Raw genomic sequence first — 227111 nt, forward strand, 5'->3', positions numbered from 1 at the left:
TCTAAGAGAGAGAAGGAACGAAAAAAGAGAATGCAAAGAAGAAACAAGAAAGAAGAAACAACAAAAGGGGAGGGGGGGAAGGGGGGGGGGTAAGTGGTCACCTCTGAGGGAACTCAGGGGAGGCGCATCTCTAACTCCATCCATTTGGAGAGCAGACAGAAGGAGACTATGCTATTCACATATATTTCATATATTCATCAGAGAAATGAACGATATTCCAATAGAACCACCTGGTCTTATGTTCCTCAGTCTTGTCTCACAGGGTTGAGGTCAGGTCCTCCAGTTGTTCTATATCATTGACCCTTGCAAGCCATTGGGCAACTGTTGGGGGATATTGTTGTTTCCATAAGCTAGGAATGCAGGCCCGTGCCGCATTCAACAGGTGTTTTAGTAAAGATTTGTGATACCGCCTCTGCGATAGGGGAGTAAGATTGAGCAAAATCGGAGCAGGATTATCTCACAAGGAGATGACCGTAAATTTTTGAATAAGGTGGAGCACAGGTTGCCAAAAGGTTTGGTACATTCCCAAAAGATATGTAAGAGAGTACCTACAGACGAACCACATCGCCAACAACAATCACTTTGTTCAGGGTACAGTTTTGCAAGGACTGATGGGGTCCTATACCAACAAGTCACTATTTTGTATATGGTCTCTTGGTATTTGCTGCATAGGGATGATTTATGTGCAAAGAAAAGTATTCATTCCTTTTGGGAGTCAAAGAAAGTGATGTGTAAGTGTCATTCCCACTTAGCCAAGTAGGGGAGGGGGGGGTCAGACTGAGCGTGGCTCTGCTCATTTTTGGTCAACAAGCTTAGTGTGATTTTTAACCTTGCGCTTCGCCATGATGGCACCCAGATGCATACCATGCGATTCTGCTTGCAATTTCATATTATTATATTATTATGCAGGATTTATATAACGCCAAAAGTTTGTGCAGTGCTTTACAATATAAGGAAGACAATTACAATACATTTCAGTACAGAAGGAATATGAGGGCCCTGCTCGTGGAGCTTACAATCTAAAGGAAGGGGGAGGTGATACAAAAGGTGATAGCTGCAGGGGATGATCTGGTGGAGGTTAACAGAGCCTAAGTCTACTGTGGGATGAATACCATTTATCCCCTCTCTGAACTTTGCCATCTTCCTGTTAACACCTTCCCGCCCGGCCTATAACAGATTGATGGCTGGGCGGGACACTCGCCATTGTGACTGGGCATCATTTGACGGCAATGTCAAAACGAGCCGCTCACGTGGCCGTGGGGCTGCGCAGCGGCGGGATCTGTCACCAGCTGTGTCCACGTGACACAGCCGATGACATATCACTACACCGACCCGTTGCCAGTGTCATGTTACCGCTGTGACCAATCACAGCAGATCACATGTCAATCGTATACAATGGATGGCTTCCTGTCATGCCATCCATTGTATACAATTATGTTGTTAGCTGCGACTGGTCAAGGCAGTCACATGATACAGACAGGGCCAATCACAGTCCATCTGTATTGTGATCAGCTTTGCCCAATCACAGATAATCACAACTAAAGACTGAATGAATCAGTTTCATTCAGTAACAATGATTGCAAATATCATCGAAATGCATTGGTGTTAGCAATCATAATGTGTTAAAAAAAATCCTGTTCACTTGCCCAGAGTCGTTCAATGTTAATATGGTAATATTGCATTGCTTTGGTCACAGTGTGCTGAAAAATAAAATTGTAAAAAAAAGAAAAAATGTAATAAAAAAAAATAAAAATAATAGAAACATTTGAAAAAAAATACAAATTCAATTATTATTATTATTTTCACCAAAGAAATGTAGCAGAATACATTTTGACCTAAATGTATGAAGAAATGTTATTTATTTGCAAAATTTTATAACAGAAACGAATTGATTAGCAAAAAATTAAAAACTCAGTGTTGAAGAAAGCTCTATTTATGTGAAAAAAATGATAAAAATTTTATATGGGTACAGTGTTGCATGACCGTGCAATTGTCATTCAAAGTGTGACAGCGCTGAAAGCTGAAAATTGGCCTGAGCAGGAAGGGGGTATAAGTGTCCGGTATTGAAGGGGTTAAGTGATAAAAATGGTTTGGACAGAGTTCTAATTTAACTTTACAAAAAAGAGTCAAGAGTTCTTGCATACTTAATGTTAATGTATCATTTTGAAAACTATCCAAATATTTACCAGCTTGTCTAATCCAATTAAAAGTTTAAAAGAAATCTTAAAATGACAAAAGGTACAGTAAAGAGGCTTTCGTGACGTATCCAGTGTTTACCAGGCTTCAGTTGGAGAATATTTTATACCCATTTTATGTGTCAAGAATTTGTTCTTACATCAAACTCTACATAGTGTACAAATATATCAACTTACAAAGATGCTTAACTATGTGTAGAGGAGCTTTACAAATATCATTGGAATGCAGTGTCACAATGTGCCATTGCAAAGATTTTTAGATAACGTTATTCATATTGGTATGCAGCTAAGTGCACTACTTTCTAGCTAGAAGAGAGGTCTTCAATTGTCCAAGAACACAGTTTGTATATTGAGCTTCTACTTAGGTGATTAACAAAGAGAAATCTTTAGAAAAGTCTATCTACTTGGTCTATCTACTGTATTTAAACCTAAACTGTGGATGCCAGGCCCAAAATAAGGCAAAGGACAGTGTGGTCTTCATGAACCTGAGCTTTTCTCCATTACTAACTTACTGTAATTTGTTCATCACTATGCTGGTGTTAAAAGTCCCCATCTCGTTAGAAGCAGGGCTCTGCTTTCTCATGTCAGAGCTGCCTCTCTATTGATTGGTGGTTTGATGCCTGATGAAGGAATAATAAAAATACTGCAGGAGAGGTTTACAAAGTATAGATCCACAGAATGAATGAAGCAGTCACAGAAAGATGCTTGCCTGCATTTCCTCAGGTACAGATTTCTCTCCAGCAGGGAGAACAGTGAGCAGCACAGTAGTGATATCATCAAAAGAGAAGTAGGGCTTTTTCTCCCCTATTATACTTACCTAGGTGGATGCAGCATTAGTCCAATGCTGCATCTGTCCCCCACCGGCTCTAAGGGTGAGAACCCAGCGATCACATGACAGCTGATCGCTGAGTTCTCACAGTCGCTCTGAGAGCGGCACTGTTAGTCACCGCTGTCTGCTCTGCCCCCCCGTGCTCACTGGAGTGCTGGGCTGTGGAAAGGGAGGGAGCAGCTGGCTTTAGGCGGAGCCAGGTGCCGTTCAAGACTCTGGGGTGGATTCTGACTTTAAAGTCATGATCTATCCTCAGCCTGGACCGGCTGAGTAACATCAGCCGACAGCGGACTTCAGCCCGCTGTCAGCTGAAAACGGGTCACAGGAGTGCAGAACAAACTGCTCTCCTGTTATCCACAGAAGTACAGGCACAAAAGCTCTGACTGTACTTCCCCTTTAAATCACTCACTCCAAATCTCCTGAGACTAGCAGTCAGAGGTGGAAATGCCTTAGATCTGACACTGCATGCAGATATACAGCCATGAGGCTGTAGGCACATTGAAGTCCTTAGCTCATTTTGTAGGAGGAATTACAGGTGAAAAGCATTATTTTCAGAGTACTGTTTAGGTACAATTAAAATTTGTAGATTTTCTCTATAGAGTAGAACATGTTCACCTTTTTAAGTTCATCTCCAGTTTAAGTACTTGAATAGGAACTTGAGTCCCTTCTTTGGTGGCTCTGCACCTCATCTGGTGTGGCCATCATAGTGGATGTGAAGATGTGCCAAAAGGCTATGGCCAGGCTTTGGGTCCTGGCAGAGCCCTTTGGCACATTTGCATTAGCACAGGAGATTTCCCATGAGTAAGCAAAGACATCAAAGGTTTGGGAGTTCCCAACAGCTGTCTTTGTGCATGCATAGAAAAATCCACACATACATAAATGTTTAGAGAAACCTGTGCATGTGCAGATGTGCCACAGGGCTCACTCTGGAGCCAAAGCTCTGCAAGTTCTCCGGGGGGGTAGGAGACACAATGTCATTCTCACCAATTTGCAGCACAAATAACTGGCAAAAATAAAAACATAGATTTATATGCAATTGTGAGTGCGGGAGGGGGGAAGATGCAGGACAATCTGACATTACGTTTAGGGTGAAGGTCCACTTTAAGCAAGAATTATTCATGCTTCATGTATAACCATGCAAAATAACACATACTGTATTTCATGTCAGGCTTTGAGAAACTTGCAGTAATCCTAACAGTAATGTTCATTGTGAAAGCTGTTTGTGTACTCTTATATAAACATGTCTGCCGCCGAATGAACATATTGCTCAGGTAAGATCAGGTACAAGCCAGGTTAAACCAGGCTAATAGTTAGCAGGAATGAGCCAACAGGTCACAGGAACACAAGCAAATGTTGATGACCACCCTGCAACCAGTAAGGCAAATGAGCAAATTGTGATAGGATATGTACAGGCTGCTGAATTCTGTGTCATGTTCGCACACAAGCCCATGAGAATGCATGTGCATTTTCATACACACATGGTAAAAGGAACAATAATAGTGGAGGCTTTGTTCTATGACAGAATGCAACTACAGAAAAAGAATTATACTTTATTTTATCTATGATAAAAATAATTTTCTTCTAAAATGAACACTGACCAAAGTAGAGCAAGTACTTTTTTTAGGTTTGTTGTGTCTTTTTTTTGATCTATAAATTTCATATGATATTTATGAACTGTGTTGTCCTGTATGTGTGTATATACTGTATATATATATATATATAAATATATACACACACACACATACATACACACACACAGTATTTCACAGAAGTGAGTACACCCCTCACATTTTTGTAAATAATTTATTCTATCTTTTCATGTGACAACACTGAAGAAATTACACTTTGCTACAATGTAAAGTAGTGAGTGTACAGCTTGTATAACAGTGTTGTCCCCTCAAAATAACTCAACACACAGCCATTAAAGTCTAAACCGCTGGCAACAAAAGTGAGTACACCCCTAAGTGAAAATGTCCAAATTGGGCCCAAAGTGTCAATATTTTGTGTGGCCACCATTATTTTCCAGCACTGCCTTAACCCTTTTGCTTCACAGGTTGCCACTGAAGTCCTCTACTACTCCTCCATGACGACATCACAGAGCTGGTGGATGTTAGAGACCTTGCGCTCCTCCACCTTCTGTTTGCAGATTCCCCCCAGCTGCTCAATAGGGTTTAGGTCTGGAGACATGCTTGGCCAGTCCATCACCTTTACCCTCAGCGGTCATCTTGGAGGTGTGTTTGGGGTCGTTATCATGTTGGAATACTGCCCTGCGGCCCAGTCTCCGAAGGGAGGGGATCATGCTCTGGTTCAGTATGTCACAGTACATTTTGGCATTCATGGTTCCCTCAATGAACTTTAGCTCCCCAGTGCCGGCAGCACTCATGCAGCCCCAGACCATGACACTGCCACCACCATGCTTGACTGTAGCCAAGACACGCTTGTCTTTGTCCTCCTCACCTGGTTGCCATCACACACGCTTGACACCATCTGAACCAAATAAGTTTATCTTGGTCTCATCAGACCACAGGACATGGTTCCAGTAATCCATGTCCTTAGTCTGCTTGTCTTCAGCAAACTGTTTGTGGACTTTCTTTTGCATCATCTTTAGAAGAGGCTTCCTTCTGGGACGACAGCCATGCAGATCAATTTGATGCAGTGTGCGTCGTATGGTCTGAGCACTGACAGGCTGACCCCCTCCCCCCTTTCAACCTCTGCAGCAATACTGGCAGCACTCATACATCTATTTTCCAAAGACAACCTCTGGATATGACGCTGAGCACCCGCACTCAACTTTTTTGGTCGACCATGGCGAGGCCTGTTCTGAGTGGAACCTGTCCTGTTAAACTGCTGTATGGTCTTGGCCACCGTGCTGCAGCTCAGTTTCAGGATCTTGGCAATCTTCTTATAGCCTAGGTCATCGTCATATAGAGCAACAATTCTTTTTTTCAGATCCTCAGAAAGTTTTTTGCCATGAGGTGCCATGTTGACCTTCCAGTGACCAGTATGAGAGAGTGAGAGGAATAACACCAAATTTAACATAGCTGCTCTCCATTCACACTACCAAGTCACATGACATCGGGGAGGGAAAATGGCTAATTGAGCCCAATTTGGACATATTCACTTAGGGGTGTACTCACTTTTGCTGCCAGCGGTTTAGACATTAATAGCTGTGTGTTGAGTTATTTTGAGGGGACAGCAAATTTACAGTTATACAAGCTGTACACTCAGTACTTTACATTGTAGCAAAGTGTAATTTCTTCAGTGTTGTCACATAAAAAGATATAAAATATTTACACAAATGTGAGGGGTGTACTCACTTCTGTGAGATACTGTGTGTATATATACTGTATGTATATATATATATATATATATATATATATATACATACATACATACATACATACACACACACGTTATATTGCCAAAAGTATTAGGACACCTCCATGGCCACAGGTGTATAAAATGAAGCACCTAGGCATACAGACTGCTTCTACAAACATTTGTGAAAAAATGGGACGCTCTTAAGAGCTCATTGAATTCAAGTGTGGTATCGTAATAGGTTACCACTTGTGCAACAAGTCCATCCGTGAATTTTCCCTGCTGCTAATTATTCCATGGTCAACTGTTAGTGGTATTATAACAAAGTGGAAGCAACTGGGAACAACAGCAACTCAGCCACAAAGTGATAGGCCAGGTAAAATGACAGAGCGGGGTCTGCACATGCTGAAGCGCACAGAAGTCACCAACTGTCTGCAGAGTCAATAGCTAAAGACCACCAAACTTTGTGTGGCCTTCAGATTAGCACAACAGTACATAGAGAGCTTCATGGAATGAATTTCCATGGCCGAGCAGTTGCATCCAAGTCTTATATCACCAAGTGCAATGCAAAGCATCGGATGCAGTGGTGTAAAGCACACCGCCACTATAGTATAGTATATAGGAACTTAATGTGTGTTGAGAAAACACTTCAGACACCACCACCACTCTGAGCCTGAATTTCTGGCACAAGGCAGGATGGATCTATGGATTAATGATGTGTATGCCAAAATTTGACCTCACCATCTGCTTGTTACAGTAGTAATCGAGATTCATAACACCAGATGCTTATTCTTGGACCTCCTAGTTTGAGTAATCTAGTGCCCAATATTGCCTATATTTTTATTCTTAGTTGAAAGGAATAGAACTCAACAACGTATTCTGTTAATATTGGCTATCCACTGCAATACACCAAGTTTTGTATAGAGCAAGCAAAAAACTGCAGAGAGTAAGTCAAGCTGCATAAATTTAGCAAGCTGAGGTACCCGCTCAGGAGAAAAGTAAGCCATCTCTAAATAGTATAACATTTTTGAAGTTTTATACCAGCCACATTACAACTGGGCACTGCAGTAGGTGCCAGATCAGATCCTCTTTATTGGTGAAATCACAGCTTGTACTGAACTTTAAGTTAAAAATTTCCACTGCTGTAGGCAAAGATAGGAGATGAATGACACCACTGTTCCCTCCTTTTGGCCATTAGCAGTGAGAAGCAATTTCAGTCATATGAAGAAAAGGTATTTCTAAAAACAAGAAAAAAAAAAGATTAGGTTATATAGGTCATAAGGCTGGCCATACACATTTAGATTTTTTTTGTTGAACCTACCGGCCAAATGAAAAAAGTCTAACACACTATCCACACTATACAGCGGGGTGAATGAATCTCCCACCGAGTCTGTCAGAATATCCAAACAACAGCTACATCTGATTGGATGAAGTTGCTGTTCGGCAAATAATTTTACACCTGGCTCCTTCCATTTTTCAAACAAAGGATGTTGGGTCCTAGGCCACCCACTAACCAAATTTTGGCTTGTTCATCACAAATTGGGCAAAATTCAAAAAGTGTGTGGGCAGCTTTAGGGTTCCTGAGTTGCAACACATTTCAGGTTAAAGTAATCTGGCCATTCTCTTCTAACATTTCTCATTTAAAAATATGATTATGCCTTTTCTGTAATCTCATGAGAGTCCCAGTGCCATCTTCTTTGTTGACCACTAAAGGTCCAAACTGAAAGTGGTGGGCAGGCAGGAGATGCAAAGCAGCTGTAGAGTGAAAAGCAAAGACATATCCTCCTCTAAGTGATGGTGGGCAGGAGATGCAGAGTGGCAGTGACTCTAGTCTAGAGCGGCAAACTAGGTGGCCTATTGTCGAGGCTCTTTGACGGTAATGGTTGGGCAGCGAGATGGTAGAACCTTTATGGAGACTGAATGAAGGTGGTGAGCTGGAAGGGAAATATAAGAGGGGCCACAGAAACTGTTTGAAAGTGGCAGGCAAGTCGAAAGATGTAAGAGTAACTACTGAGATGTCTGAGGGTGGTGGGCAGGTAGAGAGATGTAAGAGCTACTATGGAGACTGCCTGAAGGTGGTGGGCAGGTAGGGGGATGTAAGAGTGACTATGGCGACTGATTGAAGGTGGTTGAAAAATAATAGTAATAGCAGACTTTACACCTTACTCACATCCCTAATATTATACAGTGGTGTCATCAGCATAAACATTATTGTTTCGCTAAGTTAAATATAATATGGTCATAAAAACAGGACAGGGCAGGGGTATTTGGTGAGCATGTCCAGCCTTTTTGTTTCAGATCAGCCATGTCTATCAGACAGAGAGCATGTAGGTGTAGAGGTGGATTAATCAAACTCAGTGATCAGTCTACAGATCATGAAACTCTGTGCTTTTCAACTCTATGTTTTACTGATATGCACAATTCTAACCGGAAATTTCTTAAATGCATACCTCTCAACAATAATTGGCTTTGAATCAACAAGACACAAAAGAATACATGATATAATGACAGAGACATTTTGAACATCCAACAAAAGTTGCAGAAAACAAAGCTTGCCCTGTCGTTTAGTTTGTCATTCTGTTTCAGCACTTCTGAAGCAATGACATTTTCCAACATGATGTTAGCTTTAAAGGAAAGCTGATTATCCAGAGAATATAAGAGTGCACACTGCCCTCTACCAGACAACCCATAGTACTACGCTTGGTAAATGCTGTACATACTTTCATACTATTATTTGAAAACCATTTATATAATAGAAAAAAAAGGGAAAAAAGGAAAAAACCTGTAATTTTAAGATATAATATCATGTGGACCCAAATGAATGACCAGAATTGCCTTCCATTGCCAGCCCACAGTTATCATACCAAACATTTTTCTTTTTAATGGACAACTACCCAAAACATGGGCTCCTTTCCCATACATACGAAGTCAGGAAAATGTGTTTTGAGCAGTTATTATGGACCTTTCAGTTTTAAATGTGCATGAATGTCACAAACTGCAACAGTATATACACTTTGTTGCCAAAAATATTGGGACTCCTGCCTTTACATGCACATGAACTTTAATGGCATCTCAGTCTTAGTCCGTAGGGTTCAGTATTGAGTTGGCCCACCCTTTGCAGCTATAACAGCTTCAACTCTTCTGGGAAGGCTGTCCACAAGGTTTAGGAGTGTGTCTATGGGAATGTTTGACCATTCTGCCAGAAGTGTATTTGTGAGGTCAGGCACTGATTCTGGATGAGAAGGCCTGGCTCGCAGTCTTTGCACTAATTCATACCAAAGGTATTCTGTCGGGTTGAGCTCAGGACTCTGTGCAGGTAAGTCAAGTTCCTCCATCCTAAACTCGCTCATCCATGTCTTTATGGACCTTGCTTTGGGCACTGGTGCACAATAATGTTGGAACAGAAAGGGGCCATCCCCAAACTGTTCTCACAAAGTTGGGAGCATGAAATTGTCCAAAATGTCTTGGAATGCTGATGCCTTAAGAGTTCCCTTCACTGGAACTAAGGAGCCAAGGCCAACCCCTGAAAGACAACCCCACACCATAATCCCCTCTTGTGCTAATCTGAAGGCCACACAAAGTTTGGAAGTCTTTTTCATTGACTGGCCTACCACTTCATGGCTGAATTGCTGCTGTTCCCAGTTGCTTCCACTTTGTTATAACACCACTAACAGTTGACCGTGGAGTATTTAGTAGCAAGAAAATGTCACGGATGGACTTATTGCACAGGTGGCAATCTATCATGGTACCACGCTTGAATTCACTGAGCTCCGGAGAGGGACTCATTCTTTCACAAATGTTTTTTAAATAATGTGAACCAACACTTTGGATGTGATCCCTAATTCACCACAGCTGCTGTACCAAGTGCTATACTAATCCTATCAGCCCTTATATGCCCTATCTTTTAAACAGTGCTATTGGTTTTTGTTTAAATATGTGCAATAAACAATCATATTCTCTACAATGCTCATATCCTCAAATAAAAATGAAACATGATTTAACCCCTTGACGCCTAGCACACGCAAATATGCAGCCTCTTGCTGTCTGGGCCTTGACGCTGAGCGGCCGCATATTTGCTTGCAATTAGAAAATACATATGTGCTGAGAGCGCATGCCCTGCACGCTCCCAGCACATATGTCCATGACTCATGGAAAGCTCCCGATCTCCCCTTTCGATCGGGACCTTTTCCGTTCATGTGAACGCCTTGACAGCGAATCACGGAGGTCACATGACCCTAAAACCCCACCCGCCTCCCGGATTCTGAAACTCTTAAAGGGCCATGGAGGCGCCGGTGCGAAGTGGTTAAACAATATACCCTGGAGTACATATAGCCACTTGTTGGGAACCTTTGTTCTATTGCCCCTTTCTGCTACTATTGTGCTGCCAATATTGCTTTTAGCAATACTTGTATTCTTTCTTGATTTTCCAAAATTCTAGTACCAGGAGAAATGTCAGTGCATCTTTGTGGAATGTAGTGCCATTTCCCAGACCTGCTATTAGTGCTGTGAATGCAGTCAGGGAGTCCCAGCAACACAAAAATCAGCGCCCCCCCCCCCACACACACACACACACACACTCAAGAAAGCCTTCCACAACCACTGCCCCCATACTCCAGCCACTACTGCCCACAGCAAGAGAGAGAGAGAAAGACACTCACCTTCACAGCTCCGGACATTCCTGGTAATGAGAGTCAGGCTGTGATGTCATGAAACCCACAGCCTCTCTCGGAACCCACCAGGTCCCCATGCCGTGTGTGTCCCTTCTTCTGTCCCTTCTTCCGAGGGGCAGTGCTGCCACTCTGAAAAATGCTGCCCTAGGCAAATGCTTTGTTTGCCTTGGGGTAAATACACCCCTGTCTATACATGATATTCATAATGCACCAGTGCTAGACTGTCTGCGATTAGCTAAAGTTAGCGATACTATTTAGCTAGGGTTTGGGTTATTAAATACTTGTACGTAGGCTTATTTGGATGCAGGAACACACAGAAAGTAAGTGGGCACCAAGGGTAACAGTGTACAAACCCCAAGATCCTAAAGGGCAGGGACACTGCTAGGCTCTGACAACTATGGGCGCTTGTACCCCCAAGGGTTTTCTACTACTTTCAGGTTGTTTGCAGTAATTGTTGCTGTCATGCAAAGTTTGACAAAATACTTACATTTTCTTTACTTTTGTTGTGAGATTCTTTTTATATATATAGCAGTGGTTCCATTAGCTAAGGCTTTCCCTCCATCCTCCTACTGCTTGATAACAGACCAACTGCCACCCACCCAACGCTTAATGTCTACCACTAAACCCAGTACCACCAATTCAATCAAAAACTGCCCTATTAAAAACAATGCTGTTATTTTTTGGGCCAAATGTTGTGGCCACCTTTATAGACAACTGCATTCTTGTGTCAAAATATAAGATTAAAAGAAAAACACAGCATATATGCTTTGTAAGTGTGGTTACAGGAGATTGTGTTTAGCTATCATATCAATGTAGATGTATTTCCATCTAACTTCTACAACAGCTTGGCTACCCTAATATTAAAATTGCATGCCAAACGCAGTGTTCCTGAGGCTGGTAAATATCCAAGAGTATATACTCAGCTAAAACCTGATAAGACAACTAAGGTTTATAGTTCTGCACAATAATCTGCAATTGAAAGATGTTTGTAGTAGGTTATGAGCAGGGGCGGACTGACCATTTGGGAACTCGGGCAGTGCCCGAGGGCCCGGTGTCAGAAGGGGGCCCCATGAGATGCCCCTGGTACCTTTCATAGGCTTTTTTGGGTGTGGTTTGAGTGTGGGCAAGGACACAGGGGCCCCATGATCCCCTATTGCCCGGGGGCCCCATGAGTTGTCAGTCCACCCCTGGTTATGAGCAATTGTGTGAAGGAATACTTATAACTATGTAATCCTATAAAATATCCTGATAGTTATTTATTGTATTTTGGGTATTTAAATAGCACTGTCAATTTACGCAGCGCTTTACATACAGTATATATTGTACATTCACATCAGTCCCTAACCCTCAAGGAGTGTACAATCTAAGGTCTCTAACTCACATTCGTACATACACATACTAGGGCCAATTTAGACAGGAGCCAATTAACCTACCAGCATGTCTTTGGAGTGTTGGAGGAAACCAGAGTACTCAGAGGAAACCCATGCAGGCACAGGGAGAACATGCAAACTCCAGGCAGGTGGTGCCGTGGTTGGGATTCAAACCAATGAGTACTGCCAGGTGGAAATGCTAACCATTTAGTCACTGTGCTGCTCTAATATAGTTACTACTAAGGTTAAAAGTGAATTCCCTGTGCTGCTGTTATTTCCCAACAAGCTGTGTCTACACTGGTCTCTCATAGGATACAAACTATGCTGACAACTCTCCTGCTACTTGTCCTTGGTTTAGGCATACTTTATGTTAAGATCAGTGACAGTATTGTCACAGTTGACAGGTGCCACAAAGAAAGATCACTGGGAGCCCAATCAAAATTTTGCTACATTGCCCCATGATCTGTAGCTGCACCCGTGATATCGATTATGTGCACAAAACCTCTTTGCAACATCATGTGGCTTATCTACTTTTGCATGAATGTGTTTTTTCTTAATAAACTTATTAATATTTTTTAACAAAGATACATTTGATTTTTTAAATTCAGTCATGACATACTGTATGAAATCACATTTTTGGCTGTTACTTGTTTTGTTAAAGATTTGATTAGTCACAAACTTCAATGAAACTGTTAGCTCAGAATTTAGGATTTTGGAGATAAGCCAAATTTAAAAAAGTTTTGCTGAATCTCAACTGATGAAACTTTTTAGAAGTTTGCTCCTATCTTAAACTAAGCCAGTAACTTTAATTAGAAAAGCAAAACTGCATTCTGAGATATGGAGTTTATGGAGCATTTTTTTCCTGTATGAGGAAATAATACAGGTGATTTATTGATATATTTATTGATGTGCTCAGTTTATCTTTGACCTGCTTGAGATATATAGGATTTATTTTCCCAGTTTTGTGCATCTAAAAGCAAACTCCAGTTAAATATGCCTTTTGATATTTATTTCAGTTTTTTATTTCTCTATGTACAGTCAGGTCCATAAATATTGGGACATTGACACAATTCTAACATTTTTGGCTCTATACACCACCATAATGGATTTTAAATGAAACAAACAAGATGTGCTTTAACTGCAGACTGTCAGCTTTAATTTGAGGGTATTTACATCCAAATCAGGTGAACGGTGTAGGAATTACAACAGTTTGCATAAGTGCCTCCCACTTGTTAAGGGACCAAAAGTAATGGGACAATTGGCTTCTCAGCTGTTCCATGGCCAGGTGTGTGTTATTCCCTCATTATCCCAATTACAATGAGCAGATAAAAGGTCCAGAGTTCATTCAAGTGTGCTATTCGCATTTGGAATCTGTTGCTGTCAACTCTCAAGATGAGATCCTAAGAGCTGTCACTATCAGTGAAGCAAGCCATCATTAGGCTGAAAAAACAAAACATATCCATCATGTATGTGTGTCAAAGTCAACAATCAAGAGAAGACTTCACCAGAGTGAATACAGAGGGTTCACCATAAGATGTAAACCATTGGTGAGCCTCAAAAACAGGAAGGCCAGATTAGAGTTTGCCAAATGACATCTAAAAAAGCCTTCACAGTTCTGGAACAACATCCTATGGACAGATGAGACCAAGATCAACTTGTACCAGAGTGATGGGAAGAGAAGAGTATGGAGAAGGAAAGGAACTGCTCATGATCCTAAGCATACCACCTCATCAGTGAAGCATGGTGGTGGTAGTGTCATGGCGTGGGCATGTATGGCTGCCAATGGCACTGGTTCTCTTGTATTTATTGATGATGTGACTGCTGACAAAAGCAGCAGGATGAATTCTGAAGTGTTTCGGGCAATATTATCTGCTCATATTCAGCCAAATGCTTCAGAACTCATTGGACGCCGCTTCACAGTGCAGATGGACGACCTAAAGCATACTGCAAAAGCAACCAAAGAGTTTCTTTAAGGGAAAGAAGTGGAATGTTATGCAATGGCCAAGTCAATCACCTGACCTGAATCCGATTGAGCATGCATTTCACTTGCTGAAGACAAAACTGAAGGGAAAATGCCCCAAGAACAAGCAGGAACTGAACACAGTTGCAGTAGAGGCCTGGCAGAGCATCTACAGGGATGAAACCCAGCGTCTGGTGATGTCTATGCGTTCCAGACTTCAGGCTGTAATTGACTGCAAAGGATTTGCAACCAAGTATTAAAAAGTGAAAGTTTGATTTATGATTATTATTCTATCCCATTACTTTTGGTCCCTTAACAAGTGGGAGGTAAATATGAAAACTGTTGTAATTCCTACACTGTTCACCTGATTTGGATGTAAATACCCTTAAATTAAAGCTGACAGTCTGCAGTTAAAGCACATCTTGCTTGTTTCATTTCAAATCCTGACTGTGTGTATATATATATATATATATATATATATATATATATATATATATATACACACACACACACATATACAGTTGTGTTCAAAATAATAGCAGTCAGACATTACTAACCTGATCAATCACTGTTTTTGGTAGAAGTGATATTTCTACATGGCAAATAATTTACTAGCAGATGTAGTAGAGTAATAGAAATCCAACAGACCCAACAGTCATTACATACATGCTGCTGATTCTGTGTAATTGAATCACTAATTGAAAGGGGCATGTTCAAAATAATAGCAGTGTGGAGTTCTATTAGTGAGGTCATTCAATCTTTGAAAAACAGGTGGCAATTATTGCCCTTATTTAAGGAAGGAAGGCAGCAAATGTTGTATATGCTGGTTACAGTGCATTTCTCTCTGAAATTCTGAGGAAAATGGGTCGTTCCAGACATTGTTCAGAAGAACAGTGTACCTTGATTAAAAAGTTGATAGGAGAGGGGAAAACATATAAAGAAGTGCAGAAAATGATAGGCTGCTCAGCTAAAATGATCGCAAGTGCTTTAAAATGGCAACCAAAACCTGAAAGACATGGAAGAAAGCGAAAAACTACCATTCGAATGGATAGAAGAATAGCCAAAATGGCAAGGACTCAGCCAACAATCAGCTCCAGGAAGATCAAAGAAGGTGTAAAGTTACCTGTGAGTACTGTTACAATTAGAAGACGCCTATGTGAAGCCAAGCTATCTGCAAGAAGCCCCCGCAAAGTCCCACTGTTGAAAAAAAAAGACGTGCTGAAGAGGTTACAATTTGCCAAAGAGCACATTGACTGGCCTAAAGAGAAATGGCGCAACATTTTGTGGACTGATGAAAGTAAGATTGTTCTTTTTGGGTCTAGTGGCTGGAGACAGTTTGTCAGACGACCCCCAAACACTGAATTCAAGCCACAGTACACTGTGAAGACAGTGAAGCATGGTTGCGCAAGCATCATGATATGGGGATGTTTCTCATACTACGGTGTTGGGCCTATTTATCGCATACCAGGGATCATGGATCAGTTTGAATACATCAGAATACTTGAAGAGGTCATGTTGCCTTATGCTGAAGAGGAAATGCGCTTGAAATGGGTGTTCCAACAAGACAACGACCCCAAACACACCAGTAAACGTGCAACATCTTGGTTCCAGACCAACAAGATTGACATTATGGAGTGGCCAGCCCAATCCCCGGATCTTAATCCAATAGAAAACTTGTAGGGTGACCTCAAAAATGCAGTTTCTGAGGCAAAACCAAGAAATAGAGAAGAACTGTTGAAGGTAGTCCAATCATCCTGGGCTGGAATACCTGTTCACAGGTACCAGAAGTTGGTTGACTCCATGCAACACAGATGTACAGCAGTTCTCAGAAACAGTGCTTATACAACTAAATATTAATTAAGTGATTCAAAGGAAAGCAAAATCTTCAAACATTTTTCAGTTTATATAGTGAATGTTGGAGTATTTTTTTGAACAGTCTAATATTCACTTTTCTTCAATTTTTTAGAGGAACACCACAAATTTGATATATTTTTCTTCATGCTTTGATTTGGAATAGAATGTGTAGTGTTCCCAGTGCATTTGTGTGTATGGAAATAAAAGCTATTATAAGGATTTTGAGCTTTGTTCACTTTTTTCAACACACTGCTATTATTTTGAACAGAATTGTATATATATATATATATACACACACACACAGCTCAAAAAAATTCAATGAACATTCATTAATCAGAGTATAGCATCAAGTCAATTAAACTCCTGGGATATTGATCTGGTCAGTTAAGTAGCAGAGGGGGTTGTTAATGAATTTCAGCTGCTTTGGTGTTAATGAAATTAACAGGTGCATTAGATGAGCAACAATGAGACGACCCCCAAAACAGGGATGGTTTTATAGGTGAAGGCCACTGACAGATTTTTCCCTACTCATCTTTTCTGACTGTTTTTCACTAGTTTTGCATTTGGCTAGGGTCAGTGTCACTACTGGTAGCATGAGGCGATACCTGGACCCTACAGAGGATGCACAGGCAGCCCAACTCCTCTAGGATGACACATCAATATGTGCCATTGCCAGAAGGTTTGCTGTGTCTCCCAGCACAGTCTCAAGAGCATGGAGGAGATGCCAGAAGACAGGCAGTCACTCTAGGAGAGCTAGACAGGCCTGTAGAAAGTCCTTAACCCATTAGCAGGAGCAGGACAGTTATCTGCTCCTTTGTGCAAGGAGGAACAGGATGCGTACTGCCAGAGCCCTACAAAATTACCTCCAGCAGGCCACTGGTGTGAATGTCTCTGACCAATCAGAAACAGACTTCATGAGGGTGGACTGAGAGCACAATGTCCTCCAGTGGGCCCAGTGCTTACTGTCCGGCACCATAGAGCTCGACTGGCATTTGCCACTGAACACCAGAATTGGCAGGTCCACCACTGGCCCCCTGTGCCTTTCATAGATGAGAACAGATTCACCCTGGGCATATGTGACAGATGTGAAAGGGGCTGGAGAAGCCAGAGAACGTTATGCTGCCTGTAACATCATTTAGCATGACCATTTTGGGGGTGGGTCAGTGATGGTCTGGGGAGGCATATCCATGGAGGGACACACAGATCTCTACAGGCTAGACAATGGCACCCTGACTGCCATTAGGTATTGGAATGAAATATTTGGGCCCATTGTCAGACCTTACGCTGGTGCAGTGGGTCCTGGGTTCCTCAAGGTGCTTGACAATGCCCTGGCGAGAGTATGCAGGCAGATCCTGGAGGATGAAGGAATTAATACCATTGAATGGCCTCCACGTTCGCCTGACCTAAATCCAATAGGACACCCCTGGGATATCATGTTTCGGTCCATCCACTGCTGCCAGGTTGCACCTCAGACTGTCCAAGAGCTCAGTGATGTCCTGGTCCAGATCTGGAAGGAAATACCCCAGGACACCATCCGTTGTCTCGTTAGGAGTGTGCCCACAAGCATGTGGGGGCCATACAAACTACTAAGTACCATTTTGAGTTGTTGAAATTTCAGCAAAATGTACTAGCCTGCTGCGTAGTTTTTTTCAGTTTGATTTCGAGGTGTCTTTGAATTCAGTCCTCTGTTGGTTGATAATTTTCATTTCCATCAAACGATGGGGCATCCTTACGTTCCTAACACATTGCCCATTCCATATCAGTTTAGATATCCAGCATGATATTTTTCACCATTGAGATCTGGTGTGTTTAAAATGTTCCTTTTATTTTTTAGAGCAGTGTATATACATACTGTACATACACACACACACAGTATATACTATGCATGCATGCATCACAAAGATTTAAATGGAACCGTAACATAAAAGAACAAATGCATTGATTTTATGAACAACTGATTTTTACTAAAGCATTTAACAAAAGAGGTTCCTGCAGTATCTGCCACACCACTTCCCGCCCCATAAGCCCTGGTGCCATCTTTAGCCTTTGTCTTGCTGGATTTAGATGCTGGAATACAGATGATGCAATCTTGCACCTGCACACAATGAATCATGTCATGTCTAATTCTCACCTGTGCATATTTGCACTAAAAATAAACTCTTGGGCCTCTGCCATATGCCAAAAATGAGGACTATGATATGAATGCACAGCAAAAACACGAATGGAATCCCAATATGTAAATTAATGTACACCTGCATCATTCTATAGAACAGACTTGTATCCATATTTTTGTGAAACCTTTGGGTTGTAGATGTTGCTAAGGGTTGAGCAATGGTGTATCAATTTATCATCTGACAGTTTCTGCACATTTCTGATACCAATGTCGCTCGGCTCAGCAAGTAGCTTGAAATCAGGAACCATTAATGTAAGGGGACACTACACTGACCAACAATAACAGGGCATACTATCTACTGACCAACATTGTAAAGGAGCACTAGGCTGAATGCTAAACACTACAACTTTCACTGTCTTGCTTGCCCTTTCCAGTTATTTTTATTATTACTAATTTTATGATTATTACTTAAAATTATTTTGTAATGATCCAGGGGTGTTACAGCATGAACATGCCAAATTATTAATTCTTTTATTCTTACATCTACAACTTACTCATTACATTGATGCAGGGCTGACAAATCCTAGGAGGCAGATAGCCAATGCTTCTTAAAATGTACAGCTTGCGCGTAACTTTTGAGGTTTCTTTAGTTGTAAAAAAATTCTGCTGACTCCTGGATTGGAAAGACTGGCCCTAAATTTTATATTTATATGTCCACCCCTGCACTAATGTACAGAAAGCTGTAGAAATTTTTTGCAGGGTTCACGTTTACTTGAAATGTATTTCAAGAATACCTTCAAGGTAAAAAAAAAAAAGCTGCAAAATGCTTCTTTAGAAAAGACACATTTTATTAGGTATTTGTACTTGCTAGCTATTCTTTGAAAAAAAAAACAATTTTTGCATTTCCAATCTATTTAATTGCAGTACACAATCAAGTTATTGCAGACCCTTACATTCTTACATATAAAACAGCAAGAGCACAATCTTTTTTTTTTTTTAAGCTCAACACTATATTTTTTGAAAAATGTCACAATATAAGGTAGAAGCTTACATTTTTTACACCCTCCATTTGCATAATTTTAACATGTACATGACAATTTACAGAGCACATAGAACCACTGTAATCAGTCCTTATCTCTTGGAGTCTAAAGTCCATGCCCAATCATACAAGTATACATACTGAGTGAGAAACCAATCATCCTGTCAGTGTATGTTTGGACTATTCAAGGACACCAAAGCAAACCTGGACTGACCATACCATACTGCTGCTAAAGGATTTGAAGCTCTGCTTGTACACAGTGATGTTATTCAAAGGGAAATTATAATGATTTGGGTTCAATTTTATTTCAAGAGTTTAAAAACTTTATATGTTTTAAAACTTATGTTTTATATACTTGAAGGTATAGTGGGTACTCAATGAATGAGGTAGCTGAAATGATAGCATTTCTCACAGAAATTTCAGGAGGTCTTCTCAATCGTTTGAGTGCCTACTATACCTTCTTCTATATTTTTGTTTTTGTGTAGAACACCAAGGCATTTACTTTGGATGAAGTGCTGATACTGCATTTCTATACTTCCCTGTACATATCAACTGGGGACTGTAGTCATCTGAGGTCTGCCTGGAGCTGGAGATTGTGAGTCTACATCTTTGTTGGCCACTGTTCCGGTTAAAGGTTTGCATGGAGTAAATGGGCAGGTAGTTTACATGGAGCAGAGGACAGCAGCACATTCTGCATCTGCTGTGTCCACTGCTTTCTAATAACTCAAAGCACATCTCTCCAGGGAACATTTTTCGACCCTCTCTGAACTGCACATCTCTTCCAGCAACCATAGCTCACAGGCTATCTATCCCACACTTCCTGCCACTGCACTAGCGTGCATTCCTGCACTTGCTATCACCACAAATATAGCAGCTCTGCCCCACAAAGTGTTGGGTAGGACTGTTTGCAAGCTTTATTCATAAAAGAGCTGGACTTGGAAGTCAAGCTGCTTTTACACTGGTAGAATAGGTGTAACTCCTGCACTCTTCACCACAGTGCTAACATGCACATTTGTATTCTTCTAATTCAATGAACAGACAGACTTTTGCTGGTCTTTGTTTAAATACTATTCTTAAAACTTTGTATGGAACCATCACTGCTCTAATAAAGTAGTGTGTAAATTGGAGTTTGTGCTATTGAGCTCTGTAAACAAAACTATTGTAAGACTAGTCCAAAAAACATAAATAAGTGCTCAAAGCTAAATATTCATATGCAATACATTATATTTACCTAGCTGAAAAAAAAAAGTTTATTTTTTTAAGACCTGACCATAAAAATAAAACATACAAAACCATTATGCAGTCCCTTTACATCTGTTATCATTGCATCATAGAGAACTGATAGCCAATGAAATAACATTCTCATGAAATAATGTGCTATGCTTAGTGTTTCATTATGACAACACACAAACAACATTTTCCAAGAAGCTGAGTGATCTGCCACTGTCACAACCTTCTACCACAAGGCAGCAAAGTAAGTGATATTAAATTAATTAGAAATGTACAGTTGCTTTTGTGTCCCATTAAGTTATGGGCAATGATATGTTTATAAACACTTTCATTTATCCAAACCAAGATCCAACCTCAATTGGGTAGACTACATTGAACTTGTTAGATCATGCTTTTGTCCTTACTGGTTCTTTCCTGTACTGTAGACTTCTCACCTATTCACTCTTCTAGCTCTAGCGCTCCTGCCACTCACTCCTCTGCAGAGGATTTCTGCTCCTTTGCAGAGGATTTTTGCTCCTTTTAGGGTAGGTTGAATGATTCTTAGCATCATATATTTAAAAACCGGTCAGAAAGGTGTACAGTATGGCTACCAAATTCCTGCAACACCCATGGGTTGGACTCATGGACGGACTCCTTCTCATCCTTCTGGTCCTGATGTTCCTGCATCCCAGTTTGCGTTTACAAATGTCCTCATTCCTGCCTATCATTTATACAGGTGCTGTTGTTCCCCCCCCCTTCCCATAGAAGGAGTACACCCTTCTATTTTTTTCCTACCTTAAGGGTTTCATTTTGAGTTTATGCTGAGAGATACTGTACATGCATCAATTGCATATACAATGGTACATCAATGAAACACGAGTGCAATGCTAGGGTCCTGCAGATTATTCCTCCAGTTCTCTGTTAGTACTGATGTACAGACGTTCAGTTGGAGAGCTGAGGACTATGAGTACAGTGATCAACAAACTCCTGTTTCATTGGAAACTACAAGTCCGCCTACCGCGATGGAAGAAGGGATTTGTAGTTCATTCACAGATCCCTATAAATGAATGAAATGGTTGTGCTGGTGAAGCCGCACACAGAAGAGCCAATTTCAAAACAGACAGCTGTTGTGGGGGGGGGGGCAAACTCCCTACATGCTGTCACAGGGCTTCTGGGGGTGGGGGACATGCTCTGTCTATTCCCTATCTGTTTCCCTGAAGTCAAGGGCTGATTATTCTAGGCTTGTGCGTTCTCCTGAAGTTGTTCTTTTTTTCTATTGTCCATTAAGGAACAGAGGTCCAGCCCCTTTGTGGTATTGGCCATATCTACTGCTTGCTCACAAAATGGAGGCCTGATGGATAGAGGCAGAATTATACAGGGGCTATCTTATGTTTTTATTTCTGTTTGCCAGTGCCTAAACCTCCTGTAGGCAACAGTATAACCCAACTGTTCAAGAATTATCAACATTTATGTGCTCTTCATTGGACTTAAAAAAAATATTTATTATTATTTCAGGACATCGATATGTATGGAGTCATAAAAAAAGGAACACAGTGTAAAACAGATTTTGAGCTTCTGAGTTCTTTGGGAGTATCTGAGCTCTTGGAAAAAGTTTAGGAACCGCATTTGCATAACAGTTGTCACAATCAGGTGTCAAGCTCAGAAGTCAGTGGCTATAGCAGTGGCTCACACAAAAACCAACATAATAAATACACAAGCAGATTCCCCCGGCAACTGATGTGGGTTCACCCAAGGTGAATGGATTTCGCTATGCGCTAGTGCCAGGTCGCGGTCTTTAGGGTCGCCTAACCAGGGGGAGAGCAAGCTGGGGTGTACTAGCAGACATAGGAGGGTAGGGATCAAGCAGAAGAGTAGTTGGTAAACAAGTCAAAGATCTGTAATAAGTGGTTGCAGGTTGGGAACAAGCAGAAATGTATTTGGAGAAGAAGCCAAAAATCAGTAACATTAATAATGAAGATACAGATGTCAAGAGGAGCAGGATACTGGCTGGAGAAGAGCACAATAATTTGGCAAACGGGAAGTGAAAAGTCATGACTTAAATAGTATGCTCATGGGAGCAGGGTCAGGACAAGGCATGGGCAATAGAGGTGGCTGTCTTGGGCACTGTGGCATCATGTGTGGTGGGGGGGGCACCTTGTGGAGTTTGGGGGGAGGGGATTTGTGTTCGGAGGGGGAATTTGAGGCCAGCGGGGTGGGAGGGATTTGTGCTAAGAAGAGGGATTGGGAGGATATGGGGGATATGTGTTGTGAGGGAACATTTGGAGTGGGGGGGGGGGGGGGGGCGGCGGGAGGATTTACACTTAGAAGGGAAATTTGAGGGGTAGAGGAATTGTGCTAATGGGGGGAGGGTTGGAGGGGGTAGATGTATGCTAGGGGCATATGGGTAGAGTAGATTTGAGCTGGGGAGAATGGGAGGCAAAGAATTGTGCTGGGAGAGGGGATTTCAGCAGGGTGGCATACTTGTACTAGGAGTAGGAGGAATTTATGCTTATGGGGTAAGCATGCAGATTAGTGCTCATTTGTTTTTTTTTCTGGAGGGGGGATTTTTGCTGACATTTATGCTCATATATCTTGGGGGACAGCAATTTGGCATGTTCACCCTGGGCTCTAGATGACCTTGTCCCAACATTGCATAGGAGGAGCAAGGCATTCAAGGTTCACCAGAAACAAGACAACAGTAGGAATGTCCAAGGGATTAGGCAAGGCACTGTCCAGCATCTCGAGGAGCTCAGCAAAAAGAGCTATTGCCAGACACAACAGAAGTCCTGGGTTCAGATCCTGGTCCTGACAACAGTAACATACAGAGCTGTCATTCAAGTAAGATGAGATTCTGTGGAAATGAGAGAGTTATTAGTTTTCTTTACAGTAAGGAATAACATTTCATTGAACTCTTGCCTTTTGTAGTTCAATTTTAAGGAACAGATTGATTTTTTTAATGAAAAAAAATATTTAAAAAATGAAAAAAAAATCCACCTAAATTTCTAACCATGCTAAAAAGGACTGCAGGGCCAGGTTCAGCAGATTGCTAGTGAACAAAAGTTTGTCAAATCCCTCCATTTCTATTTATGAATTACTGAAAAAGCTGAGCTACATACTATAAGCCAAGTAGCGTTTAGGTTAAGTATTAGCATAACAAAATGATGGTAAAATATTGTGCACAAAGTTCAAATGAGGCTTACAAGCTGAACACAACTATGGCCTGTGTTTGTGTCAGAATTGTCTATGTGAAGTCTATGGGAATGCAAAAGCAGTTCCAAGCTGGCTGATGTAGCTTAGAAGCAGGTCAAAGCACCTGTCAATGAATTTTGAATGATCTCAAAAGCATCACGGACAGGTCTCAAATGCAAGCGGTATGCATATTAGATTAAGTTGCATTTGTTTGGCGACACAAACAAACCCATAGTCAGATAACATACAATTTTTATATACAACCTTCTTCCATGTTTTCATTTGCATAAAGTAAACAAAGCTATATTCTAATTTCTAAAGCACTACGAGCATCGTATAATAGTGGTTTATATTTTAATGCTATTTATTATTTATTAATTGCAGAGAGTCTATGGGGTTGATTTCCAAAAACTGAAGACTGCAATATCTGGAGCAGCTCTGCATAGAAACCATCAGCTTTCATTTTTTTTTTGCTTTTGTTAAAGATTAGATTAGAACAAACTGACGTTAGAAGTTGACTGATTACCATGTACAGCTGCACCAGATTTTGCACTCTTCAGTATTAATAAACCAACCTCAAGGTATGCATACCTAGGAACAAATACCCAATAAAACAGAGTAAAGAGAATTGCGGATTAAAAGTTTGTTTAAATATTTTCAACAGTGGTTTAATGTTAGTACTGATGCATTGCAATACAAAATCCATAGATGCTTCTGGAACTCCGTTACTCAGGGACTGGGAACTTGTCACTCTGTTCTATGGCACTGCTTTTCTAACTGCAATGGAGTACACTGTGCCATGACTAGTATATTTTTAATGTATAGTCCCCCAACATGACTGTTTGACATGACATTGAAGGATTACTCTGCCACATTAGCTAAAAAAAAAAAAGTGTGGTACAAAGTACCCATCTCATATTACTCTAAGACAATGCAAGGCAGGATACATGGAGCAAATTTCATATCTGAAAAAAGTCTAAAGTATTTTTACAATGCTGTACTAGATCACAGCACAAAAAAATACATATGTTGGTTTTCATTAGAAAGTGTTAATGGATACACCAGCATATTTATTTCTTTTTCCCAATATCCAGATTACGAAGCTGACATTTTATTGTACTTTTAGCTGAAATGACATTAGCATTTATGGCCAAATCAAACCCAGTAAATACATAATACTCATTGGTATCATTTGGCTCTATATCATTTTGCAGAATACAGAACAATCATCATGTCAGCTATAACTACTAACTGGTTAATTGGATGAGACTTTTTTTTTTTCTTTCCAGTTTGTTGTTCTGTGCATTCAACAGCCCTTTCACACTGGTGCTCATTCTAAATTCGTCTGTCAGTTTTTCAGAAGGATCCAGACTGAACCACAATGTATGTCTATGGGCAGGTGGATGTAAATAGATGATCATCCGTTTACATCAGCCTACATTCTTGTTGTTTTTTTTTAATGGAACAAGGCTGCATCCTTTTCCACTTAGACAGGGCCAAACGGATGTATTCAGATGTCATCTGTTTATGCCCATTTTTAGAGCGGAAACATTTTTGTTTATACCTTGGTTGGCTACGATTGCTTTCTGTAAAAGCTAAAGGAAACAGATACAAAAACAAATGCAAACTGATCAATAAAATACAACATGTAAATATGTGTCATATAGCATAAGAGTTGAAATACAAATATCTATAAAGTGCTCTCCCAACACCATGTGTAACAGTAAACCTAATACAGGGCATGGTATAGTCCAAAACTTGTAAATGAATGAGTCCTTCCCGAAGGCGCTGCCAGGTGAAACGTACGTAGAAGCATGATCCCGTCACTTTCTGGTCCTACATAATGTCACATCTGGCCCACTAACACAAGACTTGGAATGCATGCCGGATTTACACAGGGAGATATGTTGTTCCCATATTGGCTACACAGACTGGTGTTGGGGTACAACCACCATATTATGTGAGTGTATTTTTATTTAATTTATGAACCATGGTTCTCAATAAATACTACATTTAGAGCAATTTTATGGAAATTTGTTTTTACATGAGAGCTACTATAAGAAGGGGAGCCTGGAGATCCATCTTATGCAAGCCTACAGTTGGGAATCCATATGTCACTTGATTATTTGACCATCCAGAGTGGAGGTCAACACCTTCTGGTGAGTGGGAAATTCATTTATTACTCACAAGTGGTGGAGAAGAACCTATTGGATCAATGTGACATCCTCCTATGGGACCCTCATTCATTTACAAGTTTTGGACTATACCATACCCTGTATTAGGTTTACTATTACACATGGTGTTGGGAGAGCACTTTATACATATTTGTATTTCATCTGTTATGTTATATGACACATATTTACATGTTGTATTTTATTGAGCAAGCGCCTGTCTATTTGTGGTTTTGTTATTTGGAGTGCTTATTCACTTAATAGGAACAGCTCTCACAACTGCTGCCTTTGGTAGAATTTATAGTTTTATTTTAGTCTGGTTATACAGGCACCACGATATTGTCTTTTTTTGATAGATGATAAAAACTGATGTAAAATGAACTGAACTGAAGTGCAAACTGTTGTAAACAATCTGTATACATTATTTTTTTTCTTAGCAAAAACACGGATAATGCTCATGTGAAAGGACACTAAAGTAAGCAAAAGGGTATAGTGCATTTACGATTAAATACCTCTGTAAGAATAAAGCAGCTGAGGATCTATTTGTAAACCTGAATGATGTATAAAATATTAAGGACAAGTAAACAACCACCTTGCATATAAAACTAAGTACCTGTATTGCACTTCTGCACTCCAGCATTAACTGGATTACAAGTCCCCTGATTCTCCACCAGTTATTTAAGAGTCCAATACACTTCCTATACACAATCAAAGTAATAACCAAAGGAAAGTACAGCAGACATCCCCTACACCATGCATACAACCGTTTACATTACAGAGATAGACGAGAATACATGTAGAGGTGATACATTAAATTGCTTCATCCAGCAAAGCCAATGGCTCTTTGGTGTAGGCAGTAGTGGACAGGTATTGCATTGCACAGTTAAATAGTTTCTTTTATCTTCTTGCTTCTCTAGTTTCCATCCACAAACAGGTTGTCTTTCTCCGAAGTGCTTTCAGTGAGTGATTCATGAGACAGCTTTAATTGCTGGAAAATCACAACAAAAGTTAGAATGAAACAGTGGTCATTTTAGTGAAATCGCAAGATTCTGTTGATACAATTAGAATATATTTTTTGGACATTTATTGTATATTTTAGAATAAAAACCAGTGGAGTTGTAAAGAACAACAGTACCATTATGTACATCTGTAAATTCTTACACCCTTTCCTACACTAGCAATTTTTGTAATGCAACCACATATTTTATAGGAGGGGAAGAAGTCATCCTTCAATGTCTACCTTTTCCAGGTCATCATCTGCATGTCAGGAGACCCCATATAAACAACAGATATCTCTATCCTTAGCTGGAAGCATGTGACAGATTGCAAAGAGACGGCAGTGCTGAAGATGTACATGGCGTCAGGTCTGGGCATTCCATACAGCATTAAACTATTACTCCAATGTATCTACGGTATATGGTTACATTATATAAGCTGCTACACAGCACTGGACCTGAATTTGGAACGTGCATGTAAATGTGTTTTCTTTTAAAGAAATGTATTGTGCCTAGAATAGTGAACATACCAAAGTAAGGCCTTGCTTTACTTTAAAAAATATGTCTGATGTGTACCATACAACCATACAAAACATTTTTGTTTTGATGCAGACTACCCCCAGCAACATACACTTCTTTCATTCATCTTCAACTGGTCTGTTCAGCCAACAGAGAGAAAGGAAAGCCTTGTGTAAGCTTTGAGTCGCACCCTATACAGGACTACGGACTCCTCATGTGACGCCGTAGATTGCTGCAGAGCTATCACATGGAGTAAGTCAAAGGCTCCTCCATTCCTGGAAGTATAAAGTATTTCTGTCAGCTTCCAGTAATGAATGGATCACCGGGTAGTAAAGTAAAGGTAAGTACAGTTGTGCTCAAAAGTTTACATACCCTGGCAGAAATTGTGAAATTTTGGCTTTGATATTGAAAATATGACTGATCATGCCAAAAAATGCTCTTTTATTGAAGAATGATGATCATATGAATCCACTTATTATCAAATATTTGTTTGGCTCCTTTTTAAATCATAATGATAACAGAATTCACCCAAATGGCCATGATCAAAATTTTACATACCCTGGAATGTTTTGCCTTGGTACAGACACACAAGGTGACACACACGGGTTAAAATGCCAATTAGAGGTTAATGTCCCACATCTCTGGCTTTTTAAATTGCAATTTAGTGTCAGTGTATAAATAGTCAATGAGTTTGTTAGCTCTTATGTGGAAGCACTGACTAGGCTAGATACTGAGCCAGATACTGAGCCATGGGGATCAGAAAAGAACTGCGTAACAAGGTAATGGAACTTTATAAAGATGGAAAAGGACATATAAAGATGTCCAAAGCCTTGACTATGCCAATCGGTACTGTTAAATCACCTATTAAGAAGTGGAAAGTTTGGGGATCTCTTGATACCAAGCTAAGGTCAGGTAGACCAAGAAAGATTGCAGCCATAACTGACAGAAGAAGTGTTCGGGATACAAAGGGAAACCCATAGGTAAATCACAAGAAAAATACAGGCTGCTCTGGAAAAAGACAGTGTGGTTGTTTTAAAGGAGCACAATATGATGACACTTCAACAAAAATGAGCTGCATGGTCGAGGTGCCAGAAAGAAGCCTTTACTGCATCAATGACACAAAAAGGCCTGGTTAGGCATGTCAAGGTTTTTCTTTTGAGGTTGCCTGTGGGTGCCCGTTTTTCTTTTGAGGTTGCCTGTGGGTTTTTCTTTGAATCCCAGACAATTCTTCTGTCAGTTATGGCTGCAATCTTTCTTGGTCTACCTGACCTTGGCTTGGTATCAAGAGATCCCCGAACTTTCCACTTCTTAATAGGTGATGTAACAGTACTGATTGGCATATTCAAGGCTTTGGACATCTTTTTATGTCCTTTTCCATCTTTATAAAGTTCCATTACCTTGTTACGCAGGACTTTTGACAGTCCTTTTCTGCTCCCCATGACTCAGTATCTAGCCTAGTCAGTGCTTCCACATAAGAGCTAACAAACTCATTGACTATTTATACACTGACACTAATTGCAATTTAAAAAGCCACAGATGTGGGACATTAACCTCTAATTGGAATTTTAACCCGTGTGTGTCACCTTGTGTGTCTGTACCAAGGCCAAACATTCCAGGGTATGTAAACTTTTGATCATGGCCATTTGGGCGATTTCTGTTATCATTACGATTTAAAAAGGAGCCCAACAACTATTTAACAAATGGCTTCATATGATCATCATCCTTCAATAAAAGAGCATTTTTTGGCATGATCAGTCATATTTGCAATATCAATGCCAAAATTTCACAATTTCTGCCAGGGTATGTAAATTTTTGAGCAAAACTGTATATGTCGTTAGAGATGGAGTGTTAAAGCAAACTAGTTTTTTTGTCTTAAATTTGAAAAAAAGAGTTTATTTCAAGATCCTGAAATCTCTGCTGGCGAAGGACAGTGGGGAGCAAGAAGAATAGGGGGTATAATTAAATCCACTGGAACTCTCAGTTTAAACCAACTTAATACATTCGAGGTGCATCAAAACAAAAACTATTCGAAGTTATACAGTTTGTTTTCTTTCCAAAGCAGCCACAGGCTGAGTGGAAAATCCTAACCCTTGCCAGTTTGGTAGAGAGGAGGACCTTATAATCTGTGGGGAAGCAAGATGTAATTCGGAGGCCTGGGCAAGCAGAGAGAGTGCTGTGCCAGGCGGGAGTGTTAATGTTGGTCAGATTAGAACAGTGAGTGAGAAACTAAACAATACCCTAACAAAAGCAGCAGGCTGAGGAGCATAAACAAGTACTGTATGGTATGTTAACTTACAGTTTACTTAGTTAAAAGGCTTTAAAGAGGAGCTGTGAACTGGACTAGTTAACTGCTTGGCGAGTGTGGGGGGCAGTAATGTGCAGCACGAATGGGTTAATGAACTGCCAATGGTCACTGATGCATTAGTGTACAGTGGCAGTGTTAATTAACCCCTTTTTCCTACAGCATCAATAAATTAATAAACACTGCCACTGTATGCTAACCTATTGTTGCAGAAACTGGCAACAATGCCGTTTTTTTTTTTTTTATTGCAGAAACTGGTAATGAAAAGACATGGTCTCTTCCAAAATTAAAAGGGGTGGGGGGCGCACTTTGCCATTTTCGCCATGGGCACCAGATGACCTTGTCCCAAGACAACTTATATATATTGTATTGAGTTGAACAGCACCATTGAAGATGGGGGCTCCTAATAATTAATAATAATTATAACAGTATAGAATGTCCACCTGCACCTCCAACTTTCATTTCTTCAAAAATATGGAATATGTTCTGTTTATTCACATTATTGCTAAAAATGTACAACTCTGATGAATCACAAGCTGAGGATGTTGACATTTTTCAGTAACAAATTCAAGTGCCATATTACAATACCACACAAATTACAAAAATACCATGAACAAATTAAACCAACCTCAAAGCGGAGTTCCACTCAAAAGTGGAAGCTCCACTTTTCTGCCCCCCCCCCTCCGCTGCCACATTCGGTACCTTTTGGGGGGCAGCAGGTACCTGGTTTTGACAGGTACCCGCTCCCATTTCTGGCTCAGTTCGCCGCACTGAACTAAGCTGGAAGTTCGCCCCTCCACAGCTCTCTGGGACACTTCCAAGGTCCCAGAGGACTGCAACCCATTCACAAAATGCAGTATGCTTCACGCATGCACAGTAGGAAACCGGCAGTGAAGTTGCAAGGCTTCACTGCCAGTTTCCCTTAGTCAAGATTAGTCAATACTGAAGAATCAGCTTGGGTGAGGACACTGCTGGATCCCTGGACAGGTACGTGCCCTAAAATTAAAAGTTACAGTAATTGTAGCTGCTGACATTTAATTTTTTTTTTGGGGGGGGGGCACTTTAACAAATATGTGTAAAAATTACGGTATCTCCCTAAATAAAATTAAGTACCAAAGTATACCCACTAGCATAAATTACACCTTCACCCTAAAAGTGTATAAATCTGTAAATAATCATATGCTACCTATACCATATACATTCTGGAAAAAATATTTAATCAAAAATAAAAAATATCAAAAAGTGTCCATAAACGACAATAAGTCAAAAGTCACCAATTCAGATCAGTGTATAAACATATACTAGTGTCCTTCAAAAATAATAAAGTCACACAGTGATAAATTCAAAAATCCTGGTGTTACAGCCTTCCACGTGAATCCCAGGATCAAAGTAACCTCAAAAAAAGAAAATTTACATGGTGCGTTATCCCTAATAAACCAATATAAACAATACACGGTTAAACATAAAAAAACACTATGAAAAAACTATGTAAAACACACGTGAAAAAAAAAGTGAATGGATGTGTCAACCGTGCCAGTGAATCACTCCCAGTGCAAAATAAGCAACAAACAGCAAGTGTCAATGACTGTGCACACTTCTAATGTGTAAGGAGTGAATACCCTTACCAAATGGAATTCATAATCACACCTTATAAAACCATCAGGATAAGAAACAATTCTAAAGAATACACTCCACCGAGGAAATCGTTTTAGGATGTCATCACAGCCTTATGGATAAATCTCCCTGGTGTCACCTGGGTAAAGCAAGCCTGTGTACTCCTTACTCCTTACTCCTTCTAATACCAAGCTCCACCGATGCACAACATATATGGAACAAAATATAGTGTAATACCGCAATACACCATTAAACCATACTTTACTAATGTGCTTACATTGTTACAATCTTTAAAAACGCCATTTCACAAATATTTCAAACCTCTGGGAAGTCCTGGTATCATCCACGAGTGTTTGAAAGGATTTGGCAGTAACCAAGATGGCATCTCTGTCACTTCCGGCTCTGTGTGTGTCTGACGTCATTTCCCTTGACGCGTTTCGTCATCAGACTTAGTCATAAGGGATGCGGTCGTCAGACAGGAAGGTTCTACTTATACTCCTCCTCAACATGGCGCCGAGACCAAAGCCGCCACGTTAGAGCAGGGAGTAATGCCAGTAGCATACGGTACTTAATAGCAGAGGTATAGCAACACGGCGGCTTCCATATCGATTTCCCTCCATAGTGGAACAGGTATACACTTCACTAAATGATTCAAGGACTTAGAATAAGATGACCCTCAAGTCGCCACTGTATATACCATACAGCGTGAGCCTATGTCATCTACCTAAGCCTCCCATAGAGGGTGCTAGAAACATAAATTATATAGATTACCTATACTCCTATTAATCATCTCTATATCCTAGAGGGAATTATCAACAAAATATTAAAATACTTCATTAAGTAATGCAAAATATGACAATCATAGATCTCCCTATGTCTAAAAAAAATTAATAATTAAAAAAACACAACAATGACATTAATAAATCTACATGGATCTAAAATATCCCATATGATACTGATACTAATTTATCCATTAAATACACTCTTCGATATTATTAAAAAATTTATTAGATTATAATAAAAACCTCAAATAATATATATATAGAAAAATTATATATATAGAAAAATACCCAAAATCCAATATTATGATCACCCTACCTAATATACTCTCCATTATGTGACCATAAAAGGACATGAACATAATTATTTTACAATATAATAAATAAAATAAATATTCTATAATATATCTCCTAAAACCAATAAAATATTATATATATTATATAATATTATAAAACTAAATAAAAAGAATCACTTCCATACCCTGCTCCATTCATTAAAAATTTGAAATAAAACAGTTCAAATCTAAATCTACATTTAAACCATTTGGTCTTACAGTATGAAGCTCATATATCCAAAATGTTTCATTTTGGGAGATTGCTTTTATTTTATCTCCACCCCTCCAATGAGCTTCTATTCTATCAATTCCACAGAATCTAGCAAATGGCTCTAGATTTAAACATGTTGCAGAGCCAAGAAAGCTAACTTTTCAATGGAAGTGGCTATTTTGTAAATCTCATTAATAATTACCCTGAATGACCCAGTGAGCTGATAACCTGATTCACCTTTTGTCTAAAAGATAATTTCCCAGCTGTCCCTATTTTGATAAGCCAGTCCTGATTGTTTGATCTTAGTGGGTTAGAAAAGTGTGTGCTTGTGCTACAGTAAAGAGCTGGATATTTTAGAACTGGACAAGGCTTGAAACTATCAAAGATTCAGAATCCATCTTGTTTTCATGATACTTTAGTCTGCCTTTCATTTTGTGTGATTTGTTTTCCCTTACCTGTTTCTCTTTAAGAGCTTCCATGGACTCAAATTCCAGCCGGGCCAATTTTATCCGGATGTCGTATGGCTGGTCAGGAATCACAAAGGCCAAGATACACTTCAGAGCTAATAGTGCGTGCTGCAAAAATAAGAAAAAGATTAAACTGCCAATTCCTAATATTCCTGACCTGCTGTAAAAAGTCAGCCTCATGTACCGAAACAATAGGGAAGGACAAAACATGGTTGTCAAAATTTTCTAAACAGGGCAAAAAATGATTGATACAGATTTGATCCTTTACTACAGGTAATATAGATATGTTTGAATTCTTGCTCTGTATACATATCTGCTGTTACTGCATCTCAAAGTCTGGTCCACATTCCTGGCATGACTACAAAGAAGGCCAGGAGAAAGCTGGCTGCCTGATGTCTGGGACAGTCAGAGTTGAAGCTCAATTCCACAAGTGAAAGCTCCTGCTGATGCCTACAAGTTTACATGCAGAGGCAAAGCAGGATTCCACATACAGCTACCCTCCACACTTTACCTATTCACTGCACAGCCTAGGGGGCTGCCTGTTTAGGGAGTATGTGATATGAGAGTTGGGTATGTCACAGGTTCAGGAAGAGCATCCGTGGATTACACTACTACACGAAAGTAGATCAGAAAGCCACAGTGCTATGCACAGCACAATGATTTACAAACTTTAAAAATAATAAAATATAATTTTATCCACATTTGCATGTTTGTGCATTTAACAATAATTTACTTTTTTGGTTCAGTTACACTTGAAGTTATAACTTAAAGCAGAACTCTGGTCAAAAATAGATAAAGGTCATACTCACTTAACCCAACAATTCTCCGGAAAACTGCGCTTCCCCACGGTCCAGCGGTGGACAGTTCCTGGCTGTGGAGCATGCTGACGTCAAGAACAGTCCATTTACAAGACCGCTGGGGGAGGGGGGCGTAGAAGTCGAAGGGACCAATCTTGTATGGGGAGGATTGGTGGGTCAGGTGAGTATATCTCTGCTGTTCTCTCCCCTACAGCGTAACTAGCAGTTAACCCATGCAGTGTGGGCACAGCCCCACTGCACAGGCATTCTACTTTAAAATGTTTTGTTCTGGGAATAAGTTTTTTACAAGATAGAGTTTGTTATACCATATAACAAATACATGTAAATGTATCTATAAAAGTACACCATCATTCCCAGTGTTTCAGTATCCAAAAGACATTAATTAAGGCGATTTTCCACTTTTGCCACCAAATTGGGGTGGCACCTATTTTATATTTGTTGCATATTCTCATTCACATAGAATATTTTTTTAAAATCCACTGCTTACATTGTTACAGCTTTTTACGTGCTTAAATATTCTACCGATCTTTTCCTTCTATGTAATGTTAAAAAAGGGCTCAAAGTCCATTGGGGCACTGTATGGTAATGTACGTTATATCAGTCTATCCCCGCTTTGAAATTGTTCAGAATACCTTACAGTTCTCTCTCTCTCTCTCTCTATATATATATAATCTTTATATATAAAATATAGGTTTTATTATTTTTAAGTATGCTGTGTAAAACATGAACACATAACAAACAAAGTAGGGTTTTCTCAAGTTTGACATTAAAAGTGGAAATACACTTCAAGCTGCCATCTCCATATATTATAAATCAATAGTGGGTGGGCTGTCTATCAGCACAATTTCTAGGTACCTACATCCCAAACATATATAAAACACAGAGGAAATTTCTGACTTTACTGGTACCAACTTTCTATATGTTTATGGAAACCAGTGATTATTTTCACTGTTAAACATTGTATGTATTTCTATAATTAAAATGGCAGAATTCTTAAAAGATATTGTGGGTGATTTAGTAAAGGCAAACAGAAAGTGTACTTTGCAAGTGCAGTTGCTCCAGAGCTTAATAAATGAGGGGAGGCTCTGCTGACTTCCATCATCCAATCATGTGTAAGCAAAATTGTTTTTTTTTTTCATTTTTATTTTTCTTGACTGTGATTGGGTATTTTTTGCAAAGTGAAGCTTCACCTCATTTACTGAGCTCTGGTGCAATTGCACTTGCAAAGTGCACAGTACATTTGCCTTTAGTAGATTGTAAGCTCGAAAGAAGAGGGCCCTCAATCCCCTCATGTTTTGCATTGTATTGGTATTGTTCTGTCACATGTTCTGTCCCCCTTTGTAATGTACAGCGCTGAGCGAACTATTGGCACTTTATAAATACTGTATAATAATAATAATAATAATAATAATAGTAAATCAACCCCCACACATCTATTTAGTAACAACTCTACAAATGGAGGAAACAACCTCCAACACCTCTACAACTCTCCAAATCGACTTCAGCCACATCACTTAAACTTTAGAGCTTATATTACTGTATTTACTATAAAAAAATGACATATTACATATTGTGGATGTTTGGGTGGTGAATGGAGTTGGAATTCTCTTCTCTATGTATTTCATAGACTTGTGAACACTTATTCAGGAGCTACCAGAGGTATATGTATGATCAAAGGCTATGTTCCAAGAAAAAATGTTTTATTACATACTTCTGTCAGGGCCGCCCAGAAGGGATAAATCTCTAACTCTCCAAGTTCAGTCAGCCATTGACAGTACATCATGAAGAATTCAATAATATGCGAGTATTTGTTAGAAATGTCTCTAAACCCCAAATGTAAAACTAAACTTACAATACAAAAAAAAGATGTTGGCATGGTTCTACTATCTGTAAGAAATTCAATTCTGACTGAACTTCAATTATAGTGAACTGCTATAAATATATAACTTACTTGAAAGAAATAATGAATATATCTTTCTTTCTTTTACACAGCAGTTTCCAATTTCTCATACAAAATGTGCCATAGTTACTGTAGTTCACCAAGACTCTAATGACTAACATCGTGAAAAAAAATCAGATAATAGAATGTCTCTTGATTTGCAGGCTATAATTTTTTGATACAAAACCAGCCATTGACACAGAGTGTGCTAAAGGATATAATTTCATATTCAAGGTGTAACATGTTACTAAATCAGCAGCCCCTGCACCCTCGTTATGACAGAGATCTTCTCCCTGCTCCTGCTGTCACGATTTGAATATAGCGCGACCATGCGGGGCTCCGTCCACACTGCTGTGTCTTTCATTCACAGTTCTACAACTGCAAATACCGTCAACCATTGTGGCTGATGGCTTCCAGTTCTCAATGAACTACGAGAGCACCGGTGAGCGCTCTAGTAGCTCATTGAGTCTTCCTGCAATTCAGTAACAGCCTGCCCGTATGACGTATGGTCAGACTGACAGTCTGCAGGTGCCTGACATTGCACCCACAATCTGCTGATCATGAGTTCAATGCTTTGCAGGCTCCTAAGCCCACTGGCATTCTAAACGAGGGACAGTCATGAGTTATAAAATGCATTTGTTACAGCTGAAGAATTAATGATAGTTTTCACTTGAGCCATATTTCAGTTGTCAGGATGCATGTAATTTAAAGATGAACTTGAGGAATTATCTACATTGCATACTGTCAGCTGGGCACAATGTATGCATGCATACCTCATACCTGATTTGCCATCTGTGAAGTTGAAAATCAATGCAGTAGTGGCAGCATTACTACAGTGCTAGCTACAATGTTTCTGGTCCTGTATTAGTTCTTTGGGAACATCTTTTCTGCACATTGACCTTAGAGGTTTTGCTTGCTCGGCACTGCCACTATGTATAGAATGCCTTGCATTTGTTCAATTGATATGAGGAGTTCTCTGATTGAAAAAAGTGGAAAGGAGGGGATATGATGTCACAATCTCCACCTCCTCCAATTAGAGAATTACTTGCTTTCATTGAAAAAAAAATGTGCTGTGCTGGGCAAGTCCCCTACAGTGTTCATGTGCAGAGGGGAAGTTGCTTGCAAAGAATTTCAGCAATACCGGGATCATGGTCATCACTGTAGCAGCACCAACACCACTATAGTGATTCTTAGCTTCCGCAGTAGCCCATCAGGTTTGAGATATGCTTACATGGTGCAAGCTGGACCAATGTAAGTATACCATACAGACCATTCCTGGAGTTCAGCTTTATATCCATTGTCATGCTTATAGCATATTTTACTTCAGAAGTAGATACATCAACTAACGTGGCTGTTAATAAAAGGGTCAATTATGGTACTCAGGCTGTTAATGAGTACACCTTGTAGGTAAAACAATCACATTCAAGGCAAGAAGTAATCATCTTCAATATAGATTTTACAACTACCTGCCTCTACACCTTACATTAAAAAAAGGGAAGGAAGAAGAGAATCATGTGTATCCAGCTTCAGTTCCTCAGGTATCTCCATGACTAAGCTTGGGCAAAATGCGTGAGTGGTGTGGCCTCAACAGAGCCAGGGCTGAGGCTGCTTTTACTTTAGTGACTGTTGGGTTGTGATGGTGTGGGTTATTCAGTTCTTTCTCTTTTCTACATACCATATATATTGAGCCAGCACAGGCTCTTCCCATGCCTGCACCCCCAGTGTAATTCTTTGGATTTAGATATACAGGAATCTGGTACGGAATCCCAGTTCTTTGGTGCACCAGATCCAGTTTGTCAGGCAAGTCACATGAGTACAGTGCCAGGTCCTGGTGAAAATAAGGGTGGACATACGTCTCCCTGTCCAATGCCTTTGGGGAGTAATCTGTCCTGCCTATAGTCTACCTTAGAAAGCTGTCACAATCTTTCGTTACTGTAGAAAAATCAGCTTTATCCTAAAAAAGCATGCACACAGACAGGAGTTATTATAATGTTTGCTTGCTCCACTTCTATGTGGAGGAAATAGAAACCAAAAGATGGTGGCACTTCAAAGAAGCATATAGAAGAAGAGTCCTTTTTAGAAGGGAGCCATTCTCTTATCCAAGCAAAATGTTCAAGAGGGGTGCAGGTGCAGTTATAGGTAAAGAAACCCTTTAACAGAAAAAGGGGGGCAAATAAAGAAAAACAAAAAGGAAATAATCATTTACAAAGCTGTATAGGTGTTTTGACAACAACGTTAATATCAAGATTTAATATATCTCAGCAGGGTCCTGGGTATTTTTATAACCTCTCTACAATAAATCATGAACCATCTTCATATAGAGCTGGCAGATTGTCAATGGGCCATTAGTTTTAACAATCCAGCTTTTATGCACTTCATTGTAGATTTTGTTTTATTATTCACAAAACAAGCATCCATTAGGGAGATTGTAGTTAATTCAGCTTGCTTCTTCTGCTATCAACATGCATACAAAAATGAATCCCTGAAGTACACTTGATTGAGGCACATTAAACCAATACTGTATTAAAAGGTACAGTACTGTGCAAAAGTTTTAGGCAGGTGTAAAGAAAGGCTGTAAAGTAAGAATTCTTTCAGAAATATATAGTATGTTAATTGTTTATTTTTATCAAATTTACAAAATGCAAAGTGAGTGAACAAAAGAAAAATCTAAATCAAATTAATATTTGATGTGACTACCATTTGGCTTCAAACCAGAATAAATTCTTACACTTGCACACTTTGTACACTTGCAAAAAGTAAGGGATTTTGTAGGATCAGAGTCAGGTGTATGATCAACTAATTACACAAAGCAGGTGCTAATGATCACCAATTTGATATGTAGGCTGAAACACAGTCATTTGGTGAAACAGAAAAACTGTGTAAGAGGCCTGAAACTGGACGAGGAACAGCCAAACTCGGCTACTAAGGTGAGGATATGGAAGAGATATTAAGACTGAGCACAGCAACAAAAAATAAGGTAGTTATACTGCACCAGCAAGGTCTCTCCCAGGCAAAGATTTCAAAGCGGACTGGGGTTTTAAGATGTGCTGTTGATGCTCTTTTCAAGAAGCACAAATGGGCAATGTTGAGGACCATAGACACAGTGGTTTGCCAAGGAAACAATGCAGCAGATGAAAGGCACATCATGCTTACTTCCCTTCAACATCAGGTGTGCAGCAGTGTCAACAGCATAAAAATACAGGAAACCAGTGGGACCCAGGTACACCCATCTACTGTCCGGAGAAGTCTGGTCAGAAGTAGTGAAGAATTGCGGCCAAAAAAAAAAATCACACCTTCAATGTGGAAACAAAGCTAAGCACTCAATTATGTTCAAAAACATAGGAATTGGGGTGCAGAAAAAAGGCAGCAGGTGCTCTAGATTGACAAGTCAAAAACTTAAATGTTTGGCTGTAGCAGGAGGCAGTTTTTTCACTGAAGGGCTGGAGAGCGGTAAAATATGGAGTTTCTGTAGGCAACAGTGAAGCATGGTGGAGGTTCCTTGCAAGTCTGGGGCTGCATTTCTACAAATGGAGTTGGGGATTTGGTCAGGATCAATGGTGTCCTCAATGCTGAGAAATACAGGAAGATACTTTTCAATCATGCCATACCATCAGGGAGGCATGTGACTGACCCAAGATTTATTCTGTCGCAGTACAACAACCCCAAACATGCAGCCTGCCTGAGATTATATGAAAAGACAGAATTTGAGGGAGCCTACATCGATAGATTATGTGGCTAGTTCTCCAAGATGTCTGGAACAACCTTCCTGTCGATCTCCCTCAAAAGCTCTATGCAAGTGTACCTAGAAGAATTGATGCTGTTTTGAAGGCAAAGGGTGGTCACACCAAATATTGGTTTGATTTGGATTTCCCTTCTGTTCATTTACTTTACTCCATTTTGTTACTTGATAAAATAAACTAAACTATTAAAACTTCTATTTCTGCAGGCATTCTTATTTTACAGCATTTTTTCACACCTGTCTAAAACGTTTACACAGTAGTGTATACTCCAAGTTAAAACTGAAATTGAAACCTTGAGATTCATATGGGGAGCACAGCATTTCTGCTGAGTTATATCTGCTTTTAATCTAGACAGGGCTGTACTGCATGCATCAGTCCACCTGTTTTTGCTTCTGTGTGTAATCTGGTGAAACTGGAACACACCTACTGGAGATGCCCAAGCATAAGTCTTCTTGCTGCCAGTGTGCACATGGGGGATTAAACAGAACTCTAAATGTACAACTTGCTGACCACAACAGTACATTGGCTGCTGGCTGGTGGTTCCCCCAGGCACCATGTCATATCCCTAAGTCATGGTGCTCATTTGCACTGTGCACCTCCCATGGGCATGCAGCAGCCAGCACTGCAACCACTTTGTCCACTAGACATGGAATCGGGCTACTGTGAGTGGGCCAGGTTCCACATGATCGCCGTGTGATCACGTCACATGGTAAACAATGGTCATGAATGGAATCTATTCACAACATCATTGTTTACTACTGTGTGTGATCTGTGATTGGCCACCAGTGATCACATGGTATGTGAACCAATCACAGCAACCTGTACTGTGTGATAGCTGTGAGCCAATCACAGCATCACAATAGTAAACGAGTCATGAATGAAAGCCATTCATGACACCTAAAATGATTGCTGTTATAGTGATTATCACAGTAAAAAGCAACCCCTGATCATTCCGCCCCCTCCAGAGTAGTACAGCGTAACTAGTGACACTGAACAACTCTGATGACAGTATGTAAAACAAATTGTAAAGAAAAAAAAAAACATTTATTTATTTTTAACATACTGTCGTAACTACGTATAACTCGTTATGTGTATAAAAGACACCTGTCCACAGTATCTCTTTCTTCCATTCAAACTTCACCACCATGGACAAGACCAAAGAGATTTCAAAGGACATCAGGGACAAGGTTGTAGACCAGCACGGCTGGCTGGAATGGGCTACAAGACCATCAGCAACAAGCTTGGTGAGAAGGAGACAACTGTTGGAGCGATTATTCACACATGGAAGAAATACAAATTAACCATGGAATAAGGATGATCATGACAAAAGTGAGCGATCAGCCCAGAACTACACGGGTGGAGTTTGTGAATGATCTCCAGGCAGTTGGGACTACATTCAAAGAAACCACTGGTAACAGTACTCTGCCATGGATTGAAATCCTGCAGCACCCTCAAGGTCTAAAGTTTGCCAATGAACATCTAAATGATTCAGAGAATGATTGAGAGAAAGAGCTGTGGTCAGATGAGACCAAAATTGAGCTCTTTGGCATTAACTCAACTCGCTATGTTTGGAGGAAGAAAAATGCTGACTATGACCCTAAGAACACCAATTCTTAGTCAAGCACGGAGGTGGAAACATTATGCTTTAGGGCTGATTTTCTGCTAAAGGTACAGGCTGACTTTGCCGCATTGAGGGGTCAATGGACGGGGCCATGTATTGCAAAATCATGGATGAGAACCTTTTTCCCTCAGCCAGAACACTGAAGATGGGTTGTGGATGGGTCTTCCAGCATGATAATGACCCAAAACATACCGCCAAAGCAACAAAGGAGTGGCTCAAGAAGAAGCACAGTAAAGTCTTGGAGTAGCCTATCCAGTCTCCAGACCCTAATCCTATAGAAAATGTACGGAGGGAGTTAAGGTCATTAAGGTCATGGAGTTGCCAAGTGACAGCCAAGAAACCTTAAGGATTTAGAAATGATCTGTAAGAAGAGTGGAATAAAATCCCTCCTGAGATGTGCGCAAACTTGGTAACCAACTACAAGAAATGTCTTATCTCTGTGCTTGCCAACAAGGGTTTCTACAACAAGTACTAATTCATAGTTTGCTTGGCGATCAAATACTTATTGTACTCACTGAACTGCAACTCAATTTATAACATTTTTATCATGTTTTTTTCTGGATTTTCAGTTGATATTCTGTCTCGATCATTTAAAATACACCTGTGATACAAATTTATAGACCCTTCATTTATTTGTAAGTGGGAAAACTTGCAAAATCTGCAGGGGATCAAATAATTATTTTCCCCACTGTGAAAGACAGGGTTGTGTGGAGTAAACAGATACCCAACATGCCAAACCTAAATTTGTGTGAGCCTATGAAATGGTGACAAACGTCAGCACCCTATATTTTCTATAGGTGACGCTTTAAAGCATGTGCTAGGATTATTGCACTCACCCTAGTGTGAACAGCAATATGTAACATGTGTATCGCCATGGATACAACTCAACATTTTCTTCACTTCATTTCTCACAGCACAACAGTAAACCTGGCCATGCATGTCAGAGCTTAATAAGAAAAATCACTCAACTTCCCCATCCACGCTAAACAGAATGGATGGACAAATCTGCAGTGGTCATGACTGTACTCTGATAGCTGCAGGTTGGATGCAGACACTGCTTCAACAAAGATGTTTCACCAGGCTCCTCTGAAAAAAAAACTGATCTAAAAATCGACTTTTGTCAGGATAGTCAGTACCAACAGAACCACTCATGGGTCAAAATTTGGTCTACGTATTGGCAGCTTTAGTAGGAGAAGGAAAGTACTCTCTTGGACAGTAATCACAGAAACTAGTGTGCCCGATGGAAGATTTCCTATTACTTTTGCAGTGAAAACTCCAAAATTTGTATTTCCCTTTATTTTCTCTTTAACTTTTGTTAGGGTTTTGTCATATTTTTACTTAGTGATCGGACCAGAAATGCACCTCCTGCCTAAGGCTCATTTACACTTGCTTCAACTTCAACACACATTAAAGCACCTACCGCTTCAATATGTTTTTTTGATGTGTATTCGATGCTTCAATGATGCTTCAGTGATGATTCAATCATTTTTTGAAGCTTTAATGAAGCTTGGCAAATGCCCTATGTGTGTGTGTTTATTTTCTATTTATGTTAAAAGGGCCCAGTAGAACCCCAGTTCAATAGTATCCCAATCAGCAGATCTCCAGCTCATTAGTACCTCTGTTCAGCAGATCCCCAGCTCATTAGTACCTCTGTTCAGCAGACCACAGCTCATTAGTACCTCTGCTCAGCAGATCCCCAGCTCATTGGTACCCTCATTCAGCAAATTCCCAGCTTACTAGTACCCTTGTTCAGCAGATCGCCTGCTCAGTAGTACTCCCAGCGCTACTGATGCCTCGCTCAGTAGTAACCCCCAGCTCTACTGATCCCCCACTTAGTAGTAACCTCCAGCTTTGCTGATCCCCTACTCAGTAGTAACCCCCAGCTCTGCTGATCCCCCACTCAGTAGTAACCCCCAGCTCTGCTGATCCCCCACTCAGTAGTAACCCCCAGCTCTGCTGATCCCCCACTCAGTAGTAACCCCCAGCTCTGCTGATTCTCTGGTTTGCTGTTCCTCCTCTCTCTGGTCCCCTCTCACCTCCTGCTATATTGCTCCACTCTGTGCAGCCCATGTGACAATGCTAGTTTCTTCTGCTCCAGTCCCCCAGCTCTACTGATCCTCTGCGGCTCAGTCCTCTCTCTCCAGTCCCTGCTCACCTTTTGCTATAGCGTTACCATGTTGCACACCATGTGTGCCGTCTGTTCTGCTCTGGTCCGGACCCCGTTTACCTTCCTGCTGCTCCAAGCTGCACACCAAATGTGACATCTGCACCAAACACTCCCAGAATACATACACATGAACCGGAAGTGACTGCTGATGATGTCTGAGAGCCAGCTGTACAATATCAGAAAAACTAAAAAAAAAGCCTGCCTGGAAGAATGGAGGCTGTTATAGCCACAAACCACAAAGAGGAGGGGGGGGGGGTTGGGGGAGACAGTGGTTGGAAAGGCTCAGTGGCAACATGCCTATGATTTGCAATTGGATGTCTTTGTTTTCCTGTAAAAAAAGACAGATAGCATAGTGACATAATGAATTAAACTTGTTGGAAAAAAAAAAAAAAAGGTATGTTCCACTAGTTAGCTGGACATTGATAAACCAGGAGAGGGATGTCTTAAAAGTTCATCTAGGTATTATGTCAGGTGTCCACAAAACTTTAACAGTATAGTGTATGAACTAGAAATATATTTTATGTTGTTCCTGAAAGCATAACCTGTTATTCAGTGAAAAATGAGACAGAAAAGCCTTTGATATAATATATATAAATATTGCATTTATTTCCAATATATTACTTTCCTCATTAGTACACATATTTTGAAGTTAAAAGTCCAAAGTGGCTCTATTAGCTTTAAATGTGGATGGAAAGGTACACTTTTTGGATTCTCAGTGCATCTTGGGATATCTCATGCCTGCAATACCTCCAAAACAAAGCAAAACTAAAACTGAATAAAAGCCTCTCAAAAGCTGCAGGTGCTGCAAGCAAGCTTTGTCGCAGACTTCTATGGAGGCTTCAGGGACGCTTTGCTGCTTAGTCTGCTATCATAAAAGAAAGAAAAAGCCTGAAAAAAAAACAAATTCAACCACCACATTCAGGGACTGGTAAGCTGCATTTTTTTTGGGTTAATACTGCTTTAATTACCGAACATCAAACTGAATTACTGCGCTGCAACAGAAAGTTTCTGGATGTTTATGTTTTCTTCTTAATAATTAAAACACTAGGGTGCAAACTGATGGCATAAAAATGTACTAAATCAAAGCTGCAAACATTTTGCTGTTCTTGTGGAGCCAGATATTAAAGGCTTTGTGTAGCTAAATAGATTCATCATTTTGATCTCAAAGCTGTCCTTGAAGTTCAGATCTGCACACCAGCAGATTGCTAATTTGCAAGGTATATGGGAATATTAAGATCCAAGGACTTCTGGCACAACAGTGCTATTCCAGGAAATGCATTTCATTAGGAGAACACCAGAAACAGAACAGCCATTTAGCAATTCCTAATTGGTGGCACATTCACTAAAATTCTGTTCTTCACATCCAGCCACAATACACAATGCAGAAAAGTAAAACACCAATGCAAGCGAACTGCTATCAGTGGCACAATAAACATGTCCTAGAGAAGCAATGGGAAGACAGTTGGCACAGAAGTAATTTTTCTGCAGGTTTTATGCTTTAGCCTTCAGGAATCATATATGAATTTAATTCTAGCATTCAAAAGGATGAAACACACAACCTTCTATATCCTAAACACAATGTACTCCTCACTCTTATCTCTTAAAACTGTGTTGTGTTGTGTCTATAGTATTCAAAATGCTACTTTAGAAAATCATAGTACCCTTCTGGTCCCATCCACATTGTTGCAGTTCATTAATGCACATTCTTTTTGAACAGGCTGTCAACACAATAGAATATAAGTAAAAGTTTACTGACACTATTTTTTTTTCCAACACAACGCGATATAACGCCCATAGCACTCACCCATGGATTCTGCTGCACTGTTAACACAGATTAATGGAAGTGGAAAGCCTAAAGTTTACCATATACCTCTATATCAATGTATGTGTACATATGTATTTAAGAAATATATATACATTATATTTCCAAAAGTATTGGGACATCGAAATCATTGGATTCAGGTGTTCCAATCATCTCCAAGGCCACAGCTGTATAAATCAAACACCTAGGCATGCAGACTGCTTCTACAAACATTTGTGAAAGAATGGGTCGCTCTCAGGAGCTCAGCGAATTCAAGCGTGGTACCGTGATAGGTTGCTACCTGTGCAATAAGTCCATCCATGAAATCTCCTTGCAACTAAATATTCTACGGTAAACTGTTAGTGGTATTATAACAAAGTGGAAGCAACTGGAAACAACAGCAACTCAGCCACAAAGTGGTAGGCCACACACAATGACAGAGTGAGGTCAGTAAACGCTGAAGCGCACAGTGTGCAGAAGTTGCCAACTGTCTGCAGAGTCAATAGCTAAAGACCTTCTAACTTCATGTGGCCTTCAGATTAGCACAACAACAGTGTGTAGAGAGCTTCATGAAATGGGTTTCCATGGCCGAGCAGCTGCATCCAAGCCTTACATCACCAAGTGCAATGCAAAGCGTCGGATGCAGTGGTGTAAAGCACGACGTCACTAGACTCTAGAGCCGTGCAGATGTGTTCTCTGGAGTGACCAATCACGCTTCTCTGCCTGGCAATCTGATAGAAGTGTCTAGGTTAGACGTTTGCAGGAGAATGGTACTTGCCTGACTGCATTGTGTCAAGTAAAAAAAAAAAAGCTTTAACCAGTGCTCTGCTGGACACGGATAGAAGTCACAAGACTTTTCAAATTGCTGATGAGAAAAGATAATTATCAGTTTATATTTACTAAAATAATTGCATTTCCATGTTCTCTGTATTGTGGGAGTCCAGATATAGTGAGTGCAGGGTCCTGGGTTTTGGTAACACTAAGTATGAGTTGTATGTAAGCCTGAGGTTTGTAACTCGGGGACTTCCTGTACAGTATTTTCTAAATAGCCTTTTATATTGGTCATAGTTTACCAGTATATACCCTTGTGCCTATTTACTTACTGGTCATTCCACCATCCTTTTGTTATCTTCCCCAATAAGAGTGTAATTCAAGTATAAACTTTTTTAGTACCTTTGAGTCAAGTGGGAAAGGGTTAGGACCTCTGTCGCTGGGATAAGTAGTGCAAAGCATTCTAAAATTAATAATTGTCACCATAGGCGAGAGGAAATAAAACAATGGGGGTTGGATTTCCTCTCACTTTGGGGAGATTCCTTTCACTTTCCCTTGTTTCTTAAGGACAGGAAACTAAGAAAAATCTATTCAATCAGGACACATATAGCAATAACATCCATTTTAACCAAACCCAGAACAAACAGCTTAGCTGAGGAATGATTATTTTCCATTCTATGTAGTAGAAAAAATACTGTATATCGAGTTAAGTTATATGATAAAAGGACAATCAAAACTCCCTACTTCCAGGTATGTGATAATCATCCCCATGATCAGGCTCCACGGGGCAGAATGAAACATGTTGGGGGCATGGCCTAGCTGGAGTCCTGGCTAAGGCTGCCATTCATCTCACCTCACTTCATGCACATGGGTCTGACTTTGATGTGTGGCTTATGGATCTTTCCTTTTGACATTACTGCAGCTTGGAGCTAGGACAAGCTCCATATCCCTGCCAGCACTCACAGCAGTCTAGTTTAGACTTCACTTCCATATCTGAGTTACACCTAATTTTGTCTTTTTGGGCTACAGGTATGTGATAGTTTGATAACACTGATAATTCTTCAAATATATTAATAGTAAAAAGGTTCGGTCCGAGCATGTAGGCCCTTTACAAAATAATCTAGAGTGGGTGACTGGGGACAAAGAGAAGGCAAATTTATTATATACCTTCTTCAGCTCTGTGTATACTAAGGAGCATGGGGGAGCTCTTGTCCATAATGGGGATGATATTGACAACTCCAAACAATCCATGGTGGCTCAAAATTGATAAGTTCACACTAATGCGGTGCGGTACATCGCATGTGATTCGCACAGGAATCGCACCAGATTCCTGTGCAAATCACACGTGGTTTGTGTGCAGTGCGATTGGAGGCATACATTATGTATGGCTTCAATCGCACCGCACCCCCCCCAAAAAGGTGCAGGACCATTTTTTGGGTCCGCACTAGAATCAGATCATATGGGTATTCACACCTATGCGATCCAATGCTGCACATTGCACCGTGTTTTGCGGACCGATTTCGGGGGGGTTGTTAAGATACTCACCCTCATTGGCTCACATGAAAGGGGTGTGATTTTGATGCGGTGCGCAATTCGCAGAGGAAACACTGCGAATTCCACACCACATCAGTGTAAACCCAGGCTAAAAGTGAATAAAGCACCTGGACCAGATGGCATAGTTACATAGTTAGCCTGGCACAAGTCCATCTAGTTCAACCAAAAAAGGGAAGAAAAAAAATTATAATCCTATACCCACAGTTGATCCAATAGAAGGGAAAAAACCCAGCAAAGCATGATCCAATTTGCTCCTACCTGGTAAACAAAATTCCATCCTGATCCACCAAGAGGCAATCACATACTCCCTGGATCAACTCTACCTATAAATGGGATTAAAACTCTTTTCCTCCAGACATAAAGAGTGCTCCCTCGTCCTCTGTGATGACCTTAAAGTTAATAACGCTACACCAAGTTCACTATATGGACCGCTTCTGTACAGTATTTATGTGGATCATTTCCCCCCTAATCTCCTCTTCTCAAGAGAGAGTAAATTCAGTTCCTCTGATCTTCCCTCATAGTTGATCTCCTCCATGCCTCTTATCAGTTTGGTTGCCCTCCTCTGCACTTTCTTCAGTTCCCCGATATTTTTTTTTTATGAATTGGTGCCAAAAACTGAACTGCATATTTCAGATGAGGTCTTACTAATGATTTGTACAGGGGTAAAATAAAATTTCCCTCTCTCTGGAGTCTGTACCTCTTTTAATACAAGAGAGGATTTTGCTCGCTTTAGAAACCACAGCTCGGTATTGCCATTATTAATCTTGTGATCTACCAGAACTCCCAGATTCCCCTAGTATGTATGATGCATGTATATTCTTAGCCCCCAAGTGCATAACTTTACATTTATCAGCATTAAACCTCATTTGCCACATAGTTGCTTAATTAAACAGTGCACTTAGGTGGCTTGTAAGCTGGAGACATCCTGTAAGGACGTTATTCCACTGCACAGCTTGTTGTCATCTGCAAACACTGAAATAGTATTTATAATCCCAGACCCTATATCATTTATAAATATATTAAAAAGCAAGGGTCCCAACACTGAACCTTGGGGTACACCACTGACAACCCTAGACCATTCAGAGTATGAATCATTAACCACTACTCTCTGAATACGATCTTTTAGCCAGTTTTCTATCCATTTACAAACTGATTTTTCCAAACCTGTAAACTTTACCTTACACATTAGCCGTGTGTGGGAACTGTGTCAAACGCTTCTGCAAAATCCAAGTATACAATATCCACAGCTACTCCTCTGTCCAAGGTCTTGCTAACCTCCTCATATAAAGAAATCAGATATGTTTTACAACTTCTGTCTTTCATGAATCCATGCTGTCTGTTGCTTAAAATATTTTTTTCCATCAAGAACTCATCTATGTGGTCTTTAAACTCCAACAAGCCTACCTAAATGCACTGTTTAATGAGAGGTATGGACTGCAGAGAGAGATATATAATTTTACCCCTGTACAAATCATTGGTAAGACCTCATCTGGAATACGCTGTTCAGTTTTGGGTACCAATTCACAAAAGGAATATCGAAGACCTGGAGAAAATGCAGAAAAAGGCAACTAAACTGATAAGAGGCATGGAGGAGATCAACTATGAGGAAAGATTAGAACTTTATTCTCTCTTGAGAAGTGGAGATTAAGGGGGATATGATGATCATGTTTAAATACATCAGTGGTTCATATAGTGAACCTGGTGCAGAGTTATTCAATTTAAGGTCATCACAGAGGACAAGGGGGCACACTTTACGTCTGGAGAAAAAGAGATTTAATTTTGAAAGATTTCTTCACAGGAACAGCTGTGAAAATGTGAAATATACTCCTTCAAGAGTTGGTTCAGACCAGTTCAGTAGATTGCTTTGAAAAGGGCCTGGATTCTTTACTAAATGCACATAATTTAACTGGATATTAACATTATAGGCAAAGTTGATCCAGGGAATATCTGATTGCCTCTCGGGGGATCAGGAAGGAATTTTATTCCCCTGCTGGAGCAAATAGAATCATGCTTTGCTGGGGTTTTTTGCCTTCCTCTGGATCAACTGTGGTTATGGGATTGTATAATTTTTTTCTTTTTCCTTTTCATTGATTGAACTAGATGGATTGTGTCTTTTTTCAACCAGACTAACTGAAAACTATGAGATTACAATATATGTGCTTTGAGGTTATCCTGACTAAAGCTGGCTATACATGGATTGAAATTTTGCTGGTTTAGCAGAGACCAGTCGAATTTTGATCCATGTATGGGCACTGTGGTTGTACAGAACTTTGACTTCTGTACAACCACCCTGTCAGGTTTTTGTTCACTTGACCAGCACCACAAGCTAGAGCTGGCAGCGCTGATCACTGTATTCCAATGGCAAGGATGTTTCCTCGCTGATAGAATTCAATAGCTCAGTGGGAGGATTCCCCCACCCATATGGAGTGTGAAGATGGGGGAATTGGGTCAGTTTTTTCAACCAGCAGGTTGAATGAAAAAAAAACTGATTCATGTATGGCCTGCATAAGTGGATATTATATTAATCAGTTAGCATACAGAATGCCAACAAAGGCCTGAGTCCCCAATAACACAAAATACCAACAGCACATAAAACTGGTTATTTTAGGAAATCACTATATTATACTTAGAAACTACATTCCACACATATTAAAAATGTGGGTATCACAAAGATGTTACAACTGTAACAGTTACCTTAAAGTGAAACTAAAGGCTTACTTTTTGCCCTAAAAATAACAAACATGTCTATACTTACCTGCTATGTGCAATGATTGTGCACAGAGCAGCCTAGACCCTCCTCTTCTTGGGTCCCACGCAGGCTCTCCTGGCCCCTCTCTCCTGTCGGGTGCCCCCACAGCAAGCAGCTTGCTATGGGGGCACTCCCTGCTCCGTGTGTCCATTCACACATGGAGCCACGGCTTGGCCCCGCTCTTCTCATTGGCTCACTGGCTGTGATTGACAGCAGTGGGAGCCAATGGCTTCCACTTCTGTCTCAGCCAATGAGGAGAGGGAGTTCTGGGATAGCTGAGACTCCAGTGTACATTGCTGGATCGAGAGGGGGCTTAGGTGAGTATTAGAGAGGGCTGGGGGGATGCTGCACACAGGTTTTTTTATCTTCATGCAAAGAATTCACGAAGGTAAAAAAAACCTTGAGCCGTTAAAACCACTTTAAGTTTAATCATAAGGTCTGATGGTAATCTACAATGCTTGCGAAGACTTCATATAGATTTTGAACCTGCTTGTCAGGTACTAAGTGAACCAGTTCTTATTTATAGCCTTAAGCCCAGTTGATGTACTGTTAGCAGCCAGCACTGAACAAACTGTCAGTTTCATAATAGGATTGAAAACAGAAGCAATAATGATTATCTATACTCTGCTTAATGTTGTCAGAAAAGCAGAAATAGATTTGAACGAGACATGCAAGCCTACTGAAGACTTAATCATATGTAAAGAATACAGTCACAGAGTTGTGCTGCATGAAAAGTCACCCCAACCTTTGGTTTCCACAAGCATTCGTTTTCTAAAGTAATTTTAAATGAACTAATTCTGCCAAATTGAAAAATTCAGGGTTCATAAGCTTAAATACGGCTTTAATGATTTCCACTAATGAGCCATTGGACGGCGATCCACTCATTTATATGGTATTTAGAGGCATCCAATTTCAATTAAGTGATTTAAGGGTATAGATGCACTATGGTGGTCCAATGCACCTCCCTATTATATGTTGACATGCAATGTAATTTCCTATTATTTATATATTTTATGAGTAATGTTAGTTCCACATTTCTCTTTGTACAGTACGACATGCTATGCTATGGCATGAAGAAGAAGTAGTAAAACATCTCTTAAAGCCCATTTTCAGGGAGAGTAAAAATTCGCCCCTGCAGTGGCACTGCCACCTTGCTGCAATTTGAAAATGCTCATTTATTTCTAGGAAAATGGGAAAAGCAGTTTTACTTCTCTGATCCTCCATTCCAGTTGATGCTCTTCTTAACTAATTGGCAGTGGACTGTCCCTCCATGTCCTCGCTTCCAGTGCAGGGATATGGGCTCTAAATTGGTCTTGATGATGTCAGGAGTCACGGACCGCTGCAACATAGGGGAGAAGAGGCTGCAGGGACCAGTTTTACAGCTTGGAGGGAACATGTGGAAACAAAGGACCGGGGGCCTAAATGTGCTTTTTGCATTTAACCTCTGCAAGGCGGGGCAGAAAAACTGTGAAGGAGGAATTTTATTTTGGAGCTCAGCTTTAAGGACCTTGGGTAGACATCCTGGCTCTGAAAGGTTAATAAAAGTGTCACGGCTATGAGCTTGTTTCTATTTTCTTCAGAAATCTGAGAACTATTTACTAAATCTGGGTGACTGTAGAGCTGCTATGTTTACAGGACTCACAGGGTAACCAGCATCCCCACCCTGCCCCATAATTCCCAGGCTCTCTAAACCTCCCTTCCTCCTTACCTTCTTGTGATAACAATAAAGCAAAACAATGTTAAAAGTTTTTTTAAAAAATTGAAGGATCATAAATTATATACAGTGGATATAAAAAGTCTACACACCCCTGTTAAAATGTCAGGTTTTTGTGATGTAAAAAAATGAGACAAAGAAATCTTTTCAGAACTTTGTCTACCTTTAATGTAACCTATAAACTGTACAACAATTGAACAACAAACTGAAATATTTTAGCTGGAGGGAAGTAAAAATAAAAAACTAAAATAATATGGTTGCATAAGTGTGCACACCCTTAAACTACTACTTTGTTGAAGCACCTTTTGATTTTATTACAGCACTCAGTCTTTTTGGGTATGAGTCTATCGGCATGGGACATCTTGACTTGGCAATATTTGCCCACTCTTCCTTGCAAAAACACTCCAAATCTGTCAGACAGAGGGCATCTCCTGTGCACAGCCCTCTACAGATCACCCCACAGATTTTTGATTGGATTCAGGTCTGAGCTCTGGCTGGGCCATTCCAAAACTTTAATCTTCTTTAATCTTCTTCTGGTAAAGCCATTACTTTCTTGATTTGGATGTATGCTTTGGGTTGCCGTCATGCTGAAAGATGAAGTTCCTCTTCATGTTCAGCTTTCTAGCAGAAGCCTGAAGGTTTTGTGCCAATATTGACTGGTATTTGGAACTGTTTATTCCCTCTACCTTGACTAAGGTTCCAGTTCCAGCTGAAGAAAAACAACCCCAAAGCATGATGCTGCCACCACCATGCTTCACTGTGGGTATGGTGTTCTTTTGGTGATGTGCAGTGTTGGTTTTGCGCCAAACATATCTTTTGGAATTATAGCCAAAAAGTTCAACCTTGGTTTCATCAGACCTTAACACATTTTCCCACATGCTTTTGGGAGACGTCAGATGTGTTTTCACAAAATTTAGCCGGGCTTGGATGTTTTTCTGCATAAGAAAAGGCTTCCGTCTTGCCACTCTACCCCATAGACCAGACGTATGAAGAATACGGGAGATTGTTGTCACATGTACCACACAGCCATTACTTGACAGATATTCCTGCAGCTCCTTTAATGTTGCTGTAGGCCTCTTGGCAGCCTATCAGACCAGTTTTCTTCTCGTCTTTTCATCCATTTTGGAGGGACGTCCAGTTCTTGGTAATGTCACTGTTGTGCCATATTTTCTCCACTTGATGATGACTGTCTTCACTGTATTCCATGGTATATCTAATGCCTTGGAAATTCTTTTGTACCTTTCTCTTGACTGATACCTTTTAACAATGAGATTCCTCTGATGCTTTGGAAGCTCTCTGCGGACCATGGCTTTTGCTGTAGGATGCAACCAAGAAAATGTCAGGACAGACCTACTAGAACAGCTGGACTTTATTTGGGGTCAATCAGAGACACTTTAAATGATAGCAGGCGTGTACTGACTCCTATTTAGCATGATTTTGAATGTGATTGCTTAATTCTGAACACAGCTACATCCCAAGTTATAAGAGGGCATGCACACTTATGCAACCACATTATTTTAGAGTTTTTATATTTACTTCCCCCCCTAAAACATTTCAGTTTGTTTTTCAATTGTACAGTTGTACAGTTTATAGGTCATATTAAAGGTGGAAAAAGTTCTGTAATGATTAATTCTTGTCTATTTTTTTTATATCACAGAAACCTGACATTTTAACAGGGGTGTGTAGACTTTTTATATCCACCGTGTGTGTGTGTGTGTGTGTGTATATATATATATATATATATATATATATATATATATATATATATACATATACATACAGTCATGGCCGAAATTGTTGGCACCCTTGATATTTTTCCTGAAAATCAAGTATTTCACACAAAAAAGGTATTGCATTAACACATGTTTTGCTATACACATGTTTATTCCCTTTGTATGTATTGGAACAAATATAAAACAGAGGCAGAAAAGCAAATATGACATAATGTCACACAAAACCCCAAAAATGGGCTGGACAAAAGTATTGGCACCCTTAACTTAATATTTGGTTGCACACCCTTTGGAAAACATAACTGAAATCAGTCGCTTCCTATAACCATCAATAAGCTTCTGACACCTCTCACCCGGAATTTTGGACCACTCTTCCTTTGCAAACAGCTCCAGGTCTCTCTTATTGGAAGGACACCTTTTCCCAACAGCAATTTTAAGATCTCTCCACAGGTGTTCAATGGGATTTAGATCTGGGCTCATTGCTGGCCACTTCAGAACTCTCCAGCGCTTCTTTGCCATCCATTTCTGAGTGCTTTTTGACGTATGTTTGGGGTCATTGTCCTGCTGGAAGACCCAGGATCTTGGACGCAAACCCAGCTTTCTGACACTGGGCCCTACAGTGCGACCCAAAATCCTTTGGTAATCCTCAGATTTCATGATGCCTTGCACACAGTCAAGGCACCCAGTGCCAGAGGCAGCAAAACAACCCCAAAACATCATTGAACCTCCACCATATTTTACCGTAGGTACTGTGTTTTGTTCTTTGTAGGCCTCATTCCGTTTTCGGTAAACAGTAGAATGATGTGCTTTACCGAAAAGCTCTATCTTGGTCTCATCTGTCCACAAGACGTTTTCCCAGAAGGCTTTTGGCTTACTCAAGTACATTTTGGCAAACTGTAGTCTTGCTTTTTTATGTCTCTGTGTCAGCAGTGGGGTCCTCCTGGGTCTCCTGCCATAGCGTTTCATTTCATTTAAATGTCGACGGATAGTTCGCGCTGACACTGATGCTCCCTGAGCCTGCAGGACAGCTTGAATGTCTTTGGAACATGTTTGGGGCTGCTTATCCACCATCCGGACTATTCTGCGTTGCAATCTTTCATCAATTTTCCTCATCCGTCCACGACCAGGGAGATTAGCTACAGTGCCATGGGTTGCAAACTTCTTGATAATGTTGCGCACTGTGGACAAAGGCAAATCTAGTTCTCTGGAGATGGACTTGTAACCTTGAGATTGTTGATATTTTGCCACAATTTTGGTTCTCAGGTCCTCAGACAGTTCTCGTCTCCTCTTTCTGTTGTCCATGCTTAGTGTGGCACAGACAGACACACAATGCAAAGGTTAAGTGAACGTCTCTCCTTTTTATCTGCTTTCAGGTGTGATTTCTATATTGCCCACACCTGTTACTTGCCCCAGGTGAGTTTACAGGAGCATCACATGCTTGTAACATTCTTATTTATCCGCAGTTGTGAAAGGGTGCCAATACTTTTGTCCAGCCCATTTTTGGAGGTTTGTGTGACATTATGTCGAATTTGCTTTCTTTCCTCCCTTTTTTTGTTTTGTCCCAATACACACAAAGGGAATAAACATGTGTATAGCAAAACATGTGTTAATGCAATACGTTTCGTGAGAAATACATGATTTCCTGGAGAAATATCAAGGGTGCCAACAATTTCGGCCATGACTGTATATACATATACATACACACAGTTAGGTCCATATATATTTGGATACAGGCACACATTTAGTTTTTTCAGGTATTTACCAAAACATATGCAAGCTATAGTTATATAATGGTTATGGGCTGAAAGTGCACACTCTCAGGTTTATATTGAGGGTATGCCATCCCCCCTTTTTCAAGGGACCAAAAGTAATTGGACAATTGAATCAAAAGCTGTTTCATGGCCAGGTGTGGGCTACTCCGTCGTTATTTCTTCATCAATTAAGCAGGTAAAAGGTCTGGAGTTGATTCTAAGTGTGGTATTTGCATTTGGAATCTATTGCTGTGAACTTACATCATGCATTCAAATGAGCTGTTCATGCAAGTGAAACAGGCCACTGTAAGGCTTCAAAAATTAAACAAATCCATCAGAGAGATAGCAGCAACGGTAGGAGTGGTCAAATCAACAGCTTGATACATTCTGAGGAAAGAAGAACGCACTGATGAGCTCAGCAACATAAAAAGGCATGGACGTCCACGGAAAACAACAGTGGTGGATGATCGCAGGATCCTCTCTATGGTAGAGAAAAACCCATTCACAAGATCCAGACAAGTGAAGGACACTCTCCAGGAGGTGGGCGTATCCTTGTCAAGGTCTACAATCAAGAGAAGACTTCACGAGAGCAAATACAGAGGGTTCACCACAATGTGCAAACCATTTATAAGCCTGAAGAATAGAAAAGCCAGATAGACTTTGCCAAAAAACATCTAAAAGAGCATTCTTTGGATGGATGAAACTAAGATTAATCTATACCAGAATGACCGGAAGAAAAAAGTGTGGAGAAGGCTTGAAACAGCACATGATCCAAAGCACACAACGTCATCTGTAAAACATGGTGGAGGCCGTGTGATGGCATGGGTATGCATGGCTTCCAGTGGCAATGGGTCATTGGTGTTTATTGATGATGTGACAGAAGCAGCCGGATGAATTCTGCAGGGTTTAGAGATATACTGTCAGCCCAGATTCAGCCAAATGCAGCAAAGTTGATTGGGTGGCACTTCACAGTACAGATGGACAATGATCCAAAACACAATGCATAACCAACCCAGGAGCTTTTGAAGGAAAAGAAGTGGAATATTCTGCAATGGCCGAGTCAATCACATGATCTCAACCAAACTGAGCATGCATTTTACTTGTTGAAGGCAAAACTAAAGGCAGAAAGACCCACAAACAAAGAACAACTGAAGACAGCTGCAGTTAGAGCCTGACAAAGCATCGGAAAGGAGGAAACCCAGTCTTTGGTAATGTCCATGGGTTCCAGACTTCAGGCAGTCATTGCCAGTAAAGGATTCTTAACAAAATATTAAAAATGAACATTTATGATTATATTCATTTGTCCAATTACTTTTGAGCCCCTGAAAATGGAGGGACTGTGTATAAAAATGGTTGCAGCTCCTAAAATTTGTACTTGATATTAATGTTCAACCCCTTGAATTAAAGCTGAAAGGCTGCACTTCCTATTCATTTGGATTGTTTCGTTTTAATGTATTCTGGTGGCTTAAAGAGCCAAAAGCATGAAAAATGTGCCTGTGTCCAAATATATATGAACCTAACTGTATGTATATATATATATATATATATATATATATATATATACACACACACATGACAATGATTGCAAATCCTATATTTGATATTGCCGTGCACACCAGGGTAAAAGATTTCTAGGTCCCTCTTTGATGGTCAAGTCTAAACTGATGAGCTGTAAAGGCATTAAAGCACTGCCCATTGATAATTTGGGGTAATATAACTTTTCTCAGTTTCGAGAAAGCATATAGTTTTGAGGCTTGACATATTTTACTTCACAAAACTTCCTCTTTTATACAAAAAATACTTAAGAATTATATTGTGCTTGTCTGTACTAAAATGCAGTTTAGTGTATGTTTTATTGAAAATGTAACACATTTGCACAAGTATTGGATCAACCATCATTCTACAGAGCCTCCACTTTCAGAAAATACATAATGTTTTGGGTTTTAAGCCAAAAATGAAGAATTGAATGTGTGTACGAGATATAAAAAAAAATTCTATTGGAGGGAACTAGTTAAAGCCCATCCCTAAGCAAAAAAAAAAAAAAAAGACTCCAAATCCCTCACAACCCACCCACTTCCACTGTTACATGACCTTCTGGGGTACCTCTTTCAGTTGTAGTGATCCACTGCTGCAGGCCAGACCATACTGTGCAGTCTTATTGTCACCCCTCATGTTGTGATGTCAAAACACCACCTCTTTAAGGAGCAATTACCCCGCAATGGACACCTTTGTCAGCCAATAGAAGCATCCACATAATCTAGAAGGATACCTGGACACGGCAAGAAGGACCCTACCAAACTAATGACCAGAAGAATCGGGACCTTGCCTATCATGTAATGACATTTCAGATAAGCTGACATTTCAGATAAGCAACCTGCTTTTAGATTTTTTTTTTTCAAATAAAAATAGTTATCAGGTAAAGGAGGTGGGAAAGGGTGTTTTTTTTTTTTAATCCAAAGGCTAGGTACATTACAAATAAATGCATTAAAAACGTAGGCGAATTTCAAACCAAGCATGATATGTATGCATAGGAGGATGCCTTCATGCCATATATCTAGAGATGAAAGGAGCTAAAGTTGTATGCAAATCTCAAATTTTCTTGTATAAGTTCAGCATGAACCCTCAATCCTTCTTGTTAGTCAATAGTGCCATCCATCACATTAAAGGCCAATAGGGAGGCTGAAGGGGTGGGACTGAGCTTGACCTTTACTGGAAAGTCAAGATTGCTTTTAGCTTCAGCTTCCTATATTTCTGGATCTATTAATCATTTTGAGATTCATTTTTTTACTGAGAGTAATATCTACATTTTTTCATTGCCCAGTCGACATGTGGTAGGGAGGTCCATTCTAAACATAAATCCCTCTCTAAGGCAAAATTCACCTCAAGTTAGCTGAAATACATCTGGTCACTTGTAGAAGCCAAAGTGACAATGCAGGAGAACCCCTGGGAGACTAGGACAGAGTGTTGTATAAAAGAAGGTGTCTGAACAAGAACATGTATAGTGGGATCACCTTGAATATTTTTTTAAATAAGAAAATAACATTTATTGAAACAATTTCAGCACTTTCCAGAACATGTATGCCACAATAATGCCTCAAAACTAACTCATAAAACATTAACATGTACATAAGACAATAGAAAGCAAATCCAATCCCGGAGTAACGGGACAAAAATTTCTTTCCAACAAACTTTCCACAACAGTGTACCTTCATAACAATGCATAGATCTACCAGCTACTCATATCATCTGGGCAAGTTGTAGCACAAGTAGCATAAAGGGAATGACCAGTGCAATCACCCCACCTGGTATTATTTTAAGAAAGTTGCAGTTTTAAAAATATTGGAAATTACATTAACAAGTTACAGCAGTATTATTTATTTATTTATTTTAGGTACTTATATATAGCGCTGTCAATTTACGCATATATATATTGAACATTCACATCAGTCCCTAACCCTCAAGGGGTGTACAATCTAAGGTCCCTAATTTAGACAGGATCCAATTAACCTACCAGCATGTCTTTGGAGTGTAGGAGGAAACCCACGCAAGCACAGGGAGAACATGTAAACTCCATGCAGGAGGCACCATGGTCGGGAATCAAACCCATGACCCATTTACTGCAACACAGACGTGCTAACCATTAAGCAACTGTGCCGCCCAATTTAATCGCAAACCAAAAATGTAATACATTGCAGCTTACCAATTATTAGATGTGGTGGCTGCATTCATTTTCTTTTTTAGTTTTTCCCCTCTGATTTCACCTGGTGATCTGGCTAGTAACATGCCTCCTGTATTAGAGGGCCCCCACAACATTGCTTTAAAGCTTACATAAATTAAACCATGCATGGGGCCACCTCAACCCACTGCCTGTGTCTTATAGGCTTAGAGGGTCCTGACACGTGGATGGCACATGTCTCAACACTTACTGATCTCGGTGAGACATCCACTCATCTATAGGAAGCCTAAGACAACTAATGGAGATCTGTATATAAGGAATGCTACATTTAAAATAATACATAGCTAAAACCTAAAAAATAGCCTGTGTTCCTGATATAACTTGACATTTATATATCCACACTTTGCTGACTTTATTATAATTTATATTATTTACTTATTTTCCAGAGCTATACAGAGAAAAGGTAAAAAGATTTTAGGCTTAATAAGAAAAGCAAAACATAACCATTTCTTATTCAGTCACTTAAGGTGCAATAAATCAGTTTCTTTATGGTACAATATGGATTGGAAACTGGAAAAGGAAATATTGTTAGAATGACTTGCAGTTTTCCATTACCATCATCTCTCATCACATGCATCACAACAGTCAACATTCAGCCACCAAAGAAATACAAACCTTTGTAAGAATTAATATAGTTTCAAGTATGAACTGCCCCAAAGATCCATGAAGGCATGCTTCAATTAATATTCTTTGGGATAGGACGACAGTGACCATAGTTACAGAAGAACATCACTCTATCCCCTGGTTCTCACCAATGCGTTTTTTAGTGCTTTTTGGAGAAAACCGCACTACAGTCCATTTAACATTGTTTCCTACAGGACATGTTCACATCTATGGTTTTTTGAGCTGCTGCATTTTTGGAAAGGGTCATGGACTTTTTTTAAAATGCAAAAAGCAGCATTTTTGCTACAACAGAGTTCAACAGAGAAGCTGTTGAACCGCATGTAGTACGTTTTTGCCACGATTTACATTTTTCTCTGTCAAAAAAAATTCCACTGTAACAAAAAAAAAAAAGCTGAAAAAAATGCAAACGTGCATGGGTAGGCACAGTGGTTAAATGGTTAGCACTTCCAACTGGCAGTACTAGGGTCGTTGGTTCGAATCCCAGCCACGGCACCACCTGCCTGGAGTTTGCATATTCTCCCTGTGCCTGCGTGGGTTTCTTCGAGGTACGCCGGTTTCCTCCTACACTCCAAAGACATGCTGGTAGGTTAATTGGATCCTGTCTAAATTGCCCTAATATGTGTATATATGAATGTAAGCTAGGGACCTTAGAGTGTACACCCCTTGAGGGTTAGGGACTGATGTGAATGTACAATATATATATGTGTAAAGTGCTGTGTAAATTGATGGCGCTATATACAGTCAGGTCCATAAATATTGGGACATCAACACAATTCTAACATTTTTGGCTCTTTACACCACCACAATGGATTTGAAATGAAAAGAACAAGATGTGCTTTAACTGCAGACTGTCAGCTTTAATTTGAGGGTATTTACATCCAAATCAGGTGAACGGTGTAGGAATTACAACAGTTTGCATATGTGCCTCCCACTTCTTAGGGGACCAAAAGTAATGGGACAGAATAATAATCATAAATCAAACTTTCATTTTTTAATACTTGGTTGCAAATCCTTTGCAGTAAATTACAGCCTGAAGTCTGGAACACATAGACATCACCAGACGCTGGGTTTCATCCCTGGTGATGCTCTGCCAGGCCTCTACTGCAACTGTCTTCAGTTCCTGCTTGTTCTTGGGGCATTTCGCCTTCAGTTTTGTCTTCAGCAAGTGAAATGCATGCTCAATTGGATTCAGGTCAGGTGATTGACTTGGCCATTGCATAACATTCCACTTCTTTCCCTTAAAAAACTCTTTGGTTGCTTTTGCAGTCTGCTTTGGGTCATTGTCCATCTGCACTGTGAAGCAGCGTCCAATGAGTTGTGAAGCATTTGGCTGAATATGAGCAGATAATATTGCCCGAAACACTTCAGAATTCATCCGGCTGCTTTTGTCAGCAGTCACATCATCAATAAATACAAGAGAACCAGTTCCATTGGCAGCCATACATGCCCACGCCATGACACTACCACCACCATGCTTCACTGATGAGGTGGTATGCTTAGGATCATGAGCAGTTCCTTTCCTTCTCCATACTCTTCTCTTCCCATCACTCTGGTACAAGTTGATCTTGGTCTCATCTGTCCATAGGATGTTGTTCCAGAACTGTGAAGGCTTTTTTAGATGTTGTTTGGCAAACTCTAATCTGGCCTTCAGGTTTTTGAGGCTCACCAGTTGTTTCCATCTTGTGGTGAACCCTCTGTATTCACTCTGGTGAAGTCTTTTCTTGATTGTTGACTTTGACACACATACACCTACCTCCTGGAGAGTGTTCTTGATCTGGCCAACTGTTGTGAAGGGTGTTTTCTTCACCAGGGAAAGAATACTTCAGTCATCCACCACAGTTGTTTTCCGTCGTCTTCCGGGGCTTTTGGTGTTGCTGAGCTCACCAGTGCATTCCTTCTTTTTAAGAATTTTCCAAACAGTTGTTTTGGCCACGCCTAATGTTTTTGCTATCTCTCTGATGGGTTTGTTTTGTTTTTTCAGCCTAATGATGGCTTGCTTCACTGATAGTGACAGCTTTTTGGATCTCATCTTGAGAGTTGACAGCAACAGATTCCAAATGCAAATAGCACACTTGAAATGAACTCTGGACCTTTTATCTGCTCATTGTAATTGGGATAATGAGGTAATAACACACACCTGGCCATGGAACAGCTGAGAAGACAATTGTCCCATTACTTTTGGTCCCTTAAGACGTGGGAGGCACATATGCAAACTGTTGTAATTCCTACACCGTTCACCTGATTTGGATGTAAATACCCTCAAATTAAAGCTGACAGTCTGCAGTTAAAGCACATCTTGTTTGTTTCATTTCAAATCCATTGTGGTGGTGTATAGAGCCAAAAATTTTAGAATTGTGTCGATGTCCCAATATTTATGGACCTGACTGTAAGTACCTGAAATAAATAAATAATAAATAAATGTTAAACCACAAAGAACAATGCAACAAGCATTATAAAATGGATCAAAAGCATAGGTGTGAATCAAGTCTAAGGGCCCGTTTACACCATGGTGCAGAGCCATCAGTTTTTCTGCAAAGGCACAACAAAATCAATTGTTTTTTTATGCGCCCTGTTTACACTACAACATTAGTATCACCTGCAGATTATTTCTGCGCAGGAATCTGCAATGTGTATAAAACAGTTTACATTAATTTTTTTATGCGTGCTTCAAAAAGTTTTATACACATTGCAGATTCCTGCGCAGAAATAATCTGCAGAAAAATTGATGGAAACTGATGCGCAGATTTCACCCTGGAAGTGAAATCTGCGCATCAGTTTCCATCAATTTCTTTGCACGTATGGTGTGAACAAGGCCTAAGACAATGACAACCAACAATAGGATCCCTTTGGCATGGGATCCGGTACACTGGTTACTGGTTGGAAGCACAAGCCCCACCCACTAACTTAACTTCTTAAAGCAAAACTAAACCCACCATTTTAATGGTTTTATAAAAGTAAACTTAAATTAGAAATTTTCAATATTAAATTCTTAATCAAACATACCAATGTTGTTTTCTACCGTGTTTTCATTTACATTCTGCTTTCTAATGCACGTGCAGTGTATGCTACATACAATGTCTGCTTCTGGTGATAACTTTCAGTCATCAGTGGGCATATGTCAATTTTTAACTACTTTGAAAACCTTGTATGGTTGTGTCGCAGCTTATCAAGTGTGCAGTACCATGGCAGTTGCAGACCTAAATAGAGGCCAAGATGGTGCAGTCTTTGGTGGGTTTGAGGAGTCACAAGTGAGCACATTTCTGAGCATCCAAGATGACCTAGTAGGAGAAGGAAAGCAATTTGTTATCACTGTATATGATAGAATGGTCCACTCCAACTTTAAGGGTGACTGCAAGCCTTTCAATAACCAACTTCTTTGGAGAACCTACAATTATCAAGCACTAAGCCGCACCGTTGTCATACCATAGGAAATTACACAGACACAGTTTGCTAGGGTCTTATCCCCATCTCATGGCAGTCCTGATGCTTTTCTAGTATTGTAAATTTTAGCAAGAGAGAATTAACTTCCAATCCAAAGTGTGATGCAGAAACTGCTAGCTAACACAAATAAGTCACCTCCACGTGGCAAAAATATCGGTGCCTTTGAAAATATAGGTGCAAATCTGAATTTTCTATTAGCTAGCCATTCACATATCAACTTGTCAGTACAGTGATCAAACAATTGCAAATAAAATAGGCTGAACTTGAAGAAAATGAAATGTAATATAGTGGTCAACAGGATCTCAACTTGTCTACTGACTCTTCTGTGAGAGTTGCCAGATCTTTATTTGCTACATTAATATCTGCTCCTTCTCAATGTATGATACAAATATAAACTGAGATAAAAGACTGCAGCTAGGATGTGTCAGTTATTTCTACTCTGACCCTTCTTGGACGATTTGGTGGCATTTGCACATACTTCCAACTGTCATTTTGATTTAAAACACTTCATAAACCAACTGCCCAAACCTAGGACAATATAAAAATTCTTTATGCAAAAAGTAGATTGTTATGACATAGCCATACTCTTTCAGTAACAAGGGATAGTGGTCCTAGAAACAGCTAAGAAGATGAAGATTGATTTCATCACAACATGCAATGGTTGGGCAGGGCATTAGATGTGTAGCACGTTCATAAAACACTGCAGATTCGAGGGAGACTAACAGGCATCTCAAGGTCAAAGCAATACTTTTAAAAGCGTATTACTGTAGGGGAGGTAATGGTGTTTTTTTCAGCAGACCTGATAATAAAACTCACAGTAAGGGCTCCACAAGGTTATTTCGTTCATGTAATGTGACAGCTGGGAAAAGATGGTTCTGATCGATCTACCCTATACTACAGGAATACAAAAACAAGACAGAAATACTGACAATTTTCATTCATAAATAATAGTTAAAGAAATCACTCAAATTTCACTGAAGAATAAATTATCCATACTGTAATAAATGAAGACTCTGTATAGCCTTCCACTTTACATATCTATTATCTTTAATATGTTTTAATTTCCCTTCTTAAATCAAGGAACCTTCATCAAGGTCACACTAGTATAGCTTACTTGTAAATCTAAAAATCTGTAAAGCCATTATAAGGATTTAATACAATTGACTAGTGAAACACAAATACAAAAGGTCACCACAAAGTACAAGTACAAACTTTTATTTCAGAAAAGGTGTTTGCCCAATAAGCTCGCCATTACGTGTACTTATCTGTCCTCATGAAACTTGAATAAACACTGAAATTAAAATATTTGTGTTTCATTGCGGCTTTCCATTTTTCTATTGCGGTTTTAAAGCCTAAAAGATCATTCTAAATGCTTTCTATGGCCATTAAATTTTCCTCATCTACTTAGAAGTATGAGGTTATATGGATTCATGGACAGCTTTTCCAGCATGATGTAAAAACTAACAAAGGCAAATGTCAATATATCAATCATATAACATTGAGGATTTCTCTATCAACATCATCAGTAATAGTGTTGCTGCACCGGCATAAGATGTGCATTGATCACGTAGTTTCATGGTGTCACTTGCTGGTCTGTACAAACAGTCTACAGCAGAGTAAATCTTTACATTCCTGTGTTAGAAGATTCTGTTTGAGTTCAAACATGAGGCATGTGGCATGGCACTGCACAGGTTACTGTATGACCTCTGTCTGTAGTCTAAAAACTGACACTTCCTGTGAAGAAGCTACAGGTGAAACTCCAAAAATTAGAATATCGTGCAAACGTTCATTTATTTCAGTAATGCAACTTAAAAGGTGAAACTAATATATGAGATAGACTCATTACATGCAAAGCAAGATAGTTCAAGCCGTGATTAGTCATAATTGTGATGATTATGGCTTACAGCTCATGAAAACCCTAAATCCACAATCTCAGAAAATTAGAATATTGTGAAAAGGTGCAATATTCTCGGCTCAAAGTGTCCCACTCTAATCAGCTAATTAAGCCATAACACCTGCAAAGGGTTCCTGAGCCTTTAAATGGTCTCTCAGTCTGGTTCAGTAGGAATCACAATCATGGGAAAGACTGCTGACCTGACAGTTGTGCAGAAAACCATAATTGACACCCTTGTGGAAGGGAAAAGTGTGGAAGAAAAAGGTGCACAAGCAGCAGGGATGACTGCAGCCTGGAGAGGATTGTCAAGAAAAGACCATTCAAAAGTGTTGGGGACTTTCACAAGGAGTGGACTGAGGCTGGAGTCAGTGCATCAAGAGCCACCTCACACAGACGGATCCTGGACATGGGCTTCAAATGTCGTATTCCTCTTGTCAAGCCGCTCCTGAACAACAAACAACATCAGAAGCGTCTTACCTGGGCTAAAGAAAAACAGACCTGGTCTGTTGCTCAGTGGTCCAAAGTCCTCTTTTCTGATGAGAGCAACTTTTGCAGCTCTCAAACCAAGGACCCAGAGTATGGAGGAAGAATGGAGAGGCACACACTGCAAGATGCTTGAAGTCCAGTGTGAAGTTTCCACAGTCAGTGTTGATTTGGGGAGCCATGTCATCTGCTGGTGTTGGTCCACTGTGCATCATTAAATCCAGGGTCAATGCAGCCGTCTACCAGGAGACTTTGTAGCACATAATGCTTCCTTCCGCAGACGAGCTTTATGGGGATGCTGACTTCATTTTCCAGCAGGACTTGGCACCTGCCCACACTGCCAAAAGCACCAAAACCTGGTTCAATGACCGTGGGATTACTGTGCTTGATCGGCCAGCAAACTCGCCTGACCTGAAACCCATAGAGAATCTATGGGGCATTGCCAAGAGAAAGATGAGAAATATGAGACCGAACAATGCAGAAGAGCTGAAGGCCGCTATTGAAGCATCCAGGTCTTCCATAAAACCTCAGCAGTGCCACAGGCTGATAGCTTCCATGCCAAGCCGCATTGAGGCAGTAATTGCTGCAAAATGGTCCCAAACCAAGTACTGAGTACATATGCATGCTTATACTTTTCAGAGGTCCGATATTTTTCTATGTACAATCCTTGTTTTATTGATTGCATGTAATATTCTAATTTTCTGAGATTGTGGAATTGGGGTTTTCATGAGCTGTAAGCCATAATCATCACAATTATGACAAATCACGGCTTGAACTATCTTGCTTTGCATGTAATGAGTCTATCTCATATATTAGTTTCACCTTTTAAGTTGCATTACTGAAATAAATGAACTTTTGCACGATATTCTAATTTTTCGAGTTTTACCTGTACATATCCTACAATTAGAGATGAGCCAAGTATTCAAAAATTCGATTCGGCTGATTCGGCGAATTCGAGGAATAAATTCGATTCAATGCGAATATATTCGCTGCGAATTTAACTTATAAAAAGGGTGTTTCTAGGCTTCAGAGAGCCTTTATATTAGTGCAGAACACTGTACCCTTAATTTAAATGCCCTTGGAGTCTGCTGGGGAAGAGAAATAATACTGTCAGTCAGTATGACATGCAGATGAGTGCCGTCGATCTTAGAATCACCGCACACTTCACTCATTTGGGCAGTCACGGGGCCAAAACCAGAGTGTGGAGCCACAGTGTGGCGGTGGAGGCAGCAGCAATGGGAGGCCATACAGCACCCTATGACAAAATGGAACCCACCAGCAGTGTGAGGAGACCTGAAAGTGGCACATGGCAGAGTGTGGCGATGGAGACAGCAGCAATGGGAGGCCGTACAGGGACCCATGAGACACTCTGGACCTGGCAGCAGCATGAGGAGGCGGTACAGGGGCCCATGACAGATTATGGGCCTGGCAGCAGCATGAGGAGTCGGTACGGGGGCCCATGGCAGATTACGGGCCTGGCAGCAGCAATGGGAGGCCCGTAATCTGCCAGCACCCTATGACAAAATGGAACCCACCAGCAGTGTGAGGAGACCTGAAAGTGGCACATGGCAGAGTGTGGCGATGGAGACAGCAGCAATGGGAGGCCGTACAGGGACCCATGAGACACTCTGGACCTGGCAGCAGCATGAGGAGGCGGTACGGGGGCCCATGGCAGATTACGGGCCTGGCAGCAGCAATGGGAGGCCCGTAATCTGCCAGCACCCTATGACAAAATGGAACCCACCAGCAGTGTGAGGAGACCTGAAAGTGGCACATGGCAGAGTGTGGCGATGGAGACAGCAGCAATGGGAGGCCGTACAGGGACCCATGACACACTCTGGACCTGGCAGCAGCATGAGGAGGCGGTACAGGGGCCCATGACAGATTACGGGCCTGGCAGCAGCATGAGGAGTCGGTACGGGGGCCCATGGCAGATTACGGGCCTGGCAGCAGCAATGGGAGGCCCGTAATCTGCCAGCACCCTATGACAAAATGGAACCCACCAGCAGTGTGAGGAGACCTGAAAGTGGCACATGGCAGAGTGTGGCGATGGAGACAGCAGCAATGGGAGGCCGTACAGGGACCCATGAGACACTCTGGACCTGGCAGCAGCATGAGGAGGCGGTACAGGGGCCCATGGCAGATTACGGGCCTGGCAGCAGCAATGGGAGGCCCGTAATCTGCCAGCACCCTATGACAAAATGGAACCCACCAGCAGTGTGAGGAGACCTGAAAGTGGCAAATGGCAGAGTGTGGCGATGGAGACAGCAGCAATGGGAGGCCGTACAGGGACCCATGAGACACTCTGGACCTGGCAGCAGCATGAGGAGGCGGTACAGGGGCCCATGGCAGATTACGGGCCTGGCAGCAGCAATGGGAGGCCCGTAATCTGCCAGCACCCTATGACAAAATGGAACCCACCAGCAGTGTGAGGAGACCTGAAAGTGGCACATGGCAGAGTGTGGCGATGGAGACAGCAGCAATGGGAGGCCGTACAGGGACCCATGACACACTCTGGACCTGGCAGCAGCAAGAGGAGGCGGTACAGGGGCCCATGGCAGAGTGGCGAAGCGTAAGCAGCTTAAATTGAAGGCCATACAGAGGCCTATGTTAAAAATAATAACATGTTTTGGGAATGATTCATGGCGGATTTAGTCAGTTGTGTCAGGAACTGGTGGTTTGAAATCCAGACTAATCCACGCCTGATTCATTTTCACAAACGTGAGTCTCTCCACACTTTCGGTGCACAGTCGTGTCCTCCGCGGAGTTACAATACCTCCTGCTGCACTAAACACGTGCTTCGATGCCACGCTACTGGCCGGGCATGACAGCCTTTCAAGGGCAAATTCAGCTAGTTGGGGCCAAAGGTCAAGTTTCGTTGCCCAGTAGTCAAGGGGATTGTCTACCTCGGTTGGCAGGGTGCTGTCCAAGTAGGCCAAAGCCTGTTGTTTGAGGTCCTGCTCCAGGTCCACCTGATGCTGCTGCTGCTGCGGCTGGTTAGTAGTTTCCTCACTGCGCTGGTGAAGAAAGCTACTCATCATCGACTGCAGACTGAGGCAGCCGCTGCTGGTGGAGCTGCCACTGCTCCTACCACCCCACCCCTCCCCTGCTGCCATGGCAACGGAACGCGAGCGCACAGGGCCCACAGTGTCTGAGGATGGACGTTGGCGCAGAAAAGCAGAGACCAACTGACTACATAGGTGGTTTTTATAGTACGTTATTTTGGCCTCCCTCTCAGCAGGTGTGAAAAAGGCCACCATTTTTGAACGGTAGCGAGGGTCGAACAAGGTGGACAGCCAAAAGTCATCCCTCTGTCTGATGGTTATTATTCGGCTGTCGCTACGCAAGCAACCGAGCATGCTATGGGCCATTTGTGCCAAGGAATGCGAGGGACTCCCTGCCTCCATCTCCACAGCATACTGCCACGGTGCGTCTGGGTCCTCTGTCTCCTCCTCCTCTACCAGATGCTCCTGCTCCTTCACTCCTGTCCGCTGAGTGGAAAAACCACCCATTTCACTCAATAATTCCTGAGCACCAATGTCCTCCTCTACCTCCTCCTCTTCTTCCTGTCCTGCCCCCACAGGGGTCATGTGGCGTTGAGATCTGTGCGCCTCGTTTACCGCACCCTGACCAGCCATTGTTAACAGCATTTGTTCCAGGACGTGCAACAGAGGAATGACGTCGTTCATCCCATAGTCCTGCCGACTCACGAATAGCGTGGCCTCCTCAAAGGGCCTGAGCAAGCGGCAGGTGTCACGCATGAGCTGCCAATGGCTGACATCTAAGTTACACAGGGGAGTACCTTTATCCGCTTGTAACATCAGGAAATCGGTGATGGCCTTTCGCTGTTCGTAAAGGCGGTCTAACATATGTAGGGTTGAATTCCACCTTGTTGCAACGTCGCAGATCAGGCGATGCTGTGGAATTCCGTTCTGCCGCTGCAGCTCAAGGAGGGTGTGCTTTGCGGTGTAGGAATGGCTGAAATGCATGCAAAGTTTACGTGACATTTTAAGGATGTCTTGCAGTGGGATGGTGGATTTTAGGAACCGCTTGACAACCAGATTGAACACGTGAGCCATGCATGGCGCATGGCACAACCTTCCTTGACGCAGAGCAGACACCATGTTCTTTCCGTTGTCGGTCAACATGGTTCCGATTTTCAGTTTGCGCAGAGACAGCCATCTGTCGATTTCTCTGTTCATTACACTCAGAAGTTCTTTCCCTGTGTGACTACGTTCGCCAAGGCATACCAGGTGCAGCACAGCGTGACACCGTTGCGCCCTGCACATGTGATATGCCGGTCGGGTAATGGGACTTGGCACGGGGGTGGCGGCTGAGGACACAGCGGAAGAAGAGGTGGTAGAGGCGGACATCTTTGCTGGACCAAGGACGTGCAAACGTGGAGGCAAAAGCGGCGTGACCTGTCCAAGTTGCTGGTGCGGCTGTGCAGGCACCACGTTCACCCAGTGGGCCGTAAATGACATGTACTGTCCCTGACCGTAGTAACAGCTCCACATGTCGGCGCTGCCGTGCACTTTGGCAGAGACCGACATGCTCAAAGACTGGCCCACCATCTCTTCTACATGTGAATGCAGGGCTGGCACTGCCTTTTTGGCAAAGAAATGCCGGCTTGGCACTCTCCACCGCGGCGCGGCACAAGCCATCATTTCTCGGAAAGGTGCTGAGTCCACCACTTGGAAAGGGAGGGACTGCAGCACCAGCAACTTGGACAGGAGGACGTTCAGCTTTTGCACCGTCGGGTGCGTGCTCGCAAACTGTTGTCTCTTGGAAACGGATTCCAAGAAAGACTGCTGACGGAATCCGTGAAGAGGAGTAGCAGGAGAAGGAGCATCTGAACGAGCGGAAGATGCCAACGAGCGACAACTCCCCTCAGCAGAGGTGTTGGAGCCTTGACTGGCTGATAGAGGGCGATTGACGTCGGGTGACGGAGCAAGTAACGGAGCGGGTGATGGAGCGGGGGCTGGGGCAGGCAGAACCGCAGTATCTTTATCACGGTTTTCCCAGGCCACCGAATGGCGACGCTGCATATGCTGATGCAACGCTGTAGTGCCAACATGGGTGCCCTGGCCACGCTTGACTTTCTGCCCACATAGTCGACATACGGCTACGTTTACTTCCTCGGGCGGCTTGATGAAAAATTGCCACACCGCCGAGTAGGAAACTTTGCCCCCGCTACTCCTCACTGGCTGACTGCTACTTCCTCCGTGCACATCGGCACCACTACTGGCCGTGGTGGTAGGCTGCAGTGGAGCTGGTGCTCTACTCCGTGGCCGTTTGCCTCCACTGACACTGCTGCGACCCTGCTGCCTCCTGGGCAACCCACCGACTGTTTTGCTCGCTGCCAAGCTGGCACCCTCTTCTCCTGATGATGCGGAAGAAATAGCCTGATGACGACGAGGCTGCCAAGTGCGATCAGCCTCATCATCATCAATTAGGGTCTCCGCCTCACTACTAGCCCCCTCGGCTGCGTGTGGGTCAGGAGACAGACCTGTCTCTAGACCGGCTACCGAGCCACTCTCCTCGCCAGTACTTCTTCGCCTGGCTGCCGAAGAGGCGGATGTCTCCACCCGTTCCTGACCGCCCTCTGTTAGCTCTTCCTCACTGTACAGTGGGGCTGAGCCCACAGCATGCGATACTTCGCTTGGTGAGGGAACACCAAAGGACAGGGGCAGGTAGAGGACACGTGATTTCAGTGGGCTTGCTCCCGGGCCATGCCAACTAACGGTTGTGTCTGACGTACCCACCGACCGTTGGCTGTAGGTGTCAGAGGTGACCTGGGAAGAGGAAGACGACCGAGCCAACCAATCGATGACGGCAGGGTTGTCGGTGGAGACACGACCGCTGGATGACACCGGGAGCACTGGCCTCTGGCTGCGACTAGTGCTGCCTCGACCCCTTCCTCTGCTGCCACGTCTGCTCGCTCCTAAAACATGGCCTCCTCTGACACTCCTCTGCGTGTTGTCTGACATACTCTTTAATTCAACGATTCTGTGTCCCTGAGTAACGATTCTGTGTCCCTGAGTAACGATTCTGTGTCCCTGAGTAACAATTCTGTGTCCGAGTAACAATTCTGTGTCCCTGAGTAACAGTTCTGTGTCCCTGAGTAACAGTTCTGTGTCCCTGAGTAACAGTTCTGTGTCCCTGAGTAACAATTCTGTGTCCCTGAGTAACAATTCTGTGTCCCTCAGTAACAATTCTGTGTCTGTCCCTCAGTAACAATTCTGTGTCCCTCAGTAACAATTCTGTGTCCCTCAGTAACAATTCTGTGTCTGTCCCTGAGTAACAATTCTGTGTCCCTGAGTAACAATTCTGTGTCCCTCAGTAACAATTCTGTGTCCCTCAGTAACAATTCTGTGTCCCTCAGTAACAATTCTGTGTCCCTCAGTAACAATTCTGTGTCTGTCCCTGAGTAACAGTTCTGTGTCCCTGAGTAACAGTTCTGTGTCCCTGAGTAACAATTCTGTGTCCCTGAGTAACAATTCTGTGTCTCTCAGTAACAATTCTGTGTCCCTCAGTAACAATTCTGTGTCCCTCAGTAACAATTCTGTGTCTGTCCCTGAGTAACAATTCTGTGTCCCTGAGTAACAGTTCTGTGTCCCTGAGTAACAGTTCTGTGTCCCTGAGCAACAATTCTGTGTCCCTGAGTAACAGTTCTGTGTCCCTGAGTAACAGTTCTGTGTCCCCGAGTAACAATTCTGTGTCCCTCAGTAACAATTCTGTGTCCCTCAGTAACAATTCTGTGTCCCTCAGTAACAATTCTGTGTCCCTCAGTAACAATTCTGTGTCTGTCCCTGAGTAACAATTCTGTGTCTGTCCCTGAGTAACAATTCTGTGTCTGTCCCTGAGTAACAATTCTGTGTCTGTCCCTGAGTAACAGTTCTGTGTCCCTGAGTAACAGTTCTGTGTCCCTGAGTAACAATTCTGTGTCCCTCAGTAACAATTCTGTGTCCCTCAGTAACAATTCTGTGTCCCTCAGTAACAATTCTGTGTCTGTCCCTGAATAACAATTCTGTGTCCCTGAGTAACAGTTCTGTGTCCCTGAGTAACAGTTCTGTGTCCCTGAGTAACAGTTCTGTGTCCCTGAGTAACAGTTCTGTGTCCCTGAGTAACAATTCTGTGTCCCTGAGTAACAATTCTGTGTCCCTCAGTAACAATTCTGTGTCTGTCCCTCAGTAACAATTCTGTGTCCCTCAGTAACAATTCTGTGTCCCTCAGTAACAATTCTGTGTCCCTCAGTAACAATTCTGTGTCTGTCCCTGAGTAACAGTTCTGTGTCCCTGAGTAACAATTCTGTGTCCCTGAGTAACAATTCTGTGTCCCTCAGTAACAATTCTGTGTCCCTCAGTAACAATTCTGTGTCCCTCAGTAACAATTCTGTGTCTGTCCCTGAGTAACAGATCTGTGTCCCTGAGTAACAATTCTGTGTCCCTGAGTAACAATTCTGTGTCCCTGAGTAACAGTTCTGTGTCCCTGAGTAACAGTTCTGTGTCCCTGAGTAACAGTTCTGTGTCCCTGAGTAACAGTTCTGTGTCCCTGAGTAACAATTCTGTGTCCCTCAGTAACAATTCTGTGTCCCTCAGTAACAATTCTGTGTCCCTCAGTAACAATTCTGTGTCCCTCAGTAACAATTCTGTGTCCCTCAGTAACAATTCTGTGTCTGTCACTGAGTAACAGTTCTGTGTCCCTGAGTAACAGTTCTGTGTCCCTGAGTAACAGTTCTGTGTCCCTGAGTAACAGTTCTGTGTCCCTGAGTAACAGTTCTGTGTCCCTGAGTAACAGTTCTGTGTCCCTGAGTAACAATTCTGTGTCCCTGAGTAACAATTCTGTGTCCCTCAGTAACAATTCTGTGTCCCTCAGTAACAATTCTGTGTCTGTCCCTGAGTAACAATTCTGTGTCTGACCCTGAGTAACAATTCTGTGTCCCTGAGTAACAGTTCTGTGTCCCTGAGTAACAATTCTGTGTCCCTGAGTAACAATTCTGTGTCCCTCAGTAACAATTCTGTGTCCCTCAGTAACAATTCTGTGTCCCTCAGTAACAATTCTGTGTCCCTCAGTAACAATTCTGTGTCCCTCAGTAACAATTCTGTGTCCCTCAGTAACAATTCTGTGTCTGTCCCTGAATAACAATTCTGTGTCCCTGAGTAACAGTTCTGTGTCCCTGAGTAACAGTTCTGTGTCCCTGAGTAACAATTCTGTGTCCCTGAGTAACAGTTCTGTGTCCCTGAGTAACAATTCTGTGTCCCTGAGTAACAATTCTGTGTCCCTCAGTAACAATTCTGTGTCCCTCAGTAACAATTCTGTGTCTGTCCCTGAGTAACAATTCTGTGTCCCTCAGTAACAATTCTGTGTCCCTCAGTAACAATTCTGTGTCCCTCAGTAACAATTCTGTGTCCCTCAGTAACAATTCTGTGTCTGTCCCTGAGTAACAGTTCTGTGTCCCTGAGTAACAGATCTGTGTCCCTGAGTAACAATTCTGTGTCCCTGAGTAACAATTCTGTGTCCCTCAGTAAAAATTCTGTGTCCCTCAGTAACAATTCTGTGTCCCTCAGTAACAATTCTGTGTCCCTCAGTAACAATTCTGTGTCCCTCAGTAACAGTTCTGTGTCTGTCCCTGAGTAACAGTTCTGTGTCCCTGAGTAACAGTTCTGTGTCCCTGAGTAACAATTCTGTGTCCCTGAGTAACAATTCTGTGTCCCTCAGTAACAATTCTGTGTCCCTCAGTAACAATTCTGTGTCTGTCCCTGAGTAACAATTCTGTGTCCCTGAGTAACAGATGTGTGTCCCTGAGTAACAGTTCTGTGTCCCTGAGTAACAGTTCTGTGTCCCTGAGTAACAGTTCTGTGTCCCTCAGTAACAATTCTGTGTCCCTCAGTAACAATTCTGTGTCCCTCAGTAACAATTCTGTGTCCCTCAGTAACAATTCTGTGTCCCTCAGTAACAATTCTGTGTCCCTCAGTAACAATTCTGTGTCTGTCCCTGAGTAACAATTCTGTGTCCCTGAGTAACAGTTCTGTGTCCCTGAGTAACAATTCTGTGTCCCTGAGTAACAGTTCTGTGTCCCTGAGTAACAATTCTGTGTCCCTCAGTAACAATTCTGTGTCCCTCAGTAACAATTCTGTGTCCCTCAGTAACAATTTTGTGTCTGTCCCTGAGTAACAATTCTGTGTCCCTGAGTAACAGTTCTGTGTCCCTGAGTAACAGTTCTGTGTCACTGAGTAACAGTTCTGTGTCCCTGAGTAACAGTTCTGTGTCCCTGAGTATCAATTCTGTGTCCCTCAGTAACAATTCTGTGTCCCTCAGTAACAATTCTGTGTCCCTCAGTAACAATTCTGTGTCTGTCCCTGAGTAACAGTTCTGTGTCCCTGAGTAACAGTTCTGTGTCCCTGAGTAACAATTCTGTGTCCCTAAGTAACGATTCTGTGTCCCTAAAGTATCTGTGGCCCTAACTCTGTCCCTAATACAGACAGGTCTGTCTCTCTTGAATGACCGGAGGCAAATGGAGAATTGTAAGATGGCCGCAATTTATAGCTCCACCATTACACAGTGCTGGCTGGCTGGCTGCTGATTGGCTAATGCGATCACATGTCATGAATGAATGCATTATGGGTCAGCGCGCATTGTCTGCGCGCCTTCCCAGAGATCCCCGCTCCGTCGCCACACATGTCGCCGCCATTTTTGGAAAAATTTCGATTCGCGCATCCGAAGTATGCTAATTTTTCCTAATATTCGAAACGAATTCCACTTCGCCAAGTTCGATTCGCTCATCTCTACCTACAATCCCAGGGTCTCTCAGTCCACTGCTCTGCACTAGAGAACAGTAATTAGACCACTTTTTATACTTAAAGCTTAGGTCATTTCCCAAAAAAAACCTTAATAAAAAACACTATAATGCAAAAATATATACCAACAAAATCATCATTTTCCCAGAACTAGTGTGGCTCTACAAATACATTTACATATAAATGCAAAACACGTATAGTAAAAAACTGAAAAGTTCAATCCACAAGGCTTGATATATAGGGAATAAATCCCTCTCCCCTGGATCCACAGCACTTCTATTGATATCCCAAAAAAATGGCCAAGTGGAAAGAAAGGAAGAATCCTTCACCAACACCAAACACACCGCCTCTTACCGAATAGTTTTGACCCCCAATTACGGATGGGTCAAATAGGGCTGTATGAAAAAAAACAAATGGCAAGCTGTGGACTTGGATAATCTTTGATTCCAAATCTTCACTCCACATAAAACTCAAGGAAGAACCTAAAAAAGAATTCTCCTCATGGAGGACAATCCAATTCAAAAAGTGACAGGAATCCTCATAGTGTAGGAATTTTATGTGAAATGTATTGCCTCAAACGTAGTATAACACATACATAGTCATAAAGAAAAAAAACAGCATGTCACCATGTCTTGGATGGAAAAGTTTCTAACCAGCAAGATGGCTGCCTCGTTCCGATGTGCGATGACGTCACACGCGCTGGCTCCTCCCTACACGTTTCATCATCAAAGACGTCAGGGGCATGGCCAGAGTCGAGGCGCAGCGCATATTTATAGAGGAAGACTAAACCCCTCCCCCGCCATTCTAATTGGACAGACACCGGAACAGGAAGAAGAGAAACTTGGCACAAGCCCTTGGACCGCCGCAGCACATCCTATCATTGGGGAACAGTGAAAACTTAAGGCAATAATGAAAAATAAAAATATTCTTCACAAGTTGCCTAATTTAAAAGCATTAGAATCTGGCCATTATATAACTACAACCATAAAAAACCATCGAAAAAAAACATCATCACAATACTGGTCATAGCGTCATCTTGTGTTGAAATAAGAAATGGCAATTGCCAATATAATAAATCACAAAAGTATTAGGTTTTTTATTTTCCCAGAACTGCCCTACTAAAAAAAATTAAAATACTAGAAGAAAATGTTTGTGACCATAACGTTAAAATACCCCCCAGGGACTGTTCAAAGCACTGATGTCTGTATAGACTAGATTCTGAAGAGTCCATGCTGTATTTATACTCTAGAAGCCCACTGTATTTGACCCCAGTAAGAAAAGAAAACAAGAACAAAAACTTGCAGTACAGACGAAAAAAAGTATGGCTCCGCTTCTAACTATTGCTTAATGTCCATATATCTCCAGAGTGAAGAACAATCATGTACATAGCAAAGCAAGCATCTATTCTGCATTCCCCACAATGATAGAGCCCAACTTGTATTTTTAAATCATAATTGTAGAATTGGAACTTTATCCTCAGTCTATATATATATATGCATATTAGCTTCTAGCGCATGCATAGCATAGTTGCAGAAACAAGTACATAGTAATGCAGGCAAAGGCAAAGTAGCAGCTGTTGGTATCCACTTATGAATGAGCAGATGTTATAGATTAGTCACTTTGTAGCAATTTGCAGTTCAAAAGAGCAGTGCTTCAGCAATCAAAGGTCATCATGTTAGTAAATCTTCGAAGCTACATTAAATTCATTATGCATAAACACAATTCACTTAGCATGCAGAGCAATTTGAAGCATAAGTAGAGGCAAAGGAGCTGAATAATTTGGAGTAAAAATCCCAACAATTCTGTTAGTTCAGTTTGATCATACTATATATTGCAAGAGCCATAAATAGGTTTTTTTTGCTGTCTGTGCCCCCGCTGGGGAGATTCACCCCTCTATTTGTACTCTTGAGTAATGTCACTGAGAAAGAAAGTAAAGTGAAATGCAAAAGGGGTAGGAATACTAAAACTTTAAACTAAGACAGCAGCCACCAACACAAGGTACACTTCTTATTGAATTTAAGTGCCGTCTCTTGTGCTGATTTTTTAACACCTTGGCGCCAAGCGTATGCAAATTAGCATCCCCACTGGAATGGGCTTTTTTCTGTGGGGCCGCTAATTTGCGTACCTGTCTTTGTGCTGGGAGCGTGCCGTACAGCGCGCTCCCAGCACAAAGACCGGGATGTCAGTCAGAGCCTCGGGTCCCATTCTAACGAGCAGGACTCAGAACTCCCGATTCCAGGTCACATAATCGCTGTGAAAGCCTCTGATTGGATACCACAGTGATCAGTCCTGTATAGTGCGCTCCCAGCACAAAGACCGGGATGTCAGTCAGAGACTCGGGTCCCGTTCTAACGATCGGGACTCAGAACTCCCGATTCCAGGTCACATGATCGTTGTGAAAGCCTCTGATTGGATATCACAGTGATCAGTCACTGTGAAGCCTGTCCCCCTTGTTTTCTCTCTCTGAATGGAGGAAAGATACATTGTATCTCTCTCTGTCCTTTAAGAGAAAAGAAGAAAAAAAAACTGTGTGTAAAAAATATAATAATAAATAAAAATACCTAGATCAAGGTATGATCTAGGTCAGAGCCAGGGTTAGTATTTGGGTCAAGGCCAGGGTCAAGGTTCATGGACAGTAACTTTATTCTGTCAGGATTTTTTTTTTCTTTTTAAATTAGTATCAGTGTCAGTTAGTGGTAGGATAAAAAAAAAGCAAAATGCGTACTATTGTTTCTGGGCCGTACTACGGATACAAACAACAACTACCATACACAAATGTGGTATCGCTGCAATCGTCAGGAGCAGAAGAAATTATTTTGAGTTGTCCTTTGGTGATGGTTATGGTAGTAGCAAGAAATATACAACTAAATTAAAAATATTTTTTTTTTCTTTACTATTTTGGGTTAGTTTTCCTTGGATAATAAAACAAAAATCAGGAGCTATCCATTACCATTTACCACCAAATGAAATCCCAGTTTGTCCTGAAAAAAAAAAAAAGGTATAATTCACCTGGATGTACAAAGTAGTTGTGATGGTATGTGCTTAGGCTTTAAGATTTGTTTTACCATTAGGCGTGAAAGGGTTAAAAAACTATTTTAACCAGTTCATGCCGGTCATAAGCATATATGCGGCATTTCGGTGGCTGGACCTTGCAACTGAGCGGCCGCATATATGTGTGGCCCTGTAAAAACCACTTACTGTGCTGAAAGCACGCTCTCTGCACACTCCCAGCATGATAGTCAGTGGGGATAGGTAAGCTCTCGATGCACACAAGGCTTTCCGATCATGCGACCACTGTGACAGACAATCACAGCGGGTCAGATGACCCAAATGCCTACCTTCCCCTTTCTGGCATCTAGAAGCTCTTAAAGGCCCAGGAGGCATGAAAGGGTTAATTAAACTTAGGCTTTCAATGTCATGTGAATGGGCACATGTAACAAATATAAAGTAGGTGTTATTCCAATTTGGCTGCAAACATGAAAATATATTTAAAGTTTTAGTGCAACCAATTGCTTTCAAAAGTCACAAAACGCCTTAAAAGAAAATCCACCTGTGTGCAATTAGAGTGTCACATGATCAAAGAGTAAACACACCTGTATACAGGACTCTCCAGTTTGCTAGATAACATCTAAACAAACAGCAACATGAAGACCAAGATCCATCAGAATAAATATGGGAGAAAGAACATCAACCCCAAATCCAGAAAAAAAACACATGATACAAATGTTATAAATTGAGTTGCAGTTTAGTGAGTAAAACCAGTATTTGATCCCCTACCAACCAACAATAGTTCTGGCTCCCACAGGCTGGCTATGTGCTCATGTGGTACACAGATTAGTGAAGGTGCTCCTAATGACAACTCGTTATGTGTATAAAGGACACCTGTTCATAGAATCTCTCTTTCTTCCTCACCATCATGGGCAAGACCAAAGAGCTGTCAAAGGATGTCAGGGACAAGATTGCAGACCTGCACAAGGCTGGAAAGGGCTACAAGACTGGAATGGGCTAAAAGACTATCAGTAAGAAGCTTTGTGAAAAAGGAGACAACTGTTGGAACGATTATTTGCAAATAGAAGAAATACAAAATAACCATCAATCGCCCTCGGTCTGGAGCTCCATGCAAGATTTCACCTCATGGAGTAAGGATGATCACGAGAAAAGTGATAGATCAGCTCAGAACTACACAAGAGAAGCTTGTGAATGATCTCAAGGAAGTTGGAACCACAGTCACCAAACAAACCATTGGTAACACAATGCCATGGATTGAAAGCTTGCAGTGCCCATAAGGCCCCCCTCCTCAAGAAGGCACATGTACAGGCCCGTCTGAAGTTTGCCAGTGAACATCTAAATGATTCAGAGAAGCATTGGGAGAAAGTACTGTGGTCAGATGAGACCAAAATTCAGCTCTTTAGCATTAACTCGACTACCCATATTTGCAGGAAGAATAATGCTGACTATGACCCTAGGAACACCATCCCTACAGTCAAGCACAGAGGTGAAAACATTATGCTTTGGGGCTGATTCTCTTCTAAAGGTACAAGCCGACTTTGCCGCATTGACGGACCAATGGACAGGGCCATGTATTGTAAAATCTGGGATGAGAACCTTCTTCCCTCAGCCAGAACACTAAAGATGAGTCATGGATGGTTCTGCCAGCATGACAATGACACAAAACATACCACCAAGGCAACAAAGGAGTGGCTCAAGAAGAAGCACATTAAGGTCATGGAGTGACCTAGCCAGTCTCCAGACCTTAATCCTATAGAAAATGTATGCTCAAACTTCGAGTTGCTAAGCAAGAGCTAAGAAACCTTAAGGTTGTAGAGAAGATCTGTAAGGAAGAGTGGATCAAAGTCCCTCCTTAGATGTGTGCAAACCTGGTAACCAACTAGAAACGTCTCACCTCTGTGCTTGTCAACAAAAGTAAGTATTAAGTCATGGTTTGCTTAGGGATCAAATACTTATTTTACTCACTGAACTGCAACTCAATTTATAACATTTCTATCATGTTTTTTCTAGATGTTTGGTTGATATTCTGTCATGTAAAATACACCTATGCTAAAAATTATAGACCTCTCATTTCTTTGTAAGTGGGCAAACTTACAAAATCTGCAGGGGATCCAATAATTATTTTCTCCACTGTATGTATACAGCACAGTATACCGAGTGATATGGTACATATATATTATGTACAGTGCAGCATATAGCCTTTAAACACTAATGCAACCAAAAAAGTGCTTTTTTCCTTCACTTATGTTTTTTAAAAATAAAATATTTAGGCTTCAAGTGTTAAATACGATATATAAATGAAATTTAAAAAAAAATGAGTCTGAACATTAGGTTGTAAAACTATAACATTTGGACATGTTCAAGGGAGATACACTAAAAAACAGTGTATATATATATATGCATACTGTATATTATACATACACATGCATGTTGTTATAATTACTATAACAACAGCTAAAAACATTTATACATTGATAAAAGCAAGCATATGGCCAACATTTTTCCTATTTTCAGTATTGAGCACTGTCCCTCCAAATGCAAACAAATTGCTGTTTCTTCAGTTCCACCAGCAAAATGGAAGCATGACATGCCTTTTCAGTTTTCTTCCAGCTTATATTTACAGAGGTGCGTCTGTCTGACAGATGTTTGGTTGTGGAGAGGAGCTGCTAATGCTCTAGAAAGGAGGAATTACCATCTCTCAAACTGACAGTATTTATTCATTTTCTGGGTATAGAAGACATTTTCATGTCAGCATTTAACTTATATCTATGCTAGGCCTGGCAGCTAAGCACTGATAGAACAGACTATTAAAGCTGGAGTTTAGGTGTGATTTTACTTGCGTAGTTACATTAGTCCTGCTTGGATCTCTATGTAAGCTGAAGAGACATTTCTGATTGGATGAGGTGGAGATCATGATATCATTGCCCCACTTCACCACCATGTAATCAGAGAACTAATTGTATTCATTGAAGAAAAATACAAGGCTTTTTCTGTATGGCATTGAATCAGAAATACTGCTGCTATCACAGTAGTAACTACTACAGTTATTTGCAGATTACACAGGGATGGGTCAAGTATGAGCTATGCATACTTCCACTTATCCAAGCTGGACCTATGTAACTATGCAAGAACATTCATACCTGAACTTCAGCTTTAAGACTGACAAAGCAAGAAGGGTAGTATCTAATCCACCTGCCATACTAAATTGAGCTTTTTTTTTTTACCATTATTTACAATGCAGGTGAAGCTTGTTTAACCACTTTCCCTCCTGAGGATTTACCCCCCTTTCTGACCAGGCCATTTTTTGCATTACGGCGCTGCGTTACTTTAACTGACAACTGTGCAGTCGTCCAATGCTGCACCCAAATGAAATTAACGTCCTTTTTTTCCCACAAATTTAGCTTTCTTTCAGTGGTATTTGAACGCCTTTGCTTTTTTTATTTTTAGCACTATAAAAAAAAAGACCGACAATTTTGAGAAAAAAAAACTATATTTTTGACTTTTTGCTATTAAACATGTCCAGTAAAAAATTTTTAAAAAATCAAATTTTGTCATAAATTTAGGCCAAAATTTATTCTGCGACATGTCTTTGCTAAAAAATAAAATCCCAATATGTGTAAATTAATTGGTTTACATCAAAGTTATAGCATTTACAAATGGCTGTATAGATACTGGAATTTTTTTGTTTTTGTTTTACTAGTAATGGCGGCGATCAGCGACTTATATCGGGACTGTGTCAGACATTCTGACATTGGTGTCACTGACATCTCCAGTGATACCAATACAGTGATCAGTGCTAAAGAAAAGGACTGACACTGCACTAATGGCACTGGGCAGGAAGGGGTTAACATGAGGGGCGATCAAAGGGTTAAATGTGTGCAGGGAGTGTTTTACTAGGGGGCTGTATCAGTGTGCTTCACTGCCATCCAAAGCAGTGTGCCCGAGCTGACATGGAGAAGAACTGTTGGTAAACAAAAAAGTCCTTCTCCCCATCGGAAATGCTCGGTGATCACCAGGTGCCGGCGGGTAATCACCAGCCGGGACCTGGTGATTGACAGACGTGGCCACGAATGGTGGCGCAGGCAGGGCACGCAGCCACGAATGGTGCCACCTACCCGGAAATGCAAAACCATGTATATATACGTGATTTTGCGCACCCCTGCCGCCCTGTAGCAATATATCTTCTATAGGGCTGTGGGAAAGCGGTTAATCTTTAAAAGGTAGCTCTCGTCATGGGTCCAGTGTGAAAACATTGGATTGTTTACATTCGGCTTCTCTAGTCTGCACTACAACTGTAGACCAGGACTGAAGACAACAATGAGAGCATCTGTTTACATACAGTAACTGTCTGATTCAATGGGGTTGATTTACTAAAGGCACATAGGCTGTTCACTTTCAAAGGAATTTTCACTTAGCTTAGCGAATATGGTGAATATTCACATTGTAAAGAATACCCAATCGTGTACAAAGAAAATAAAAAAATGTTTGCACATGATTGTACAAAGTTAGCAGATCTTCAATTCATTCAGTAAGCTAAGGGAAAATATATTTGCAAAATGAACAGCGTATTTGCCTTTAGTAAATCAACCCCAGTGTCTTCGGTGCCATGAACCAATGGAGAAACAAGTTATAAAATGCTGTAAGAAAAAAACACCTGCATACATTTAGCTTCACCCAATGCCATGACACCACAGCATGTGATTCCAACCTACCAGTTGCAGAAAGCAGGATCCATATCTACATGGATCACAGATTTCTTTCTTATTCTCCACACTGCTCTACAGATATGTCCTCTATACAAGAGAAGTTTGGGAATTAAAAACAAACAAACCATATATACTCATCTAGGTGGATAAAGCATCAGTCTGATTTCCCCTGCTGCTTCTATGACTGCTGATTTCTCAGTTCTCATTCTTCAGTAAGCAGAGAGCCAGTGACTGTCAGTCACCAGCTCCCTGCTCTGCCCCTCCAGCGCTCACTGGAGCACTGGACTTTGGATGGAGTGGGAGCAGCTAACTGAGAGGCAGAGCCAGCTGCCAGTCCAGGCATCTGGATGGATCCGGACATTACAGTCAGGATCTCTCCAGAGTCTGGATCAGCTCTGTTACGTCAGCCCACAGTGGGCTTCAGTGAGTCACAGGAATGCAGAATGAAATGCATTCCTTTGAACCCCAGGAGAAGTAGTGCCAAAAGAACTTTGGCTCTACTTTTCTTTTAAAGTGGTTTTAAACCCTTACGTATATCCAGTGAAGTGACTGGCTTTAGATAATATACAGAGATTTATCAAATCCTCCTACATAAGTTGTACCTGTATATCTGCAGTCTTCTCTTCTCTACATTCAAAATATTAAATTTATAAAGCTTGTCTGGGCTGTCAGAAAAAATGGCAGAGAGCTGCAAAAAACACACTGCATAGCTCAGAGCCAAGAGAAAAATGGTGATTGGGCAGGGACCTTCAGCAGATTGACAGCCTCAGGTCTATTTCTGTGAGCTGTGTGGAAGGGGAAGAGACACACCCCCTTCAAACAGCTCATAGTAACAGAGCGCAGGCTGTTAATCTGCTGGAGCTCCCTCCCCCGTCACCATTTTTCTCTAGGTGTCAGGAAAACTTGTCAGAAATAATTAATGTTGATAGCAGAGGAATGAGGCAGCAACCAGAAATGACACTTAGTGCTTTTAATTAAGACAAGTACACACTATAGAGGGATATGATTGTTAATATTTCATGTCTGAGATTTACAACCACTTAAAATGTAGCAATATCTGCATGCTTTTAGCAACTTGTGATCTGCTTCTCTAGTGATTGGACTGCGAAGCTCATACTCATTTCTAGATTTTCTCATTTCTGAACATCATGCATAATCCTATTCTATACCATTATGTATTGAGTTATGGGTGAAGACTGCATGCTCCTAAGATGTTCCTTAGAGGAGCCCTCACAGTCACAATTTCGAATTTGACTGCAGTGGATCTTTAAGGTAGAGATTAATATTTTCAGTAGAGTTTGCATAATGAAATTCTTGCATTCCTTATTCCTTGCAAATAGTAAATGACTGAAGATGGTTAAATATGAGCAAACAAATCAATATTATCTATCCCAGTAAAAAAAAGAATTCTTCATGAGCATGACAGCCTCACTGGTTGAATCCAATATAAATCCACTTGCCAAGACTGCTGATTAAAATGTATTAATGTAGCTTGCATTTATTAAAACGGCAGAAAAGCATAGGTTTCAACAGGCAGTTACAGTTACTGTAGTTGCTATCGAGAATTTTAACCACTTGTTGACTTGGCATCACAGTGATTTCAATGTGCAAAAATATAATGTGACTCTCAATAAGTGATTACAATCTCTCAGTAGCAAAGAGAATTTAATAGTCCGTGTAGCCCCAGCCAATGTAACTTGAACTTCTTCCAGCAACCTGTTATTAAATATGCAGTTACAAACAAAGCACCTGTCAGCTGCAACATATATTGACTGAACCAACAAAGAAAAAGACTGCTGTGCGCCATTCATTGATAATTTGATACATCCATTGAGAAGCCGCCAAGCTCAGCTGTGGATTAGAAAATTGGTTATTAAAATACATGCTTCCCAATTGACTAGCAACAAAGATTCTTGGAGATCTTGCCAAGAAGGACTAATAATTTTTCTTAGTGACTGGTAACCATTTTAAGGGCCTGTTTACACCAGTGGGCACACATTATGGGCGTTATAACAAAAAAAACTTAAATTCAACTCTATGTACACCCTGCCTTGCGTTGTAACACATTGGGGCTAATTTACGGACTGGAGAGTGCAAAATCTGGTGCAGCTTTGCATGGTAGCCAATCAACTTCTAACTTCAGCTTGTTCCATTTGTTTCAATTTGACCCAAAAAAAAAAAACCTGGAAGCTGATTGGTTTCTATGCAGAGCTGCACCATATTTTACACTCTAGTTTACAGTAAATCAATCCCAGAGTGTATTGCTTGGCATAAAAATGCAAACACGTTGCATTTTCCTGTATAGCAGACCAACGCAATTGTATGGCGTGAACGGGACACATAGAGAACAATTGCCCATTCAATGTCCTTTTGTGGAACGTGATCCTAGCTGATCAATGAACCTGGTGGGAACAAGCCCTTAGACTCTTTGGCCTTGCATACAAAGACATTAAAAGAGTATACTCCATGTAGCAATTTTGCATACAGAGATGGACGCGGTCATCCATCTTGCTAAGGATCCTCCATCTTGTATCATTTCTACTCCCAAACCAGCCTCCCTCCAATTTCCCCCCAGGAATGTGGTCTGGATGATGCCAGAGATCACAGGCTCAGCGGGAGAGCTTAATGGTTATAAATCCCACTAGCTGGTACCCGGGTGTCTGTTAGCTTCTCAATCTGAGATATCGTAAAGCGATAAACAAAGTCCTTCACTGAGCTTCAAAGACATTCCAGATAAGCCGTAAAACAGACATCACATTCAAAATCCACTTTCCCCTATGATTTCATATCTTGGAATATGGAAGACTTACAAGGAGACCAGGCATATATTCAGATCGGTCACTTTAATACAAGTCGCCTGATATATTACACCCCCTAGCTAACATCTACAGGAGAGCGGAAAATTATATCTCCTTAACCGTCTCAAGCAGGTATGTCATATCTAGACGTTCAGCAGATGCTTCTGCATATTAATCTACAAATGGCTAGGCTGCAATATGCACCGAGGGTAAGTTATGGGTCATGATATAAACTGCAAGGGATTTTGGTTCTAGCTTGGGTCTCCGCCTCCAACACCCTCCCCAAATGATTGGTTCTCTGCTTCAAGGAGACACCCTGCTGAGTTCCTAGAAAGTCTGTTGTTCTTGGAGCAGAAAGTTAAGTTAAGCTGAGTTGAGCTAAGTTGAAGAATTCTCCCTTTTTACACCAGGAACCAACTTTTGCTCTGACACTTGAAAGCTGCTTAAACCAAGGCTGACAGCAAGTATTCTACCTCCTTAAACTTCTTTCTGTTATCTCTTTGCTGTGTTATTGCTCTCTGTAGATTTATATATATATATATATATATATATATATATATATATATATATATTGACTACATCTTTTTCTGTAAATATTTTTATTGCACCCTTTTGACCTTTTAGTAATAAATCTTACTTTCTGAAAGTGTTGAACTATTTCTAAAGCTCTTTAATGCAAACCAAGAACCCCTGTCTCTGAAGACTACTGTGTGTTTTAAACGTCTGCATACATCTGTCTGTGGTGACATTGTGTATACAAACGATTATTCAAACATCATAGTGTTATTGCTGATATTGCCGAGTTTCCTCTTTCTCTGTACAAAAAAGAGGTGGTGGCAGTGTGAAGGGTTCCCAGGCTGCAGGTACACAGATTGTGGTCCATTAGCTGGAAAATCTTTGTGCAGAGTGCAGCTGGGCATGGCATTGTTAGGCACGTGACAGCGCGGTTTTAGATTGGCTAGTCCTTCGGTCACGAGTTTGGTGAGAAGGGCTGGGGTCTGATGCCGTGATCGTCAGACTCCACGTGTTTTTTTTTCTGATATCTACAAAACCCCACCCAAATTCTTGGCCAGAAGAAGTAGAATAGGTGAGATAGTACTTTGTAATGCTTCCAGTTGCTGGAAACAATGCCTTATGTTGTAGCCCCCTTTACACGTGTTTTTCACAATGGAAGAACATTTTAAACCCAACCATACGGTCTCAAACCCGGTAAGCTGCTTCTTTCAGCACAAATATTTATGAGGTCACAAAAAAAAAAAGGCCTTTTTTTTCTGATGAATCTTTTCAGCTTATTTCAACAATCTTTGTGTCAGACCCTTTACTGCTTCTGTTTTGCAGATACTGAGATGAGCCATTGAGATGCAACTGCTCAAATCTTTCAGCATATGTATTAGTGGGAGAGTCTGCCTATCTTAAATAATGTATAATGGCTCTGGTATTCTAAAAATAAATATTGCATCTCTCACATCTTTTCTTTTTTTTCAATATACTGTATAACCCCTATTATAGACATAAAACTTCAAATGCAATAAGGAATACGTGCACTACCAAGGATGCGCTCCTCTATGCATCAGGCTGCCTGTAATATGACTTCAAGCTCTATACTGACTTTTGGCAGAGGCTGTGAACCAATAAAAGGAGCGGGGAGAGGATTTGGGGGAAGTAGAAAAGTGCAATCTGCAAACAGTAATACTGCCATTGCTGATCAATTCTGACAGTTACAGAAGACCACTGCTATGACAGATTTTGAATAACATTAACGTATAACATAGCATGTATATCAGGAGCATGAATATTAAACCACAGAAAAAGCATCATTTTAATTTAAGTAAGCACCGAAAAAGTAAAACAGGTCAATTTAAATCATTTGTGCTGCTGATTAACCTTCTCAAAGACCTAAAATTCATTATAAAGCATGCTGAACTGACACACGCTACCATTAGTGAGCCAAGCATCTGCTCCATTGCCATGGCTACAGTCCTCACACTGGCAGTCATCTTTTTATTTTTTTAGACAGAGAAAAACAAAGTCAGATCAGGATAAGCAGCTTGACATGAAATATATCCAATACATCCTCTAAGGGTTTAGAGTAGTAGGCTTATTTGTGAATGTAGACAAAGGATTTCAAGAAGCAGAAAAACGATATGGAATACTCCAGTACAGACAGAGGACATGAATATAGGCAGCTATATATTGAGTTACATTGTTGCATATTATTCAATATATGGCTCCATCTATTTATTTCTGGTAAATACACTGGCATCTTTTATATTACAGCATCTGAAATATGGGCCCTGGTAAAATATTAAACTAGCCACTGCATATAAGATTACCTTGCACTATTCTTTTAATATTTTTGAACTAAACTATAAAAAATATATTACAAATCACATCTCAAACACATGAAAGGTAAGAAGGGTAGGGTATGTTATACAAATACCAAGTGTTGGAAGTCTCCAGTGGTTCCTTTGGCTTCTGTCTTGCGGAGAGTCGATATGGTTATGCTTATGGAACGTATTCAATATACGTTGCTAGATAGGCTTCACTTATTTAACAGTAAATGGGATGGTTGGAAGACGCAACAACACTTACTACTCGATTGATGTCATCTATAGGTATTTCTGTATTGAACCTCAGATGATTTTGTGCTTGATCTGCTCATAATTTTGACTACTTTCTTCATGTACTTGTATTCTTTTTTTTTCTTTTTATACTTGTATTTTGTATTTCTGTTTAAAATTCATGTATATCTTTCAAAATGTCTATTCTACCTCACTTAACAGTGCGGTTGTTGTAGTCTAACTCTTAATAAAAATGTTTGTAAAAAAAATACCAAGTGTACAATGCCTGTCATGGAGTATGCAAGCTGCCACTCAACACTTCTCTATGAGTATCCCAAACAGGTATACAGCAAAGGAAAGTCAGCATAGATGTCAACCACAACAGCCAAATTATTTATTTTTTCCTTTAGCAAATTATTAACCCTAACCTGTAGGTTAATGGATAAGTTAACCTTTAATGGCCAAATGTAAAGTTGGCCCTTCTTTAAAGTAGTGCTTATGGACTGCTGGAGTGGAACAACCAGACAAGTTATGATGAGGTGGGCCAAAATGAACCAAACAGCCCCCCACTTAATGAGTGAGAACATTGTGGTCAACCTATATAAGCCCAACTCTTTAAACGTGGCTTCTGTGCACAGCATTGATAACGGCCAACTAGCCTAAAATAACTGTATGCAGATTGGAATGGAAGGTCTTTATTATATTAAGCTACTGTATATGTTTATTATAAATCAAGTTTTGGATATGCAGGTGGCCAGAAAGCGGAATAAATGAATGACTTGCATCCTTAAATGAGGGATATACCTCCAATTTTTTGGACTTGTGATAAAAGCAAGACCGAAAAATACCTGTAGCTACTGTCTAAGTAATTAAGTGAAGCTTTTTTCATTCATTTTAGCCCGCCTCAGTACAGCGTATCTGAATGTTAAGAAAATTCAAAAGCTAAACACCTGCACATATACCACTGAAACAATTCCAATGATAAAAAGTAAATTCCATGTTACTGTATGTGCAATTATTTAGCGATGTAACTGGGCAGGAAGGAAATATGTATGTGTGAGTCCTTACTGCCCACAGTGTCTAACTGTCTCATTTGAATGCATTTTGAATAGTCACACATAAATAAAAGGTGCATTAAAATAAAAAAATAAAAATAAATACATTTTTGCAATTATTAATTTAGTGCTGAGATTCAGAGTATGTGGTACACAAGATGTTTCACGTTGTAAAAAATGTTAATAGATCTTCAAAGAAGACGTTAAGAAAAATAGATATTGCTTTGTACATAGTTTACACCATCTCAATGATATAAACTGGTTAAACAACCATGAAATATGTTTATTTCACATGTGACACAAAATTCAGTGGCTTTTTAATTAGGGCTTGGTTTTGTTCTAAGGTTAAGACTTTTAGGTAAGGCTTAAAGTAGAAGTCCAGTTAAGAATCAAAATCTGCCCTTGGTTAGTATGTACAATAACTAAAACATTACAAACAAATATTTGAGAGAGATAGAGCTTTCTTTTGGTGGTATTTAATCACCACTGGGTTTTTTTATTTTTTGCTAAACAAACCAAAAACAACTTAAAATTTTGAAAAAAGAGTTTTTTCTTAGTTTTTGTTTTAAAATTTTGTAAATAAGTGATTTTGCTCTTTCACTGATATGCGCTAATGAGGCTGCAGTGATGGACACTGATAGGTGGCACTGGTAGGTGGCATTGACAGGCTTCACTGATGGGCACTGAAAGCACTCATATATGGCACTGATAGGCAGCACTGACTGGCACTGATAGTTGGCACTGATGCACACTGACTGGAACAGATAGGCGGCACTGACTGGCACAGATAGGCAGCACTGACTGGCACAGATAGGCAGCACTGACTGGCACAGATAGGGGACACTGAAAGGCAGCTCAGATGGGCACTGATATGTTGCATTGATGTGCACTGGTAGGCACTGATATGTGGCATTGATGTGGCATTGATGGGCACTGGCAGGTGGCATGGATGAGCACTGACAGCTGGCATTGATGGGCACTGACAGGTAACACTGCTGGGGCTACACTGATCATCAGGGTACACTGATCATCAGTGATCTGATCATCAGTGTACATGTCCCCTCCGAGGAATTCCGATTACCGGCTCTCCTCTCTTCTCGAGATGTCAGCGTGACAGCTTGTGAGGAGAGAAATGCCGTTAACCGGCATTTGCCTATTTACATGCAATCAGCTGTGACTGAACACAGCTGATCACATGACCGAGCCGACATCTTCAGCTCTTTCTGTTGATCGGTGATCTGCTGTGTCCAAAGGACACAGCGCACCGGCGATCGCCGCGCTGCGTGCTCCCGGAGCCGCACATGTGCGGTTAGAATGGGATCACGTCATATGACGCCGTCCCAGAACAAGAGAACCACCTTGCGCCCGTCATTTCTTATATGGGGGGCGGGAGGTGGTTAAAGCAGATTTAAATATGATTTTGGTTAAAATGTATGTTTTTTTTTATCAGGACAAGTAGATTGTCATGAGGGACAAGTAGATTGGAACACCGATTTAGCCCCTCGGCAAGTAGTTTTTTTCAAAAATTTCCACACCCCTGAGAGAGTTTAGTTTGAACACATTTGGTGGAGGATTGTGCATGCAGGAGAGAGCACATTTGATGGACAGGATAGTGGAACACAATAAGGGAAGATTTTGATTCTTCTGGGCATTCATTTTACACATTTGTTTTATCATTCCTTTTCTTCACGGACACTTGTTTTGTCACAGTAGTGTGTTGACACTATATTTATTTATTTTCTTATATACAGGTGTGATCTTTTTCCATAAAATTATTTATAATCACAGATTGTTTTTATGGCATGCATTTCATATGTTATTGTCATATACTAAAGCTATACATTTTTTAATTGTATTTATTTGGTTTGTCACCTATAGTGCTAGCTGCTTACATTTTTAGTGTTCACTGTCATTTTCTTTAGATATCATGAAAAAAGCATAAGTAAAGGTTGCCTGCGGTAAAAACTGTATTTTCAAACAATCAGAAAATCTTCAGTTATAAGTGAGTGCTTACTGTGTCATATAGGTGTCATTCACGTGTTTCAGTGTCATTAGCTGCTTTTAAAGTAGGTAATGTTTATAACAATCTAGTCATTTGTTGTTTGAAAATTGACAGTGTATTCTACTACATCTTGCAATTCATAAAATTGTTCTATCCTAAAAAAATGGTAATATAAATATGTGTCTGTGCCTATCCTCTCTGCCCTGTACTGACAGGCAACCTATTGAATCTAGAAGTGGAGCTTGAAAAGCACCAATCAAGGGATCTAAACACGTCTGGTAAATGTTCTCTCGGCTATGGTATGTTGATGGGGAAGGGTGACCACATACAGCAATAAAATGTAACATTTATGCCAATATACTACATTTCATTTTGAAGGTTAAAAAGCATTTTACTATCCACTCCAATAATCAGATTTCCTGACAACTGCAAGTTGGTGTATTATATCATATTTGTCTATAAATACATATTTGTGCATTTAGCATTCAGTTTCAGCCTTGCCATAAATACTCAGAAGTAGATATTGGAAATAATTAATATAAACACAGTTCAATGTAATTTTAAGAAAATATTTTGTTCCTATACAAGGGTCAGTTCCTACACATATATACTGCAGCTCTTATCCTGCTCATTGCTTAGCTTACACAAGTGTATGGTGTTTAAGTGACCATGACAGCTCCATATTGACAGCACATTTAAAAAGAATCCATCTTGCTATGCCCAATCCAAAACTGCTCAGGCATTAGTTGGAGATGAAGCAGGCACGTACATTTCTATTGTGACAGAATACTCCATCATTTCTCCTCTGAGGATTATTACATGCTGCTCTCGCCATACTTCAATATGATGTGTAATCTGCACTGACAGTTAGTGAAGAAAAAAGGAACCATACCAGTTCCATAGTAATATCCCTATACACACTAAGATGTAATGTGAACAATTTTAGAACTACAATATGGGAATGTAGAGACATTGGGCAATAACAAACACACATTGAAAGTCCCTGCAATCATAGAACATCCCATGTTCCTTACAACAGTAGGAACCCTTTTATAGAGCCTGTGCCGCAATATATGGTCCCTATAGCCAAAAAGGAAGATGAGAAAGATGACAACATTTCTCACCTACTATTATTTACACGAGTAATTAGTCTAACTGCGGACAGCTACACTCCATCTCCATGTTTGTGTTATTAACCACTTGACCTACGGACGGTTTTACCCCCTTCATGACCAGGGTGGTTTTTTGCTATTCAGCACTGTGCTACTCTAACTGGCAAATGCAAAGTCATGCAACACTGTACACAAATTAAATTTATATAATTTTTTCACACAAATTCAGCATTCTTTTTGTGCTATTTAACCAACACTTTTTTTTGCTATATAAACATTAAATTCCCGGAAAACACATTTTTCTTAGTTTCTGTTAAAAAATTTTGCAAACAAATAATTTCAGAAATTTAAGCCAAAATGTAGTCTGCTACATTTCTGTGTATATTATTTAGTCTCTGTGAACGTTATAGAGTCTACAAACTATGATATATATATATATATATATATATATATATCCTAGATTGTAAGCTCCAAGGAGCAGGGCCCTCAAACCCCTCGTGTATTGAATCGTATTGTACTGTACTGTCTCGTGTACTGTCTCCCACCATAATGTAAAGCGCTGAGTAAACTGTCGGTGCTATATAAATCCTGTTTAATAATAATTATATATATATATATATATATATATATATATATATATGAAAATTGATCAATCCTGAGGTGCCGATGATCTCATTTACTCCCCCAAATGGCCCTTTTTGGAAAGTAGACAGTCTAAGCTATTTAGTAAGAGGCATGACGAGTTTTTTGAAATTTAAATTTTTTGGCAAATGAAGAAATTAAATACATTTTTTTCACTTTTTTTTTTTTATGTAGTGTCATCAGTGCAGTACAGTGTCATCATATGACTGGCATGGCGGTGATCAGGAATGCTGACTGGTGACCATATGGAAAAAGAAAACATTTTATTCAATCTAAAATTTTTTTTTTTTACATAGTGTCATCAGAGCAGTTCAGTGTTACCATAGTGACATTGTACTACTCTAGGGGGGGTGATCAGGGTTTTTTTTTTTACACTGTGACTGCTTGTTATAGTGATAATCACTGTAACAGCAATCGTTTGAACTGTCATGAATGGTTTTCATTCATGACTATTGTGATGCTGTGATTGGCTACAGATATCACATGGCACAGGATGCTGTGATTGGCCTAGGTACCATGTGATTACTATGACCAATCACACACAGTAGTAAACAATGATGTAATAAATAGATTCCATTCATTACTGTTGTTTACAAGGTGACGTGATCGCACTGCAGTCACATAGTATCTGGGCCAATCACAACGGTTCTGATACTGAGCACCTTAATCCGCTGTGTTCAGTGGACACATCGGTCGCACATCGCACTGCTGCGCACCCCAGGTGCATAAGCAGGGAGACAAACTGGTATGTTGCCCGGGATCAGTAGAGCCACCGGCCAGCAGTAAAGTTACTATGGCTGGTCGCCAAGTGGTTAATGTGGTACTGTTGTTGCATCATTGGTGTAGTTTCTAGCAAAGTTCTTCTTTTATAGGGATGAATGGTAACCCATGTAAGGCTAACACACACTTTACAATCTGCCTGTACAATCAACTTTAGATTTACCAAAACTATATAATTTGAAGACCTACCCACACTATCCAATCAATGTCTCTTATCAGGCAGGCCCTTGTACTACATCCTTGGTGGTAGATCTTAAGGAGATTGTACAATCAAATTGTAACATGTGTGGTGAGCCCTAAACGTGTGTAATGCAATCAAAGGAACATCGCAATGCAACTGCACAACATAAAAAATGTACTATATGTATGTAAAAATAAACAAAGATAGTTGAAAACTCAGGAGTACCTCTAAAGCAACCACTGTCAGAAAGGGGTACAGGTGCCAGTCTTCAAGCATTGCTCTGACTTGTGGAGACATACCAAGAAGAGCACAGTTGGAGACTACTGCGATAACACCCATAGTTTCAAACGCCAACTATAAGAAAACAAAAAATGGAAAATTATACTGTCTAATGTTAATTCCAGTTATCGTGCATATTGACAGCAAGCCTGTCCCCTGCCTCATCCTACAATACAGTGCATGGGGCCTGTACAACCTTTAAGCTGACCTGGGTGTTGTCACATGAGCAACGTGCATATAGTTTTTAAAAAGGGGCCATTCTATGGAATTTGTTCTAGGACATCTTAAATGTACAGTACTCAAAACTGTTATCCAATTTCTTTAAATGGCCTGTGGATGGCGCTGATGTTCAAAGGTTTTGAGAATAAAATGTTGTTATTGTATAACATATAATTTATTATGTCTCTAGGACTCTGATACAAACACATTCTGTAAGGAGAACATAGCTAAATGTGTATTGAGCTGTACACTGTACAAAGTAGTGCCCTTTATGATGTATTTAAATCATTATTGTGGACATGGGGCCACCGGACAGAGGGTATATGTTTTATTTTACATGCCTCCAAAGGTCAAGCACTGACTCTCATCTCTATATAGGGGACATAGAGATCAAATGTTTCTTAGATGAACATATCCACATGCTACACTTACTCTGCTTCAAGGTATTATCTAGAGTCCAATTTCAATAAGATGTGAAAGAGTAAAACTCTACTTCCCAACCTATATTTTAGGATTATTAAAGTAGAACCCCATCCAAAGCCATTCACTCTCACTTTCTATTCTGGTTTCCATACAATAAAATCGAGAAAAAGCTAAAATGTTAAAGCAAAGGAGGAAATCTCCCAAATGGATACCTGTTCCAAGGATAACTGCCAGAGGAGCAATATCCCATCACTTCCTGTTGTGCATCTGGGACAGGAAGTGTAGAAAAAGTCTCCCCAAATGGGAATTCAGACAGCTAAAACAGAGAAAAGGTTCTAAATCTCCCACACAAAGTTTTAACTGAAGTTCTAGTTTAACGTGAAACTTTTGTCAGAAAATTAAGTCCTTCTAGATGACTTCAGGCTGTCCTGTTGTGCAGGTATGGCTATGCAAAACATTAAAAATAAGTGCCTATAATGTTTAAAATCCAGTAATACACTGTCTCACCCTGCTCTGCACATGCTTAGTTGCTCTCTACTTTTTGGCACTGTTCCTAATTTGAAGAGGCTGATCTGCTGACAGCCTAAAGATTTACTGCTGCTCAGGGGCTCTGGGCTATAACAAAATGGCAGCTCTGGCAAGAAGAAACAGGAACAATGCTGGAGGCAATTTACAGCACACACTAATTTTGGTAGCATAATTATTAATATGGAATGTATGTTCCTTGCAAAAGAACATTATTTTTTTATGATGTTGTTATGCGTAAAATTCCGCTTTAAGTTCATCTCAAAATACTATTAAGCATCATAAAAGGAAATGAATACAAACCATCCATATGCCAATGCTGGAAGAAGGTTCTGAAAATGGACGTTTAAAGACACGGCATATTTTTATTGCATCCGTGTACACTTCAAAAACATTGTTCGCGACAACGAATATGGCTGCTGCAGGAAAGATACATGAGAAGAGGCTGACGTAACCAAACAGCAAGAATAACTCCAAGTAGTCATCAAATGTTCCCTAGGAAAAAAAGTGAAAAATGTCAGGACATGACAAAATAGGACAATAGCTACACACATTCTGAACAGAAACTTGGGTTTACTGACCCACATTTCCCACCATAATCGTGTAACTTGTTATTGTTCTGCAGCCCCCCCCCCCCAATGTCTCACTTGTCAATGTACTAATGCAGAGACCAAGCACAGATTAGTGTAAAATTCACTTTTGGCACAAGTCTTCCGCATTACATAATCCTGGGGCATCAGGCTACCCTTTCTCAATCCAAAAAAAATATACAAAAAAACTAGTCACCAACCCAGGTCTATAACTGGCTTTTTCCACAGTGAACATGGACGGGCATCGCATGCGAAATATAAATAGGGCTACCCTGTTCAACTTGCCAGCCAACCCCAGTCTAATAATGGCTATTTTCAGCAAGGAACATGGATAGGTATCACTTATCAAAAATGGGGATAAGAAAGCCAGTTCAATCTGCCAGGCAGTTAGCCAACTATCACAAACCAAATTAACCTGTCTAAGAATATGTGTTTAAAAACAGGGGTTTCGTTAGCAAACATTTGCAAATACATACATAAGCCACAGAGCCACATCATGGCACCCTGAGTATCTGTGGTCCTAACTGTATAAATATTGAGAGTCCTCCTTATAGAGGCACATGCATTAAATGGACAGACCAAGGGCAGGTGGACCTGAGGGAGCCCACCCCTTGTTAAAGGTACAGGAGCACACTGACACCCAGCATATAACACAATGGCAGCCAGGGTGTCCAATGCACCCACAAACCTCAAAAATTACATACAAAAAAACTGGTCACCAACCCAGGTCTATAACTGGCTTTTTCAACAGTGAACATGGATGGGCATCGCATGCGAAATATAAATAGGGCTACCCTGTTCAACTTGCCAGCCAACCCCAGTCTAATAATGGCTATTTTCAGCAAGGAACATAGATTGGTATCACTTATCAAAAATGGGGATAAGAAAGCCAGTTCAATCTGCCAGCCAGTTAGCCAACTATCAAAAACCAAATTAACCTGTCTAAGAACATGCCCTTTCCTAATCCCTGTTCATATTTTTCTTACATGATATGTCAAAAAGCCAGGAGAAAATATTTAAGAGTATTGAGCCCAAAATGTAATACACTGCTCAAAAAAATTAAAGGAACACTTATTAATCAGAGTATAGCATCAAGTCAAGTAAACTCCAGGGATATCGATCTGGTCAGTTAAATAGCAGATGGGGTTGTTAATCAGTTTCAGCTGCTTTGGTGTTAATGAAATTAACAACAGGTGCACTAGATGGGCAACAATGAGATGACCCCCAAAACAGGGATGGTTTTACAGGTGGAGGCCACTGACATTTTTTTTCCCTACTCATCTTTTCTGACTGTTTTTCACTAGTTTTGCATTTGGCTAGGGTCAGGATCACTACTGGGAGCATGAGGTGATACCTGGACCATACAAAGGTTGCACAGGCAGTCCAACTCCTCCAGGATGGCACATCAATACGTGCCTCCCAGCACAGTCTCAAGAGCAATGAGGAGATTCCAGGAGACAGGCAGTTACTCTAGGAGAGCTGGGCAGGTCCATAGAAGGTCCTTAACCCATCAGCAGGATTGCCAGGTTAAAATAAAGAAAAAAAGTCCTAAAAAGAAAACCAAACTAGCCACCACAGCTAAAAATTGGTAAGCTGCAATACATTTTTGGGGGTTTTATACAGCTTTAAAAGATTATCCACACCAGGGCATTTGTTTAACACACTCCTTGCTGCATTTTCTATGCCATGGTTCACACAGGTGCAATTTGTCATGTGGTTTGACAGTTTAAAATCACATGACAAGTCACACCCCGTTGCCGGCAATAGAACTGTTCAAATCACTGTGATTCATGTCGCAGCAACTTTGAGGAAGATTCCTGCACTACTTTTTTTCCCTGATTTTATTGTGACTTGCGTAGACTTCTGTTAAAGGACATTGCAAGCTGCAATGAATTTGGAGTTGCAAATCAGACTAATCTGCAGCTTTGGAATCGTGCCGAAGTAGCACGATTTCAAAGCCGCACTAGTGTTAAACAGGGCTGAATGCTGCTTTTTGCTTGCACAATACATTTGCATACTGTATATCTAAATTGTTTAGGCTATGTTGGAATAAATAAAGAGCAATAGGGCTGTAGTAACACCTAAGCTTCCTGGAGAAAATGCTGCTCCAATATCCCCCCCCCCCTCCAGTGCTAGTCCCATGAAAAAGCCTAGGATCCCATGTTAGGATTAGCTATATCTAATCCTCTTCAACAGAGATCATGTGGCCAGAATGCTATTTTTTTTGGAAGTGTGAGCGGCAGAGAATGGTGAGGGCTGGAACAGTATTTTATAAATTTCAAACTCCAGCGCCACAGTAGAACCACACCCCCAAAAAAGGTATGAGCTGCTGCTGTATACTAGTGCAATACACCAAATAATATAAAACAATATAAATGCAAAACAAAACCCATAAAAATTTAAATAACAACCCTCAAAACATATAAATAATAATACATTATAAATTCAAATAAAAAGTGAAAACAAAATATATAATAATATAAAAAAAAATAAATATAAAAAATATGTGTCCAAAAAAACATATAAAGTCCTTATTCTCAAATTCCTTAGTGCTCCAACCTAAAAAACTTTCTCCTTTTAGTATGTGCTTCCACCATCCACCAGTGCTGTAACCAACATAAACCGCACTCACCAGATATTGGTGATTTACATGCCTTTTAGGACTTTTAGGGAGTCCTATAGCAGAGGGCAGACCAGAAGTGCGTCGACGCGTGTCACCCCTCCCACAGGGTGTTCTCAAGAAATGCGTCGACGCACTTCCAGTCTATCCGTCCTACACAACTTCCGGTGAGTGGAACGCACACTGAGCGGTGCGTTCCAAGCGGCCATCTTTGATGTTGGTTAGAGAGACACTCTGTCATCCTCTGCAATAAGGCTGTGAGGTTTCTGAGGCTGTCTTTGGATGTTATGGAAATGATGTTTGGCTGGATGAAGGCAAATAAACAATGCTTTTATTGATTTTGTGAAATGTGAGTGGCCTGGTATTACTAATACTAATATAAGGAGTACTAGCAATATTACACTATATACAATTTTTTCTCTTGCACTACTGTGGAGCTGGTTTGGAAGGATATATCAGGAGTGATTGGAAGGAGAATCTAATCACTATCTGGAGGAATGGAGTCCTGGAGGCTGTAGAGGGAGTATAGGATCTCTAAAAGTCCTAAAAGGCATGTAAAACACCAATATCTGGTGAGTGTGGTTTATGTTGGTTACAGCACTTGTGGATGGTGGAAGCACATACTAAAAGGAGAAAGTTTTTTTGGTTGGAGCACTAAGGAATTTGAGAATAAGGACTTTATATGTTTTTTTGGACACTTATATGTTTTATTTTTTTTATATTATATATTTTTTGCACTTTTTATTTGAATTTATAATTTATTATTTATATGAGTTGAGGGTTGTTATTTAAATTTTAATTTTTACAGAACAGTATTTTAACCAGGAAAAATAAGTATTTTAACCAATTGATATTTTATATTTACGTATCCATTAACCTCCTCGGCAGTATGATTCTTTCAGATTTTTTGTGCTGAAAGCGGTACCATTTTTTTGCATGGAAATATGTAGTTTTTTATTGTAGGCGGTAATTTTTAGGAATAACTCACTGAAATCTGTACGAACAAGAGTCTAGTAAACATCCCAGATATGATAAAACTTGAAACACGAAATCATAAATGATAATTTAATAAATAATCATAAAAAATAATAATATAATAATAATAAATTTGATTCAATAATATAATCAAACCAAAAACACTGAAATTTGAAATACAGAGGCAAATTCGCACATCACTGAGCAAAATCGCAAAATCGTTTTCAGTGTCTGATGACGAATTTGTCCACAAATCATTATCACTCAATTCTGCAAGTGGTTCTGATTTACTATCGCTGTTCTAAAACCGCTTTTGACGTAAAGGGACGCTTTTTGGACGCCATGGACTTTTCTAAGTTTCCAGGCAGAAAGAACAGTCAAAATGCAGACAGGGCACAGAACAAAGCAGTAGGGACAAAATGTATGTGAAATGCATTGAAACAGCAATGACAGCAAAAATGAAATTTTTTTAAAATTTCAAATTTCCCGCCCGTCCCGACGTCACAGGGACCGGAACACAGAAGCCGGATGCCGGCATCGGCCGGAGGAGATGGCCGGGGACGCTGCAGGGGACACATAGCGGGAGCGAAGGACAAGGTAAGTGCTGCAGGGACCCCCAGAGCAACGCCGCATGGTAAGCCCGAGTGTAGCTCAGGGTTACCGCTCTTGGTATTGAAATTTTACCCCGAGCTACACTCGGGATAAACGCTAATGTTAATATTATTATAGAATATATAAATCCATCATTTCATATTTCTGATATGTACCTGCTGTACCATGTACTTGTATGAAAAAGTATACTGTTTTCTATGTATTGCTTCCTTTGTGTGAAATCCCTGGTGTTCCTGCAAGTCCCTCTGCTTTCCTATTAAAAGCTGACCATGCTAGGCAGGAGAATACATTGTGGGTAGTTCTCTAGCTATGCTGTAAACTAAGTCTGCTCTTCTCCAATGATCAGACTTGTGCTGACACACACCCCCCACCCCCATTCACTGGGAAGTTTAGTGTACTGCTGTTTCTCTTCCCCCAGCTCTTATGCAGCTGAGAACAGAGGGTATCACTTATAAAAAAAAAAAAAGGGAAAACAGTGTTTATAATGGTTTTTTTTGCATCTATACACAAATGTTTTGCCTTTCATTTCTAATTTAAACGGAATGGGTTGTTTTACAAGGTGAGGGATTACATACTTTAACATAGCTATGTTGTAATATAAGAGAATGTAGAGAATGGTATATATATATATATATATATATATATATATATATATATATACACACAGTGGGGATCGAAAGTTTGGGCACCCCAGCTAAAAATTTGTATTAATGTGCATAAAGAAGCCAAGGAAAGATGGAAAAATCTCCAAAAGGCACCAAATTACAGATTAGACATTCTTATAATATGTCAACAGTGGCACAGGGAACATCTCACGAGTAGAAGGAAAAATGGATTCAATAAAATTTCAGCAAATTTTGGATGGTAACTTGATGCCATCTGTGAAAAAGCTGAAGTTAAAGAGAGGATGGCTTCTACAAATGGATAATGATCCTAAACACACCTCAAAATCCACGGGGGATTACATCAAGAGGCGTAAACTGAAGGTTTTGCCATGGCCTTCACAATCTCCTGACCTCAACATAATTGAAAATCTATGGATAGACCTTAAAAGAGCAGTGCGTGACAGACAGCCCAGAAATCTCAAAGAACTGGAAGACTTTTGTAAGGAAGAATGGGCAAAGATACCTCAAACAAGAATTGAAAGACTCTTGGCTGGCTACAAAAAGCGTTTACAAGCTGTGATACTTGCCAAAGGGGGCAGTACAAGATATTAACTCTGCAGGGTGCCCAAACTTTTGCAGACGCCATTTTTTTGTTTTGTGTTATTTTGAAAGTGTAAATGATGGAAATAAAATCTAACTTTTGTTGACATATTATAAGAATGTCTAATCTGTAATTTGATGCCGTTTGGAGATTTTTCCATCTTTCCTTGGCTTCTTTATGCACATTAATACAAATTTTTAGCTGGGGTGCCCCACTGTATATATATATATATATATTTATTTACATAACTACATACACACACATATACCGTATTTTTCGCTCCATAAGACGCACTTTTTTCCCCCCAAAAAAGGGGGGAAAATGTCAGTGCGTCTTATGGAGCGAATATAAAGCGGCCGGTCCGGTATTTTTGCGGCCACCATGTCAGAATACCGGACCGGCCGCTCAGCTGTTGTCTCCTGCAGGGCCTTACCTGTTCCTCGCTCCAGTGCTGCACAGTCTTCCCGCGCTGGCTTCTGTGACAGCCGGGTGCCCACTGCGCATGTGCTGCGCTTTGTGAATGATCTGGTGTCTTCTGGGACACATGAAAGGTCCCAGAAGGCGCCGGGCCATTCACAAAGCGCAGAGCTTCTCGCACATGCGCAGTGGGCACCCGGCTGTCACAGAAGCCGGCCCGGGAAGAAGAGGGAAGGCAACTCCGCGGAAGTGAGAGCGGGTACCTGTCAAATTCAGGTACCCGCTCCCCCTCCCTCCCCAAAGGTCAGCAGTCTCTGGTCATTCCCTGCACTGTCTGCAGTCTCTGGTCATTCCCTGCACTGTCTGCAGTCTCTGGTCATTCCCTGCACTGTCTGCAGTCTCTGGTCATTCCCTGCACTGTCTGCAGTCTCTGGTCATCTCCTGCACTGTCTGCAGTCTCTGGTCATTCCCTGCACTGTCTGCAGTCTCTGGTCATTCCCTGTACTGTGTCCGTAGTCTCTGGTCATCCCCTGCACTGTCCGCAGTCTCTGGTCATCTCCTGTACTGTCTGCAGTCTCTGGTCATTCCCTGCACTGTCCGCAGTCTCTGGTCATCTCCTGTACTGTCTGCAGTCTCTGGTCATCCCCTGTACTGTCTGCAGTCTCTGGTCATTCTCTGTACTGTCTGCAGTCTCTGGTCATTCTCTGTACTGTCTGCAGTCTCTGGTCATTCCCTGTACTGTGTCCGCAGTCTCTGGTCATTCCCTGTACTGTGTCCGCAGTCTCTGGTCATTCCCTGTACTGTCCGCAGTCTCTGGTCATCCCCTGCACTGTCCGCAGTCTCTGGTCATTCCCTGCACTGTCCGCAGTCTCTGGTCATTCCCTGCACTGTCCGCAGTCTCTGGTCATTCCCTGCACTGTCCGCAGTCTCTGGTCATTCCCTGTACTGTCCGCAGTCTCTGGTCATCCCCTGCACTGTCCGCAGTCTCTGGTCATCCCCTGTACTGTCCGCAGTCTCTGGTCATTCCCTGTACTGTGTCCGCAGTCTCTGGTCATTCCCTGTACTGTCCGCAGTCTCTGGTCATCCCCTGCACTGTCCGCAGTCTCTGGTCATTCCCTGCACTGTCCGCAGTCTCTGGTCATTCCCTGTACTGTCCGCAGTCTCTGGTCATTCCCTGCACTGGCCGCAGTCTCTGGTCATCTCCTGTACTGTCTGCAGTCTCTGGTCACTCCCTGCACTGTCTGCAGTCTCTGGTCATTCCCTGTACTGTCTGCAGTCTCTGGTCATTCCCTGTACTGTGTCCGCAGTCTCTGGTCATTCCCTGTACTGTCCGCAGTCTCTGGTCATCCCCTGCACTGTCCGCAGTCTCTGGTCATCCCCTGCACTGTCCGCAGTCTCTGGTCATTCCCTGCACTGTCCGCAGTCTCTGGTCATTCCATGCACTGTCCGCAGTCTCTGGTCATTCCCTGCACTGTCCGCAGTCTCTGGTCATCCCCTGCACTGTCCGCAGTCTCTGGTCATCCCCTGCACTGTCCGCAGTCTCTGGTCATCCCCTGCACTGTCCGCAGTCTCTGGTCATCCCCTGCACTGTCCGCAGTCTCTGGTCATCCCCTGCACTGTCCGCAGTCTCTGGTCATCCCCTGCACTGTCCCCGCAGTCTCTGGTCATCTCCTGCACTGTGTCCGCAGTCTCTGGTCATCTCCTGCACTGTGTCCGCAGTCTCTGGTCATCCCCTGTACTGTGTCTGCAGTCCATTGGTTCAGAATATTTTTTTTTCTTGTTTTTCACCTCTAAAACCTAGGTGCGTCTTATGGTCAGGTGCGTCTTATGGAGCGAAAAATACGGTAAATATATATACACATACATACATACATATACACACATATATACATACAGAGGTACTAATAATAGTGGACAAGTTTAATATCACCTCACCAGTGACCTGAATTGAATCCGCACAGTACGTCAATGCAATATACTATTGCCTTATGTACAGGGCCAAAAAAGTCAGCTGCAGAACTGTAGGGCATAACACTGCAATCCAGTCCTGGCAGCAATTTGATGCAGTACAGATGGTGTTTAGGAAAAAAAGGTCAATCATCTAACTTCCAACTGAATTCTAAGTATAGGAGACTCTGTGGCTAGACAAACATGAAAACCACATTAAAACAAATCAGTTGTATAATCTTAAAATGAACAAAAAATAATAAAATGAAAATAATTGGTAATTGACTTCGTTCTGCCACTATATTGCTGTTATACAGACTAAAGAGTATAAAACTTTAGCTCCTTGTATTACAGGAAAGAAGCAGCATAAATATTTCCAAAATGATAAAATGGAGTATGCTTTATATTCTTGCATTTATTTTACACCCTTTACACTTCCCGAGGACCTAAAAGAATGTTACCTTGCTAGGAGATCTGCGACACAATGGGGGAGATTTACTAAGTCTCAGTTCACACTAGCTTTGTCAGCAGGTAGCAGACAGGTTTTTGGGAAGCGTTTTTAATGCTTCTCAAACACCTATGAAAATTCTGCACGTCAGCAAACAGTGCTGTTCACACTGAAGCTTTAGTGTAGAGTCAGGAGTCCTGTGTAGAGTCAGGAGTTGAAGCCTCCCATTCAAGTCTATGGTGCCGCTCCACAAACGCCTGGCAGGCGTTTGCGACGCGGTTGTGGAGCATTAATATAATTTAACTTCATTATAAGCGTTTGTGGTGCGGTTTAAAGGCTTGGCAAACGCCTATCAACTGCCTCAAAACCGTACATAGGGCATTTGGGGAGCGTTTAAGGAGCGTTAAAAATGCTTCCCAAATGCCTAATGCCTGTCAAACGCTATAGTGTTGTTTGGCAAGAGTTAGAAATAAAGTCAAGTGTGAATGAACCCTAAAACTGGTTCATATGGAATCAGATACCGCTGTGCATAATAACCAATCAGTATCTAACTTCAGCTTGTTCAATTAAGCTTTGATGATAAAACCTGGAAGCTGATTGGTTACTATGTACTGCTGCACCAGACGCTGTGTGCATCAGTTTTAGTAAATCTCCCCAATGTATTCATACCACCTTCCCTACAGTGTTTTTTCTTATGTAAGAGGCTCCGTGTGCTTCTGCTAATACTCACCAAATAAGTGTACATGTCCTTTTCTAGGTGAATCTGCTCCAACAAAGTGTACTTAGAGGCTGCATTCAGTGGTTTGGCTTTGTCAGCCACTTGTCTGTTAGTTCTCTTCTGCATCCAGTATGGAAGAAAGGTCTCAAAAATCTGGTTAAAGAACTGAGAGACCAGAAGCAAGCAGACCAAACTCTGCAGAGAAAAGAAATACATTATATAAGAAATAAAATAGAACAATGTTGTTTTTCTTTTTGTAGAAGAAAGTTCAACTGTATTCATTATAATCTCTAGCATTATATTAATGGTTCCCTAAGATGATATAATGGAACGCTTGAACAGAAAACCCAGAAATACCAATATATATAATATATATTTTGAGCTTGGCTTAGCAATTAGTTTAACAATCCTCATACTTACATAAAGCTTGCACTTGTCATACACAGTATATGCAACCCTAAAGTGACACCAAATGATATCCTTATTCTCCAAAGATAATCCATACACTACTAATAATGGCCCTGTCATTTATTTTACATGAAATGGTTTCATGCTGTGTTTTTCTGCCTTCTTGCGCTTCTCACTTTTACTTGTTCAGAATGCGCAGTGTCTGTTAGTCGCAGTCATGTGCACTGATCTATGAGCACTACAAATCCCATAGTCCACAGTCCCAAGAGAGGGTGGCTACATTCTTACATACAGTGGGACCATTGAAAAGGAACGTAGCCTCCCTCTAACCGAGGGTCGGATCACAGCAAGAAAAGAAAAAAAAGGGAACTGTGAGATTTGGAGGAGGCTGAGAACAAGAGAAGATACACAACTAAAATAGATTTGTTTTAACCACTTGCCTATCATGCACTTATACCCCCTTCCTGCCCAGGTCAATTTTCAGCTTTCAGCGCTGTCGCACTTTGAGTGACAATTGCACGGGCATGCAACACCTCACCCATATGAATTTTTTTATATTTTTTTTTCACACAAATAGAGCTTTCTTTTGGTGGTATGGACTCGCCGCTGGGTGTTTTATTTTTTGCACTATAAACAAAAAAAAGCAAAAATTTTGAAAAAAATAGTTTTTCTTTGTTTTTATTATAAAATTTTGCAAACAGATAATTTTTCTCCTTCACTGATATGCTTTGATGAGGCTGCACTGATAGGTAGCACTGACGGGCACTGATATGCAACAATGATGGGCATTGATAGGCGGCACTGGTGGGTACTGATAGGCAGAACTGATGAGCTGGCACTGATATGCAACAATGATGGGCACTGACAGGCAGCACTAATGGGCAGTGACTGATGGCACTGATGGGCACTGACTGGAAGCACTGATGGGTGGCACTGTTGGGCACTGGTGGGTGGCACTGATCATCAGGGCACTGATAATCAGTGCCCTGATGATTGGTGCCGATCTGTCCTCTGACAATTGCCAGTTATCGGCAGTACGATAACCGGCAACAGCATTTACCGGTGATCTGCTGTGTCATTGGACATGGCTGATCACGTGGTAAAAGGCCGCTGTGATTGGCCTTTTACCACATCACGTGATCAGCTGTGAAGCCGTCATTCGGCTATCTGCGGTTGGCAAGTGGTTAAAGAATATGTCAACCCAACATTTCCTGTCCTCTTTCTATTGCATGAACTCCCTGGTGTTCCTGCCAGTCCCTTTGCTTTCCTATTACACACTACACTTGGCATGAGAGTGCGCCCGCGCGCACACACACAGCCATTCACTGGGGAGACCAGTGTGTTGCTTCTCTTCCCCAGCAGGGTGAACCTATTAAAAAAAAAAAGAACAACATATTTTTGATTATAAGAAATATACAAAGACAATGAAATAATTAGGCTGTATATGGCAATGAGTCCATGCCTGCCAGCGATGCTGCCTGTTAGGGATATAAGTTCAGTACATGACATGCTACAGAGAATTATGTCTGATTCATTTCCCTCAGTTCTTAAATAGAGCTCCACTTTTTTTTCCCTTTCTTTCTTTTCTTAGAGAGAAAGAGTTTTTTTTCTTACCAAGGCTAAGCAGTCTCTAGTTTCGGTAAAACAGTAAATTTATTATGGGCTCCATCTAATGGGCAAATGTAATACTGCAGACAGGACAACACTTAATTTCCCTGCTGGAGGCAGAACACCTTGTCTGTGAGAATCAGTAAGTCTGTCATATGTGCATCTAGGCCAAACATTGCCCTCTACATTACATTGTTACATTATTCTTTATTCTCTTCCTTCATTGTTCCAGTGAGAATCTGCATTGAGTTAAAAGGGTGCACAGGGTGTGGTCAACTTACTAGATATGGGTGGGCTCAAATGCAAACCCTGACATCCCCAGGGGACTGCAACTAATATTCAGTATATGTAATGCTACAGTGAATTGTCAGAGGCTGCTGACTGTGCCGAGATGTCAGAAACTGGTGATATGCTACCGGTGTTGTTTAAGGATGGAGCTATGCTGCAGAAGACTGTTTGAGACTGGAGGAAAGTTACCTGAGACTAGTAGACATCACTCCCATTACAGCCTCTTTACAAATCACGGTTCTCTTTACTGGCTGCGGGGAACTGACGGAAGCACTATGAGTACCAAAGGACCACATGCGGCCCTTGGGTTGCAGGTTGGGTTACAGGGGTGTAATGTAATAAACACATCAGCTTCTACTTCCAAAGGGTTAATTACAGGGACATTCAAATTATGAAGAAACGGATAGCTATAAGGGTTTAGCTTATAAATATCAGGGTAAAAATGTGCAGAAGCTAGGCTGCTTTTTGTGAGTTCAGGTTAAAAATGATCAGTGTTTGTCTGGATTATACCTAGGCTAGGTTCACACCTATGACTGCAGTTGATACATTTTTCTGGTGCTTTTTGCAGTGCGGTTTACATTTTTTTCACACGCACTTTTTAATGCCTTTTGAGATTTTCGGATATATTATTGTTGCTAGGTTAAGGTGTCTGTTGTCATGCTTTACATGCCTGATGAAGGGGTCCTGCAAGACTCCGAAACGTTGCCATGCTGTAACTATGTGATCGTTCATTAAAACTTTTGGACCCATATTGGTGATCCTCGGTGTGCTGGTGACATTCTCCCTTGCTGATTCTGTTCGGTTCCAGCCGTCGGTCACAGCAGCACCCACTTATACACACAAATATAAAAATATATAATCCCCCTGCGCTCCACTGGTATGAACAAACACAACCCCAAATATATGCAAGCTGCTACCACCTATTCCCAATACCACAGGATGTATGACATAAAAAAAACAATATTGGTGAAGCGCTTCACATGAAAAACTAGTAGGTGCAATGATATAAAAATACATATAAAGTAAACCACACTGTATTGAAAGGTATTGACAACTAATGATAAATAATCCCCCCCAAAAATATGTAAGTGCCAAGTGCTGAAAGTGCAAAACAGGTCATGCGTTTGCTGACTAGACCGTGCCAAAATACAATATATGCACAGTATACATAACACACAATAACATTGCACACTCTAACTGAAAGTAAAAAGTGCTCAGTATGAGTATGAATATTGGTTAAAGTAAAATCCACAATAAAGTGCAAAACAGGTCATGCGTTTGCTGACTAGACTGTGCCAAAATACAATATATGCACAGTGAATTAATACACAATAACATAGCACACTCTAACTGAAAGTGACAGGTGCTCAGTATGAGTATGAATATTGGTAAAAAGTAAAATCCACAATAAAGTGCAATAACAAAGTGCTTGACATTTCATGTGCAAACAAACACCGGGATGTCAGTGCTTCAATTCTTCACAAACATGATGCGTGTTAGCATGCCATACGTGTATATCGTAATCCAAAAACACGTAAGTGCATTTTTCATGTGTTTCCATTGAAGTCTATGGAACCAAAATTGCATTGTGCTGCTTGCAAAAAAGTCCCTGACCCTTTCCAAAAAACACACTGGTTGAAAATACATAGATATGAATGTGACTCATTGGAAATCATGGTAAATGGATTTCTGAAAACTGTAAAACGCACTGCAAAACGCATATGTGTGAACCTAGCCTTAAACAATGTGCATCTACTATGTTATGTGTATATGGACACACAATACCTATGGATGGCATGAGTGTATATGTAATGGAATTGCTTGGCCCTCATTTCCTATGAATTGTAAAACTGTATCTATGTATACAGATGCAAGAGTGCTGCAGTGACAAGAATTCATTCCATGAAGATGCTGAGCTGTGCGCATGCTGGCAATATGAAGTCTATGTAAAGAGCCCCCTCTAGTGTTTCAAACTGTACATCTGTATTGGTCATTTTCTGCCTTATACATGGTATAAATAAGTAGTTTTAAACCTTTAGAGACAGAAATAAGGAAACGGATCCCATTGGCTTTTTATAAATGTGCAGGATCTAGGGCTGCCATCATAACCATAACTTCAATATCATCATCAAGTTAAATCTGAGAACTCTACTGTCATATATTTTTGTTCACAAACCACTACGTAAAATAAGCAATGGCAGCACCTAAATCTTTGTACTCACAGGTTTCCTTTGAGCTGAACTACTCTGTAATAAAGTATTAGCAACCTCAGATTACTGCATAAATAAACACCACAGGGAATAAAGCCCCAATGACTCTTTGCTGGTAGTATGGCCCTTTAAAAAGGGCCTGCACCAGATTCAAAAATCCCTGCTGCCCCTTTCAGGCAACACGTGCAGCAGATTCAGGTAGTTCTTAATTGTGCACCAAATTAAAGTGGTATTAACCCCCAAACCAAAAATGTAATACAGTGCAGCTTACTGATGATTAGACATTGTGGCTGCATTTGTTTTCTTTTTTTTTAAAGACTTTCCCCTCTATTTTCACCTGGTGATATGGCCAGTAACACACCTCTTGTATTAGAGTGCCCCCACTGTGAATGAAGGAGCACAGGGGGCATCTTTGGATAGTAGTATTCTTAATGTGGGGGAAGTGGTAGATGTACTAGCAGACTTAGATACACTAACAAATTGAAGCTAAAAACTCCAGATAATACTTTGTGAGCAGTTACAACAAAAAAGTTTTTATTTTGGGCTAAAGGTTTTACATAAATAAAACCGAGTCATTGTAAGCACCCCTGCCATTGGCAAACGTTTGTCTGATCTCTGTAGCACATACATTCTGCTGGACAGCTTGTTCTGTTGAAAAGCAACAGACTTACTGGCCAGATCACCAGATAAAAATAGAAGAAAGAAAGCCTGAACAAGAAAACTAATACAGCCATCACATCTAAGAATTGGTAAGCTACAATATGATAAATGTTTGTATTTGGGTTTAATACCACTTTAAAAAATTATTATTATTATTATTATACAGGATTTATATAGCGCCAACAGTTTGCTCAGTGCTTTACAATATAACGGGAGACAATACAGCATCAATAAAGTTCAATACAAGAGAGTTAGGAGGGTCCTGCTCTTATTTACTTCCAGTTTGTAGATAACAAAACTGGAAGTAATTTAGGCCAACACTAACTTGGCGTACAGAGACAGGCATATAGCCTGTCTCTGTACACTGTGTAGCAGATACCATTATTATTATACAGTATTTATATAGCGCCAAAAGGTTTGCTCAGCGCTGTACATTGTAGTGGGGGACAGTACATGAGACAATACAGTAACAAAACAATACACGAGGGGTTCGAGGGCCCTGCTCTTTCCAGCTTACAATCTAGGAGACACCATGTTTTTAAGATTTCCCTTCTAGTCCTGTTCTGGTGACAACACAAAGTTTAGTATTTTCTTTCACTTTTTGTCTCGGTAATAAAGGTAAACATGACAAATAGAAAGTGGGAATCTCCCTAATGGGAGCACAAACAGCAATAAAAACCTAACAGGGGTTCCCATACCTCTCCACTCTATTCAAAATGGAAATACGTTTGGCCTTTAGTCATACCTTAACGATTGTGGAACTACATTTGTTGTTTTTTGTGTTTAGATTTTGTTAATGTATACCGATTCATTTGTGATGCTATAAGCATATTTATTTTACAGGAAGAAGAACGCTGTTTGTTTTGTTATTTGTTTATAGTATCATACAGATATTATTACAAACGCTTGGTTTAGGTGTTTTTTCACATAAATAGGGAAGCACTGAACCATTTTATTAATAATATTTTAGATAGTTATGACAGAGAGAGGTTAAAACAAGTTTAAAAGTGTTGGTCCTGAATGATCACCTATGTGCCTGTTTAGATTACTCTGGCATTGATCATTAGTCTTATCCAGGGGCGGACTGACCATTTGAGCTCTCGGCACTGCCCGAGGCCCCGGGTTCAGTAGGGTGCCCCATGAGATGCCCCTGGTACCTTTCATTGGCTTTTTCATAGGCTTTTTGGGGTTTGGGAGAGGACACAGGGGCCCCATGATCCCCTATTGCCCGGGGGCCTCATGAGTTGCCAGTCCACCCCTGGTCTTATCAGATGTTCTAGACCCTGCAAGAACATCACTGTTATTTACCCTGTTATAACCCATAAAAAGTATTGCTACAGAAAAGTGATGGCATAAGATTTTAGAATCTAGAAAAAGAGTGATAAATGAAAAGTTGGGTCTTTTATTAAAATCACATACCATAGGTCAAAGCCTTAAAAGCAGGCAGAAAAGACTTACAATATTGAGTTGGCCCACCCTTTGCAGCTATAACAGGTTCAACTCTTTTGGGAAGGCTGTCCACAAGGTTTAGGAGTGTGTCTGTTTGACCATTCTTCCAGAAGCACATTTGTGAGGTCAGGCACTGATGTCAGGCCTGGCTCGCAGCCTCCACTCTCCACTCTAATTCATCCCAAAGGTGTTCTATCGGGTTGAGGTCAGTACTCTGTGCAGGCCAGTCAAGTTCCTTCACCCCAAACTCACTCATCCATGTCTTTATGAACCTTGCTTTGTGCACTGGTGCGCAATCATGTTGGAACAGGAAGCGACTATCCCCAAACTGTTCCCACAAAGTTGGGAGCATGAAATTGTCCAAAATGTCTTGATATGCTGACACCTTAAGAGTTGCCTTCACTGGAGCTAAAAGGCCAAGCACAACCCCTGAAAAACAACCCCACACCATAATCCCCCCTCCACCAAACTTTACACGTGGCACAATGCAGTCAGGGAAGTACCAATCTCCTGGCAACCACCAAACCCAGACACGTCCATCAGATTGCCAGACAGAGAAATGTGATTCATCACTCCAGAGAACACGTCTATACTGCTCTAGAATTCAGTGGTGGCGTGCTTTACATCACTGCATCCGACGCTTTGCATTGCATATGGTGATGTAAGGCTTGAATGCAGCTGCTTGGCCATCGAAACCCATTTCATGAAGCTCTCTATGCACTGTTAATGTGCTATTCTGAAGGCCACATGAAGTTTGGAGGTCTTCAGCTATTGACTTTGCAGACAGTTGGTGACTTCTGTGTGCTGTGCGCTTCAGCATACGCTGACCCCATGTCATTTTATGTGGCCATCGCTTCGTGGCTGAGTTGCTGTTGTTCCCAGTTGCTTACACTTTGTTATAATACCACTAACAGTTGACTGTGGAATATTTTTTAGCAAGGAAATTTCACCAATGGACTTATTGCACAGGTGACAACCTAACACGGTACCAAGCTGGAATTCACTGAGCTCCTGAGAGCGACTTTTTCTTTCACAAATGTTTGTAGAAGCAGTCTGCATGACTAGGTGATTGATTTTATACACCTGTGGCCACGGAGGTGATTGGACCTGAATCCAATGATTTGGAGGGGTGTCCCAATAGTTTTGGCAATATAGTGTACTTTTCTATCTTATTACTAATGCTAGCAGCATAAGGATTCAAAATAGTCAATGTTGACTTTAAGTGCGTATTGACCTCTTTATATGCAATGAGGTTCTGCATTCTGGTGAGTGCCCAATTTGGACTTCCGGGTGATGGTGGTGACCTTGCACAATGGATATGCCAAGATGCACTTATATCACATATTTGGCTTGCCTCCTACATGTTTTGAGGTCAGAACCCTTTGTGAGTGGTAGTACTTCACTTATATGGAAGTTGGATGTTGGTTGAATCCAAGGAGCAGGGCCCTCCTATCCCTCTTGTATTGAACTGTATTGTCTCCCGTTATATTGTAAAGCGCTGAGCAAACTGTTGGCGCTATATAAATCCTGTATTATAATAATAATCTGAAATAATTTAAAAGTCTCACTTTAAACACTGCAGCTTTGTTTTGTACAGTTTTATAAAGTTCGTAATGGGGAAAGATGACCATAGCAGACATAGTTCTCAATGAGCTGGTGAGCGCTCTCTTGATTCATTGACCCTTCCCACAGCTTTATAACAAAGTCCACACAGAGATACAGGCAGAAAGTTGTAGGCAGTGTCTGCAGAAGCCTGACATTGCACCCACGATCTGCTGATTAGGAGTGCAATGTTCTGCAGGTTCCTGAGAAAAAAAATAATAATAAAAAACGCAATTTTTTTAACCTGCAAAAACATATGCATTTTTTTTTTAAGGTGAACTTAGTCTTTAAGCAATATTCAGTACTCATTGTAAGGTGATCTCATTTTCAGGGTTATAGATTCAGAGTTTAAGCAATAAACTGAGCTGTCACACTGAACTTGTTATATGTCAACATGAAAAAGAGCATATAGATCAGTGGTGTCCAAACTGCAGCCCAGGGGCCAGATGTGGACCCTATAGTCCATTAAATATGGACTATTTCACCAACTGACCCTGATGATGGGGCTCTATTCCCCTAATGACACCATCAATGGAGCACTATTCATCTCATTGACATCAATAATGGGGTATTATTCCTCCCATTAAAATGAATGATGGGGCACTGATACTGGGGCATTGTCTGCTTCCACTGGCCACAGTCCAGCCCCCCCCCATAAAGTCTGAAGGACAGTAAACTGACCCTTTGTTTAAAAAATTCTGGAGACCCCTGCTATAGATGTACTCATCTAGCTAATGGATCAGATAGCTTAAATAATGATCAGACATCACCAACCTAGTGTTTTCATTGTGTTGCTCAATATTATAGGAGGACAGTATAGAAACCGCCCACCTGGTTCTACAGTGTTGTTCTCTTGCTGGATGGACCCGCAATGCATCTTTTTGTCGCTGGACAATCGCTGGTGAGCAATAGTCTGCAGGGTTTTGATCAGCAAGTGAGTGATAACAGAGAGCCAGGTTAGTATCAGGTTAGCACTCTACCAGCATTGCTTGTCTTACATGGGATTTAATTAGCCATGGGCCTTATTCATGACAACTGTAAGGAAAAAAATAAGGCAACTGCCCAAAGCGATAATGTCACTTGAGCTTTTCCAGATCTGAACTGTGAAAATTAAACAAAACTATGTGAAAAAATATTATGAGTTTTTACGAAAAGAAAAAAAAAGTGTTGCTGTAACTGCTTCAAAAGTGTCAGCTGGTCGTGTCCAGCTAAGGCTTAGTGCACATCTATGCGTGTTGCGATTGATGTGTTTTTCTGACATGCTTTGCGTTTTTGAACATGAGTTTTTGATGCATTTTGAAGGGGTTTTTTGCTGATCAGAAAGTATTGACTGCATCTTTGATGCAACTTTACACTCACTGGCACTCAAAGTCACATCAAAGTAGTACAGGAACCTTTTCAAAGTTGCTGCGACTTTGAAAATGTTCCTGCAACTACTTTGACTCAACTTTACACTCTCTGACACTCGGAGTCGTATCAAAATAGCGCAGGAACCTTTTGGAAGTCACTGTGATTTTGAAAAGGTTCCTGTACTACTTTGGCACTCAAATAGCACCAAAGTAGCATCAGAGAGGTTAAAGTTAAATCAAAATTGCACGACTGTAGTACGTTTGTGCAAAACGCAGAACGTACTAAAAAAATGCATAGGTGTGAACTAGGTCTACGACTGTTGTCATCCTGTTAAAGGAAATGGAAAATCAAAAGATCCACTTTGGGACCAATACAGCTAATAAAACTATGTTACAGAAGGACCAAGATAAACAAAGACTGCTGTGTTATTGCAAATGACAGAATGCACCATTTATGTCTTTTTTTATTTTTCCCATAGTTCTACTTTAATTTCATTTTTTGTTTTTTAGGTCAATAACTGACACACGGTGAATTCACTGATCATCCAAAAGCTAAAAGGAAAACCTCTGAGTAATGCTCTCACCTGTTTTAACAGAGGCAAATTGTACATAACGAAGGCAATGTAGAAGAGTGATGAGAAGCAGTTAACACTGTAGAACTGGAAGATAAGATAAACAATTATTAATACAATCATCAATAATCTACTAATGTAAATACATTCAAATCTGTCTGATGTAAAAAATATAAAAATTATTAAAAATATTTAAACTTTTTAAATTACATTTTCTACATTCTCATCGTGTATTAATCAAGGTACATGCACACAAACATTTGCAGGTGCAGAGTAGCTCTAGTTTAGAACTCCCGGCAGTGGCTCTCTCTCTTTAATTGAGAGAGAGGCAGCAGTGTGAGCCATTGGTTCCTGCTGCTGTCAATCACAGGCAGTGAGGAGGGGGGGGCGCACAGAACTGGCTCGGAAGCGAATATGAAAGAATATGAATGAGTGCCTCCATAACAAGCAACTTACTATAGGGGCACTCGGATGAGGAGTCCAGAAGAGGAGGATCTGGGTTGATCTGTGTATAACCACTGCATTTAGCAGGTAAGTATGACATGCTTGTTATTTTTTTAAAAACTGCATTCAGAAACACTTAAATTGAGAATAAATAATTTGGTGCATACTACATTTATCAATATTTGGTGCTGAGTGAAATGTGTATGTGGATCATTAGCTGTATGACAAAAATTGATTATTTCATTACATGTAATAGAGAGGGGTTATAGTTAGCTTTACTATAAAGGGTTCACACATGCCTGCACGCTAAAATGATATGTGCTGGCAGGTGTCCATTCTGTGCCGGCTGTGCTCTGTAACAATGCAAGGCACTGTTTACTTTTTTCTTTTCAAACTTCTTTTGAACTGTCAAAGTGACATTTTAATAATGTCTATCTACCAGAAAGAAGCTGCAAAATGGTGAATGGTGCTGCCATCAGCTCAGCATGTCAGAATTTTTTCACGCTGCTCATTACGCCAGCATTGTGGTGTGTACGGGCCGCATGGAAAACATTTGTTTTCCATGTGCCCTTGCAATGATTCACGTTGCAGAAAAAACCCAGTCACCACGCATAATGTAAGCAGGTCTTAATTATACCGTGAAGTCTGTTACACGATTGTGATATCAGTTACAGACTTTCATACCTGAGTGGTGAGGTCAAAACCTTTCCAGTATATGTGTGCCACGAGATGTAATTTTTTTCAATGATATTTCGAGATGCAATGGGTGGTGCTGGATATACAAGGGGGCTCTTGTTAGGATTTTTCTGATCTGTGGTTGCAAGAGTATTCCTAAAGTACACCTGTCATGGGAAAAAGTATAAGGGGCAGCCGATACTGGTTTCCTTCTGAAAATGCTACTTGTCTGGTTGTGGCTATTTTCAGTCCAAAATCCAGATCCCAAACAAGTATGCTGTAAAGCACTGCCAGCGGTTTTCATTTTTATACTGCTTCCAGATTAGTGATTCAGAAAGCAATAAAGCATTAGTAATAGTGGTGAGACCCTCCTGCGCTCCAAATAGTGTGTTTAAACAATTAAAACAAATTAAATATATGAACCCCAAACAGCTGCTAGCATTAAATCATATACCAGTGATCAAGTGAATATAAACCATATAAATGCTGCGCTACATTCAAACTAATTAAGTGAATGTGGAATCCAATGACACAAATCCAATATAGTGACAATATTAGTGAAATAAATAATACGTGCTTACTGATAACAAAATTATCAAATAAAACACCCAAAAAGATGAAAAAACACAAACTTAAACCTATACGCATGTGCATGAAAATACACATACATATAATTACATCACACGTGCAAATGTGAAGTGAAATAATGGTTACTTATTAAACGCAAACAAAAAGTCCAATGTAAAAATGTTGAAGGTGAACAAAACTGTAAACGGTGTTTCCAATAATACTGTAAAGTGACCACAGGTGAAAACAAATCGTGCAGGTATCTGGGTGTAGATAGAGCTTATGAATCCAACCACCTTCTGGATTAGCCTCTCACCTCATCACTTCGACCCTTGCGGATCAAAGAGCAATAATGGATCCCTCTCACAGATCCTCCAGGTACCACAGCACTCCAGAAACGCTTTTCAGGATATAATATTCCCACTCAAGCTCTTCTCCAGGTATAGGTGAAATATCAATCTCTCAGAACAAAACAGAGGAATCCTCCCATAGTGTAGTATATTTATTATACCATAGGAACATAGGAACATAAAACTTTTTGGTAAAAATTCCACTTACATAGCAGCCAGTCCACGTGGACTGGCTGCTATGTAAGTGGAATTTTTACCAAAAAGTTTTATGTTCCTATGTTCCTATGGTATAATAAATATACTACACTATGGGAGGATTCCTCTGTTTTGTTCTGAGAGATTGATATTTCACCTACAGTTGTGGCCAAAATTATTCAACCCCCACTGAAATTGAGTGTTTTGGCCAGTTTGACATTGCTTTTGATCATTCAGTCATCTTGCTTACATTTACATTAAAGAGGCACTTGTAGGTCAGACAAATATAACATAACAGTTATAATGAAATAACCACAAATGTCTTTTCTGTGCTCACAGCATTATCAGTTTTATTCAACCCCCAAGTGACATTCAATCTTAGTACTTAGTACAGCATCCTTTTACAGTTATAACAGCTTTTAAACGTGAAGCATAGCTTGACACAAGTGTCTTGCAGCGATCTACGGGTATCTTCGCCCATTCTTCATGGGCAAAGGCCTCCAGTTCAGTCACATTCTTAGGCTTGCGCACTGCAACTGCTTTCTTTAAGTCCCACCAGAGGTTCTCAATCGGATTTAAGTCTGGTGACTGCGATGGCCACTCCAAAATGTTCCAGCCTTTCCTCTGCAACCATGCTCTAGTGGACTTGGAGGTATGCTTGGGATCATTGTCCTGTTGAAAGGTCCAACGTCTCCCAAGCCTCAGGTGTGTGACGGACTGCATCACGTTTCCATCCAATATCTCCTGGTACTGAAGAGAATTCATGGTACCTTGCACACGCTGAAGCTTCCCTGTACCTGCAGAAGCAAAACAGCCCCAAAGCATGATTGACCCTCCACCATGCTTCACAGTAGGCAAGGTGTTCTTTTCATCATAGGCCTTGTTCTTCCTCCTCCAAACATAGCGTTGATCCATGGGCCCAAACAGTTCTAATTTTGTTTCATCAGTCCACAGAACACTATCCCACAACTTTTGTGGTTTGTCCACATGGCTTTTGGCATACTGCAGTCGACTCTTCTTATTCTTTGGAGACAGCAAGGGGGTACGCCTGGGAGTTCTGGCACGGAGGCCTTCATTACGCAGTGTGCGTCTTATTGTCTGGGCTGAAACTTCTGTACCCACATCTGACAAATCTTTTCTCAGTTCCTCAGCAGTCACACGGGGACTTCTCTCCACTCTACGCTTCAGGTAGCGCACAGCAGTCGAAGTCAGCATCTTCTTTCTGCCACGACCAGGTAGCGTTTCAACAGTGCCCTTTGCCTTGAATTTGCGAATGATGCTTCCTAAGGTGTCTCTTGGTATGTTTAACATCTTTGCAATCTTCTTATAGCCATTGCCCTTCCTGTGAAGAGAAATCACCTCTTCTCTTGTCTTCCTGGACCATTCTCTTGCCTTCACCATGTTTGTAACCACACCAGTAAATGTCTAGAAGGAGCTGAGTATCACAGTCATTTTAAAGCTGCCTAATTGGTGCTTATTATGCTTGATTGCTGCTCGGTGACATCCACAGGTGTTTTCAATACCTGATGGAAAGCACCTGTATGAACCTCTGTTCTTCAGAGTGGTAGTCTTTAAGGGGTTGAATAATTGTGGCAATGAAGAAACCACATAAGAACCATTTACTACTGTATTACATAAACAATTGATGTCATTTTAGTTGCATTTGGGTAGTTACAACGTCCTTGTAGGATTTGATTCTGAATACAATTCCAAATGTACACTATAGTCCCTAAACCCCTTTACAGCATTGGGGGTTGAATAATTTTGGCCACAACTGTATACCTGGAGAAGAGCTTGAGTGGGAATATTATATCCTGAAAAGCGTTTCTGGAGTGCTGTGGTACCTGGAGGATCTGTGAGAGGGATCCATTATTGCTCTTTGATCCGCAAGGGTCGAAGTGATGAGGTGAGAGGCTAATCCAGAAGGTGGTTGGATTCATAAGCTCTATCTACACCCAGATACCTGCACGATTTGTTTTCACCTGTGGTCACTTTACAGTATTATTGGAAACACCGTTTACAGTTTTGTTCACCTTCAACATTTTTACATTGGACTTTTTGTTTGCGTTTAATAAGTAACCATTATTTCACTTCACATTTGCACGTGTGATGTAATTATATGTATGTGTATTTTCATGCACATGCGTATAGATTTAAGTTTGTGTTTTTTCATCTTTTTGGGTGTTTTATTTGATAATTTTGTTATCAGTAAGCACGTATTATTTATTTCACTAATATTGTCACTATATTGGATTTGTGTCATTGGATTCCACATTCACTTAATTAGTTTGAATGTAGCGCAGCATTTATATGGTTAATAAAGCATTAGTATCAGCATCACAGTCAGGGAACTAGCATTTGAGCATTCCCAAAGAGAAATGTCAGCAATGGCAGCCTACATCCTCTCCTGACGCTGCGTACATTATCAGGGTTGATCGACTTGTGAAGAGACGGATTCTACTGGAGCACTTCAGAGGTGTACTATAAATTCATGTTGTTATTATTATTATACAGGATTTATATAGCGCCAACAGTTTATGCAGCGCTTTACAACATAAGGGCAGTACAATTACAACACAAATTAATACAGGAGGGATCAGAGGGGCCTGTTCATTACAGCTTACAAAATAAATGCCATAAATAGAGTCCTATCTTTAAGAAGCATCAATTCATGACAAAATAAAGAACCAGAATGCTTCTGGACTTAGGATTACACCTTCTTTCCCAGAACTGCAGGACCACCACCTAGCCTCCCTCCCACGATAACCCCCTCAACTCTCCCCTCCTCTGACCTTGAAACCGCCCTGACCCTCACCACACCTAACATCCCGCACACTAAAACCTCCACAACACTCCACTTCTTCAGCCTTGCTACCACTGAAGAGATCACTAAGGTCTTCTCAGAAGCCCGCCTCACCACTTGCCCCCTTGACCCTGTCCCCACACAACTCCTCCGGTCTTCCTCCTCCTCCATTCTATGCTCCCTCACCCACATCTTCAATCTCTCCCTCTATACTGGCACATTCCCCTCCCCCCTAAAGCACGCGCACATCACTCCCATACTCAAAAAACCCTCCGACCTGAGCAACCTTAGACCCATCTCCCTGCTGCCATTTTCATCCAAACTCCTCGAGCGATTAGTCTACAATCGCCTAAGCTCCCACCTCAATGACAACAACCTCCTCGATCCACTACAGTCTGGCTTCCGTCCCCAACATTCCACCGAAACCGCGCTACTCAAAATCACTAGTGACCTGTTAACCGCCAAAGCTAATGGCCACTACTCAGTCCTCCTACTCCTCGACCTCTCCGCGGCCTTCGACACAGTTGACCACCCCCTCCTCCTTAATAAACTATACTCCCTTGGCATCAGAGACTCCACTCTCTCCTGGCTCTCCTCCTATCTATCTCAACGCTCCTTCAGCATTACCTATAACGCTGCCACCTCCCCCTCTCTCCTTCTCTCTGTTGGGGTCCCCCAAGGCTCTGTCCTCGGGCCCCTTCTCTTCTCCATCTACACCTCCTCCCTTGGCCAACTGATACACTCCCACGGCTTCAACTACCACCTCTATGCTGATGACACGCCTCACCCCTTCAGTCTCCGCCCGAATCACCTGCCTACTGAACGACATATCAGACTGGATGTCACTCCACTTCCTCAAATTAAACCTTTCCAAAACTGAGCTCCAAATTTCCCCCCCAGCCTGCGCCCCACCCTCTCCATCACGACCAACAACGCCACCATCAGTCCCACCCCGCAAGCCAATGTCCTAGGTGTCACTCTAGACTCAAATCTGTCCTGCCAACCCCATGTCCAATCGCTGGAACCTCATACAGACTCCACTTCCGCAACATCTCCAAAATACGTACGTTCCTAACCCCAGACACTACTAAACAACTCATTCACTCCCTTATTATCTCACGACTCGACTACTGCAACTCCCTCCTCACCGGCCTAACTCATCACAGACTATCTCCGCTTCAGTCTATCCTGAACTCAGCAGCCAGACTCATCCACCTCACCAACCGCTCCGCATCTGCCACCCCCCCCCGGTCATTCCCTCCACTGGCTCCCGATTGCCCAACGCATTAAATTCAAACTACTAACACTGACGTACAAAGCCATTCATAACACTGCCCCAAACTACCTCACCGACCTGATACCCAAATACCACCCAACCTGTACTCTTCGCTCCTCACAAGACCTCCTACTTTCTAGCTCCCTGGTCTCCTCCTCCCACGCCCGACTGCAGGACTTCTCCAGGACTTCCCCCATCCTCTGGAACTCACTACCCCAATCCATCAGACTGTCACCTACCCTCCTCACCTTTACGCGCACCCTGAAAACCCATCTCTTCAGGGAAGCCTACCCCACCCTCACCTAACAGCCGATCTCCTCCACTCCTCCTACCACTCCATCCCCCACAGCCACCTCCTCCTGTACCACTATCCCCTCCCTCCTAGATTGTAAGCTTGAAAGAGCAGGGCCCTCGAACCTCTCGTATATTGTTTTGTTACTGTATTGTCTCATTTATTGTCCCCCACTATATTGTACAGCGCTGAGCAAACTTTTTGGTGCTATATAAACACTGTATAATAATAATAATCACATAAACTGTTCATGAAGCAACCCTGTAGAAGGGATGATTTATAATTCCACTCCTTTTTTAATGCCAATTGTGTTCTGTGCAATTGGTAGTATTGGCATTAAACGTTTACTAGAAGAGACATTCATAGCTCAGCAAAAATATGAAGAGGCCTTGAAGAGGGCATATGTCACTTACATCACCCTGCTCCTAAAATGAAAACCTCAATGCTGCATAGAGGAAAGTAACAGCAGCAACACATTTTAATTAAAGCCTCAGGATATCCAGGAATGGAAGCTGGCCCAAACTATTTACTACATTACAGTGATTGTAAACCTAAATATATTTTCTTTAAAAATAACAAACATGTCATATTTACCAGCACTGTGTGCTGGTTTTGTACACAGCAGCCCCGATCCTCCTCTTTTCAGTTCCCCCACCGGCGCTCTGGGCACCTACCCCCCCCCCCCCGACTGCCCCCCAGCCTCATGCTTTAGGGGAACTTGTGCAGGCTTGTTCCCAAGCCACTCCCTGTGTGTCCATTGACACATGGAGCATGGCTCAGCCCTACCCCTGCTTCCGCCTCACTGGATGATTGACAGTAGCGGGAACCAATGGCTCCCACTGCTGTCTCTGATCCCATGATGAGGGAGAGAGCAGAGACAGTCTCTGCTTTCTTGGCACAGCTCTGGATTGATATTGGGCTCAGGAGAGGAAGAGGGGTGTAGCTGTGCTCATAGAATGCATTTAGGTAAAAAAGCTTCAGCCTTTAGAATCACTTTAACCGATGCACTTGCTGGGTGTTGTATCACCTGTCAAAAGAGAGTGGGGCTGAGAGTTGCCCAGCCATTTACAGGAAGCTTTGTATTCTAGAAAAGAATACAAAGCGTCCTCTGATTGGCTGAGGTGAAAAGGCATGTGTATGATGCCACGATCTTCACCTCAGCCAATCAGAGGATGCTTTGTATCCATTCATAGAATACAATGCTTCCTGTAAATGGCTGAGCTGAAGATTGTGATCAGCTTGGGCCAAAACAAACTATTTAAAAGGGACACTAAACATGAAGTTAGGCTTTAAATATGTGGAGCTATGATCCTGGGTGTACATAGGTTCCATATTTGATCTGTATAGTGACTGTTAGATTGGAGTATTAGATTTTAATTTGAATCTTAATGAGATAGTTGGAACACTCTAAACACCATTAATAGATGCATATTGCAAAAAACTGTAGCATCGTGAACTCGGTAACTTGTTTTTTTTTTGCATACGTTGGTTGAACTTATGTTCACTGTCACTTTCCAGTTTACATTCCTTTCTCATTCATTTGAGGTTTTTATTGCACTCTTCTCCAATCAAAGCAATAAGGGAGCCAAGGGAGTTCAGGCGAACCTATTATTATTTTATAATTCTCGAGTCCACATACAGGAGCTGACACCTAGGACACTAGGAAGAAGGCACATATTGGCACAGATTGGCACATATACCAAGAGACAAACGAGCAGGCAGCAATATAGGTTCTCTTACTAATTTAAGTATTAGGCTTGTGTTCACACCATTATGAAAAAAAACTCTCTTTAGCATGTTCACTTTTGTACCTGAGGAAATACTGCTCTACAAACTGCATTAATCTAGTTAAGGAACAATAACAGGGGTGAGAAGTCACAAACTTATGATGACTACATTAAGCTCTCTTTATCATACCACACATTGCAAATGAACAACAAACATAATGGACACTTACCACTAAGACCTTGAGCACCAAGTGGTTTTGATATGTTGACTCCAATCTATGATTTTCTGCAGGAAGAACATATTTGCATTAACATTCATTAATAAGTAAAAAGATTTTCTGAAAATTGCACATAAAGAAGATATAGTATAAAACCATGCTTTAAAATGCATTGTCATAATGACCCAACATATGTGATGTTTTAAAGCCTAACTTCAGTTTCTGTTTTTTTTTTTTTTTGTTTACAAACGATTTTATTGTACAAGAGTAGACAGTAAAACAACAGCACATTTTTAAAGTGATATTGTCAACAAAAACAAGGCACTTTTGAAAAGTACAATACATAAAAGTATATTAACATAACAAAGAAGATAAAAGAAAAGAGGAAGTTACGACTGCATGAAATACGTAAACGATAAAGTAGGTTGAGTGATTCATCTGTCAACAGTATATGTCAGCCAACTTTTACTGGGGATGTTATTAAGCATGCAATAAATGTCTACAATCTCTCCATGACTCCCATTTTTTATCGTATAAGTGCATCTTATCCAGTAGGGTATAATGAATACGTTCCATAAGCATTACAGCGTCAATTCTGTGTAAAACGGAGTCCAAGGGTACAACATTGGACCTCCAATGTAGGGCAATAGACCATAAAGTGGCAATACATAATGTATGTATCAATCTCAGAGTGGCATCAGAGACCCCTGGGATATGGGCCCCCAATAAACAGGTCTGCATGGACAATCATATCAGGGAACCCGACAATGAGGCAGCCACTTCAGAAATGCTACGCCAGATCAAAGATATGTTCGGGCAATCCCAAAATATATGAACCAAAGTACCTGTGCAGCCACAGCCCCGAAAACATAAAGGGGACGTTTGTGGGAACAAAACATGTAGTCTTGACGGGGTATAATACCATCTGGTTAGAACTTTAAGGGCCGTCTCACGAACCGAAAGAGATCTAGAGCTCTTGCATATATTATCCACCATGGAATCCCAATCCTCATCTGAAAGAGTGATGCCACAATCCTCCTCCCATTTTCGTCTGTACAAAGGGGGAGTATGAAAAAGACAGATCAAAAATTGGTGATAAAGATCTGAAATAAGACCCCTACCCCTGGGAGAGTCACGGCTGATACGTTCAAAAAAAGAAATCGGAGAGGATGGGGTAAGGCCAAAGTGCACAGTAAAAAAGTGCCTAATCTGTCTATAACGAAGGTACTCACGAAGAGGAACATCAAACAACACGCGCAGCATATCAAAGGTAATATAAGATCCTCCTCTTTGGAAATCAGATAATCTGATAAAAGATCGATCATACCACCAACGAAACATGTGAGGGGAAGAAAAGGCTACAACAAAAGTAGGATCACCAAAAAATGACACACCTGGGGGAATAGGAGAGACTAAACTCAATTTAGATTTGTATTTGGACCAAAGTGTCAGCGAATGGGTCACTATGGAGTTATGAAAAATAAGCGATCGGGGGGAGATGTTAGACCATAAAATTCCCGGTAAATAAAAAGGACGTATCGACTGAGACTAAAACTTGATCCATGGGATTTGAGAGTTAATAGTTGCCCATTGTGACAATTGCGCAAAATGAGCCGAGAGGTAATATAGCCAAAAGTTGGGAAGACCGAGTCCGTTGTGAGCGATACAAAATGGATGAGGCAAAACGTGGATGCTTATTTCCCCAAATAAAATTATTAATAGTCCGCTGAAATTGATCCAAAAATGTTTTTGAGATCGGAACTGGAAGTGCTCTAAAAAGATAAAGCAGTTTGATCAAAATATTCATTTTAACCGCCGTGACTCTACCCAGAAAGGAGATATGATAACCATGCCAAATCTTCAGTAAAGTAGAGAGACGTGATACACACGGTGGATAATTAGCTGTAAACATATCCGAGTATCTGGGAGTGAGATTAATCCCCAGATAGGATATCCTGTCCTTGACCCAGCGAAATGGGAAAGAACTACGGAGAGATGCACTTAGGGAGTCAGGAACATTAACAGGCATAATCACGGATTTGGTAAAATTAACGGTGAGACCTGACACTTTGGCAAAATCGTTCAGTACAGCACACAAGTTAGGTAAAGAAGTCAACGGGTTAGTAATAAAAAGCATAACATCATCAGCATACATGTACAGCTTAAAATGTGAAACTAATAATGAATAGCCAGAAATATCCGAATGTGATTTGATCGCCAATGCCAAAGGTTCCAACACCAGCGCAAATAAAAGGGGTGAAAGAGGACAGCCCTGGTGGGTACCTCTACCCAATGTAAAGAAGTCAGAGTTACAGCCGGGAAGCCTTATTCTTGTTTTAGGAGAGTCGTATAGGGCATGTATGCCTGCCAAAAAACCCGTCACTGAAGCCCATTTTCTGTAGCAAGGAGAACAAGTAGGGCCAAAGAACACTGTCAAAGGCCTTGTTTATGTCCAAACTCATCAACAGAACCTCTTTGGAATGTAAATTGGCGTCTTGAATAACATTTAGAGTGAGACGAATGTTATCAGTAATAAATCTGTCGGGAATAAAACCCGACTGGTCTGGAGAAAGCAAAGAGGAGATGATAGGGGCCAACCGGTCCGCCAAAATACGGCTAAATATTTTCAGATCGTTATTCATGACCGAGATTGGTCTATAGTTTTGTGGCAAACAATGGTCTTTCTGTGGTTTGGGTATTAGAGACATGTTAGCCAACAACATCTCCTCAGGGAACTTACCCCCCTGTAAAACATCATTAAATAAAGTTATCAAGCAAGGAGCCAATGTAGAGGCAAAATGTTTATAATAGCTAGCGGTAAATCCGTAAGGACCCGGCGCAGTAGAGCGTTTAAGCGCGCTTATCGCACATGTTATTTCCTCTAAAGTTCAGGGGGCATTAAGAGAGGCAATCTGAGAGGATGAAAGAGCAGGGAGGGGTATAGAATCCAGCCATGAGTCTGAAAGAGGAACAGAATCTGACTGCGGAGGAGCTAGTAGTTTAGAATAAAAATTTTCGAAAATACCCAAGACTTCCTGAGGTAGAGATAAGATGGCACCTGAATTTGTGCGTAATTTATATACATGTGGGGGGCGCAGAGAGTGGTTCAACTTCCTTGCAAACATGGTAGATGCAGAGTTGCTATGTAATAGGAATGAGGCCTTCGACCAGCGGAGGGCCTTTTCAGTTTTTTGGGAAAGCAGGGCATTCAGTTCCAAGCGCTTTTGGGATAGTAGCTGTTTATTAAGTAGAGATGGATTAGCGACATGGCTTCAATAGTGTGCTTCTAATTTTCGGGTTAGAAGTAGTATTTGCTGCCAACGTTTTCTATTTCTGGACGAGGCCATGGAGATAAGTCGGCCTCGTAGGACCGCCTTGTGGGCTACCCATAGTGTGGCTGGGGAAATATCAGGGGTAGAATTAGATTGACAGTATTCCTGAAGAGATGTAACCACCTCCTGGCGAGAGTCAATATCAGTTAGCATAGAGTCATTAAGTCTCCAAGAGAAGGGAGTAGGTGCCAATCCCACAAACGTGATAGATAAAGCCATAATACTGTGATCCGACCAGGGGCTCAAATGAATGCAAGCTGTCCTAGAATTAGCTAGCAAAATAGGGGTACAATATATATAGTCTAATCTGGCATAAGAGTCATGCGGGTGGGAATAAAATGTGTAATCCCTGGCTCCTGTGTTGTGCGCTCTCCAGGCATCCACCAACTGGAGGGCATCTCATTTCTTAGTAAGGGATTTTGGGAAAGCCTGGGAAGAGTGCGAGGGGGAACTACGGTCCAAAAGAGGATTTGCCACCAGATTAAAATCCCCACCCACCAATAGATGGGGGGACAAAAACCTATCCAGAGCACCAAAAAATTTAGAAAAAAAGGTAGCTTGTGCTGAATTCGGTGCATAGACATTAGCAATAGTAAGTTCTCGTCCGCAGTCTCTGGTCATCTCCTGTACTATGTCCGCAGTCTCTGGTCATCTCCTGTACTATGTCCGCAGTCTCTGGTCATCTCCTGTACTATGTCCGCAGTCTCTGGTCATCTCCTGTACTATGTCCGCTGTCTCTGGTCATCTCCTGTACTATGTCCGCTGTCTCTGGTCATCTCCTGTACTATGTCCGCTGTCTCTGGTCATCTCCTGTACTATGTCCGCTGTCTCTGGTCATCTCCTGTACTATGTCCGCTGTCTCTGGTCATCTCCTGTACTATGTCTGCAGTCTCTGGTCATCTCCTGTATTATTGTCCGCAGTCTCTGGTCATCTCCTGTACTGTGTCTGCAGTCTCTAGTCAGCTAATGGCCATTATTCAGTGCTCCTACTACTTGACCTCTCTGTGGCCTTCGACACAGTCGACCACCCCCTCCTCCTTAAAAAACTACACTCCCTCGGCCTCAGAGATTCTGCTCTCTGCTGGCTCTCATCCTACCTGTCACAACGCTCTTTCAGCGTTACCTATAATGCTACCACCTCCCCCTCACTCCCCCTCTCTGTTGGGGTCCCTCAAGGCTCTGTCCTCGGGCCCCTTCTCTTCTCCATCTACACCTCCTCCCTTGGCCAACTCATACACTCTCACGGCTTCAACTACCACCTCTATGCCGACGACACACAAATCTATCTCTCAACCCCCCACCTCACCCCTTGGTCTCCGCCCGAATCACACACCTACTGAGCGACATATCAGACTGGATGTCGCTCCACTTCCTTAAACTGAACCTCTCCAAAACCGAGTTTCTTGTCTTCCCCCCCAGCCCGGACACCACCCCCCATTGACTTCTCTGTCACATCCAACAACGCCACCATCAAACCCGCCCCGCAGGCCAGAGTACTTGGTGTCATTCTGGACTCCAACCTATCCTTCCAGCCCCAAGTCCAATCTTTAACAAATTCGTGCAGACTCCACCTCCGCAACATCGCCAAAATACGCACGTTCCTAACCCCAGAAACCACTAAACAGCTCATCCACTCCCTCATCATATCACGACTCGACTACTGCAACTCCCTCCTCACTGGCCTGCCTCGCCGCTGGCTATCCCCGCTTCAGTCGATCCTGAATACGGCTGCCAGACTCATTCACCTTTCCAACCGCTCCATCTCCACCATCCCCCTCTGCCAATCCCTCCACTGGCTTCCGATTGCGCAACGGATCAAATTCAAAATCCTAACACTGATGTACAAAGCTGTCCACCATACTGCCCCGAACTACATCACCGACCTAATATCCAAGTACCGCCCAGCACGCACACTCCGTTCCTCACAAGACCTCTTTCTCTCTAGTTCCCTGGTCTCCTCCTCCCATGCCCGCCTCCAGGACTTGTCCAGGGTGTCACCCATCCTCTGGAACTCCCTGCCCCAACCCATCAGATTATCACCTACTCTCCTCTCCTTTAGGCACACCCTAAAAACCCATCTCTTCAGGGAAGCCTACCCCACCCCCTGCTAACCTGCCGACCTCCTCCACTCTTCCTACCACTCCATCCCCCACAGCTATCTCCTCCTGTACCACTATTCCCTCCCTCCTAGATTGTAAGCTCGAAAGAGCAGGGCCCTCGATCCCTTCATGTTTTGCATTGTATTGGTATTGTTCTGTCACATGTTCTGTCCCCTTTGTAATGTACAGCGCTGAGCAAACCATTGGCGCTTTATAAATACTGTATAATAATAATCTCCTGTACTGTGTCTGCAGTCTCTGGTCATCTCCTGTACTATGTCCGCTGTCTCTGGTCATCTCCTGTACTATGTCCGCTGTCCCTGGTCATCTCCTGTACTATGTCCGCAGTCTCTGGTCATCTCCTGTACTGTGTCTGCAGTCTCTGGTCATCTCCTGTACTATGTCCGCAGTCTCTAGTCATCTCCTGTACTATGTCTGCAGTCTCTGATCATCTCCTGTACTATGTCTGCAGTCTCTGATCATCTCCTGTACTATGTCCGCAGAAAGCAGAAGCAGAGAGAGCAGTATGTTTTGAGATGACCTGTCTTTTCTGGCTGTATTCACTATGGATCCCATCTTGAGCATAGTGCGGCACGTTCTACTATTTGTTCCTTCATGCAAAACCTGAAACTGACTGCACTGGTGTACCGGGTCCATTTGAATGCATGGAAAATGCTTTGCATGCATTTCCGATGATGAAAAAAGGCTCTAGACAGCATCTGAAAATGGAACAGTTCAAAAACGCTTCTAAACGCAAGCGCGGTTAACCGCGTTTACAAACGTTTGGCGTTTTAAACTCCGGGAAAATCTACTCTTGAACGCAAGTTTGGTGCGTTCAAAAAAACAACTGTAAACTCAACTGCCTGTAAATGACTGTAAACAACATAGTGTACATGGACACATAGGAAAACATTAGGGAGAGTTCAGGGGCTGCTGGAAAAAAAACGCTAAACAGCTCCTGAACGTCAGTTTATCAGCTGCAGTGTACATGAGCCCTAAAGCAATCAAACGCCCTCACTCTAATCAGTGCTTAGCTTTTTATATGCTATACTAAGAACAAAAGAAATCTTACCATAACTTGTCAGAAATTCTGCTGCATATCTGTAAATACGATTCATGATCTCGATCACAATGGCATACACTGTACTGGGCACAAATGTCACTACTGCAGTAGAAAATGTCTGATGCTCGTGGTGGTATTTCAAGGCCCAGGCTTCCATATCAAAGTAAATCATCATCACATAAAGGGCCAAGTACAAGCTGAGGCACACAAAAGGCACAGAAATTAGATATGTTCTAAGGCGTCTTTTCAAACTTGAGTAAGTTGGCTCTTTTTTTCCTGTAACGGGATTTGTACCCAGCACACCATGAAAGCCAGGCCTGGGTTCTTCAAACTGCCTCTTCATAAGTAGTGAACCCCATCGGTAGGTCAGTGTTGCACTGTAGCGCTTCCAGACCTCCAGGATAACAGTTGCCCATATCAGATTGAACATAGCAAATATCACATAGTTGTCATAGCTTTCCCATGTAAATGCATAATAAAGAAGTCCAACACTAGCCATTGGTAATAAGGCCCAAGTAAAGTATTCTAGGAATGCAAAGTATAAACCAATAGTATCTCCAAAATAATGCCGTATTTCATCTGCAAAAGAAATGTATAATTCATTAGAAATCAATGGAAGTCTACACTGTAGAGAACATATTCTAAAGACTAAAGTAAAAAGAACAGCATATGCAGAAATGTGCTGGCTTTTTACATTAAGGATGTAATCTGTCAAATTACCAGAAAAAAATTGTTTTTATTTTGCACATAGTTACACTTTAAACTTTTTTATTTCTCCAAAAATAAAAGAAAGCATGTTGCCTTAGCTGGTATAAATGTGTTTGTCTTTTACTTAAAGCTGAACTAAACCCATCGATTTAATGATTTTAAAAAACAGTTACATTCCCAGTGTATCGCCCTGTGGTGTACATAGTTGGTAAGAGTAGTCAGAGGCTTGCTAGAAGCCTGGTTTAGATAGATGGTTACTTCAGGTCAAACTGGAAGGCTCTACAGGCCATTTCTCTGGTACCTCTCCCTGCTATAGAAACTTGGAGAGGCTTCTAGAAGTCAGTAGGCAGAGGTGAGAAGGGGATGATCTACATATGTATGAGAGTCTGAATAATCCCAGGCAGGAGGCCTGGCAGTGTGGCAGACCAGCCCATAAATATGACAGAGCCTGGCCAGCAGGGAAGTCGGTGGAAGATGGAGTGCTGACAGGTGCTGCTGTGTAGCCTGGGAGGGGGCCCCAGAGAAGGGGGGGTTCTGCCTCCGGGCTAGAGGCTGGAAGCTGGAGGAGGAAAGAGGAGAACTGAAAGAGGGAGCTCCACTGCCCTGCAGTCCACCGGGGAAGGACAGCCTGCAAAGCTTGTAGAGGAACCAGCCCAGCTACAGAGGACTGAAAGCAGTTCTACCCACAGCTGCATGACAAGGACAGTGTGAGTAGCTCTACATCCCCAGGGCCTGGAACGGAGAAGTCTGACAGATGCAAGTTCTAGGCAAGTCCTCAGGAGACAGTGCATAGCTTACCCATACCCTTGTCCTGGGATCAGATACCGTAGCCAGGTGGGCTGGTATTTTGTTCACTTATGGTACTTGGAGCTCTTACAAAATAATGACTTTGCTAAAATCCATTCAAGGGGACTCAGAGCTCCTGCAAATTGCTTACTCTTCTGAAGACTGTCAGGGTTCTGGCTAAAACAGTCATTCCTTGCCATAGTCATGCCATTTTTGTAGTATTTTTACTTACACTATCCAAGTTAAACCCCCTAATAAAAGTACAAAAACAAGCCCATGGACTGTCTTTTGTGTCTTCGTACAAGTGGAAAATGTTTGTTGCTTGGCTGTGCAGGAAAAAAAGAGGGACCCAAAACCAGTGGCTCTTAAGACAGTAGCACAACAACAGCATGCCGGGAATGCTAATGGTCACATTTGCTTGTGCTCTCAGTTAAACTGTCAAACCATAAAATGACTGGTGTCATAACTGATCACATTTGCAGCACCATGCCAGTTGCAGGTCAAGCGAAGACTAAGACAAGGCCAATATGACAGACGGCTGTAAACAATAGGAGGGTTTAGTTCTGATTTAAGACTACATGCTTTCTTGCGAATGAACAGTGCTGATGGACTATTACAGGATGTTTAAAAATAACAGATATAATGGCAAGATTAAGGTGCAGCGCTAAGTGAAAGACATATAAATATTATACAGTAAAAACCATAAATTATACAATAAAAACCATAAATTAAATGGTGGTAGATAAATCCGTATAAAGTGCAATGTCACATGTCATCAATGGTGACTAGTAATGGATAAAATGTCCCAAGATGTATAGAGCCCACGTGAGGATCTAATGTGATCCTTGAATAGGTGCGTGGAGGACTTGATCCGAGGTGGCAGATGATAAGAGGTGAAATAAATAGATTGCGCACTCACCAGAAGTGCGTAAATAATACGCCTTTGAGATATGCCTGTCTCACCAGGTATAAATCAGTTCATCTGCATCCTCGTAACGGTCAGGATCCTGTACACCTTCTGGTCACGTCTAGGATAGGGTGCTCAGATACGTATCACCTTCAGGGGTTCCCTATGGAGCAGGCTCTGCGGATGAAGGCTCTCAATAAAGAGAGCCCAATAAGGGACACCACATAGTGTGATACCGTAGGCTAGTTTATTGTCAAAACAGGTGTAAACAGGTACAAGCATTAGAAAAGATATCACTGACCATATAAGATTCAGGATGGCCACCAGCGGTGGTTAAACGTCCAGTAACTGTAGCCCCCTCTGACGCGTTTCGTGCTATGCACATCATCATAGGGTGCTGGGCTTACAGTGTGGATGTTCTGCTGCTTCTATTTATGTTTGAAAATGGCGCCCGCGCTTATCGCAGCCGCCATTTTGCTGGCTATTCGCGCATGTGTGGTGCGTCAGCGCCATTTTGCCTTAGGTCACGGAGGCAGTGAGGGACTGTGATGTCATCCACAGGAGACCCACGTTAGATTCTTCCCTTGGAGAGAAGCAGTTCTGAAGCAAACAAAAAGACACTGGTCTGAAGGAGCTATTACCACCATTGAAGTGGCTCAGTTTTTTAACAGGACTTCTGAATAAAGTAGACACACAATAGGGGAAACTGCAAGTGATTTAAAACACAAATGGACTTGGAATGTACAGGTAATAAAACACATTTCACATCCTGAATATAAAAAATATGCCTTAACTAGATCAGCTGCACTTGAAAAATAAGGTTGATAGATACCTCTCTCAGGAAAGATGAACAACAAATAGTTCAATCAGCAGTGGCACATAATGAAGGGTCTTACCTACAGGCTGCTGAGAAATAGTGGGCCGACCATACCAATTTTTAGCCAGCAATTTTAATTTTTCTCTGTCATGTAATGGAAATATCTGGAACAGAATACCACTCGTTTGCATTCTTCGAACTGGAAAACAAAGGAGTGAAAATTATATTAAGATAAAAGAAAAGAGAAAAATAGAGCTCTACAAAAATATAGTATATAGTAAAATATAGTATATGCTAAACAAGTTACACCTAAAGTAAAACTTGGGTTTTAATTTTAATAAGGATGAATGTCTCTAGCAGAAGTCCTTCTAAATTCCCACTGAAAGATAGTTTTATTAACAGTCGATCTTGCTAGCATGTTGTGACATGGGGTAGATAACTCTAGTGGTAAATGCGTTATTTTAGTGAGTCCTCGTCAAACAGCAAATATTTTTAAAGTGTTATTAAAACCACAACAGTAAAATCAGTCTGTATATGCAATAAAGCATGCTTGTTATACTCACTGTGGAACCTAAGGGGTTAACCCTCTGCATTGTGTAAAACACTGTTTGATCCTGACTTCTCTGATCCTCCCCTTCTTCCAGTGTCCCCCTTCTTATCTCCTGATAAGACATATCATGTGGAGACACATGCAAAGTTTGGTTTGTATTGCTAGAGAGGTTTTTTTTTTTTACCTTAGGAGAGTAGGAGAGTGCATGTGATCAGCACAGGGCCAATCAGCACTGTCCAGACAGAGGTCAGAAGTTCTGCATCCTCCTAGAGCAAAATTAAAACTCCTCTTACAAGCTTTAACATGTGCTTGGCTGGACACTGATAGAAGTCACAAGACTGCTCTAACTACTAATTAGAAAAGGTATTTAGAAGTTTATATTTACTAAAATAATTGCATGTTCATGTTCTGTGTACTGTGGAAGACCAGATATAGAGAATGCAGGGTCCTGGGTTTAGTAACACTTTAAGGGCTTGGTAGCACAATTTTATTTAAAAGAAAACTAAAGTTCACAAATGAATGACTTCCCATGCACGGGATCTTCTCCAACTTCAGCAAAAATACACACACTGGAAAATGCTGAGCCACCTGGCTCATAAGTTCACTCAGCTTCAATGGCAGTACCACGCTGCACCTCTAACCAGTCTCTCAGACTGTGTTGTCCTGCTCTCTTGGAAACCTAGCTCTTTAGCCTTTAATCACAGCACCCTGCTGCATGGCCCACATCTGGCCTATGGACTGGGGTTCTCCTGACACCCCGATAGATGGCCTGACTTCTGGAACTGAGACCTCTGTCCCTTGCCTTCCGGCTGCGTCCTCTGACCCCTCAATGAGACTTTCTGTCTCCCATACTGGGAGTGGTCTCCAAACTTGGAGCTCTGAGCCATCCTCAGACCTAAGTATATAATGACACCACACACCTGTGTACTCAAGTCAGGTTGCAGGTGTCTAGCAAAACCCGGACACAGGAATGAATGTTCCAAACCGAAACTACACAATTCGGAGAAAGACAAAGACACAGCTTTCCCTGCCAAGAAACACTAGTCTGGAATGTCATATTTACCTTAAATGAAATGTCACATTTTCCTATATTTTCACAGTGACAGAGCCTCGTTCTGTCATAATATCTGATATTTTCTGCTTTCTATAAGAGATCAAGCTCTCCAACAAAACTGGCAGCTACAGGGTTTGGGACACACTGCCAGAGGTGCTTCATCTTTTAGTCATACAGGTTAACCAATTGAAATCCAGGACAATTTGTTTTATTTTTTGGGAGTTTGCATGCTCTCCCTGTGCCTGCGTGGGTTTCCTCCGGGTACTCCGGTTTCCTCCCACACTCCAAAGACATGCTGGTAGGTTAATTGGCTCCTGTCTAAATTGGCCCTAGTATGTGTATGTATGAATGTGAGTTAGGGACCTTAGATTGTACGCCCCTTGAGGGTTAGGGACCGATGTGAATGTACAATATATATGTAAAGCGCTGCGTAAATTGATGGCGCTATACAAGTACCTGAAATAAATAATAATAATAAATCATTTTTTAACACGCGTTAAAATCTGCATTTTTATGCTAGACATTGTCTTTCAACTACCAAGTATATTTTTCTAAAAGCATGATATTTCTACAAATCTCCGCCAAATTTATATTTTCAGGAAATAATACACTAAAACAAATTTAAGTGCACACAAACAGAATAGCCAATTTAAAAGATACAGCATAATGTAAAAGATAGGGTTACGTTAAGTAAATAAATACCAAACATGTCAAAATTGCACACAGCAGAACAAATGGTGAAAAACTATGGTACCCAAAATGTTCTAGCTAATTGACAAATTAAAAGCCTTTACAGGAATTTCTCACTAGCTGGTACAAAACCCCATCCCGCCTAGCACAGATGTTCCCTAATGTTGATGATCGCTGTTGGAGGGAATGTGCCCAACATGGCACATTCCTTCATATTTGGTGGTCCTGTCCCAAGATTAAAGTTTTTGGGATGCCATCACACCCTGGATAAAGAAAACATCTTAGGCCAATTGATGGCTCCCCTCCAATTTCTTTTTCATGGGATCCCCTCCTCATTGAAGGCCTGTAAAAGGAGTGTAACTCTCCACTTGCTGAATGCGGCAAAGTGCCTAATTCCTAGATTCTGGAAACAAACCACCTGTCCTACACTTTCTGACTGGAAAAGGGAAGTGGATGCCATTATGGAGGCGGAATGTTGGGTGTACATGGTTAGGAATGAGCAAGAGAAATTTAGAGATGTTTGGATCGGTTTGCAACTCTATTCTGCAAAAATCCCAGATGATCAAAAGAAGTAGGGCTTTATTTTTTATTCCCTATTTATATTTACCTAGGTGGATGCACCATCAATTCGATGCTGCACCTGTCCGCCTCTGGCTCGAAGGGTGAGAACTCAGTGATCACATAACTGCTGATAGCAGAGTTCTCCACTCTGCTCTTAGCAGAAAGTGGTGACAGTCTCTGATTTTCTACAAAGTGTTCCACGCTTTTTCCCTGTTTCATTCCATTTTATAATACATAACTTAATTTCTGAACTCAATTGTTTTGGTTTCTTTGTATGTATGGATTGCATGGGTTGTTACCGGCATGTGGTGAAAATTCCATGTCAATAGCTCCTTTAGCTATATATTTACTGAGAAAAATGGTGACGTGTTCAATACTTATTTTACCTGTTGTATATAAATTTAGATTTTACCCATAGTTGCTCTTTAATTTCGCACTATTTAAAACTTTGTGAACTGAGGCAATAATCTGTGTGCTTGTTCACGGTAACTCAGAAAGTACTTAAGGAAGACCTATTACCAGAAGAAAATAAAGAGTGTGTGACAGAGCCAACCAGGACAGGGGCTTCTGGAGGGGACTGTAGGCTAGCCTTCTGCCTACTGACCATGGGCCCTGGCATCTGGGTGGGCTCTATACTTAGGGAGATGTGTGCCAGGGGAGTACTTTTACTTTGGATTCAAGTCCATGTATCCCCAAAACACACAGACTCTGAGAACTGGAGGATCCGGATACAGATTTGGGCCCTCTGTGCCCAAACCAGCATTGATTGCTTCAACCCCCCTCCTAGACTCAGAGCACTTCTGAGATGTTCAGCATCTGGTCTTCAGGAGAGGTGGAGCAACATTCAGCAATGAAAGAAAAGAGAAATGTATTTATTCTAATTTCCACTTTTTTATTTTATTAAACAGACGAGCAATGTGCATAGGGACCCCTAGGGGAATTAAAAAACTTTTTTTTCTGATGGCAGATTTTATTTAAGCTATGGGATCTTCATGAGAACCAGGCTAGACCCTGCATATTTTTTGCATGTTTTTTTCTTTAATAAAACTGTAGAAAGCATTGTTTGTAGGCCTAAATGCTGCACTCTTTGTATGCAGGGCCTAGTGGCATGCTGGGGTGTTTCCTTTGCTTACATAATTTATGCTAAAATATGTCCCTCTTTTCCATCTCAGAATGTTAAAAGGCAAGTGTGATAACCTCACTGACAAAAAATACCTCTCTAATTATGGCAAAAGTTCAGTATTAAAGCAGAGCCCCTGGTTAAGGCTATTATACCTCCTGGCCTAAAGCCAAAATTCCTGATCAGAATATGAAACTATGTACTGCAATTTAAGAGCAAGTCATGTACCCAACCCCATCAATGTAGCTTACCTGAAGAAAAACTTACAGCGAAATTTAGTGGGTGGTCTTGCCCAAAGGTGCACAGTCTTTCAAAATCATCCTCCTCCCAGAAAATTTTCTTTATCCTGCACATGTGCACCATAGCCCTATTAATTCATCTGGGGAACCGTGCTCTGAAGGCAGCCTTCAAAGTGTCCAGCTTTGACTATGGGAATGAAAAGGGCCATGGTACACCTGTGCTGGTAAGAACACTTTCTGAAGCAAGGTTGTGTAACTCCAGGCATAGCTGTACAGGAAAGATTTCCACATGGGGGATGGCTTAAAGGACAACTTGTATATCTATTAAAAAAAAAAAAAAAAAAAAAAAAACAACTTGTACCGAAGGTACAGCTGTCCTTAAAGATTAGAAAAGATGCTCACGCTATGTTCTACATCTAATATGACAAATAATCAATATTATGGACAAAGTGGCATCAATGACTCACTGGGTTCAAAGTACATGATAGGATTAATTCATGGAACAAATTCTTTAAAACATATTTGCTTGGAAAAGATTACAACCATCAAAACTTGTTTTTAATGTGTAAAGGATCTGTATGCTAGCACTATAGTTTAGGCATTGCTCACTGAGCATGCTTGTAATGACCCAATGAAAGACCTCTAACAAAATTTCCACAATTGTCACAAAAAACCGTTAACAAAAACATTGTGGTTTCACATGTATTTGCAAATGTATGCAACAAAAACCTCTGTTGCTAATCTGTGTAAGTTGAAACAGTTTTCTTAGTGTAGCACTACCCTCATGAGGGCCGCCTGTATGATGTCCCGGTTTCCCCCTACTTCACCCCGCAGCCAGGCACAGTGTATTCTTTCAGCTAAATACACACACACACTTCCGCTTGTTGTCTCCAAAGACCAGTCTAGGGGATGCAACTTCATGGTCACACACTGCCATCTGCCCCACACCAGTCCCATCAGATCTCTGTCCTCTCTGCTGCATAAGGCCAGACTCCCGTGGGGGATTAAAAGCACTCTGGTGTTGGTCAGCCATGCTGGAAATTCACCACCTGTCTCGGCAGCTCCGGCACGCACACCTGCTTCTGCCATCTTGCTGCTCCTCACATGTGGGTCTCTTAGATACACCTGGAATTGGTGGATTGGCTCCGCCCCCTCTTGGGCGCCGCCTCTGCCCACTCTTCCTGATTGGCAGATGTTCCAGCGGCAGCCCCTCCTGTTGGGCGGAAACTTCCAGTGCGCTCTTTCCCACGCTGAGTGTTGACCCTTTCACTGCCACCACTTGAAAATGTCCCGTTACTGGCAACTGTGTAGCCAGGGCTGTGGATAAGGGGGTACCACAAGTCCTCATGTACGGGGCTCAGGCCAACAGGGGGGCCCAGGCAGCTGGGTGAATCAGGGCAACTACTAGAACCGATGAATGGCTCTCTCTGCAGCAGCTGTAAGCTTCTTTCCCTCCCGCTGGCTTTCAGCTGCTGCAGAGAGAGACATACAAGGGGTCGGTTGCCCCCCCTCAGCTGCACCCATCAACCTTCATGTGCGCCATACGTTGTCTTCACCCCCATAGTGCTGCCAGCTTCCCTCCTCTCCTTCCCAGCGGCAGCTGCAAGCACAGATCCTTCAGGATGGAGAGTGGGGGAAGGATCCGTTAAATATGTAACATTTACTAGGCCCTTCCTTTCCTGAATGAACACAATGAGTGATCAGTACCTATTGTTTACTGTGTTCATTCGCAAACTGAAGCATGGTAAACTGTTTCTTTTGGGGAGGGCCCTGTCAGGTTGGCTGTAAGGGGCTCTGAGATTTCTAACAGCTGCCCTGTTTGTAGCAGACATCTTCCGTAACACAGACACTGATAACGATCCTGTATCCTCTCAGGCAGACTCCACTGAAGCTCAGACTTTTACACCACACATTAACTCTTCCACTGCTGCCACCTGGAAATGCTCCTACTCTGGCAATGTCTCTGACTGTAAAGCGAACATTCTCTATTGCGGCACAAGGGTTCTCCAGCATACGGATTGCCTCCCAGCAATCTGACATCCCAATTGCCTCTCTGCAATCCAACATTCTGATTGCTTTTGTGCAATCCACAGGGCACTGCCAACGACACTGACGGTCTCTTCCATTGCGCACGGAAATCACTGCAACTTCAAAGGGGAAAATCCCGGACTGATGCCCCCAAGTGTAGCGCTACCCTCATGAGGGCCACTTGTATGATGTCCCGGTTTCCCCTTACTTCACCCCGCAGCCAGGCACAGTGTATTCCTTCAGCTAAATACACACACACACTTCCGCTTGTTGTCTCCAATGACCAGTCTAGGGGATGTTTGTTTTTGGATTTTTTATTGCAGAAATGGGGATAGGGACAGGGAACTGTAGTAGGATACTCCAAAATTAGAACTATTCACACTGAGGACATCTAGCTGATCTCTTAGTTGAGGACTTTTAAAGTCTTAGCCGAAGCAGATAGCACACTTCCCTTTACTTTGTAGCAACAAGAAGTTTAGGAGTAAGCAAAGTTACTTTTTGCAGTAGTAGTAGTTACAGGACTGAGCTCCTGTTCTGAGCCAATTACGACAGACTGCGACAGCCCAAAAGGTAACGTAGTTGAGCGAAGCCCTTCAGAACACTAGCCAGTGTTCCCTTTTTCCAGACCCACGCTGACTATTAAACGCCAGGGGAGGTAGCAAGCACACACAGCTCTCAAATTCCTCAATGTCAGCACTCGCAAGGCTCAAGGACAGAATGGTTTCCTCCTTCCAATCTTCCAAGCGAAAACCCTCCAGTGATACCAGACAGAGCTTTGGTGGGCAGTGCCCCTCAATCAGCTTACTGAAGAACCAGAGTCACTCCCTCTAACTTAAGGCCCTCAGGTTGACCCACCTGGGGCCACATGACAGTAAGCCATAGCTGGTGCAATCCATTCACGGAAAGACACTGAACTCATGTGCTCTCCAAATATAAATACCACTCTCAGCATTCTATGGGGCAACCTTCTCTGCAATTGGCCAAGGCTGTATCCATTTTCATGCTGTACTTTTGCTTAGCCCCTACATATGTTCTGGAAGGCTCTCATAGCTTCCTGAATATGGGCAGAACTCAAACACCAACCGTGCCAGAGCTGCATTAGCAGACCTAACTCATCAATCAGAGCACTCTGTTAAGCAGAATACCACACTGAATTTACCTGACAGCCTCTCCGGTAAGCAAAGAAACATAGCTATGCTTAGCCTAACTATACATATCCTAGCACTAGTAGGGTACTACACTAGTTTTTGCTGTCTAGCATAAACGTGTCCTGAGGAACCTTGGTTTTACTCTGTGTATTGCTCTGCCCATGGACTCTTTTCCCCCTTTTGCTTGTTTTAAAGTGATCTGCATGGTTGCCATATATGCTTCTGCTGGAGGCAGATGGGGGACACAGGGAGAGGTGTTGTTAAACCAGAAAAACAATGTGTTCTGTGCCTGGCTCTGTAGCAGATATGTGTAAGTCAGGAATAACTAAACAGAGCTACAAATCCTTTGGCAGGTAAAACATTCAGCATATGCATAATAAATATGAGTAATGTATTTGGGTAAAGGAGGCATAGGAGACAGAAATCTTATTGCGGTCGATTCATTCCTAACATATCTGCTTTTCTTGTAGCTGTTTTATTGGAGTGCAAACATTCAGGATGATTTGCTAAAGATTCCCAGAAAAAAACTTTTAGAATCGATTTCCGTGGGATGTGAAGTTTCACAATCAGGACTATAAACACTATCAAATATTACAAGGTGGAGTTCCACAGCCATAAACAGTTTAGCCAGCTTGACTTCACCTCTAACATTTGCTCATTCTCCAGATAATCTCTCAGCACTATAGAGATAACACATTCTTGCCAACTGTTTTTTTGGCTGGACAGACTTTTTATCCTAAAGTGGAACTTCGCATAAACTCGGATGTTCTGCTCATTTTATTCCTCCTCCCTCTCTGTCATTAAAGCAAATATTTGAGTGGGTGTCTTTAATTTTGACAGGTACCCGCTCTCAATTCAGCTCGGATCACCTAGGCGATCCGAGCAGAAGTTCAGCCCCCCTTGTCTGCAATCTCCTGGGATGTTACAGTTCCCAGGAGGCTACAGGTTTATTCAGAAAGTGCAACACAACTTGCGCATTCACAGTGAGGATCCGGCTGTGAGCCAGTAGGAAGTCACATCCAGCTTCCCACACCCAAGATGGCAGCCCTGGGGACCTGAAGACCAATGAAGAACTGGCCGCCGGGGTGATGACAGCACTGGATTCCTAGGCTGGTGAGTACCTGCTAATTGAAATACTGTAGCTGCTGACCTTTAATTTTTCTGAAAACAGCTAGAGTACTTTTTTCCTTCTCAATTAAGCATTAAGCATATTAGATATTAGCAGAACCCGTTTCTGAACTTAATCAACATTTACCACTAAAGTCTGCAGTGTATATTAGCAATCAAATGTAGAATCAGCTTTACAGTGGCTTGAAAAAGTATTCATAACCCTTGAAATTTTCCACATTTTGTCATGTTAAAACTAACAACATAAATGTATTTTATTGAGATTTTATGTGATAGACCAATAAAGTGGCACATAATTATGAAGTGGAAGGAAAATGATAAATGGTTTTCACAATTTTTTACAAATAAATGTCTAAAAAGTGTGGCGTTCATTTGTATTCAGCCCCCTTTACTCTGATACCCCTAATTAAAATCTATTGGAACCAATCGCCTTCAGAAGTCACCTAATTATTAAATAGAGTCCACCTGTGTTATAATGTAATCTCAGTATAAATGCAGCTGTTCTGTGAAACCCTCAGAGGTTTGTTAGAGAACATTAGTGAACAAACCATCATCAAGGCCAAGGAACACATCAGACAGGCCAGGGATAATATTGTGGAGAAGTTTAAAGCAGGGTTAGGTTATAAAAAAATATCCCAAGCTTTGAACATCTCACGGACACTGTTCAATCTATCATCCCAAAAATGGAAAGAGTATGGCACAACTGCAAACCTACCAAGACATGGCCATCCACATAAACGGACAGGCCTGGCAAGGAGAGCATTAATCATAGAAACAGCCAGGAGGCTCATGGTAAGAAAGCCATAAGAAGTCCCATTTGCAGTTTGCGAGAAGCCATGTGGGAGACACAGCAAACATGTGGAAGAAGGTGCTCTGGTCAGATGAGACCAAAATTGAATTTTTGGCCTAAACGCAAAATGCTATGTATGGCAGAAAACGAAGACTGTACATTACCCTGAACACACCATTCCCACCGTGAAACATGGTGGTGGTAACATCATGCTTTTTTTCAGCAGGGACAGGTAAGCTGGTCAAAGTTGATAGGAAGGTGGATGGAGCCAAATACAGGGCAATTTTAGAAGAAAACCAGTTAGAGTATGCAAAATACTTGAGACTGGGGTGGAGGTTCACCTTCCTGCAGGACAATGACCCTAAACATACAGCCAGAGCTACAATAAAATGGTTTAGGTCAATGCATATTCATGTATTAGAATGGCCCAGTCAAAGTCCAGACCTAAATCCAATTGAGAATCTGTGGCAAGACTTGAAAATTGCTGTTCACAGACGCTCTCCATCCAATCTGACAGAGCTTGAGCTATTTTGCAAAGAAGAATGTGCAAAAATTTAACTCTCTAGATGTGCAAAACTGGTAGAGACATCCCCAAGAAGACTAGCAGCTGTAATTGCAGCGAAAGGTGGTTCTACAAAGTATTAGCTCAGGGGGGCTGAATACAAATGGTTTTCAAACTTTTTTACAAATAAATATCTGAAAAGTGTGACATACATTTATCATTTTCCTTCCACTTCACAATTATGTGCCACTTTGTGTTGGTCTATCACATAAAATCCCAATAAAATACATTTACATTTTTGCTCGTAACATGACAAAATGTGGAAAATTCCAAGGGGTATGAATACTTTTTCAAGGCACTGTATATCCACCCAATGTCGGGTCTGATTTGTGTTCTATTCTATTCTCTATGGCCTACTTTATACAGGTGATTAGGGGCAGACAGCTGTTCAGCCTGTACAAACCAATGACAGGCTGAGAGGAACTGTTGCTATTCGCACATATCCACACCTCAAGCAGTTATTTGTGGTTAGGGATTGATGTTGGACTCTGGATGCAGACAGAATTATCCAGTGTCAGACATCTGTCCCTAACTACAGGTAACTGCTGGATGTGCAAATTCATGTGAACAGTGACAGCTCCTCTCAGCCTGCCATTGCTTTGTACAGGCTGAACGACAGCAGCTGTTCCCATACACCTGTGATCCCAGCCTTAAGAATCTGTTGGCTCTTGCTGCTAGAATAAATTGTATGCATCTAATTGTCCATGTGAAAGAGGCCTTAGACACTATAACCAGACAAGTTATAGTGAGGTAGGCTTATGCAGGCCACAGATGGGTCGAATTCCAAAAGAATTTTCTTTAGAAAATCTGAAATTTTGTGCGTTTTGTAATCCAATGGTGCCACCATTGATTTTTCCATTTGACCAACCAAGTCTTTAATTTCACATAATCTCTCATGTTGCTACAGAAAAGAATTTTCGAGGGCAAGAATTTTCTTTTCTTTCCAGATCACAGCTCATGCTCATTTCTTTTTCAATTACATTTCTCGCATGATTCTCCAATCATTGATTGGAAATTAGTTTGTTTTTCAAAAAAATTCCAACATGCCCGGTGACTCGAATTCCATGGACGCTTGAAAATCAGCCATTTCTGTGGCCCAATAATGGTGCAAACAAATTTGAACAAAAATTCTTACAAAAGATTTTCTAGAGAAAATTCTTTCAGAATTCGACCCATGTATGGCCGGCTTAACAGGAAACAAAAAGCCTTTCACTAATCCAGTGAGAAGCACAGTAGAACTCCTTAAAAGGTGTTGGCATGTCTCACTTCCATCACAAATCCAAAAAATAAAGAGAGTTTATTTGCTATTTTAGGATAGGTAGTGTAGCCATGTAAATTATTTCTTTTGGTTCCTCACTGAATTGTGCATTTAGCACTGCTACTATACATCACAGATACAGCTGAATATAATACGGACATGTATTCCTAACTGCATACAGTTTCACGCATTTTAAATATAATTGGTGCAATGTTTCTATGACGTAGTCTTACAGTTTACAGCAGCCTTTCTCAACCTTTATAACACAGAACTCTTGAAATAACTTTTTGGCTTTAGGGAACCGATGTTAACAATTATTATGCTAACAGCTCACAGTACATTAATGTGATGGTCAAAGTGAAGAAAGCTCCTTACATTTATGGTCATTGGGAAGAATCCCCCCTTACAGATAGCTAACAAGATCAATGGTGTCAGTGGTTACTCATTTAAGAGGCAGAAATTGCCTATTCTTCAAGGAACCCCTTGCTACCTCTGAAGGAACCCTGGTTGAGAAACCCTGGTTTATAGTAATCAGTTTCCAGTAAAAACACATATTATTGTATATTATATACTTAAAATATAAATAAAGGCATTTTTAAGGTTTGGATCAAGAAAACAAGCACAGGATGCGGCAACAGCTAAGCGTAGATAAAAAAAGCCATGAGGGAAAATTATAGAGATTGTACCATCGGTGCTGCACCGCCCAAGGAGGTTGCTACACAATCTGGCTGGGTCCAGTCAATCTGCCCAGAACTAACAGTGCCTTCACAACATCGTCCAAACAGTGTTCCTGGCTGCCTTCAAGTCCAGTATCGCAGACCCAGTCGAGACCCTGCCGAGCTCTGCAGTTCTCCATATGGATGTTTCATGCTTTTATCCTTTTAATAAATATGAGTGCAATTTTTTTTTTCCTTATGGAGTTATTTATCTACACTTAGATGGTTGCACTTCTTGTGCTTGTTTTCTAGTTACAGATTAAGACTGTATATCCAATCCACTATAACGGAGCTGCAGCCATACTACAGTGGAATTCCTAAGACTCCTTATGCATGACACTGAATTTTTAAAGGACTTTGCTGATGGGACTTTAACTCCATTTCCTTCAGTTCCTTACCACCGTAGTCTACTTAGCACCATATTATTGTTTTTCATACATTTTTTATTTCGGTTTGGATGCAGTGGTGAGAGGTTACATTCACTGTCAAGCTGTTAAAGCTGCCTGTTTTTCCCCGGTTAGAAAGAGTTGCTCTCTTCATTTGTCCTGATCACAAATGTCACCAGGAATGAAAGAGAGGGTAAATCCAAAATTATGAGTAATCACCAGAACAGGAACAGAGGGGAAATCTTCCAGTGGGAACAATTGCAATCAAGACAATTATCTAAGAGGACAAATAACTCACTTTGAAACGAGAAACGCTCATGTCCTGTTGTGTCTATAGGACAAGAAGTGAAATGAAATCTCCCCAGTTAGACAGAAAAGGTGACAGCTGTTTTAACCCTCCCCTACTGTAACCCAAATTAAATTTGGTTTTACATATGTTTTTATTTTTCACAGACAGCAAAGTATTTCCAATGTTTAATGATCCATCACACTGAAAAGTCTACAATCAAACTGCTCTTACCTATGGATTTCCCAGGGTAAAGCTTAGCCTGTGAGTAACCAGGGATAGACGTCTCATCTCGCGCTCGAAGATTGTCCAGCTCATGTTTAATGATATATTGACATTCACCCATCGTTAAAAAATCTTCTCCTTCATCTGCATAAAAAAATGCACTTAATGATTAGAAAAATATGTGCAATATACATTTAAATAGAACATTTAAATAGAACAGAAAACATGCTGGACTTTATTCAGAATGTTATCTTCAAATTTTGTTCAACTAAACTACCTAACAATGACACTATATTGCCAAAAGTATTGGGACACCCCACCAAATCATTGGATTCATGTGTTCCAATTAGCTCCATGGCCACAGGTGTATAAAATCAAGCACCTAGGCAAGCAGACTGCTTCTACAAACATTTGCGAAAGAATGGGTCGCTCCTAGGAGTTCAGTCAATTCAAGCGTGGTACCGTGATAGGTTGCCACCTGTGCAATAAGTTCATCCATGACATTTCCTTGCTACTAAATATTCCACAGTGAACTGTTAGTGGTATTGTAACAAAGTTAAAGCACCTGGGTACAACAGCAACTCAGCCACGAAGTGGTAGGCCACGTAAAATGACAGAGCAGGGTCCGTGCATGCTGAATCGCACAGTGTGCAGAAGTCACCAACTGTCTGCAAAGTCAATAGCTAAAGACCTTTAAAATTTGTGTGGCCTTCGGATTAGCACAACAACAGTGCATAGAGAGCTTCATGAAATGTATTTCCATGGCCGAGCAGCTGCATCCAAGCCTCACATCACCAAGTGCAATGCAAAGTGTTGGATGCAGTGGTATAAAGCACACCACCCCTGGACTTTAAAGTAGTGGAGACGTGTTCTCTGGAGTGATGAATCATGCTTCTCTGTCTGGCAATCTGATGGACGTATCTGGGTTTGGTGGTTGCCAGGAGAACGGTACTTGCCTGACTGCATTTTGCCAAGTGTAAAGTTTAGTGGAGGGGGATTACGGTGTGGGGTTGTTTTTCAGGGGTTGGGTTTGACCCCTTAGCTCCAGTGAAGTGAACTCTTAAGGCGTCAGCATACCAAGACATTTTGGGCAATTTTGTACTCCTAACTTTGAGGGAACAGTTTGGGGATGGCCTCTTCCTGTTCCAGCATGACTGCACACCAGTGCACAAAGCAAAGTCCATAAAGACATGGATGAGTGAGTTTGGAGAGGAGGAACTTGACTGGCCTGCACATAGTTCTGACATCAACCCAATAGAACACCTTTGGGATAAATTAGAGCAGAGACTGTGAGCCAGGACTTCTCATCAGACATCAGTGCCTGACCCCAAATGCGCTTCTGGAAGAATGGTCAAAACATTCTCATAGACACACTCCTAAACGTTGTGGACAGCCTTCCCAGAAGAGTTGAAGCTGTTACAGCAGCAAAGGGTGGGCCAGCTCAATACTGAACCCTACGGACTAAGACTGGGATGCCATTAAAGTTCATGTGCGTGTAAAGGCAGGTGTCCCAATACTTTTGGCAATATAGTTTATATTTCAAAGAAAATCATTACAGATAGAAACAAAGAGGCTAACATTGCTGATCACTTTCTGAATATACTAGTTAGCTATCTGTGCTTACTATTGTAACATGATATGTAACAATCATGCAGTTAATGAAGAAAGAAGAAAATCATAACTCCTGGTCAGCATATTTATTCTTGGTTAGTGAGTCAAAGTATCAAAATAACATCCAAGCAAAAAGCATTTTCAAAAGGAGAGTTCAACAATGGCAGTATACATACAGGATTTTCTAAATAAAGATTTTCCTGTCAACCTGTGGGCAGGGTAGGGACACTTAAGTACTTACATATTTTGTGCAAACAGTAAATGAGTTTACTTAAGTAGCCTTTGCTGACCTCTGTAGCTGCAGGCACCATGAAACAATTTCAGCCTTTAAAACTCAATGATTAGAAATGCCCTTTATATTTCAATATTTTTATTGAAAAAATGGTATACACAGAAATAGAAATATTACCCACCTACATGGTGAGTTGGGCTGAACAAACATGTTTATATTTTTATAGAATATATAAGCACATAGGAAAACATTAGTCGAAGATATTGTAAACAGGAAACACCATCCCCATAGGGTAACAACTGTTCCATCAGTCAGTATGCATAGGCAGTTTCATATAGATATTTAACCACTTCCCGTCCGGCCGCTGTTTATAAACGGCAGGACGGGACACCTACAGGAGCGGGTTGCCGTCTCTAAACGGCACCTTGCATCTGAGGCTCGTGCGCGGCTCCTAGAGCGCGCACCCGCGAGCCCAATGATCGCCGAGTCCGACGGACACGGTGGATTACGTGACATGGTATGGGACCAATGAAATCGGTCCCATACCATGTGATCAGCTGTGTCCAATAAGGACAAAGCTTAAGTGTAAACAAAAGCCGCATGGTGCGGCTTCCGCCTCCTTCTCCTCTCACGGAGTTGTCTGTGAGAGGAGAGACAGCGAAGAAAAGGGCTGTAGCTAACTGCCCTCCACCTCAGTGACACCTGATCGCCCCTAAAGTGTCCCTGATCGCCCCTAAAGTGGCCCTGATCGCCCCTAAAGTGGCCCTGATTGCCCACAGTGGCCCTGATTGCCCACAGTGGCCCTGATTGCCCACAGTGGCCCTGATTGCCCACAGTGGCCCTGATCGCCCACAGTGGCCCTGATCGCCCACAGTGGCCCTGATCGCCCACAAGTGGTCCTGATCGCCCACAAGTGGCCCTGATCACCCAACAAGTGGCCCAGCAGTGTCCCTGATTGTCAGTGTCCCTGATCACCACATAGTGGCCCAGCAGTGTTCCTGATCGCCACAGTGTCCCTGATCGTCACAGTATCCCTGATCGCCGCAGTGGCCAAGCAGTGTCCCTGATCGTCACACAAGTGGCCCAGCAGTATCGCCGCAGTGGCCAAGCAGTGTCCCTGATTGCCACACAAGTGGCCCAGAAGTGTCCCTGATTGCCGCAGTGGCCCAGCAGTGTCCCTGATCACCGCAGTGTCCCTGATTGCCGCACAAGTGGTCCAGCAGTGTCCCTGATCGCCGCAGTGGCCCAGCAGTGTCCCTGATCACCGCAGTGTCCCTGATTGCCGCACAAGTGGTCCAGCAGTGTTCCTGATCGCCACAGTGTCCCTGATTGCCGCACAAGTGGTCCAGCAGTGTCCCTGATTGCCGCAGTGGCCCAGCAGTGTCCCTGATCGCCACACAAGTGGCCCAGCAGTGTCCCTGATCGCCGCACAAGTAACCCAGCATTGTCCCCGATTGCCGCACAAGTGGTCCAGCAGTGTCCCTGATCACCGCAGTGTCCCTGATTGCCGCACAAGTGCTCCAGCAGTGTCCCTGATCGCTGCAGTGGCCCTGATTGCCGCAGTGGCCCAGCAGTGTCCCTGACCACCACACAAGTGGCCCAGCAGTGTCCCTGATCACCGCATTGGCCCAGCAGTGTTCCTGATCACCACACAAGTGGCCCAGCAGTGTCCCTGATCACCGCATTGGCCCAGCAGTGTTCCTGATCACCACACAATTGGCCCAGCAGTGTCCCTGATCCCCACATTGGCCCAGCAGTGTTCCTGATCACCACACAAGTGGCCCAGCAGTGTCCCTGATCGCCGGATAAGTGGTCCAGCAGTGCCCCTGATCACCAAAGTGTCCCTGATCACCGCAGTAGTCCAGCAGTGTTTCTGATTGCCACACAAGTGGCCCAGCAGTGTCCTGATCATCGCAGTGGCCCAGCAGTGTCCCTGATCGCCGCAGAAGTGGTCCAGCAGTGTCCCTGATCGCCGCAGTGTCCAAGCAGTGTCCCTGATCACCGCAGTGTCCCTGATTGCTGCATAAGTGGTCCAGCAGTGTCCCTGATCACTGCAGTGTCCCCGATTGCCGCAGTGGCCCAGATCACCACACAAGTGGCCCAGCAGTGTCCCTGATCACCACACAAGTGGCCAGCAGTGTCCCTGATTGCCGGACAAGTGGTCCAGCAGTGCCCCTGATCACCGCAGTGTCCCTGATCACCGCAGTTGCCCAGCAGTGTTTCTGATCGCCACACAAGTGGCCCAGCAGTGTCCTAATCATCGCAGTGGCCCAGCAGTGTCCATGGTCGCCGCACAAGTGGTCCAGCAGTGTCCCTGATCGCCACAGTGTCCCTGATTGCCACAGTGTCCCTGATCGCCACACAAGTGGCCCAGCAGTGTCCCTGATCACCGCAGTGGCCCAGCAGTGTCCCTGATCACCATACAGTGGCCCAATCAGTGTCCCTGATCACCTTACAGTGTGCCTGTTCATAAAGTGTCCCTGATCTCTGCCACACCAGTGGATCCTGTTCACTGCCATCGTCTGTGAGGAGAGAGATCCAGTACAGCTAACTGTGAGTAATTTTCAGCCTTTGCACAGAGTTTACACACACTCACAAAACATTGCCAGCCACCTCACTGTATCTCTGATTTTTGCCCAACAGTGACTAGTGTGAACCAACTGCAGCCAGATATCTGTCCCTCACTGCAACACCATCCTGATCACTGCCATACCAGTGGGTCCTGATCAGTGTCAAAAATATGGCCAAAAGATCATATACAAGCGAGGAGGCATTTCAAATTCTGAGTATGACAGATGAGAGTGACGGAGAACTTAAAACATACCTTGGGGTGTTTGCTTTCCAAAATGGGGTCTTTTTGTGGATAATTCCATTGTCCTGATACTCCAGGACCTCCAAAACAGCAATAGGTAGTTAAGAAATTAGATGTGCGATCTTTGCCCTTAGAACGCTAACAGGTGCTTATTGGATGTGGAACCCCTCTATGTGGCCAGACTGTGAAAAAGTCTCACACATTTGGTATCACCATATTCAGGAAGAGTTAGAGAATGTGTTTTGGGGTGTAATTTTAAGTATGCCTATGCAGTGTATTAGAAATATCTCATAGATTGACAACTTTGTGTAGAAAAAAATACATTTTCATTTTCTTTTCGCATTTTCCAAAAACTTGTGGCAAAAAATGAAGTCTTCAGAAGACTCTGCATGCCTCTTAAAACATACCTTGGGGTGTTTGCTTTCCAAAATGAGGTCATTTTGTGGATAATTCCATTGCCCTGATGCTCCAGGACCTCCAAAACGGCAATAGATAGTCAAGAAATTAGATGTGTAATTTTTGCCCTTAGAACGCTAACAGGTGCTTATTGGATGTGGAACCCCTCTATGTGGCCAGACTGTGAAAAAGTCTCACATATTTGGTATCGCCATATTCAGCAGGAGTTAAAGAATGCGTTTTGAGGTATCATTTTAAGTATGCCTATGCTGTGTAATAGAAATATCTCATAGATTGACAACTTTGCGTAAAAAAAAATACATTTTCATTTTCTTTTCACATTTTCCAAAAACATGTGGCAAAAAATGAAGTCTTCAGAGGACTCCCCATGCCTCTTAAAACATACCTTGAGGTGTTTTCTTTCGAAAATGGGGTCATTTTGTGGGTAATTCAATTGTCCTGGTGCTCCAGGACCTCCAAAACTGTGATAGACAGTCAAGAAATTAGATGTGTAATTTTTGCCCCTAGAACGCCTAAGGGTGCTTATTGGATGTGGGGCCCTTCTATGTGGTTAGGCTGTGAAAAAGTTTTACACATGTGGTATCGCCATACTCAGGATGAGTAGCAGAATGTGTTTTGGGGTGTAATTGCAAGTATGCCTATGCCGTGTGAGAGAAAGAACTTGTTAAATGACAACTTTGGGGGAAAAAAAAAAATAATTTTTTTTACTTTCATCATTTCCTTAAAAAATTGGCAAAAAATGACAACTTCAAAAAACTCCCCATGCCTCTCATTAAATATCTCAGACTGTCTACTTTCCTAAAAGGGGTCGTTTGGGGGGTATTTGTACTGTCCTGGCATTTTAGGGCCCCAAGAAATTATATAGGTAGTCCGTGCATCAGGATTGATACATTTTCAAATATATCAAATATATATACCGTGGTCTGTGGACTCTATAACTTTCACAAAGACTAAATAATACACACTGATTTGGGTTATGTCTACCAACAAAATGTAGCACAATGGATTTTGGCCTAAATTTATGAAGAAAGTATATTTATTTGCAAAATTTAGTATCAAATACTAAGAAAAACATGTTTTTTTTCAAAATTTTCAGTCTTTTTTCATTTTTCTAGCAAAAAATAAAAACCCCAGTGATGATTAAATACCACCAAATTAAAGCTCTATTTGTTTGAAAAAAATGATAATAATTTCATTTAGATACAGTGTCGTATGCCTGAGTAATTGTCATTCACAATGTGAGAGCGCCGAAAGCTGAAAATTGGCCTGGACAGGAAGGGGGTAAAAGTGTCCGGACAGGAAGTGGTTAACAATAAAAAATTTAAAAAAAAAAAAAAAAAAAGTAAAAATAGAAGAATAAAAAGAAAGGAGAAAAGAAAGAAAAAAGAGGGGAGAGAAAAGGAAAAAGAGAGAAAGAGAGAGAGAGAGAGAGAGAGAGAGAGAGAGAGAGGGTCAGCCGTAGTTCTATTAAATGATAGAAATACATCTGATCCATGGTTCCCACGTAACCTCAAATTTAGAAGTATCATTATTGACAATGCTCGTAAGTTTATCATTTATCATTATCCAATTAAGTTTTTGTTTAACCCCGTCTAGTGGAATTGATGATTGTCTCCAACATCTAGCTATGGTAATACGTGCCGCTAATAAGAGATAAAGAATTAATTTAGTTGATTTCTCGGGAATGTCAGCGGGCAGCAAATGAAATGAAGCCACTTCCGGTGATCTACGAATGTTAATTCCTGTTACCGAGTAAATGAAGTTAAACATTCGGACCCAAAATTTATTCACTACCGGACATTTCCACCAGATATGGAGCATAGTGCCCTCTTGTCTGTAATTTCGAAAGCAATTAGGTGATACTGATGGAAACATTTTAGCAAGGCGTGTAGGAACTAGATACCAGCGAAATAGTGTTTTATAACTGGATTCGATAAGAGCAGTATTAATCGAAATCTTTGATAGAGTATGGGCCGTATTCCGCCAAATGTCCAGGTCTAGTGAGCTATTCAAATCCCTTTCCAATTGAGTCATGTAAGATAATTTAGTAAGTGGATCGACAAGGGAAGCATAGATAATGGACAAACGACCTCTCATCATCCCAGTAGCTCCATCTATCTTGGATAAAGTTAAAGTGCACCTTTATTCCTAAAATTAACTTTTCCCCACTGTGACCCTTTCCCTCACTGCGGTTTATAAAAACAGGGTTTTTTTTCACTCTCCCCTTACCTTTAATCTCACCTAAGCAAGAATGACATTTCCCTGATTTTGCAACCTCCAGGGATATCCCCGTCATATATGCCAGAAGGTTGAAGGAACAGGGACACACACTGACTTGAGGGCAGACCTGGAGGTGCGTCATCTAGGGCCAACTGCAAGTACCTGAAGAGCCAGCAAGCCTAGGACAATGGTGGCACTTGACCAAGTGTTGGGCAGCAAAGCAGCAGAAAAACTCTAGATTCACTAGGAGTACTTTTTTTTAAGAGAACATTGCAAAAATAGGTAAGAGGGGGACTGAATAAAGACCTGTTTAAATAAATGTATCACATATAAAACATGTTATACCATTTTTAAAACGTATATTCCAGACAAAGCTATAAGTATGCCCTGTGCTCAAACAGGATTGTAATGGGAATGATAGTACTGCCCACAGCTACTAGTAAAATATTACTTTTCATTTTACAGCCAGTCTGCCTTGGACAAAATGAAATCTGAGTGCAATGGGCAACAGGAACCCCTACCCATAGATCACAGCACCTCACTACTGAGTGCTTCTCATCTTTCTCCAGAAGTCCAAAACACAATTAACCCTTCACTTCCAATGGATAAAATTGTGAAATTTGTAGCAGAAATCAGCTTATAAAGTTGAAGGCAATAAAAAAAAAACGGCCCCTTCCGTTTAGCTCCATTTATCAACCTGTAAACCTATTACAAAATGTTGTAGTAAGTGACAGAGCTACTTACTGTAGAACACTTAATAATTTATGTGTAAATGTTCCTACAATTGGAAAGAATTTGAGATATTTAGCTTAATAACGCAAGTTTGCTCTGAAGGTCATTGTTCTGTTGGAGCTGCTGATTTAGGCTAAATTTTGATGTGATTTTCACCATTAGGGATCTAAACATACAACCTTTAGTTTTGATAAACAGATTATATTCTATATGCTAACTTGTTTTTTGTATCATCTTTCTATGGGTTTTCTAATGCAGTTATTTCATTCGGGTGTTTTACAGGTGGAGAAGTTAAAAAAAAAACTTATGTTGTCAAAGAGACAACTTTCAGTGGCTAACAGTATTAAATAATTTATGCTTTCAGAGCTCTAAAGATCTTTCTTCAGGTATCTTAACAGATAAAAACCTACACTTTATTATTTTAATATATTATATAAAAATGTTATTTGGAATGAAAAATACAAATGTCTTTGAACAACACATGAGACAATTAGATGAGTATTGTGAAAACATTGGTATTATTAACGCATAATAAGGAATCAAAGTAAATTGATACCAAACATTCAAGAAAAAAGAACAATAGAATCCAGCCCACCTTCTTAAACCAAGGGCATTGCTATCCCAATAACATCATCAGGGATACATTAAAAGAGAAGGGGTTCTAACAAAAGAAAAAAAAAATTCTACTCACCTAGGTGGATGCAACATTGGTTCGATGCTGCATCTGTCCCCCGCCGGCTCTAAGACTGAGAACTGAGCGATCAAAGACCACTGATTACTCAGTTCTCAGTCTTCAGTAAGCAGTGAAATGGTCAGTCTCCGGTTCTGTGCTCTGCCCCTCCAGGGCTCACTGGACCGCCGGGCTGTAAAGGAGGCAGGAGCGGTTGGCTCAGTCTCCCAGCGGCTCGTTAAGAGGCTAAGCTAGCTGCCGGTCCAGGCATCTGGGTGGATCCTGACTTTAAAGTCAGTATTTTTCCAGTCTGGTCTGACTGAGTGCCATCAGCCAACAGTCAGCCATGAGCTAATTGGTTCCCAGAAATATTTAGCACACCAGTCTTTAAAAATATGTAGGAATAAAAGCATATCTATATTTGAACATTACAAAACAAACAAGCATACCATCATCTTTTAACCTTCTGAGGTTTTCCAGGGCATATATACATATATAAAATATTGCCTATTAGTTTCTATTCAGCTTCCAGGCTTTAACATGGGGCATTTGCTGTTCCTTATATATGCTTCCAGAGCACCCCCTCATTTTAGAGATCAAAAAGATGTACCAGAACTGTACTCACCAGCACAAAGCAAAGAATTAAATTTTTCTTTGTGCTGGGTCACAATTGCCAAATGTTGTCTGAAATGTCTGGCCTATGCCAGATCCAGCAAATCCATTGTCTTCCACTGCTCCTTTCTGCAGCCAAGCCTGCAAGAAACAGGTTGGTGATGCCTCTGTTTGACCAGTGGTGTAACATAATGCAGACCATGCTATGGCTATCTAAGGAGTCTTAGGGATCATGGGGTTGCTAATCACAATTTTCCCTCACTTTCTCTGTGCGGTAGGGAGCAGGTTTTTTTATCTGCTCTGTACAGCTTTATCCTTTTCCCTATCTGGGAGTAAATATATTTCCCTCAATGTTTCTGCCAGTACTGTGAAACAAACTCTACAGTATATGCCTAACAGTCTTTCAAAGCTGTAAAAATACTGCACGATTCCTCAGATTAAAATCGACAAGAAAGCTGAGATTTGTAGTTCTGTAGCCATAGATTAAATCGGTTTGTATTAGAGTTATTGATTGATTGTGTTCAGGATCAAGAATGTCATAAGAAAGGTTTTTTACCTTAATACATTCTATGCAATAAAGGAAAAAAACTTTCTGCATGCTTCTGCTACCTGGCCTTGATTTTGGCATATTTAATGGTAAGATTATTGAGACATATTTTCACAACTGACACTGCCACAAGTTGCCAGGGGGCCCATAAAGATTTTGTTATATTTCCCGTAGTCTTCCCCCTGAATTCGTCCATAAATCAGAGTTCCACCCAAAAGGGAGAGTTCCACCCAAAAGGGGAAGTTCCGCTTTGATGCTTTGTCCCCCGCTCCCCATTAAGGATTGGCACCTTTGGGGGGGGGAGCGGGTATTTGAATTTGACAGGTACCCGCTCCCGCTTTGATCACCTAGGCAATCAAAAGTAGAAGTTGTCCTCCCTCCTTCCCCATAGTCTTCTGGGACACAAGACAGGTCCCAGAAGACTACAGGGCCATTCACAAAGCGTATCTCTTCCCGCGAATGCACAGTGGGCGCACGGCTGTGAAGCTGCAAGTTGTCACAGCTGGGTGCCCACAGTAAAGATAACGGCGCCCGGGAGAGAAGACGGCTTGTGAAACCAGCGGTGGTGAAGACACCACTGGACCAAAGGACAAATAAGTGGCTGTATTTTAAAAGTCTGCAGCTACAGTTTTTGTAGCTGTTGACTTTTTTTTTTCTTCTTCTTCAGCTGAAACTCCACTTTAAAAGTGTTAATAAACGTAGGACCCTGCATTCACTATATCTGGTCTCCCACAGTACACAGAACATGGAAATGCAATTATTTTAGTAAATATAAACGGCTAAATACCTTTTCTCATCAGCAGTCTTGTGACTTCTATTGGTGTCCAGCCAAGCACATGTTAAAGCTTGTAGGATGAGTTTTCATTTTGCTCCAGAAGGATGCAGAACCCATGACCTCTGTTTGGACAGTGCTGATTGGCCCTGTGCTGATTACATACACTGTCCCAAAAAAAAAAAAAAAAAAAACCTCTCTAGCAATACATACCAAATTGAGCATGTGCAGAGTGACTCCACACGATATCAGGAGATAAGAGGAGGACACTGGAAGAAGGGAAGGATCAGAGAAGGGAGGATCAAACAGCGTTTTTACACAATGCAGAGATTAACCCCTTAGGTTCCATGGTGAGTATAACAAGCACGCTTTACTGCATATACAGACTGATTTTACTGTTGTGGGTTTAGTAAAATTTTAAAGCTCACAGCAGAAGCACTGAAGTCAGTCTCTCAGCAGATCAGTTCTCCGTGCTCCTGTAATCAGAGATCCTGCTCTGTGCTTCCATTAGAGATTAGGTGAAGGGCGAAGGAGAAGCTGAGCAGCTGAGAGAACAAATTCAAGACTTCAGTGCTGCTGCTGTCAACATTGATGATACGTTGCTCCACAGTGACTGCAGCTACATACATCACAGAGGGTTTGTAGAAAAGGCTTTTGCTGCTTGTTAAGAAAATATGAAATTTCTGAATGTTCATCATCTGGCCCCAGGTTCACTGTTAAACTGATATTTCTGGACTAAAACCTTCTGGCTTATTTATTGTTCAAGGAAAGTCTGTAGATGGTGGTGGGCCAGAGCTGATAAGGCATCCAAGCCATAATGTGCAATTGTATTTGCTGGGGACATCTGCAAAAACCTCAAGGCAGGTCCAGTATTATTGGCGATGAAGAAGAATCCAGCATTGTAAAACAAAATTCAAAGCTTTGTTGTAATAATATGAAACCTTACCTTTAAAATATTTGAATTCCGTCCGGTTGCCGTACAAAAACGGTCTCATAGTGCCATCCAAGCTCTCCTTCACAAAACCCGCCGCCTCTGCTCCAAGAAGAAGCCGCTTTGTAGACGCTCCTACGACATAGATGTACTCCTTCTCTTCTAATATTACCTCTGGTTTTATCAAAAGCTGTGCACCTGAAAAAAAGCATATAGCCATCCTTTCATTAATCTGCTACACAAGTCACAGAGTCCAAACAGGAAGACAACTTTTAGTAATACAGGTTCTATGTTCAATATGTATATACAACTGCCACTGATTTTATTGGAAACCACAAAAAGTTGTATTTTTTCTGACATCTGTTCTCATACCTTGAGGATATCGCAAAGAAATTTGTATCCCTCTTCTCTCACACTCTCATGTGAACGTTCAAAACGAGCACAGCCATGCAAAATGCCTAGCTACAGACACTTTTTTAGCTGTAAAGAACCCTTCGAAATTTAGGATGCCAAAAAAAATGACACTTACATAGTTAGTCTGGATGAAAAAAGACAAAAGTCCATCCAGTTCAACCATAGAAAAAAAAAAGTTATAATCCTATACTCACAGTTGATACAGAGGAAGGCAAAAAAAACCCCAGAAAAGCATGATCCAATTTGCTCCTGCTGGGAAAAAAACTCCTCCCTGATCCCCTGAGAGGCAATCAGATATTTCCTGGATCAACTTTACCTATAAATGTTATTATCCAGTTATATTCTGTGTATCTAAGAAACAATCCAGGCCTTTTTTGAAACAATCCACTGAGCTGGCCAGAAGCAACTCTTGAGCGAGTCTATTCCACATTTTCACAGCTCTTACTGTGAAGAAACCTTTCCGTGTTTGGAGATTAAATTTCTTTTCCTCCAGACGTAAAGAGTGCCCCCTTGTCCTCTGTGATGACCTCAGGGTGAATAGCTCTACACCGAGTTCACTATATGAACCACTTACATTATCGACTGCTATGAAAAATGCATTAATTAATTGTCATTGTGAATCAATTTTGGAGTTGAGCTGCCATCTTCTTCCAAGTCCATGATACTGGCATGCTATTTATTTATTGCAGGTATTTATATATTATGGACAATTTACGCAGCGCTTTACATATATATTGTACATTCACATCAGCCCCCTGCCCTCAAGAGGCGAACAATCTAAGATCACATTGTTACATACACATAATAGGGCCAATTTAGACAGGAGCCAGTTAACCTACCAGTATGTCTTTAGAGTAAACCCAGTATATACCCATGCAGGCACAGGGAGAACATGCAAACCTCAAACAGATAGTGCCTTGGTTGAGATTCAAACCAACGACCCTAGAGCTGCTAAGTGGATGTGCTAACCACTTAGCCACTGTGCTAAGTGGTTTGCATAAAACCAGAATAATTTTGTGTGTGTGTGTGTGTGTGTGTGTGTGTGTGTGCGTGCGTGCGTGCGCCTGTAAATAGTATTTTTGCAGCAGCACCTCTGCACTGCACACTTACCGGCTTTTCCCTCACTCGATTTTTGCGGGTCCGCTCAGCTCCGCCTCCTGCCCCGTGATTGGCCGCCTGTGTACCTTTCCTGAGCTACAGTTCTGGCGGCCAATCACCGGTGAGGAGGCGGAGCCGAGCGGCAGGAGTGAGGGAGTGGCCGGAGTGACGGAAGGAGCAGAACTTCCTGGATGGATCATCGTGGGAGCCAGGTAAGAGACAGCAGCCCTCTGCCCACCCCTGTACTTAGTGTCCCTTCTGTCGGAAGGGGGGGGGGACGGCGGCGGCACCGCGCCGCGCCCCCCTTGACGGAGGGGGGGCGCGCCCCTCTATTTGAGAAGCACTGGTCTAGGGGGATGAGGATTAAGCAGGAATACTTATTACTGATGCAGCAATATATTGGACACCGAAATCTATCGGACGAAAATAGGGTTATTGGCATTTTGCTAATAGAAAAAAAACAGTAATGATAATGTCATTGACTTCAATGCAAAATTGTGTCCCATTGATTCCAATGGAAAAACGCCACCTATTGACTTCAATGCAAAAACGCCTCTATATAAGTTGTTACATTTTATATACACTGCTCAAATTAAAGGAACACTTTGAAAACACAACAAATCTCAACAGGGAAAAATATCATGCTGGATATCTATACTGATATGGACTGGGTAATGTGTTGGGAACGTAAGGATGCCCCATTGTTTGATGGAAATGAAATTATCATCAAAAAATTATTATCAACCTACAGAGGTCTGATTTCATTTTGCTGAGACCCTTTCACGTCCATCACATGTGCTCAGGGTGAACCTGTTCTCATCTGTGAAAAGCACAGGGTGCCAGTGGCGAACCTACCAATTCTGGTGTTCAATGGCAAATGCCAGTCAAGCTCTATAGTGGCGGGCAGTGTGCACAGGGCCCACTAGAGTACGCCGGGCCCTCAGGCCACCCTCATGAAGTCTGTTTATGATTGTTTGGTCAGAGACATTCACACCAGTGGCCTTCAGGAGGTCATTTTATAGGGCTCTGGCAGTGCTGATCATGTTCCTCCTTGCACAAAGGAGCAGATACCAGTCCTGCTGATGGGTTTAGGACCTGCTATGGTCCTGTCCAGCTCTCCTAGAGTAACTGCTTGTCTCCTGAAATCTCCTCCAAGCTCTTGAGATTGTGCTGGGAGACACAGCAAACCTTCTGGCAATGGCATGTATTCATGTGCCACCCTGGAGGAGTTGGACTGCCTGTGCAACCTCTGTAGGGTCCAGATATCAGTTCATGCTACCAGTAGTGACACTGACCCTAGCCAAATGCAAAACTAGTGAAAAACAGTCAGAAAAGACTAGTAGGGAAAAAAATAAAAATATCAGTGGCCTCCACCTGTAAAACCATTCCTGTTTTGGGGGTTGTCTCATTGTTGCCCATCTAGTGCACCTGTTGTTAATTTCATTAACACCAAAGCAGCTGAAACTAATTAACAACCCCCTCTGCTACTTAACTAACCCGATCAATATCCCAGGAGTTTAATTGACTTGATGCTATACTCTGGTTAAAAAGTGGTGTGTGTGTGTGTGTACACGCACGCATATACATATATATAAGTATACACACACACACATACATATATACACACACATACATACATACATATATATTCTCATTTTATTTTCTGTTCAATTTTTGTGTGTTACTTGCAATACTGGATACTAGACATTACTGGATTGTATTTTTTAAATTCCTATTCATTTAAATTCATGCTATTAATTGAAAAGTCGAATATAATACAATTATATATTTTAAAAAATTGTCCATTTCGGTTTTCGACCAAGTTCATCCTGAATTTTTGGTCCAGAATTTCAGTGCACCATTAACACTTATCTTATTTCTCACCCCCACTGAGCCAGAACCCCCTCCACTCTTGGTATGTGGGTGGGCCCTTGATGTCATCACATACAATACAGGGCTTCTGGTCTTGCATTGCATATGATCGCATCACAGAAGCAATGACTGAATTCTGGGCTTTGTGGTAATCATTTCTGGTTATTCCTTACCTGAACCACATATCTCAAACAGAAATATAGTTGACCTGGCTATGATTCTAAGCTCATACATACATTGATATTTTATAGTTAATCAGGTTGAAAAAAAAAGAAGAAAAAAAAAAGACACAAGTCTATCTAGTTCAACCAATAAAAAAAAAAAACCACACACCTAACAATGAAATGAAAAACTTCATATACAGAATCCTATACCCACAGATGACCCAGAGGAAAGAAAAAAAAACCTCAATTTGCTCCAGTGAGGAAAAATACAGTGGGGAAAATAATTATTTGATCCCCTGCAGATTTTGTAAGTTTGCCCACTTACAAAGAAATGAAGGGTCTATAACCTTTATCAAAGGAGTATTTTAAAAGATAGAGACAGAATATCAACCAAAATCCAGAAAACACAGAATACAAATGTTATAAATTGAGTTGCAGTTCAGTGAATAAAATAAGTATTTGATCCCCTACCAACCAACAATAATTCTGGCCCCCACATACTGGCTATGTGCTCATGTGGTACACAGATTAGTCCTGTCCATTTACTACAAGACCATCAGCAAGAAGCTTGGTGAGCCATATAAAATACACCTATGATAAAAATAATAGACCCTTTATTTCTTTGTAAGTGGGCAAACTCACAAATCTGCAGGGGATCAAGTAATTATTTTCCCCACTGTAACTCCTTCCTGATCTCTCAGAAGACAATCGAACATTCCCTGAATCAATAATTCCTGGTGTCATTACCTTTAAATGTTAGTATCCAGTTATATTTTGTGCATTTAGGAATGCATCCAGCTGTTTAACAACTTCCCTACCACCTGATAGCAGAACTACTGCTACAGGGCAGCAGGGCTGCGCAAAATCACGTGTATATATACGTGATTTTGCATTTCCGGGTAGGGGGTGCACTGCCCTACCAGCGCTGCCATTGGCAGCTACAGCTGTTGATCACCGGGTCCCTTCCAGAGATTCCTCGTCGGCACGCAGCGATCGCCGAGAAACAGTGACAGGGGAGAGGTCTGTGTGAAAACAACACAGATCTCTCCTGTCAGTACCGACATGCTGCTTTGTATTGCTCTGCATAACACAGCAATACAAAGCAGAGTGTTTCCCTAGTAAAGCACACAGCACATTTAGTAAAACAGCACACAGCACATATTATTAGGACTGATCACTATATTAGTGTCACTGGGAGTGTCAGTGGCAGTTAGTCAGTTCCCCCCAGTGTCAGAATGCCCACCACAGTCCCACTATCTAGCAAAGACATATAGCAGAATACATTTTGGCCTAAATTTATGACAAAATTTGATTTTTTTAATTTTCTTACTGGATATGTTTTATAGCAGAAAGTCAAAAATATAATTTTTTTGCTTACAGCGCAAAAAATAAAAACTGCAGAAGCGATTACATACCACTGAAAGAACTCTATTTGTGGAAAAAAAGGACATTTCATTTAGGTAGTGAAATTATAACAAAATTGGTGCTGAGCTCCCACACTTGTACTTATATAAATAATTAAAACAAAATGAGGTTTCAGTTACACCCCTAGTGAATCCTCCTGTGTATAATTATCACAAACTCAATTCTTCATATTATTATACAATCTTATACAGTGATGTTTTTTAAACCATATAAAATAAAATATAAATGTGCAAAACACATAAAAACCCAATACTTAAACCAACTTGTGTCCCTAAACAGGGTGAAATCACAAATATGTACTAAACCACACATGATAAAACACTTGGCATAAATGAATGCCCAAGGATGCTGTGGAAATAAACTGACAAATGGCACTATTGTGCCTATAGAAACAAACAATAGGGAGTGCGCATGCGCGGCTGACGGCACAGGACATGTCTCCCTGAGGCTCTTCCACTCCGCAGGGAAGACAGCCTCACCGCCGCATGATCCGGCCCCGCACCGCTCCACAAGCGGCACCGATCGGCAGCACAACCCCCCGGCCACCTGTCAATATGGTCAGGGGGGCAAATAAACATCAAGCGGCGCCGCCGCATAAGCCGATAAAGGAGGCCCTTGCTCGTGCCTCCTCCAAGATGACCGCCGCATCGGAGCACCACAAGAGCCAGCCAGCCTTATCCAACCCTGCAGCCCTGCAAACGGAGCAGCCAAGCCGCCCAAGCTCTTCAGAGGGTGAGTCAGATGATGACACTGCGACCCCCAAACATGCCTTGACGTCTGACCTTACTACCCCTGACATTCTAGCTCGCTTTGAAATAATGCTACATAAGGCCCTGAAACAGACCTCAGACCGCATAACTAACCAGCTGTCCAGGGAAATCCGTGAGTTGGGGCAACGCACTGCGGACCTAGAACAGAGGGTGGACGACCTTGATGCATCTCTCCAAACGCAAGGGGATGAGCTAGACCTGCTGCTTGACGAAAACACTATACTTCAGGCGCGCTTAGAGGACTTTGAGAACCGGGCCAGACGCTCCAACGTGCGTATTCGTGGCCTCCCCGAGTCAATTATTGATGTCCAATCTGCAGCTACTGCGCTATTCCAAGAGCTCGCCCCCGCTATCCCAATAGAACGCCTCGAGATGGATAGGGTTCACAGGGCACTAGTTCCAAAGCGCACTGACGGCCCGCCGCGAGACATCATAGCTAAACTTCATTTTTTCCGAACAAAGGAGCAACTACTACAAGCCGCCCGCAATTCGGAGTCCCTCCTGTTTCAAGGTCACCATTACCAGCTGTTTCAGGACCTTTGCCCTACTACCATTACCAAACGCAGAGCTATGAAACCGCACTTGCTAGTGCTTCAACAGCATAGTATACCATATAAATGGTGCTTTCCCTTTGCGGTACGCTTCCGCCATCAAGCCCGTGACCACGTATGCAAGACTACTGACGAGCTTCAGGACGCGCTACAAAACCTCCAGCTGCACTCTCCCGCTGCACAGATTGAGACCTCCAGAAGGCGTTCAGCGTCATGCTCGCCGCAGAAATCCCAGCCGTCACGAATTCCTAACCTAAACGCACACAAGCGGGGACGCTTTTCCTCTCCTGCTCCCTCACCGCAAGATTCAATGGACTGAATCCCGTTGACCACCTTTGATCCTTAATCCTGCTCCTTATGTGGTGGTCCGTTACCACCCACACAGTCGCCACCCACAGGGTTTAGTCAATTGACTGTCTACCTGACTGCTGTCGTTGCAACCTTGTATCCTTATACTGGTCTGTTGTGCTTCAGTTGTTTTTTTCTGTTTTGTGTTTTTTTTACCTAAGCCTGACCAGCACCGGATACATGCTGCCCGGGTTGGGAATCATATTGGTCTATTGTTTGGTTTGATGTTTGCCATGTTTGGACTGCTGTTGCACCTTTACCTAGCCTGGCGGACCCTCGGTTCCGGCGTTTCGGTTGGTTTGGCTCCGGCCTCTCTGGGGCCGGGCTAGGTTGACCGGGGCCGCCGGCGCCGGGGCTCTGCGGGCTTTTTTGCTTGTTGGTTTTGATGCTTTCTTCCTACCAGGATCACTTTAATATGCCTTTGTCTACATGCTGTCTTCCTAGCCGCCTGCGTTTCTGCGCACTCACCATTAGCCCCCTTGGTGTTCCATTTTTTACACCACCTGGGCTACTTCCGCTCCCCAGGCCACCAGGTTTTGGGTGCTCCTGGGGACCGTTGTTTGTTTGTTTTTTTTCCCTTTTCTTCTTTTTTCCCTCTTTCTTGGGGGGGGTTTTATGTCCTTCAGTGTCTATCATAGAATACCCTCCCCTCCCCCCATCCCCATCCTTGCTCTCGCATACGACTGCACGTTAAAGCTTAGCTCGAGTAACCGCATACCCTCCCTGCGCCAAATTGACATCACATTCCTCTTGATGGTACCTCACTGTCCGCTTACCCATTGTTTGCTCTACCCATGGGTTCTTTGAATATTCTCACCCTGAATGTTCAGGGTCTTAACGTCCCGCAGAAGCGCAACAAAGCATTCCGCTCATTTGCGTCGCATAATGCGCATATAGTCTGTCTTCAGGAAACACACTTCACTCCTACCTCTATTCCCAAATTCTTTGGCCCTCGTTACCCACAGGTCTACGCGGCCTCTGCTGCCACTAAGTGTAGAGGGGTTTTAGTCGCCCTCCACCGTACAACTCCTTTTAAGTTACAAACTGAGATTAAGGATCCTGAGGGTCGTTATATCATACTGGTTGGGCAGTTGGTGGACTTTGAGGTCACCATAGCCACGTATTACGCTCCAAACCAGGGTCCTCTGCCGTTCCTTTCCCACCTCTTCTCGGTTATAGATCATCATAAGCGAGGCACGCTCATACTCTGTGGAGACTCTAACCATATAATATACCCCTTCTTAGATAAATCCCCACAATCACCTTCTCCGCGCACCCCCAACCACTCCTTCCAATCCATACTGCAACATTACTCATTGGTCGATTCCTGGAGGGAACTCAATCCCACTAAACGCCAGTATACTTTTTACTCCCACCCACATAAGGTTTTTTCGAGAATAGATCATATTTTTTTGACCGCCAGTTCTTCCCCCCGCATCTTAGCTTTTGACATCCTACCGATCCCTTGGTCGGATCACTGTGCGGTGGTCACTACCATTGCTTCTTTGGCCCCAGCTCCCCCTGATCCCTCCTGGATCATTAACGAAAGCCTGCTGGCTGACCCTGTTTATTGCTCAGAGATAGCAGCTGTGCTTAAGGACTATCTCTCCTTAAATCAAACCCCTGATATCTCCCCCCTTCTACTATGGGAAGCACACAAACCGGTACTTCGCGGACTCTGTATCAGTAAAGCCTCCTTCCTGAGTAGAGAGAGGAGGCAGAAACGCCTCCTCCTTGAACAAGCTTATGACCAATCCCATGCCGCCTTCCAAACTTCCCCCACCCCTGCTAACAAAGAAGCTCTCGAGCACTCCCGCCTAGCCCTGGATCTCTTCCTCACGGACCAAGCCGAGCTCTCCATCCGCAGATCTCGACACAAATTCTACACTAAAGCCAATAAACCTGGCACTTTCCTTGCTCTCTCTCTCCGTAAACTAGACCAAACTGTTAGACCCATACGGTTACGGACCTCAACTGCAAATCTCACTAGCAACCCCGAACGGATTCTGCACACCTTCTACAAGCATCTCTCGCGCCTTTACTCTGCCTCCACGCCCTTTGACTCTTCCCATGCTGAAGCCCTTTTTGCTTCCCTTCCTTTCCCGAAATTGGCTGAGAATCACTTAGGAGCACTGGACCGACCTATCTCAGTAATTGAAACCTTAAATGCTATCAATTCCCTAAAGCCCCGTAAACGCCCAGGACCCGACGGCTTTTCTGCCACGTATTATAAAAAGTTTGCCCCCATTCTCACGCCTGTTATAACTAATGCGTTTAATGCCATACTTTCAGGCCATACTCAGATACAGTGCAAGCCAACATTTCTATGATACCCAAGCCGAACTCAGATGACACGCAATGGTCCAATTATAGACCAATCTCCCTTCTTAACGTAGATGTTAAACTCCTAGCTAAAATCCTATCTACTCGCTTCATACCAACCCGACAAGCGGGGGACAACGTCAGCCGTGCATCCCTTTTAGCACACTTAGCCAAAACTCGCAATATTCCTGCTTGCTTCTTGTCCTTGGACATACGGAAAGCGTTCGACACTGTCTCGTGGCCATACCTACACTATATATTGCGCCGATGGGGTTTTGGCCCGCATTTCTTAACCTGGATCTTTTCTCTCTACCAGGACCCTTCGGCCAGGATCAAATACTTAGGGCATCGATCTGCTCATTTCCCAATTATGCATGGCACCAGACAAGGTTGTCCCCTATCCCCTCTGCTTTTCGCATTAGCACCGCTGGCCCTATTGATTAGGACTGACCCGGATATCCGCGGACTTGAGATAGGAGGCACCACACATAAACTGTGCTTATTCGCAGATGATGTCTTACTTTTTCTCACCTCCCCCTTAACATCCACACCTACTCTTCTTCAGCTACTTGATAGGTTTGGGATGCTCTCGGGCCTCCAAATAAATCCCCAGAAGTCACTTGCACTTAATATTTCACTCCCACCCAATGAACTTAACCATCTAAAATTGATCCTGCCGTTCTCGTGGTCGCAAGACTCTGTTCCCTTTTTGGGTATAAAATTCACCCCGCATATTTCAGGTCTCTATACAGCTAACTACATTCCTATGCTAGCTCGTCTAACGGCACTAATGACCAAATGGTCCTCCCTTCCGTTGGCTTGGCTAGGCAGGATAGCTGTTGTGAAGATGTCGATCCTCCCCAAAATCCTTTACCTTTTCAGAGTTCTCCCTATCCCAATACCTTCTCACTACCTTTGCGTATTGCAGCGCCGTATTTCCTCCTATGTTTGGGGTAAAGTCCGCCCCCGTGTTCCTTGCTCTACTCTATACCGACCAAAAATTCAAGGTGGTCTGGGCCTCCCTGAAATTAGCAAGTATTACCAAGCGGCGCATGTAGCACAATTGCCAAAGTATCATGCTACCAATGAAACCCTGCAGTGGGTCATTCTGGAATCTATTGAGTGCGACCCCTTTAGTACAGGAAACCTTCTTTGGCTGAGACGTGTTGATCGCCGCATGATTGCGAATCCCATCACCTCGCATTTTTTGTCCCTCTGGGATAAATTGAAGTCCCGTTATCCCCTACAATCACCACATAATCCCCTCTTTTCATACCTTCGAAATCCAGCCTTCCCACCAGCCTGGTCCGCACCACACGTCTTTGCTCGCTGGTCTACGGCTGGTCTCACCCAGACCCGACACTTCGTATGCAGGAATAAATTCATATCCTTCGCCTCACTATGTGAATCTCATAACCTCCCTGCCTCTGAGATATTCAGGTATCTGCAGCTGAAGCATTTCTTTGCTCCGTACACAACGGCACATAACCCATCACCTACTTTGTCACCTTTTGAGCGAGCTTGCCTCAGAGACCCCCATAGACGGGGCCTCATCTCCTATTTATATTCCCTCTTCACAACTTCAACTACCTCAGCGTTCCCCTCGTATACAAATAAATGGGAAGTGGATTTAGGACGGCAAATTGACCCCTCAGATTGGGACCTTATTTGGTCCAATACCAAGGAGTCGTCACAGAATATTGTGGCCCTGGAGACCAATTACAAAGTTTTGACCCGCTGGTACCTAGTCCCGGCTAGAATTGCGAAATATACCCCTGATTACCCCTCAGTTTGTTTCAGGGGCTGCGCAGACCTGGGTACTTTTTTCCATATTTGGTGGGATTGCTCCATCGTCCGTGCATTTTGGGTGGAGGTTTTTAAAATATTATCTACACTCAGTGCCGTAACCCTCTATCCCGATCCATTAATCGCGCTTCTTAACCTGCGACCACCTGGCATCGCTAAGGCGCATTTCAAACTTATTCTACAAGTCACCACCGCAGCCAAGCAGGTTATCGCTAAATCATGGAAATCTCCCTCGTTGAGTATGACTGCAGTTTCGAATAGGGTCACTCAGGCAATGATTCACGCAAAAATAGAAGCCACTATCCTAGATTCCATCCCTAAGTTCAAGAAGATTTGGAATCCCTGGGTAGAGCATTTCCTTCCATCCAATTTTGATGACTCCCTTCTCAATCCGTAATCTGAATCTTTTGTTTGACGGTACCATTCCTTAACCATACTGTGGGTTTCCCCCTTCTCCCCCTACTGTGCAGCCGTATGCCCCTTCCCATCCTTTCCCCCCCCCCCATTTTGTTAGGCCTTAACTGCCATTTGATAGTCCTCTTTATTAGTGATGCCTGACCTTGTATTATTGGGTTTCTTACTGTGCAATTAATGTACACCTTCAATGACCCATACTTTTGCTTATTATTTTATACTGTTCCATGTTAAAAAATAAAATTGTTTGAACAAGAAACAAACAATAGGAAGGTCAGGATAAATTAACCCTGACTATAAGACAATCTACAAAGACTATAATAAATCCTTCAACATAAATGTGCGACCACCACTAAACAAGTGCCCACATGTACCAAAGTGTAAATTACCGTGCTCTAGTCCCCAAACTTGGGACTATACTGCTATATAAATAGCAAAAAATTGCAAAAAAAAAAAGTGACGCAACTAGCCGGACAAGAGACGGAGACGTGGTGACATCACTTCCAGCGCAAGCGCCATCTTGACACACCCATAGGAGTACACCCAAGAGTTCCTATGAGGATCTGTGAGCATTTTTTTCTCATAACACATGTGATTGAGCATTTAGAGCAGTGGTTCGCAACCTGTGGGTCGCGACCCCTTTGGGGGTCGAACAACCCTTTCACAGGGGTCACCTAAGACCATTGGAAAACACATATTTCCGATGTGTAAAGAGCAGCTACTGTGTAGAGAGCAGCTACTGTGTAGAAAGCAGCTACTGTGTAGAAAGCAGCTACTGTGTAGAAAGCAGCTACTGTGTAGAAAGCAGCTACTGTGTTGAAAGCAGCTACTGTGTTGAAAGCAGCTACTGTGTTGAAAGCAGCTACTGTGTTGAAAGCAGCTACTGTGTTAAAAGCAGCTACTGTGTTAAAAGCAGCTACTGTGTTAAAAGCAGCTACTGTGTTAAAAGCAGCTACTCTGTTAAAAGCAGCTACTCTGTTAAAAGCAGCTACTGTATTGAAAGCAGCAGTATTGGAGGTAAAACAACACTTCATGACTTATAATTACTGGGTACATAATTTTATGGTTGGGGGGGTCACCACAACATGAGGAACTGTATGAAAGGGTCGCGGCATTAGGAAGGTTGAGAACCACTGATTTAGAGTATTTGTTTTAATTATTTATATAAGTACAAGTGTAGAAGTGCAGCACCAATTTTGTTATCATTTTGATCCCATTCTATCCAGGTGTATAGCCAGGTGTCAGCAGCAACCCATTCCTAGAATAATAGCGTATTCAGTGTAGCGCAGGTGGTTCTCCATTGACATTTCAGTTTTCCGTTGCATGACCGCGCAACTGTCCGTTAAAGTAACGCAAAAAATGGCCTCTGGAGGGAAAATGGTACATAAATTATTTATTCTGGCCAATGAAATTAATTAAAGCCTAAACGCTTGCCACACCTAAACACGGTACACACTTTTATATGCGTCAGGCGTTTTTTCTGCCAAAACGCTGCTACCAGGAGAAAAGGCTTCTAGGAGAGATAGGAAAAGATCCTGTGTGCATGAAGCCTGAGTTTGAAATTTATATAGTGTTTATCCAGCTTTACAGTGAGAAATGAATAGTGAACGATATCAGAGATATCACCAAAGCTGATCTACAGACCTCATCTGTATCAGCAGCATAAAATGTAATCTGGACATTCCCCTACACCTCCCAGACAGAGCCTGTTGAACAGCTTTAGATTCCTTGTATGCTATAATTATCTTCACCAAAAGGCCAACACCCTAGACACAACCTTTTCTGCTGTACAGAATCTGAACAGAAAGGCCAACTCAGACGGTTGTTCTTGTTGGCAAACATAGCCATTGGAAATACACTACATGTAACAAAGTAAGGCTTTGTATGCACCAGTGCCTAGAGGAAGCGTTTGGTGCGATTTTCTTAGATACGCTCTATGCAGATCTGTGCTGAGCTTCATAGATCAATACGGAATAATGCCACTAAAATCACAGTATGTCTGTCAATGAATGGGGGCCTTGTGCAGAAGAGGTAGAAATGACTGCCAGATGCAACAAGAGTGCTGGGTGTGCATTACACAGACCTAAACAAGCTCCAACCTTTAGGCCCAGTTCACACTACATGCGTTTCAGTTGCTTTTTTTTTTCTGCACCCAAAACGCACAGAAAGTAGGTTATATGGTTGTCAATGTCATAGTTCACCATCAGGGCTTGCAGTTCCAGTGCATTGCGGTTGCAGAAAAAAAAAAGTAGAACATGCTGCATTTTTTCTGCACAGAACTGCACTATGGTAAAACGCATCCAAAAGTCACCGGAACGCACCAAAATGCCCCTGTTTAGATTGAAGAAAAACAGAGGGGAAAAAATGAACTGGAATGCATAAAAAAGTGTCAAAAAATGTGCATGCTGAAACGCATCCGGAATGCATCTGGACTGCGTTTCTATGGTGTGAACCTGCCCTTAAGGCCTCTTGCACACTCTAAAATCAACAGTAAGCGAGCGCTCTGTGTGTATCAGCAGCTTGCATAAGGATGAACCCCTTGATCCTCAAGTAAATAAATAATATAAAATGCAGCACTAAGAAATACAATATGTCAATAAAGTGACAAAGTGGCAAAATGAAGCGCATAAAAGCGCTAGATATTGTGATTAAAAGTGTCGTCAGTAAATGATGAGAGAAATAGTGAATGGATGATAAACACAATGATAAATCATATACTCGTGAGATGACAAATGGTCTGGAGGTACTGAGGTAGAAGACAAATGATAGTAATAAATCCAAGCTAATAATAAGGCAACTCAAATTTATTGAGATACAAGCAGTCCACAGATGAAACACATCAGATAATGGTGCTCGTGACTTCCGTGATAGGAAATGAAGTACGCTTGCACTCACCGGAAGCACAATTTAATTGCGCATGTATAGAAATGATGGTGGTCATCAGGGCACTGGCAGGGATAGGGGGATCCACTGGTACACACTGCACACAGGAAAGGCACTCCAGACCTCACAGTTCGGACCCTCTCAGCACACAGGATCAGCTCCTTCAAATGTACTTCACCTGGAATAGCCAGAGCAAAACCGCATCCACCTTAGATGGCTCAAATAAGCCACCAGACAAAAATGTTCTACAGGCCGCCGCAATCAGCAACAAAGCCGCCAGCAAACCGAACACTCCTGCCACTGGCTCTGAAGAAGAGGTACAACCTTGAAACGCGTCAGCCACCAGCTATCCAGGGGTTCAAAGTCCCCCACCAGACCACCTTCAGGGGTTCCTGGAACACTTTGCATCCCTTGCGACATGTTTTTCATTTTAATCTGATTTTATTTCTCATGAGTATTTTACAATATATAAATAAATCTCATTTTTAGGGTAATGCACTAGGCCTGTGCGCCCTTTTTGTTTCCTATATACAGTTCTCTTTGGATTTCCCTGGTCCGTTGAGGGCAGCAAGGCTTGCATTTCTTTCCTACTCATGTTAGGATATTGACATTGTGGAGTCCACTGTCCAGCACAGGAGCACAGGCATTCGGTTGCATTATTCTTCTTTCCACACCCCGATGTGCTTTGCTGTATGAGCAAAAGACCCTTGAGTCATTGTATCTACAGCAGATTACATCATATGGCCTAGCCACGATGTCTCTCTTTTTTATTTTTTGGTTTTATGTTGTTTTTTGTATTGTCTTATATAGAGGTGATGGCTACCAGCAGTCTTTACTCAATTGTATCACATGCTATTTGGCTAATAAAAGCATATTTTGATTTGTTTGAGTATCGCATTGTCCTTTATCTAACCGCTTTTTTCTTGTGAATTCTCTGTTCACATTGTTCTTTTTTCTTGCACACTGCTGCCTGAAACAAAGCATTTTTTGTCATACAGGGTTTTGTTTTTTGTTTTTTTTACTGACGTAAATGTAGACCATGGATTTCAGTGTACCTGAACACACTTATTATTATTATTTACAGATGCGTACACATAACCTCTAATTGGCATTTTAACCCGTGTGTGTCACCTTGTGTGTCTGTACCAAGGACAAACATTCCAGGATATGTAAAGTTTTGATCATGGCCATTTGGGTGATTTCTGTTATTATGATTTAAAAAGGAGCCAACAACTATTTGATAATAAATGGCTTCATATGGGCAGCACAGTGGCTAAATGGTTAGCACTTCCGCCTGGCAGTACTAGGGTCATCGGTTCGAATCCCAACCATGGCACCACCTGCCTGGAGTTTGCATGTTCTCCCTATGCCTGCGTGGGTTTCCTCCAGGTACTCCGGTTTCCTCCCACACTCCAAAGACATGCTGGTAGGTTAATTGGATCCTGTCTAAATTGGCCCCAGTATGTGTATCTATGAATGTGAGTAAGGGACCTTAGATTGTACACCCCTTGAGGGTTAGGGACTGATGTGAATGTACAATATATATGTAAAGCGCTGTGTAAATTGACGACGCTATATAAGTACCTGAAATAAATAAATATGATCATCATCCTTCAATAAAAGAGCATTTTTTGGCATGATCAGTCATATTTTCAATATCAATGCCAAAGTTTCACAATTTCTGCCAGGGTATGTAAACTTTTGAGCACAACTGTATACAGGCTAGTGTCTAAGATAACCACAAGAGCTTTCACTTGATGACATAAACCTTACTGTGGGGATATGCATGTATTAATGTATGTACAGGAGTCTTCAGTGGTTGCATCACGGGGGCTGTAGGGGACTGGCCTAAAAGGCACATTTGCAGAGTTGGATTAAACAGCTCCGGCCATTGGGTTAGACAGGGTGGGCAGGGGGGGGGGGTGACAATTGCATGGAGGTGAACTTTAAGCACTTTATGTTTCAATATTTTTATTTAGTTTTCAAGGATAAACATGGAAGAACAGGGAAAAGAGATAAGGTTAAATCATACAACATTACAGTAGACAAATATGGTTGATCAGTTTGTTGTAGATCTGCCCTCTGGACAGATGGGGTATTAGTCTTGTTTAGCAATATCATCAGAGGTATTCGTGTGCCTTTGAAGGGCCTTGGTGAGGAGTTAGGGGGATTGGGGGGGGGGGTGGTGGTGGAGAGGTGGGGGCGGGGGGGTAGGGTGGGGAGGGAGGAATATAACTGGGGAATTGAGTAGATACCAGTCTTAGTGCAGGGTGTGAGTTCATTTCCTGAGATGTCATCAAGGTTGTATATTACATTTAGGGTGGTTTAGCCATCAGGTCCACTGGAGATTGAATTTGTGATAGGAGGAAGTGTTGATTGCGGATAGTTTTTCCATTTGGCATGAACTTTAAGCACTTTAAAGGCTAACATAATTTAAAGTCTTCAGTTAGGGATTTGTTTCATCGAAACAAAAAGAATAAGATAGGGGAGGAAGTTGTATCATCGGCCATTTTAAAATTAGGCTCCTTCAAAATGTTTTATTTCTTTTACAACAAACTGGCATTTTGTTGATGCTGATTTCAACCAGTAATGGGGTATAATTCCCAAAACATGTTAAGTTGTAAAAACATGTAAACAAAATCTGTAAAGTCTTGGTATATCTGCCTTCCGCACACCTACAAAGCCTTTATGCACAATTTGCAAATGCACATTTTTCTGCTCATTTCCCTACACACATGTAGTATCCTATTCTTTCTAATTGTCCCTGTTCACACTTGTATGCCAAGTGCCCTAAACTCAAAAGAGTACTCTACCTTTTTTTTTTTTTTCATATACATGTATTTTTGACCTCATAGATTTCAATGGGAGAGCATTTCTTATACAACTGCTCACCTCCCCTTGCCCAGCCTGGTAAGCAAATAGCTGAATCTTGATACAAATTGCACAAACACCTGTAATAAGCCTGAAAAAAGCTTAGAGATCACCAGGAATATGCTCTGTTCAAGCGTGAATGCAGGCTTTTACATTTCTTCATAATGTTGCTGATAATTAAAGTACATACCTCCATCCTTTCTGTGGGCTGAGATTTTTGATACAAGCCATTCTCTTGCTTCTGGTTTGGCATTCTTTGCAAGCTCTATCACAACTAATGGTTTGAATTCAGGCTCCGAATGAGGCACGCTTTTGAAAGAGCCTCTTAGCATTTTTAAAGAGATCTGTGCATTAAAAAGACAACTGCAGTTAAGAGTCAGAATGAGAATAAATAAATTACATCCAAGTTAAAAAAGCTTTTACACTGTTGTAAACTTTTCCCAGGCAAACTAGTCATAAACCCTACAAAACTGGTAAAAGTACAAATATCTTTTGCAGTTTTCCACTTTAAAAGACAAGTCTGGCACAACATAGAATAAGCCAAATGTAGAAAATGTGTAGTTTTAAAGTAAACCTGTCATTAACCCGGCGAAAATAAAGTGGATTTTGTAAGTTTGCCCACTTACAAAGAAACGAAGGCTCTAATTTTATCACAGGTGCATTTTAAATAATAGAGACAGAATGTTAACCAAAAATCAAGGAAAAAACACGATACAAATGTTATAAACTGAGTTGCAGTTCAGTGAGTAAAATAAGTATTTGATCCCCTACCAACCAACAATAATTCTATCTCCCACAGACTGGTTATGTGGTACACAGATTGGTCCTGTCCATTTAATGCAGGCCATAGACGGGGAGAAAAACGGCCGATTTTTCTTTAAAAAAACGAAAAATCGGTCATTCAAGCGGCCGACGTTACCAGCAATGGTAAAAAAAAAAAAAAAAAAAAAAAAAAAAAAAAAAAAAAATCGGCCGATTTTCATCCCGTCTACAGCTGGCAAAAAGTGTCCCTGCAGAGAGCTCCGCTATTTCTTTGACAGTTCCTTGACATTTATAGCGGTTGCAACAATGCATCTATTTGTATCAATTTAGGATACAGATGTTTTTATTCGGAAACAAATAGATACATTGTTGCAACCGCTATAAATGTCAAGGAACTGTCAAAGAAATAGCGGAGCTCTCTGCAGGGACACTTTTTCCTGGACTGAAATTCCTCTTATTTTTCATCCTCTTCTTCTTCTTCCTCTTCTTCTTCATCCTCTTCTTCTTCATCCTCTTCTTCTTCTTCATCCTCTTCTTCTTCTTCATCCTCTTCTTCAAACTCTTATTCTTCTTCATCCTCTTCTTCATCCTCTTCTTCTTCTTCCTCTTCTTCATCCTCTTCTTCATCCTCTTCTTCATCATCATCCTCTTCTTCTCCTTCTTCATCCTCTTCTTCTTCATCCTCTTCTTCAAACTCTTCTTCTTCTTCTTCATCCTCTTCTTCTTCCTCTTCTTCTTCATCCTCTTCTTCTTCTTCTTCTTCTTCTTCATCCTCTTCCTCTTGCAGGTCACTGCTCATGCGCAGATTTTTTTTATCGGTAAAAAAATTGGCCGATTTGCCCATCATTGCCGCGAAAATCGGCCGATCGGCAAAATCAGCCGTTTTTTTTCCAACTTTACCGATAAAAAAAATCTGCCGAAATACCGAAAAACGGCCGAACAAATAGCCGACTAACGATCCGAAAATCGGCCGATTTTATTTTCAGCCGAAAAATCGGCCGATTTTCGACCCATCTATGGCCTGCATAAGAAGGTGATCCTAACGACAACTCGTCATGTGTATAAAAGACACCTGTCCACAGAATTTCTTTCTTGGCCAAAGAGCTTTCAAAGGACATCAGGGACAAGATTGTAGACCTGCACAAGGCTGGAATGGACTACAAGACCATCAGTAAGAAGCTTGGTGAGACGGAGACAATTGTTGGAGCAATTATTTACAAATGGAAGAAAATTATCAATTGCCATTGGTCTGGAGCTCCATGCAAGATTTCACTTCATGGGGTAAGGGTGATCATTAGAAAAGCAAGGGATCAGCCCAGAACTACACGGGAGGAGCTTGTGAATGATCTCAAGGCAGTTGGGACCACAGTCACCAAACAAACCATTGGTAACAATATTCCACCAAGGATTGATATCCTGTAGGTTCCCATCCTCAAGAAGGCACATGTATAGGCCCATCTGAAGTTTGCCAATGAACATCTAAATGGTTCAGAGGATTGGAAGCAAGTGCTGTGTTCAGATGAGACCAAAATTGAGCTTTTTGGCATTAACGCCATCGAATCACCATGTTTGGATGAAGAAAAATGCTGACTATGACCCTAAGAACACCATCCCTACACTCAACCACAGAGGAGGAAACATTACGCTTTGGGGCCAATTCTCTGCTAAAGGTACAGTACGACTTTGCCACATTGAGGGGCCAATGGATGGGGCCATGTATTGTAAAATCTTGGATGAGATCCTTCTTCTCTCAACCAGAACACTGAAGATGAGTTGTGGATGGGTCTTCCAGCATGATAATGACCCAAACGATACCGCCAAAGCAACAAAGGAGTGGCTCAAGAAGAAGCAGATTAAGGTCATGGAGTGGCCTAGCCAGTCTCCAGACCTTAATCCTATAGAAAATGTATGGAGGGAGCTGAAATTTCGAGTTGCCAAGCGACAACCAAGAAACCTTAAGAATTTAGAGAAGATTTGTAAAGAAGAGTGGACCAAAATCCCTCCTGAGATGTGTGCAAACCTGGTAACCAACTACAAGAAATGTCTTACCTCTGTGCTTGCCAACAAGGGTTTCTCCACCAAGTACTAAGTCATGTTTTGCTTAGCGATAAAATACTTATTTTACTCTCCGAACTGCAACTCAATTTATAACATTTGTGTCATGTCTGCATCTCCAGTGAAGTGACTGGCCTCAGGTGATACACAGAGAAAAAACAAATCTTCCTACATGAGTTGTACCTATGTATCTGCAGCCTTCTTTTCTCTACATCTGTTCAAAGTGCTACTTGTTCAAAGCTTGTCTGAGCTTCCAGAAAGCAGAGGGCAAGAGCTCTGAGAGCTGATTGAAGGGAAGGGACACATCCCCCTTCACACAGCTCACAGGAACAGAGCTGAGGCTGTCACTCTGCTGGAACTCCCTTCCCTGTCACCATTTTTCTCTTTGTGTCAGCAAAACTTGTCAAAAGTGACTCATGCTGATAGCAGAGGAATGAGGCAGCAGATAGAAATGAAACCCAGTGCTCTTAAGTGAGACAACTACACTATATAGAGGGATATGCTTTGTTCATATTTCATGTCTGAGGTTAACAACCACATTAAAAGATCCAAGACGACAGCCACTAAGGCTGTTGGGACTTGTAGTTCATTCATTCACAGAACTCTGTGAATGAATGACAGAGCTGCAGTTTTAAAAATTGACAGCTTATACTGCTGTCTTGTCGGGGGGGTTGAATGGAAATCAGGCAGTCGTTGCAACATTGGGAACGTTACATGTTTTACCCTAAAAAACAGGTGGAACATGTAACATGTTCCCAAAGGTGAACTTATCCTTTAAATGCACCATGATGAAAAATATACCAACAGAGGCTACGTTCAGTTCTACTGTATATTTAAAAAAAAAATAGTGTATTTAAAATATTGGTTATGAAGTTATATTTTTTTTAAATCAAATTCATAGTCTGAATTATCTAGGTGCATGCAAGATTATTTTCAGTGGCACCCAGGAGATCATTATTATTATTAAACAGGATTTATATAGCGGCAACAGTTTGCGCAGCACTTTACAAAATGAAGGTAGACATTACAGCTACAATACAACTTGGTACAAGAAAAAACAGAGGGCCCTGCTCGTTAGAGCTCACAATCTAAGAGCATTACATGGCACCAAAAGCCCTACAAATATATAACGCCACCGATATAGGCTGTAAACGATAGCTCACTAGGCTGTCAACTAGATGACACTAGGTGTACAGAACGCCTCCCAGAAATGTAATTTTCAGCTTGTGTGAATGGCTTAGTCTGCGCTAAGATACAAGTCAGATTTTGGACATCCTCTGCAACAAAAATTTAATTTTTGGTGAGATACTCCCTAAAGGAAATCTTATCTAAAGGGATGCAGACCCCGCCACGTTCCTCATTAGAGCTCTGCAAAGGCAGCAGCTGATTGATAATTATAAATCACTCCCATTCACATTTATTTTGCACATGGACATAAACAAACAGCTATTTTTTCAGAATAACAAAAGGTAGGATTCGGCAAGTTTGTTAAAATCCTTGCAATGTACATAGATCACCCAGAGGGAAATGTTTTTTTCTCAACAAAAGTGGAGTTACTCGTTAAGGATTTGTGAGCTATATATTACATTTTTGTTTTGGGTTTATTCCTGCTTTAACTGCTTTCCCCTGCCACCCTATAGTAGATATACTGCTGCAGTGGTGTGCAAAATCACATACATACATACATACATACATACATACATACATACATACATATATATATATATATATATATATATATATATACACACACACACACACACACATACATATTATATATATATATATATATATATATATATATATATATACACACACACACATACATACATATACAGTGGGGATGGAAAGTTTGGGCACCCCAGCTAAACATTTGTATTAATGTGCATAAAGAAGCCAAGGAAAGATGGAAAAATCTCCAAAAGGCATCAAATTACAGATCAGACATTCTTATATGTCAACAAAAGTTAGATTTTATTTCCATCATTTACACTTTCAAAATAACAGAAAACAAAAAAATGGCATCTGCAAAAGTTTGGGCACCCTGCAGAATTTATAGCATGCACTGCCCTCTTTGCAAAGCTGAGACCTGCCAGTGTCATGGATTGTTCTCAATCATCGTCTGGGAAGACCAGGTTATGTCAATCTCAAAGGTTTTAAATGCCCAGACTCCTCTGACCTTGCCCCAACAATCCGCACCATGGGTTCTTCTAAGCAGTTGTCTAGAAAACTGAAACTGAAAATAATTGACGCTCACAAAGCTGGAGAAGGCTATAAGAAGATAGCAAAGCGTTTTCAGATGTCAATATCCTCTGTTCGGAATGTAATTAAGAAATGGCAGTCATCAGGAACAGTGGAAGTTAAAGCAAGATCTGGAAGACCAAGAAAAATATCAGACAGAACAGCTCGCAGGATTGTGAGAAAAACAATTCAAAACCCACGTTTGACTGCACGATCCCTCCAGAAAGATCTGGCAGACACTGGAGTTGTGGTACACTATTCCACTATAAAGAGATACTTGTACAAATATGGTCTTCATGGAAGAGTCATCATAAGAAAACCTCTTCTACGTCCTCACCACAAAAATCATCGTTTGAACTTTGCAAATGAACATATAGACAAGCCTGATGCATTTTGGAAACAAATTCTGTGGACCGATGAGGTTAAAATTGAACTTTTTGGGACGGAATGAGCAAAGGTACGTTTGGAGAAGAAGGGGCACAGAATTGAATGAAAAGAACCTCTGTCCAACTGTTAAGCATGGGGTTGGATCAATCATGCTTTGGGGTTGTGTTGCAGCCAGTGGCACAGGGAACATCTCACGAGTAGAAGGAAAAATGGATTCAATAAAATTTCAGCAAATTTTGGATGGTAACTTGATGCCATCTGTGAAAAAGCTGAAGTTAAAGAGAGGATGGCTTCTACAAATGGATAATGATCCTAAACACACCTCGAAATCCACGGGGGATTACATCAAGAGGCGTAAACTGAAGGTTTTGCCATGGCCTTCACAATCTCCTGACCTCAACATAATTGAAAATCTATGGATAGACCTTAAAAGAGCAGTGCGTGAGAGACAGCCCAGAAATCTCGAAGAACTGGAAGACTTTTGTAAGGAAGAATGGGCAAAGATACCTCAAACAAGAATTGAAAGACTCTTGGCTGGCTACAAAAAGCGTTTTCAAGCTGTGATACTTGCCAAAGGGGGCAGTACAAGATATTAACTCTGCAGGGTGCCCAAACTTTTGCAGACGCCATTTTTTTGTTTTCTGTTATTTTGAAAGTGTAAATGATGGAAATAAAATCTAACTTTTGTTGACATATAAGAATGTCTAATCTGTAATTTGATGCCTTTTGGAGATTTTTCCATCTTTCCTTGGCTTCTTTATGCACATTAATACAAATTTTTAGCTGGGGTGCCCAAACTTTCGATCCCCACTGTATACATATATATATATATATATATATATATATATATATATACACATACATACATACATGATTTTTCATTTCTGGGTAGGGGTCCCAGCCGGCGATTACTCGCTGGCACCCAGTGATCAAGCAGCATTACGGACAGAGGGAGAGAACTGTTTTGTAAACAATATAGTTCTCTCCCCTGTCAGCTCCTGCACACTGCTTTGTATGGCTGAGCCATGCAAAACAGTGTGCTTACAGAGAAAAGTACACACACAGCAAAACAGCACACAGTTAACCCTTTGATCACCCTACATGTTAACACCTTCCTGTCCAGTGCCATTAGTGCAATGTCAGTGCTTTTTATTAGCACTGATCACTGTATTGGTGTCACTGGGGATGTCAGTGACACCAAGTCAGTTCCTCCCAGTATCAGAATGCCCTCCGTAGTCCCGCTATAAGTAGCTGATTGCAGCCATTACTAGTAAAAGAAAAAAAAATTTCAACTATATAAGCCACCATTTGTAAACGCTATAACTTTCACGTAAACCAATTAATTCACACGTATTGGCATACATACATAATACATAATATACATTTTGGCCTAAATTTATGATGAATTTGATTTTTATTTTTTTTACTGGACATGTTTAATAGCAAAAAGTCAAAAGTACATTTTTTTCTCAAAATTGTCTGACTTTTTTTTCTTATAGCGCAAAACATAAAAACCACACAGGCTATCAAATGAAAGAAAGCTCAAATTGTGGGGAAAAATGACGTAAATTTAATTTGGGTGCAGCGTTGCATGACCGCGCAATCGTCAAAGTAACGCAGTGCCGTGATGCAAAACAAATGGTCTGGTCAGGAAGGGGGGTAAATCCTCAGGAGGGCAAGTGGTTAAAGGACTAAATTATTAGAGCCACCTGTTTTTTGCATTAGAAGACATACAGAGCATATGTCCTGGCTGTTACTCGCAATGATTCTACTTCAGTCCAGCACTCCTAGTAAATCCATCCCTCATATCAGTGACACGGTGCAGATTCCTTGCTTGTGTCCATAATAAGTTACATAGAGATGAATACTGATCGCCCATACTGTATACAGTGTAAACAGGAGGCACACTACACAGATCACATCAGGACAGATGACAGAAACAATACATGTGTACATGACAGATAAACAGAACATAGCATTCCTATGGCCAATGGCAGGACTGGGCTGTGCAGCTGGTACTAGAGGCATGACAATGACATGGTGGATGTACTGTCAGTGCAGCCACTGTGCATGTCAATGACAGAGCAGCACACCCAGTCCAGTGTGATCGGCGATCAGTTCCCCCAGATAACACAATGTATACTTACTTCCCCTCTGCACACTGCACTCCTCCCTCTACAACTCTGCTACAGGACCTTCCCTGTGTCACTGTCATGTGACCAGCTCCTGGGGTGGGCGGGGCCGGCTGTGTCAGGAAGCTGAGCTGTCATAGAATGCTGCAGGAGGCTGCCACCTCTGTATGGAGTGACTGCAGTCAGGCTGACATGAGATTCCAGTCATTTAATAAATGCAAAGCCAGCATTAGTGTGAGATGGGTGAGGACTGGGGCTCACTACTGATTGCAGAGATATGCCAGGAATGTGCAATATTAGGAGATATCTCTGAGCGACCAAAGGCCTTTCCACAGCTCTGCTCATGACTGCACGCTTTTTTAGGTTTTGTGCATTTTAAAAGCACATTTCGGATTCACGTCATATTATTTGGGCTGTATAGATCGGAGATCTCCAAACTAATTCCATCGGGCCCGCTACGAGATGTGATCCGGTCTGCAGCTTAGGCTGGCCATACACTATACAATTTTCTGCCCAATAGATTTACCTTCAACTATGTAGCACAAGGGCCCGCCTAATTGGATACAACTGAAAGTGTTGTTAGGTCTGACCTCCTATTACATGGTTTTTGATAAATCTAAACCAAAAATCTCAAGAAAATTGTATAATGTATGGCTAGCCTAAAGGATCAGTAGTATGTCCTGAGACTCAGATCTCCTGTGTGCACTGACTGAAGAATCAGATCAGCTGGTCTCTGCTTCTAATGGGGACCCCTGATATAAGGGGGGGGACACAGGTGTGAGGGGGGGGGGAAATCGTGATTGGCAGACTTTTGATTTGAAAGGGAGACTCTGATTTAAAAAGGAAGGGGGGGGCTCTGATGTAAAAGAGGAACTCTGATGTGAAAGGAGGACTTTTCTTGTGATGGGCTGGGGACTTCTGATCTAAAAAGGGGATTCTGATGTGATGGGAGGCTTCTGATGTGAAGGGGGACTCTGATGTAAAGGGGAGACTTCTGATGTAAAAGGGGACTCTGATGTGAAGGGGGACTCTGATGTAAAGGGGAGACTTTTGATGTAAAAGGGGACTCTGATGTGATGGGAGGCTTCTGATGTGAAGGGGGACACTGATGTGAAGGGGAGGCTTTTGATGTAAAAGGAGACTCTGATGTGATGGGAGACTTCTGATGTGAAGGAGGATTTCTGATATGAAGGGGGACTCTGATGTGAAGGGGAGACTTTTGATGTAAAAGGGGACTCTGATGTGATGGAAGGCTTCTGATGTGAAGGGAAGACTTTTAATTAAAAGTGGGACTTTGATTTGATGATTTGACTCTGATGTGAAAAGAGAACTTCTCTTGTGATGGGCTGGGGACTTCTGATGTAAAAAGGGGACTCTGATGTGATGGGAGGCTTCTAATGTGAACGGGGATTTTCTGATGTGAAGGGGGGACGTTTGATGTAAAAAGGGAACTTTAATGTGACGGGGGGGGGCTCTGTTGTGAAGGGAAGACTTTTGATTAAAAGCAGGACTTTGATTTGATGGGGGGACTATGATGTGAAAGGAGGACTTCTCTTGTGATAGGCTTGGGACTTCTGATGTAGAAAAAGGGACTATGATGTGATGGGAGGCTTCTGATGTGAAGGGGGATTTCTGATGTGAAGAGGGACTCTGATGTGAAGGGGGGACTTTGATGTAAAAAGGGGACTTTGATGTGATGGGTTGGGGCTCTGATGTGAAGGGAAGACTTTTGATTAAAAGCAGGACTTTGATTTGATGGGGGGACTCTGATGTGAAAGGAGGACTTCTCTTGTGATGGGCTTGGGACTTCTGATGTAGAAAAAGGGACTCTGATGTGATGGGAGGCTTCTGATGTGAAGGGGGATTTCTGATGTGAAGAGGGACTCTGATGTGAAGGGGGACTTTTGATGTAAAAAGGGGACATATGAGGTGACCTTATTTCATGGGCAGGCTTATTTCTTCATTGAAATGTGATTCATGAATTCATAGAACAGTGTGGTATAAATCAATGCAGGTCATACACCCGGGCACATGGAGAACAAATGTCCTATTCCGGTCATTACACTGCATTAACCCCTTCCTGCCAAGCGGTCTTTATCCATAGCGCCCCCAGGGCACTGCTGTGTTTATGGTAGGAGTGCATCACAGACAGGTCCGGGTCTCATATCAGCAATCGGGAACTGGTCCTCCTGTGACTGGCTATCACAGGGATCAGTCAGTGTGCTGCCCACCCGTGTTTTGTTCTCCTCCTGAATGGAGGAAAAGATACATTGAATCTCTTTCTCTTTGCTAGAGGAAAAAATTGTAAGCAAAAAGAGTGGATGTAAAAAAACAAACAAACAAATATTACACAAATAAAGTTACGATAGTTGGATCCGGGTCAGGTCTACCCCTCCAGTACTCACTGTAGTGCCAGGCTGTAGAGGGGGTGGGAGCAGATAGCTTAACCACTTCCTGTCCAGATACTTTCACCCCCTTCCTATCCAGGCCAATTTTCAGCTTTCAGCACTATCACACTTTGAATGACAATTGCGCGGTCATGCAACACTGTACCCATATGAATTTTTTAGCATTTTTTTGAGACAGATAAAGCTTTATTTTGGTAGTATTTATTCACCACTGGGATTTTTATTTTTTGTTGCTATATAAATGAAAGTCCACAAATTTTGAAAAAAAGTGTTTTTCTTACAAAATGTTGCAAATAAATAATATTTCATTATAAATCTTGGCCAATATGTATTCAGTTATCTTTTTATAAAAAAAAAAAAAATAACCCAAATTATTTTTTAACCAAAAATTATATTTAAAAAAAAAAATGTTAATTTTTTTTTTTTTTATTATTATGTATGGGTTTTTTTCTACATACTGTCACCCTAGCAGTAGTGTCACCATGGTGACACTGTATTACTTGTGGGGGGTGATGAAGATTTTTTTTTTTTTTTTACACTGATTGCTTTTACACCCATAAAGGCTGTAAAAACAATAATTTCTCCTCTCTGGCTGCATTCTTGCAGCCATTGAGAACTACTGTGTGAGCTGTGATTGGTCACAGCTTGTCACATGGTACAAGGCTGTGCCAGGGAGCATGCACAGTCCAAAATGGCGGGCGCCGTTTAGGAACGGCAACCTGCGCCTGAACTGCCAATGTCCAGCCGTTTATATACAGCGGCCAGACAGCAAGTGGTTAACCAGCTGCTGGTCAGGCATCTGTGTGGATCCTGACCTTAAAGTGACATTAAAGGCTTTTTTTTTAATTTATAACAAACATGTCATGCTCACCTGCTCTGTGCAGTGGTTGTGCACAGAGCAGCCCCGATCCTCCTCTTCTTGGGTCCCCCGCTGGTGCTCCAGGCCCCTCTCTCCTGCAGCTTGCTATGAAGGCACCCGAGCAGGCTCACTCCCATGCCGCTGCTCTGTGTGTCCATTGTGTGGATCAGGAATGCCTGTATAATCTTTCACATTCACACAGAGAGACGTGTTGCTCTTTAACAGACGCGCAGGGCTACAGAGTAATTAATAGATTAAATTAGCAGAAATTTGATTTTTTACCTCTTTTTAGGTTCAGAAGGTTAGGTTAATAAATCAACAATATTAGTAAACATTAAATGCAATATAAATGATGATAACACTGCACTAGGTTAGCCACTTGCCCTCCTGAGTATTTACCCCCCTTCCTGACCAAGGCCATTTTTTGTGATGCTACGCTGCGTTACTTTAACTGAAAATTGCACGGTCATGCAAGGCTACACCCAAATTAAATTTACTTCCATTTTTCCCCACAAATAGAGCTTTCTTTTGGTGGTATTTGATCACCTGTGCGTTTTTTTATTTTTTGCGCTATAAGCAAAAAAAGACCGACAATGTTGATTAAAAAAAACAATATTTTGACCTTTTGCTATTAAACATGTCCAGTAAAAAAAATAAAATTTTGTCATAAATTTAGGCCAAAATGTATTCTGCTAAAAAAAATCCCAATATGTGTAAATGAATTGGTTTATGTAAAAGTTATAGCGTCTACAAATGGTGCTATCTATACTAGAAATTTTTTTTGTACTAGTAATTGCGGCAATCAGCGACTTATAGCGGGACTGTGGTGGGCATTTTGACACTGGTTGGGAACTGACTTGGTGTCACTGACATCCCCAGTGACACCAGTACAGTGATTAGTGCTAATAAAAAGCCCTGACACTGTACAAATGGCACTGGGAAGGTCTACAAATGGCAGTGTATATAGGTCCTAATGGCACTGGGAAGGTCTACAAATGGCGGTGTATATATGTACTAATGGCACTGGGAAGGTCTACAAATGGCGGTGTATATATGTCCTAATGGCACTGGGAAGGTCTACAAATGGCGGTGTATATATGTCCTAATGGCACTGGGAAGGTCTACAAATGGCAGTGTATATATGTCCTAATGGCACTGGGAAGGTCTACAAATGGCGGTGTATATATGTCCTAATGGCACTGGCACTGGGAAGGTCTAAAAATGGTGGTGTATATATGTACTAATGGCACTGGGAAGGTCTACAAATGCCGGTGTATATATGTCCTAATGGCACTGGGAAGGTCTACAAATGGCAGTGTATATATGTCCTAATGGCACTGGGAAGGTCTACAAATGGCGGTGTATATATGTCCTAATGGCACTGGGAAGGTCTAAAAATGGTGGTGTATATATGTACTAATGGCACTGGGAAGGTCTACAAATGGCGGTGTATATATGTCCTAATGGCACTGGGAAGGTCTACAAATGGCGGTGTATATATGTACTAATGGCACTGGGAAGGTCTACAAATGGCAGTGTATATATGTCCTAATGGCACTGGGAAGGTCTACAAATGGCGGTGTATATATGTACTAATGGCACTGGGAAGGTCTACAAATGGCGGTGTATATATGTACTAATGGCACTGGGAAGGTCTACAAATGGCGGTGTATATATGTATTAGTGGCACTGGGAAGGTCTACAAATGGCGGTGTATATATGTACTAATGGCACTGGGAAGGTCTACAAATGGCGGTGTATATATGTACTAGTGGCACTGGGAAGGTCTACAAATGGCGGTATATATATGTACTAATGGCATTGGGAAGGTCTACAAATGGCGGTGTATATATGTACTAATGGCACTGGGAAGGCCTACAAATGGTGGTGTACATATACTGGAATTTTTTTTTTTTACTAGTAATGGCGGTGATCAGCATCTTATAGCGGGACTGTGGCAAGCATTCTGACACTGGAGGGGAACTGACTTGGTGTCATTGACATCCCTAGTGACACCAATACAGTGATCAGTGCTAATAAAAAGCACTGACACTGTACTAATGGCACTGGGCAGGAAGGGGTTAACATGTGGGGCAATCAAAAGGTTAACTGTGTGCTGTTTTACTGTGTGCTGTGTGTGTGCCTTCCACTGTAAGCACACTGCTTTGTATGACTCTGCTATGCAGAGCCATACAAAGCAGTGTGCAGAAGCTGATGGGAGAGATCTGTATTGTTTGCATACAGGTCTCTCTCCCGTCAGTGATACTCGGCGATCACAAAGTGTCAGTGGGGAATCACTCTCCGGGACCCGTTGATCGACAGCTGAGGCCGCCAATGGCAGTGCAGGTAGGGAGCGCGAGCATCTCATACGCCCCCGACCTGGAAATGCGAAATCACGTACTGTATATATATATATATTTATATATGTATAATTTTGCGCAGGGAGTCAACCCTGTAGCAGTATTTCTACTATAAAGCGGACTTAAAGCGGTTAGAGTGCACTCTAAGGGATTAGTAGGGATGCAGTATCTCCGAAGAGGTACCGTGCCTCTATAACCACTTCTCGTCCGGCCCACGTATAGAAACGGCCAGGCGGGAGCAGTGCAGGAGAGGGTTGCCATTCAAAAATGGCGCGCGCCTTTTTAGCCTGTGCGCGCTCCGGACACAGCGGAACACCGATCGTTGTACGGGACCTCTGTGTGAGGTCCCGATCATATGATCACTGATTATCCAATCAGTGATCACATGAATAGTAGTAAGCAAGATGTTACTTCTGACATCATTGCTTACTACTAGTGAAATCTGTGAATGATCACAGAGGTCACATGGTACAAGGCTATTCACAACAGCCTTGTACCATGTGACAAGCTGTGACCAATCACAGCTCCCACAGTATTTCTTCTCAATGGCTGCAAGAATGCAGCCAGAGAGAAGGAGAAATGATTGTTTTTACAGTCTTTATGGGTGCAAAAGCAATCAGTGTAAAAAAATTATAATTTTTGGTTATAAACTAATTTGGATTATTTTTTTTTTTCACTAAAAAGATAACTGAATAAATTTTGGCCAAGATTTGTGAAGAAAGATTATTTATATGCAAAATTTTATAAGAAAAACACTTTTTTTTCTAAATTTTTGGACTTCTTCATTTATATAGCAAAAAAATACAAAATCCCAGTGGTGAATAAATACCATCGAAAAAATTTTTTTATCTGTCTCAAAAAAATGCTAACAAATTCATATGGGTACAGTGTTGCATGACCGCGCAATTGTTATTCAAAGTGTGATAGCACTGAAAGCTGAAAATTGGCCTGGACAGGAAGGGGGGTGAAAGTGTCCGGACTTGAAGTGGTTAACTAAAGAAAAATAAACCCCAGGCCTCAGGGCAGCAACTGTTAGGGGTAGTCTTTAGTCTTGACTCTTCAGCCGGCTAAACTTTGGAGGCCGTTGTCGCACGTTAAGGCAGTCAAATAGGACCTGCAGGCTGAATAATGGAGTAGCTGTAAGGTAGTTCCTAGTGGCCACAAGGCCTTCTCACCAGACCCAGCGACACAGCGGCAGTGGTCTCTCCGATCAGGCATCCGCTCACTCTGGGTTGCCCATAAAGACGCTGGTAGGTAGCTTTGTCCCTCTGTACTCGGGACACGCTCTCTACTCTCTGACTGTCTCTCACATGGCTGTGGGCTCCGCTGACAGACTCTTTCTCAGGTGGAGTTCCTTGGCATGGTCCTGTCACATCACTCTCCTGTCACACTCCGAGGAGAATCCTTTTTTTGGAAAAGCTCTAGGTTTCTCCTATTACTGCTGATTGGTCCATTGCTGTTGCTAAGAGAGAGGGAGTGGAGAGTCCACACACACAGTCCTCAGTGGGTAAACTGTGCTACTCACAGGAGGGGGGCAGAGACCTGGATACACAAAGGCAATTTTTTTTGTAAAGTTTTAGATAAAGTGGAGAGGGACTAATGCAGGCCATACATGGTTCGAATTCCGAATGATTTTATCGGCCGATTTTCATTCTGTTAGTGGGGCAATGGCATCGGCCGATTTTCGTGGTTCCTCCCCATTTTGTTTATAGGGCATGCGGGAAAATTAGTGAAAAACAACCAATTTTTGAAATCATTGGTGGCACCATCAGATTACAGAAAGAACAATGTTTCAATTTTCGGACAAAAAATCGTTCAGAATTCGAACCATGTATGGCCTGCATAAGACACCTGTTAGGTTGTTCTTGCTATCCATGCCCCCCTTAGGGAGATTCACCCTCTCTATTTGTCCTGGTGACTGTTATCACCGTATAAAAGTGAATGAAAATCCCGAATTTTGAGTGGTCACCAGATTAGAAATAGAGGGGAAATATTGCAATGGGGACAATAGTTCTGATGACCATGGTGACCCTGATGACCCTGGTGACAACTAGCGATTTCCCGTAATTTTGTAGCCCTGGTCCGCAGCACTGCTCTGCAGCAGGGACCGCGCTACTACTGTCCCTGCACCTTCTTTTCCCCTTGAATACAGGCCATACATGGGTCGAATTCCAAAAAAATTTTCTTTAGAAAATCGGAAATTTTGTGCGTTTTGTAATCTGATGGCACCACCATTGATTTAGAAATTCAAAAAACCAAGTCTCCAGTTTCCCCTCATGTTGCTACAGAAAAGAATTTTCGTGGCCAAGAATTTTCTTTTCTTTCCAGGTCACAGCTCACGCTCGTTTCTTTTTCGTTTAGGTTTCTCCCATGACTCTCCCATCACTGATTCGAAATGCGTTTGTTTTTCAAAAAATTTCCAACATGCCTGATCACTAAAATTTCGATGGTCTCTCGAACATCGGCCGTTTCTGTGACCCACTAATGATGCGAAATTCGAATGAAAATTCTTCGAAAAGATTTTTTAAAGAAAAGTGTTTCGGAATTCGACCCGTGTATGGCCGGCTTAAGGCAGTCAGAGAGCTGGAGTGGCTATGTGAGGAGAGAGGGGAAAGGGAGAGGACACAAATGCTGCAGGGCAGTGTGTAGCCAGAGGAAAGGTCTGCTGGCCACCCAGGAAAATAGAGGAAGAGGTAATAGACAGCTGTGCAGCCTGGGAGAGGACAGAGGCTGAGGAGTAGAGGAAGGATTAGTGGGGGGAAGACTGAGTCTTTTGCTGCAGTGCCACAGTTAGGTCCATATATATTTGGACACAGGCAAGATTTTCATACTTTAGGCTCTGTGTGCCACCAGAATAATTAAAATGAAACAATGCAAATGAATCTGAAGTGCAGACTTTCAGCTTTAATTCAAGGAGTTGAACATAAATATCAAGTACAAATTTTAGGAATTGCAATGTCCCTCCATTTTCAGGGGCTCAAATGTAATTGGACAAATGAATATAATCATAAATAAAATGTTCATTTTTAGTATTTTGTTGAGAATCATTTACTGGCAATGACTGCCTGAAGTCTGGAAACCATGGACATTACCATAGACTGGGTTTCCTCCTTTCTGATGCTTTGCCAGGCTCTAACTGCAGCTGTCTTCAGTTGTTCTTTGTGGGTTTTTCTGTCTTTAGTTTTGCCTTCAGCAAGTGAAATGCATGCTCAATTGGGTTGAGATCAGGTGATTGACTTGGCCATTGCAGAATATTCCACTACTTTTCCTTCAAAAGCTCCTGGGTTGCTTTTGCAGTGTGTTTTGGATCATTGTCCATCTGTACTGTGAAGCGCCGTCCAATCAACTTTGCTGCATTTGGCTGAATCTGGGCTGACAGTATATCTCTAAACACTGCAGAATTCATCCGGCTGCTTCTATCTTCTGTCACATCATCAATAAACACCAATGACCCAGTGCCACTGGAAGCCATGCATGCCCATGCCATCACACTGCCTCCGCCATGTTTTACAGATGACATTGTGTGCTTTGGATCATGAGCTGTTCCAAGCCTTCTCCACACTTTTTCTTCCCATCATTCTAGTACAGATTAATCTTAGTTTCATCCGTCCAAAGAATGCTTTTCCAGAACTGGTCTGGCTTTTTTAGATGTTTTTTGGCAAAGTCTAATCTGGCTTTTCTATTCTTTTGAGGCTTATGAATGGTTTGCTCTTTGTGGTGAACCCTCTGTATTTGCTCTCATGAAGTCTTTTCTTGATTGTAGACTTTGACAATGATACGCCCACCTCCTGGAGAGTGTCCTTCACTTGTCTGGATGTTGTGAATGGGTTTTTCTTTACCATAGAGAGGATCCTGTGATCATCCGCCACTGATGTCTTCCGTGGACATCCATGCCTTTTTATGTTGCTGAGCTCACCTGTGCATTCTTCTTTCCTCAGAATGTACCAAACTGTTGATCTGGCCACTCCTAATGTTGCTACTATCTCTCTGATAGATTTGTTTAGTTTTTGAAGCCTTACAATGGCCTGTTTCACTTGCATGGACAGCTCCTTTGAACGCATGATGTAGGTTCACAGCAATAGATTCCAAATGCAAATACCACACATGGGATCAACTCCAGACCTTTTACTTGCTTAATTGATGAAGAAATAATGAAGGTATAGCCCACACCTGGCCATGAAACAGCTTTTGATTCAATAGTATAATTACTTTTGGTCCCTTGAAAAAGGGGGGGGGGTGGCTACTCTTAAGAGCTGTGATTCCTAAACCCTTCCTTCAATTTGGACGTACATACCTTCAAATTAAACCTGAGAGTGTGCACTTTCAGCCCATATCTATTCTATAACTAATACCTGAAAAAAACTAAAATTGTGCCTGTGTCCAAATATATATGGACCTAACTGTATGTGGAACTACAAGTCCTGGGAAGACCAGGGATCTGCAGAGGTGGAAATGGGCAGAGAGTTCCTGGACTGCAGGAAGTCATTTGGTGGACTGTATAGGGAAGGACAGGTTCGTGGGAATGCCTTCAATGAGTTGGTGTCATGGCTGACGTCACTGAGCCTGGATGAAGTGTGGGAGGGGGCAAGTTCTAAACAAATTTGCTGGACACAACCTGCTGCCCACTGTTTAAGGGGACTACTACATACAACTGGATTGGGACACAGTTTGGGCAATTATGCCCAAACGTTATGGCATGCACCTTTAAGCACTCCAATGCAGGATTTAATAATTATTCACGTTTCAGCCTTGGTGTGTTGGAGAGTGAGGTGCTGCCCAGAGAATCGTTGGCATTGGAAACATGGAACCTGAGATACAGCAGCAACATCGGGACAAGCACTACACTTTGGAGGGATTTCATCTCACTTCCTGTTGTAGCTATAGGACAGAAAGTGAAGGAAAAACTCCCTGGTGGAACATATCTAGATGGCAGAACAAAAACTGATGGCGATTATAACCCTCTCTTATATCCAACATGAAAAAAAAAGCTTTAGTGTCAGTTCTGTTTTTTCCTTTTTTTTTTGTCACCACTACGTATGTCAAACAGAAAGCAAGAGTTTTCTTTCCAGTGCATATCTGTCAGCACAAGTACCCAACATAACATTCAGAGCCAAAGCACACCTTTATGAAATGTGATGTATTCTGGAATCCACATCTCATGCCATTGTGGAATAAATTTCAATAAAAGTTTTTGGGATCAGAGTTAAACCTTAGGCTTATCTGGTGTGCGCGCGCGTGCGTGCGTGTGTGTGTGTGTGTATATGAGCACAGTGGCTAAATGGTTAGCACTTCTGCCTGGCAGTACTAGGGTTGTTGGTTCGAATCCCAACCACGCCACCACCTGCCTGGAGTGTACATGTTGTCCCTGTGCCTGCGTGGGTTTCTTCCAGGTACTCCGGTTTCCTCCCACATTCCAAAACATGCTGGTAGGTGAATTGGATCCTGTCTAAATTGGCCCTAGTATGTGTATGTATGAATGTGAGTTAGGGACCTTAGATTATACACCCCTTGAGGGTTAGGGACTGATGTGATTGTATAATATATATATATATATATATATGTGTAAATTGACGGCGCTATATAAGTACTTGAAATAAATAAATATATTTGATTAACAATGACAATATGAAATCCAGTATAAAGAATTATATTCAAAAAGAAAATAATTCTTTGTGTTCTGTATATCATCATTGTGTTGAGTAGGGAGCCATCTATTGGGTGTTCAGTGAAACTGCACCTGGTTTTATTTTTTTTCAACAAGAATAGGGAGTGTCTTGTTAATGAAGATTCCCCTCTACCACTTTAGCCATTTTAGCTTCCTGAAGAACACCAGCAAAGGTTTCTTCCATTCTTCCTTTGATACACATATGCCTGTATGTCCATTCGTTGTGTTTGTTAAAGTCACATATGCACTCATTGGCCATTTTATTGCGTACACATTGCTAGTACCAAGAAAATATCCTCCACACCATTACACCACCACCAGCCTGAACCGTTGACACAAGGCAGGATGTATCCATGCTTTCATGTTGTTTACACCAGATTCTGATCCTACCATTTGAATGTCGCAGCAACCAGTCTGCCTATTCTCCTCTCACATCAACAAGGCATCTTCCTCCACACAACTGCTGATCTCTGGATATTTTCTCTTTTTTGGACCATTTTCTGTAAACCCCAGAGATGGTTGTGTGTGAAAATCCCAGTAGATCAGCAGTTTTTGAAATGCTCAGACCAGCCCATCTGGCACCAACAACCATGCCACGTTCAAAATCTCTTAAATCCCCTTTCTTACCCATTCTGATGCTCGTTTAGAACTTCAGCAAGTCGTCTTCACCACGTCTAGATGCTTAAATGCATTGAGTTGCTGCCATGTGATTGGATGATAAGCAATTTGAGTTACCAAGCAATTGAACAGGTGTACCTAATAAAGTGGCCGGTGAGTGTATATTCAGATCGCATTTATGTATTTAATATGATTTGTAGCTGTTTGCAAGAAATGCGTTCTTTGTATGAATTTGCGAGAGACATGCATACAAGAATATTGTAACTTCAGTTTATGTAATTGTTTGCATTTTTACAGAACTGTTCACAGAAGTAAATTTAGTTTTGGAATGAAACACAACAGTGCTTCTGTCAGTTTTGTTAGCTAGCTGTTGGCTAACTGTTAGTAGGACAGCGCACTTTGTCTCATTTGTTGGAATAAATGCCATGTTATAAGAATGGAACTGTCTTTGAATGCATTTGGAATTTACTATGATATACAATAGGCGCTATCAGTATTATAAACTCCAGAAGATAGATACACACTACAATTAATTTGCAAAGCTTTGTCAAGTGATTGCAAAGTGTAAATGGGTTTTCGTCATAAACAAATTGATTTTTAGATGGCAGAACAGTTTTAAAACTCTCAAAGTGTACTTTAAAACTAAATGATGCTAATTATTAAAACCATGAATTATTCCATTATTTTATGAAATCTTCCTATTTTCACAACCTACTTCTTGTTTCCCACTTCGATAATGTTGTAGCAGTAAATAGAAATAATCAAAGGAATGAAATAATTTTGCTGTAATCAAGTTAACTCAAAATTAATCAAAATTAAATAAAAAATATAACAAATGAATACATCATCTGCTTTATTGAAAATTTAATATGGAATATAGGATACCATGCTGACTTTGAAGCAGTATTAAATCCAAAAGCAAGCATTTATTTTATTGCAGCTTACCAGTTCTTAGATGTAATGTGTCAGGGATGCGGGTGTGACCAGAAGTGTGTGGACTGACACAGGGAAACGTAGGCTTCAGATATAATAAATAATATAATTTATTTAGACGAACAAAACAAATATAAACGCAGTGCACCAAACCCCAAGCCAACACAAATACATACAACAAGGTGAAACAAACCCAAACCTAAACTGATATAGATACACAGGTACATACACATATAGAGCACAGAGTAGTCAGGCAGGCCGGGTCGATAACTATCGGGCAGGTAGGTACAGGAGGAGCAGGCGGAGAGAATGGTCAGGGTCACAAGCCAGGGATCAAACAGGAGAAGTCAGCAGAGGTCAGGATCAGGCAGGGTCGGCAACAAGTCAGGCAGGAACAGGAATGCAGGTTACAAGATACAGGGGCCCATGGAAAAACACACACCAAGGCACAAACTGCAGGTCTGGCCATCCCTTAAATACACCACCTGCAATCAGCCCCAGGTGATGGCTAATTGCCGAAGTGAACCTCTGGTTGTTGAGAGCACCCGCTGGCCAGCCCTGGTACTGCAGCCCACAAGGCAGGTGAGTCCCACCACTATTGGCAAGTCCATTCCTGACATAATGGCTGCAATAGTTGTCTTTTTCAGGCTTTCCTTTATTTTCACCTGGTGATTTAGCCAGCAAAACTGTTGTATTTCTACAGAACAAGCTGTCCCGCAGATGTAGCAGTTACAGGGGGTCAAACAAACCACTTATCACTTTCAGGGGTGCTTACAATGACCAGCTTTTATTTATGTAAAACCTTTATCCCAAAAGGAAAACACTACTGTAACTGCCTATAAAGTGTTAGCTGGAGTTCAGTTTCAAATTGTTAGTGTATCTAAATCTGTTAGTACACCTAACAGTGAAGGCACTCTAATACAGGGGGAGTGTTACTGGCAAGATCACCAGGTGAAAAAAAAACTAATGCAACCACCTCATCTAATGATTGGTACACTGCAATATATTACATTTTTGGTTTTAAAGTATAACTGAAAGCAAAAAGTGTTTTTGGTTTCCAGTAGGTTGGAAAGGGATTAGAACCCCTGCTAGTTTTTTTTTTATTGATGCCTGTGCCCCAGTTAGGGAGATTCATCCTCTCTTTGTTCTTTTTACCATTACCACCAAAAATGAAAAAAGTCCCTAGAACAGTATAGAGGGGAAATTTTCCAATGGAGACACTAGTTCTGTTGAATCTGGTGACAACCAGGGATTCCCTTACTTTGCAGTGATTTCCTATCACTTTCTTTTTTGGCTGTGGCGCAGGAAGTGAAGAGAATCTCCCCAATAGGACATGGATGGCAAAAAAAAACCTGACAGAGGTTATACCCTTTCCTTACTCGATCTAAAATGGAAAAAAAGTTTTGCTTTTAGTTATTTTAGTGCCTCATGCACACTGCAGCCAAAAAACGCCTGTTTACAGGTGTTTGACTGTTTTTTGCCTTTAACCCCTTCACACCGGCGCCTCCCTCCAGAAGCTGGGGGGGCGGAGTTTAGGGTCATGTGACCGCCGTGATGCGCTGTCACATGCTCGGGAACGGTCCCGATCGAAAGAGGAGATCGGGACCTTTCTGTGAGTACCGGACATGTGTGCTGGGAGCGCGCAGGGCGCACGCTCTCAGCACATATGTCCTTTCTTAATTGCAGACAAATGTGCGGCCGCTCGGCATTTAGGCCCAGACACCAGGAGGCCACACTTTTGTGTGTGGTCGGTGTGAAGAGGTTAAATTCCCCTCCATGTTATGATGTTGACTCAAGCAGGCCAGAGATGATGCGATTTTCTTTCCTGCAACCACAGATTGCAGGAAAGAAAATTGCTCAATTCCCCCATCAACACGGTGTTGGTGGGGGAATCCCTCCCATGGAGCTATTGAGTTCTCCCAGCAGGGGGGCCTGGTGGGGTGAAGCAGTCCCTGCCAGGAGAACACAGTGATTATTGCCAGCGGCAATCTCATGAATTTGATAGGCTGGTTGTACCCAAGTAGCTCAACAATTGAAATGAGTACAGTCAGTCAGCTCATAGAGGGTTCGAATCTTGGCTGATTCAGCAGGAACCATCTAAAGCCGGCTTTAGTCCAAGGTGGATGGGGAAATCTTCCCCACTGTGTCATTGTATTCTAACATATTGCGGCTTCAGAATACACTGATCAGTGCTGCGGCCAATTGACTGCAAGCGCTGATTTAATGGGAATTTTCAAGCAGAACCATTCATGAGAAGTCAATTGATAGATCAGATTCTCATGAACAGGAGCTGATCAAAATTCAGCCGTTTCAGCAGGAATTTTAATCCATGTATGGCCAGTTTAGGAGCAAGCTAACGGAAATCAAACTGAGGGATATTCCTATATTTACAATAGGATCAATCTTTTATATTTTCTGGTTCCCATCTGTGTATGCTGAAAAGAAATGGCTACAAATGGAAAGAGTATTTTATTTACAAAAATGTTTTTATTTATTGCTTAAATGTCTTTGTGATGAACTTCAGCTCAAAAGGCAAGATGGTGGAACCTATACTAGTTTTCCCTTACATCTATAGACATGGGCAGCACAGTGGCTAAATGGTTAGCACTTACGCCTGGCAGTACTAAAGTCGTTGGTTCAAATCCCAACCACGGCACCCCCTGCTTTGAATTTGCATGTTCTCCCTGTGCCTGTGTGGGTATTCCAGTTTTCTCCCACACTCCTTTGGTTTGAGTTACTATTGGTGTTATACCAATGTTTTTGTCATTTATGTGCCATTGATAGCCTCTGCATGGGCGCACCTTTTGCTCTGTTGGTGTTAGAGCACTGTTTTTTTAAAAAAATTTTATGTGCAATTGATATCCCCTGCGTAGTGTTCCCCCACTAGAAGGAATAAGAAACATAATCAAAGATTTACAACCCATCATAACAGAGGATGGAACTCTGAAATAAATATTCCAGCAACCCCCAATACTAGTCTTCAGACAACCCCTCAACCTCAGAAATAAACTAATCAGTTGGCAACTTCCTTCTGATTATGATGTCACAAATAATGGAAGCAAACCCTGCAATAAAAAATGCTGCAAACTGTGCAACCAAATCAATCCATCAAAAAGTGTCAGACACTCAAAAGGGATCTTCAATATCTCCGGATCATACAGCTGCACCTCTAGTAATGTTGTGTACCTTATCCAATGCAGAAAATGTAGCAAAGGATCTTATGATGGTGAAACAGGACAGAAGTTGCAAACAAGGATGAATTTGCACAGACATACCTTCAAGGAACATAAAGAAGATGACATTTGCACACCTGTGGGACACCATTTCGCACAACCAGACCACATTATGGAAGACCTCAATGTTTTAGTTCTTAAAAGGAAATTTCAAATCTATTCAGGAAAGAAAAACTTTTGAACTAAGAATAATTCTATTTGACACAAGAGATAACGGCCTGAATTTGGACATGGGATTCCTCACTCATTATCCAACGGTTTTATGACTATCAGCTCAAGCATGCCTGCCTCTGCTAGTGTTGTCTCTCCCCCCACCCCCATACTTTGCTTTTGCTGTATCTTATCTCTGTTTTTTTTTTTTCTCCCATCCCCTACATCTCTTCCAACATTCTGCTAAATCTTTGTTTCAGTACTGCTTAGACCTGAAGAAGGGGACATTCCCCGAAAGCTTGTCCTCTAAATTGTATGTTAGTGCAAATAAAAAAAGTATCACGGACAGTACTCAATTGTTCCTGTCATATAATAAAAGAACAAATTTCAAGGATCGGATACTGCATTTATTTTTTAATATGCACCCCTGCTACATTTATACACTTATCCCAGTGTTTGATGCCTGGAAAGCTTCTGCATTATTATTATTATACAGGATTTATATAGCGCCAACAGTTTGCTCAGCGCTGTACATTATAACGGGAGACAGTACACGAGACAGTACAGTAACAATACAATTCAATACACGAGGGGTTCGAGGGCGCTGCTCCTTGGAGCTTACAATCTAGGAGGGAGGGGATAGTCGTACAGGAGGAAATAACTGTGCGGGATGGAGTGGTAGGAAGAGTGGAGGAGATCGGCAATTAGCTGAGGGCGGGGTAGACTTCCCTGAAGAGATGGGTTTTCAGAGTGCGCCTAAAGGTGAGGAGAGTAGGTGATAGTCTGATGGATTGGGGTAAGGAGTTTCAGAGGATGGGGGAAGCCCTGGAAAAGTCCTGGAGATGGGCATGGGAGGAGGAGACCAGGGAACTAGAGAGTAGGAGGTCTTGTGAGGAGCGGAGAGTATGTTTTGGGTGGTATTTGGATACCAGATCGGTGATGTAGTTTGGGACAGTATTATGAACAGCTTTATACGTCAATGTTAGCATTTTGAATTTTATCCGTTGGGCAATCGGAAGCCAGTGGAGGGATTGGCAGAGGGGGGTGGCGGATTCGGAGCAGTTAGTAAGGTGGATGAGTCTGGCCGCAGTATTCAGGATAGACTGAAGCGGGGATAGCCTGCGGTGGGGTAAGCCAATGAGGAAGGAGCTACAGTAGTCAAGTCATGATATAATAAGGGAGTGAATGAGTTGCTTAGTGGTTTCCGGGGTTAGGAACAGACGTATTTTGGAGATGTTGCGGAGGTGAAGTCTACATGAGTTTGTCAGTGATTGGACCTGGGGTTGGAAGGACAGATTGGAGTCTAGGATGACACCTAGTCCTCTGGCTTGCGGGGGTGGGACTGATGGTGGTGTTGTTGGTCTTGATGGAGAAGTCAAGGGGGGGGGCGCGGGCTGGGGGGAAAACTAGGAGCTCGGTTTTGGAAAGATTTAGTTTGAGGGAGTGGAGTGACATCCAATCCAATATGTCGTTCAGTAGGCTTGTGATACGGGCAGGGACTGAAGGGGTGAGGTGAGGGGTAGAGAGATAGATTTGCGTGTCATCGGCATAGAGATGGTAGTTGAAGCCGTGAGAGTGTATCAATTGGCCAAGGGAGGAGGTGTAGATGGAGAAGAGAAGGAGCCCGAGAACAGAACCTTGAGGGACCCCAACAGAGAGAGGGAGTGAGGAGGAGGTGGCAGCGTTATAGGTAACACTGAAGGAGCGCTGTGATAGATAGGAGGAGAGCCAGGAGAGAGAGGAGTCTCTGAGGCCAAGAGAGTGTAGTTTTTTGAGGAGGGAGTGGTCAACCGTGTCGAAAGCCTCGGAGAGGTCGAGGAGTAGGAGCACTGAATAGTGGCCTTTAGCTTTGGCAGTTAGCAGGTCGTTGGTGAGTTTGAGTAAGGCAGTTTTGGTGGAGTGTAGGGGGCGGAAGCCAGACTGTAGGGGATCAAGGAGGTTGTTGTCGGTGAGGTGGGAACTCAGGCGATTATAGACTAAGTGCTCTAGGAGTTTGGATGTAAATGGCAGCAGGGAGATGGGTCTAAGGTTGTTCAGGTCGGTGGGATCCAGGGAGGGTTTTTTAAGTATGGGAGTGAGGTGCGCGTGCTTTAGAGGGGAGGGGAATGTGCCAGTAGAGAGGGAAAGATTAAAGATGTGAGTGAGGGAGCGTAGGATGGAGGAAGAGGGTGATCATAGGAGTTGTGAGGGGACAGGGTCAAGGGGGCAGGTGGTAAGGCGGGCTTCAGAGAACACCTTAGTGACCTCTTCAGTGGTAACAGGGTCAAAGGAGTGGAGTGTTGAGGGGGTATTAGTGTGAGGAGTGCTGGGTGGGGTGGAAGTCTGGGCAGTGGCAAGGTCGAAGGAGAGGAGTGTTGAGGGGGTTTTCGTGTGAGGGATGCTAGGTGTGGTGGAAGTCTGAGCAGTGGCGATGTCCCTACGAATTGCGTCGATCTTGTTTCTGCATAGAAAGATTTGTAAGTACGCCTGAACCATTATAGGACAGCCTGCTTCACTTCGTCATCATTGTGTTCACCGTTCCAACAGAATGTTCAGCATGTTGTGCTGAATGTTCACAGGAATGACTGCTGTGGGCTGGGAACCACCACGGCCATGATTGTCACTGACAGTCTTACGGCTATCTTTGAAATGTTTACACCAATCAAATGTCTTACTGCGGCTGAGCGTCTCATCACCATACTGTGTTTGAAGTTTTCTGTAGATATCCGTGGGTTTTACACCTTCGTTCACAAGAAACTTCACCACCAAACGCTGTTCCATGCAGGCACTAACACTGTTGTCTGCCATCTTGATTAACTATCGCTGGACTGGCCAGCAACATGTGTGCCACCCATCATTTGCCACTCACTACTGCAGGTAGTACAGCCATGCTGGCATTCCTTTTTATACCTGTAAAATTAAAAGTCCGGTTTGACTTGAACGCTCCTTCTATTTCAATAGGAGGCTGTAAAAAAGATGGGGAAGTCACACAGCCAAGATCTCAATGGACCCGATAAGTGAAAGACTGATAGATGGGGGGGAAGGGGGTTAAAACAATGGGGTTGATGTTCTAAAGGCAAATAGGCAGTTCAGTTTGCATGGGAATTTTCCCTTACCTTTGTAATTGTGAAAATTCACTTTGCAAAGAATACCAAATCATATGCAAGGAAAGAAAAAAAATATTTTTGCTTGCACATGACTGGATGGTGGATGCCAGCAGAGCTTCTCCTGTTTTACTAATGAGCTAAGGGACATTTCCTTGAAAAATGAACTGTCTATTTGTCTTTAGTAATTCAACCCCAACAATTGTAAAACAAAAAGGGAGAATATTTTATTTTGCACCACACAGTTGTCTTTAGTACAATGCAGCTAGTAGATAAGTTAAAAATAGTTAATAATAAAAGAAAAAATTGGTCCGTCAAACTGGCGACCCTCCAGCTGTTGCCAAACTACAAGTCCCATGAGGCGTTTCAAGATTGACAGTTACAAGCATGACTCCCAAAGGCAGAAGCATGATGGGACTTGTAGTTTTGCAACAGCTGGAGGGCCACCAGTTTGACACCCCTGCGTGTAGTTCCTACCATCTTGCTCTTCCTGTGACCCAGCCTGGTGATAGAAGAATACATCATGAAGCCAGTCTGAAAAATGAGATCCCTGACCGGTTCCTGACTGCAAGGGAGCAAAGTGTCCACATCAGCAGGGGGAGGAGCTATAGTGAGCAGGGCAGGGTTTAACTTTTGACTTTACCCAAAGTCAAACTTTATATTAGATTTGCAGCCGGTCCTATAAAGCATACACAGCCATAGTATGCAGAAAAGAAACACTGTTTTGGTAAATCCTCTTTATCCTCTGATAGATCTTAAGATTAGCTCTACCCTCTGCTTGCAGCAAGATTTTGGACATCAAAGTCAGTAGGATTCAAAGCAGGCATGTCAAACTGGTGTTTAATGGGGGGCCATGTGCACTCCTGCTTCTGCTTCCCTCAATGATTTAATGATTGAAAAAACGAAAGGTGCCCCCAGCTGTTCTCCAGTTGATAGATTACAATTCCTTTTATATTTGTATAATTAAAAAGTATCTAATTTTACTAGGATTAAATATGCTAAATTCCAATTTTTACTATAAAGTTAAAGTGTTACTAAACCCACAACAATAAAATCAGTTGTATATGCAGTAAAGCATGCTTGTTACGGTCACTGTGGAACCTAAGGGATTAATCCTCTGCATTGTGTAAAAACGCTGTTTGATCCTGACTTCTCTGATCCTCCCCTTCTTCCAGTGCCCCCTCTTATCTCCTGATAAGACATATTGTGTGGAGACACCCTGCACATGCTCAGTTTGGTGTGTATTGCTAGAAAGGTTTTTTTTTTTCTTGGGAGAGTGCATGTGATCAGCACAGGGCCAATCAACACTGTAAAGCCAGAGGTCAGGGGTTCCGCATCCTCCTAGAGCAAAATGAAAAGTCCTCCTACAAGCTTTAACTTGTGCTTGGCTGGACACTAATAGAAGTCACAAGACTTCTCTTACTGTTGATGAGAAAAGGTATTTAGCAGTTTATATTTAGTAAAATAAATGCACTTCCATGTTCTGTGTACTGTGGGAGACCAGATAGAATGAATGCAGGCTCCTGGGTTTGGAAGCACTTTAAGTTCCTGAAGTGCCATGCATTTTTTCAGGATTAAATAGATGTAGCACTCAGTAGAAATAATGTGCCCCCACGAAGAATAAGTGCTCTCAATTCGGGCCAATGTTCCATCTGAGTTTGACATGCGAGATTTAAAGTGTTTTTCTTGTTATTCTATAATAAATGCAATGAACGCTATGTTGAACCATCAAAAACAAAAGTATGCTCATTATGCACTTCCAATGACTAAAGATAATCTTCTTGACTTGTTTATATTGTCATGCCTGCAGCTAGATAGACTTTCTACCTTGCAGGAACCAAACTAGCCATCCAACTAGTTATTCTTGATGTATAGTGACAGGATATGTCCAGAAGTGATCAGGGAAGTATTGTGCAGAGCCTGGACTCACCTTATCCATCTGTCTCGCATCACTGAGTTCTAACAGAAGAGACATGTAATGATGAAGTGCATGCTAATCTTGACATTCTTCACAAAAATTCATATACCGGTACTTTTCATTAAAAATACCCATCATATAAGCATGGAATTTAAAACCTGGAAAATGCCGTTGGCTGTTTATTATACAGTATGGATATTTTTTGATAAATCCGAAGCAAGTTTTCATAAATGTTGCTAGATCCAGTTTTTTTTTTTTGTAACAAGGTGACACATATCAAGAAACATAGGACATAGGTGTTGACAGCTTCCTACTTTACAGTAAATGACCAACCTGTGGCTGGAATTTTATGGGGGAGTACAACTGGGGGAATCAATGGTGGAGAAGGATCTGGGGGTACTGGTAGATCACAAGCTTAACAATGGCATGCAATGCCAAGTTTCAAAAGCGAGCAAAATCCTCTCTTGTATTAAAAGAGGTATAGACTCCAGAGAGAGATATAATTTTACCCCGGTACAAATCATTAGTACCACCTCATCTGGAATATGCAGGTCAGTTTTGGGCACCAATTCACAAAATGAACATTAGGTAACTGGAGAAAGTACAGAGAAGGGCAACTAAACTGATACGAGGCATGGAGGAGCTCAGCTATGAGGAAAGATTAGAGGAACTGAATTTATTCTCTCTTGAGAAGAGGAGATTAAGGGGGGATATGATCAACATGTATAAATACATCAGTGGTTCATATAGTGAACTCGGTGTACAGTTATTCACCCTGAGGTCATCACAGAGGACAAGGGGCACTCTTTACATCTGGAGGAAAAGAAATGTAATCTCCAAACACGCAAAGGTTTCTTCACAGTAAGAGCTGTGAAAATGTGGAATAGACTCCCTCAAGAGTTGGTTCTGGCCAGATCAGTGGATTGTTTCAAAAAAGGCCTTGATTATTTCTTAGATACACAGAATATAACTGGATACTAACAATTATAGGTAAAGTTGATCCAGGGGGAATAAGCAATTGCCTCTCGGGGGATCAGGAAGGAATTTTTTTCCCAGCATGAGCAAATTGGATCATGCTTTGCTGTTTTTTTTTTCCTTCCTCTGGATCAACTGTGGGTATAGGATTATAACTTTTTTTTTTTCTATGGTTGAACTGGATGGACTTTTGTCTTTTTTTCAGCCAGACTAACTATGAAACCCCACAAATGCAAGACCAACAAAGAAGAGATAAGCCAGTCCTGTGATATTGGAAGCTGGCTTAACTCCTACCAATAAAATGTGCTGGAATGTAGAATTTCCTACAAAGTGCAACATCACAAGATGTTTACATGATGAATGGCCATTCTGAATTACTGGAATGGCATTGGAGTCATTAGCTATAAGCGTACAGCTTTCAAGGACTGACCAATGGCTTCATTTTAAAGGGTTATTAGAGGAAAGTTCCAGTCACACACCCTTACAGGAGTTTCTTAGCATTCTTCTGCCAAAAAGAATATACTTCACTTTCAGCCTTCTGGCTTTCTCTTGCTTCACCTCTATGCTGGCCTTTACAGCCTTCATGATCTTGTCTGCCAAACCAGCCTCCTGTCTCCCAGGTGGAATCCTGAACTGTAGTAGGCTTCCATAACATAAACCCTGGGCACACCAGCGCAATCAAAAGATGCTGTTTGTGAGCAAAAAGCGGACCTAGAGTTAGAGGCTTCATCTCAACCTAAACTCGCCAAAGCCTCTGGGCTCTAGGACCCAGACCAGGACTTGCCAATACTGGAGAAAATGAAAGCCACCTTCTCCTTATGACATGTGCATTCTTTAACCCCTCACCTTGTACGGGTGAGAACCAGGGGCGGACTGACAACTCATGGGGCCCCCGGGCAATAGGGGATCATGGGGCCCCTGTGTCCTTGCCCAAACTCAAAAAAGCCTATGAAAAAAAAGGTACCAGGGGCATCTCATGGGGCCCCCTACTGACCCCGGGCAGTGCCTGAGTTTCCAAATGGTCAGTCCGCCTCTGGTGAGAACCATAGGTGAGATCAAACTGGTTCTTGCGATTCATCACCTGCGCAACTACAACCTAAATGTAATTTTCACAGTTACATGGGCCCTGATTCACTAAGATGTGAGTCTACTAGCAGAGTCTGACCATTCAGGCAGACTCCGGTCAATCAATCAGTCGTCTAACCAGCGTCTAGCAAGCTCATTAACGAGCGTCTACTGACTACTTTGCTATTAGTAAATGTGGTATCCCGTCTGGCACATTTTTAGGTGCAATACCGGATATGTTCGCTAGATGGCGCACAAGCGCGGGCTTTATTAATATTGGCGTTTTTATGATGGCAAAAGAGAATTCTTAGAATGTAATAAATAGTACACCTGTATTAGAATTTTCTATTTTTTTCTATTTCTTTTTTTTGCTGTTTCTCCAAAATGATCAGGAAACTAATGCATTTACTAATGAATGTCATACATTCTATTTTCAAATGTTAAACATTTTCACACTTATATCTCAAATAATTTGGATAGTTCTAGTTTCCTAATATAATGATATATCTTCCTTCTCTGTAATCATGTAACTATTCTGTGTTAAAGACAAGTGCAGCGCTATAAATGCATGTGATCAATAATGAACGCATGTAAAAACCAAAAAGTCCAAAGAATTGCAATAATGATGTAAACTGGTAAATTGTGCTAAAATAAGTTCATATAATCATTCCTGAATAATGGAATGTCCTTCGTGTGAGAGTACCAACTCAGAGAGTGCCTATGAATGGCACGTGTGGTCTCTCCGTGACGGACAGTAGTGCATGAACTCGTGAAAGGTAAACCACCCTTGGGACTGGTCTACACTCACCAGAACAAAAGTATTAATGTGCATGGGTTATACACATCGCACATCTGGGGGTGCAGCGGTATGCTGGCAGCTATGGGTTAGTCATCCAGCTCCATCCATCCATCCATCCATCAGGGTGTGTGCCCAAATGGTCCTGGGGAGGAATTAGCTCAGCCACAGGAGCCAGAAAGGTGCTTAATAGTGTAGTACACTGTCACAGGGGTGGATGACCTTTCACGAGTTCATGCACTACTGTTTGTGGTTATATTTATCTTGTGTAATACCATTTTACTAGTCTATATCATTTGACCAGCGCTTGCTTTATCATTTTTAAACAATGTAACTATTCTACATTATAGCTCAAACTGTGTCTCCCACAGTGGTTTAGTGGTTAGAGCTCAGAACTTACAGCACTTGGGTCATGGGTTCTAATCCCAGTCTTGGCAACATCCCAAAAAAATGGAGATCAATTTTCTGGGTTGTGGCAGGAATATTGATCAATCAATTATGATTTTGCCTAATGACTAGAACGTGGATGAATGTTACTTGCGTACTGTTCTTCTGCCAATTAGGAAATGTGCAAGTTTCATGCCGTGTATATTTCATTGTAACTTTTTTCTCTTTTAAATCTGTCTCCTTATACAACTTGACCCCCTCCCCCACCCCATCATCACCTGTCCCATATGCAAATCTATGGATCACCGCCCCATTCTTTTTAACTATTTACTGATCAAGTGAATGTGTCTCAGTTTCTATCAGCTACAGCTCAGATCTCGCATTATTATACGATTGCTGATTGTATATCACCACTAGTCTGATTAAATTCACAATTCCTGGTCAGTCCCGTTCCCTGACCTCTAAAAACCTTTAGGGCCAGTTCACACTACATGTGTTTCAGTTGCTTTTTCGGCATCACAAACGCACAGAAAGAAGGTTATATGGTTGTCAATGTCATAGTTCACATCAGCGCTTGCATTTTCAATGCATTGCAGGTGCTGTAAACAAAGTTGACCACGCTGCATTGTTTCTGCACAGAACTGTACTGGAACACATTGAAACATCCTTGAATGTACTAAAGCGCACATGTCCCTAACTACATTGAATACAAAGAAAATAGAAAAAAATAAGTGGAAGGGATACAAAAATGCAATGTCAACGTGTCCAAAACGCATCCAAAATGTACTGGAACACACTAAACATGCATGCCAAAAGGGCATGAAAAAACCCATCAGGAACACATCTGGACTGTTTCTATAGTGTGAACTGGCCCTTAGGACTTGTTCACACCATTGGTGGTGCAGAAACGCATGCAAGAACACACATTTTCCAGCACAGCAAAGAAATGCAATGCCCTCTGTAGATGTGTGCAGGTACCATGATCAAACGTTATTGCACCTACACACGTCTATTAAAAACAGCCCCATTCACAGCCACAAAAACGCATGGCACCACACTACTGTGCGGCTAGGTGCAACACACTTGGAAAATAACATGCCTGCAGTATTGTGGCATATTTCCACATGTTAAGCAGCCCATTGAATTCAATGGGCTTTGGGAAAAAATAAATATAACAAACACAAAATGCCACATTCACACAGGTCCTCTGACCTGTACAGCATGAATGAGTGGGTTGTTTATGTGGCTAGGGCCACCTGTTACACTATGGGGACACAGCAGCTGTATGAACACAGGTTTTAATCTGACAAGTGTGAAGGCGTGGGGAAGTGGCCCTGAATGCTCACTGTCTGTGTTCAGGGCTGTACAATTGCAACCATATGCTTGTCAAATTAGGATCTGCAGTATTCACATAGTGTAACATAGGTTGCATGCTAATGGCGACAGCCACAAAAACCAAACACCGATTCACACTCTACAGGCCACAGCACCCATGTGAATGAGCCCTCAATTACACAACGTTTGATTTATTAACTCAGTACAGGTTTATCATTTGGATTGAACAGGAATTTGTTTGTGATTGTGTCCATGAAGAAAATGTTGTGTATTTTTACCATATATATAATTTGGATATTTTCTCTGGTGGTGGGGGCCTGTCAGGTATGCTGTATGGGGCCCCGTGATATCTAACAGTGGCCCTGGGTGTATGCTTGTGTCTGTGCCACCTGTATAGTTAGGAAGAACAATAAGTTCTTCTATGGAGTATCTTGAACCTCTGCTATGTACCTCAATGCATCTAGGGATCGGCCACGTTTTCCTATGAAAAATAACAAAATTCTTTGTAATGTTTCCCCTGAAGCAAGCGTGAACTGACCCCTTCATATTATAAAGCAGACCGAATTGGCATTTTCCACAATTATGCATAGGCCAGATCTGTGTGCCCAGATAGGACCTCCCAGTGGCTATTCTATGGACAAGGTACACTTTTCTGTATGCCTGATCTTTATTGAGCTGCAATAGTCAATACGCTGCAATGGGCAGAAATATTTGGAAACAAACCACATGAGCTCAAGTATCCAAACGTGAATGTTCCTTCATAGCAAGCCTCCATGATGTACTGTATGGGCCTGGCCCACTCCAAATGAATGCATTGTTCTGGTAGGTCCTCCTATGACAGACGTTAGCTACTTGTGGAGGACATTGCACTGACTTTTCCTCAGATTGCATATTATCTGGCCATCTTAAGTCTCGGGAATACAATCAAGAGGATCTGACACTTTTTTAAGGTAACAAAAAATAGTCTTTAATTGACTGAACATAAAAATAAGCCAACATGGCTAAAACATATCTTGAAAATATGGGGACTCTGATATCCAGCGACAGTCCGATCACGAACGAGAAGCAATTCTGCACCCCTAAAACCAACATAGAGGAAAGGGATGGTCAAATTGCTGTGCTGCTTCCAAACCACCTCTGGCATGCCAGGGTCTTTATGCAGGTCCTCGATGCCAATTCTTGCCTGCGGCCACAAAATATCCACTGGCCACAAGTGAAGGTGAGTGGAGGACGTGAAGGTGGATTTCTACCAGGTTCAACCGCAAGCAGTACCACTCCTGAAAAATGAGAGCAAATAATCATTGACACGTCATCATGACAGTCAATTCTCAGTGCAGGCTATCTAGAGTGTCTTTCCTTTTTAACCATTTCAAGAGTTCAAGGAAACATTCTTGGAGCATCTACTGTGTTTGGAAAGGCCCAAGGTCCCCCCCTCCCCCAGGCACACTAATGCTTACTTGAAGTGGATCCCCATCCTGATTTCATGATGTGCTTGAAAAGCTTGCCTCTCTGGTCTACGTGGCTCATGAAGAAGTGTTCTTGGGATCACACCAAAACAAGGTGCTTGTTCGGGGAGCAATGGACAGGAGAGAGGGGCCAAGGAATGCTGGCATGGGAGCAGCTAAATGAATGATTTTGGCTGCTCTGTGGTAAGCGGCTGCTTTTTAAAAGTCAGCAGCTACCGTTTTTGTAGCTGATGACTGTTATTTTTTGATAGGTGGAGTGTAAATCCGCTTTAAATGTACTGTACAGCATTTCTGACAAATACGGCTTAAGATATGGTGTGGCCCTAGGGTCAATGTGTGTTTAGAATACTTCCAAAATGCACATACAAAAACACTACATCCAAATGCATGTTCCATTTCTATAGCATGTTAAACAGAAGAAAAATGCACTTACATAATGTTAACATGCGCAAGTAAAAGTAGACAAAATACACATCCTTTTATTCTGGCTTCACATACATGCATTGTGGTCTAACACCGCACTCCTGGGCAAATCACATGCAATTTGTGTGCGTTGCAATTAGAGACAAACATTTTGCACACCTCAAATTGCACCGCATCTGGGCCAGAAATGTGCAGGACCCTTTTTCAGGGTATGCACATGGGTGTGAATAGGCATGCCATCCAATTTGGCAAATCGCAATACGCTTTGTGTACCAATATTGGTGTGTTGGTAACTTCACCTAGAAAGCCGCAGCAGGTGGCATGAAGGGGTTGCGGTTGTGATGCGGTGCAGCGCTTGCACAGAAAACACTGCAAATTTCACATCGCATCTGTGTGACACCAGAATGTGCCAATATGTGGCTTGACAAAGCACAGTGGTCAGTGCAGATTATTTTCAATCCATGTTTTTTTACACTTTTCATTCACTGGTTTAACTCAGGTGATCGTTAATCACAATTATCTCTGGAGATCACATGCAGCCCCTCAACCATCTACACATATCTCTGGAAATCTATACAGATCTCCTTGAAAAAAAGTCTCCTCTCTTCTTCGGAAAACAATTGTCCTCCACCTCATAAACAGGGGGACAGAGAAGACTTCTCCTTGATAACTAAAATCAGATTAATTATCTGTGCTTAATAAACATACACCAATACTGCAAATGCATTGTATTGTCGAAGGCATTGCACACTAACGCATTGCACACTAGAAATGTCAAATGCGTTAGTGTGTACAGTGCATGAGTGTAAAATGCTTTAGTGCACACTGCAGTGTACAACGCATTGCACACTGTAATACACTGTACAATGTAATACCGTGTACACCCACACATTGTAGACTGTAATGCACTGTACTCTGTCATGCAGGATGGAGCAACGCATTGCACACTGTGATACCGTGTACACCCACACATTGTAGACTGTAATGCAGGCCATAGATGGGTCGAAAATCGGCCGATTTTTCGGCCGGAAATAAAATCGGCCGCTTTTCGGATCGTTAGTGGGCTATTTGTTCGGCCGTTTTTCGGTATTTTGGCAGATTTTTTTTAATCGTTAAAGTTGGAAAAAAAATCGGCCGATTTTGCCGATCGGCCGATTTTCGCGGCAATAATGGGCAAATCAGCCGATTTTTTACCGATAAAAAATCTGCGCATGAGCAGTGACCTGCAAGAGGAAGACAAAAAGAAGAAAAAGAAGAAGAGGATGAAGAAGAAGAAGAAGAGGATGATGATGATGATGATGAAGAAGAAGAGGATGATGAAGAAGAAGAGGATGATGATGATGAAGAAGAAGAAGAAGAGGATGATGAAGAAGAAGAAGAGGAAGAAGAGGATGATGATGAAGAAGAAGAAGAAGAGGATGATGAAGAAGAAGAAGAGGATGACGATGATGAAGAAGAAGAAGAGGATGATGATGAAGAAGAGGATGATGAAGAAGAAGAAGAAGAGGATGATGATGAAGAAGAAGAGGATGATGATGATGAAGAAGAAGAAGAATGAAAAATAAGAGGAATTCCAGCCCGGCAAAAAGTGTCCCTGCAGAGAGCTCTGCTATTTCTTTGACTGTTCTTTGACAGTTCCTTGACATTTACAGCGGTTGCAAGATTGTATCTATTTGTTTCCGAATAAAAACATCTGTATCCTAAATGGATACAAATAGATACATTGTTGCAACCTCTGTAAATGTCAAAGAACTGTCAAAGAAATAGCAGAGCTCTCTGCAGGGACACTTTTTGCCGGCTGTAGACGGGATGAAAATCGCCGATTTTTTTTACCATTGCTGGTAACGTCGGCCACTTGAACGACCGATTTTTCGTTTTTTTAAAAGAAAAATCTGCCTTTTTTCTCCCCGTCTATGGCCTGCATAATGCACTGTACACTGTCATGCAGGATAGAGCTACGCATTACACACTGTGATACGCTGTCCACTGTCATGCAGAATCCAGCAACGCATTGCACACTGTTATACCATGTACACCAACACATTGTAGAATGTAATGCATTATACGCAGTATACATGTCCAGGTATTCAAAGATTAGCCATGAAGGCCTAGCTGGTTACCTATTTGGTGACCGCAGATAGCCGAATAATGCTACACTGCATCCAGGCAGCTCTGGGAGGGCGTCATATGACATCCTGGCAGAACGCGCTCTCCGTGATTGCTGTGTCCTAAGGACACAGCTGATCACGTGATGTGGTAAAAGGCCAATCACAGCGGCTTTTTACCATGTGATCAGCCATGTCCAATGACACGCTGATCACCGGGAAATGCATTTGCCGGGTCTTGGCTGCACTTTCATCACGCTGTCAGAATGTGTGGAAAGTACTGCCGAGAACCAGCAGTTATCAGAGCTGGGGTCAGCACCGATGATCAGTGCCCACCAGTGCCACCCAACAGTTCCGCCCACCTGTGGCCAGCAGTGCCACCCACCAGTGCTGCCTCATCAACGCACATCAGTGTTGTTAAATTACCGGTTTACCAAATGTTATAATATAAACTTTTATTCATTATGAGCTATTTTGTTGTTTATCGAGCAAAAAGTAAAACACACAGCAGCAAGTCAATACCACCCAAAGAAAGCTCTATTTGTCTGCAAAAACTGATATAAATTTAAGATGGGTACAATGTGGCATGACCGCACAATTGTCATTCAAAGGGTAACAGTGCAGAAAGATGAAAATTGGCCGGGACAGGAAGGGGGTAGGAGTGGCAAGTGGTTAATATCATTGACCCATCAATACCCAGGAGCTAATGTACAGATAAGTAGCATGTGCACCAAGTGAGATTCTGCTAGGCCCCACCCACAAAATTACAATTACCTGTCCCTCACATGTTATTAACATATTTGCAATGGCCACACTTACTTTACATATAAGGATCATCTCCTCAGTTGAGAACTGTGCTCTCGCCATGTCCAAATGCCAACCAAACTTACAAAATATTTCCAACTCCAGAAACCTCCAACCACTGTCATCCACTTACACTCCCCACAACCACTTCAGGGTGCGCACGCATGTGATGACGGACTTCCATTTTTTGTGCGCGGTCGCGCATTTCTATGCGCGACTGATAGCTTTCACGAATATGTGTTTCTTATTGATTTGTTTTTTTAACCTTGGCTAATATTTGTTGCCAAAGGCCAAAAATCAACAAAGTGTGGACTATTTTATTACTGTAAATCGAATTGTAGAAAACCTGTAGCTGGCTGCACAGTGAATGTGACATTCATTAGTACATAATATTGTGGTGCAAGCGGGTTTTTTATTTATTTATTTTTTTTTTTGGTTTTGAAAAAGCCAGTTTGCACCCACTTGCATATTCACGCTCTTACAAGCTACATTTGAGCAGATTATATAAGTATACAAAGTAACTATTAAGGTTGTTCATATATTGAACATAAAATAAACACAAAAACATCGGTCAAACATTTATTGATTAAATATATCTTCATTTATTTGGTCAGCAGGAACAAGTAGGTACAGTCAATATCTTGGTGAGTCACAAAAATAGGATTGATGTGGCAAAAATAAAACACTCCTGCTCATAAGAGCTTACAATCTAAAGATACTTCTAATGAACTGTGTGTGCTCAGGTTATAGCAGGAATCAAAGGGGAAGATGAATCAAGTAACATTTTCGTGCACATAGGATTTACTTACACAATCACTTAGTATAAAGATCCAGTCACAAAAAAAGTCTACAGATCAAAATATCAAGAAAACAAAGCATGTAAAAAAAAACCCCTCCCACCTCTACAAATCCCCTCCCACCTCTACAAATCCCCTACACATACATTTGTTAGCAGGTTTGTCAGAAAAATGCATTGGAGTCTAAATAAGCAAGCAAAATTAAAACAAGAGCAGATTTTAAACAAAACGATTGACATGTGTGAGGCTTTCAATGCAAAGAGAAAAAACACAATCATTGTGCAATAACACACAAACACACTTTACAAGGCCAAAAATATGCAAACATTTCCAGCCCACTTCCAAACACAGCCTGAGTGGTGTCTGGGGCAATTCAGCACAAAATCTCTTCCTCCCCCAAACCACTACAAGCAAGGACTTAGTCACAAACCACCCGGCCTAGTAACAGGCCAAATCACTCCCTACTGCACGTCTTTATATAAGCTAGGTTGTATTTGGAGTGTGCCAAACAAGGCCCCACACCCAATGAAGCCACACCCACCACTGACCTTAATTTGGTCAGTGAAAGTGTTTTCACCTGATGAATCCGCTTCCTACCTGCATTAACCCTTGGTATACAGGCCCCACAAATCAGAAAGATATATACACTGAAATGTACGTGTGCAGCATACAACAGAACATTGAGCAGGGATGTGAAAGGGAACCCCAATTGGAACCGTTATTGCTACTATGGTCACAATTCCCTCCAGATTCTCGCATGAGTTAAGACAGTCACATGACCACATCTTGTATGCAATACTGAAAATGACAAATCGATTTGACTAGTATAGTGAATTTCCCATCAATTGGTAAAACACTCCAGAAATCAAACATCACCAAACATTACACTCTGGGCAAAGCTGATTTACAAATCCTGCGACTTACAGTAAAGTTGACCATTTCAATGCAATTTTCAAGACATCTGACACAGATCTCTATGCAAATTGCCACTAAAGTAGTACATGTACTACTTAAGAAATCAATGTTTGAAACGCACCCATGTGGTCGCTCTAATAGCAGACAATAGGGTGCGACTTTGCAGACGATTTACAACTTGCATGTTGTGCAAATCACATGCCAAGTCCCACTCAATGAGCACGCTATTGGAGCGTTCATATTGTTGTGGTTCAAACTTGGTAGGAGCCGCAAGTAATAATAGAGTAATGAATACACTACTTTTCATGCAATTTGCTGAGAGATCGGTGTCAAATGTCTTGCAAATTGCACTTGAAATCACCATGTACCCCGACTTTGAAATCATGCAACTTCTATGCAAGTCACATGATGTGACTGTGGTGTCAATAACACCACTTAGAAATCTGCTTTAATGTGACCGGGTGGCCCCCAGTAACATTGTTTGCGATTGCCATGCAATTGGCATGACAGGCGACTTGCAAATCGTAGACCAAGTCGCACCCTATTGGCCACTGTAGGCTCTGTTCACATCCAATTGGATTGTGAACTCGTGCAACTTCACTGTAAGTTGGGCAATTGCCGCATCGGATTAGATGTGACAGTGGTGTTGGCCCCCAGTAACGTGTGCAATTTGCCATGCAAAGAGCAAGCTGCTGGCCATGCCAATCACATGACAAGTCACATCCAGGGTGTGCAATTTCAGGTGCGATTTGTGCATTGACATCGTACCTGATATTGGATATAATGAATGTGAGTGTATTAACATACACCATTTGTTGCAGCGAGAGTTCAAAGGTATTTGAGAATTGTGGCCATTTATTAGCAATTTAACATCTAGACTCAAATAGAAATCGCAATGCTACACACAACTGAAAACACAACTAGTTAGTAATTCTCTAGAAAACACAGTAAAATTGGCAACTTAAAGAGTAATTTTCAATTGCATATAGTGTGAGCGAAGCAGGAAAATCAACAAAGGAAATAAATCTTTGAAGGCGTGCGGTACCTGCCTGCTGGGATAAGGGTCTGCTATGCATTTGGGGGAAAAATGCACGCCAGGATTTGTGACAAGTTTGATGTGTGGATTCACCAACCAAGTCTTTTCTCTCTCGCTCACTCTTCTGAATGTCTCTCTTTATCACTCTTCATATGTATCTCTCGCTCACTCTTCTTCGTCTCACTCTTCTCTCTCTCTGTCAGCTCTTTGCTTGCCAAATCCTTCACAAAAGTGGGTGGAGTGTAAACCATCATTATCAAATCTATTAGTGCTCCAGGCCCTTATCTTATCCCATTGTATGACATTCACATAAGGTGCAGCTTTGAAGGTGTTTCAACAGACAAGGCCTCATTCTAATTCACATTTTAGGGATCATTTAGACAGAAAGCAAAGATGTTGCCAGAACATCTATTTGAAGACAGCCACACACGGAGATCATGCTACTTCCTTGCCGTGGTTGGGATTCAAACCGACAACCCTAGAGTTGTGAGGCAGTAGTGCTAACCACTAACCCACAGAGCTACATTGCTAACCCAGCCTGTATTTCTGTGTTGTGAATCAATCCTAGGTCCCTGGGCAAGGTCAGTGTAACTAACCAGATATCTCCAATGTGACACAAATGTTGTGCTATGTTGCCAATTCAGATGTATGTTGGTTCTATGTATCCCAATACAAAGGATTGCAATACTAATACAGGCGTACCTCGGTTTACCAACGCCTCAGGGAACGTCATATTTGGGGTACAAATGTCAAACCATTTCAGTTAATTGGTCTGTTTACAAATGTTTGAATAATTTGGTATGGGCATGTGGCCTGGTATGGTTCAGGAGGGGGGGAGGCGCTCGCTTGTCCCCCCCCCCCTTTCCTGACCTGCCGGGCTGCATGCTCGGATAAGTATGTGTTATGGATTTTGGGGGATACCCCATGCTGTTTTTTATTTAATTTCAGCGTGGAGTTACCCCTTAACATCCATACGAGACCCAAAGGGCTTAGTATGGATGGGAGGGGGGACCCCACGCCAGTTATTTAAAGAACTGTTTATAAATCACTGCAATACTTTGACATTCAACTGTCAGCGGGGAACTCCGCCGACAGCTGAAACATGAGCGCTGCATTGGTTTTCACTACTAAAACGCCGCATGAGTTGATAACATAACTCATGCGGGATTGTAGGAGCGACAGCCATGTGTTAATGTTTCAGCTGTCAGCGGGGTTTCCCACTGACAGCTGAATGTAAAATAATTCCCTTTATTGCATAAATAATAAAAAAAAAAGCGTGGGGTCCCCCCTCCCATCTGTACCAAGCCCTTCGGATCTGGTATGGATATTAAGGGGGAACTCCACGCTGGAATTAAAAAAAAAAACAGCGTGGGTCCCCCTCAATATCCATACCAGACCCTTATCTGAGCATGCAGCCCGGCAGGTCAGGAAAGGGGGGGGGGGGGACGAGCGAACGCCCCCCCCCCTCCTGAACCATACCAGGCCACATGCCCTCAACATGGGGGGGGTGCTTTGGGGCAGGGGGGGCTCCCTCCCCCCAAAGCACCTTGTCCCCATGTTGATGAGGACAAGGGCCTCTTCCCCACAACCCTGGCCGGTGGTTGTGGGGGTCTGCGGGCGGGGGGCTTATCAGAATCTGGAAGCCCCCTTTAACAAGGGGACCCCCAGATCCCGGCACCCCCCTATGTGAAGGATTCTGCGGTACACGGTCCCGCAGACTCATTCACAAAAAAACTAAGTGTGGTGTAAAAAAAAAAAACACAGTACAGGGTCTTTGACAAGTCCTTTATTAGAACAATGTCCCCCGAAGTAGATCCAACGTCAATCGCGGCGGCAGGGACCCGAAAAAAAAAAAAAAAAGTTTCGCTCCCGTCCGAGGCTTCCAGCCTTGTGAAGAAAAGCCTAGCTGACAGTTCTTATATAGGTATGGAGCGGGGCCAGCCGGGAACAGCAAGCATGTGACATGGGGCGGGTCACTGGGATGATGTCCCCGGCTGGCCCCGCTCCATACCTATATGAGAAATGTCATCTAGCCTTTTCTTCACAAGGCTGGAAGCCTCGGACGGGAGAGGAACTTTTTTTTTTTCCATTTTTTGGGTCGCCGCAGCCGCGATTGACGTTGGATCTACTTCGGGGGACATTGTTTTAATAAAGGACTTGTCAAAGACCCTATACTGTGTTTTTTTTACACCACACTTAGTTTTTTTGTGAATGAGTCTTTGGACCGTGTACCGCAGACTCCTTCACGTGGGGGGGGGGGGGCGGGATCTGGGGGCCCCCTTGTTAAAGGGGGCTTCCAGATTCTGATAAGCCCCCCGCCCGCAGACCCCCACAACCACCGGCCAGGGTTGTGGGGAAGAGGCCCTTGTCCTCATCAACATGGGGACAAGGTGCTTTGGGGGGGGGAGCCCCCCTGCCTCAAAGCACCCCCCCCATGTTGAGGGCATGTGGCCTGGTATGGTTCAGGAGGGGGGGGGCACTCGCTCGCCCCCCCCCCCCTTTCCTGACCTGCCGGGCTGCATGCTCGGATAAAGGTCTGGTATGGATATTGAGGGGGACCCACGCTGTTTTTTTTTTTTAATTTCAGCGTGGAGTTCCCCCTTAATATCCATACCAGACCTGAAGGGCTTGGTATGGATGAGAGGGGGGACCCACGCTGTTTTTTTTTTTTTTTTTTTTTTTTATTGTGGACCTTTATTTTTACATTCAGCTGTCAAAATAAATATTATCTAGACCTTCAAAATCAGTAAAATCATTACAGAAATAATTATAAAGGATAAGAAACAAAAATAGAATCACTAGAACTAAGGAAATCTAATTAGATTACATGAAGATATGCCGAGTGCTGTTTATTAAACACAATAGTCACGACCGAGTGCCGGCTGTCAGAGGAATCCACAGTAAGATTCACTATTAGGCAGTGGCTAAAAAACAAACGCCCATGGCAGAGGTCTAAAATGTGTTCTGCACATGCTCAGTTCTATCTGCCAAAGACACTGCACGGGCGTCTAGATTTTTACTGTGTCCATTTCCTTGAAAAAAACGATTTTTAAACACATTCTTAATTTTTTTGGAAACAGCAGATATTGTTTAAAGTGAAGTCCTGATATTTGGCAAAGCAAATTTCTAAGTGAACATGTCTCTGCAGTGATTTTTCATGGTGTTAGACGTGCTTCTTAGCAAGTCTGCTTTGTGAGTCTGATTCCGGGCGTGTGTCTTTTTGTGAATTAGATTGGACATCTGCTTATGGGCTCTGGTCAATAGTGAATTAGGTTGCAGGGTAAAAAATAGACGGACGCCCATGAAAATTGGGCTTAAGCCCATGAATATGCGCCCACGCCCAATAGTAAATCAGGGCCATGGTCATCCTGTCATATATCACAATCATAGTCAGGCATGACATTTTGTACATCATTTACCACCTCAGGGTCAGACTCCGGCTCCTCCTAATCCTCAGCCATTACTGAGAAAAGAAGTTTTTTGCTATTTGTATTATATATTTATGTATGTTTACATGGTTGTGTACATTATTGATGTAATTTTGTTGTATCACAGTACTACTATACCTCACTTCCCTTGAGGAAGGAACTTCATTCCAAAACATGTTGGGAGTTAAGGGAAGAACACACCGCTATCAATCGAGACATTCTTGTATATCAGTGTATTTGTAATCCAAAAGGGTATATGTTGTATATCCATTTTTTGTATTCTATTTGTTGCTGAATGTTGACCAGTTTTTACTGGCCGTGTGGCCATACAATCTTTAATAAAAATTGACAACTGGTCTTTTAATATGCTCTGTTATACATTTTTTTCTCTGCTGCTAGAGTCCCATAGAGAAATGTCCTATATTTTTAGACTCTTCTATACAATATTTAAGGATCTTGGCAGTTGTTACCTGTTCGCTATTACCAGGTTTATACACCATTACTGAGAAAGAAAGGACATCAGACACGCTCGTACTTTCCCATTACCATCAAAAGGGTGAGGGCTGATTTAATCAGTTTTACCTGCAGAGGGAGCATTATCCTACTGACTCGTATTATTTTCCCACAGTTTCAAAAAGTGCCACAAAGTCCTTCATCCATAGTTTCAGGATGGAGGAATCCTCCTACTGAGACATCGTACTCTGACACTGAGACTGTCCACTGTCAGAATACACTGATCAGTTGCTGCAGATCAACAAGGGTTTTTAAACATTCCTGTTTGACAAAAGTAGATCTAAAGATCGACTTCTGACAAACGAGGACTCCCACACATGGACTGAAATTCATCCGTTCCCTTCTGAACCAGCCAAATTTTAATTCATCTATGCCCAGCTTTAGACTGATACTTAGAGGGATGGATGAAATCAACATCTCTAAAGTGGTATTAAACAAAAAAACAATAATGTAATATATTGCAATTTACCAGTCCTTTAACATGGTGGCTGCTGACCATTGTCACTGTCAGTGCTAAATACATTTTCTTACTAACTGCCACTTTTGCTGGACAGTTTGGTCTGTTAATGGAATTTGAAAAACAACAGACTTACTGTCCAGATCACCAGGTGAGACTAAAAAGGGGAAAAAAAAAAAACTTAAAAAAGGAAGACTAATGTATCTATACAGATAAACAGGTGACTTTCTCTGCATCCCCCTGCTACTATCTTGGGTTCAAGCTAATCATTCCTAAGTATGTTTCCACAAGTAATGACTGTTTGCTTTAAGGGTCACACTGATTGCTTTCAAAACACTAATCCCTCTCTCTTCTCTGGAGCTTGCTAACCAATGAAAAATGTTTCTCCAAGTTGCCCCCTTCTGTACTTGTAGGCTGCCTACTTCCACCACAATATTTCCTGTGCAGTTACAAGGGTCATCATCCATCTCTCTGCTTTTGTCAGCCTCAGCCATTACATTAAACTGACCTTGAGGTTTACTATCACCTTTCCTTTTACCCATGGCAACTAGCTCACTACCAATCAGCAATTTCATTGCAGTAATAACATTCAGTTTGCCAATAATTGTCATGGCCGTATCTGCAGAGGACACAAAACAGTGTGTTTCCCACGGAAACCTCAGAGTACATCTACAGTGCCTTGAAAAAGTATTCATACCCCTTGAAATTTTCCACATTTTGTCATGTTACAACCAAAAATGTCAATGTATTTTATTGGGATTTTATGTGATAGACGACACAAAGTGGCACATAATTGTGAAGTGGAAGGAAAGTGATAAATGGTTTTCACAATTTTTTACAAATAAACATCTGAAAAGTGTGGCGTGCATTGGTATTCAGCCCCCTTTACTCTGATACCCCTAACTAAAATCTTGTGGAACCAATTGCCTTCAGAAGTCACATAATTAGTAAATAGAGCCCACCTGTGTGTAATTTAATCTCAGTATAAATACAGCTGTTCTGTGATGCCCTCAGATGTTTGTTAGAGAACATTAGTGAACAAACAGCATCATGAAGGCCAAGGAACACACCGGACAGGTCAGGGATAAAGTTGTGGAGAAATTTAAAGCAGGGTTAGGTTATAAAAAATATCCCAAGCTTTGAACATCTCACAAAGCACTGATCAAACTATCATCCGAAAATGGAAAGAGTATGGCACAACTGGAAACCTACCAAGACATGGCCAACCACCTAAACTGACAGGCTGGACAAGGAGATAATTAATCAGAGAAGCAGCCAAGAGGCCTATGGTAACTCTGGAGGAGCTGCAAAGATCCACAGCTCAGATGGGAGAATCTGTCCACAGGACAACTATTAGTCATGCACTCCACAAATCTGACCTTTGTGGAAGAGTGGCAAGAAGAAAGCCATTGTTGAAAGAAAGCCATAAGAAGTCCCATTTGCAGTTTGCAAGAAGCCATGTGGGGGACACAGCAAACATGTAGAAGAAGGTGCTCTGATCAGATGAGACCAAAATTGAACTAATTGGCCTAAAAACAAAACGTTATGTGTGGTGGAAAACTAACATTGCACATCACCCTGAACACACCATCCCCACTGTGAAACATGGTGGTGGCAGCATCATGTTGTGGGGATGCTTTTCTTCAGCAGGGACAGGGAAGTTGGAAAGTTGATGGGAAGATGGATGGAGCCAAATACAGGGCAATCTTAGAAGAAAACCTTTAACAGTCTGCAAAAGACTTGAGACTGGGTTGAAGGTTCACCTTCCTGCAGGACGACGACCCTAAACATACAGCCAGAGCTACAACAGAATGGTTAGATCAAAGCATATTCATGTGTTAGAATGGCCCAGTCAAATTCCAGACCTAAATCCAATTGAGAATCTGTGGCAAGGCTTGAAAATTGCTGTTCACAGATACTCTCCATCCAATCTGACAGAGCTTGAGCTATTTTGCGAAGAAGAATGGGCACAAACGTCACTCTAGATGTGCAAAGCTGGTAGAGACATCCCCAAAAAGACTTGCAACTGTAATTGCAGTGAAAGGTGGTTCTACAAAGTATTGACTCAGGGGGGCTGAATACAAATGCATGCCACACATTTCAGATATTTATTTTCTAAAACATTTTGAAAACCATTTAGAATTTTTCTTCCACTTCACAATTATGTGCCACTTTATGTTGGTCTATCACATAAAATTCCAATAAAATACATTTACTTTTTTGGTTGTAACATGACAAAAAATGTGGAAAATTTCAAGGGGTATGAATACTTTTTCAAGGCACTGTACTTCACTGGGCCATGACACTCCACCAGCAACTGTACTGACAGCGGGTTGCATCACCAGTTAGCCAGTAGCACTTAAAACACATGAACATTTTCTTTTTTTTTCATTTTAAGTTTTGGTAGAATGTATTAAAGCATTCCTGTTACTGACTGTAGGATCACTCTCACACATCTATAGCTGTCCTTGGAAACCTCTGGCTTTTGGCACACCAAGCCCCGTTGAGGTATCCAGAGACACTTCTGCTGCCTTAGACAGCATTGCTAGGAGATGTTACTTGGTGATCACCCCTACCACATTTCATTCAGACTTTTGCCAAAATGATTTAGGTGCGTGATTTAGGTACGTGTATCAAAGCTATGGCATTTTTATGTATGGAGATGGTGCTGTTATATTGGTAGGACATTTTTTTATTATTTTAATAAGGTACCAAACAATCCATACCATTGAAGCCTTTTTGGTTTATTATTTGGCAACTTCTGAGTAGCATAAACATTAAAGTACATCACTTTGGCTGTTTATTGGTTCATGGTTCCTGATAATCCTGTGTGGGGATTGCAGTGTAAGTATACGATATATTGACCTCTGGCATACGGAGTCTCAATCATGATGCTGCATTCTAAACCTATTTGACATAAAGTGTGCATTTAGATTTCTAAGGCTGATGAGACACTGGCGACTCTTCTGCTAGCGATCCTGATGCTGAAAATTTGTCAAAATTGCTAGCAGCAGGATCACTAAGAGACTGCTTGTTTTCTCTCTGTGGAATCACTCCCTCTCAAGGGCGGACTGACCATTTGGAAACTCGGGCACTGCCCGAGGGCCCGGGGTCAGTAGGGGGCCCCATGAGATGCCCCTGGTACCTTTTTCATAGGCTTTTTTTAGTTTGGGCAAGGACACAGGGGCCCCATGATCCCATATTGCCCAGGGGCCCCACGAGTTGTCAGTCCGCCCCTGAGACAGTGAGATATTGCTGCCATCTCTAGAGATCTAGATTTAGTAGCATTCAGGGCAGCAACAAAGCGACATCTTGCTGCTTGTGACTACAGAGGGAGAGATTCTGTAGGGACACACAAGCAGTCTTTGTAGCAATCCTGCCGCTGGTTGCTTGTCGCTAACAGCAGAATCCTCCGTGTGTCTCAGTCTAATGCATCAGAGTTTTATGTTATGGTGAGCTGCTACTGTTTTCTTTGGTGAAGAATTTATTTTTCTGTCATTCATTTAAGTCTCACTCCATGAGCTGCAGTCTTAAAGTGTTACTAACCCACAACAGTAAAATCAGTCTGTATATGCAATAAAGCATGCTTGTTATACTCACTGTTTAACCTAAGGGACAGGGATGGACTGACAACTCATGGGGCCCCCGGGCAATAGGGGATCATGGGACCCCTGTGTCCTTGCCCAAACTCAAAAAAGCCTATGAAAAAGGTATAAGGGGCATCTCATGGGGCCCCCGACTGACCCTGGGCCCTCGGGCAGTGCCCGAGTTTCCAAATGGTCAGTCCACCCCTGCTAAGGGATTAAGCGTCTGCATTGTGTAAAAAGGTTGTTTGATCCTGTCTTCTCTGATCCTCCCCTTCTTCTACTGTCCCCGTTCCATCTGCTGACACAACAGAGCCTTGGGAGCAAGCTGTACATGCTCAGTTTGGTGTGTATTACTAGAGAGGTTTTTTTTTTTTTTCTTGGAAGGGTGCATGTGATAAGCACAGGGCCAATCAGCGCAGAGGATCAGGGGTTATGGAGCCTCCTAGGACAATCAGAGGAGAATAAAAACTCCTCCTACAAGTATTAACCAGTGCTTGGCCAGGCGCTGATAGAAGTCACAAGACTGCTATGTACAGCTGATGAGAAAAGGTATTTGGCAGTTTATATTATTATTATTATTATTATTATACAGGATTTATATAGTGCCAACAGTTTGCTCAGCACTTTACACTATTTATATTTACTAAAATAATTGCTTCTCCATGTTCTGTGTACAATGGGAGACAAAATATAGTGAATGCAGGGTCCTGCGTAACATTTTAAAGAATTTGTGTTCTCATGTGCTGAAGCTTATTAAACACTCATACATACCTCCCAACTTTCTGAGATGGGAATGAGGGACACCTATTAGCAACAGTATGTAGCCATGGGACATGTCCCTGTGCCATGCTCCCCTTAAAGGGGAATCACACAAAAATTGGGTAAACGCACAACTAGTTTTTTGACCGCTACTATTCCTTTATATTGGCTTTGAAAATATCTAAATTCAGCCATTTAGAAATTGTAAAGTAATAGGTTAAACTGACAAGTGCATTTTTACCACTACTATTCCTTTTATATTGGTTTTTGAAGTTTACAAATGCAACAATTTAGAAAATGGATGGATGGCTTAGCAATGGGAAACACTTTTTGGTAGCTAAGTAGTTCATTTTATATACAACTATATAGATCAGACCAAAATGAGGGACAATTGAAGAGGAACAGAGGGACTTTGTTCCAAATCAGGAACAGTCCCTCGAAATCAGAGACAGTTGGGACCTATGCTCATTGAAAGTGAATGGGCTGCCAGTGTGCAGCAAAGCACAATAAGTGCCTTAATAAGTCTAAAGTTGCAAATGGAGCTTAAATTGTTATTCTCAAGTGGCAGTTAGCTGCTGTGGAAAGAATAGCCTATTCACGGCTTGTCATCGTAATGCTAGGTTCTGTAGCTCTACAAAAACTCAAAGTCTTATGCAGGGGTGGACTGACCATTTAGAAACTCGGGCAGTGCCCGAGGGCCCGGGGTCAGTAGGGGGCCCCATGAGATGCCCCTGGTACCTTTTTCATAGGCTTTTTTGAGTTTGGGAAGGACACAGCGGCCCCATGATCCCCTATTGCCCGGGGTCCCCATGAGTTGTCAGTCCGCCCCTGGTCTTATGTCGACTATGATTGCCCATCACAGACATGCATGTACATGAGAGTATTACAAGTTGGCACGCCTAATCAATAATACATTTCTGCTCTTTAGCCAGTACCTGGGAGCTACATTTACCATGTTTCTGTAATTCATATTCAAGGCTAAATATTTCTTTAATTGCAGCATTTATTGAGAAACTAGACTTTAAGTGTACTGTGAAACATCGCCATCTACTGACCATTCTGGAAAACATAAAACATTTTGTTTAGTTCTCTAGAATTTTATGCTATAGAACAGGGGTCTCCAAACTTTCTAAACAAAGGGCCAGTTTATTGTCCTTTAGACTTTAGGGGGGCCAGACTGTGGTGATTGGGAGAAGAAATTGTCCTGGTGTCAGTGGGAGTAAACAATTTATCTTTTGTATTAGGAGGAGGAATTATGCCCACCATTGGTATCATTGGGAGAGATAGTGACCTATCATTGGTGTCAGTGGGAGGAACAGTTTCCCATTGCTGGTGTCAGTGGGAGTAATAGTGCCACATTGTTGGCATCAGTGGGAAGAATAGTGCCCCATCATTTGTGTCAGTGGGAGGAATAGTGCTCCATCGTTGATGTCAGTGGGAGGAATAGTACCCCATCATTGGAGTTAGTTGGAGGAATAGTGCCCCATCATTGGTGTCAGTGGAAGGAATAGTGCCCCATCATTGGTGTCATTGGAAGGAACAGTGCCCCATCATTGGTGTCAGTGGAAGGAATAGTGCCCCATCATTGGTGTCAGTCGGAGGAATAGTGCACCATTATTGGAGTTAGTCGAAGGAATAGTGCCCCATCATTGGTGTCAGTCAGAGGAATAGTGCCCCATCATTGGTGTTATGAGGAGAAATAGTGCCCCATCATTGGTGTCAGTTGGAGGAATAGTGCCCCATCATTGGTGTCAGTTGGAGGAATAGTGCCCCATCATTGGTGTCAGTGGGAGGAATAGTGCCCCATCATTGGTGTCAGTTGGATGAATAGTGCCCCATCATTGGTGTTAGTTGGAGGAATAAAGTCCCATCACCAGTGTCAGTAGGAGGAATACTGCCCCGTTGTTGGTGTCAATGGGAGGAATAGTGCCCCATCATTGGAGTTATGAGGAGATATAGTTCCCCATCATTGGTGTTAGGAGGAGGAATATTGCCCCATCATTGGTGTTAGTTGGAGGAATAGTGCCCCATCATTGGTGTCAGTCGGAGGAATAGTGCCCCATCATCGGTGTTAGGAGGAGGATAAGTGCCCCATCATTGGTGTTAGTTGGAGGAATAGTGCCCCATCATTGGTGTCAGTTGGAGGAATAGTGCCCCATCATTGGTGTTAGCTGGAGGCATAAAGTCCCATCACTGGTGTCAGTAGGAGGAATACTGCCCCATCGTTGGTGTCAGTGGGAGGAATAGTGCCCCATCGTTGGTGTCAGTGGGAGGAATAGTGCCCCATCATTGGTGTTAGTTAGAGGAATAGTGTCCCATCAATGGTGTCAGTGGGAGGAATAGTGCCCCATTGTTGGTGTCAGTGGGAGGAAAAGTGCTCCAAGGGCCAGATAAAGGCAAGCAAAGGGCCACATCTGACCCCCAGGCCACAGTTTGGAGACCACTGCTATAGAAACATTGGGCTGATTCTTCAAGCTGTACTATGTGGACTTGGGCAGATGTAAACGCTGAGTTGGTTCCAT

General features: G+C 41.9%; 1 protein-coding gene across 1 annotated transcript; it reads right to left on the minus strand.

Annotated features, from left to right (window-relative positions):
• Positions 1 to 26200: 26200 nt before the first annotated feature.
• Positions 26201 to 182593, minus strand: ANO10 (anoctamin 10). Its single transcript, XM_089690671.1, has 13 exons — positions 182530 to 182593; positions 175128 to 175281; positions 158015 to 158197; positions 146453 to 146587; positions 133782 to 133901; positions 130494 to 131063; positions 124003 to 124058; positions 115456 to 115530; positions 105310 to 105492; positions 96068 to 96259; positions 94544 to 94672; positions 33128 to 33247; positions 26201 to 26905 (listed from the first exon to the last, which is right to left on the minus strand). The coding sequence occupies exons 2-13, from the start codon at positions 175267 to 175269 to the stop codon at positions 26831 to 26833; spliced, it is 1980 nt and encodes a 659-aa protein (XP_089546797.1). The 5' UTR covers positions 175270 to 175281; positions 182530 to 182593; the 3' UTR covers positions 26201 to 26830.
• Positions 182594 to 227111: the final 44518 nt, after the last annotated feature.

This window comes from Staurois parvus, unplaced genomic scaffold, assembly GCF_062004578.1.
Source record: "Staurois parvus isolate SC_StPar_1 unplaced genomic scaffold, SC_StPar_1.0 ptg000021l, whole genome shotgun sequence".
In the NCBI taxonomy this organism is placed as follows: domain Eukaryota; kingdom Metazoa; phylum Chordata; class Amphibia; order Anura; family Ranidae; genus Staurois; species Staurois parvus.

Bases quoted from the DNA above. Each gene is read 5' to 3' on its own strand.
- ANO10 (XM_089690671.1), bottom strand. From the start codon at position 175,269: ATGCTAAGAGGCTCTTTCAAAAGCGTGCCTCATTCGGAGCCTGAATTC. The intron at 105,493-115,455 runs GTGAGAGCATTA...TTTTCTCTGCAG, and splicing joins ATTTGCCTCTGTTAAAACAG to AGTTTGGTCTGCTTGCTTCT. The intron at 96,260-105,309 runs GTGAGTATTAGC...TTTTTTTCCTAG, and splicing joins AGGACATGTACACTTATTTG to GGAACATTTGATGACTACTT.